General features: G+C 37.2%; 1 protein-coding gene across 3 annotated transcripts; it reads left to right on the top strand.

Annotated features, from left to right (window-relative positions):
* The first annotated feature begins 48,039 nt into the window (after positions 1-48,039).
* On the top strand, positions 48,040-178,234 carry LOC131065578 (uncharacterized). 3 transcript variants are annotated; one of them, XM_058000141.2, is made up of 8 exons: positions 48,040-48,353; positions 48,445-48,590; positions 93,138-93,280; positions 94,989-95,163; positions 128,415-128,624; positions 156,236-156,403; positions 177,188-177,395; positions 177,687-178,234. In XM_058000141.2, the coding sequence occupies exons 1-8, from the start codon at positions 48,299-48,301 to the stop codon at positions 177,908-177,910; spliced, it is 1,329 nt and encodes a 442-aa protein (XP_057856124.2). In that variant the 5' UTR covers positions 48,040-48,298; the 3' UTR covers positions 177,911-178,234. The 3 variants fall into 3 exon arrangements, with proteins under 3 accessions (XP_057856124.2, XP_057856123.2, XP_057856125.2); XM_058000140.2 differs by having other exon boundaries at positions 48,045-48,353; positions 128,415-128,687; XM_058000142.2 differs by lacking the exons at positions 48,040-48,353; positions 48,445-48,590 and having other exon boundaries at positions 93,143-93,280; positions 94,973-95,163; positions 128,415-128,687.
* Positions 178,235-288,358: the final 110,124 nt, after the last annotated feature.

The following is a 288,358-nucleotide window of genomic DNA, read 5'->3' as shown; positions in this document are numbered from 1 at the left end:
ATTTTCACCCATCTTCTGAGCTTTCTAACCATATAATTTTTTTCAATTTGAACAACAATAACATATTATTATTGAATTTCTTTTACTAGTGTCTCCATTGTTCTCACAAACATAGGTGCACCATTTTTTGAATAATTTTCGATATACGTATCCAAATTTAAAAAACTTTATATATTATTGTAGTGCACTTGATTCTTTATAATGTAAAAAAAAAAATTGTATTTTCGATTTATTTAGTGCAACTTATGCTTCGCACATGAACAGGTACCAAATTTTTAGGATGTGCTCGATTGGAAAAATTAAAAAAAAAAAAAAATACTCAACAAAAAATTACAAAACAATACACATCTTCTAGTGCTCACTCTTAACTATCTTTCTGCCAAAGGATTTGTCAAAATACTAAATCTAACTATGACTTTTGTGATGTGCACGTCAGACACTATGTTATGTTTTTCAGAAAAGAAAAAAAATAGGGTCAATTTTTCATGCGCGAAGGATTTGACCCCCTTAATCTTATCCAATTTTGAAAAAGTTTAGTAGTTTGGAAACTAGATTCAGAGTACTACAATATTTGTTCTTTTATTATCTTCATATCTTGAGTGGATGACTTTCAAAGTTTGCCTCTAAGTTCAAGTTCACCTAATTTCAGAAAGAAAAAAAGTGTCCACTTATACCCCCCTTTTTGACCACCATCTTTGTGCACTTACCCTTCCTATTCCATTACTTCTTTTCAACAATTAGCAAATGCTTTTATTTAACAATTTCAAAACAACATAGGTCCTAAAATCACTTTGACTTATTTAATGCATTGTAAACAAGGTGTTAAAGAAAAAGTGATTGATTTCATTGGTAGATATAAGCATTTGTGTTCCCAAATTTCTTTTCTAGTGCCTGATAATGATATTCAAACAATTTTCATTTCTAATTTGCAAAAAGACATTAGGGAAAAACTTCTCCTTTCTGTAGTTGTGCGCAACACTTCACAATTATCAACTGACTGTGAATCAACTAGAGAAATCTACTCCTATGGCTCCGAGTGATAAGGGTGAGAGTGCTCAACAATTGTTTGTGAAGTTCAAACTGAACAAAGGCTTCATCAAATTCAATTACACCATCAACAACAACAATGTGAATGCTACAATAGGTGTGCCTCCTATTTCTAAATTTTTCAAAAGAGAAAGACAATTTACTCCTTTGAATGAATATTTGCATAACATCATGTCTCAGTTATTACAAAGAAATGTTATCCAACTTCCTCCAACAAAAAAAGTTGACCCTTCTAAGGTAGCCTCACCTTACTTTGATAAAAACAAAATTGTCAATTTCATCGTCAACCTGGTCATGATCCTGAGAAATGTTTTGCATTAAAAAGTAAGATTCAAGACCTGATTGGTAATAATACTATATCTGTGGCAGGTGTGAATGATAAGGGAAACAAATTAGTGGCTCCTCTTAGTCAAAATCTTAAGATTTTCACTGATCCTTTACTCTCTCATACCTCTAACATGATTGAGACTGAACATACATCTTTCTCTCCCTCTGATTTCACTACCATGGCTCCAAATTTGGTGAATATGGTAAAGAAACAAGAAACACCTAAGGATCCATACATATCACATTTGACCCTAGTGAGACCATTAGAGCACCCGATGGCCCTTTATACATAGTTGTGAAGATCCAAGACAAACCTTGACGTGGTGTGCTTATTGATCCCTCTTGCATGGTTAATGTCATCACTAAAGAATATATTTATACTTTACATTTGCATCAACCAATCTATGATGATACTAATGTGGTCATTAAGTTATTTGATGGATTTTCTTGTCCTACTATTTGTTCTATCACACTCCCTATTGAGGTTCATGCTAAATCTATAGATGTCAACTTTGTTATCATTCCTTCATCTGAAAAATTCCATGTGAAGTTAGGCTACCCTTGGCTATCTTCCATGAAGGCTATTGCCTCTCAATCCATAAGTGTTTGAAATTTCCCCACAATGGATAAATCATAATTGTTAACCATTCATTTCAACCAACCAAAAGAAGCCCAGGTGTTCCTATTGATTATTTTTGGCCTCAACAATTTCAATCTCTTCCACCGAGAAGTGATGCTCTCTTTCAATCTTATCAAAAATGGAAGAAAGATATGATCTTATCCTTAATCCAACCTATAATTCCAACACTTGATATTCCCACTATTCTTGAAGATAAAGTTCTTCCTCTAACGAATAGAACTAATCTTCCTCCTAAGGAAGATTCCAAACCTATTCCTATGGATGAAACTATGCCTTCTCCTAAGAAGAACAATAATATCCGTCCTAAGGTTTGACCTGTACCTCCTCCTCATGATGGACCTAGTCTTCTTCTTACACCAAACATTCCTCATTTATATGGTGTAGTTTTGCCTTCTTTCTCTTATAGAGATAAGAGACATGCCTCTCCTCTTGTTCAACCTAAGAGACCTCAACCTAACCATCCAACTACCAAGGATAAAAGAATTCCTCTTTCAACAAATATTTCTCCTTCAACAAACATTCCTCCTTCAATAAATATTCCTCCTACTTCTCAGCCTTCCGCTAAGACTCGATAGAATCTTTGTGCGAGAGATCGCTAATGAAAACGTCATGCTAGAGCTCATGAAGTTGTTTCTCAAACTATTCAATCTCCCAAAACACCAATAGTTGACATGATTCCATTTTCTCCTAATCAAGATCTTGAACCTAAATCTCCAAATCATAAGTTGCAAAAAACATGTGATGGTTTTACTTCTATTCATGTTCGAGCTCCTCTTTCTATAAATCTTGATGAAGAAATAGGTGAAAATATTATTCATGATGTCAATGCAACTCCTAATGCTTCTGATAGTGCATATGAATATGTTGACATTGACAAACATTTATCTATAGAATTTTCAAAAGCCTTGATCCTAGCTCCTCAAAATGAACAAAGTGGCTTAGCACATGAGCATAGTCCTTGTTTGGATCTTGTGATAGCTCCATCTGTTGTGCTCAATGTCGCTCCTCTGGCATGTTTTTTGCCTTCCCGAAATAGTGATCAACAAGAACGGGAGGTGGATTTCATGATTGATGAATACTAAGAGGGGGGGTAAATTAGTATACCCAAAAACTTAAACAAACTCTTAAGCAGTTTAATTGCAAATCGGTGTAGCAGATTAAACAGTAAATCGGTTAAAACATAAACAAGCAAAATAGAAAATAAAGCATTCACCCACAGAAGCACAATCACCATAACACAAGATGTTTTGACGTGGAAACCCAAATGGGAAAAACCACGGTGAGTAAAACTCACAAGTCAACTATCTGTAGAATAGTAACCAGACCAGTTAAGGTTAGACCGGTTAAGGCCTTAAAACATTCTTCACCAGAATAGATCTTGTTAGGAATCCAGATCTCTGTTAGGAGATAAGTCTTGCTAAAGACTACCGTGTTAACTGTGAACCACCTTGTTAGAGGATTTAAAATAGGCTTGGCTAAGCCTACCCAGGTAAGGGTTTCAGACTTGTCGAAGATATTAGTAATCAACAAGTGAATGATCTAGACAGTAGCACAGAATGCTTGATTAGATCCTTGACAACTCCTTGATTTCTTTTTCCAATTTTTATCCATATCCGCCTGAACACTTTGAACATCAATCTTCCCTTCTAGGTTGATCGGTATGTCTCCAATGGATTCTTTCTAAGTCTGCATGCTCTAGCAGTGTGTCCCAATTTGTTGCAATGATAGCATATCATTCCAAGTGTTCTCAATGGTTCGGTGTTCACATTTCCATTCTTCCTTCTTCATGTTGCAGCAGTGTGACCGCTACCACGATAGATAAAACAGGTTGCTCTCCAATTGGTTGCCGCTTCATAACCATTTGATCAGTGGTCATAGGTTCTGTACCGGTTTGGGTTCCGGTTTATAAGAAGTTCTTGGACAACTCCTTTAGATCTTGGTGGATAACTTCCAGAGTTGTTCACAACTGACCTGCACTCAAAATCTCTATGCCCAAACTTGTTGCATGCATAACAGTGACCATTAAATCTACCAAATCTAGCCACATTGTTTTCAAAGTAAGGAAAGTTATTGTAAGCCTTGCTCCTACATACATTGGCAGTATGTCCCTCTTTAAGACAGTTAAAGCAAATAGGTTTAAACTTTTTCTTACCTTTACTTTTGTTGTTGTTCTTAGGTGTCGATTGCTTCTTTAGTGTATCACTCTTGGTTCCATAGGTCTCACCTTGCTCATATCCAGAGAAACTAAGTCCAGTGGTATCCTTTGATGGCTTTACCGATTCCAGCTTTTGTTCCAACTTAGCAGCACTCTGGTTGAACTTAGCAAGTATTGCCTTTGTCTCAGCAAGTTCCTTGGAAAGAGCATCATTGGTCTCCATCAAGGTTTCATTTTGAGAAATATTTGCATTTAGTTCAACTTGTATTTCTTTGTTCTCTTCTTTTCCCTCCTGCAGATAGGCGGTAATGGTACCGATTTCTTGTTTCAACTCAGAGATCTCATGCTCCTTGTCCTTTACCAAATCTTCAGCTTTTCTTCTATTTTCTAGCTCCTGACTCATCCTGATAGCCAGTCCTTCCAACTCCCTCCTTAGGTTAGTTTTGGATTCATTTAGTTTTTCCACTTCTCTGACTAGGGCCTCCATGTCTGCTTCATTAGAAGAGTTGTTTTCAGTAAATTCCATCAATTGTTTAGCAAGTTCTCTTCTCTTGGCTAAAGAGGCTTTATATTTGATTTTGAGTTCATCATAGGCTCTCTCAGACTCAGTAAGACGATGAGTGAGGTCCCTCATGTTGTATTCCCCCATATCTCCTTCCAAGTGGTTAGACTTATAGAAAGGTAGGCTCTGATACTAATTGATGAATACTAAGAGGGGGGGTGAATCAGTATACCCAAAAACTTAAACAAACTCTTAAGCAGTTTAACTGCAAATCGGTGTAGCAGATTAAACAGTAAACTAGTTAAAACATAAACAAGCAAAATAGAAAATAAAGCATTCACCCACAGAAGCATAATCACCATAACACAAGATGTTTTGACGTGGAAACCCAAATGGGAAAAACCACGATGAGTAAAACTCACAAGTCAACTATCTATAGAATAGTAACCAGACTGGTTAAGGTCAGATTGGTTAAGGCCTTCCACTGTTCTTCACCAGAATAGATCCTATTAGGAATCCAGATCTTAGTTAGGAGATAAGTCCTGCTAAAGATTGCCCTATTAGAGGATTTCAGATCCACAACTGTGAACCACCTTGTTAGAGGATTTACAATAGGCTTGGCTGAGCCTACCCAGTTAAGGGTATCAGACTTGTCGTAGATATTAGTAATCAACAAGTGAATGATCTAGATAGTAGCACAAAATGCTTGATTAGATCCTTGACATCTCTTTGTTAATGCATTCCAGCATTACTTCAGTCTTCTATATTTTGCACTCTCTATCTTTGTTTTGAGAGACCTTTTCTCACATAGACCTAATCTTCTTCTCCAACATTTGCACACGCAGCTACTTTAAAACCCTAGACATGATGTTCTTATATAGGAACCTGATTTCATGTCAGTCCAATAAGATTAGACTATAATTTCCTAGGTACAGTGCATCTAGACACATTTGGTAACACGGCACAGAAACACCACCAAAGTGTCGATGGATGATAACTCATCACACATTAAAATTATACCAGATTAATACAATATATTGATTACCGATTGACAAATGAATACTGGAAAATTGGAACATAGTGTTCCGATCAAAAGATTAACTACCGCTCGAGGTCTTCGTTCCACTTGAGATGTTCATGCTGCTTGGGGTCTTCGGTCATGTTGTGACCGGTAAGCATCTTCTGCAAAACACTGATAGTCTTCAACAAACAAAGACTATACATTTAATGACATACAATACCGATTGGAACAACTACTAGTTGAGAATAACTCATACATCAAATAAGTGTGTGTCCATCAATGACAATCACAACTAATCATCATCAAAATACCAACAATGATAGACTAGCTGCATTAGCACTGTAGATCCTCTACCTCTCTCCTTTCTTGCTCTTTTGTGCCAATTCTTCTATGTGTATCCCTTTTCTTTTATTTGTTGTCCCTAGTGGTGTCTACTTGAGGACAATGCAAAGCATTGAGATCTCTTTTGGTCTCTTTCATGTTGACTCAAAAGGCACATGTGTTCCCTTTCTTTCAAGGTGGTTTCCTTTCTTTAGGGAATGAGGGCTATTCTATGCAATATATACATGATATACATGAGTTATCATACAACATACTGACCCCGAGGAAAGAGAAGCCACCTTGTACTTTGTGTTTTGTGTTCATTATCCTTCGGTTTATTCCTCGATTAGGGGATAAATCCTTGTGATAATGTGCCCCTACCTTAAAGCAATCACTCCCAATAAGGAGTGTGTGATCGCTTTAATGTGGGGGCATACACTCCACTCATATTTTCCTTGTGGATACTTTGAGTTACTTAGTGGACTTGGCTTTGCTTTGTAATTTTTGGAATCCTTGCTTTTCATGACTCATAGTGAGGGGAACCTTGCTACTTGCAGTCATGGTTCTCTCCCTCTTGATCTTCCCTTTTACTTTGTCAATTGAAGTCGTAAGATCCTTAGTCAACTGGGGGCTCAGTGTATCTTGCCTCCTTGACATGGTGAAAGTCTTTCAATATTGTTTCCTTGTACTTTACCAGTAGTATTAGTGTACGCTTATACTCCTGCTAAAGTGGGGGCTAAATATAGCGTCATAAAATTGTGACCTTGCAATTTTCAACCGCATTTGGGTCTTTGCATTGGTGGATGAATCCTGAAGCTTGATTGGAGACTTGAGACATGCTCAAAACACTTAAAACTTGCACCCTACACTGCTTTCTGTCACTGCATGTCCTCAATTAGGGTAGGACAGGGACGCGGTGCCCTTGTCCCTGCCCTATTTTGGGCCTCCCTTGATCAAATCCTGAATTGGGCTTGTCAATTGTGTGCAGGAAAAAGTTTTCCTATGTTGGCCTAGAATGGAAAATCAGCTAAATACCCCTAATTTGAAAGTATATAAGGAGCATTTCCCCTCCTATTTGCATAAGTTTGGAAGCGAAGTCTAGTAAGCAAAAATTAAGTTCATGAGCAAAGCCACAACAAGTTGATCATAAAGTGCATTCAAGCATTGAGCATTCCAAGTCTCATTTCAAGGCTAGGTGTTGCATTCAAGTCAAAGATTCAACCATTGAAGAGGAGATCTCTACCAACATTCAAGACATTCTATTCTGCATATCCTTTCAATCAATTATATCAACATTTCAATTGCATCCTCTTTTGAGGTGAGTTTTACTTCAAATATTTCCTTTCATTTACTTGCAAGTATTTTCAATCACTTGGTTAATTCCAAAATGGGGTTTGACATGAAGGCAAACCCCCAATCCCAACAACATTTCCTCTCTTTTCTATGTGTAGGTTGCAAGTGCACAACTGTAATTGCGGGTTTAAGCTTCATTTTCAGAGACAGAAAAAACCCTTTTCAGCGTGCGGATTTGTTGGAGGACCAAGTACACTTTCAACCCGGTCCTGGCCAATTTTGCTCAAATTTGTACGGGAGCTTCATCTTGACATCTTACTGCTAATTCCAGGTGCATAGCTTCATCCTGCATCTCTATCTCAAGATATAATCGTTTCTTTGTCATCTTTACACTTAGTCTCAATTCGTTTAACTCAACTTGTTTATTTTAAAAGAGGGTTACTTTACTTTGAAAATCCATTGCCAATTCCTTATAATTTATTTAGCATTCAATCTCTTTCCATTAGGATTGGATCTAGTGAATTCAACCCCCTCTTTTAAATGTAATGTGCATGAGAAGTTGAAGGGAATCCTTTGTGAAACTTCCATTCCTCTTTTGAGGGGAGTAAAGCTTTCCACTTGATCACCCATCATCACTTTTCACCACATTACACATCCCGACATCAATATCACATATTATTGTTACTAATCCAGTCATATGCTCACAATGAACAAAAACTAGATTGCAACAATTATGCAGTGTACTGGACAAAATAGACCATGACGGTGAGAGCAAAGAAAACAATAACAAACGTGGATGTGAATTTCAAATATTTTATTTCATTTTATTTTGCTACATGGAGTAACATCAAAAGAAATTGAATTACTGTCCATAGAAATTATTTTAACTATCAAAGTCTTTTGTGCATGTTTTTGGTAATAGTTGTATGAGTTTATTTTTGGATGTTTCGGATCAAACGACATGATCAATCATTAGGAAGAAGAGAGCAAGCCAAAAGAACAGAATGTGTTGATTTTAGACATATGATTTTGGCAGTCCATAATGTTATTGTGCATACTTTTGGTAACAGTTGCGTGAGTTTATTTCTTTGATTGGAGGCATGAATTCCACAATCCATAATGTTATTGTGCAGGCTTATGGTAACAGTTGGAGAGTTTATTTCCTTGGCATCTTATCCTTTATTATCCTTCTAAAAAATTATAAAATTCTTCAATTGCTTTTTAAATTTAATTTACAACAATTTGTTGCTAACTAGTTCATGAATGAATTGTTTCATATCTGAAAGAAGAGATATCTTTATTTGTTGAAGACATTTTATTTATTTAAGAAATATCTTGATATATTTAAAAAATCATTTAGGAAGTTATTTTAGTTTCATTTCCTCCAAACATATGTTAAATGTATTTGGATTTCATTTTTGGGAAATTATTTAATCCTTGTGATAATATGTATTTTTTATTTATTTAGCTCTTTTAATATTGCATGTTTCAATTATACTATATCCATTTCAAGTATGTTTCTTGATTATAGACAATTGTAGTTGCATTCATTTCCACTATGTTGTACACAAATGTATAGAATGAACATATGTTTAGTGCATGTGCATGTATTTTTCTTACAACTATCACTAATCTAGCATGTCATTTTTGAAAAATAGATGATTAACTATAGAAACAAGAAAAGATAGTCTGATCCACAACAAATAAAACTCCGAAGACAAAAAAATAGTAAAAGAAGTTGATATTACAATGCTTGTCATAAAGAGGAAATAATCACCTATAGATGTCTTAAAAAACAAAAAACAAAAGACACCAAGATTACAATTGTAGTTTCATAAATTGAACCCCCTTTACAATTTCACACTCATTTTGGGCTCATTTTTGTGGTTGTGCCTATAGGTGTTGAGACCTCCATACATCACTCATCCTATCACTTATCTTTATTTGCATTCTTTTTTTGGGAGAGGAATTTTTTCCCATTAAGTTTTTATCTTTTTATAAGATATTGGTTGCATTTGCATTGTGCATGGGTACCTAACATGGCCTAGTTGTCAAGACCCATATAGTACATTTTCATATTAGTATTGCATCATTTGCACTTTTTCTCCTTAAGTTGCACTTAAGGGGGAGTGTTAGAGTAAATATTATTTAATATTCTTTCTTAAATTTCAATTAGGCATATTACTTATCAGATTATATTTTCTAGATTGCATTGATACTTGTGTCGGGTAGTTGAGTTTCCCTACTCCTGCCTGACCTAGCATCTAGTTGGGCATGGCATTTCTTGTAACCTTATTTATCTATCCTCTTGCCTATATAAGAAAAGGCATCAAGTACATTATTATTCATCTCAACAATACATCATTATTTCCTGGTGAATATTTATCTTCTCTCTCTTTCTATGGAAGTGTTTGGATTTGTGATCCTAGCAGCTTGAGAGCATTTCTCCAATAGTGATCCTGGTAGCATTGCTCCAATAGTTCCTTGTGCCTTTATTTACGTCTAGGTGTGCTCATCCCATGGCCATTTCTAGAATCCCAACATAATTTCATGCTCAAATTTTTCAATCGTTAGAAGATTCAAATTTGTACTATGATGCCTAGCGCCTTAGTCTAGTCCTTTTGGATAGGGTAAACATCAAGAAGCAACAACATTAAGAAGAGACCACAAACCTAGCACTAGTTTAATATAATTGGGCATAATCAAGGCAAAAATGGAAAAAACATTAAAGTGGGGCCCACATGAGCATGAAATTGTATGAGTATATAATTCACAACACTACAAGTTACTCAAGAAGGTTTGTCTTCAAATAAGGTGCCTCTTTTTGATGGATCTAATTATACTTTTTGGAGTATGAGGATGGGAGCATATTTAATGGCCAAATGGTTTAATGTTTGGCAATTAGTTGTGGATGGTTATGAGATACCTAATAGTCTAACAAGAGATTAGGCTAGAAATAAGGCTTGTAAGAATAATGCTAAGGCAATAAATGTTATGTTATGTGATTTATATAACAACGAATTTATGAATGTTACACATTGTAGGACAAACAAAGAAAGTATGGGTTAAGTTGCACAACATCTATGAAGGAGATGACAAGGTCAAACAAGCAAAGCTTCAGACCTACCAAATTCAATTTGAGAGTCTAAAGATGAAGGAAGAGGAGAATATTGTTGCATTGCTACTCTAAATTGATAAAATTGTCAACTCTACCAGAGAACTTGGTGAAGAAATGAAAGAGACCATGATTGTGAAAAAGGTACTCCAATCCCTTCCCCAAAGATTTTATGTAAAATTATTTGTTGTTGAAGAAGCTAAAGATTTAGATAAACTAATGATGGATGATCATGTAATTTTAACTTCTTGTGAGATAAGGATTGGTACTAAAAAATTCTCAAGGAAAGAGGTTGCATTTAAATTATCCAAGAAGAAAATATATCTTGATTCAAATAATGAGTCAGACTTAGAGGAAACAAACTTTGTTAGAAAATTATCGAGAGGTTCCAAAATGTATAAGGGTAAATTGTCTTTCAAATTTTTAATCATAGTCACATAGAACATTTTATGGATGAGTGTCCATACAAAGATTCTAAGAATGATGATCAAAAGAATATGAAGAAGTGGTTTTCAAAAGAGAAGTTTGAAAAGAATCAAAAGAGTTTCTTCACTAACATGAGGAAATCTATTCATATGGTAATGATGACCAAGGCACTTCTAGGAATGAAGGAGAAAAGGCTATATTCAACACTATGGAGACTACTAAGATAAGCACAAGATAAATCACATCCAAAAATGATTAAGATGATGAGGTAGAATTTGTGGAAGAATTGTACTATGCTAGCAAAGAGATTAAGAGGATGACGAAGAGAATTATTGAAGAATGAAAAGATAAATTATCTCAGAGCCTTGAAATGGTAGAAACTTTTATCATTGATTTGAAAATTCAAGTGGAATAATTAAAGAGAATAGAATTATGATAGAAAGGTTGTTATCAAGACATAAGGACTATAAAAAACTTGAGGCAGATATTGTATCACTGAGAAAATAAATGGAAAAAAAAAAGAAAACAACCAGCTAACTTTAAAGTTTGAAAAAAGCACTAGGATCTTAGAATAGATAATTGGAAGTTAGAGATTACCACATATCAAAACTAGCATTGGAAAGGTGGTTGAGCAACCCATGAAATAAGTTGGTGATAATCGAATAAAGAATGACTTTGAAAGTTCAAAATCTAAACAAATTATGGAAATATAAGATGATGGTTTCACTCAAGTACACAGACAGAATAGGAGATCCATGAGACAAGAATCAAAAGGACAAGCATACAATAATAGGTTCAATTATTCATTTTCAAGTTACTATTTTACTACAATAAATTTGGTCATAAGGCTATAAATTATAGAAAGCTTCTAGAGTGAAGAAATAACTTTGTTAGTAGAAATTTTTTTGCACCTTTTTTTATTTCAATATTATTTGTCCAAAGTGCAACAATTTTGGATATATTAGAAGAAACTGTAGAAACAATTTTGTGAGTCCTCTTATGTTGGATATAAAAGGAAACAACTCAATTAATCAGAGTAGTGAAATTGAATTTATATTTGGAAGAAGAAACCAAAAGGATAAAGAACAAAGAAATATGTGGTGGCATAAACTACATTACATGCTCAAAGGAGAAGCATCTATGAATTATTGATAGCATATGTTCAAGTCACATGACCAAAGAAAAGAGAAACTCCATGCACTTTGAGAAGTTTGACAGGGGAGTTATGAGTCTTGGTAACAACTTCATTGCTAAGATTACCAATAAAGGGTTCTTTGAGTATTAATACTGGAAAGGTAAAAACTTATGATGTCTTGTATGTAGAAGGTTTGAAACACAATATTCCTAGTGTAAGTCACCTGTGTGATAAATGCTACAATTTATCATTCAAATCTAAGGGTTGTGAAATCAGGAAGACTAGTACCGATGAGTTAGTTGTAGAAGGAAGATAGACTAACATTTATGTGTATCATCTTAGTGAGGTCAATGGGCAAAAAAAATTTGCCATACAAAGAGAAGAGAGTTTCTTTGGTACAAAAGATTGGAACTTACCAGTTTTGATTATTTGTGAGGATTATCTCAAAAGGAATGGTAAGAGATATACCAAAGATCTTGAGAATCCTCCATCTACCAGTTGCAAACCATTTCATGAGGGAAAGAAGACAAATATTTCATTTTCTACTAAGGAGTATTCTACAACAAGGCTATTGGATTTAATACACACAAATCTATGCATACCAATGAGGACAACAATTATCCAAGGTGGCAGGTGCTTTATGATGCTAACTAATGATTATTTTAGAATGTCTTGGATTACTGTTTTGAAAGAGAAAGAAAAAGATCTTCAGAAGTCTATAAAGCATTCAAGACAATGGTTGAAAATGAAATTGGAAGAAAAAATAAGTTCTTGAGATTAGATAGATGTGAAGATTTCACTTTCAATAGATATGAAGAGTTATGTGACATGTATGCGATCAAGAGACAAAATTTCACTCGTAGGACTTCTCAGCAAAATGGAGTTGTCGAGATAAAGAACCAAACTATTTAGGAGAAGTTTAGAACAATGTTTCTGAATACGAAAAAAATAGGTTTTAAAGGGACTCGAAACCCTATACATCAAAATTACATAAGATATATCATTTAACACCCAATCTGAATAAAACTATCAAACAAAATCCCACAGGGCTCAGAGATAGTAGAAACAAACAAAAAAGACCACCCAGCCCACCTCAATAGCAAAAAGCCAGCAAACAACCAGCACCGACACAACAACAGAAACAAAAAATCAACCTAGATTTTTTAAATTCTCAGCAACATCATCACTCAGCTAATGCATCTTCTTGGCAACATTCTTCAGTTCCAAAATGTACTTGGGCACTTCAGTGACTCTGTTTTTCAAGCTTGCACTAGTGCGTTTACCTGGAGGACCTGACTCCTCAACACCTGCAACCACTTCCTTATCCACATCCACAACAGTCCTTTCCATATGAAATTTCTCCAACTTGCTAACCTTGGTGGACATAGTCTTGGCAGAGGCATTAACAATATTATGACTGATTTTTATAATGCCCTGGAGGGTAGCCTCACATTCAACAATCCTAGCCTCAACATCAATAATTTTTTTATCACAAATCTCCTTAACCTTTTGGGTGGCTTCCATTTTTTGGGCCATACAATCAGTCAAAACTTGTTCTTCACTTTCAGTCCATAGAGAACCTATTGAAGTCCCCTCAACAACCTCCTTACCAGTACTAATAGAATAAGCAATATCAGCAACTTGCAGCTTGTTCTTTAGCCTACACAACTTCCATTTCGGAAGATAAAAATTGTTGCTTGATATCAATATTCTTAATCTCATAAAACCACGCACCTAAAAAGTCAGAAGACCTCCAGAGAGTTGTTCTTGGCAATATTCAACACATCAAATGGGATCTCCTGCTTAGGATGAAAGGCCTGTGAAGTAAAATCCACCAACTCCTAGGAATTATGTTTCGAATCATGGGAGGAAGAAGATGCCTCAATATTTTGTGTTTGATCCGGGGAGTCCTGTTCACTAGAGCTATCCAAAACAATCAATGTGGTCTTTTGATATTTCCCCTTAGATCGTTTACTTGAACCCTTTCCACCAACATTAGGGGACCCCTTACTAACATCCAAAGCAACAAGATTAAGCCTAGTTTTAGCCTTTTTGTTGGTGTGGGGGAGGAAATCACCATCATTACTATTAGTATCCCAACTCTCTGACCTTGAATCCTCATTATCATCAATCTCTTCTGTAGAAATGGGAGGGGGCTTGCTAGGGTTTTCAGAAGCCCAAACCTTCAAATGCTCGTAGATAAGAGATATTAATCCTTGGTGCAACACCAGATTAACATGGGGATTCTCCTTAAAATAAAAAAATACTAGCGCTCAAAGAAGACAACAGATAAAATAGAAAAGAAATTCTCTCATTATGGTGAAAATGGCTAAGGAGCAAAAAATTATACCTGTAGATTTTGGTGAATCTGCCATCCAAAGTGAAAAATTCCATAATCACCCTCAAGAGCCCCCTCCAAATGGCCTTAATCTAATGTGGCTCAAAATGGGTCTTGTTCACTTTCACCGGGCGCTCACGCTCCTTGTCTTTCTTTGGGAATTTCTTCACGACAGGATTAAAGATTTTTCTCTCTTGTAAAATTATATCCCTTCCATAGACATGCCCATCACTTCAACTATAAGCTCTTCATTAATCTATGTAACCCTACCAAACACATTCACCTTACCATTCTTCCACCCCTTCACAAACTGCCTGGTAATACTTTGGTTGTACCCATGCAGCTTCTCGAGGAATGGTGTCACCCCCCCTTTTGCATCTTGTGCCAAATGGTAGGGTTCTTCTTCTAGTTAGCACAATTAGTCAGCTCCACTATGCACCTCTTACCCCCATTGTCTCAATTCTTAACAAAGAAACAACACTCTTCGGCGAAACAGAGTAGATAACAAAAAAACAGCAACAACTTCCAAAACAAGTAACACCCATAAAACATGCGAAGCTTGGAGGTAATAATTATAAATGAAGGCATTCAGACCAAAAACAAACCAAAAAATGATGACAATATTAATTACTTTCATCATTGAATTTAGTAGGAATCTCATCAAATTTGTCATGTGTTCGATCGAGCATGAGAAAGGGTCGAACCTCAACCTCCAGGGTGTCTTCCTTGAGTCAAGCCTAACCCCCATATTGGCAAAATAATCTACTACACAATTAACTTCCCTATAGTTATGGGAAATGTAGGACTCATCAAAAGTTTTGATTATAATCATAGAGGCCTTAATGATATTTTCAATAGTCTAGGAAGGCTTACTTTTCCCCCTTAGGTATTGAATAATGTTATTCGAGTCACCCTCAATCCACAGCTTCCTGCATCGTAATTGTTTAGCATTTTGCAATGTTTGGAAGGCACCCAGAGTTTTTGTAGATGTATAAAAATGACCACTTTCCTAAGTGAATATTTAATATTCATTTTAACCTCATTCCTCTATTTAATTAAATTTTGTTTAATTAAATTATTCACGTTCATCTATTTGATTAAATAAGTTATTCAATTTATTTAATTAAATTCACCTAAGCCTTTCATATCCTTTAATAAATCACTTTATTTAATTAATTTTCCTTTCTCCCCTTTTAATTAAATTGCTCATGGCAAATAAATAAATCTAATTTATTTAAATCCCCCACTTGAATCTATTTAGTTGAAACAAAGTAATTTATTTTAATTAAAATTACCCTCCATCCACTTGCATTCTCCTACATCTCCCACTTGCCTCTCTAACCCCCCTTCTAGATTCTTCTAATCACTTCTAAATTAGCCTAACCCATCCCCTAAATATTGTCACGTCCCTAAGCAAAGGGAAGTCACTTCTCAAACCCTCAAAGTCTTTGGAAACCATTAAAGCTTTTATGTCTTCAACAAGTTAACCTTGAAAGTCTTCCAAACCATTAATGGTTAACTCAACCCTCTTGCATGATTAGAGACTTTATCTCTAACTCAACCCTCATCTAACCCAAGGGTCTCATCAAGCATTCATGGATTTACCCTTTGTTATTCCTTTAACCCTTGCACAAGAGTTTATCCTTTGGGTAAAAGCTTTATCCAATGGATAACCTTAACCTAACCTCAACCCTTACCTCCTAAGGTAACCATGAGGTCTTCTCAAGCATTTAATGCTTCTTACATCTCCTCTCAAGCAGTCTTATGTTGACAATTATCACCATTTCATTGGTGAGAATTGTAAACATGGATTGATAGCTTTCAATCCTAGCCCTTGATAAGATCATCCAATCATTGCCCTATTTTTCCTATAAATAGAGCTCTCATTCCTCCATTTCATATCCAAGTATTTAGTATCAAACTTATAGACATTTTACTCATAATCCAAGTTTCATGAATCTAATCTATACTCATTTTTATAAAGCATTTAGTCTCTCTTTGAATAGAAATAATCTAATAAACATTTTAGAAGTACTTCTATTATCATAACAATCATATTTAACTAGTGTATCATGTTAGGATAGTTCTTTTACTAATCCTTTCATCTTATCATCATATACATGTTAGTTTAATTCATACTTGTTAATATCATACACATTTAGGATTGCATTCATGTTAGATTGATCAAGTATCCCTCATTCTCATTATTGTCATTCCTGAGTCACTTTGCTCAGTGATCTGAGAGCAAAGACATTAGCTTGAGGTGTCTTGTGAGATAGAGAACAATGGAACATCCTTTGGGAAGTTGAGTTATTTGATATAACTCCATAACTTACACCAAGAGTCCCATTGGTGTGTGGACCAGTCTTGAATTCATTTTTTTCGTTTCATCACCCAACTTTTCCCGCACACATTTTTGGCATCCACCATGGGGCATAACCCCATTTATCAATTCATTTTTGATACAGGACTAACATTGCAGGTACATGGAAAACATGAATTAGCACATTGGTACCATCCTTTAGCGCATCTGGTCTATCTTCCGACGCATACCGCTCACTATTTGGTGTGTTGGACTCAAAACTTAGCGCATTCCATGGTAACCTTAGCACATAACACTTATGTTGATTCCTGATAAGCCTCAGCGCTTTGAAGCATCAGTTCAACGCATCCATACAACAATGTAGTGCATCTGGGTTTTCTATTAGTGCATTAGTGCGATTCTATAGCGCGTAGGCTTTGCAAATTAGCGCATAACAGACACAGAGAGAAAAACACAATTGTAACAGAGACAGAAAATTAGACTTGTAGAAGTCCACCTTGAAAAACTCTTTTTGCTAACTGGTATTTTATTGGAGGTCACTAACATTTGTTTTGCAGGGTTGGGAGATTTCATTTTACTATTTTAGGCATTTTTTATTAAGTTTTCTTGTTTCTAGCTTTGTTAAGTTAGTTATTTGAAATTTCTAAATTTCCTTATTGGTAAAAATGAACTCATTTTCCTTTTGGGTTACTTAAAAAGAACAACAAAAAAACCTTAATCTTGCTTTCATAGGGAGAAAAACACTTCATTTTTTGGACTTAAAAAGAACAAGACAAACTTTACTTTTGCAAAGTATTAAAATGAACCTCACCATCCTTTGGTGTTTAAAAGGATCCACTTCATTTTTTTGCATAAGTTAAAGAAACTCATTTCCAAATTCTAGATAAAGCAAAAGAGGGAAATCCTTCCCCTATCGAATTTATTTTGTTGACCATATCAAAAAATTTGCTTTGTTGACCAAGATTTCTTTACTTAGATTAAAAAAATCACTGATTTGAGAGTTAAAAAGAACACCATGCCTTTTTGGAGCAACATCTCCCAATAGAAGTTAGCAAATCACTGAATTGAAGGGTTAAAAAGAACCATTTTTGTGCCTTGTCTCAAAAGTGGAAGGTATATGCTCTCCCCTTAAATGGGTGACCAAAAAGCCAAACCACTCTTAAAGCTTTATCTAATTCAAGCAATTAAATCCTTTAGCAGGCTTACCCTCCTGAGTTTCTCTTAGAGCTCCATTTAAATGGTCGGTGAGAGGGGAACGACCTAAGTGGAAAACAACTTTATCGCCAAGTGTTCCAACCCACTATAATCAAAAGTGGAGGATGACGAAATTCCCTTCAACAGTTTTCCTCTGCGATTAGCCTTCCCCCAGTATCTTTAAGATATGTAAAGCCTATGTTCTAAAGGTTGGGAAGCCTCCCAAGGTAGTTTATCACTGAAGACCGAACGGAAGCCTGATTATGAACTTTAGCAATAGAAACCTTGAGCCGAGTCAGTATCCAAACATCCTCAATATCATAGTGCAAGGGTGGGGAAGAATCCACCCCCAAGATTACTCACCATATATCTCCCAAGATAACTACCCAATTGTGAAGCAATTCACTTTGGGTTATTTTCTATCAAAAGGCCAAAAAACGAGTACCCTTATTGTTTGAGCTGACGGAGTATCGAGACTAGTGGGCTATGGTATAGTTGATGACTTTTGAATAAAGAGTATGTATGAATTGTCTTCTTTGTATCCAAACCAGTGAAAACATTGGAGATTTGAACACATCCTTGCAGAACATACACTCTTTGTTTAGAATAGGTAAAAATGGTTGTCTCTTTCGTGTTGTGTCTTCAGTTTATAATTCAAAAAATCATCCATCAAAATTGAACAAGTGTTGAAAAATTTCCAAAAAAACCAAAAGTAGAACAAACAGAGTAGTTTAGCGCATAGGAGCAATCTCCTAGGGCATCAAGAGCACACTTTAGTGCATGCAAACTGAAACTTAGTGCGCTCATTCTTAAAACTAGCGCATAATAGTCTGAAAATTTGACAAACTTTCACTAGTGCTCTAACACACCATATTAGCGCTTTGAAGCATCAGCCTAGCGCATTGGGGGAAAACTTTGGTGTATTGAGTCTGAACATTAGTGCGTATTAAGGACATATTAGCACATAACCCATCCAAATCAAGAAAAATTCAAAGCTCTGGTTTAGCGTGTAGCACAAGCAGCTTAGCACATTGGTGGTTTTTAATAGCGCACCCAGTCTCTATCTTAGCACATAGGTAAAACTTAGAAAAATGGAGAGCAAAACTAAGCATTTTTGAAAAAATTTATCATCAACCTCACATACCCTTTTGGATCCTCAGTTGATCTTGTCAAGCAAAACATGAACCAAAACATCAAAGAAATATTCCAAACAATCAAGCAAGTCGGTCTCAGAACAAAATTGTCAAAACTAAAACTAGCTAGAGATAAAACTTTATCCTATCAAAATCAGGTAACATCATCACATTGATCAAAAGGTCCACCATCTAAAGGATTTCATCAACCAAACATACCTAGTTTAAACTTAAGTTGTCAAATCGAGTCTCCATATTGGGAAACTTTTATCCATATCATTTGACGCATTTTGTCATGGAGGCGAATCTAAACCTCTACTCGATAAAAGTAGGCTTAAGTTTTCAAACAAAGTATCTCAATCCCAACATCAAAGGAAACCATTGATCAATCGTCTATGACCACTCCTCATATTTTGAGAAGAAAAATTCTTCATCACAAAACTAAGTTGAAGAAACAACAACTTAGTTCTCAGAAACTTGCCAAACGAAATAGATTTCTTTATATAAATCGTCAACTCTTCAAATCACATCACACCTTTCTCCATCATATGCAGTTATATCTTCAAGACAATTCAAACGAATTTAACAAAGAAGCATTGAGAAGTAGAACCTTTTGCCAAAAATCAACATTCAGTCAACGCTTGAATCGTGGAGGAAAGATCAACCCAACTTTCTTCCCAGAAGTCTACATCACTTATAACATAGCTCGATTTGAACCACCAACCCCCGAACAACATGAAGAAGAGGAGTTCATCCCCTTTGTCATAGAAAGTTTCTACTAGATGCCCATTGTCACTCACTCTCAATGAAACAAGCAAAGCAAACCACAACTAGAGTCCAGTATGGGTCGAAGATTATCAAATCCTTTTGAGTATCCAAATCTAGAGGACACAGAGATTACTAAGGAGCTTATTCAAGAATGTCAAGAAAACCCCTCATTCCAAAAACTTATGGAAAGACTCATAGAAGCTGACAAAGAAAAATACATACTCATGCTAACAAGCAAAGGAGTTAGGATTCATGAAGTCTTCAACATTGAAATCTTTAGGACAAGATCTCAAAATTACGCTTATCAAGAACGAGAAGAGGAAACACATGAACTTGAACAAAACATACCAGAACACACCCATACCCAAACTAGGGATAATGAAAGAGAAGAATCATTTCCTCGACAAACAAATGCGCCCATGGTTGCTCTTACACAACAAATGCAAATGTTGCAAAGACAAATGCAAGACATGCAATAGGGTACCATAGTACGATACTCCTTAAACAAAATTTGTCTTTACCCCTTTGACAGGAGATTAAACATGATACATTTTCCCCCAAATTCAGACATACCCAAATATGACAAATATGATGGTAAGAGTAATCCTCGCGGTCATGTTTGGGAGTTTTGTACCATGAGCCTTGAATTTGCTCACGATGACACTTATTTGATGAGGTTGTTCCCAAGAAGTTTGGGAGGGCAAACAATGGAGTGGTTGTCTAAACTTACACCTCCTCTCAAATCCTTTGATGAGTTGGTCAATAAATCTATCACACAATACTCCTACAATATTCAACACGCAATCACCATGTTAGATGTATGTAATACCAAATAGAAAAACAATGAAACAGTCATGGTGTTTCTTCAATGATGGAGACGTATGGTTTCGAGATATCCTAGAGATGTGCCTGAGAAAGAAAAGATGGAAATCTTTATCGACAATATGAATAGTGAGATGAGTTATCTACTCAAGCTCCAGTGCATACCATCTTTTGCCAAATTAATTGAAAACAAAATCCAAGCAGAGGAGGCATGTATCAAGAAAGGAACATTGAAGTTCTTCAAAGAAGGAACTAATTCATCCAACTCTCATTTTAACAACCAGAACAACAAAAACACCTTAGACAAATCTAGATTTTGGACCAGAAACAAAAACATTGTTAATGAGGGAGGAACTGATGCTAATGATATGAAGTCCAAACAACCAGTATTGGATTTATCAGGTAATTCCCAAGCTACCAAGAATCAAAAGGGTGCTAATCAAGGCACTAACACTTTTCCGCCAAATACCAATCAGGGACCTTCAAATCCAAATACTAACAATAATTCCCAAGGAAACAACACAAATCGAGGAACTAATCCAAATCAAAGGGGTAACACCAACAATTTCCAAAATAGACGCATCTACACACCATTGGGACAATCCTTAGAATCAACATTCTGAGAACTCCTGGCAAACAAGATTATCACATTACAAGCCATAAACAACTTTGAACCCGAGGTCAAACCACCTTGGTGGAATGACTCGCACTTCTGTGATTTTCATCAAAATAAAGGACATCAAACAAATGATTGCATGAGGCTTAAAAACATTGTTCAAGACATGATTGATAGAGGTGATTTAACGGTCGATGGTCTCAAAACAAATAGTGATCATGACACGTTTATAAATCCTCTTCCAAATTACAACAAGGAAGGAGCTTAATTATCAAACGATACCAGAGAAGCTCACATAAATCATGTATACAATAACACCATCAATCATATATCGACAGATGACAACCAAGTAAATGTCATTAAAATCAAATACAAACACAAACATGAGTCAATCAATGTAACCACCAGAGCTCAAAAATGTCTTGAAAGGACATACATGAACATCAACCGCTATCCCCAAGACTCAATATGATTTGGTAAGTTAACTGCAGAGAACTCCTGCTCAGATATCCATACTCAAATTACTCAAACTCTTGCCAAAACATAAGGACATACTAGAACAAGAATTAGTTGAAACAAATGTGGCTCAAGATCTGGATATTGATAAATTTCAAGCCATGGTGACTCACATGATAGGGCCTCATAATCTCACCTTTTTCGAACATGATAATATCTCCTTGAGCCATCCACATAATACTCCCCTTCACATTGAAGTCTTAGTCTACAAACATCATGTTAAAAGAATATTAATAGATGGAGGAGCTGGTCTCAATATCTTACCTTAAAGCTTATCTATGCATTAGGCTTCTCTGAGCAGTCTATTGATCCATACAAAAAGATCACCATCAAGGCATATGATGATGAAGAGAGATCATCCAAGGGAATAGTAATATTACCTATTCAGGTAGGACCGATACAAAGGGACACTATGTGCCAAGTCTTAGACATAGACTTAACATACAATATTTTATTGGGTCGTCCTTGGATACATGAAATGCAAGTAGTATCATCAACTTACCATCAGTGTGTCAAATTCCCATATAATGGATAGGAGATTTCCATATCGCCTAACAATAACCCTTTTCAACATTGCAATGCTATGGGGGCAGCCCAAGACAGCTTGGTTCCACATAACAGGGAAGCTCAAACTTCCTCGGCATTAGATCATCATCAAGAAAAGCTCAAATCTCTATCCATGGACTTCAAACAAAAGATGAAAATAAAAGAGAAAGGCATGGGAGAATTCTCTTTCGAACCCATGTGTCTAACCAAATTACCAACATCACCAAAAACTCACGGGCAGCCTTCTACATTGACACATCAAGCAACACAACCCTTCACTAAGTTTGATGGCAAATTTATCCAATTGGGCACACTAGCACATTAATCAGAAGAGAAAGACATCCTCAGTTGGCTATACAAGGGTGAGGAAGAAGTCAAAGCTGCTACTATGGAGGTAGCCATACCAACACAACAGTATGGAAAAGGATTCTTGATCATGCAACAGATAGGATACAATGACAAAGAACCTATAGGAAAGCATCAAGAAGGCATTACAGAACCATTGGACCCTCCTTCACAATTTTCTAGAGACAAAAAAGGACTAGGATATGGACACAACCTACCCCCAAGGCAAAAGAAGAATAAATATCAAAAACCTTAGTGGAAAGCAAAGAAGAAATACAACAAGGACTCATGGCAAGAGGCACTACACCAAGTAGCAAAAACAATAAGGAAAGAACAAGAACACCAGGAAAAAGAGAAACAACAAGAGGAGTTGGCCATTCAAAGAGAAGAAGCATCTTATGAGGAAGTACACCATGTTCAAGAACCCATTTAAAACAAGGCAAAATCACCTCCTCAAGAAATTACTACTCCCTAAGGAGAAATTGTATATGAACAGATGCAAAGAGTACAAGTAGGTTTTGATACGAAATCAGAGAAAACTACAAGACTGGTATCAATTATCAAGGATCTCTTTTCACCTTACAACATACCTATCAGTAGCACTGAAAGTCTCTGGGACAACACTACTGAGACTAATTCTAATGACTATGAATAGGTCACTTGTTCAAATATTACTGAAGATATCCCTGAAGGTGCTATTTATACACCCCTTTCTCAAGAAGGACACGACACATAGACTAGATTACTTGAATTTGGTCCACAACATATCTACAAAGCTACGAAAAACAAGCAGCGACACTACGAGCAAGTCTACATGGAAGATGATACCATCGAAGACCTTGATAGTATCATTAACTTAACCAATCTCATAGACAATTTTAACAATACCTCTATCATGACACTTACCGCAGCCAACCTTGACCCACCCAATGACTCTTTACCGCTCGTATTTCCTAATTTAATAGACTAGGATGAACCTGAACACCATGACTTACCCATATTTCTAAATGATGAATCCATTATCCATTACCTATGTACATTCAATCCGGAAACAGACTCTGCCAGCAAACAAAATAACGATTTCTGCAATTAGGAGGGTGCCAAGTCTCTCAGTCGCAAAAATGAAGGAAATAAAGGATCTAATGCTGAAAACCAGTCAATGGCAGCACTAGATCACAAAAAAGTCAAAATAAAGGGCGCATCTGAAGGTGAAAACCTTTTTAAGGCACCTAAGGATGGGAGACTAGACACTCTTCCTGAACACTATCAGGAGCGATCACCCATATTGATTGAGCCCACTCAATCAATCAACATTGGCATAGAAGAAGCAGCTAAAAACATACACCTAGCAAAATCTCTAACAAAAGAAGAAAAACCAGAGTTTATCAGATTCTTCAAAGAAAAGCAAATCAATTTTACTTGGTCCTATGCAAATACGCCCAAAATAGATCCAAACTTAATCATGCATCATTTATCTATTGCTCCAGGAGCTAAGCCAATCAAGCAAAAACTAAGAAAGATGAGTCTGCATGTAGCACTAAAGGTCAAAGTTGAACTAAAGAAACTATTAGATGTTGGATTTATTCGACCTATAAACTATGCTGAATGGATTTCAAACATTGTGCCAGTTTCAAAACCAGATGGAAGCATCAGAATATGCATAGATTTTAGGGATGTTAACAAAGCCTGCCCAAAGGATGACTTTCCTTTGCCCAGCATCGACATAATTGTAGACCTCACAACAAGCCATGCAATGCTATCATTAATGGACAGTTTCTCTAGCTATAATCAAATCAAAATTGCTCTAGAGGATCAAGATAAAACAATGTTCACCTATCCTTGGGGAATGTATTGTTGGAATGTCATGCCTTTTGGCTTGAATAATGTTGGGGCAACTTATCAAAGAGCAATGACGACATCATGATATGATGTATACCTTCATGGAGGACTATGTGGATGATTTACTGGCTAAGTCATTTACTTGGGCAGAATATTTGGGCATATTAGATAAAATCTTTCAAAGATTGGAGAAATTCCAAGTCAGGCTAAACCCTAAGAAGTGTGTCTTCGGGGTGACATTGGGAAAATTATTAGGCTACATTTTGTTTGAAAAGGGCATTGAAGTAGATCCAGTGAAGCTACAGCCCATCATGGAGATGCCACCTCCCAAGAACATTAGCCAACTTAGATCTCTACAAGGATGGCTACAGTCAATCAGGTGATTCATAGCCCAACTAGCAGATAAAAGTCTACCATTCAATCATTTGCTACATAAGAACACACCATTCAGATGGGAGGCCAAGTGTGCATAATCATTCTATCAAATCAAGAAATATCTAATGAATCCACCAGTTCTAGTACCACCAATACCAAGAAACCTCCTCATCCTCTACATATCAACCACCGACATATCATTAGGGGCATTGTTAGCACAAGAAGAGCAAGAAGGCAAGGAACGAGCTATATATTACATCAACAGGACATTAAATGGCTATGAGCTCAATTACACATTCATTGAGAAGGCTTGCTTAGTTGTAGTCTTCCCCTCTCAAAAGTTCTGACATTACATACTAGCTCACACCATCAAGCTAGTAGCAAAAAATGATCCTCTCAAGTATTTATTCAGCAAAGCAGCTCTTACAGGCAGATTAGCTAAATGGGTCATGATTCTCAGCAAGTTTGATATCCACTACACAAAGCGTCAGGCTATTAAGGGACAAGTAATTGCAGATCAATTAGCTGAAGTGCCACTACCTGATAAGCAACCAATGAAAGTGGAATTTTTGGACAGAGATGTCTTTACTATTACACCCAAATAATGGACCTTGTATTTTGATGGAACCTACACTCAACATGGCTCAGGTGCCGACATCTTGTTCGTCTCTCCTGAAATATACACCATACCAAGATCATATAGACTCATGTTTCCATGCACAAATAACATCGCTTAGTATGAAGCACTGGTCACAGGAATCAAAATGGTCGTAGAATGGAGAATCACGAAATTGAAAGTCTATGGAGATTCCCAACTAGTTATAAATCAGATCAACAATGAATATCAGACAAAGGATGACAAGCTGCTACCATACAAAAGAATGGTAGATGACTTCAAATATTATTTTGTACACATCACCTTCGAGCAAATACCAAGGTTGGACAACAAAGCAGCCAATGCAATGGCTACTATCGCTTCACTACTACAAATTCCAGAGCAACAGAGTCATTATGAGTTTCTGGTAGAGCAATTGTTTTCCCCAGACTATGTCAATTCTGCATCCCATGTTATCTATACCTTAACCGATTCAGACTCTCCTTTATACGGGACAATATATGAATATCTTAAAACCAATACCCTACCCATTGACCTATCACATAACCAAAAACACAACTTTATCCGGCAAGCCACCCGTTATACCTCAACTGTTGATACCCTTTACCGTCGAGGTCTAGATGGTACTCTTCTTTGTTGCCTTGATCATAATGAATTTGACTCTGCTTTACATGAGCTTCATGAGGGTGTTTGTGGCACACATTCAAGTGGTCCTACTCTCACTAAAAAACTTCTAAGAATGGGGTATTACTGACCGACAATGGAAAAAGACTCTTATCTCTTAGCAAAGAAATTTACTAAGTGTCAAATCCATGGCATTCTTATCCATGCACCAACACAGGAATTGCAACCATTTACAACATCTTGGCCTTTCTGTCAATGGGGACTTGATTTAGTAGAGAAAATCCATCTTTCCTCTTCAAATGGACATAAGTTCATAATCACTGTGGTAGAGTATTTCATAAAATGGATTGAAGCAGTCCCACTAACCATAGTAATTGGAAAATAGATTGCCTCATTTATTCTCTATTATTTGATCTGCAGATACAGCATTCCCAGTTCCATCATCACAGACAACGGGCATCCCTTCAGAAATTAGGATGTGTGAGAACTATGTGAACAATTCAAAATCCAACATCATTTCTCTACACCTTACTACCCACAGGGGAATGGTTAAGCAGAGGCATCAAATAAAACAATATTGAAAATCCTAAAGAAGACAGTAGATGATGTAGGAAAGAATTGGCATGTGCAACTCAATCTGGCACTTTGGGCCTACAGGACTAGCATCCAGACACCTACAGGGGCTACACCATATTCTTTGGTATATGGATTAGAAGCAATTTTACCTCTTGAGGTAGAGATTCCATCACTCAGAGTATCTTTGAAAGGTCTCATTCCAGATGAGGAGTATCGAGTCAACAGATTGCAAGAACTAGAGCTTTTGGATGAAAAATGACAATATGCCTATAATCACCTCAAAGCATACGAATAGCACATGTGTAGAAGCTACAAACACAAAGTCATCCCTAGGATTTTTAAAGTTGGTGATCTCGTACTCAAAGAAAATCCCATAAATCAACAAGATCGAGACAAGAAGGGGAAATTTGAACCTAACTGGTTGGGTCCCTATGTTATCATATCATCTTATGTATCAGGTGCCTATCAACTAACAATTCCATAGGGAGATGTGCTCAATGAACCAACCAACAACATCCATCTGAAGAAATACTATACTTGAGTGGTCTAATGCACGAAAAAAGTGAAAAAAATAAAAATTGAAAAATCAGAAAAATACAAAAAATCAAAACAACAAAAAAGTGCAATAAAAACAAGTGGTGAAAACCTGGCAATAGGCACTATTTGTGAGGGAACAACTCCTCTATCTATCATTACTAATATCTTTTGTAGCCAAATTCAAAGCTCATGGCCATCGCCCAACACTTTTTACACAACATTATCCTGAACATACTTAGCGTATTCACTGTCCTTACTTATCTGAAGATCAGTTCATCATATCCCACCATGGCTTGGTAATCACTGTAAATATCCACATCGATCAGTATCTATAACTAGGGGCAACATTCCTCTGACTTCAAGCATTCCAACAAAAGGCAAACAAGAATCACAACACGCTGAGAAAATCCTGTCAACAATAGCTCATCAGCTGAGAAAACAAAACACTGATCCTATTAACAATTTCAACACACACATGATGGATGATTTTTTGAATTATAATTTGTTTACATCTCGCATGAATTTCTGACTATTTTTGCACTTAAACTTTTTGAATTATTAGATCTCCTAAATTTTCTCAACGATGCATCGAGCTAGAGAAAGTGGCCGGAGGGTCTGATATTTTTTGGTTTTCTGTCTGTGAGGCAATCACTTGTACTATGCAAATTTTATCTCAAGACATTATTCGAAATGTATCACTGAAGACATTGTTCCACTTTGCACATACAACTGGTCCAATCTTGTTTGTTTATACACAAGCAACACTCAGTTCATCTTGGTTCAATTATACCTCAACGCTTGTGCCATCTTGCAATATCAAAATCCATGTAAGTTTTTCTCAAGTCATTATGGTTCAATTATACCATTATGCTTGTATAAACTTCCAACATATCAAATGCTCAATGATGATAAACAAAAATGGAGCAAAAACATGTGACTACACAGGAATGACAAATGACAAAATGAGGATGATCAAATTAGTTGCATATCATTTTACAAATAGTCGCATATCATGTAAATTTGCATTTAGTTGCATATCATTTTAACCTGGCATGAGTTACATATCATTATCATACATCTCATTTTCAAGATACATCTCACATCATATCATTATCATACATCTCATTTTCAAGATACATCTCACATCATATCATTATCATACATCTCATTTTCAAGATACATCTCACAAATCAGTCATCACAGCAAGCATATCATTATATCATTGCATCTTCATCATCAACCATCATTAATCACTATCAAATCAAAAGCATTTATCACTGCATCTTTGTCATCAACCATCATCAATCAATATCAAATCAAAAGCATTTATCTAAGCATCACATCATCATCATAGAAACATCATATCAATACATAAATCATCATCCATAAACACATCACATGTGGATTGGAAAATTGGTGTCATATATATATCTAAAAAATGGTCAAAATATACAAAGGATGTCATGTTTGTCAAAATACAACAAAATGATCAAAATACAATAGAGACAAGTCTCTCAAGCATGTCTATTTCCTGAGGTTAATGGTCTCGTAGCAGATGTCCCAGCTCCTGGATTTCTAGGTGGATCACGTCGAGAAGGCCCTATAACACCTCTGCTCTCTGTCCCCAACTGACTCCGAGCTAATCAAATAGTAGTAAAACTAGGAGCTCTCTGCTCTCTAGGGACTAAATCCTCATACAGTCGCCTATAGTACTCAACCGCCATGGTAGTGTACCATATCTCCCTCAATGTGTCCCGCATCAGGGCATCGGTTGTTTCTCTTTGTAGTCTCTCTGCAAGCTCCTCTGCTCGACCCCAACACTCTCTCTCTGTATCCTGCTCTGTGGTAATCTGGGTAATCTAGCGTTGTTGAGCCTGTACCTATGCCTGAAGCTGCTGCACTGTCATCTGTAGGGACCTAATATGTGTGTCCTATCGGTGGGTGGGTACCCAAACCTGAATGGGTACCTATGTCATGGTACCACCCATCCCTGTCCCTGTCCTAGGCCTTGGTGGAGGTAATACATCATATCCTCCTCTAGGTCGGCCACCTGAACTCCTTCGTCCCACCCACAACTGCTAGCACCTCGCCTGCTCTGCCAACCCCACCAGCTCTGAGAACCAAACCTCCCCTACCTCCATCACCACTCGGTCGTCTGACTAATTCAACATCTCCTCTCCTCCCTCCATCTCCTCTCCTCCCTCCATCCCCTCCTCCAATCCTCCCTCTATCTCCTCCACCCCCTCCTCTATCATCCTATCTCCCTCTACCACCTCCCCTGCCATCTCCCCCATCATCTCCTCCATCATCCCCATATCCCTCCTCCATCTCCTCTCCCTCCTCTCTCTGTCTCACCTCCCCTAGCCTCTCTGGCTGCTCATCCTCATCATCGTCAAAGCCAGGAATCATCTTTGTTGGATCTGATATCTGCGCTATGGCATGGGCCACAAAGAGTGCTCTGAACTCCTCAGTTATCCCAACATCTACCACTTCAAACCCGTAATCCTATATCTGTCTGTCCAAATGCATGTACTCCTCCACAGCCGCTGCACTATCAACAGTCGGACCCCACTCTGGCACATCCTATCTCCGATGAGCATATAGGCATGCTCCCTATGGTATACCCTATTGTTGACCATACTACCTCTAAACTCGACTATGCAAGAACTTCTCAATGATAAAAGGCATCCGCCCTATCAAGTATCATGACATATATACATAGGGCATCTCTAGCCCGTCCTCTGGCCACACCTAACAATCCATATACGGTCTCCAGATGACCGTATCAATGTCATCCAACACCCTCCTCCAATGCTCTAGTTTGCTTAGCTTACGCTGGACAACTATACCTATATACCCATATGCATAAGCCCGACCAACTGGCCTATCTCTGTCTGCAAGTGGCCTCACTGCGGGAATGTACTCCCAAGCCCACACCTGTAATAACATGACTTCAGTTGATAAACTTGAGTATCCCAGATACACCACCTGGTGCAGCTCTCTGTAAAGATGGGCCAGCATACAAGACCCCCATGCAAACCTGTGACCCTGAGTCACCATATCCTCTAACACCAATCCCCATCCCACTACCAGTCCCTTTGACCTACGATTGGGACACAAGAAGCCACCTACAAAACCTGTTAGTACAGAAGGTAGTGGAGCATAATCAAAATCTATGAACTCCTGCCAAGGGATCTCATATCCGCAAATCTGATCATTGTGGAATATCTGGCGAAGATCCTTTGCCCCATCCTCCTCTGTCTTCTCATATGGCAATAGTACTCCAATCACTGGAATCCGTAAAATCCGATAACAGTCCTCTAGAGTAATTGTCATCTCACCAGTAGCCAAATGAAAGGTGTTCGTGTCATTGTGCCACCTCCCTACCAAAGTTGTCAACAAACCCCAATTAATGATATACTGAGGCATGTCCAACAAAGAGGATAACCCACACCTCTCAATAATATCTCTATATGCCTATGTCAACCGAGGAATCAAAGAATATAGTCTAGGAAATCGCTCTCGCGACTGAAGTATGCCAAGCCATTCCTGTAACAACAAAACAAATGTCCAACATCATAACCCACATCTATTCGATATATCCAATCATCAAATCAAACTTGAAACAACGCAAGTATCAAATCAAGTTCCATATCAAAAATCAAGAATCCATATCAACATCCAATCAACTTGAAACAATGCAAGTATCAAATCAAGTTCCATATCGAAAATCAAATCCCATATTGAAATCAGAACAAAATCAACTTGAAACAACGAAGCATTAAATCAAGTTCCATATCAAAAATCAGGAATCCATATCAACATCCAATCAACTTGAAACGATGCAAGTATCAAATCAAGTTTCATATCGAAAATCAAATCCCATATCAAAATCAACTTGAAACAACGAAGCATTAAATCAAGTTCCATATCGAACATCAAGACCCATAACGCAAGCACCATATCGAGAAATCATATCAAAAGATCCATATCAAAATTCAAAAACCCATAACGTAAGCATCTCATAGATCCATGTCGCAAAAAATCATAACAGGAACCATATCGAAAATCATGAATCGGAACTCATATTGGGCATCAAATTCAATCGCACAACAAAAATCAAAGATCTATATCAAATAACAAATCAAGATCATCATTCAATCAATCATCTTGGTACTTCAACAACAAAATCAATTTCACAATCTATCAAGACTCAAACATCATCACAACAGGCACAAAATTGGCTAAAAATCCATCCCAAAGCACTTGGCGGATACCTATTTACCCCTAAAATCATCTTCCTCATCTGTTTTTTCCCGCAATGCAATCTTCCCACTTCTTTCCATCTATTTTTCCTTCTCACCCGCTAAGATACCCCTCCCACACGCTACACTACCACCTATGCGCTAGCTAAACTCGACTATGCGCTAAAAACTTTGCCCTATGCGCTAGGTTAGCCCTATGTGTTACCCAAATCAACCCTCGTGCTAGTCTACGAACCCTATGCGCTAGGTCAACCCTACGCACTACCCTATTCCCCGCATGCGCTACCATGTTAGCCCTATGTGCTATTCTATCCTATGTGCTACCCTAAACCTACGACGTGCTACCTAACGACTCCTAGACGCTACCCTAGTTGACAAACCCTACGCACTAACTGTTGTATCGTATGCACTAGGCAATAGACCTGACACGCTAAAATGTGAAATTCGCAAGCAAAAAATCTAAAACGTGACCAAAATCGACAAAACAAAAAGCAAAAAGCACAAAAATAGGATGACTTACAGGTGGACCATACATAGCGGGCCTCCGGTATTGATGAACGCGCTCGAATTGGTGCGAAGCATAAGGAACTGGCATCTTGTCACTCTCCAAATGTCACTCTCACAAAAAGTCAAATGGGTGCAAATGATACAAATAAAATCACTTTTTACCTTTTTATAGGGCAAAAGTAAATTAGGGTTAGTAGGTGTAAAGCGGAAAATCGCGATCGAACCCTAGTTGCTCTCCCCTCTTCCAACTGCGAGGAGAGAGAAGGGAGAGTCTCTAGGGTTGATGGTTTTCACTTAGGGGAGAGACTTTACATTCAAAAGAGGGGTTGAAACCCACAAGATCCAATCCCACACAAGGCAAGATTGGATGCTAAATGTGTTTCAAGGGTTAAGAAAGCAAGGCTACCCTCTTTTGTAAAGAATGTTGATAGAAGAATTAAGCTAGGAATGCATAGAAAGTGACAAAGATTCGCTTATAAACTGAGATAGGGATATAGGATGAAGCTGCGGACCTGGAATTAGTAGTAAAATGTTGATACAGCGCTGTCCTGCAAATTTGAGCAAAAGTTGTCGGGACGATGGCGCTCGGCGTGCACACGGTCCTCCGAAAAATCCGCGAAACGAAGGGGGATCTGTTCATCTCTGCACAAGGATTCCAGATCTTCAATTTCAGCCGCGTACCTGCAACCTACACACAGAAAAGCGAAGACAATTGGGGGGTTAGGGATTAGGGGTTTGCCTTTAGGTCAAACCCCGGTTTTGGAATTAACCAAGAAATGAGAAATGCTGTAAATGTAATGTAAAACAAGCACTAATACCTTGTTGTAAGGATGTTTGTATCCTTATGTGCGAAGGTATAGATGTTGTTGTTTGTTGTATGTTGTATGTTGTATGTTGTATGTAGCATGTAGTATGTGATCTCCTCTTCAATGGTTGAATCCTTGTCTTGAATGCAACACTTAGCCTTGAATGGAGACTTAGAATGATCAATTGCTTGAAGGAATGCTTGAATGCTTGAGTATAGTTTCCACGCTTTTTCCATCATATCGAATGAAAGAGGAGAATGTAGTTTATATACTTGTCAATTAGGGCTGATAGACTGATTTTCCTGACCTTAGGCCGACCAGGAAAGATAATTTTCCAATTTGCAAACATAAAGACCCGAAGTCCAAAAGAGACCGGGCCCAAAATAGGACCCAGGGACCAGGGCGTTGGGCGCTCTGGTCCCACCTCCCGGGACAGCAAGGTGCAAAGGAGGTTCAGGCCAGGGTGCAAGAAAATGCAGTTTTTGGTGTCATAATTAGGTTTCGGGGTCTCCATTCAGGTTGCATGTTGCGTCGCCATCGTGAAGACCGAAATGCAGTCGAAATTGCAAGTGTCGCAATTTTAGGACGCTACAGTAGGTGGGCCATGTATTTTGCTTGTTCTCTCGCTTTTAACCCTAACAAACATCATTTTCAGGAGATGAATCAATTAACATGCATTAAACACAGATAAAATTTCAAAATGTGATAAAATCAAAAACAATTATCAACTCAACAAAATTTTCAATTTTTTTGATTCATCGCCCGAGGGGGCATTATCAATATCATTTATCAAATATGGGGCACGACATCGACATCTCGACATATGACATCACATCGATCAAATTTTGGCGACACATCAAATTTTTCTTTGAATTAACATGTGCACACGCGTCACTTCAAAGAGGGGCAAAATGTAGACGTATAAAAATGACCACTTTCCTAAGTGAATATTTAATATTCATTTAAACCTCATTCCTCTTTTTATTTAAATTTTATTTAATTAAATTATTCATAGTCATCTATTTGATTAAATAAGTTATTCAATTTATTTAATTAAATTCACCTAAGCCTTTCATATCCTTTAATTAGATAAATCACTTTATTTAATTAAGTTCCCTTTCTCCCCTTTTAATTAAATTTACATTTAATTAAATTGCTCATGGCAAATAAATAAATCTAATTTATTTAAATCCCCCACTTGCATCTATTTAGTTGAAATAAAGCAATTTATTTTAATTAAAATTACCTCCATCCACTTGCATTCTCCTACATGTCCCACTTGCCTCTATAACCCCCCTTCTAGATTCTTCTAATCACTTCTAAATTAGCCTAACCCATCCCCTAAATATTGTCACATCCCTAAGCAAAGGGAAGTCACTTCTCAAACCCTCAAAGTCTTTGGAAACCATTAAAGGCTTTATGTCTTCAACAAGTTAACCTTGAAAGTCTTCCAAACTATTAATGGTTAACTCAACCCTCTTGCATGATTAGAGACTTTCTGTCTAACTCAACTCTCATCTAACCCAAGGGTCTCATCAAGAATTCATGGCTTTATCCTTGGTTATTCCTTTAACCCTTGCACAAGAGTTTATCCTTTGGGTAAAAGCTTTATCCAATGGATAACCTTAACCTAACCTCAACCCTTATCTCCTAAGGTAACCATGAGGTCTTCTCAAGCATTTAATGCTTTTTACATCTCCTCTCAAGTAGTCTTATGTTGACAATTGTCACCATTTCATTGGTGAGAATTGTAAACATGGATTGATGGGTTTCAATCCCGGCCCTTGATAAGATCATCCAATCCTGACCATTCATTGCCATGTTTTTCCTATAAATAGAGCTCTCATTCCTCCATTTCATATCCAAGTCTTTAGTATCAAACTTATAGACATTTTACTCATAATCCAAGTTTCATGCATCTAATATATACTCATTTTTATAAAGCATTTAGTCTCTCTTTGAATAGAAATAATCTAATAAACATTTTAGAAGTATTTTTATTATCATAACAATCATATTTAGCTAGTGTATCATGTTAGGATAGTTCTTTTAGTAATCCTTTCATCTTATCATCATATACATGCTATTTTAATTCATACTTGTTAATATCATGCACATTTAGGATTGCATTCATGTTAGATTGATCAGGTATCCCTCATTGTCATGATTGTCATCCCTAAGTCACTTTGCTCAGTGATCTGAGAGCAAAGGCATTAGCTTGATAGGTCTTGTGAGATAGATAACAATGGAACATCCCTTGGGAAGATGATTTATTCGATATAACTCCATAACTTGCACCAAGAGTCCCATTAGTGTGTGGACTAGTCTTGAATTCATATTTTCCGTTTCATCATGCAACTTTTCCCACACATAGTTTCAGCAAGGTGGTTGGTCTGGGTACCCATGGGGAGTGCCACCTGTGCAATACACCTACCATGCTCATCCTTTATCACTCCCCCACACCCAGCTAGCCCCAGATTACCCTTAGCCACCCCATCAAAGTTAATCTTAACCCATCCTAAAGGAGAAAATCTCCACACACAACCATCCTTTTATCCATTCTTTCACCTATTGAGTCCCAAGCTTTGGATGTTCTCAATCCCTTCTCTAAAGGTGAACCTATATAAAAGCAAGGGAGTTTCTCTCCCACAAAACCCCAAAAAACCAATATCTCATGCTCGATCAATAGTTTAACATTAGATAAGAAAACTTTTGATTTGTGTTGATTTACCTGTTGTCCCGATGCTTTGGAGTAAATTCTAATAGTCTTTATTAATTTCATTGCTTCCCTCTTATCAACCTGTCCAAAGAGCATCGTATGATCTACAAATTGTTGATGAGTGACAACTTCAACTACATTTGTAATCTTGATGTCTCTAAGAACTCCATGTTGTTGAGCTTTATAGGACAAAAAATCAAGGCGTAGAAATGTTGTAGAAGATTAGATTAATCTATTGTTTAGAGAATCCAAAATATTCTAAACATTTGCATAGGAAACTACAATCCACTTTATCATATGCTTTCCTAATATCCAATTTGATCAGCTTAGTAGGTTTCATGTTAACATGAATTGAGTGGATAACTTCTTGGGCAATAATTACTCCATCATGGATTGATCTTCCTAGAATAAACCCTATTCGTTCTTCATAAATTAGAAGAGGAAGTATTTTCTTCAATCTAATTGCTAATACTTTGGACAAAATTTTGTAGATAGTATTGTAGAGGGAGACAGGTCTGAATTCATCCAACTTTAAAGCCTTCTCTTTCTTTGGAATTAATGCAATAAAAGTATTGTTTATTTCCTTCAAAAATCTTCCTAATTTCCTCATTTCCTCTAAAGCCTCTGTCAATTCAACACCAAGAAAATTCTAGCACTTTTGAAAAAAAATCATAGGAAATTCACCTGGACCTGGTGATTTATTAGGTTGCAGTTTCTTAAGAGTTATTTCCACTTCCAAAAAAAGAGAATTTGCTTGTTAGCATTTTATTTTGCTCCTATGAGATCAATCTTGGAATATTAAACAAAAGTTCTTTTTGTGAAGAAATATCTAAGCCTTCCCAATTATTTTAGATTTCAGAGAAGGACATTGTTTGTCTTGATATTTCCTTTGAATCCTCTATCATATTACCCTAATCATCCTTAATTTTTTAGAATTTTATTAATTGCCCTTCTCTAGTTTGTGCTATTATGAAAAAAAATTGAATTCATATCTCTCTTTGAAAGCCATATTTATCTAGAATTTTGTCTTCAAAAAATATCTTCCTTAGCCAAGACCTCTTCATATTGGTTAAGAAGCTCCTTCTCTTTAAGAAATCTATTTGGATCCATTCCCTATCGAATAACTTCTTTATTCAAAGTATCCAATTCCTCCTCAACTTTTGAATTAACTAAAAAGATATTTAAGAAATTTTCCCTATTCCATTTTGAAATATTTTTCTATATTAATTTTAGTTTAGCTACAAAGCAAAATAATTGAGATCCCTCACACTGAACTTCCTTCCACCAATTTTCAATCATCTCAAAGAATCTCGGATCCTTCATCCATATTTTATCAAACTTAAATGGCAATTTAAAGGTTTTTTCTCTCCCATAATATCCAGCTGAATAGGAAAATGATATGAGCCCAAAGATGGTAAAATATGTGATTTAAATAGAAAAGGAAATATGGAAAGATCTCCTCTAAAGAAGAACCTATCCAATTTTTCTACAATGTTGTTGAATCCTAATCTTCTATTATTCCATGTGAAAATGCCATTCTTTGTTTCTATTTCCATTAAGTTATTTCTAGCTTCCCAGCTCTTGAAGTCTAATTGAGACTGAGATTCTCTTTGAATGCCCCCACTCTTCTCTAAAAGGTGAAGAATTGCATTGAAGTCACCTCCAAGAACTATGTTTTCCAAAGGGACTGATTGAAGGACCTTATCCAAGCCCCTCCATAATTCTAGCTTTGGATTGTTGTAAATTGGCCCATAAACATTTATAATTATTATGTTGACATCTCCAATGTTATTTCTTAAGGAGCCACCAATCCAATGTCTACTGATTGTTGTTTCCACAAAATATACTCTTCTTGGATTCTAAAAGAGAGCCATAATACCTAAGGAGCCTACTGATTCAACAAATTCAAACTCCCAAAATCCTAATTTGTTTTTAAAATATGTCATCTAATCTCCATTCAGCTTGGTCTCTTGAAGCAAAACTATATCTACTTTTGAAAATTTTACACAATGCTTAGCCAAATACTGTTTGTTAGGAGCATTTAATCCCCTAATGTTCCATGATAGAATCTTCATTGATTCAAGGGGAGGGGCTTCCCCATTCCTGTGTTCCATAGGGTTGATATCTTATGTTGATCTTTAGCTTCACCATCTAATTTCCTTAGTTCTAACAATGATTTCCTTCCTCTCCTACTTCCAAGAGACTAACCACAATCTGCTTTTACCTTATTCAGAATATTTCCTTATAGACCTAAGGAATCTATATCTTTAGGGCATTCAATATCCTTTAATTGTTCTATATCAACCCTTAATATTCCAATGTCCTACTCCTCTGGCTCTTCAAAATTTAGTATTTTTTGAATAAGATTTTTCTTTTCAATATGAGATTCTTCATTTTCTTTTGATTGATATTTAGAGATGCCCAAGAAATCAGAAATAACTATCAACTCCAAAGAGATTGGAGAACTCTCCTCGATAGAATCAGTCTCCTCATGGTCCTTAGAGAAGAGGATCTAAATTTTAAGAAGAGCATCTCCATCCTTTAATACTTAATGTTCTTCTATTTCAAGTTAGGACTAGAAGAAGGAATATATACATTCCTCCTCAAAGATTTTGTAGATGATAACATTCCTAACCTCTTCACTAGCACTGATTGACAAGTTTTCACATACTTTTGTCCCAGTAATCTTGGAGACCTTCTGACTAATACAAGACTTTGAGCTATTGATGATTTTGAATTTGATGCACCTCCTTTATTTCCTTTCTTCTTGTTTGAAGTACCCATTGGCCTCCCTCTTTCGGCTCTCTATGGAGTGGAAAACTCCTCCCTGACTCCCTCATTTCATTCACTTTAGACAGAGGAACTATTCTCCTAACAGATTGAAATTTTTTCTCTATCAAGTTTATAATAGGGCTTACTCAGACTTCCTCAACCTTATTATGTATGCTTGACCTTATGTTTGACCTTAGGATTCTACTTTCTACATCCTTTGTCCGAGGAATTATCCACTTCTTAAAGAGATAATTTTCCAAGCCTTACCAATCTTTAAGAAGAAATCTCTACTACATCAAAGAGAAAATTATTTGACCATCACGAGCCCCTTCTTTTCATAAGTCCTTACTTTCTTGTTTTTAGGCTCAATCATCTCTAGTTCTTTACTAACTCCTCCCGAGCTTAAAAGAGGATTTTCTTTTTTGAATAGAGTATCCCGCTTCTTACCCCGAGAACCCTCCCCATCTCTAAAACCAAATACCCTCCAAAGAATTTTCCACCAATATAACTTTGATGGTATTGGGAATAAGTGTGTAGCCAAGCGTCTTCACTGCTTATCTTAAAAAGGGAGACCTTGCTATTCCATCCCACCATTTGTAGTAGAACGAAGATATTTTCACTTGATCTTTCTAAGTTATTGCTTCTACTATCTGAAGATGAAGATTTTGAACTTTATTCCTGTAATGGGTGAAAAATCAGGGTTTCCACCATGAGAGGGTTGAAAACTGCTAATTTACCATTATATTGAAAAGAGGGAAAAATCCAATAGATTTATTCACTAACTAGTAATGATAAGGACTGAAAATACTGATTGGAGTCGAGGGATGAGTTGATTTGCCCTCTTTTGTGAGTTGAACTGCTGAAATTAGGTTAAAGTGTTGAAAATGAAGGTGAAAATGTAGAAATAGTGAGTTGCAGTCGTGAAATTGAGGCACACACCTAGATCTGAGCAATATATGCAGATTCAGACTTGATTCCCAAAAAACTTCCAAAAATATTGGGACTGGAGTGCCCGTAACTATGGTCCTTCTAACTCTTCTCACACCAAAAAGGGTTGATTTGTCTCTACAAATAATGCCTATTCTGAAGATTGCAACTCTGTACATGTTTCCTACACACTAAAAGAAAGAGAAATAGGTTTGGAATAAGGGTTTGCGTAAGTCAAACCTTGGTTAAGGAATTAACCTTGAGATTGAAATATTGCAATACAAAAATAAATAATGGAAAGATATACCTCAGATCTGAAATGATTGATAATGATGCTTTGCCTCTTCAATGTAATCATATATGTTGTATGAAATGGCATGAATTTGACAAAACCTTAATCACGCACACATGCTTGCAAATGAATGATGTAATGATGCTCCACTATTGATGAATGAAGAATGCAGCCTTGAAGACCTCTAGAAATGCTTGATGGTGAATTCTTCAATGCTCAAATGCTTGATGATTATAGTTTTTCCCTTCTCTTATGATGTGTTGTATATGCGAATGAGAGGGGAAAGCCTCCTTATATACTTACGTATTGAAAAATATATCAATTTTCTAACATAGGTCGACACGGGGAGATATTTCCCGCTCATTTTCAAAGATGCAAGAGGAGGTCAAAGAAGGGCCCATTTAAGGGGGACCAAAGCATGGCGCTCTAGTCCTACCCTATTTTGGGGTTGGGACAAGGGGTTATGTGGTGTTTGGAATGAATACAAGGCAAAATTTGCATGGTGAAGGCATAATCCTGAGCCTTCATTAGGCATTGGGGGATGCACAATAAGGTGAGGACCCAAAATATGGACTAAATTGTAAGGGGGTACAATTTAGGATGCTACATTTAGCCCCCACTTTAGCAGGAGTATGAGATTATGCAAATACTCATGGTAAAGTAGATGAAAGAGAGATGAATAAGATGAGGAATGCGAAGAAAAATCACAAGGAGTATAAGACATCACTAATTTCGAGGAACCAAGCCCCCAATTTTAGGATCTTAACTCACTCAAACATATGCAAAGGCACACAAAACAAGACAAAAACAAAAATGCAATCAAAGACAAAAAGGAAAATAAAGGAAAAAGACGCACAACAAATGCTAAAGACCAAAAACAAGACCTCAAGTCAACTAGCCGAAGAGACCTCGATATCTGAATGTCTCAACCACTAATATCATTCTTGAAAAATGTCATCTCACGAACACAAGTGATCACATAAAAGAGAAAAGCAAGCATTATCCATGTACTATCAATAGCAAAGTCGTGAGTTCATGGGAAGATGGAGAGAGAGAGAGAGAGAGAGAGAGAGAGAGAGAGAGAGAGAGAGAGAGAGAGAGAGAGAGAGAGAGAGAGAGAGAGAGAGAGAGCTTGAATACACATTAGATGTGCTTTTCTAGGTGATCCATTACAATAATGATGAGAGAGGACATAGATACCTCACCCATAGATGTTTTTATCTAGGTGATCCATGTTGGGGAATAGTCTAGCCCTATTCCACTAGTTCCAATCATCCTCGTGTGTGTGTGTGAAAGTGATGTTTGGTTTCAAGTATATAGCACCCTATTTAAGAGTTTGTTTCCTCTGGTTTCGAGTGTGCATCAACCTGTTTAAGAAATGCAATGTAAATGCAAATGCCAAGAGGTGAATGTGCGAATGTGCAAATGCCAAGAGGCAAATGATAGATACAAGCTTGGTTTCGAGGATATCCTGTATAAGAGTTTGTTTACTTTGGTTTTGGTGATGTGTAACCTCGTTTAAGACATGTATCAATGTTGCGTTTGGTTTCAAGTGTGAAGCATCTTGTGTAAGATTTTGTTTCCTCTGGTTACGAGAATGAACACCCTGTTTAAGATATGCAATAATGATATGAAAAAATATAGTACAATATGGTACAAACAGAGTGATATGGGTGTCGCCCCCTTAAGATGTCAACACAGTCCTATGTTGATGTGTTAAGGAAGCTAGAAACAAGGATAGTTTCTTTCAACGCCAAGGAGATATCCTTTAGGCAACAATGTCATTAATCCAAGTGAAAGAGGGAGTACTCTTATAAGCAAGGATAATATAATTGAAAAAGAGATATCTTGCAACAAGTGTAAAGGAGATCCTTGGAGGAGAAGAGATCTTTTCCCAAAAGACATCTACCTCTAAGAGGAGTTTATTGAACAAAAATAACACCTTCTATGTTGGCATTTGCATGAAGATTGCATTAATGATATGTTATGTTGTCATTGATATCAATTAACCAGTAATGATATTGTTATAATGTTGTTTTGTAATCGGTAAGAAGAGCTAGTGAAAGGAACTGTAACCGGTAGGTAAGTTTGTGGAGTGAATCGGTATTGCTAAGTATTGGAGAGTTGAATTGGTAAACCCTACTTGTTGATTTGATAAACCCTAACCGATTAAGTTTGGTGAAATGGTTGTATTAGTTTATGATCTGATGATGAGTGGTAATGATTATGACACGTATGCATATTATATGAGGAGAGTTTCAAAATGTTTTTGGCACGTTGAGATAATGGTTTTTGTCTAGGGAATGAGCAAGTATATTGCATGTAATGCAAAATGCGTGATGAGCTATTGAGTTCGTTGAAGTGGTGATCAAGGAGTGGTTGAGGCTTTCTTGAATGATGTGTAGAGACTGTTATGTAATCCAACAGTCATACTTGAATCGACTTGTTTGTAATCTCTATGAGAGAATTAGGTTTTTGTTGTGTTACCAACCTAATTGATTTGTTTATAAGGTCGATGAGTTGCTTTGTTTTAGAGTTGGCAAATTTTTAGTTGAGTGTGTGGTTTCCAAACCGGATGATGTATCTGTAGTTTGTGTAAAGGCAGATAGGAGCATGAAAATGATGTGAACAAGCAAGTGTAGTGCTATTCAAATAGATCAGCAAACCCCTGTTATTTTCTAACAATTACAACAGTTTGAAATCCCCTAACCAAGTAAGCTCTAACAAGCTTAGTGTTATTCAAATCCTCTAACCAGGTAGTCCATTAGCTTGGATTTCAAATTCTCTACCGAGGTTACTCCTCACAGGGTATTGCTTCTAACAAGGCATTATAGTTAATCCCTTAACTGGGTGGTCCCTAACAGGATCTGTTCTTAACATGACTTTTTGTAAAAGCTTTAACAGGCTTGGCTCCTAACAGGGTGAACTTCAGAAGAGTTCAGATAGTTATCTTGTGAGTCTCATCTCATCGTGGTTTTTCCCATTTAGGTTTCCACGTCAAAAAATATTGTGTCAAGTGGTGAATGTTTTTGTGGTTATGTTTATTATGGTTGAATTGCTTAACTGCTTAATCCACTTTGATAAGTTATGTTAATCGACAACAATCTGAAATGATTTTTACTTATGTTAGTAGAAGTATTTGGATGTTTGTGAGTTTCAAGTTCTTTACTGTTAATCTATTGTAATAGTCACCCAGCTTAATCTTGACAGTGATATTGCATTCATAGTTCTAAGTTTGCTTTGAGAAGTTGATTCTGAGATTGGTGAAAGTTAATATCAGTTTTTCTATCTACTGCTTCACCCCCCCTCTCTCAGTAGTTGACTGTATCCTTATTCTTTCATCATACCATCAATTGGTATCAGAGCTTCTCAGGTCCTCTAAGGTCTAAGCCTAACAACTTGAGGTAAAGATCTTGTAGAACATGATGAAGAAGGAAGGTCTGAAATTTAATAGAGAGAACTATAGAATATGGAGTGATAGAATGAAAATTTATATCAAGAGTCTAGGAAATCAATACTGGGAACATGTTGGTACTCAATATGTTGCACCTAGTGGGATTATGACTAATGATCAGAAGAAAGACAAACAAGAAAACATTCAAGCATTGGAGGCTGTTATCAGTTCTTTGTCTAATGCAGAATATGTTGATGTCCATGGTCTGGAGACTGCATATGAGGTATGTAAGAAACTTGAAGAGATTTATAGTGGTGATGAACATGTGAAGATTGCCAAGGAAGAGAGTCTAAGAGGAAAGTTTGATGACATGCGGATGGCTGAAGGTGAGAATATCCAATAGTATGGTCAAAGGATAAAAGAGATAGTTGGTGAGATTAAGAGTGCTGGTGATAAAGTGGAAGATGCCACAGTGGTTAGTAAGGTGTTGAGAACCCTGCTACCAGTCTACACTATCTGAGTTGCAGCCATTCAGGAGCTAAAATCTATTGACAAAACTAAGGTAACCCTTGACTCCATCATTGGTAAGCTTACTGCTTTTGAACTAAATGGTTATGATGGTAGTGTTCATAAATCTGAGTCTGCTTTTAGAGCTTCAGTTTCTAACCCATCTATGAGGAAAAGTAGAGATGTCAATCATAGTTATGAATCTAGATCCATCAGAGAAGTTGATGATGAAGACAATTTGGTTGAGCTTGAAGCATTGTTGGTCAAGTGGTTGCTCAGAGGTACCGATAAATATAGAGGAAAATTACCTTTGAAATGTTTGCATGCAGCAAGATTGGACACATTGTAGCTAACTGTCCTAATGGTGATAATGAGAACAAGTGAGAGAAGTTCAAGAAGTACAAAGGAAAAGGCAAAAAAGATTGTCATATTGCAGTTGATGGTGGTATCACTAATGAGAAATCCGAGGGTGATGCTAGTGAAGACATTGTGTTTGTAGCCATTAAAGAGGAGACATCTGATCAGAAGGCTTTATTTTCTCGCATGGATAATTATGATGATTGGATCATTGATAGTGGTTGTTCACATCACATGACCGGTGACCGAAGAAAATTTCTTTCTTTGAAGGAATTTGATGGCGGAGTTGTAAGATTTGGTAATGACTCACCCTGCATGGTTAAAGGTAAGGGAACTATTTCTCTTAATGGAAAGAGCAGTGCAAATGATGTCTACTAGGTTGAAGGTTTAAACCACAATATTTTGAGTGTTGCTCAACTCGATGACAGAGGATATCCATTGGAGTTTAAGAATGGTATGTGCAAAATCTATGGGAGCAAAGGTGAACTGATTGCAACCGGCAAGCAGACTAAAGGTAACCTGTTTCACCTGAATCCTAAAGTCAACAACTGTTTAATTGCTAAAGTAGATGATAGTTGGCTTTGACATAGGATATTTTGTCATATAAATTTTGATAACATTGTTAAAGTGAGTAAGTCCAAGACAGTGAGAGGTTTGCCTCAGTTGGACAAATTGGTAATGCTCTATGTAAGTAATGTCAGTTGGGTAAGATGACATCCTCAACTTTTAAGAGCAAATATTTTTCAACAGAACATTTGTTAGATTTGATTCATACAGACCTCTGTAGACCAATAAGGACTAAAAGTATTCAAGGTGGTAGATATTTTATGATCTTCACTGATGATTGCTCAAGAATGATGTGGGTCACATTCTTGAAGGATAAAACATAAGTATTTAATAAGTTCAAGGCATTCAGGGCCTTAGCTGAAAAGGAGAGTGGTAAGAAGATAAAGTGTCTGAGGACTGATCAAGGCAGTTAATTTACTTCTGATGAATTCACTAGATATTGTGAAGAAAATGGTATCAAATGACAACTTTTTGCACCGAGTACACCACAACAGAATGGTATTGCAGAGAGGAACAACTGGTCAGATGTTGAAGCTGCTAGGACGGTGTTGATACAAGGAGGTGTAGTGAAAACTTTCTGGAGAGAAGCTATCAACACAACTGTCTACACTATGAACTGGACTTTGGTAAAAAGAGGTAAGGACAAGAATCCTTATGAATACTGGTATGGTAGATCACCTAATGCTAGTTATTTCAAGATATTTGGTAGCAAATGTTTTATTAAGATAGGTGACTATGTTAGCAAGTTTGAGGCTAAAAGTGATGAAGGCATATTTCTTGGTTATTCCACCAAGAGTAAGGCCTACAAATGTTATAAAAATCGGACACAGAGAATCATTGAGAGTGTTGATGTTCGAGTGGATGAGTATCTTGAAGTCTCAGGGGAAACTAGTGTGGAGAAAAAGGATGAAGATCCTTGCATTTTGTTTTTGGAACCAGAACCTGTGAAACCTGAAACTGACAAAGAGAATGTTGTTGTACCAGCTCAACCATAACAGGTAGATTCAGAAGAAGATGATGATAATGAAGAAGAACCTGAAGATAATGATCATATTATTCTGAGGTATGTGAGACTCAATCACAATCTTAACCAGATTATTGGAGATAAGGATGCTGGAGTGTTAACCAGAAGAAGAATTAGAGAAAATTCTTGCATGATCTCCACTATTGAGCCTAGAACTGCTAAGGAAGCATTTGGAGATGATCATTGGGTCAAAGCTATGGAGGAGGAGCTTGAACAAATTGAGAAGAACAATACATGGACCCTAGTATCCAGACTAGTAAATAAAAATGTGATAGGTACTAAGTGGGTATTCAGGAACAAGCTGAATGAAGATGGTGTAGTAGTTCGAAACAAAGCTAGATTGGTTTGCAAAGGTTATGCACAAGAAGAAGGAGAAGATTATGGTAAGACTTTTGCACCAGTGGCTAGACTGGAAGGTGTTAGAACTTTACTTGCATTTGCAACACATAAGGGATTTAAAGTACATCAGATGGATGTGAAGTTAGCATTTTTGAATGGAATACTGGAAGAAAAAGTATACATTGAGCAGCCAGATGGTTATGCTTTGACTGATGAGAAAGACATGGTATGTAAGTTGCACAAGGCATTATGTGGATTAAAGAAAGCACCAAAAGCATGGTATGAAAGGCTTCATTCACACCTAATGAAGATAGGTTTTCAGAGAACCAGTGAAGATAGCAACATATATCTCAAATCTGAAGGAGATAAGATACTGGTTAGTGAAGTGTGTGTAGATGTTATCATATTTGGAGGCAATGATGACATGAGCAATGACTTTGCAAATGAAATGAAAAGTGAGTTTGAAATGTCTCTAGTTGGAGAGATAAAAAATTTCACAGGCTTGCAAATACAACAAATGAAGAGTGGTATTTTCATCACACAGTCTAAGTATGTGTAAGAGGTATTAAAGACGTTTGGTATGAATTACTGTAAACCAGTTGGGACACCAATGGTTATAGGTTGTAAGTTGTCCAAGGAAGATGAAGCCACATCTATTGATGAAAAGGAGTACAGGTCAATGATTGGAAAATTGCACTATGTTGTTCATAGCAGACTGGATATAGCTCATGCAGTTGGTCTAGTTGCTATATTTCAGAAGAATCCTAAGGAAACACATTTGATAGCAACCAAGAAGATATTCAGATATTTAAAAAGCACTATTGACTATGGATTATGGTATCCATATGAAGGTAACTTTGACTTGAAGGTGTATACAAATGCAAACTGGGCAGATAATGTTGATGATAGGAAAAGCACAACCGGTGGAGCATTCTTTCTTGGAGGAAGACTTGTTTCATGCAGTAGCAAGAAGCAGAGTTGTATATCATAGTCTACTGTTGAAGCTGAGTATGTTTCAACTTATATGAATTGTACCTAGGCTATTTGGATGAGGCATGTTTTGGAAGGTTTCAAGATGAAGTTTATAGAACCTGTAAAGATCTTATGTGACAATACTAGTGCCATAAATATTTTCCAAGAGCCCTGTTTTGCACGTACGAACCAAGCATATTGAATTGAAGTATCATTTCTTGAGGGAAAAAGTGCAAAGTAAAGATGTGATCTTAGAGCATGTTTCTACCAAGGAGCAACTTGCATATATCTTTACTAAACCTCTGCCTAAGACTACTTTTGAGTATCTTAGAAGTCAGCTAGGGGTTTTACCCCTTCATGAGGTGAATTGAGCATGATGTAGATTACATCAGTCCCAGAGCTACTTGCAAAATTTTATAGCAGGATTGATGAAGAAGTGGAGTTATTCCACAGGGGGAGCATCAAGTTGCAGGTTGTTGATGCTGAACAGTGAAGTAAAACATGCAATGTCAAACTTTCACCTTATCCAAGCCCCTCCATAATTCTAGCTTTGGATTGTTGTAAATTGGCCCATAAACATTTATAATTCACTTATACTGATGGACTATGATCTTGGAAATATTAAAAAAACTTCCTTTATTTATATTCTTTCATCCTAAATCCATAAATTAACATAAAATACTTCTAATCCATAAAGCAAACTACTTAAAGACTTCAACTCTCTCTCTCTCTCTAACATACAATACATTTGTCAATCCCAAGAGGAAAAAAATGATAACAGCAAATTTTAAATGAAAAACAAAAATGCTAATAACTCAATTGAGAACTAGCTTTCATCACCTAAGGTGTGAAACATGTAGATGGATGAAATCTAAAGAAGAACGGGAAAATAGAATACGCCTATTTTGCAACACAAGAGTGGTAGAGATAGAGTGACATTTTATCATGGAGTGCCTAACATATAGTGGACATTTCGACCAATTATGAAGACATTTTAAAAACAAACAATTTAAGCACTTCGTTTGAGGAAACAAAGGTGGACAAAACGACAAACCTATTGATCAAAATTTATTGTAAAAGGACAAATCTATAGAGGAGGTTGCAAACCATTTAAGACTTTGATACTCCGTTCTTGAGGTACGTGGTATTCTTTGGACATTTGGACCAATTATGAGGACATTTAAAAAACAAACAATTTAAGCACTTCGAGGAAACAAAAGAAGACAAAACGACAAACCTATTGATCAAAACTTACTGTTAAAAGACAGATCTAAAAAAAAAGTTGCAAATCGTTTAAGACATTGATACATCATGCTTGAGATATGTATTATAGACTACTTTGATCTTGTAGACATTATTAAAATCTTTTTTTCATTCAAATAGCTTGACATGCAATCCATTTGTGGATCAAACAACTAAAGAGACTTTTGCTTTACTTTTAAATATGATTGCTATTAAAAACTTCTGAACCGAATAAGTGTCTATAAATATGATTGCAATCAAAAATTTCTGAACCAAGTAACTGTTGATAATTTTTCCTCCCAAATCAGTAGATTGGCATAGAGAACTTTCAACTGTTTGACATCCAGTCCATTTGTCAATCAGACAACTAAACCGACTTTCAATTAGTCTTTCCGTTTGATTTGGGCATAGATTCTTTTTAATCACAACTGAAAAAACGGAGCAAACTAAAAGCAGTGATGGGTCGTGGACGGAATAGAAAGGGCAAAACCGATGAAGAATCCATCCTTACAGGTAGCCTACGTTGTCTATTCAGTTACAAATTCAAATAATATATAGTCATTATTTATACAATTTCGTGAAAAGTTATATTGCAATGTTGCAGAAGCAAGCAGAATAAAGCAGCAGGCAGAACGAAAGCCTGATGGTCCAGAAAGAATTCCTCTCTTAGAAAAATGCGCTCAGTTGTTTCAAAACGCCTTGAATTCTGGATTATCAATAAGAGATAGAGAGGAAGCTCTCTTTGATCTGGTATGCATTTATAAGTCATTACCGTTTTTATGGAAAAACACTTTTATTGACTCTTTAAGTTTAATATGATTGATATAATAATCATGGTAATTAATATTGGCTAGATACAATGAAGATCAAGTGAACCAAGCTTATGGAAGATTTTGAGCCGATGAGACTTAGGTCTGAAATGCACACAGCATGTATCTTAACTTGTTTAGGCTATTCTGATGGCTGCTTGAAAACTCACTGAGCTGCCACATCAGCTGGCAAACTCTCACTGCAAGCAATCCCTATGACCCATGAAACAACTCCACATTGCAGAAGGAATCACCCTAGTCCTGAAAACAGGATATTATTGTGGGCTATTTGTGTCCTGTTGGCTAATTTTTCACAAAATTCTCTGAAAGTAGATAGACTAAAAAGTTTTCACGTAAAAATTATATATAATAATAATCATTGCCAAAAGATACATGTATTAATCTTAAACCCTATGCCGAGAATTAGCGTATAATAAATGTTTTTGAATAACAAAGATTCACCAATCATTCTATGAAGATTCACCTACTATTCTATACTTGTAATATATTTTCACCCCTTAATTTTTTGGGTGCTGCTTGCTACTTGGTTTGGCCTGTTTTGTGTATCTATTGATATTTTCCTCATGTTGTTCAGTATCCGGTTTAATCCCAAATTGCCTTCTTTGTCTTGATCGTATTCCTCTTAATAGCTCTTTGCTCCGGCTTAGGAATTTTGACATAGATGCCCCAAATGACGATAATCAAAGAGAAGTCTGCATTTGAAGGGATTGTCCTCCTGATTCACCCACTGTTTGAAGGTGTAAAATTATAGCTTGATCTATGCCTGTAATGATACCGTAATGTCATGATCCACATAGTCTTCCATGGCTTGAATTGTGTTAAGGTGAGGAATCACCTAAAACGAGTCTAGTGTATCTGCTATGAGTTTGAGGACTAAACTTGCCAGAATTATAAAGGTAGGCCAGGGAGCCTCATTGAAATACATGCAGTGAGCTTTGTATATTCAAAATGATGAGTTTTAGTGCCTATTCCTAACTGAACTATCCAGCTTTACTCATCAAAAGGGATTTGGGTCTTCCATCTCCAAGCATTAGCATGTCTCTTCCACAATCAATGATCTTGAGAAAACCATCTGCCATTAAAGCCCCTATAATTTGAAAACCGATCCCTATGGGGAGTTATGTGGGAAGCTTTAGAGTTGATTAACCATGTATCCTCAAGTGCATGTATGGCAAGCGTTGAAACAAACACATCATCAGTGTCTTCTTGGAGGCCCTTGAGTTAGAATCTTCGTCAAACTCATTGGCCTTCTTCTCCCTATAGTCCTTCTTAATGTGTTCCTTCTTGTTAGAGTCCCAACCATACTTCAAGCAGTTGGACTTGACAATGTTTCTCAACATTTGAAAACACAAAAAATTGTAAAATAATCTTAAAAAACATGCATAAATTTAAATTTGCAAAGGTCATAAGTAGTTTTACCTTCATTTATAGTTTAAAAAAATGAGTTTAATTCACATCATAGTTAAAACAAATGCAGAAGCATATGGATTTCAAAGAATTGATGTATTAACAGAATGAGCAAGACGCTCATAAATAATGCAAGGATATTTACAAGAATAGCAAGTTTCTAATAAGAAACTGCTGAGAAAGCATATGGATTTCAAAGAATTGATGTATTAACAGAATGAGCAAGACGCTCATAAATAATGCAAGGATATTTACAAGAATAGCCAGTTTCTAATAAGAAATTGCTAAGAAGATCGAAGACGATCTAACTATAATAGAATATACACTATTGAGCATTAATACTAAAATAACATTATTTTAATATTCTATTACCCTCCCTTAATGCTCAATCTATTAACTACACCTATAGACCCCCTGAATTTTACAAATTTATCAGGACCAAGGGGCTTGGTGAAGATGTCTGCTGGCTGCTCCGAGGTAGGAACATACAGCAACTGGATGGATCCGTCTTCAACCAGCTGTCGAATATAGTGACAATGTGTTTCCACATGCTTGGTTCTTTCATGGAAGACTGGATTCTTGTCGAGTTTGAGCACTCCCTGATTATCACAGAATAAGGGAGTAGGACCTGCTTGGGAGACATGCATATCCGCAAGCATTCGTCGAAGCCAAACCGCCTCACAAGATGCCTTAACTGCTCCCCGATACTCTGCTTCTGTCGAGGAGAGAGCCACTGCTTGCTGCTTCTTACTAGTCCATGTGACAGCACCAGATCCCAAACTAAACACATACCTTGCTGTAGACTAACGGTCATCAACTGAACCTGCCCAGTCAAAATCTGTGTAACCACTGAGTAGAGGATCAGAACTCCGAGTGTACAGAAGTCCATAATCAGGAGTGCCACTCACATAACGCAGCACACGCTTCGTTGCTATCCAATGATCAGCCTTGGGAGCTGTCATGAAGCGTGAAATGTAGCTCACTGCAAAACTGATGTCAGGTCTAGTGGCAGTAAGATAGATGAGGCTGCCCACTAGTTGCCTGAACAGAGATTCATCCACAACTGGTGAAGATGACTGAGTTGAAAGTTTGAGCCCGGGTTCCATAGGAGTAGAGACAGGTTTGCAATCCTGCATTCTGAACCTGTCCACAAGACTTCTGGCATACTTGGACTGAGAGAGAAAGATACTGTTCTCAGTCTGCCAGACTTCAACTCCTAAGCAGTAATGTAGAAGTCCCAAATCTGTCATATCAAAGGTGCGGCACAAATCCTGTTTGATTCCAGTGATCAAATGTGCTAAACTGCCAGTAATGATTAAGTCATCCACATAGACAACCACAAACATAATATCATTACTAGAATGCTTGATATACAGGTTTGCATCAGATGGACTCCGCTGAAAATCATGATCTGTCAGGTACTTATCAATTTTCATGTACCAAGCCTGAGGAGCTTGTTTTAGACCATAGAGTGCTTTGACTAGTCTACAGACCTTCTATTCTTGACCAGCAACCTTGAATTCTGGGGGTTGCGTCATGTAGACTTCTTCCTGTAAGTCACCATTCAAAAAAACACTCTTGACGTCCATCTGATGGACTTTCCAACTGAACTGGGCTGCCAAGGCAAGAATGAGCCGTATGGTACTCATTTTGGCTGTAGGAGCAAAAGTCTCCTCGTAGTCAATGCCTTCTTTCTGTGAGAACCCACGAGCAACAAGACGAGCCTTATACTTGTCTAGGGTTCCATCAGCTTTGTATTTTACTTTGTACACCCATTTGCAGCTAATGGGCTTCTTCCCTGAAGGAAGATCAGAAAGGGCCCAAGTGTGATTCTTCTGAAGACTCTGGAACTCAGCTTCCATAGCCTGTTCCCACTCAGGTATACCTTTAGCCTCTGAGTATGTCTAAGGCTCAAAAACACTGTGTATGTTAGCCATGAGAGCAAAATTGACTATATGCTGCTGTTTGCTCTTATTACGGGAGGTTCTACCCTCAATGAGCTCAGTATCCCTGAGATCACCAATGGTCTTGGCCCACCATTTAGGCCGGAGAGTAGAAGTGCGAACATCTGGAGGAGCTGGAAGAGGCTCAGGATCAGGAACAGGAACAGGAGTAGCAGGAGGAGGATTATTCTCCGGAGGGAACTCAGGTAGTGCATCATCGAAAATAGATTCTGCATCATCCCTCCCATCAGGCGAACCTAATGGAATAAGAACACTGTGAGGCTGATCCTCAGAACTCTGCTCAGAAGAAGGGGACTGAAAGAATCCTCTGTCTTCATCAAATACAACATCACGACTGAAGATAAGACGTTCAGTGTCTATATCTATCAGTCTGTAGGCCTTATGGTGATCACTGTATCCTGTCATCATGAGTTTCTGACTTTTGGAATCCAATTTGGAGCGCTTAGCATCTGGAATCCAAACATAGGCAACAGAGCCAAAAACCTTCAGGTGGCTGATCTTAGGCTTCCGACCAGACCAAACCTCTTCTGGAGTCTTCCCCTTAACAGCCTGAGTAGGAGAACGGTTAAGTAGGTAGACAGCAGTAAACACTGCTTCAGCCCAATACTTATTCGGAACACTCCTGTGTTGTAACATAGAGCGAGCCATCTCAACAACCGTACGATTGCGACGCTCGACAACACTGTTTTGCTGAGGAGTGTAGAGAGTAGTCAATTGGCGTTTGATGCCATGGGTATCACAGAAGTTGGAGAATGCAGCAAAACAAAATTCCCCCCCGTTATCTGTCCTAAGAGTAATGACACTATGTCCAGACTCTTTTTCAACAAAGGACTTAAACTTCTAAAAGATACTAAATACATCTGATTTATGTTTAAGAAAGTACACCCACATCTTTCTACTAAAATCATCTACAATAAGCAAAAAGTATTTGCAACCAGTAACAGGAGATGTATTCATAGGACCACAAATATCAGCATGAAGTAATTGAAGTACCTTAGATGCGTGCCAAGACTTTCCATGTGTGAATGAAGTCCGATGCTGTTTGCCAGCTTGACAGGCGCCACATACTGCAAGATGCTGAGTCTGAATATCAGGTAACCTTGAAACAAGTCCCTCCCGAGATAGCTAAGAGAGATACTGAATGTTGAGATGTCCATATCTCTGGTGCCACAAAGTGCTGAGAGGAGAAACATGAGCTGCCAGAGCCACTTCAGGAGAATCACCAGTGTCAAGAAGCCTATATAGGCCATGATCCTCTAGACCAACAGCAACAATAAGACGAGTCTCCCGATCAATAATGGAACACTTGTGAGCACTGAACACCACATCTAGCTGAGGAGAATTCCTCATAATCTGGCTAACAAAGAGCAGATTAAGTTCCATTCCAGGAACATAGTACACATTCAGAAAAAGGAGAGTCCTACTACTAGACTGTATCTGAACAGTGCCTCTGCCAACAACTGTATACTCCTCACCTCCGCCAAATACAACGGAATCACTGAAAAGGTGAGAAGTCTGTAAACCAGTCACGCCGATGAGAAAAGTGACGTGATGCACCAGAGTCGATGTACCAAGCAGAAGACCTGGCATGATCTAAAGACCTCTTAGCCATAAAGGCATAAAAGGCAGACTCTTTCTGCTCGGAATGTTCAGCAACATGCGCCTTCTGGTGTGACCCTCCTTGCTTCTTTTGTTCAGAAGCGAGCCTCTGACGGCAATCTTTCTTCATATGGCTGTACTTGTGACAGTAATTGCACTGCACATTCTTCTTCTTAGCTCCATCCTGTGTCTGAGAAGAGCCTTTCTGCTGAGAAGACTGAGAGGACTGAAATTTGCCTTTATCTTTGTGAAAGGATTGGGCTGTGAAGGCATTTTCCGAGGAGGCTGATGTAGTACCACTACCAAACTGTTGTTTCCAGCGATCCTGCTGTAGAAGTTTGGTGCACAATTCTGAAAACTTCAGATCAACATTAGTGGAAGTAATATTGAGGGTCTCAATGAAGTGTTCATACGATTTCAGAAGACTTTTCAGAGTGATTACTACCATGTCTTCTTCCTCCATAGTCCGACCAATAGCTTTGAGCTGATCTCGAATGTCCTTAATCCTCATTAGGTGTTCCTGTAAGGACATATGTTCGTCCATCATAATGGAGAACAGCTGATTCTTTAGAAAGAATGCTCGGCTCTTGTCGGATGTCTCATGCAATTCCTTCAGATGCTTCCAGATGTCAGAAGCTGTCTTACCAGAAGGAATCTGCGGTAACTGATCATCAGTCACTGAGAGTTTGAGAAGCATAACTGCCTCCCGATTGCGTTCGTCAAACTTATCTTGATCTGCACCAGGTGTACCAGGACTGAGCTCTTTTCCCAAAACAAGATGGTCAAGATGCCTATATTCAAAAATGGTCAACATACGCTGTTTCCAGATGTTGTAATTGTTGCCATTAAAGCGTTGACTGCCTTCTAACATCAGGTTGGTTAGAGAAGCCATTTGCACGTTTCTCAAAAAAAATTCCCGGCTGACCCAGAAAAATCCAAAGACAACCCACAAATTCGTGCGAAAAACCCAGAAGGAATCTACTGTCAGAATCTGGATCTGCGGGCTCGAAAATCGAGGCACAAAAATCGAGGCACCCAGAAAAAACAGACAACTACCCAGATTGGGGTTCGAAAAACCCACCAAGAATCTACAAGAATAATTTATTTTCGATGGAAACTGGAAGGTAAACACCTTATCGAAAATTTTAGAGGGTCATGGAAGCCATGATTTTCTTAGAAAAAAATGGCGTCGCCGAAGGTGCAGGTTGCGATGCGTTTGCAGGTTGCGTCGCGTCGCCGAAGATGCAGGTTGCGACGCCTAGGGTTGCAGGTCGCGACGCTGGAGGTGGCGACGCCGAAGTTTGCAGGTCGCGACGCCGGAGGTTGCAGACGCACGATGCCAGAGGTTGCAGACACACGGAGGTCGCAAACAGGCGGAGCACCAGTCACGATGACTCTGCAGGTTGCGCGCCAACACGCACACCGCCGAACACAGGTCGCGACGGCTCTGCAGGTCGCGCACCAACCCGAACACCACCGAAAACAGGTCGCGAAAAACAAAACGTGACTGTACAAACCCGAGGTAGTTCACAGGAGCTAGGCAACTGAAAAACCCGAGAGGGATTTTTTAATAAACCAGAAATAATTTCGAAAATTTCCACTAATTGGAAATTAGAATTAAAAAATTTTCGAAAAAATTTCTCCTATAGCTCTGATACCATAAAACAAATGCAGAAGCATATGGATTTCAAAGAATTGATGTATTAATAGAATGAGCAAGACGCTCATAAATAATGCAAGGATATTTACAAGAATAGCAAGTTTCTAATAAGAAACTGCTGAGAAGATCAAAGACGATCTAACTATAATAGAATATACACTACTGAGCATTAATGCTAAAATAACATTATTTTAATATTCTATTAATAGTGTCATATGATTCTAAATTACATGTTCTTATTAATATTTTACAAATTTTATTAGTGGAAACATGGGCCTGAGACAATTTTCATTTTTTGCCTTTTAAAACCAGAATAGGGTTTGGGGGTGTCAAAAGGCAACACCCTTGGCATGTACCCTGTTACAATATAGGGTGGGGTTGAGTGGCAAAATCTCCTTTGCCAAGCTCAAATCAAGGCCTTCAAGATCATATGAACCTTCATGCTGTATACTTGAGTGCTTGTTAAAAAATATGTCAAGTGCTAAAAAAAATGATTCAAAAAATGATGAAAATGACCTTTTTTATTTGAGTGGATTGTCTTATTTCAACTCTAGCCAATTTTTGACTTGAATTTACAAGTTGTTGTCTATTGTTTGGGTGAATTTTTTCCAAAATCTCACTAATAAGACATAGGGAAGTTATTCTATGAGTTGCTCATGGATTATATTTGATCTGCGAGCGCTCTCAAGTCTTGTGAGTTATTGGCAATGGTTTGAAGTTCACTTTGAACTATGAATCCAATATTTCAGCTTGGATCTGCTTAGGGACTGGATGTCCCCTTTGATTTTGATCACTTGTCCTTCTTTCCTATGCCCTTTTCCTTTGAACGACCTTTGATGGTTGTGCATCCTTGATGAACTCAATAGTTTCCTACCTCATCTCCTTTGAGAGTAAAGCACCCACCATCTGATCAAACTTCAACTTTGAGATGGTGCATTGATCATCATCACAATGTTGTCCCACAAATCAAGAAAACGACATAAGAGAGTAATGCATTCTTCTTCCTCATCCATCTTCACTTATACTGATGGTAACTAGCTCATTAGATTGTTGAATACATTTAGGTGTTCAATGATAGAATTACCATCATTCATTCTCAAACAATAGAGATTTTTCTATAGTAAAAGGTTGTTTACAAGGGACTTAGCTTGGTATAGGGCTCCTTAGTTGAGAGATTTGATTCTTGCTGGTCTTGTCTCCTAAAATTTTTAGGAGAATTGAATTCGAGAGACAAAGTCTAACAAGGTTTCTTTCCTTTCAATCAATTGCACCCAATCTTCTGCTTTAGACTAGATACTGTTGCATGAAGGTCTTGATCAACAAGAAGATTCACAGTTGAAAAAGTTGTACTTGGTGATAATTTGATTGACCCAAATTTTTAAAAACTTACAATTGGGAAAAAACTTGACAAATTTTCTGAATAATAAAAATACATAATTTTTAAAAATATTCTTCAAAAACATGCATATTACTGAATTCAGAGAACATATTACTGATCACCTTTATATAGAGAACAAAATCATAGTTCAATACAGGTCATAGACCAAAAAATGATTTTAATAAATATTAACTTAAGTTTTAATATAAATAAAAGTGACAAATTCTAAATTTCTTCAACCAAAGCTCATAAAATTTTGCTCCCATTATGTGGGTGTCCTAGAACTGGCCGGTGTATCTTATAATTTATAAATAAGGTGGTACCTAAAGAGGCAATAAGATCCTCTTATATTAATTATCTTTGTCTAATCCCTTAACAATAAACTAAACAGGTTCAAAATAATGAAGATAACATTCTTTGATATTAATTTTCCTCTAGCCAGTAATGTAGCTAAATAAGGATTCAGAAACCCTTATTTTTTGTGCCCTTCACAATTATCTAGAGCTTTCCAAGAAAGAAATTGATGTTATATTGTCATTACTAAATGGAGACTTTATTTTGGTAAAGACAATAAATATTCTAATTCATTGCCTGAATCGCAGAGAAGTGAAAAAGGAAAATTATTAAATGTGCTGCTATGAGTACACGAACAATAGTTGTGAGATGAACCATCCCTAGCAAGACTGCAAACATTCAGAGGTGAATGTGGTCAAATTGAAGGATGAGGGCATATAAATGAGTTATATATACAGCATGACACAGACTTGTCTAATGCAGGCTTTTGGATGGTGAAGGATAATAGCTCTAGGGCAATGGTAGAATGAGGCATGCAGTGGAAGATTATGCTAGTTAACCAGATCTGAACTATTTTAGAAGTGCAGTAGCACTTAAAAATAAATTTAGAAGATAGAAAACTAGAAAAATATCTTGGAAAAACCTAAAAGAGAAACCCAACAAGAAGAGTCTCAATGTATTATCAGCAACAAAACAATTACACACTTGAAGAATCCAACATTTGCCTCCAACCTTGAATGCTCCAAAATCAGGAAGATGAATACCCAGACTACTCACAAAAAACTTGTTGATATAAGCTAGAGACAAACAAAACCATGGGCTATATTGACAGCGACCCATATATATCAACCATGGCTGTCCTCATGGTATAATACAAATTCCAAAATCCCTTTCTAGCCTATTTTAAGATGTGATAAGGCTGTAGCTTGTACATCCCAACAGCATCCTAAAAAATAGGAGATCCTTTCTATCCACATCCCCCAAAACTTTCCTCATATGAGTTTGTGTTCAAATTTAGTGTAATGTCCCTTTTTGAAATGGGATCTAATAATAAATAATAATAATACTAAATAAATAATATATATATATATATATATATATATATATATATATATATATATATATATATATATATATATATATATATATATATATATATATAAAATTTAATTTAGTTTAATGAATGGTCAAAAGGCATGAAATAAAGAGTTATGACCATGAAAGGTATAAAAGAAAGAAAGAAATACATAATAAATAATCCATCAATCAATTTCCAATCAAGGTTATTAAAATTATAGAACAAAAGATGAGGAAGTTTTTCTAGAATGGAAACCAAAATCAAGACAAGATCCCATTGTTGGCCTGGGATAAGATATGTAAACCAAAAATAGCAGGAGGAGCAGGCCTAAGAAAATGGAGTGTTATGAATGAAACCATTCAGGCCAAACTTGTTTGGAGCATGTACTGGAATCCAAAAAAAAAATGGGTCAGAATTCTTAAAAGGAAATACCTTGATTCCCAAAGCAGAGAACACATATTAACAATACAGAATCCACCTAAAGGTTTGGCAATACGGAATTTTTTGATATCATGTCGATGAGTAATTATAAAGCATTAACTTGGCTGATTGGGAATGGGGAATCAGCAAGTATTTGGGAGGACTCTTGGGAAGGTTACAGTGTCCTCAAGGAAGAAGAATAATATAGAGATTTGAAGCAGATCACAGAAGCAAGTTGGGGCACAAAAGTAATAAATTACATGGAGAAGACAATGGAGAATGGAACAGAGAATTGGAGATGGAAGAATCTAAATGAACTCAATCTGAACTTATAGAGCAGATAGAGCAGTTTAAGGAAATCTTGGAAAATAGAAAGGTACTGTTATTAGCAGGGCAAGATGAAATCATCTGGTGCAGGGCAAATCATGGGAAATATTTAGTCAAAATTGGCTACAAGCTTCTAGAGATGGCTATGGGGGAGGAAGATTAGCCATCTCAACTGTGCTGGAATAAAAACTGCCTCCCTAAGGTGGGATCTTTTGCATGGCTAGCGTTGAAAGGATGAATTCTCACCGGGTAGAGATTAAATAAAATTGGTTTTCATGGGCCATTCAGGTGCATGTTGTGCAAAGCATTGGATGAGACTTTAGATCACTTATTCCTGCATTGTGAGTTCACGACTAGATGCTGGAAATTTATATTACAAAAGCTGGGATGGCAGATCCCTTTTTCAGCATCGCTAAAGGAAATGTTCTAGGGGTGTGTTGATGTGTTTTTTAGACACAATCTAACATATAATAAAATACCCAAAACTATCTTATCCTCTCTTGAACAAAGTCTCTCAAAGGCTGAAGATTCGCTTAAGGATCACTTGAGACAACTCCAAGGTTCATAAATGTCGGGTCATGACATGTGGATAAGCTCAATGGTTTGATGTGATTATGCTGGGATCACAAAGGGGACTTATGTTGAATTGTTGAATGCTTGAATCGCTGGAACTTAGATCCTAACTACTCGCTTGGAGAATAAAAAAAGGGCAAAAGACATAGGGTTTAGGGGTCTATTCTAATCCTAAGAATGCGAAAGAAGAGTGAATGATTCGATGGAATCCTACTGGGAAAGATCTCACCATCAAATTGAACAATTTGACACAAGCTCAGTGCAATCTTCTAAGGGATAATTCACAGATATTCAAATCATTATCATCAAACATTGATTACCATTCAAGTTAATGCATAAACAATGGATGTACAACAATTTGAAGTTAAGCTCATATCATTCCAGTTGACCACGCAAGGCACACTTACAATCAGCAAGAGGCTAGTGGTATGGACTAAAAAGATTCCACACAAATGCATTCAACAAATTCCTCCATTCAATCTAATCAACATGAAAGCAAATGAGAAGTAGAAACCATGGGACTTGTTGAAATAACACATTTCACCATAACTTCAATGAAAAGAGTATCTCATTTACAAGTCATAACAACAATTCATCCTTCTCCTAATCTAACTTCTATTCTAATTGCTATCTTCTATTCACTATTCTATTATCCCTCTATTCTATTAATCTCTACAAATGAAGAGCTTGAGCTTTATATAGAGAGCTCATTACAATGAATGGCCTGGATTGATTTGAGATCAATGGCTGAGATTTTACAATGAAACCCTAATTAGGGTTTGTTACAACAAACTGTATTCTTGCCAATGAAATAATTACAACACTTTGACACATGTCATCTTTGGAATATTTGACCAATAGGTAGTGGGGGTAGGTACATTGGAGTTTGCGTCATCATGGATGAGGCAGGTACATTGCATCTAGACATGCTGATGTGGAATTTCTTTGCTTGGTGGAGTAGTGGATTGGATTCATCATCATGAATGAGTATTGAATAACATTTCTTGATACTCAACATTATCCAACTTCAGCAGTGATGATGATGATCTTTTAACTTTGATTAACTCTTTTGAAACTATCCTCTTGAAAGTCTCAACGGAGGTGCAAGGTATAGATGTTGACTCCCTCTTAGTTTTGAAGTATTGATGTTGCCTTGGAATGAACTCTTGATGTCACAACTGCTTCTCTCCTTTGGAATTCCTTCTTTGTGACTCCCTTCATGTTGTTGACTCTTTCAATGCATCAAACCTTGAATAGCTGGATAATGTTCTGGTATAAGTGAATGTTTCTTGTGTAGTCATCTTCTTGTGCTTGCCTATGAAGTCCCCTTGAGGATATCTTCCTTGTATCTTGACATTGATGTTGAAATCTCCCCCTTAGGACACTTGTTCCAATCTTCCTCCAACCTGGTCCTTTTGATTTCTTTCTTCACCTCCTGCAAAACAAACAAATGAGCATTAAACACACATGATATATAACCTTTATAATCTCTTAATTTGACATGATCCCCCCTTTTATGTGTAGTAGGTCTAATATGTGTTTCTATAGGGGAGGTCACTCCTTTTTAGCAGATTTGTTGTCTCCTTGATGAATTCACTTCTTCCTTTGTGAATTTTGCTGTCACTATTGATTGGAGCTGCTGCTTGTGGATCAGATTTGATGTTGATGCTGACTGAATTCACTGTTGATGAAATTAAACTAGTTGATGATATGTTTCCTGAATCAGATTTGCTGTTGACATTGATTGGATTCGTTGCCTTCCTGATCAGATTCGCTAGAAAAGTTAATGGGGACTGCTGATCTGCTGATCAAGTTCGCTCCAGGAGAAAGGATTGCTTTGAGTTGGTGACTAAATGATTGCTTCAAGTCTCCTTATATAGGTGTTTTAATGAGGAGATGTATTCTTTTAGGGTGAGGCTGACTTGATCTTGAGCAAATAAAATTGAATTATTTTCCTTAAGAAGGCCGACTTAACAAGTTTTAAGCATCTCCCCTTTGAATTTGAATTATATTTGCTGCTAGCCATTGTCAATGAGCAAATTCTCTCCTAAAGGGTAGCATAGGAAGAACTTTTCGCTCCTAGAGTGGAGCAATGGAAATTATTCCATAGCCAAAATTTCTTGCACTTTCTTCAATTCATCAATTCAAATTCTAGGTTCCAATCATCCATGGGCGAAAATAGGTCAAAATAACTTTAAGAGGAACCTTGGGATCAACTTCGCTCCTATTCATGAGCAAAGGAAGAGCATTTCGCTCTCAATGAGGAGCAAAGGAACAAGAATTCGCTACTAAAGGGGAGCAAAGGAAATTTTGTGACACTTAACCAAATTCTTGCTCTCTTTTCATCAATTTATCTCTTCATATGCAAGCTTTATCAAATTTCTTCCACCAAATGTCTTGAAGGTGATTTCGCTCTAAAATTGGAGCAATAGAAGTGAAATTCGCTCCCAATGAGGAGCAATGGAAGTGTTTTTCATTCCAATCAAGGGGCAAAGGAAGTACTTGCAAGTTGAACACTTAGCTCAATATCATTCACTTTCCTTCATTTCATGGACTCAAACCTTTAGTCTTTTAGTCACCCTTACATGAAAACATGTCAAATTGACTTCAAAGAAGGCTCTAGTAGTAATTTCGCTCCAAAACCATGGCAATTGAAGTGTTTTTTGCTCCCACTGAGGAGCAAAGGAAGTAGATTTCGCTCCAATCATGGAGCAAAGGAAATAATCTCATACTTAACCAAATTTTGCCTTTCCTCACTTCAAGTGCATCAAATCAACATTAAGAAAGGGTTTGAGATCAATTTCGCTCCTAGACTTAGGCAAAGGAAAGCAATTTCGCTCCTAGCAAGGGGCAATGGAAGTGTTTTTTGCTCCTATCAAAAAGCAAAGGAAGTAGGCTTCAAACTCACTTCTTAGCTAGGTTTTATCAATTCCTTGCCTTTGCATCAACTTTAGACTTTGTGATTTTACCTTCATAGTGTGTAGAGGTGTCAAATTAGCCTTAAGGAAGGTCTTGGAGAGAATTTCGCTCCTAGAGAGGAGTAATAAATTCGCTTCCACTGAGGAGGAAATGAAGTAGTCTCCAAGTTGACACTTAACTCACTTTCGTTCACTTACACTCACTTTCTCAACTCAATTGCGTCAAACCATGCTCAATGTGAGATCCTAGGAAGAATTTCGCTGTCAACTTAGGGCAAAGGAAGAGGAGTTCGCTCCAATTTGGGAGCAAGGGAAATGATCTTTAAATTCATCCTCTAGCTTGGTCTTATCACATCATACCTTAGGTTTCAGTCTCTATGCACCAAAGAACCTCAATGCCTACCTTGAATGTGATTTCGCTCCACTCCAATAGCAATGAAAGGAAATCCGATCTCAAAGGAGAGCAATGGAAGTAAATTTCACTCCTGTGAAGGAGCAATGGAAGTGACCCAAATTTGTTAGCTTCCCTCCATTCCTTAGCCAAAATAATGATGAACTTCGTCTCTTCTATGATCAAAATGGTGTCAAAGGCATTAAAACTCGTTTGTTTTCTTCAAATTTGCTCAAGAAAGCAATTTCACTCCTAGATGAGGGCAAAGGAAGTGGTTTTCGCTCTTGAGGAGCAATGGAAATGACCTCCACACTTAACCTTATTCAAGATTCTTGATCAAGGATTGAATCCTTCACTTAAACTAAGGTGTCACATGATTATTAGAGGCAGCTTTAGGTGATTTAGAAGGCCTGGAGAGGCATTTCGCTTCTAAAGGGGAGCAATGGAAGCAAAATTCGCTCCTAGGCTGGAGCAAAGAAATTTTTAGCATACTTAGTCAAATTTTGCTCCCGGGTCTCACCTCATTGAAGTGTAATTAGGTCACTTGGAGGATCAAGAAAACATTTGCATAGTCGACCAGGCTTGGCCAAAGGGGCTCCTGTATCAAACTCTTGATTTGACTCCTCATCTCAAATTACCTCATTTCACACCTCACAAAATTGCTATTCATTTGACTATTGGCTTCTTGACCAACTATACCTCTACAATGCAAAGGTTAATAGCAAAAGACTCAAACTACTACCCTAGAAAGAAAAAAAAGTGGGGGTCCCCATTTGCATGGGGCGATGTGTGGATGCCTCACAACAGGGTGGAGAATTGAACATAACAAATCTATTTACTCTAGCATCTGGCAGGTCTCTCCGTCATCCTTGATTTGGGTAGTTTGGAAAGAAAGAAATAGGAGAAATTTCTTGGAGAAAGAAGAATCCATTCAACACATCCTTATTAGAATAGAGAATGCTACATCAAAAGTAGTGAGTGCTGCAACTTCTAATCAAAATCATGACAAACATTCTTTTTGTTTGGCAGATAAGCTCATTGAAAATCAATGGCCTCTTCTGAAAATTTGGCTTGTTAATGGGCCTTTGTGGGTTAATCCATCTTCACAGCAAAGAATTGTAAAATGCATCAAGCCAGATGAGGGTGGATTAAAATAAACTTTGATGGGGCTTCAAAAGGAAATCTAGGACCGTCTAGAGTAGGATGTGTTGCCAGGGATGGGATGGGGACTGTTTTGGTGATAGGAGCTTGAAAGCTTATGGACGAGACAAATAATGGAGCGAAAGCCATGGCGTCTTTGCTTGGCAATTGGCATCAATTTGGCGAGCAAATTGTCGATATTAAAGTTACACTTGGAAGGAGACTCACAAATAATTATAAACGCAATCATGAAGGGCGAGGCTTAGAATTGGAAATTGAATAAATTGATTAAAATTATTAGATCAAAATTAAATTTATTTTTAGATTTCGAAGTATCTCATGTTAGGCAAGATGGCAATAAGGTGGTGGACACCTTATCGAAATGGGCATGCTCATTCAATGCAGGGAATAATGAAATGTGGTGGGATGAGTTTTAGGGAATGCAGTATGAGGAGGTTGGAGTACGAAGTGTAGACGCCAAGTAAGGTGAGTGAATGACATTGAATGCAATGTGCCTCTCAAGGCCCCTGAAGCGTGTGAGACACATTTTATGGAGGTAGTCACAAAGAAACACAATTCAATTGCATGAATGGTGGTTTGAGTTCCGGTGCTTGAAGAAGAAAGATGGAAGCCAACTTTAGCCTGTGAATAAAGTAGCAGTTGGCATTTTTGGGCAAGATTATGGACCACTGCCTGAGGAAAATATTCACGATCAATGACCCCATGTTTTTCCAAACCATCAAAATGATGCTGGGAGAAGAGTACATGGCTGTAGAATACCAATATCACATGATTATGGATATTGCTTCTCTGCTCCTAGCATGACGCTTGGAGCTTGGCAACAAGGAAGATACTCGGATAATGTATGCAACAGTCAAGGCAAATGGTTTTATGGATTAGAGGCATTGCTTGTTGTCGCCATTACGGGGGAGAGTTTCAAAGCACTTGGGGGAGACTGGTTGTACTTGGCTGAGATTACCCCTCCTCTAAGGCTGTTCTTACTATGGCGGGCTGGAACTGACAAAGAGGACATAAGAGTTGAGGCACAGATTGGATGGAGATTTGTGAAGGAGTACATCAGCGATTGGGAGAAGGAACAAGCTGATCAGGCACGGTCGGGACAAGCTCCAGTGAGAAAGCAGGCCAAATTTACTTGAGGAGACTACTGGGATGAGCAGGCAAGGAAGAAAAAGAAGAAAGTTTAGTATAGTGGCAATTTATCCATTTTTTGAAGGAGTAACCACCCTTTCTTATTTTTTCCTTCACATTATAATCCCACGTTGACTTATAGCACATAAGTGAGCTTTCACTCGATTATATGAGCTCTTAAATTGGACTTCGCACTCATTACGGTTTCAAATAAAAAGCTCCTGTGAGATTTTGCCAAGATCAAGAGGCAATGAAAAACACAAATAAGAGAGACAAAATAGATGATAGGAATAAACTGTATTCTATCAAGATGCAAAATATGATCAACTGGATCATTGCAAGATATAGATTGATTGCCTGTACAAACAATGTAGATGAGCCTGCTTATATAGGCAAGGCTATATGGATATGTGAGCACACAAACATGACGTGTGGCTCAATAAGAAACAAGGGTAGGTAGGAAATAGGTGTGGGTAGGTAGGAGAAACAATATAATATTCCACATGAGGTGGAATGTAACAACAAGATAAGATCAACACCATAAAAGGTGGAAATTCTCCTACACACACTATCCCAATGTGGCACAAACACCCAAGTGTCTCATACCCAAACTACTATGAAATGCATTTCCTAAGTAAACTAAAGTAAAGTGTAATAATATCCAAGATGAATAATTATTTACACCAACACCCCCCCTTAAGTGCAACTTAGGGGAATGCACTAAAGTCTACAATGCAACTAAGCAATGCAAGATGGGTCTCGGCTATGAGACCATGTTAGGTACCCATGTACAAATGCAAATGCAATCTCCCATAAAGCGGGGAAAGAGAGAAAAATCCAATGGGAAAAAACCCTCCCCCAAAAGAGAGATGAAAACAAGATACAAAGAACTCTCATAGAAGTATGTGAAGGACAAAACCCCATGTGAGGAAAAAGTCCCCCCCATATGAGAGAAGAAGAAGAAGAAGAAGAAGAAGAAGAAGAAGAAGAAGAGAGACTAGGAAGCCCCCCCTCAATGTGGAATCTGCACCAATGATAGAAGCTCGATGTATGAAGAAATTACTCCACGAACGTCGAACAACATTCCTCCCCTTAGGAAGAAACAAAACCAAAGGTGTATCCATGAAGTCTCCCCAATCATGAAGGGAAGATGTATGAAAAAAACTCATGATGAATGGAATCTCTGAAAACAACTCAAGTGTCCCCATGTCGATGCTGAAAGATACCCCCTCCAAAGGTGGTAAACTATGCCACACTGCTGAAAAAGGCACTCCAAGATCTAGTGGAGATGGATGTAGAACATGTCCCAAAGACTCACATGTCTCCTCAAAAGATAAAGAGACCTCCTCCAACTGCTGTACATAAGTATCCACAATCATGTCAACCTCAAAAGAATGATCATGTAGAGAATGAACAAGAGGGTCAGAGTGTGCCTTCGCAACAATCGAAGAAGGATCATCTTCATCAAAGAGAAGATGAATGTCATCAATGATGTCTCCCAAATCTGCAATGTAGGATTCCACAAACAAACTTGCAATGTCTGTCAAGTAATCATCCCATGAATCTGAAGCTGAAAGACAATGAATATCCTGCTGCACTAAATCACATGAAGGCAAAAATGTCGCACTATCTTCATCATCAGGTGCAATAGGTGATGTGATATCAATATGAAGAGATGAAATACAAGGGTCAAGAACGGGGTCACATGTGAGAATCCCCATGTTCAAGTGCCCAAAGTTCTCAAAATCTGAACCATCACAAGAAGTGTGATCATCCACCCCAGTCGCAATGATAGCTCTGAAAAGGAGTATAACCGAGATGCATGATCAACCACCCCAGTCGCAATGATAGCTCTAGTCTCCAAGTCTCTAATGAAAACTGACTCAGGTGTGAACTCCACAACTCTCTTAGTTGCACCATGTGTGATTTGATAGATGGAAAGGAGATTGTTTGTCAAGTGGGGTACACACAACACATCATTGAAGGAGTTATCCCCAATGTCAATAGATTCTTTCCCAATCACATCCATGTATGTATGATTGCCCATCAAAATCTGCGGCATGGTGCAAGACTCAAATGTAGAGAACATAGATTGCGAAGATGCCATATGATGAGAAGCCCCTGAATCTAGAAGCCATCTCTCTGAATCATGACTTGTTTTAGCACAAAGAGCTTTTCCTTTTCTTGTCCCAAAAGAGTGAGTCTTCCCACTTGTAGAAGCCATGAATGCTTGCCCTTTTCCTTTTGAACGTGAGGAAGTGGAAGTTGATGAATCATCCTTCTTGTAGACATTAGGCAAATCAATGTTATGCTTTTTGAGGATATGTGTGAGCTCATCAATCTTCTTAGAATGGCAAGGATGCTCCTCATGACCAAACTTTTTACGATAGGCACAAGTAGGTCTCTCCCTCTTTGGTGAGTTATCCCTCTTGGAAGAGGATGAATCTCCTTGTTGTGGAGAGGATGATGCTTTGTCCTTAGGCTTTGATTGCCATTTCTTCTTGTTTGAGTTGTCCTTTCCTTGATTTCCTTTGTTCCCTTGATTTGCCACTAATGCTTGAGACTTAGAAGCCTTAAGAATGCCCATGCTTATCAACTTAGTTTGTTCCATCATCAACATTTCAGTGAAAACATCAAATGTAGGCATTGTGTAGCTTGAACCCATTGTCATCCTATGGGTTTGGAAACTAGAAACAAATGCTGCATATTCTTGTGGAAGCTTGCCCATCAAGTTGAAGATCAATTGAGTATCCTTCTTATCAATGCCACAATCTTTGAGTTGTGCCCTCAACTCATTTGCCTTAGTGACATAATCTTGTATAGTATCAAAGTTCTTGGGATCTAACATGGTGAGATCACTATCCCCTAATCTCATCAACTTGACCATACAAGTCTTGAAACTTTTGCCAAGCATCCTTGATTAGATTACACTTCTCAATATGAAAAATGAGATCCTTTGATACATATTTTCTTAAGGTACCAATTGCCATGATATTTTTAGTGAGCCAATCCAAGTGACCAACTGGATCAACCTTAGGATCAGCGGGAGCAACAATAGTTCCATCAATATAATGAGTTAGTCCTTTTTCCATAAGTTTACTCCATGCATCAATTTTCCAAGTAGCATAATTATGAGGAGTTAATAGAAGAAACTTAGAAGAACCCATAGCAGCAAAAAGGAAGGAACACGAGCACAAAAGCACAAGAGACACCCCCCAAATTCACTCAATCAAAGTACCCCCCAAAAATGATGATTTTGAAACTTTATATGTAGTGCGTGTACAATAGGCCACTTGCAAAAAATGGCAAGGTGGACTTCTGATTTTGTTTTACAACTGCCCCAATAGGCTGAGAACTACAAAGCAAAAGATCAGAAAGATAGATCTATGCAATACAAATGCCAAATTGGCCAAATAAGACCATATGATGAAAGTACAATTTCTACCCAAAATTGCTGAAAACTAATAGCAGATTATTAAAGTAGATGAAAAATTATGCACTTTAAAAAAAACGGCACCTGAAAAGGAGTCCATATGAGTCCAAATGAAGCCTCCAAAGTTGTAAAAATTGAGATTTCATGATTTCTGAAAAACCTGTATCCGAAAATCCGAAAAATCTGAAAAATCCTGCACCATTGTATAGATCGCGAAATTCTACCCCAAAACAAAAAAAATTGCTCGAAAAAAGGAGTCCGAATGAGTGAGATATCGCTATTTGAAAATTGCCTGCAAAATTATAATTTCTGGAAAATTTCCGCCACAGCTTCAAACTTCAAATGCCTCTAGATTTGGCCTCCGAAGTCCGATTTGGATGAAACAAAAGGCAAAACTGTCTTTCTTGGACCTCCTCAATCCAATGGTGACCTCAGATTTGACCCATCAAGCTTCAATAATAACCTGCAACAGAAAGCTCCAAAATGCAAACCCCAAATAGCATCAAATTTCTCTCAATTGGCAAACCAATGACACTCTAATGGCTCTGATACCATGTGAGATTTGCCAGGATCAAGAGGCAATATAAAACACAAATAAGAGAGACAAAATAGATGATAGGAATAAACTGTATTCTATCAAGATGCAAAATATGATCAATTGGATCATTGCAAGATATAGATTGATTGCCCGTACAAACAATGTAGATGAGCCTTCTTATATAGGCAAGGCTATATGGATATGTGAGCACACAAACATGACGTGTGGCTCAATAAGAAACAAGGGTAGGTAGGAAATAGGTGTGGGTAGGTAGGAGAAACAATATAATATTCCACATGAGGTGGAATGTAACAAGAAGATAAGATCAACACCATAAAAGGTGGAAATTCTCCTACACACACTATCCCAATGTGGCACAAACACCCAAGTGTCTCATACCCAAACTACTATGAAATGCATTTCCTAAGTAAACTTAAGTAAAGAGTAATAATATCCAAGGTGAATAATTATTTACACCAACAGCTCCATCTCCTAAATTGTAAATCTCTACAAATTTGGCAAAAGGCCTTTAACTATATGTATATTTTTTGTAATTTTAGCAAAATGGGGGGTATGATGAATAGAATGGGTATTTCAATAGCTATGGGGAAAGGGGAAGTGGTATTTTGGGCTGAACAATTGTATCGGACATGAAAATATACTAGAGAATATCTTATGTATATTTTTAGATTATTAAAATATTAAACAACTAATATTTCACCAATCGAAAAAAAAATCAATCAATCAATATGGAAATAAATTGTTATTCTCAAAAGATAGCAATGATGGGTGGTGACTTATTTCTTGTGAAGGGTGGTGACTCCTTCGAGAAATGGATATCAAGGGCAAATCAGTTCATTGACAAGCAAGGAATCGAATCAGCAAATCATTTCAAGCATCAATCATCCACAAAATCATTCAAGCATCATTCAGACATTGACTTGTCAATCCAGCAAGAAATATCAATCGGACAAAGAAATCAGCAATAATCTAGCAAATACATCAAGCAATCAGTTTTGAATTTGATGAAGTGTCTTGCAAATAGGAAGCAGAAATCCCTTCCAATTTCATGAGAGGATAAGGACTGAAACCCATATTGCTCTAATCGAGTTTGGAGGAAAACGCAAATCTTGGTCAAGGAGGATGCAAACCCTCCAAGGTGGACTAAGAGTTGGAAGGATGGAAACCCTTTCATGCTGTTGGCAAGTTGAGGATGAAAACCCTCGATATTAGCACTGTTGAGTTAGAGATGAAAACCTCTAATTCAGCAGATTTGTAAGTATTTCCAAAGAATTCACGGTATGATTGATTTCGAGAATTATGCTCTGATTTATTGATCTGAATATTATGATAAATTATTAATCTTTGACAAAGCTATTATCATTTTGACTAAATATTATTGTTTTTAAGGTGAAAATCAGGAACATCCCAAAAAGGGACATTACAAATGGTATCAAAGCATTGGTCCTGCCAGCCTGTGGGGTAAAGATAAAATGATGGATGCAAACTAATCAAGGATAACTTGAAGATTATCAAATATGATTCCAGAGGCCTATGACATGCACATCTGTAAACATGGAGGCTTCCCCATTAATCTTCATCACATGAATTGGCAAAAACATACAGACATCCTAAACTCAGACACAATTACTGACACCTGAGATTAAACTTAAAAGTTAAAACATGTACATAAATGTAGCAAAACACCTGGAGTTATAAAAATGGGCTAACATAAATAATCGGATATATAAAACACACCAGTGTCCGAACTGAAATTTCAGTCCAATAAGGTCAAATTATTCACTATTAAGAGAGAGAAGCAATAACATTGATATCAAAATGCATACAAAACATCAAAAAAGCACCTAGTGGGAATCATTCAAGGGGCTTCAACCTGATGTTCGGTAAATAATGCTTGTATACAATGGTTTAGAAGCTCATTCTGTTTGGGAACATCCATTAAACATAAAGTATACACCCCAAAACCTGTGCAACTTAAAATTCTCCCAAATATAGATGAATACTTTATACATCTATGAAACATAAAGTACAGATATCAAAACCAGTGCAATTTAAAAATTGAAAAAATTAAATCAATACGTCCATTAAACATAATGTACAAACCTGATACCAACTCGACTTGAAATTCTTGTAACAATAGATCGATGCTATTAAGTATCAAGTACAAACATGAAATCTGGGTGAATTATAACTCCACAATTAAATTATTTCGCTCTTTGCATATAAAGTATAGTGCTTAAGATCCTATAAAAATAGAACAATACAGTTATCAAACGTAAAGTACAGATCTTAGATCTTAAATCACTGCAACTGCTGGTTCTCAAGAAATCATATCATTACATCTGAGACTTATTGCCCATGCATATTTTCATAAAAATAGATCAATACATTCATTAAACACGAAGACCCAATACTGACAAAAATAGAAGTATGGACCAAGTCAATTAAAGAAAGTATGGTCTGGAAGTTGATTGTTATGTAGGACCAATTTCTTAGGAAATTTTTCACTTCAAAATAATAAATTTCTGATGCAGGAGCATCCAGGAAGGGGTATGAATAATCCTGCACAAATTTTGGTTTGCAATTTATTCATAACATTCAGACCTCTCCTTTACTTTGAGCCAGAAATAAAAATCAAATTTCATTCTCAAATTCATGTTAATCAAAATCAAATTGCAATAAAACCTAACACCTTGAAGCAATGATAGCACTTGAGGGAGAATAGCTGACAGCCAAAACGGAGTTAAGATTTCAAGCCTACTCTTGCTTTGGAACTGGAGAAGTTTGAATGAGCGATTGGAGTTGAAGAGACATAACTAACAGGGAATCAAGAGGTTGTATTTTATTTTATTTTTCAGTTTAAATCATATGCAATGGAAAGAGGGAAGGACGGTGCGAAAGTAAAGCTAAGGAGATTTTTGTATGAATATTGGGAAATATAGAAAATGAGAAGCTGATTCATTGGGAAGAAATAAAGCCAGTTTATTAAGAAATGCTAAATGCTTTGGAAGAAGAAAGAAACAACACTAAAAGCCAATTGAGTGGCAGTCCAAGAAAGGCATCAAGCTCTTGTCAGAAGATGAATCATTTTTAAGTTTACGTCTTAGCCAAAAAATGGGAATGAGAACCTCTTGGTTTCAGTCAAGAGGTAAAAGAACGTGTGAAGACATGAGAGCACAAAATGTGAAAGGATGAAAAGTCTGCCGATTAATGAAAATAAACTAGAGAGGGGGCATTGCATGGTGGCCCAAGAGGAAGGGGGTCAAAGAGGCTGCAAAAGTGTAAGAACCCTGCTGGTTCTAACTCTCCTAAAATACTATTGCTGATTTGTTTTTGGATTTTTCAAGGGTTTTGAACAATTTTGAATAAAAAATAATAAGTGCACTAGGCAAGAATTGCTCATAAAACTGAATAGATACCAAATATAGGGCAATTGAATCTATATTATGAATTAGATAACTGCTGCAAATGAAACTAATACATAAAACATACTTGTAGGTCCTCAACTTCTTTTAAATAAAGAATTCTGGAGTTTGCTAGCCAGAATTGGGAAACTGACCAAAATAGGTGTACAAGTCTAGGAAATTATTTCTTCAAGCCAGAAAAGTGATGGAATACCTTGTATGTGCTAGGCGTTGGAAATTGTGCAACCACAATGCAAGAAGGAAGGCATTTCAACCCTCTAGGACAAAATGTCCCTTTCCTGGACCCCACATGCCAAGCCTGAATTGTACGGCTGCTTATTGAAATGAAGTATGCTGCTAAAAGGGGTGTCTAACCTAATTGGCTCCTTATTGATAAATCTGCAATATCTGGATAAAAGAATCTCTGTTGAAGCACAATAAGACTCCTGAATGAAGCCTTCTTAATTGCAATAATTCAGCTGATCTTCCATAGCGTCACAATCACAGATGCATGAAGAATTTCCGTTCTCCAATGGCCAAACCTCTGAAACCCTTGTCAAGAATTCCACAGAGCAAAATAACAAGCAATGTCAAATAATTAATAATAGAGGTTAAATTGCTTGCTTTGCCTTTATAAACCCCAAAAGGCATAATTCTCCAAAAAGTGCGATTTCCTTTTGAAGGGAGTTAAAAACATTTAAAATGTATTTAATATACTTTATGCAACATTTGAATTAATTCCCCACTTGGATGTACCCTTATGATATTCACTTTATATTATTTAAGTGGCCCACTTTTTAATAAAGTTACTAATATAACTTTATAATAACTCCAAATGGTATGTTTCCCAAGAAAGTACACCCAAAGTCATTTAAATACATTTAAATGTATTTAATTTACTCTCCATAGTTTAATTTGCTTTTGGGCATCCAAATTCACTTAAGTGATTTAATAAAAATCACTTTATAATATTTAAGTGGCTTTTAATTTTAATAAAGTCACTTTATGACTTTATAATATCCATATAAGTTAATTTAATAACTTAACCACTAAAATATTAATATCTCCCTCAATATTCAGTCTTTTAACGTGTCGTCTGAAGCTGGAGTCAACACTGAATAACCCCCATGTGTCCAGGTGCCTTGGCTAAAGATAACACTACTATCAGATTGACTTACTATAAATAGTAAGTCCCTCAACTAAGTCCACACGCTGACTGCAAAGGCCTTGGAACTGAACCCAAGACTAAACTGAAGTAGTGGAATTGCCATTGAGACTCTCTATCCAAACATGTTAGCCTACAAGAGTCAAAATAATAGGCTAATCCCTCGAACTTTGATGCTCACGAAAATGGGGACATTACAAAAAGGGATCTAAGTGGGCATTGTGTGGGGTTTGCTGTGTGTAGCAAAAGGGAGGGTGAATCTTGCACACAAAATGGGCGCAGGCTTTTGAATGGTGCACAAGGAGAAAAAAGAGGGAGGGCTGCATTGGAAGGCAGCGACCCAAGAGGAGGCGGCATCGTGTTAGATTGCATGGATGTGGTTGTTGAATATGTAGAGGAAGTGAAAGAGAAAGGTGGAGGTCGAGTAGAGTGCAAAGAACAGAGGACTGCACAAGGAAATGCAGATTTAAAGAGTGATAGAGAGTGGGCATAGAAGATGGAGGAAATTGGAAATTGGACCAATTTTGGACAATAGTGGGAATATAAGTTAGTAGAAGCGTAGTAGAGTGAAGACAAAGAATTAAAAGGTCAAAGAGTTGGCCAGTAAAGTAATATAAATTAAAGTTGTTTTGTATTGAGAATTTGTGATTGTATTTCTTTTTGTAAGTTACAATCTTGAATTGTGTGAAAGTTTAGTGTAAAGAGTAGAGAGTGTTTTCTATGTGAAGATTTTTTGAGTTGTTTGGGAAGAGAGCTTTCTCTTGCATCAATTGGTATCAGAGTGAGGGGTCTTGAGAGTGGAGAGGATCCACCGAGACTTGCGAGTGAAATGGAAGCGGTGGAGTTGTCTCAAAGGTTTGAGAGGATTGTTGTAGGTGCATGTTGACTCTTGAGAAATTGAGAGCTGAGAGGCACAAGCCATGAAAGAAGAAATGAAAGTGTGAAGCGGTTGTGAGGAGCTCAAGAGGATTGTTGCGGGTGTGTGAAGTCCCAATTGATTGAGAGATTGAAGCCGCGAAGAAAAGTGAATGCGAGTGGAATGAATTCGAAGAAGAGGATGAGGTGGGTCAGGAGGAGGCCTATGTTGATTTTGTTTATGGAGTGATATTGGGAAGAGAGCTATGGGATGTGGAGAATCTGGTTGAAATAGAACAATTGCAGCCAGAAAGAGAAAGAAGTGGAGTAGCCCACACGAATGAAGAGAAAAGAGAGAATGTGATCAAAGTTGATTGTTAGTTGGTGTGTGAAAGCCGAGAATGTGATGGAGAAGAAAATACCTCGCAGGTTCAGGTAGTAGAAGATGAAGTTCAAAAGATAGAAGTTGTAGTAGAGGTTGATTGAGGACCCAATGAAGACAGCGTGTTGCTTGGAGAAGAGATCGCTTCAAGTGAAGAGAATGAGAAAGAAGACGAGCTACCTAAGAAAGTTGTAGTTGCAGTCAGCAGTGATGAAGAGGACATAGTAGTAGTGGAGGTTGAAGAGGTTGAAGAGGATGTTGCAGTAGTGATCCTATTCATCTGGAAATTGCATTTATCTAGAAATTGCATTTATGTTCTAATACTGCTTTGGAGGAGAGTATTTCAAGTTTTGAGGGTGCATTCTTCTTGCTGACCATATTCTGTTCATAAACGGTGGATGTTCCAGACATGAGAAACTACAAGTAGCTGTCCAAGGAAGGGCGTTGCTTGCTAGACGTATCACTTTACATTCAGTTTGTGGGCTTCAGACCTGAACTTTGTGCTGTCGTCATTTCTTCCTGGAACAAATCAAACTGGCTAGGCGATGAAGGGTTTCATGAGTGCTTTGGTGAATCCCCTTGGAGCTGGAGCGAGCTTAGTGCTTGTGCTTAATGCCATTAAATTCCCAATTTATCTAAAGCATCTATGAGGTCAGAATCAATTATGAATTTTCAATGTATTCTTGAGTTTTCAATTGATGTCTAATGTAAGATAGCAAACTGTTTTAGTTAGCAGAGACTTTCTGATCAGAACAGGATATAACTTTGTGTAATTGCTTCAATGTAATGCAAACTTGGCTTTCTTCAATGCATTATTGTTATGGCTGACCTTCAAACAATGATTTGTGCATTATTTGTCGTAGCATTATTTGATTGTTATGGAAGTTTTTCAAATGATCTTGCAAAATCAGAAAATACATTCTGAAAACACTACTAAACATCAATGCATGCAAACTGTTTGACAAAATTACTCAGAGCGGTGAAAGCAAAAGAAATGGTCTAGAACAAGTGGTGTTCATACAGTGGTATCAGAGCCCAGTCTGATTTTTTGCAGCCTGTTGAGATGAGTGATGCGTCCTAGCATGGATAACTATTATCTCAAAAGGCCTAGGTCAAATCCAAACCTTGAAAATCAACCCGAGAATAATCAGATTTGGGAGTTTGGTGAAGGGAATATGGGTGATAGGGATCACAGAGACAACATTGATCCCAGATTGAGGGATGTTCTTAACGATCTGCTAGAGGACAGCGGGATATGCAACAGAGTATAGCCCATTTGGCTGATTTATTGTCACAACAGTTGATTGGAAATAACAATAACAATAACCATAACCACAAACAACCATGGCAACAATAATAGAGGGAACAATGGAAACAATGGTGTTAATGGGCAAAACTCAACAAACAAGGGGCAACGTACTTTCCGTGGGACAGCCAATTTTAGGCCTCTTATGCCTAATTTTAACCAAAGAAATAACATTCCAGCAGACAATGAACCATCAGAACCAGAGTATCATGCACAAGTTTGGAGAGACTGGAATGGAATGGATGATGAATTCAAGGCTGCAATGCCATTCCCTGAGTATTTAGCCTTTAGGGAGAGAACTAACCACGTAGAGGTGGAGGTGGTAGATCTCACAATCAGGAGTTACACAGGAAAGTGGGTAAATTGACCATTCCTTACTTTGATGGTTCTGGAAAAATAATTGCAAAAGCTTGGGTACAGAAGTTGGACACATACTTTCAGCTCAATTCAATGGCTGAAGATGAAGCCATTAAATATGCAACCTTGCATTTAGAGGGAAGTGCTCATGGATGGTGGCACCATGGACTCATTACTTTGGGTCATGATTAGATTGTCTCTTATGCAGATTTTACAGAGACTAATAGAGAGATTTGACAAGAAGGATCCTGAATTACACTTCAAAGAGCTGGCTCAATTGAAACAATGGAGTTCTCTGAACACGTACAGAGCAGAATTTCAAAGGTTGTCAATGATGGTCACTGATATATTGATGGGTTGTTCGAACCTATAAGAGGTTGGATTAAGGACCTTGACCCACCCACATTGCCGGTTACCATCAAAAGGGCAAAGGACATGGAGCCATCTACATCAAAAAACAAATTTCAGTCAAGGGGGCTCTTAAGTAAGAAAGACAGGGACAAAAAACAGTTTCAGAAGGACTCAAATCAGAATAAGAGAGTGCCTACAAGGCTGGATGAAGAGGAGCTCAATGAGCTCAGAAAGAAGAAATTGTGTTTCCAGTGTAGAGAGCCTTGGAACCCATCTCATAAGTGTGCAGTTAAGGCCAAGGCAAAGCAAATTGAGTACTTTAATGAAACAGCATCAGAAAATTCAGACCAGCAAGTTGATTAAGAGAGAAATTAAGAGGTTAGCTCTTCAGAAAAGTCTGAAAGGGAGCAAGAGCAAGGGGTATACTTGCCCAAATATCTAGACTCAAAAAAAGTGAAACTTTCAGAATTAGAGGAGTTCTATGTGGACAATGAATAATCATACTCATTGATACAAGTGCTACACATAATTTTATTGATGGGGAATTAGTTGCCAGGAGAGGACTCATAACAAAGGATTGTGAGGAATTTAGAGTGATGGTTATTAATGGATTCACTCTCACTTGTACCAAGAAGATCTCAAACTTAAGCATCAAGTTGGGTGAGTATGAGTTCAAAGATGAGTTCTTTGTGGTAGGTAAAGGAGATACAAATGTTGTCCTTGGTATGGAGTGGCTTCGGTCTATTGGGAGGTTCTATATTTTAAAATGGAAATGGAATTTGAATTAGGAGGTAAGAAATTTTTACTGAGAGTTATGACTAATGGTGGGCTACGCACTGTGACCTTTAAGAGGATGGAGAGAGTACTCAGGCATGATCAGGTAGAGTGGGCAGTAGAGTGCATTATTTTGCCTTTAGACATGGAGCAATAGAAAAGGAGTTACCATCCCGATGTTGAGGCTTTGTTGTCTGAGCACAATAGAGTATTTAGTAGCATACCACCTGTTGTGCGTTATACACACCACATCCCCGTCCTTTTTGACAAGGACCCCCATTTTGCTTGCCCTTGGTAGAAGGAGAGGAAACTATCGAAGTAGTCCAATCAAGTCGAAGCCCTCCATGACCAATAATGCGTTGAATGTGGGTTATTTTGTAATTCATGATTTGAGTGTCTTCCTTCGGACCGCCTTCAATAACCAAAATCCCCATGTAGAAGGGAGTAATCCTGAAAGGTGGAGAAACTTGACATTTTTGTGAGTTTTGTAAAGTGCGAGGAGAGAGACATTTCGACTCAGAAGACCAAGTTTGGAGGGAGGTGTTCATAACCAAGTTGCGTCATTCCCCTACTTTGGCCGAAAATCATTTTCAAGTTCGCAAAACCTTTTTTAGGCCAGCAACCAGAGCACAAATCGGCCTCCTAGGCCGATATCTGAGAGGGTTCGTGCAAGAGTGACCATACAGGCCGAGAATAGAAGCTTCAAAGTCATTCAAGATCTAAATCGCGCAAAGTGTCTCAAATTGCCGAATTTCACTAAGGTTACAACGTCTAAGTCGCACATTTCGAGCTTGTTGGCTGAGAAGGACATAGAACGACAAAAACTTGCAGAATCCTCTTGTGAGCCGAAATTGAAGGAGGAGGGCTAACTCGTGCATCTTGGCCATTTAGGCCGAAAACATTAAAGAAATCTCTCACTAAGGCCAATACACCCAAATTTTTCGAAGGCTAACAAGACCCGAAATTTGAAAGCGTTCTTCTAACTTAAAATGAAAATCGCTCCTTCTAAGTGAAATGGGCGCAGTTACAAGTTGAAAGATGAGTGCCTATAGTAAATAAAATTGCACAAAACGTTTCAGTTGGCCGAATTCACTTGGCAAAGTAAGCAAACAAGTAAAGTTAGGCGGTTTTAATATTTCGGCAAGAAATTCAAAGTAATAGAAATCGCTCTTCACCAAAGTGCCCGAAATTGAAGGCTAGGGCAATTCATCACTTAAGAACAAATTCGCACAGAATACATGAAGTTCCTGAGTTTCTTTTAAACAAATTGGGCATCTAAAGCATTGTTCAAAGTCGCGCAGAACATTTGATATGCCCGAAAACGTGAAATGTGTTAGGCCCTAGGTTGCGCAAAATGAGGTAGAAGACTGAAAATTTGTTGAAGAGCATTCAAAATCGCGTGGTTTGAGCTCAGGAACCCGAAGTTTGCTTCAAACCTAAAATGTGAAATGCCTCACAAAGTCGAAAGTCGTTTTTGTGAAAGGGTAAATAGAAAGTCGCACAGGTCAAAATCGCAAAACATCCAACATCGCTGAATTCCATCTGAAACCAAATCGCTCCAAAAGGAGGACAAAATACTCGAAGTTCTATTTCAAAGGAGGCGTCAAGCTTGGAGGAAAAAGTCAAGCATAATAGGGAAATGCACGAGTGTCATGTTGAATAAAATGCTCCTAAGTGCTAATCGCACTTTTTAACTAAAATGCTCGATTTTTTTTACTTATGCGCTTAAAGCTTAAGGTAAAATCTCGCATTTCACCAATTAAGCCCAAAATTTTAAAAGAGGGCAATTTTAATTAAAGAGTAAGTGCAAGCTTCAAAATCGGCCCATAAGTCGAAAATGAAACAAGAGAGGACCAATCATGCACTTTAGCTAATTAGGCCGAAAAATCCAAAAGGGTTATTCTGGCCAAAAATAATGAAGAAAATAAAGTCGTACATTTAAACAAAGTGACTGGATTTTCTCAAGACACTTTGTTTTCAAAATTGATATCACATTTTAGGTGAAATGGCCGAAATTCAGGGGGAGTTTTTTTTACATAGCTAAGATCTTTCATTTTGGCTCAAGAGCCTGAAATTAACAAAAGGGGGCGTCCTAACCAAGAGAGAAGCGACTAAGACCAAGTGGCCGAATTTCTCCCCTTGGTCGCAAAATAAGTGAGAAGATATAAGTAAATGGTCGAATTTCACTGTCAGAGAGGGGCATTTAAAGATAGAATTTAATATGATTGTTAAATTAATTTATTTAATTTTTCAAAATGATTATTAAAAGTGGAATTCAGTGTTTACAGATTCACGACGACCTGAAGTACAAAGTGAAGTCTTGATCGCGACCAACACCGGAAGAGGAAATACAGGAATGCACCATAGAGCGCAAGATAAAGCATAGGGAAGCGCATCGCCGCTGAATCAAGTTGAAGTTCATCCTTGAGACCGAAGACAAAGAACACAGAGAGTGCTACCAATTATGCGTTCTCAGAAGGATACGCAGCTAGATTTAATTCCAGACTTTAAGTTTTTGAAAACTAAAATTGTTTATTGTAAAAGGACACTTGCCTGTGGGCCCTACCTAATGGATTCAAAGTGAGGGGACACAAGTTAGTTATTTCCAACTACCAAATTGACCGAATTAATGCCAAATAGTGATAGGTAGTTGAAAATGTGGTTGGGAGGATGACTGAGAATTGAGTAGGCATGGGTTAAAGCTGCCAACTTTTAGAAGGCAGATCAGGGCCCTTGGATGCAGTCAATCCTGGCCATTGATTCAGAATTGTAAGATCTATAAAAGGCAAAGGCCTTTCTTTTGTAGGCTTAGATAGTAAGATTCTAGTTAGAGTTTTTAGGGGTTAGAAGTAGTTGCAATTTTCAAATTAGTAGTAGCATAGAAATGCTGCTGACATTGTTGTAATGGGAGTTGAAGCAAATATATGAACATTGAAATATGGTGTTTGTTGTCTTTGTTTTCTTCTGTTTGCATGGTTTCTTTCAGCTAGTTAGAATTAGAGTTCCATGATTTTAATGGCAAAATGTGGAGGGGTATTTGATGCATTTCAGGTTCATACCATTGGGGGCCTGCTGATTGTAGGTCACCGTGCATGGTTAGCCTGAACCCAAACTATGCTTAGTTCAACTGCAGGTGTTTGTCTTAGGCTGCGCCAGAATTGGGTGCCTGGATGATTGTCTCCGGTCTGAAAATCCTTCATCCCTTGGAGATCGCACTGTTCTTGTCTAGTTGTGAGGATGTCTTTGGCAAAACAAGAATCTGTTAATGGAAATATGTCTACTCGCTACACTAGTCATTCTTATCGCTGTCCTTAGGATCCCTAAACCCTTCTCTTTTGCTTTTATTTCGCACCTTGGGAATCGTAGCATTGCAGGATGCAGACCAGCTTGTTGCAAAACGTAAGGCCCCTTGTGCTCCTAGCAAAACACATCGACCTTTGAGTTATCCTGTAGTCAAGAACTGACATTTGGAACCTTGAGGTTGTCCCCTTTGATCGATTAAAAGTAGCATTAGTGCTTCCTTATACAAGAGAGGATATGATACTCGACGAGAACATTCTATTTTGCATTGGTCGGATAGAGTTGCAGCGATGGGACTTTAGAGATGTCAACAGAATTGGCGCTAGAAGGAGGGCCCCCTGTCAGGTTCCTTGTAGCAAGTTAGTCTATTAGGCCAATTTAAATGCTATATTTGGGATATGCAAGATCCCTGTTAAACCAAAAAAAACCAAAAAAAATCAGACAATACCAAAAACAAAATTTTGAGTCAAGATGTCAGGTCAGCCGCTTCTTAGAGATTGTCCAGAGTCTGACATTTTCCAAATCCAGCAAAGGCTGAGTTTGCAGCTATATCCCAGTCGTCTACTAGAATTCGCAACTGCAGGTCACTGCAAAACTCATGGTACAACAGAGCACGATGAGTTGAACTGCTTGACATTTTTGTCAAGAGGCCAGTTAGCATTGCAGGGCCAGATATTCTTTTGGGATATCTCCAAACCGAAGGAGTTCATACAATCGGATATCCCTAGTCCTCCATCAAGCATCGAGGAATTTACACGATTTAAGGACCGGATTGAGATCCAGTTTGGTCTCGATGAGGAGTTATGCTTGGAGAGTGTGTTGTCACCTTGGTGGTGTAGAATTTATCGCACTCCACATTCAGAATTCACCTGCTCATCATGCATGGAGGCAGTCAGTCAAGTCAAGTCACAATATGGACTGCCAGAAGAACCAGAGGAGAGCATCACCAACAAAGTGTGGAGTGCCTACCTTACTGCAGATGAGTACAAAAGATCTCAACATCAATGCAGCGCCGCAGTCCCCGATGATGAAAAGATAGAATTGCCCAATGCTGACCAGGAAGAATATGTCAATCACACTGAGGCAACCGATGATTTTGCTATCCTAACGCTAAAGGAATATGTGATCGAAGATGACTATGTTGCCCCTGCACTTGATGAAGCTAGGGTTGAAGACGATCAAGTGCACCCCATGGATCAGCCACAAGCTGAAGAGCAATTTGCAACAGCCCCACCAATGGAGGATGCAGTCCAGGAACCCATTGAAGACATTTTTATGAGAATCAGGCTATCAAAGAGTCCCTGCTATTTGAGGATATGCTGATAGAATCGCATAAGACTGCATGGTTCATGCAACTTGAGGATGCAACTACAGATGATGATTTCCACTTTCCAAAGTTTGAGTTCCAAACTTATTTTTCAGCCTATACCACCCGATGAAAAATCTGATGTTGATTTGCACAAGCCGGACGCAAGCGGGATGCTGCACCACCAGTTGCGACCTCCTGAGGCTGTTGAAGATCTTCCGTCGCATGACACCCCACATGACTCAAGAACACACTAGGTTGTTTCTTTCCCTCCTGCTGTTAATTCTGAAAATTTGCAGTTTGATTTTGAATATTTTGGGAAAACAACCTGTAAATGGATTGACTATGGACCTAATGAACTTCCCCAACTGATAAACTTGCCTGATATCCTGGTTAAATCTGAGAGTGGCCAACTGAAAATTTTATTTTCAGAATATAAAGACAAACAAGCCAAACTGAGAACTATTCCCACTTCCCTGTTACTGCTGCACGTACTGAGAAATCAGCCTGGGTCGAGAACGCATGCATATAGTCTGCATTTTGTACAGTCGGTTTCTCCTTGTATACAGTTAGTGTAGGTTTTTTGTTTTTTGTTTTAGAGTAGTTCTTAGCTTAGATTTCTTGTTTACTGCTTTAGTTGGGTTGCTTTCCGTTGTGTAGGTGTCCTTTTGGAAGGGCTTGTCTCCTTGTTGTTTTTGTAGGGGTGTGTCTGTTTTTCCCAACATTGGTGTGCGAAGTCAGGATGTTTTTCTGGCTCATTTCTTGGATGCCAACTTTGGTAGAGCACCTAATTGATGGTTGCCCCCGTAGTCAGTTCATTTGGTTTAAGACTTAGTCGTTCTAAAATTTTAGTTGCATACTGTGTTTTGTCACCAAAATTGTGATCATTGCACATTTAACGCTTAATATCGTTTAGGTTTGTTGTTTTATCAAAGGGAAATCATTGCAAGTGAAAAATCTGAAGCTCTGCTTCAGCGACCACTGTAATGCTCAATCCCATGTAGGCTTTATTAGCTTACCAGCCAAGGTGAATAAGTGAAAACAAAGAAAAGTCAAAAGAAAAGAAAAGTCAAAAGCAGAGAAATATTAAAAATGCTTGGCTTTGGGAATGTAGACACCTCTGTTGGTATTCAAAAAGAAAATCTACCGGAAATAGAGAAATCTTTGTGAGCTTACAGGCGATAACTCAGCCGGGGCTATAGATGCTCGCTGGCAGCAGGGCTCTATCCAGGTTGCTTTTGGAGTATGAGCCCGCAAGGTAACTTGTCTTGATTGAACAATGATACTCCAACCTTCTTTAAGCTAGAATAAACTTCACTGCACACACTTGATTTTCAATGTTGGTGACTTAATCCAGTTTGCGACCTCATTTTTATTTTGAATTTGTCTTTTGTCATTTGGGTTGTTTTGTGGGGTATATACTAGAGATTCTGAGTTGATCCAGATAGTCATCCTTGAAATGTTCAGGAACATTTCCCAGCTGAGTCGCCATTTGTTGTGCGTTATACACACCACATCGCCGTCCTTTTTGACAGGGACCCCCATTTTGCTTGCCCTTGGTAGAAGGAGAGGAAACTATCGAAGTAGTCCAATCAAGTCGAAGCCCTCCATGACCAATAATGCGTTGAATGTGGGTTATTTTGTGCTTCATGATTCGAGTGTCTTCCTTCGCACCGCCTGCAATCACCAAAATTCCCATGTAGAAGGGAGTAATCCAGAAAGGTGGAGAAACTCAACATTTTTGTGAGTTTTGTAAAGTGCGAGGAGAGAGACATTTCGACTCAGAAGACCAAGTTTGGAGGGAGGCATTCATAACCAAGTCGCGTCATTCCCCTACTTTGGCCGAAAATCATTTTCAAGTTCGCAAAACCTCTTTTAGGGCCGGCAACTAGAGCACAAATATGAAAACCATCAAGAACAAGTATCCAATCCCACGCATTGATGAGTTGATAGATGAGCTGCATGATGCATGCTGCTTCCCCAAAATTGACTTGAAATCAGGTTATCATCAGATTAGAGTTATATAGGAGGATGTGGAGAAGACAACTTTTCGTTGCCACTTTGGCATTATGAGTTCTTCGTTATGCCTTTTGGCTTAACCAATGCACCCACTAATTCCCAATCTTGCATGAATCGGGTGTTCAACAAACAGCTCCATAAGTTTGTTCTCATATTTTTTGATGATATATTGACATTTAGCAAGGCATGGGAAGAGAACATGAGGCACTTGGATGAAGTGCTAAGCATTCTTGAGAGAGAGTCCTTATTTGCCAAGGAATCAAAGTGTGTGTTTGGGATGATAGAGCTACTCTACCTTGGTCACATTATCAGTTCTAAGGGTGTACGTATGGATCTAAAAAAAATAGAGCAATAGTTGATTGGCATCCTCCTACCAATCTTTCACAACTTAAGGGTATTTTTGGCTTATGTGGGTTCTACAGGAGGTTTGTGAAGGGATTCTCACAAAAGGCTGCCACACTTATTGATTTAACCAAAAAGGGGGCTTTTGTGTGGTCTGTTGTAGGACAACAATGTTTTTATCTGTTCTAACAAATCATGAGCTCATGCCCTATTTTGGCCATTCCAAAATTTTCCAAGCCCTTTGAGCTTGAGTGTGATGCTTCAGGTGAAGTGATAGGTGCTTTTTTAATGCAAGATAAGCATCCTATAGCTTTTGAGAGCAAAAAATTGAGAGGTGCAAAGAGAAGTTATTCAATATATGACAAGTTGATGTTGGCCATCATGCATGTATTAGCCAAGTTCAGACTTATCTTGTGGGAGGCAAGTTATTGTCAAAACCGATCAAAGGCAAGTTCATTGGCAAAACTGATCACAACAGCCTCAAGTACTAAATCAGCAAGACTTGAATGAAAGGCAACAAAAATGGGTCAACAAACTCCAAGCTTACGATTTTGACATTGTTTATGTCAAGGGGAAAAGGAACATAGTGCTGATGCACTTTCTAGGAGACCACATTTATGCTCCATAATTGAGATAACAACAGATTGGAGAGACCGAATTATAGTTGAATGTGCTTGGGCCTCTAGCATTTTGGAGGGTATTACACAGGATGATAGGTATATAGTTCTTGATGAGCTCATCATTAATAAAGCCAAAAAAAATTTAGTACCCACTTCTCTGTTTAAGTCAACAGTCATAAGGTCTTTTCATGATGCTCCCTTGGCTGGTCACCCGGGGTTTTTCAAGACATATAAGCAAATCTCAAGACATATAAGCAAATCTGGGAAAGGTTTACATGGAAAGGATTAAGAATGAAGTCCTTAAGTATGTTCAAGAGTGTCCTACATGCCAACAAAACAACTCTAGGCATACATATCTTGTTGGTTTGTTGCAGCCCTGCCCATTCCCAATAAAAAATGGGAAAGTATTTTGATGGATTTTATCACAGGGCTGCCCAAGGTGCAAGGGTAGGATTGTATCTATGTTATAGTAGATAGGTTAACCAAATTTGCCCATTTTTTTGCTATTTCAGCAGTGTATACAACAGCTCAAGTAGCAGACTTATTCTGCAAATAGATTTTTAGACTACATGGGCTACCCAGCAACATTGTAAGTGACAGGGACAATAAGTTCTTAAGCTTGTTTTGGCAAGAAATATTTAGATTGAGTGGGACCCAGCTCACTCCTAGCACTAGTTATCACCCACAAACTAATGGACAAACTGAAGTTAACAAATGGGTGGAAGGTTATCTACGAAATTATGTTTCAGGGCAGCAAGAGGCATGGGTAAGATGGCTTCACCTTGGTGAATACTGTTACAACTCCACATACCACATGTCAATTAAGATGTCACCCTTTATGGCCTTCTATGGTTATGAGTCTCCTAGCTTCATGGATTTACTATTTGGCGTCATCAGGGTACCAAATGCTAAGGGTTTACTACAGTAGAGTCAAGACAATATGAGATTCTTGAAGGAAAATTTGAAACAAGCCCAAAATCAGCAGAAGCAATATGCAGATCAGCGTCGCATTGAGAGGACTTTTGAGGTCAGTGACACGGTCTATTTGAAATTGCAACCCTATAGGCAATCCACACTCAAAAAGAGAGGATCAAAGAAGTTGAAGCCATGGTTTTATGGCCCATTTAGGATCTCCAAGAGGATTGGAGAAGTGGCTTATGAGTTGGAGTTGTCGGCAAATGGTAAGGTACATAATATATTTCATGGGTCTTGCCTCAAGAAGGCATTGGGACACGATGTAATTCCTTCTTCTGAGTTGCCACCATTGGATGAGAAAAGGGAAACTAATTCTCATTCCAAAGGCTATCATTGACAGTAGAGAACATACCCTTAGGAAGAGGATTGTTAGAGAATACTTGGTGAAGTGGAAGAACTTGCCAGTAGAGGATGCTACATGGGAGAATGAGTAGGTTTTGCAGCATCCATAGCTGAAATTGCTTGAGGACAAGCAATTTTAGGGAGGGAGGACTGTAATGTCCCCTCTCTAGGCCTTAGTTGTCGAGAGACATTAGCCTAATGTGGTTCCCTGTGGGCTAATGCAAAAGGACTGGGGGACATTGGAGTAATTAATTAATTAATTAAATGCAAAAAACTCTTAAGTTGCACTTAAATGCTTTTAATTAATTATTTAAAATTTGTTATGGCACCCAAATTTGAAATAAATGAAATATTTCAACATTATATTGTATCGCTTTTTGAGTGGGCTTATTATTTGATGGAGTCATAAGGGGTTGTTTTGATTTTTAATTCCTCCTCTACTTGGCGTTAAAAGTGGATTCTAAAATAATATTAATTTCTCTTTATAGAGCTGCAGTGCATAGACTTTATGAGAAAGTTAGAGCTAAAATCAGAACTAGTGATGGAATGTCTGAGTGTTTTGGTAGCGATATTGGTGTTAAACATGGATGCCCTCTATCTCTGAGTTTATTTGGTATATACATTGATAAATTAGAAGTATGGTTGAACAAAACGGAGGGAGAAGGCATCCAACTTGCGGAATATGTGGTGAAATTACTCTTATACGCCGATGATCTTATCCTAATTTCTAAAACGGCTCATGGGCTCAGAGAGCACTTAAAGCACTAGAGAACTTTTGCTAGGAGTTAGGGAGGCAGGTGAATATTACTAAAACCAAGATCATGATTTTCTCTTTAAAGAGGAAAGAAAAGCAAATTACCTTCCTTTTTGATGGCAGCCCGCTGGAAATTGTAAAAGAATACAAATATCTAGGGATTGACTTCCACTATAAGCTTAGTTGGGAGACTTGTAGAGCGAAAAGGGTACAGGGAGGGTGGAATGCATCGTTTCTACTTCAAAATAGGTGCAGAAAAGATGAATTGTGGGATTGGAAAACCAAGAAAACTCTTTTTGGTTTGTTGGTTACGCCAATTGTTTTATATGGTTGCGAAGTTTGGGGAGGCAGCATGTCAAACTGTGGATGGAGACAGGTAGAGAGGATTCAAAAACACCTAATCGCAAGCCATCTCAAAGTTAAAACGTTAGTTCCATATGATATCCTTTTAGCGGAAGCAGGTACATTCTCGTTGGAGGCTTCAGCGATAACCAGGTTAATAAGTTATCTAAAGGAGGTGGAAATCGTGGATAATCAGCGGTGGCCCAAAATCGCCATGGAAGGAGGACTTAACCATAGGAAGAAAACTTGGATGAAACAAAACAAAAAGTGGTTGAACAAATGGAACACCAAGTTGCACGAATGTCCGGATACCAATGAGGAAATAAAAAAGCTGGTCATAGGAAAGTTTCAAATTGCCATGTGGAATAATTGTATTGGTCGAAAAAAGACGTATTACATCAAAGAGTTTAACCTTACTTGGGATCATGGGGAGGAAGCATACTTAGGGGCAGCTATTAAAGGCAAGGCAAGGCTGTTAGTGGCTCAATTGAGGACAAGTTTGCATCATCTCAAGTGTGAAATGGGTAGGTGGAAAAGGCCCAAAGAGCTATGGGAAAAGAGAATTTGCTTGTTTTGCGAGATTGGTGCAATTGAGACCGAATGCCACTTTCTCAGTGAGTGCACGGCTTATGATGATATTCGTGCTTAGTACAAGTCCATCTTGAAAAGTGAAAACATGCATCATTTATTTGGCGAGGATAAGATCAATCGGACTGCTAGTTTTCTGGTCAAGATTCATAGTAGGAGATCTGACATGGAAAAGATTATGAAGTTATCTTAGGCTGTGATTTCCTGGTCCCATAGACTGATGGGTCTCGTGAACGTTAGTAAAATCATTCATTCATTCATTCTTTATGTGGTGAGGGGGAGCATACCTCATGAAATTTAGTGCTATGCCAAGTTAGGTGGAAACAAGAAAAAAAGAGATATGGAGCTTTTGTGGGGGTTTTTTCCTTATGCACGAGTGAAGAAAAGAGGAGTTTTTTCACAGGGTTTGGAGTTGCAGAGAAAAAGACATTATCTTCAGGTGTGGGGCACCCCAGGATGATGGGTGAATGAATGGTCCCAGTCAGGAGTAATACTGGTTCAGACCGACCAAGATTTTTGAGCAGACTTGTTGTTTTGGGTTTGTTATTCTCTGAGAAAAAAAGAAGTTTTTTCAGTTCTTTTAGTTGCTTATCATTCCTGTTAGGTTAGAGTTGTTACTAATAAGGGATTGCAGATTTATTACATCAGATTCCTTCATCAAATCTGTGTAGTCGAGCAGCTTCAAAAAAAAGTTACTATGGATCAAATAAAATGATCGATTAGGGCAAACAAGGAAGATTCTGGATGTGGGTATTTTTCCTAACTTCTCGCTACATCTAGGCGACTCCATTGCATGGTTTTCGAAGTGAAATTTGTGGGATTGGAATTTATTTGGAAGAATCAACCCTTCTTACAAAGCTGACTAGGGGTATAATGCAGGACGGATATTTGGGCTTCAAGCGTGAGGTTCATTGAAGCTTGTGACTCCGTGTTTGGAAGTCAAGGGATCTAATATGAATTGCAAACCCTTAGAAGGGCTTTACATGCTCAGGAAAGCTAGAGCAAAGTTTTTAATTGCTGCAATGCCCATTTTGTTGACAATCCAGTGATTCTGCAGCCATCCTATATATTCTGAGCATTCATATAGTGATCCTATTCATCTGGAAATTGCATTTATGTTCTATTACTGCTTTGGAGGAGAGTGTTTCAAGTTTTGAGGGTGCATTCTTCTTGCAGACCATATTTTGTTCATAAACGGTGGATATTCCAGACCTGAGAAACTGCAAGTAGCTGTCCAAGGAAGGGCATTGCTTGCTAGACACATCCCTTTACTTTCAATTCGTGGTTCAGACCTGAACCTCGTGCTGTCTTCAGTTCTTCCTGGAACAAATCAAACTGGCTGGGTGATGAAGGAATTCCTGAGTGCTTTGGTGAATCTCCTTGTAGCTTGAGCTTACTTAGTCTTGGTGCTTAATGCCATTACATTCCCAATTAATCTAAAGCATCTGTGAGGTCAGAATCAATTATGAATTTTCAATGTAGTCTTGAGTTTTTAATTGATGTCCAATGTAAGCTAGCAAACTGTTTTAGTTAGCAGAGGCTTTCTGATCAGAACAGCAGATATAACTTTGTGTAATTACCTCAATGTAATGCGAACTTGGCTTTCTTCAATGCATTATTGTTATGGCTGACCTTCAAACAATGATCTGTGCATTATTTGAATGTTATGGAAGTTTTTCAAATGATCTTGTAAAATCAGAAAATACAGTCTGAAAACACTACTAAGCACCAATGCAAGCAAACTGTTTGATGAAATTACTCATAGCGGCGAAAGCAAAAAAATTGGTCTAGAACAGGGGGTGTTCTTACAAATTGCTACTTAAACAAGGGCGCCATTTATCTTGCGAAAGGAATCAAAGGCCCTATTTACAAATTCTCCCCAAATATTTATTCTAAAATTTGTGTCACACAAAACACTTTGCTTCTCAACTAGTATTTTAAACTTAATGTAATAACCAAGAGATTCATCTCTCCTTTTCAAGAAGCAAACCTGTATTTGCTAGTTGAGTCATCGGTGAAACTCAATAAATATCAGTCCCTAGGAAGAGAAGGAACTTGAATCAGACCCATTATATCAGTGTGAACTAGCTTATGTGGCTTCCAAGATTTAGCTGAATCAATTCTGTCCATGTGATGTTTACAATAAATGCAACCTTCACAACCATCATTTACAACTACTATAGATGGTAAGCACTTGACTAAACCATTATTAGCCATATAATATATAATCCTGAAGCTCATTTATCCTATCTGGTCATGCCACAAACTGCTTTTATCATTAGTGTGAGATCCAAGCACATGCGTTAGCGATGCCCATAACCATGGAATTAGTAGAATCCTCTTTCAAGAAACCAGTGGCAACTAACCAGCTATCATCTAATCAAGTGTAATGTCCCCTAATTAGTCATACTTTAGATTAACCTAAATTTGCCCAAATCTAAAAGATAGGTTATTAAATTTTATGGGCATAACCTTTGTATACTGATTTCCTGCAACAAAGATTAGAGAGCACATGAAATAATACTTGTAAAACTGAAACATATACCACTGAAATTATATTAATGATATCAATTCTGCTATATTAGTTACTGTTTAGAATTACAATTTGTTGGGTATAATCAGTTTATTATATAAAGTCAGATTGAAAGTCAATTTCCTTAGCCCATTAGGGTAGGCTAGTTGGATAGGGTGTCCAAGAAACAAATCCTCGTAGGCCCAAGGGCAGATACCATATCCCCCTTGGCTCCATATGGCAGGTGTTAGGCATCCATCATGGAGTGGCATACCCAGCAAGGTGTTCTATCACCGTTCCCCCTCATCACAACCACCTTCTCTCTTAAGCCCAAGAGCAAATGCTTCATCCCTCTTGACTCCAAGTGGCAGGTGTTAGGCATCCACTATGGAGTGGCGTACTTAAAAGAGAGTCCCTCTTTACAATGAACCATTTATTATATTTATTCAATCCATCACGTTATGATAGTCAATTACATCTGACATAATTATCATTTTATATTACATTTCAACAGTGCTGTGTATTGGATTGTCATCAAAGTTTCCTGTTAGTGTTACTTTGTATTGGCATTAACCACTCATCATCATTTCATTATAATCAGTTTGTTATTCCTTATAAGAATTTGCAGTATTACCATAATTTGCATAACCTGAATCTGATTGTATTATGTATTCCTGAGATTATGTGCAGATATATATATTTATATGTTACGTCTGGCAGTACTGTTATGTTATTTTAATGCTGTTTGAATAAATAGATAAAACTTACCTTCTTAACTTAATATGATATTAACTGTCATTGACTTGATTAAGAACATCTTAATTTATATTCAATGATGCACAAATCTGAATTTAAATATGTATATCATACTGGCTGATATATACTCTAATGCTAACTCAGGAAATTCATGCTTATACATACCTGACACTGAACTTACCCATCTTTATCCCTGCTGGCAGACTTTACCATTCCTTGCTTGCTATCCCCCCAAATTGGCATGGGGGAAGGTATTTATCCTAACCCCCCATCGTGGTGGAAAGCCACGATGCTTCCTATTTGGTAGCACCCATTTTTGAAGGGTTGCTACCCTCACACCTGACGGGATCCTCCATTTAATCAAGCCATCGTTTTAGAGGAATGGCTATCGGGGACCAGTCAACAAATATAATATATATTTTAATAAAATGGCATAACTCCATATTGTTAATGTTTATAATGTATATTATTAATATATATATTGTTACACCATTTTAATACAATGTATATTATTAATATAATAACATTATTCAATATATAAATGTAAATTAATGTACATTATTAACATAATAACATCATTCAATGTAAATTGATAATATGATATCTTTTTTTATATCAATGTAATATAGTATAATATAATTTTAACATGATTTAACATATTATATGGCAAAATTTATATTAATTATTTCTGCTATAAATGGGGGACATTACATCAAGTCAGGAAAATATTTTACCATCATTTTTTTTAGTGATTTGGCAATGAAAACTACTTGTTTCAATTAAGCATATACTTAACATTAGCAAAAATCCCATTGCGTACATAAATGTCACCAATTCCCTAAAGTAGCAAGGCACTACAATAACCCATCAATTTTTCTCATCATGATAATTCCTGTGAGAGAAAAGCATAGCCATCATGAGACAGTGATGAGGTGCATACAAATCAATAACTCAAATCATTCTTCAAAGAAGTGGAAGTGCTCAAAGCAACAAAAAACAAGACATTGTGGTTGTTTAATTTGGAAGCAACAATTGGCCACAAGCCTATGATTAATTCCTTACCCACCTAAAAGGCTTATTTTTGTTGGAGCAATAGTTTAGAAAACCTCTCAGTAGCAAGAGTAGATAAGCCATCCTAAGTGTAACAAATCATATATTAGGGCAAAGTTTTTTTTGCAAGTATTCAGATTTGAATAAAGCCTAATTAGAGCCATTTGTTCTTTTCATGTTTGTGGTTGTACTTATATTGGATAATTACAGCCATTTGTTCTTTTCATGTTTGTGGTTGTACTTACATTGGATATCTTGTGTAGAGTTTTGAGGTATGAGAGGAACTTATACTGTATGCTGATTTTTGCCCTTTTCACTATAAAAGTAACTGTTTTTGCCCTTGTGTTTGATGACATATTCAGCATATTCGGCATAATACGCTTTTCTCTATAAAAGCAACCGTTTTTGCCCTTTTCTCTTTAAAAAGGAACTGATTGCACCACTAGACATATATTCAGCATAATGTGCTTTTGGAAGCATTGTTTTAGTCATTAGAGCATTCAGGCATAGATACATCTGTTTGGCATGGAATTCCGGATTAAGGTATTATTGTTTTCTAAGTGGCCAATCTCATGACAATTTTAGTGATGATTTTTATAGTGAGCATAAACATTCCTTTTTTCTCCTTTAAACCTAATGTCACTGTCCTTAAAACTCACCAATAGACATTTATGCAGGGTGAGGTTTTTCTATTGTGGTCTAGTGCAGTGAAGAAAGCTACTTATTGGGGGAATGACAGTGCTTTTAAGGGCAGTATAAAGAAATATGATGCCATTCAGATGCAGCATGAGGCTTCAATACATGCTGCCAGCTTTTGCAGGTAGTTATACTTATCTACATGACATGGAGCTTGATTATTCTAGGAGATTGCTATGCTTGTGTTTAATCTCAGGTTCAATTTTTTTGAAATTTAGGATGGTAAAGTATTCTGGAGGAGTCAAAACATCCTGTCAATAGTAAATTGCACAGTATTATTTTCGGGAAGAGTATACAAAATACAATTGAATTTCCCAGACTCTTGATTAGATGGCATTATTATATAGATTACACTTTTATCCATAATAATCTATGAAAAAGATTTGTAGAATGCTTATTAAGAGTGCAATTAGAATGCAACAAATGATGGAAACTACCACTTTCATATTGGGCATAACAAAAAGGGTACTTTGTTTCCATGATATATCTAGGGTAACAAGTACTTGAGGAGGTATCTAACTTGCCATTTTATCTGTCATTTACTAATTTTATTTAATAGGGTAAGGTGCTAAAAAATAAATAGGAATGACCAAGAATGTTTTGTATTTTGCTCATGTGAGCTTTCATGATTTACTTATGTAACTTTAAAAAGTGTTTGAATCATGGATACAGTGGTTTGAAGACATGCAGTATGGTAGACAAGGCATATGTTCTTATTAGTACCAAATCATAGATGGCATGAAGGACTGCCACCAGTCTTTTATATTGAATCTTGGATAAACCCTTTTTAGGTCTGAATTGGGATTGCTCACATTGTCTTACAAGTTGTTTTTGATTCTTGTTAGCTCTTAAGGTTGTTGAGTGTCATCATTTACCTATGATTTAAGAGGCTTTATGTGTAAATGCCAGTGTTATGGATTATTTTCCTTCTTGCATGGGTTTCATTATGTGTTCTCTTCTAATTTTTTTAACAATGAGTCTTTCACAAAGCTTTCTTAGGTCTGGATTGGGACTGCCTGCTTTGTTTTAGCAGTTTTTTGAGTTCATCAACTCTTAAGGTTGATGACTGCCATCCTTTAGCTATGAGCTAAGAACCTTATTATGTCAATGAGTGTCTTATATTCTATGTTTCTTCATGCATGGGTTTTGTAGGCTGTCCTGTTGTAATATTTTTGAAATGGCAGTAGAACCAATGTAAGAAGTACCTTATGTTTGATGACAATTACTTTGTTTTTTTCTTAGACGTATTTTGTACCTGATTAGTACTTCCTCTGGCAATGGCTACGAGCTCTGTATCTTACTCTAGCACAATCATATCGTGGATTGAAAATTTCACTTAATGTGCTGATCATTCCCTGATTAGTTCATAGCCTCATCTTTCTCTACCAGGTTCAGGTATCAAGTGGGAGGTGTATAATAGCTTGATTACATAAAGATTTATAGACTGAAACAAAAAGATTTGAGATTTTCGGTGACATATGGCATATATAATAGAAAGACTTCACACTCATTTGGGGCTCAGATGATAAGGAATTCAACTCATTTTGTAATCTATTGCTTTATTTTGTTGAAGGAAATTTCCCCATAGCATTATTTTATATGACATGTTTTTTGTTGCAGATTCTCTTTAACCCTATTGTGTGAAAGTATGAGCAACACAATAAACTATCCTTAAGAAAGCAAGTTTAAGTTTTATCTCAAGATAGAAAAATGGATTGACTAAAGTCTATAATAATTCCACTTAGAAAGAAAAAAAATTGTAAATGTTATGATGTTTTGTTATTTTTCCATATCTTGATTGGGCTTGTCTTAACAGAACATAATGTGCTTAGGAAAAGTGTGGAGACATATAAAATGGTATATGCTATTGAAGGAGGAGAGGTAAAGCAAGAGTCTTTGGTGAATTGTGCAAATGCACTTTGTGGTTGGGGTGACCTTGTTTGTGATATCCCAAATGATAAAGGTGGTGGAATTACTCTTGCAGCAAGTCTTTATGCTGAAGCCGATGTAAGGAATTCAATAACTTTCCTATTTTACTTTTCCTTACAACTTATTTGCATATAGGAAACCATGAGCTTGTCAAGAAGTTCTGCTAATTATAGTTTTCTATAGAGGAATATTTAAAGATTCGAGTGTCTTTGTTGAAAACTTGAATGTATAAGGAATTTTTTTTGTAGACCTTTAAGAAATTAATGTCTATTGTAGTTCATGGTTGTCTTTGGCATTTAAGTTTTTCTATTCTTGTTAAATTATTTTCTAACCCCATCTTGGATTATATGTTTTCTTTTCATGTTGAAGTAACATATGCTCTTCCTCTTCCTCCTCTTCCCGTTGCTGCGATTCCACTTCCCCTTCATCCTCTCCTGCTAGGTGTGGTGCCATATGGAACCCCTCATCGCCACTTTCCTGCTCCTCAGTCTCTTCGGCCTCTTCCTCGAAATCTTCGGTACTGCTGTCATCTTCAACCTCCACAGACACATCCAGCTTCCTCCTCTTTGCGCGGTGTCCCCAAGCGTGTCCAGATGGGCATAATGGTACATGGTGGGCTTATTAGGTTCCACCCTTCCGCGCAGTTCGAAAGTCCCCCACATTTCTAGCGGTACTTGCAGGCGTATGGCATCCAGAAATAGGCTGATGGCATGGTGGCACATGTAAAATGTCTTGTGTTCCAGCTAGAGGAAATCATGAATTCTTTCCGCCAAAAGTTGTCCCCAGTTGTACACTTTGCCACACTTAATCCCATTCATTAACCCTATCATCCAGACGGCTATGTCGGATGCATGACTGGCTCCCGTGAGGCGATTTTTTACCAAGTCCATCAACATTCTCCGTTCTCCTGGTGCGATAAACACACGCTTCAACCCCCTACTATCAGACTAGACACTTTTCCATTGCTCCTCTGTGAGGTCATCCCTGCATACCAAATTCAGCAGCCACTTCTTTTTTTCCTTGGTGAGCTTCTTGCCTGGTTTCGCTGCCGATGCCCCCTTCTCAGGTATGCCAAATACCCTCCTGAAATCTTCCGGTTTGAATGAAACTCGTACCGTGCAGCCCTGGAACTAAATGATGGAAGCCCTTTCCTAGCGGTTGTATCCGGATACCATAGTCCGTAGCACGGGCTCAAAATCCTTAATGTTGAATGTCGGCATTTGGATGGCATGGTCTACCTAAGCTTTTCTGAGGGAGTCCTTTATCACATGGTCGGGGGAAGTTTCCTCCCACCAGGTAGGACATTCGTTGCCAGTCACACTCTCAAAGGCTACATTCTCCGCCGTGACTCCCTCTGGATCCTTCTGCACTTTTGGCTTGATTTTGGCCTTCTTGCTGCCGCTGGCTGGATCTGTAGCTGTCATGGTTGCATTGCAATTGCTTTGGCCTGTTTTCCTGTCTTTGTCCCATCCTTGACCGTTATTATAACGGTCTGCAAGTGTGCTCCGCCAATTTGTACTAACCATTGTACTGGCTATTGCCTCTCCACCATATGGATTGGTCCGTACACTTCCCTCTTCTGACTGTACAACCTCTTCAACTTTTGCAAACTTTGCAGATAATTCTGTACGGATGGCACAAATTTTCCAACAAACGCTTTCAATTTTTATGTGTCTGTTCCTTGCGTGTACGGACTTCCCTGTGTCGGCCTTCGTACGGTACCGTACGGTCTTCTTCATGTTCGTACAATCCTCCCCTTCTTTGCGTCAGTAGTCGTAAGTTGTTGTATAGGCTTCTTAACTCGCTATACGGTCTTCAATGTACCCTGTACGGACTATTCTGCTGTGATTGCCGTACAATGTACTGTGAATTGATTGGTTCGTTGAGATCAACACAAACCGTACGGGTTAGGTGTGATTGTCGTACACCGTATGTTGCCTTGTGTTGTTGTCGCAGTACACCGTATGAGATGTTCCGTTGCACCTTGCTTGCCTCCGCCACGTCCGTACGCACAATCCGTACGCCGTACGGATTAACCAATGGTTCCTTCCACGCCTCCCCACGCTGATCCGTACGATCAGTCCGTATGTTGTATGAACTTAATTTCTCCTCTGTGCTTGGCCGTACGGATTGCTGTCCTCTTCTTCTCGATTCCATCCTGCTGCCAAGTCTAATTCGATTCCGTCTCTGAGATGTATACAAATGGGCTTCTTGGGGGTCTTTATAATCACTTGTTTTTGTCAGGGTTAGGGTTAGTCATAAATGCTTCATTAATTTTATATAAAATAAGTGCCTTTTTATTAAGTGTGTTTTTTTCCTACTTCCATCACTTCCGCTTTACACTTTAATTTTTTAATATTTGTTAACCTTGACCTTTTTCTCCCTTCCATATACTTCCCTTTCCCAACTTTTAATACCCCCTTTCTTAACAATTGTTTTAATTCTTTTATTTGACAACACTTTTTAAATGTAATTCTTCGTACCTTCAATTTACCAAGGTATCCCGAGGTTAGGTTGCATCGTTTAGACGGCCCTTTGTGGTCCACATGGTAGCTTATTGCCTCTACCAATGTTGCTGAATGATCTTTCCGCCCCCTTAGTTTCCTCCTTGTTGTTCGGGTGCTATATTTCTTCCTTGCTCTTCCCTTGCCACTCGTCCTGACTGCCTTCCACCTTTTATTTGACCCTTGGTCGGCGTCCTCGTCTCCTCTGCTCCTCTTCATTCCTGAGGGGTCATTTTGGGTCTTTAGCTTTATCTTTGAATCGTGCAACCACATACAAACGTGCGACAACCTCCTATAGCATTCTTGTGCACAATACGACCCCACCTACTCCAAGTCCCATATCTTGTCAACTAACGGAGCGAGTCCCACCCCCTTATATCGACCGTCAATGTAGTGACCTCCGTACTGTTGGTACCATTTTACTCTCTCTCCGTCAACCTCCATTGGTCTCGCGGGGTTAGGGATCACCCAGTATAATGAATTGGGTCCGGCTTTTGCTTCGCCAGGTCAGGAGGCGATGATGAATAAGTCTTCTGTTTTCAGCACCATTTTTAAACAGGGACCTAGGGTTACCCCGTACTCCTCTAAGTCAAGTTCTGCCTCCAGGTCTACAGGTTCCTTCTCTTTATTTGCCCTCTCGACGTTCCTTCGGGCTTCAGCCTCTTCATCGATATCGTATGCTACGTACCCTTCTCAAAGACCTTCATATGGGGCCCGCTTCTTCCAATGTCCTGAAACCCGCACCCATACAGTTGGCTCCCCAAAATACGCGTTTGTGAGGTGCTTGTGGTTCCTGGGAACCACAACACCTTCCACCTGCTTTGGCACAAGCCTCTCTTCCATGGCTGCAAAAGGCTTTGCCCACTCTTCATCCCTCCGGTAGGGTTCTTCTTTTACCACCGGGTCTTCGTCGACTTCCTTGCTTTGGCCAATGGTCCAGTGCCCTTTGGTAGCGTATCCCAGCATGTTAATCCCAATCACAGGTTTGTTCCATTCTTTGTAGATTTTCAGCTTTGAAACATTCACTGGGTCCCTGATTGGATTGTTATCCAGAGTAGATAGCTTCACTGCCCCGTTCTCGCCGACCTCTCTAATCTTATAGGGTCTAAGTCAATGAACTTTAAACTTCCTCGATCGGAGTTCGTTCCGGCTGTTATACTTCAGAACCAACTGCCCTGGCCGGAAGTTGACCCGTCGTAGGTGCTTGTCATGCCAGCACTTCTGTCGTCGTTGTGCTACCTCTGTTGCCCATTGTGCCATTATTCTCCGTTCGTCCAGTTTCATCAGGCTGTCAAGCCTTGCACTCAAGCTTTCTTCATCACCGAGTCTATTATCCACCGCCACTCGGAGGCTAGGTACGCTGTACTCGGCTGGTACCACTGCCTCTTGCCCGTACATGAGCTGGAATGGGGTATGCCCCGTGGTGACCTTGTAGGTCGTGTGGTAAGCCCACAGTATGGCTGGTAGCCTTTCCTCCCAGTATTCCCACTCCACCCCACACGATTTGTAAATTATTGACGCCAACAACTTGTTGGTTGCTTCTGCCTGTCCTTTAGCTCGGGGGTAGTACGGACTAGAGAGATTGTGAAAGATTTTGAACTCTACGGTCATTGTACGGATTAATTGGTTGACAAAGTGCACTCCCCTGTTATTGGTGATTTGAAGGGGTATCCCATACCTCGTGACGATCTGTTCATACAAGAACCGTGTCGTACTCAAAGCCGTGTTATCTGGCAGGGCTCTCGCTTCTGCCCACTTGGTGAGGTATTCCATAGCTACTACAATATATTTGCACTTGTGCATGCTACTCAGCTTCAAGGGTCCTACAAAGTCCAGAACCCACCGTTCGAATAGCTCCTACGACTGCGAGGGGAAGAGGGGCATTAAGTCCCGCTTGAGTGGTTTTCGTGCACGTTGGCAAGTGTCACACCCAACCACCCACTCTCGGGCGTCAGTATGTAGAGTTGGCCACCACAGACCTGCCAGAAGTACTTTCCTGGCAATTGCATCTAGTCCCATATGTCTGCCTGCTAACCCGTCATGTGCTTCCTTCAACACATTGGGGATTTCTTCCTCCATAACACATCTCCTCAAGATTTGGTCCGGGCCCATCTTATATAACAGGCCATTGATTAGCTGGAAAGTCTTACTCTTCAGTGCCAGCTTCCGCTGTTCCCTCCGGGGATTCTCCTTTGGGAATGTGGAAATGGAGAGGTACTGGCCGATCTTCTCGTACCACGATGGTAGTACTGCAATCTAGAACAAGTGTGCATTTGGGAAGTCCTCGTTCACCCCTTCGGCCGGTTCTCCTAATCTGATCCTTGATAGTTGGTCAACTATCACATGGGACTTGCCTGGCCGAACAATAATGGTGAAGGTAAACTCTTGCAGGAGTACTAGCCATCTACTTACCCGACCCTGAATAATTGGTTTATTTATCAGATACATTAGTGCCTGATGGTCCACGTAAAATGTGAACGGAGTACCCAATAGGTAGTGGCGAAACTTTTGTACCACATACACCATCCCGAGTGCCTCCCTCTCCGTTGTGCATTAGTTTCGTTCAGCCCTTGACAAAAGTTGGCTGGCAAAGAAAATGGAATGTTCCAGTCCTTGCGTCCCTACTTGTGTGAGGGTGGCACCAATCGTGAAGTTGGAGGCATCGATGTGTACATGAAACTCCTTATTCCAATCCGGGTATACCAGTATTGGTGCACTTACCGGCCGATCTTTCAATTCTTTGAAGGCTTCTTCCTGCTCCGTACCCCATACGAATGACTCCCCTTTCCTTGTCAGCTTATCTAGGGGCCAGGAGACTTGTGCAAAGCGTTTGATAAATCTCTGGTAGTAGCCAACATGGCCCAAAAATGACTTCACCCTTGTCACATTCGTTGGATTCTCCATGTTGAAAATCACTCCTATCTTATTTGGGTCTTGTCTTCAGACCTTCTTTACAAACAATGTGGTCGAGAAGCTTCCCTTGCGGTACCATAAACCTGCACTTCCTTGGGTTAAGAGCCAGTCTAGCTTTCCGACACCTCTCCATACATTCTCCGAGTGCCTTTAGATGGGTGTCCTGATCATTGAAAATCGACCAATCATCCAAGAATGCCCTGAAATTTCCTACAAACATTTTGTCAAAAATGTGTAAAATTATTCTTTGAAAGGTTGTCGGTGCATTACATAGCCCGAAGGGCATGCGATCGTAGGCGTACACCCCCTCCTCCACCACGAATGTGGTCTATAGCTTATCTTCTTCCGCAATACTTATCTGATTGTATCCCGAAAACCCATCCAGAAATGTGTATATCTCATGCCCAGTTACTTCTTCTAGAATGCTGTCAGTGAATGGGATTGGGAATGAATCTTTGATTGTTACTGCGTTTAGGTACCTAAAGCCCACGCATATCCTTATCTGATTAGCTTCCTTCTTGAGAGAAATGACTATTGGGGAAACCCAATCACTGGTTTCCACTTTGAATATGATCCTCCCAGCTTCCAACATTTTGTTGATTTCCTCATTCACCTTGGCCATGTAGTTCTTGTTCATCCTGTACGGTCTCCTCCGTACGGGTTGGGCTCCTGGTACGAGGGTTATGCGATGTACGCACAATTCCGATGGTACCCCCTTCAAGTCCTTTTAGGTCCAGGCAAAGACGTCCTTGTATTCCAGAAATATCCTGAAAGTCGCCGCCTTCAGTAGGGGTTCCAGTCATCCCGTACGAGTATCACCTGCGGGTCCTCGTCCTTGCCTAGATTAACTTTTTTCACATCCCTTTCCTCGTACTTGATGGGTTTGTCTCGTTCAAATTGGTGGGCTGGCGTGTCATCCACCCATGCCATTCCCTCCTGGTACCTACTGTACTCCAGGGGAAATGACTGTTCTTCCATACCGCCACTTGATTCCCCAATCTCGCATATTTGCAGCATGTGGCACTCTAGGTGGAAAACCTCGTAGTCCTCCATCTGCCAATGGAAGAGTCCAGCTAGGGAACTAGTTCCATCTTCAGAGCATCCATCCAGTTCCAGCACTCCTTCGTTGGGTTCCCTCCCTCCTCTGTCTTCTTCGGAACCCCACTCCCATCTAGTTGAGTCCTTCGAGTCGGAGTTAGACGACGCAAGCTCTTCACTGACGGATTGATTCCTCAGATCAATCACATACTTATGACCTTCACTCTCGATTGAGAGTGTATTCTTCTTCCAGTTATGATTGGTTCTAGCCATGATCAACCATCCCCTTCCCAGGAGGGCATTGTACGTTTTTCTCTCCAGTGGAATGAATACGAAGTCCAGGAGGAATTGTTGTGTCCCGATCACCACCTTTTGTGCCATGAGAGTCCTGAGGGGTTTGATGCTGTGCTGATCCGCACTGACAAGATGAAATGTTGGTGGCCAGAGGGTAGGTTTGCCTAGACCTCTCCAAGTTTCTTCTGGTAGCACGTTGACTCCATACCCGCCATCCACAATGGTGTTTGTGAGCTTTTGTCCCATCATGTCCATCTCCACCACGACAGGTTTCTATCCAATGCTTACTGTGAGCAACATAGGGTCCATGGCATCCGTACCAGGTTCCTTCATTGGAGCCGCACTAGGTGGTTCTGTTGCCGTCCGGTGTTCCTAGCCGACGGTGATGTCGCCGACTGCATTTGTCAGGGTCATCCTCAACTATGGCATGGTCTTTGGAAGGTCGAATACCCGTACGGGTATGGTGGTCTGTAATATCTGCTTAATGATAGTTTTCTCTGGTCCTGACCGAAGTGGGGTACTGGCAGCCGGGTGCAAGGCCCTCCGTTCTTCTGCCATCACCCGCTCAATATCTTCCCTGGCTTCCTGGAGTCTTTCCTTCTCCGTGCAAGGGTCAGGATACATGGCTTTCTTGTTTTGCAATCTTGTGATTGCCAGTATGCCTTACTCCGGTTCTTCTACCTCCAGCATATTCACCCCTTTTTGCTTTGGACACTTTGTGTCCTCATGATTCCCCGGACTGCACCATTTGCACAACAAACTTCTTGCGTCATCTCCATTTTGACATTCCCGTGCAAAGTGACCCCATTCGTTGCATTTCCGGCATTGGATCATGGGTCGTCCCTTTGTGTCGTATTGAATTCTACTCCTCGGCGTGTTATTATTGGGCTTGTTGTTACCCCGCTGGTTGTTTCGGTACCCTCCAGGAGAGGCGTCAGAGTTTGCTGTCGGCTTCGGAGGTGTCGCTGGTGGTGTGACTTGGTTGGGTTGGGCGTAGAGCACTTGTGTACTCCGTGCTTTCAAGTTGTACGTGCATTCCTTAATGGAATGTCGCATTACTTGGCATATGTCATAGAAAGCTTTATGAGGGCAACTCCCCTTAGTGTGCCCTTCTGTTTTGCAGTCGGTGCACCATAGTTCCTTTCCTTCTTTGCCACTTTCTTTGTCAACCTTTAGTTCTTTCATCATCCTCATCATATCCCTTCGGAGGGCTTGCACAATTTTGGACTACCCATCGTTGTCTTCATCCGTACTGTGACCATTGCTCACCCGATGCTTCCCTCGGGATGTCTTATTTTCACTTTCAATATCCATCGCACGGTTGTATGCTTCGTCATACGAGGGCAGAGGGACCACCTTCATCTTCCGTCTGAGAGATGGTACCGGTCCTTCAACAAACCATCTCTTCTTGAGGCCATCAGCCGATTGGTTCTCCATTTTGTTGAGCAGTTCCCTCAGCCTTCTATTATATGCTCGCACACTTTCACTTTTTCCCTGCTTGGTATTGTAAATCTTTGCCACAATTTCATTGTCATCCCGTAGGAGTTTGAACTCCTCTTGGAAAGCCTTCTTCAAATTGTTCCAGGACGTTTTATACTGGGCATCTAGGTCTGTATACCAATCAATTACTATTCCTCGCAGAGTGGCTGGAAATGCCTTCAACCAGTAAACCTGGTCGTCCTGGCCATTTGCCTCCCAAATGGTCATGCATGTCTTACAATGTTGTACGGGATCCTCCGACCCGTCGCCCATGAATTTTGGAAGCTTCTTTTTCTCCGGGGTGTGTACCTTTGTTTTTGTTTGGAGGGTTTTATGCAACACTTGGAAGTTACTATATGCCCGGAAGGCATTATGTGTCTGGAAGGAACAATAGTCCCTCCTTCCCGGGGTTTCTGGATCTGACCCTCCTATTTTGGTTTCCTCTGACAAGGACAAATTCCTGATGCCGGATAATGTTGCTTCAAAAATATTGGCGACCTCTTCGTGCAGGTCTCGTACTGCCTCCTCTCCTTGTTCATAATACTTTGACGGGTTGCTCTGCGACTCGGCTCCAGAGTCTTCTTCACTCGACGTCGAGTGTGGGGCCTGGTTGGCGAGATTTTCCTCTACTACGTCTGGAAGTGGTAGGTTCCTGGCGACCTCCGCCAACTCCTTCCACGTACACAACCTTTGTCTCTCTCGACTATGACTCCAACTTCTGCTACGTTTCTCAGGGCACTTCGAGTCAACAACCTCTCTTAGCCGTCATCTCCGCTCGGCCTGTTCTTTTATACGAAGAGATCTTCGTACAGTTGAAAGATCCCAAATGGATCCTTTTGCTGTTGCTGCTGTAAATTCTTAATTAAACATACTATATTTTGTAATTTTCCGGTGATCTTATAGAATAGACAGAAGTTGCAGAAAGGGATTGTTTCTTTTTGGGTTTTGATGTTATAAGTAAAGTAATTGATAAATAGCAACAACTGTGAAGTAAAACAGTAAACAATGTTCATATGTAAGAACACTTAAGCAATCTGAAAATACTGCAAATCATACCAGGCAAATAACCTAGTTTTGTATTCAGCAAGAATCCATACATTTATTTGGAGTTGTTCTCAATTTGGATTGATGCCAGATGGAGGAATATTACTGGCAACGAACAAGGAAGACCGAATAAGCTGAATACAACCCTTCAAGCCAACATACAAACAAGGCGTGGTTGCAAAGGAGGCGTGGAAGCTGCTGCAAATCACGTGCCAACTGAAATAGACTAGCCGCCTTGTTGAAACCCCCAATATGCACGTTGAATCTTCAAGACAAGAAGATGTGTGTCTTCTACCTCTGACAATCTCTGTGCAATCCTGGATAAATCCACTGTCAACTCCTGCTGAGGGCTACGTCCCAGCAAGCTCAGACCTGGGGTTTGCATCCTAGACCAAAATCACTCTTCCAGAGCAATTCCCAAATTCACAAGTTTCAAAATGATCAAAGATACTATCAATTAGGTTTTCATCTCCTTATAACTCCTTGCCCTTTGCAAGTCGAACCCTAAAGAATAATAAAGCTTGCGCTTTATAATTAAAGTGACACTTTACCAATTATGGCGTCAAACTATAGAAAAATATCACTTTATTGCGAATAAATAGCTTCAAGCATCCAAAAAGACTCTGGGAGGTGAGAATCATGTAGCAAAGTTCAAGACCTTTCCAATGAGCTATAACACATAGGCATATCAAACTAGATGAAGCCAAAAACCCCTTATTACTCCAAAATGGCTATATACATAGCCTTATTTTAATTTATTTAAACACTAACTTAGGAAATATTTAAATATATTAAAATATTTCCATAGATCCAATAATAGCCCAAAATAACCAACCAAACATGAATCTAACTTTGTCACCTGTCTGTGACTGATGCCGGACAAGATGGGCCAACTGGCAATCCCATCTCTAAAATCTAGGGATGCTCCTAAAAACTAGGAAACACACCCAATCTTCCTAAAACTGAAACCATGGTATGGTCCCATGGAACCTCAAATATGGAAACTGCCACAACCTCCTAAAAAGTAGGGAATCTCCCTAAAAAGTAGGAACCTCTCTCCAAACACCTGTAACTACTCAAAAAGATCCTGCTCTGCTCCTTGGTCCCCCAAGTGGTCATTCAGTCAACTGCCAGTTCTCCCTAAAAAATAGGAGACCTCGTCTGAAGGTCCGAAACTGTTCACAGAGCCCCTGGAAAGCTCCATGACCCTCAGAATGAGTCCCCTAACCATGTTGTTGACCTACGGGAACTTGAATGGTAGGTCAACCCCTGCTCATCTCATGTCACCTAGAAAAGGGGACATTACAATCTTCCCTTCCCGAAGATTGCTTGCCCTCAAGCAATCTGCATCTGCACGTTGAGAATCAATTCACTGGATCCCATATCAATCTGATAAACGTTACTTCACCCAACCGCTGCGCTACTTTGATATAAACATTTGTATACCCAAAGTGAAACAACTCATCATGGATCCATTGAAGAAATACACCACACATGTCAATACTAAGATCCCAAATCTTTGCACTGTCATATCCATCCATCATGTCAATACTCATTATATTGCTGTTGTGAACCTGAACATCATCTAACCAGCTAAGAACTTCACTCCAATTGAAGCCACAAGTACTACCAACCATCAATGAGCCAATTTCCAACAAGTAAAGTGTGTTGAATACTTTTCCAAGACCTCCAAACAGTTGTTGTAACTTCACCTATATTTCCACAAATTAATGTGCCTTCATTAAAGGTTGCTAAGTAAATGTTTTGTTGAGCCATGTAACAAATGAAGTCCCTTACATGCTGATCTTCATAGCCGACTATCAAATCTAAGAAAACCGAGTCACCAATCAATAAGTACAACGCTGCCTTATCATATGAAAGAAGTGACAAAATCAAAGGTGCATTGGGAACACCTTCTATGCCAATCAAGGATAACTCATTAGTGGCTGGTCCACTATGAGCCTCATTATCAATTCCATCACCACCATGAAAAAAATAACCAATATCAGCTGAAAAAGCAGAATTAGATAGCTCTTGTTCCTCCTTACCAATATGGTGATGAGTATCATGAATGTGCTGAAGTTGAAGCTTGGCCTGATGAGCTATCAACTTGGCTTGCTTGGCTCTTGCCAACCATCCTTCATTCATCCTCTGAGATTGCTCTATATCAGCTGTCCCAAAATGCACAAAATCTGATTTATGATGGATTGTATTATTCACATTATCATAAGCCATGATTGCACCATGTGTACCTTCAAGTCTAGAATGCAAATCATTATTATCTTCTTGACCAAAGGCTGCCATATCTTGAGGAAGAGAAGTTATATCACTTTTGTTATGAACCTCGTGGGGTGGCTCGAATGACATGCTAGAGGCTGTTGCTTTGCCAAGTTCAACATACACCTCCCCTATCAAGATAGACTCACACATATCCGTCAAACTCTGCTCGGAACCATCACCATTAGGCACATTTTCTGTTTTGTTCCCATCTTCTAAGGTCTGATTTAAAATCAGACTCATTATTACATGTATCTTCAATATCAAAAGCATCAGTAACACCCAAACAATGACTGTTTGCCTGAGATGACCCCTCACAACCATCATCCTCATGCACCAAAGCATCGAAATCTTGATTATGCTTAGTAGTAAGACTGCTGTCATAAAAGTCAGGGCTGCTATGGCTTGTTTTCCCCTTGCATCCCTCTTGTTTAACACTCATATATTGCGTGCCAACTGTAGGAATCCCTCCTACAACTTCCTCCTCATGTGTCATGACCTTTGAATCATCATCGTGTTCATATGAAGGACTGCTGTTATAAAAATCAGAATGGTTGCCATACCTTTGTGACATGTTTTCAACATTCATAGGTACCACTTCATCCCTTGTAGCATGTTCATCAAATTCCTCATAGAGATTTTTACAAACCTCATTTATGGATGAGTCAATCGGTTCTTCTCTTTTTATTTGCAGCTGATATGAATTCATAGCATCTTCAGCTTCATCTGGAATACCCATAAATTAGGTGAAGGTAAGCATATCCTGTAGCTTTTTTGGAAGGGAGCAATACCCATGATATTTGCTTATGACTGTATCATTGAATGTCTTAATAGGGGGCCTCCTTGTACTTTTAGATGTAGTTGTATCTCTAGTGTGTCTTGAACTCTTTGAAGGTGTTTGATCAAATTCCCTCACTGCTTGTTTATTTTTACATAACCCTGTCATGATGATTATTTTTAAGTCCAACTGAAAACCAAATCCAATCATACCAAGTGAATGCAATTACCACCCCACAGGCTGGTAGGATTAGGCTCTGATACCACTGAAAGATCCCAAATGGATCCTTTTGCTGTTGCTGCTGTAAATTCTTAATTAAACATACTATATTTTTGTAATTTTCCGGTGATCTTATAGAATAGACATAAGTTGCAGAAAGGGATTGTTTCTTTTTGGGTTTTGATATTATAAGTAAAGTAATTGATGATTAGCAACAACTGTGAAATAAAACAGTAAACAATGTTCATATGTAAGAACACTTAAGCAATCTGAAAATACTGCAAATCATACCAGGCAAATAACCTAGTTTTGTATTCAACAAGAATCCATACATTTATTTGGAGTTGTTCTCAATCTGGATTGATGCCAGATGGAGGAATATTACTCGCAACGAACAAGGAAGACCAAATAAGTTGAATACAACCCTTCAAGCCAACATACAAACAAGGCGTGGTTGCAAAGGAGGCGTGAAAGCTGCTGCAAATCACGTGCCAACTGAAATAGACTAGCCGCCTTGTTGAAACCCCCAATATGCACGCTGAATCTTTAGGACAAGAAGATGTGTCTTCTACCTTTGACAATCTTTGTGCAATCCTGGATAAATCCACTGTCAACTCCTAATGAGGGCTACGTCTCAGCAAGCTCAGACCTGGGGTTTGCGTCCCAGACCAAAATCACTCTTCCAGAGCAATTCCCAAATTCGCAAGTTTCAAAATGATCAAAGATACTATCAATTATGTTTTCATCTCCTTATAACTCCTTTCCCTTTGCAAGTCGAATCCTAAAGAATAATAAAGCTTGCACTTTATAATTAAAGTGACACTTTCCCAATTATGGCGTCAAACTATAGAAAAATATCACTTTATTGCGAATAAATAGCTTCAAGCATCCAAAAAGACTCCGGGAGGTGAGAATCATGTAGTAAAGTTCAAGACCTTTCCAACGAGCTATAGCATATAGGCATATCAAACCAGATGAAGCCAAAAACCCCTTATTACTTCGAAATGGCTATATAAATAGCCTTATTTTAATTTATTTAAATGCTAACTTAGGAAATATTTAAATATATTAAAATATTTCCATAGATCCAATAATAGCCCAAAATAACCAACCAAACATGAATCTGACTTTGTCACCTGTCTGTGATTGATGCCGGACAAGATGGGCCAACTGGCAGTCCCATCCCTAAAATCTAGGGATGCTCCTAGAAACTAGGAAACACACCCAATCTTCCTGAAATTGAAACCATGGTATGGTCCCGTGGAACCTCAAATATGGAAACTGCCACAACCTCCTAAAAAGTAGGGAATCTCCCTAAAAAGTAGGAACCTCTCTCCAAACACTTGTAACTGCTCAAAAGGATCCTGCTCTGCTCCTTGGTCCCCCAGGTGGTCATTCAGTCAACTGCTAGTTCTCCCTAAAAAATAGGAGACCTCGTCTGAAGGTCCGAAACGACTCACAAAGCCCCTGCAAAACTCCATGACTCTCAGAATGAGTCCCCTAACCATGTCGTTGACTTACGGGAACTCGAATGGTAGGTCAACCCCTGCTCATCTCATGTCACCTAGAAAAGGGGACATTACAACATTTCCCTCGTCTACTCCTTCGGTGGCAGTGGTACGTTTGTCTTTGTTTGGCCGTAGGGGCATTAAGTGCAAGAGGTACGACGTCGTCTTGTCTCCCTCTCCTCTTCCTCCCTACGGTTCCGCTCCTTGTACCTTTGGAGTACTTGTTGCCGACGGAGTTCGCTTGCAGTTTCCTCCCTTCGGTCTTGAAGTGCAATCAGATTTCTGGCAAGTAACCTTGGAATACTTCCGAGTAGGTCAAAGATGGGAATGCTGACGGTGAGTTCACCACGTACCGTGCCTTCAAAGACGGCTCTCTCCTGAGCCTCCCTCTGCATGTACTGCGTGACCGACACGTCCCACAACTCTACCAAGTTTGCTGTCAACTGATCCTCTCGTGCCTCTTCCGCGGTACTTTCTTCATGTGTGTTGCTGTCCACGACAATTAATTGCTGGTTGAATGGTTGGCCCATTAATTCCTTCCGCCTACGGCCATAGTATCTCCAGGTTTGTTCAGGCAACGACGCCAAAATGTTTAGTCCTTAATGTGAGGTTGGTAAACTCACGGATAAAACAAGGATTTCCCACACGTACCAACTATTCATGTAACATAACACTCATATATCAAAGCATAAGTAACAACAACAACAGCTATGCTAGAAGAATGATATCTTTATTGAATTCTCAAGAATATGTTAGTACAATCCCCTCCTTGCCGAGGTTCCATCCGAATCATAAATAGACTCGACGGTTGGCCAAGTTGCCAACCGTCACTAACTACCAACTACCCCACGGAAACCTCTCGGTGACTCAAACATAAACATAAACATAACCATAAACATAATCACCCAACCCAACTACAAACTAACATGTGTTAATGACCCCTAACAACTTTCTTCTCCATAATTATTATGATCAAGTTGTAGGCTAGGTGATTGTAAAGCTTTGAAGTTTTTAATAGAGTTTGTGAGATTGAATGAAAAAGTATTTAATTAGTATCCATAAATTGTTTAGATCATAGTGACAAAAATCATTGTGGACAAAATCAACAAACTATATTAATATCGGAGTTTTTTTGTTGTATTTGCTTCTGGGGACACTTAGTGAAATCGATTGATGTAATTATTTTTCTATGTAGGGAGGGGTTCCATGATATGTATCTTGATGCATGCTTTGATTATCAAAACATGATATATCAGTAGACATATCCCAAAACTTTTCAACAGATAACAAAGATTCTCACAGACATGATGTAGTGATAAAATTGGAGTAGAATATACTTTACAAGTTTTGCTTCAAATAACTACATTTTTTAGCTCACAAGATTAGGTGTCATACTATATGCATGCCATGGACTGATAAATTTCTCCCTTCAAGGTATTCTTAGTGCACTATAATTTCTCTCAAATATGTTTGTTTAATTTCTTTACATAATGACTTTTTAGCCTATATATTCATGTGTTTGACAGCTTGTGGTTGCAACCGATATAAACGGTCCATCTTCCTTTTTTTATTCCAAATAAAGAAGGTGAACAATCACATTAGTTCAACCATGTACTGGTTTTTTTTCCTAAGTTTGGAGTCTCCTTCAAGGAATTAATAGATCAAAGACATGGTTGTTTGAATTGCTTTCATTGTTCATCAAATACATGATGTAATGAGTTTATATAAGGTGCTACTGAAGAAAATTGGTCATATTCTTTAACTAGTGAATTTCAGTGTTACATAGGGACACATTCATTCCGCCACCATCCTTCCCCCCCTCTCCCTCAAAACCATGGATCTCTGTTCCTTGTGGATGCTAACAGAAGAAGACAATCCTTTGGCTGCCCCCTAGCCCTGAGCTTTTAGTGACAAATCCCAAGATACGTCCCAAGAACATCCCTTAGCTGTCTTGATGCCCCCAACTTGTTTTGTTTACGAAATAAAGTGAATAAAAAAAATAAAGAAGTCAAAATTGAATATTTTTTTGTAATAAAAACATTGAATTTTAATATTTAACCGCTGTTATGCTTGAATCAAAAAATAGTGAACAGTGGACATTGAATTTTGAATTTGATGCATTATGTGAATGTTTAAATTTTCTTATCGTCATATACAATGAAAATGTAAAAATCTGAATTTACACCCACACACACACATTTTAGTCGGCAGTTTTGCCATAGTAAATAAATAATATTTTGTTAAGTAATAATTCTCGATGTAATGAAATCTGTTTTGAGTAGTTATTGGTAGTTGCCAACGGTTGGTCATCTTAACCAACCACCAGGTACTATATTTACTTCATGGTTGTCTTGGAAATGGGACTATTGATTGTAAAAACATTACATTCTGAAATAAAAGACATCTTTTTGGCCATGTTTTCATGTTTATGTTCTCATGTTACTTATCATATGATATGAATGTTAATTATTGTTACTTTGCATAATATAAATCACATTCCCTTCGAGAGTAAACATTTTGGTGTCGTTGCAGAATAAAAACTTGGTACGATTGACGCAGGATTTGGTACACTTGTGGGACGTATCCGTTAATCAATACATTCAAAGGGAAGCTCAAGAGAGAGTAGTCCTTGAGAGCATCATCCGTGATGAATTGAAAGGAAACTATGTGATCTATGAGCTTCTTGGAAGACTCCCAAGGCTGTTGGCACAAAACTTCATTGAACTGCAAAGCTGTTGGGAGGAAAGGGACCGGGAGAAGCGTTGGCAGCAAATACTACAACAGTATGAGGAAAGGAACCGGATGGAGGAAGAGGAGCGTGATACAAGTCATCGTTGAACCTCTGACAATTCCAACAATTAATGCCCCTATGGCCAAATAAAGAAAGAAGACGTATAGTACACAACAATGAGGAGGGAGTGGGATTGTGGGAAGATCTCTCTGGATTAAAGAACAAAATCAAAGATGACAACGATTGTGGAGGATCATCGAGGAATCACAGAGTCCAACAAGAAGTATAAGGAGAAGTGTCAACTGAAGCCGTAGTCGACAAAAGAGTAACACCATGTACGTGGAATGAGTGGTAGGAAGTTGCTAGGAACCTGTCACTCCTTGATGAAGTAGGCGAGGACCTTGTAGACCAAGTAGCAAACCAGTCCATACAATCAGTGTCAGACGAAGACTCTAAGAGTGAGTCCACAGAAAGTGGAAGTAGCCCATTCATACATTTTGTACATGACGAAGAAGAGGAAGGACAAAATCTCAAGGGCGAGATTGTCGAAATATTTGGAAACAATTTGCACTGTATTCAGAACCTATCTATAGCAAAGGGACCAAGAATAGGGGGGCTTGAGCTAAAGACCCTGGGGAGGAGGGAGTCCAGGAATGAGGAAGGTAGCCAAGGTGTAGAGGACGTAGACGGTGGATGTGTAGAGGGCTCGCACATGGCCAAGAGTGCAAGTGAGGTACTGGAACGTCAAGAGAGAAACAATCCAATTTGATCTTGGCACACGGTACACACCATATGAGAACAATGGTGACTCCCCCCAGCGAGTCCAAGTGTAGATAGAGAAAAACATCCTAAGTTCACTAGTAATGGATTGGAGGATCTCGTAAGACATTGCAAGACATGTGAAACTATATGGATAGCAAGCGGCCAGGATAATAAAAACTACTATTTGAGGTCATTCCCCACAACATTAAGGGGAGTGGCAATTGACTGGTTTTCAGAGTTGGAAGAGAAACACACAAAATCGTGGGATAGCTTGAAGAAGGCATCTTAGGAGGAATTTAAACTCTTGAGGGATGACAATGAAATTGTGGCTTAAATTTACAACACCAAACAAGGGAAGCATGAAAATGTGCGTCCTTATAATCGTAGACTCAAGGAGTTATTGGGAAAAATGGAAAACCAGCTAGTCGATGGGTTGAAGAAATAGTTGTTCATGAAGGGATTGATCCCCTCTCTAGGGAAGAAAAAGGTGGTACCCCCATCCTCATACATTGTTGTTTACAATTGGGCAATGGATATTGTAAGCGAAAGTAAAACATCACAGGGGAAGAAAAAGGAAAGTGATGATGAAAGCACGAAGGATAGCAGTAGTGATAGTGAGTCCAAAATAGTACAAGCCCTCAGATGGGATATTCTATGAATGATGAAAGAGTCAAAGGCTGAGAAGGAAGGGCCGAAGGAGAACAAGGAAATGTGGTGCACCAATTGTATGGTAGGTCACACAAAACGACTTGTCTGAAGAATCTATTTTGTGACATCTGTCAAGTATTGGGGCATTCCATCAAGGAATGTTCGTACAACTTAAAAACAAGAAGCACATAAGCACACTTTGCCCAAGGGGAACAAGCAACCCCTCCGACCACACCACCTATAATAGATGAAAATGGAATTGGGTAGAACTAGGACCTAAAACCACTTTCATACAAATTTTGGAATATGAAAGCACCTAGCGGAGTGATCGTCCTCGACTAACTCTTGTGAAACAGAGTCAAGGGATACTTCTAGGGTTTCTATTCCTTTTCTACTGTGGAAATGGATATGCGAAGTATAGGAGGATGCAAAACTATGATGAAAGCACAAAGAGAAGTGAATGTTAGGTGTTGCAACACACTAACAGATAACTAAACTGAGACAGTGAATACAAATCTGAGAATAGGATTTTGTTGTGCACCAATGAAATCTGGAGCATAATTGACAGGACTAGGGTGTTGAACGCTTTGGTTTGTTGAGATGTGATTTGGAGGGCAAAATCCAAATGTTGTCTAAGTTGAAACCCTGAAATCTAAGGCTGAACAAGGAGGGGACAAGGGCGTTGGTGCCCTAGTCCTTGAGAACTAGGGTGAATTCTGGTACCAGACATATACGTGCTTCCTGAGATCTTCCAGAATCTTCCCACTTTGTTGGATACTTGCAATTGCACCTGCAAATGGAAAATGGTAGGGTTTTGTCTATATAGGGGTTTGCCTTAGTCAATCCCCTTGTTTTGGTGATTTCCATCTCCACAAATAGCCGGTATTGTAACTGAAATCTAGAGTAGAATTGATAGGACCAAGGCGCTTTGGTTTTCTAAGCTGTGATTTGGAGGGCAAAATCCAGATGTTGTCTAAGTTGAAACCCCGAAATCTGAGGTTGAACAAGGAGGACCAGGGCAGTAGGTGCCTTGGTCTTTGGACAGGGGTGTTGGCGCCATGGTCCTTGAGAACTAGGTTGGAATTCTGGTACCAGACCTATACTTACTTCTGAAGATCTCCCAGAATCTTTCCGCTCTATCAGATACTTGTAATTGCACTTGCAAATGGAAAATGATAGGGTTTTGGCTATATAGGGGTTTGCCTTAGTCAATCCCCTTGTTTTGGTGATTTCCATCTCCACAAATAGCCAGTATGGTAACTGAAAAAGTGTGTGTGCTCATGAATCTTATGTGTGTGTAAGATTGCTATGAGCTAAATGCAAACTAGAGTTCTACCCAAGTGTATTAGAACAAACCCTAAATGATTGTAATGTAAATGCTTTAAACCACAATTAGGATGTAAATCTAAAGCAATAATGTAGGTTTGGAAATTAAAGCAATGCAGATCTGAAGCTCAATGTAGAGGCATAAGAACAACATGAAATCATACCCAAACCTTAAGAAGAGGTACAAGCCAATCAATAGTTGATGATTCCCTTATTATCCTCCAATGTCTCTTGAAGCTTCCATGGTTGATTAAGACTTAATGATGAATGAATTTGTTGATTTGAAATTTCACCTAAAGCAAAACTTCCACTTCACAAGGATCTCTTCTTGAATTGCTAGATAGGAACCCCAAATGAGGAAAGGAGTTTCCTTAAATATGAAACCCTGGGTTTGAATTTGATGAAAAGCTGGCCTAGATTTGATATAATTTGACATGAAGCTGGATTTGAACTAGAAAAGACTGCCAAATTATCTTCCTGAAATTTGGGGAAAAAAGTGTAGGACCAAGTAGTAGATATTCACCTTGGTCCTATCAACTTTTTTCCGAATTTCTAGGGATGCTAGATAACGGGATTCTAATGCCAAATCTAGTTTGGTGGCTCAAACCATAATGTGTAGATATGTGGGATATGCTTTGAAGATTGAAATTAGGGTAAGATTAGGATTAGATCAAGATTAAATAATAAATAGGGGCACACCTAGGATCAAGGGCCCAATTTAATATGTGAATTGATATGAAAGGACCCAGGTTTAATTAAATTATTAATTAAATGCCTAAAGAAGTCCTATAATGCACAATGCAATGGGACAATCTAAGGTGAGTGCTAACTAAGCGTGGAATTGGACAACTGAATTAAGGGCATACAATCTACAACGCTACATTTAGCCCCCACTTTAGCGGTCATATGACACTACATGCATATGCAAGCTAAAGTACATAAAAGTAAACAAAAGGATATGTTCGTAAATACCAAACAAAGCCCCCAGTTGTATTTGCAATACAATGTTAGGAACCGCATTCTACAAAACAACATTGTTAGTTGAAATTGCAAAATCTCCTAAAATGCTTATTAAGAGTGATGAAATTCAAGGGTAGCTATATGCCCCCCTATTTTGGCTAGCTAATTAGGAGGTTGAAATAGGGTATCATATTTACCACTTCGACTTGTGAAAGACAATTGACGATAAATGCTCGCAACGAGGTCCGATAGAAGATCAAAACTAATTGAGGATCATTTGGTAAGATAGAGATCTGAATCATGATTCCAACGCAACCGACGGTGCGAGAATTAGAGCTCCTGAACTCAAGATGTGAAATATTAAGTGCAAAATGTAGAGTTAGGGTTTGGAAAAAGAATCACCTTTTAAATAGTGTCAAGGACACTAAAGAGAGAACATTTATAAAAGAAACACTCTTCTAAAATAAGGAAAAGATCCTCGTTAAGGATACATTTTCCTTACAAGAGGGATGGGATCCTCAACAGGGATATGCATGTCCACAATATAGAAGGGTTCATTATAAAAGATACAATTGAATAAGGAGAAGGATTTGATGAATGATTATAAACTAAGGAAGAGGTCCCAATTAAGGATATGTACTTATAAGGATAAGATCCTCATCAGGGATACTTGTTCCAATAAGAGGGGGGAATCCTCAGCACCTCCACAATCAATAAGAGATCCTTATAGAAGAAACTACTTCTCAAAGGTAAAATTTAATCTTAAGGAGAGATGTTTGAAATCATTCTTGACCCCCAACATAGAGACAAGAGAAAGTACAAAATATGGTTTTATGTTGCTACCAAAGTATGATTGCACATGAAATTGTACCACCATGAATGACAATGAGTGCCCAATAAGTAAGCTACTAATGTCACATAGTGAGGAGTGACATAGTAGCCTCTAATGTTATTTAAATATATGATAGATTGGATGAAGAAGTTGAATACAACATGTTAAATGCTCTAAAATAAATGAAAGTAAAACCATACATAATATGATAAGTATAGGAATGTCTTGATCAACAAAATAGTTTCTAGGAGAAGAATAGGCCTCTAAGTCATGTTCCTCTTGTACACAAACTTCCTCATACATAAAAGAAACCTTAGGAGAGGGACAAGTATAATTCATGAGGGCCTCATTTTTATAAGGGAGGGTATTGGAATGAATAGAAGGTAAAGCCTCATAAATGGGATTGTCAATCCTATTAACTTCTTGGGAAGCTTCAAAGAGTGTTTTGAAAACCCTATAATCATGCAGATTCAAAGAGTGTTTGGCAGAATAATTTCGGTGCAAAAAATATCGATTCTATTGGCATTTCAAGTTTGATTATGATTTCAAGACATTTTGTAGCTGGAATCGGCAGGTAAGTTTGATAATTCAGCAACGTAGATTGATAATGATGGCTTGGTCTTCGTATGACTGGCTTTCTATGGTTCTATTTTAACTAACTATGAATGTCTATTTGTTTAACTTTTTGAAACCAATCATATTCATCGTTAACCATTATAAATATTCCTAAGTTACTTTCTTTTACTTGTAAATTCATAGCTACAAGATTCACTAGAAAGTTGCTAGAATTGGTGAGTCTTGAGGTGAGAAAAGCTAAATGAGTCCCAAAGACTCAAATTTGGTTCTTAGCAAGTCTGGTCAGACTCACTAAGTTTATCAAACTTGTAGGACTCACTAAATCTGTTAGACTCATAGGACTTGGATCTTGATCCTTAGACTCAACCATTAGACCAAAGCTAAAAAGTTGGAAAAAAACCAAAAGAGACCAAAACATAAAACCTTAAAAAGACCTACATCACTGCTAAATGACACTCATTTCATTCACAAGCACAAACAAGGAGAGAACAAAAGTCATTTGAAGGTAAATACAATCCACTGAAGGAAAAACTAAACAAGGAGAGAACAAAAGTCATTTGAAGCTAAATACAATCCACTGAAGGAAAAACTAATATCTAGTAGTAAACATAGTTAGGGCCTAATTACTACTTTATGACTTCAAAACTTGCACTTTTTTAAGGGTTAGGATTTTGGACTCTTAGTTCTTGGCTAAAAGTAATAAAATTGTGAAAAATGCTATGTGCCATGAAGGCATGTGTAGTCTCAACGGCCTTAATTCGGATTGGTGGTTTGAGCTATGCCCCTTGATCATATTATATATCGTGATAGGGAGTGTTCTTGGGGTGTGTTGTGAGGTATTCACACATCGCCCCATTGTAAATGGGGACCTGTTGACGTGTATTTTGTACACCATCATACACAGAATAAAATACCTAAAGGCATCTTATCCTCTCTTGAGAAAATAGTCTCTAACTGCTGAAGATTCGCGTAAAGGATCAGTTAGGTAGACTCCAAGGTTCTTTTAGTAGGGTCTCTACGTGTGGACAAGCTCCAGCGGTATGATGTGATTTGCTGGGATCACAAGGGGACTTACATGTGATAATTGAACTTCCGATCTGCTTTGCTGGACACAGGCTCTTACTGGCTTAGATTTGAAAAAAAAATGAAAAAAGGATAAGGGCGAAGAGAGGATCTAATCCTAATACTAAGAATGTAGGAGCAATGATTTGATTTTTGATGAAACTCTAACTAGGTCTTGTTTTGACATCAATGGAACATCTACACAAGGCTAGTGCGATCTTCTAAGGTGAGCTTTATGATGTTCAAATTATCACCGTAGGCATAGACACCATCAAGTTGATGCATATCAATGAAGAAGCGACAAATTGAAATTGAGCTTAAGCTGAACGATTCCAGTCGACTACACAAGGCAAGTCTGCAATCAACAAACTGCTAGTAGTATGGATATACGAATTCCACCATTAATCAATCACATTTCCTCCATTCATCTAATCATCTACCATCTAGGATTGAAGACTCAACAAGAAACCATGCAAATTGCAAGAAACGACACACTTCACCATTACTTCAATGAAAATGGAGTTTGTTTACAATCAATGGCAACAATTTCTTGCCTTGTCCTCCTATTCTACTCTAATTGCTATTCTATCAATTTCTAACTACTCTCTATCTACTAACTGCCTTCAACTATTTACAACTCTCTCTAATTTATTGCTAATTAGCCTTTACAAATGAAATGCCTGGGCTTATATAGTGCCCACAATACAATTTGATGGCTTAGATCAATTCAAGATCAATGGCCAAGATTTTACAATGAAAACCCTAATTAGGGTTTGTTACAACCATTACATAACATTTAATGCTTGACCAATGATAAAATTGTATTGCTTGGACACATGTCCCCTCTAGAAAAATCGACCAATGGATAGCCGGGGTAGGTACATCGGAGTTTGTGCCACCTTCCATGAGTTAAGTACATTGAATCTGGGCATGCTGAGGTGGACCACACTGACTGGAGGAGTGATGACTGGGATGCCACCTCATCTGACACTTGTAGCTTGCTAGATATTCAATTTGATGTCGTTGAGAGGCTATCTTTAATTAACTCTTGTTCTAACTCCTTTTTGTCCTTGATGTGCAAGATGATGATGTACCTCGCCTTGGAACGCTGGATTGAAAAAGGTCGCCCCTGTCCTTACTTGATCGTCCTGGCGAAGACCGTCCTGGCGAAGACCGTCCTGGATCCGGCTTGATTTTCCTTGAAGAGACCTCCATTTGATGCCTACACAACATTTCAAAATTAGTACCATGATTTTGCAATACATAACATAAATTAGAGAGCAAATTTTAGGAAACTTAATGATAAGTCCTTTATTAATCATTTCCTAAAAACGACTGAGCTTATTGAAATTCAAAATTTCAAAATTCAAAATTTAAGCTATGACGATCAACGTTCAAAATCAAAACAATAAATTCATATCGCCATACCTCTCTTGAGAGCCTAACTCTAAAATGCAAAACAAGGAATTTGCCTAGGCAAAATTAAAACTTGAAGCCTTTGACTTGATCTTGAAGGATAATGAACGTCCTCTTTATTAATTCGCCACCCTTGGGGATATCTTTGATGTGTTCTTCAATGTCCTTGGCAAGTTCGCCTAACTTGAGACTAAGCTCGCAGTCCTTTGATGATGTCTGCGCCCTCCTCTTGAATGACAATTTCGCACCTCCTTTGTATTCTCTAAATCGCATGCTAATGAAGGATGTTAAATGATGATTTGAAATGAATAAACCACCTTCCCTTTATAGGCGCTTACCTTCATATTGATCTTAGGCCGACTTTGGTAAATAAGACAAATTTAAAATAAACTTAAAAGGCCGACCCTTGTAAAATGAAACAAATTTTAAATCAAGCGCCCCATTTGATTTTTTTATTAATTAATAATTAATTATTAAATGCCTTTATTATTTAAATTAATAAATTTCGATTTTTATAAAGGCAAAAATAATTAATAAATATCAAGCGCAAATTTTAAATGCCTTTTTTAATTAAATTTGCAATCCATCGATTTTAGCATTTAAAATAAATTTAAAGAAATGTGTTCGAGCGCCAAATTTTTGAAAATGAAATAATACGTACCTCATCGCCCTGGTCCCTGACTGAGGGACAGGAGCGATCCATCAATTTGGTCTTGATCCTTGCATTTTTGACGTCCAAAATCTTGATCCTTACGTTCAAATCGGCATTTTAGCTGGGTCCTTCAAGTTTGATTGACTTGTTTGTGCGAAGGAATGTCTTTAAGATGTGATATCGCCCTGGTCCCTTGGAGAGGGACAGGAGCGATCCTAATGTTTTCACTTGAAATTCTCCATTTGGATATCAACTTTTCCTCGTATGGTGAATAATAACCTTGCTTGTTCATTCCATGCTTGTTCCACTTGATTTTCACAAGGCATTTTGATGTTTAAAGGATCATCGCCCTTGTCCCTTGGAGAGGGACAGGAGCGATCCTTGTCTTTTCTCCATTTTAAGCTCAAACTGGTAATATTTAACGTCTATCTCCCTTTGTATCACCTTCCAAATGATGTTTAAAACCTTGTGCAACCTTATTTCAACGTGATCTTTAAAGGATATCATGTGTTTTGGCAAATATCGCCCTGGTCCCTTGCTGAGGGACAGGAGCGATCCTAGTGTCCTGGCTCAAATTTGCAAACATTTGATCTTCGTTCTTCGTTCATTATCTTCCAAAGGACGTCCTTAACTTCGCCTACCCTTGCCTTGTCATGATTTTGAAGGAACATGGGTATTTTAATGAAAATCGCTTTGGTCCTTGTCCAAAGGACAGGAGCGATATAGGCTCTTTATACAAATTGGTGATCGTTTAACGTTTGAAGCCTTTGTATATCATCTTCTAATCATGCCTCGGACCTTTTACCACTTTGCAAAACCTTAACTTCACGTGATTTTTGAGAGATTTGGCCAATATGATAAACATCGCTCTGGTCCCTTGGAGAGGGACAGGAGCGAACTTCAAGGTTTTGAGCTTGTTCTTGCGTTCTTCAACTTGCCATTGTCTTCATTGGGTAAAACGTAGTCCCTTGATCCTCCTTAATCACTTGATGCTTGACAAACTTTCAAAATCCTGGCCTTTATAGGAATTTCGCTCTGGTCCCTGCCTGAGGGACAGGAGCGAATTAGATGTCTTGGTGCAAATCCTTCATCTTTGGCAATTTTTGATGCTTTGTTCTTCAATGAGATGCCTTAAAACGTCCACGCCACCCTTCACCTTGACTTGGAGTGATTGAACTTGGAGGAAAAGGCAATATAATCATTATATCGCCCTGGTCCCTTGGAGAGGGACAGGAGCGAATTTGTACTTGTAGTCTCCATCACACTTCGTCAGCTTCCAAATTTATCTTCAACGGTCTCGTAATGTCCCCTTTCATTCATCCATGCCTTGGAATTCATTGTAACTTGGCAAGAAATTTGTCTAAGACAAAAATCGCTTTGGTCCCTTGGAGAGGGACAGGAGCGAATTTGACCCTCTAGGCAAAAACTTCATCATTTCGTTGTTTTTGATCAAGTCTGGATGCCCTATCATGCTCATTTCGTCCTTCACCATGCCTTTGATGTCTCGATTCGTCCAAACAAGGTCAGGAATGGCTCAACTAAGCATTTTCGCTCTGGTCCCTTGGTGAGGGACACGAGCGATTCGCCTTGGTCCCTTGGAGAGGGACAGGAGCGCTTTTCGCTCTGGACCCTTGGAGAAGGACACGAGCGAAATTTGACGTTTGGCACTCTCTATCAGGATAATTTTTTATGGAATTTAACATTTAAGTATAAGAAAGAAGAAACATAGAAGGAAATGTCACTTATACTTTCTTATACTTTAAGTTATATTCCATATATACTTTCAGGATGTTTGAGAGTGGTTTCAGACCTCCAGGAGTTATATTGCAAAATCTAGTTTTTGGAGGTTTTTCAGTTTCCAGACTTAGTCAAATTTCAGGATCAGGACATTCCAGACTTAGCCAAATTTCAGGATCAGGACGTTCAGACTTAGCCAAATTTCAGGACATTCCAGACTTAGCCAAATTTCAGGATCAAGACATCACTCAAGCCGGACTTGCTATCCTATTGATCTCCCCGATAGCACTCAAAATGCAAAGGCTAACTAACAAAACCCTAAAAAACCTAAAGAACAAACCCTAAAAAAGCAAAAAAAGCAAGGGTCCCCATTTGCAATGGGGCGATGTGTGAAAACGTCACAACAGGACCCCACTTTTTTTCTGCTTTCCAAGGTAGTGTTAGAGTCCTTAGCTATTAGCCTTTGCGTTGAAGGGGCATAGTTGGTTGAGACGTCAAAGTCGGGAGGATAGCTCTTCTTTGGGGGTGAAATGAGGTCAAAATGAACATAAAGAGAAAAAAGTTTGATGGAGGAACTCTTCAAGATCAAGCCCAATCAACAATGCAAGTGCTTCTTTCATCATCAAGTGATGTATATGCATTCCAAGTGAAACGTGATCTCCAGGAGCAAAATTTTGACTAAGTATATATAATCTTCAAGTGCTCCCTAGTAGGAGCGAATTTTGCTTCTACTACTCCTTATCAGGAGCGAGATCCTTACCAAGCTCTCCAAGTCACTTAAGATACCTCTCATCATTGTGTAATATCTCAATTTGATCCAGGAAACATCAATTGGGTCAAGTACGAAGGCAACTTCAAGTGCTCTCTAGTTGGAGGGAAATCTGCTTCTCTTGCTCATAATTAGGAGTGAAATGGACTTCTTGACCAGCATTTGAGGGAAATGAGTGAGTTTATAGGCCTTTAAGAACATTTTCATCATAGAGGAAGTGTAGTTTATCATGAATTCAACCAAAGAATGAATGAGAGATTGCTAGTGGTGGATGCTTCAAGTGCTCAAGGTTGAAGGCAAAAAACTTCAAATGCTCCTCTTGAGGAGCAAAATTCACTTCAAGCACCCTTAGTTGAGAGCAAAATTGTTCCTAGAATACACCATGAGCCTAGTTTCAACAAACTCGAATGGATGGAATGAAGGAGAGTGAGCAAGAAATCAGTAAGTGTCAAGTTTCAATCCACTTCAGATGCATCCCTTGTGGAGCGAAATTCTTCCTAAGATCTCATGTTGAGCATGCTATGTCGTGTTGGAATTGAGAAAGTGAGTGTAAGTTAGAAAAGGAAAGTTAGAGTGTTAATTTGAAAGTGACTTCAAGTGCTCCTTTGGAGTTGTAATGTCCCTACTAGTTAGGGATCACTAACCTGCAAAACTGATTGTTAGAATACAACAAACATAACATATATATATATATATATATATATAAGTAATCTAAATTGCAATCTAACTTAAAAATACTTAACATAATCACAACTTTTATCTAATAAAAAGGATACGATTGCCATACGAAAGTATGTCTTTAGGCGGCCGTGAAGCTCGCCTTCTTGGAACCCATCTTGGTTCCAAGCCCTCTAGGGAGTCGAAGGTGAATTTGATTCCTGTCTTGAATGTAATTTCTTACATCCAAGCCCTCCAAGAAATCGAAGGTTAATTCGATTCCTGTCTTGGGTGTAACCTCTTACACCCAAGCCATCCAAGGAAGACCCTATGTCAATTCCTTGCCTTGGATGATGCATCCCATCATCCAAGTCCTCAGAGGGGACCGGCCAGATCCGTCTCTTCTTGGATGAACTTAGTCAACCAAGCCATATATATGCATATAGATATTCAGTATATATATTGCCCTAGGGATTATCATAATCCCTTCCTTAGACTAAGTGAGTTTCCTCCCTATAGCCTCCATCATATAATCACATTTATATTACATTTTCATAATTGATTATTATTTTCCATTTATACTTACATCTTCCTAACTTGACATGTATTCCATAACATATATCTCAGAAAATGTCCATTATCAAATATTCACATTTGTTAATTTATATTCCTACTATTCATTGATACGTATTCCTTAACATACGTCTTTCATTAATATCTGTATTAGACTGTTCATTACTGTATTCATTAATATATGTATTAAATTACTATATCCATTAACATTTGTATTAGAATATTCAATATTCATTAACATAAGTAATATCATTTTCATTATATGTATTTATTAACATATATACTAAAATATTCATTATTAATATTTATTAATATATATATTAAAATATTTATTAACTATATCCATTTACGTATACATTTGTGACATCCCTTACCTGTCTGCACCCGCAGTAGTGGCTCCCAATCTGCAGTTCCTTGTTGTTGTTCACAGTTTTCCTTATACTCCCCGTGTCCTCCATCACATAGCCCAATGACTTAGCAGTATATAATATTACACAGTGTATGTTTTCAGACAGTAAGAAATCAGACATATTCATAGTATATATAAACTTCCAACAATATTATTTCAGTATAAAAATACACTCTACATTACCAGCACTCGTGATACTATTAAAACTGGTAGAAATCTGATTAATATAAATGTTGATGTGTGTGCTGTGAATTCTATTAAAGCATGGAAGTATTTTACTTATTGTTCGTGGTGAAGTAGAGTCAAACCTTTACGTATCTGCGGATTCGTCAAATAGCTGAAGATATTTTCCAGAGATTCTTTTTGTTCTCCCTTTTTCTTTATTTCTTTCCTCCCCCCGTGAGAAGTATTGAGCCCCATATTTAAAGTGGCCAGGGGGTTCGCTGCCTTTGGGGAGAGACATGACTTTATTGAAATTCACGTCCTCCTCTAATCATTGTTTCCTTAATACGATCGTGACTCTTAGGCTAGTTCCTTAGGCACTTTATTCTTTTATTAATTAATTAATATTTTATTCCTTAATTAATTAATAAATATTATATTGCTTAATTATAAATAGTATTATATTGCAGATAGAAATAAATGGGCAATTAATCAGTATTTAATAAGTGAATTAATTATTTTATTATATTTTAATTTACTTTTTATATATATATATTTTTTATTCTTTTGTATTTTAATTTTATTATTAATTTATTATTATTAAATTATATTTCAAAGTGGGACATTATAGGAGCGAATTTCACTTCATGTGCCATTTAATAGGAGCAAAATTTCCTTTCGGGCCTTCCATGAGGTAGGTTTGACATGTTTTCATGAATGAATGCTTGAGAAACCCAAGGTTTGAGTCAATGAAGCAATGGAAATGATTGAGAACAAGTTTAGTTTTGATTCGAAATTCACTTCAAGTGCATGTAAATTGGAGTGAACTTCAAGTGCATAGCCTTCAGAATGAACTTCAAGTGCATGTAAGTTGGAGCGAACTTCAAGTGCATGGATCATGGAGCGAACTTCATGTGCATCCAAGTTGGAGCGAACTTCAAGTGCTCCACTTTAGGAGCGAAATCACTTGTAGAGCCCTCTTCCAAGTTAATTTGATGCCTCCTCTTGCATGAATGACAAAGTATTCAAACCTGAAGTGATGAAGGGCAGAATTGGACTAGGTTTGAGAGAACTTCTATTGCCCACTATTAGGAGTGAAATCCTTTAATCAAGCTTACAAACCACATAAAAGCAGAAATTATATCAAATTAAGAGATTATAGAGGTTATATATCATGTGTGTTTGATGCTCATTTGTTTGTTTTGCAGGAGATGAAGAAAGAAATCAAGGGGATCACGTTGGAGGAAGATCAAAACAATTGTGTTAAGGATGAAATTTCCATGTCAAAGTCAAGAAGATGTCCTCAAGAGGAAAACTCCATCAGCAAATACAAAAACATCAAGGATGTTGATTGCAAACCAAAAGGAGGAAGATTGTAAGATCTACACCACCATGCAAAGGGGAAAACTTCATTTACAAGCATGAGAATGCCCAAGTGGAATCTCAACTCTCACCGCACCATGGAGACATGAAGACATCAAAGGAGTGCGAAGGAGAAGTCATATAATCACCCCAAGGAAAGCAGGTGAAGATGGAGGAATGACTCAGCTGCATCAATGCTTCCCATCACCACTACTTTGAGCGAACTTGAAATGTTGAGTATCAAGAGATATCTCTCAACATCCCTTCATGACAATCTACCATGTACGAGAGCGAGTTGAAGTGGCATTCCAGTCACTACCTCCACCAATCAAAGAAGTTCCACATCAACATGTCTTGATTCAATGGACCTGACTCGTTCATGAAGGCACAAACTTCGAGGCACCTACCCTCGTCATCCATTGGTCAAAAATTCCAGAAAGGACATGTGTCCAAATATTGCAGTTATTTCATTGGCCAGAATTGAGTTTGTTGTAACAAACCCTAATTAGGGTTTTCATTGTAAAATCCCGACCATTGATCTCAAATAGATCTAAGCCATTGAATTGTATTGAGAGCATTATAAAAGGCTCAAGTTCATCATTTGTAAAGGTTAATAGTTAGTGAATAGAGTAGTGAACAATGAATAGAACAAAGATGGTAGCTAGATTAGAATAGAAGTTAGACTAGGAGAAGGCAAAGATTAATGCCAAACCTTGTTGTAAAGAACAATTGATTTCATTGAAGTTATGGTGAATTTGATTTGTTACTTCAACAACTTCTCAATTAACTTTCATGCTTGTTAGATTGAATGGAGGAATTTGTTGGATGTATTTGGGTGGAATCCGTTTAGTCCATACCACTAGCCTCTTGCTGATTGTAAGTGTGCCTTGCATGGTCAACTGGAATGATATGAGCTTAACTTCCAAATTGTTATACGTCCATTGTTTATTCATTAACTTGAATGGTAATCAATGTTTGATGGTAATGATTTGAACATCTCCGAATTGCACCTTAGAAGATTGCACTGAGCTTGTGTCAAATTGTTCAAGTTGATGGTGAGACCTCGTCCAGTAGGATTCCATTGAATCATTCACCCATATTCTTGCATTCTAGGCTTTAAGAGAGAATTCCTAAACCCTTTCCTTTTGTCCTTTTTTCAATTCAAGCTAGTTTAGGACAAAAAGCATCACACGATTGCAACATCAGATGATTGAGTTCCAACAATTTAAACATTCAACAATTCAACAGAAGTCCCCTTGTGATTCCAGCATAATCACATCAAACCAACGATCTTATCCACACGTCGTGACCCGACATACAAGAACCTTGGAGTTATCTCAAGTGATCCTTACGCTAATCTTTAGCATTTCAGTAACTTTGTTCAAGAGGATAAGATACTTTTGGGTATTTTATTTTGTGTTCGCATGTGCATGAAAAACACATCAACAGGGTGGTGCCCTTTGACATAGTGAGGGGTGTTGTTCCTAAACTCCAATTGACCTTGCTAGGGGTAGCTGCCCACGAACCCCTACTCTAGTTTTAAAAGAAAAAAAATGAAAATCATTTTGGGCCATGCTAGATGGAAAAGTAATGGTTTTTTAAATTCTCTCAAGTTTTTCCCTATTAAATTCCCAAGTAATTTAATTACATTTACACTTTCTGATCTTGAAATGCTACTATGGTTGCATCAGTACTGTAGACTCGTCTGAGATATGATTGTAGGATCCACACAGAGCTAGTCATGTTGGGTTGTGTGATACAAGATCCTATTTGTCATAGTTCATTACTCCATGTTCTGATTTTTGTTTTCAATGCCGGGCATATATATTATAATCTATGAGTTTGGTATGCTTAAAACACGTGGATATTTATATATTTTAAAATGTTATTTTTTTCAACTTAAATCTGCTGTATACATTTGTTTATGTATTCTTTTGAATGTGATCTAAGTAGCTTCTAATTGATTATTTTTTAATGTTTTTAGAGTTGATTTATTTAAGGGTGCATAATAAAAGCTTTAAATCCTTTAAAAGAAAATCTATATTTCCTGGTTATTCAATTTGCTTCATCTAAGTCCCAAGTCTGAGTCTGAGTCAAATATTAGCCTGCTAAGTTCAAGTTGACTTTGATTATTGTAACTATGAGTAATCTTTGGCTTAGCATTGTGCCTCACCTATCGGGGCATGCCATACCCAAAGTTAGATGCATTATTTTAGACAATTTAAATGATTAACATGTCTCATGGGCTTTTAAATGTGGGGCTCCAATATGAGAGCCCCTATGTTTGATCACTTAAGATCATACCATTCAATTTGACAACCATCCTATTACTTTGGGCATAAACTTTCCTTTTTCTGTCTGGGTAGACTCCAGGTTGTAACATATTTATCCTTGTGAATTCTATAATACATCATGTATAATTTGTAGGTCAACTAACTAGCACTGTGATGGAAATGATCATTGCTAAACCAGTTTGACCAATGGTACATAGTGGGTACCATAGGAGAGACTGCATTGAAAGAGTAGATGATCTCAGCTGTGTATAATGCACTGTAATGTACGTGATTGAAATTGTGAACAAGGCTGAAAAATTAATTATATTGCAAGTTTGGCGTTATTCATGATCTAGTTTTTGTTGCAGAATATGTACTCTGGAGCACTCACATTGGATCCTGAGGATGTAGAGCTGCTCACAAACTTTGGTGATTGTTGTATAAAAAGAGCTGAACTTGCTTATGTGCTCTTGAATTCTACCACGATGGAAGTTAACCAAAGTTGGACTTCAGCTACACAGTTCTATGAACAAGCCTTTAGGGCATATGCACATGCTTGTAGCAGAGCTGATGTTAAGGTTGGCGACGATCTTGCTGGTTTACTCCAGAATTGGGGTGCCGGTCTTCTTTCTTTTGCTGAGGTGAAAAATGATGAAATTGCTATTTTTGTTTAATATCTGTTGATGCTGAATGACCATTGATATAATAATTTTCAACTTCTAAGTTTTACAGTAGCTTCTGACCTGTGCCTTCATGATTTTTTGTTGCTAATTAAATATCCATCATGTTAAGGGTAAATATGTTGATGAAAATGTGCACTCTTTCTGTTAGTTTCTATTTATCTTCCTGAATATGCGCCCTAATACCATTCAATCCTGTTGAATTCTTCCAGATGTCTCTATGTTGCATTGTTGCACCTCCAAAATTCATATAAGTCATTTCTTGAGTTCAAATAAGGTTTTCTGCAAGTTTTATTTATTGCATTGTGTCTATATGCTGGTAGTTTTATTTGGTTTCAAGCTGTAACGTTTTTAAATAAATAATTGTTTCTTGCATTCAGTTCTTCGAAAATAAAAAAAATGCACAAAAGAAAACCAAACTTCAAAATTTAAAAAATTTCAACTTGTCCAAATATATTGCTGATTCTTAACAGAAGTAAGATATTTTCAAGGCTGCAAAATTGTCCACTAGATGTTTGAGTGCAAGGAATGATGCAAAGATTCAGCTGAAATACTCCCCATTGTCCCCAATAAAGGCCATTATACAAATTTACAGATTTCAGAACTGATGCTTCTGGATATTCCATTGGCTATATTAATTGATTATCTCATTCCTCTCGAAATTGCATAAGCTTCAGGTATTTGATTCATGAATAAGTTAATAACCAAATGAATTAATAGAAAATCCATACATCTCAAGTTGGAACAACTTCTTTATTTGAAGTCATTTAAATTTATCCTTACAAGTACAAATCATCTTTTGCCAAGTGTTCTCTTAACTTCTTATCTATTGTAACTTGTATGAGTCCATTTGAATTACTTTGGTCATTTGTGGAGATATATATAATTTCATTATCCTTCTTTCTAATAAGTAAGGACATCTGTGACAACAATATGATCCATTTGAAGGTGTTACAGAGACAGAAAAACATAAAGCTCTCATCTGATCTGTAATCAGGGTCTCTTTGTTCTTTGATTTTGCAAAACTAAACATCAACAAAGTACATCTAGATCTACATTTTCTGGTACCTGTTGGTGTACGTTTTATCATATACCAAACATTAGAATACAATATCCAAGCATAATCTATCCTCTCTTGAACAAAATCACTACTTGTGCCAAGATTGCGAGAAAGACCACAAGGCGACTCCAAGGTCTATATGTGTGAATGAGCGACTTTATGTGGATAGCTTCTTGGATAGTGTGTGCTGAAATACAAAGGGGGACTTACGCTTATCAACTAGTATCATTCATAAGCTGGACTTGGGCGAATTTATCAATAGCTGCTCTTTGTTTTTGGATTTCCTGATTTGGGATTTCAAAAAAGGATAAGAAAGGATAAGGGTTTAGGAATTCTAACTACTTCTAAGCTATTCCTATGAGCTCAAGAGACAGTAAAGACTGGGTGAAATTGGTAACGACACTCTGTTTCCCCACACTTGGACAACTATGCAAAGCGTGTGCAATCTTCTAGGGTTGTGCTTAATATTTTCACACTTCTGAATAATACCAACAATTGAACAATATTGCTCAAAGTAGAAGTTAAGCATCCACATCAAAAGCTCAGGCTAACTTTACACATTGAATGAAAATCATCCATCCAACAAAAGTATGAGCAAAATTTCACCAATCTAAACTATCAATCCTTCATTCATCTAACTTCAAAGCAAATTACTTAAAGCAAATTTATTCTAAGTGTTGAAGAAAATATGCAACCATGCAACCACTTGATAACAAATAAGACTTCAAAACAATACTGATAATGAACTTTTTATTATCCAAGTAGCTCTACGCAACAATTTCATAAATCTCTCCACACTGAAATGAAATGAGAGAGTGAGTTTATATAGAGTTTTGAAAGAAAAATGAAATGCCGAGATCAATCTAAGATTAACGGTCAAGATTAAGACAACCTAACCCTAAATAGAGTTTCCCAAAATAAAATCAATATCTAGTGCATGTAAGCCAAGTGGTACGAGGTGCTATTTTTTAGGATTGCACCCTCTTCTCTTGTTGAGAAGCAGAAAATTCAATGAACTTGGATACAATCTAATCAACCTCTTCTATCATGACATGTGGCAGCATGCCGACTCTGAATTCTAATCCTTTCGAATCATTTGCACATACAACAAAAGTGATTTCCCAATCTAATTCTTGTTTTTGGAAAGCATCTCTAATGGATAGGAGGTTCGATGCCTTAGACAAATTTTGCCTCAGGACTGGTTCGGTGGAGAAGATTTTTTGTGTCTTGGTTTTTAGATTTTCTGACTTCATATTCTTTTCTCGGATAGTGTCTTTTTCAAGTACCTCTGTAGCTACAAGGTAAACCTTGTCTTGAATTCCTTTTATCTGCTCCTCTTCTCTGTCAGCATTTGCCTTCGCTTTCTCCAAGACTTCATTGTTGAACACAAGATGCCACTGAGAGGGGGGGTGAATCGGTGATTTCCAAACTTTAACCTTTTAATCCTAAGAGTGTGAATACCGATTAGCAGATCTAACACAAAGAAAACATACTAGTGAGATAGGAGGATGACACAAATGCAACCACACACAAAAGGAACATCACTTAACACCAGATGTACGAGGAAAACCCAACATGGGAAAAAACTCGGTGAGAAATGCTGCTAGAGTCTATTGCTCCAATCTAGCCTCACAATGAAAACATTGGTTACAACATTTAGGGCACCAACCCAAAGAGCACCACCCCTGCTTTAGGGCACCAACCCCCTATTTAGGGCACCAACCAAAGGAGCACCAACCCCTGATTTTAGGGCACCAACCCAAGGAGCGTCAACCCCTGCACCGAGCTCCAACTCAATGATTACAATATCATTTATCAATACAAAAGTGATAGCTTGGTTACAAATGTGTTCTGTAACCTCTACAACTTCTCTTCCGGTTTTACTCTTCTCAACCGGTCTTCCTCTGCTCTGCTCTCTACCGGTTCTCTGCTCACTCAAATCCTCCTCTCCTTCACTCTTAGTTGCAACCTTACTGGTTCAGTCCTTCCTCTTCTTTGTCGGTACTCTGCTCTCTGATCACTACGGGTTCTCAGCTTGCCAGTTATTCCACTTGCTAGTTTAAACCCTGCTCTCTGATCTTCTTTGTCTCTTCTTTGCAGGTTCAATCTTGTCTGATTCCTTTGTCGGTTGAACCTGTACCTCTTCTCACTTTCTCTCTGCTCTCCTCTGCACACTACAACTACCTTCTTACCGGTTTACACCACTGTCAGGCTTAGTCTGTCGGTTGCTTTACCCTTGTCAGTTGCACGCTTCTAACCAGTTCTCTCTCAACCACTCAGTCACCTCTGTGATTGTTGATGGACTCTTTGACTGGTTAATACTCTAATTGCACTCACTTCACCAGCATCACTCTCTTGTGTAGCAACAACATATCTGGTCTTTGATCTACATATTTATACTATGCATTCCCGCCAAAACGACATTCAAACTTCTGGCATGCTAGGGTTCCTTCATCGACCTCGAGGCAAACCAAATCCAATCAGATCTCCTTCCAAAGATTGACCACCTGCAAAGGATCAATCAACTTCGCCAATCTCGTTGCATTCAAAACACGTTTGCCATATTTAGCAAACACGACAACCTGTGTCCTGATATGTCGGCCTTGTGATTTATCGATTAGCGTGCATGATGCGGTTTCCTTCACTTACTCTGTCTGCACGATCAGTGTGTCCTAGATCTCCTCTGTTCATTTGATCTCGAGCTGCAAACCCCTGCAACACACCTGTGATCTTTGGGGTGAACCATAAATGCAGACTCAATCGACAACTACCTCACCGACTCACACTTCACCGACCACAACATGCATGACACCTGTGTCCTACATGTCATCATCGTCGGCATGCACCTCATATCGGTCACCATGTCGGTTTAGACTCTGTCATCGACCAACACACAATATCGGTGCTTCATCTACCGATTTTCTAACCTTGTCGATTATACCTTAACTGGTCAACCTTCAAGCCTGCACTTGGCAGCTCTGCCGATGGAACACCTTTGCTGGTCACCAAACATATCGATCCACCACATGCTCATCTTCATCAGGTAGGAGCTCATCACTTAGCCTCTTTGCCCTCTTACCGATTCACATACTCACCGGTAGGCACCTTGATGACATTATTTCATCAACCTTCAACTGTTTCCATCTGAGGCATCTGCATTCCGATTGCATTCTCTGTTTGCAGCTGCTCGACCTTGCCTTCTTCTTCATCAGCCTAGACATCATCTCAATCAGTTTGTCAAAGTGACAAACCCATCACTTCTTTACTCTCACTTTTCTGTCCTAGTGGCACAACATGCCAACTCTTGCTGATCCAGTGCACATCTCTAATTTCATGCACCTGAGGCATCCTTGTGTTTCACGGGTTGATTTGGTGTGAGCCTTCAATCATCTGCCTTCTACAATTTGTCTTATCTCAGAGGGTTATGATGCATTCCATGCATATTGGAAGATAAGTTCAAAATTACCACTTACCGGTAGGAGTAGATCCTTGTCACTCATTCTTCTTCCGGCATTGCACTGATATGACCTCAACCTGTATACTGGTTCTGCACATCTTCATTAGCTCACCCTGCTAACTTACTGGTCATATGCTTGCCGGTTGGCAACCACACATTGCCAACACATAACATACCGGTTATCATACAATACCGGTCTCCAATACTTATGTCTTCAACACAAGTCAATTACTAACTTGTGTACCGGTGATCCTAATGACCACATTGCTGGTTGACAGTCTCTTCTTACCGATAACTTGCTATACTAGTTGACATCAATGACAACTATACCAATAATCTCCCATACCGATTGCCATGCCATACCTGTTGACATCAATGACAACACAATGCCAACATTCATTGCGTGCAACCAATGTCCAGTGCCAACCGCTAAAATCATATGCCGCTATTGCTTCAATTATACTTCCATCAACTAACTCTTGCTTTGACATTCCTTTCAACACTCTAACGTAGGGAATGATTCTTTCTTGAATGTCTTGAAGGTCAGCCCATGCTTCTGCCATGCTTGCAATCCTGGAGAGTAAAGAGGAGGTTTGTCCATATGTCAATGCTAACCTTTCCGCAAATGTGGCTGCCTCTTCTACGCTTTCCATCCATGCCTTAGTCGCTCTGGCTGTCACTGCTTCTTCCTTAGAACTTCTACCTGTTTCTCATGAATTCAAAAGTGGAGGAGCTTCTGGATTTGCTTGATCAAGTGGCTTAGTAGTCAAATGTTGAATGTAATCCCTCAGTCTCTCAACTTCTTTCTTATATTCCTTCTTTTTTTCTACTTCTTTGCCTAGTCTTGCCTTCATGGAACCAATTGAATTATCCAAATCTTCAGCTTCCTGCTTATTGGTAGTTGGTCCCAAATTGAATGTAGTGATTTCATACTCATGAGAAGCAATGTCTCCTTTTTGCCTTATCTACCTTTGGAACAATCTGCACTATCCTGCAAGCGGCTTCATGTCTCTGGATGGTGGAAAACCTTTTGGCTAGCTTCTTTGTGGCAACCTGTTCTAATCTGGCCAAGAAATATGCCATATCATCTTCTTCTTGAACTTCTATTTCTTGTGTCTTTTCTTTCAATCTCTCCTTCAGCCAATCAGAAAGAGTGGGCTGCTCAATGCCTTCCACTTCCTGATCGCCTTCTTCACATGCGATACCTCGAAGAGTGGAAATCATTCCTTCTTGAAATTCACCTTCTTCAAAATCCATTTCATTGTCTGCCTCCTCTACTTTTGTGCCGATAGGAGATGGAGGCTGCTCATCTTCTTGATGGATTAATTCTATGTTTTCTTCATGAACTGGAGAAGGAATCTTTATTTCAGCCAATGATTCATGAACAGTTAATATATAGTTTTCATTCTTAGATGTGGCAGAACGAGATGGTTCTATCCTTTGCTTCTTCTGAGAAGGTCCTTCATTCACAACTACCTTCCCCTTCTTTTTAGCACCTTCAATTGGTTTGGCACTTTGAGTTGCTTCCTCATTTGAAGAATATCCTTCTGCTACACCCATCAGGTCATAAGTCAAGATTATATTTCCCTGTCTTAATTTATGACACTATTGATCAATCCACGACCTGGAATATTTCATAAGTGGCCGTATTAGGGTGGTCAAGTCTGCATGCTCTGGCTCTGACCATTTGATAGGAGAAAGAGGCGCATGCTCATCAAAGTCAGGCTGAGTATATTCTGCATTATCTTCCAGCTAATCTGGTACAAGGAAAGGTTCAGTTGTTCTGATCAAGTTTACTTGTAGTATTGAAAATAGTCTTTTCCTGATGTCAAACTCATCTGTAGCATTTGCCCAAAAATCTTCTATGTCTGCTCTATGTCTAAATCTTTCTCCATTCACTCATCCAATATTACCGTGAGGATCAAAATTAGCTCTGGATCGGTAGAATGTAAAGGGATACCACTGCATTTTTAGCCTGACACTTTCAACTGCCTGTGTTGTCAGAAAAGACTCCTCCATATTTCCAATAAAGAATGGAAAGGTAATTGTTACATTTTGCCTTATTCTTTTGAAGCTCTGATATGTTTCAAGTTGCCTGAGAACTTCAAGTAGAACCATCCTGTTGGTTGGGTAGATCGGAAGTCAATATAGATGGCCGTCAAAACCTTGGACTCTTATGTATGTAAATTTTGGAAACTGGATAAACCAGGATCCATACTTGCTGATCAAACTTTTGGCTTCAGGAGATAACCTTTGGTGAGTTCCTCCTTGCAATGTTCTTTTGATGTACATTAGGAATGCATCATGTGCTCGATAGCTCTTCTCCTTAAGCTGCAGCTACGGGTAACAATCATAAGATTTAAATTCACCTTCACCATTACCAACTATGCCTCTATAGATCAATTTAAAATATCTATAAGTACTACCTTCACCATTACCAACCACACCTCTATAGATCAATTTAAAATATCTATAAGTACTAGCCAACAGGTAGATAATGTAGGAGCTCATGTAGAATGACTTTGTCCTCTCCAAATTTATCAATTGTTCATGAAGGTTGTTGCTGATTATGTGGGACTATTTGAACATCCGGACTCCCGAGGTAATTTCATCTATGAAGTAATACATCCATGTCTCAAATGGCACACCCTTAGGGCTGCCCATTACTCTATTCAACAATAAGATAATGTCACCATATTCTTCCTTGAAGTATGGGCATAGCAGGATCTTTGGCACTTTCCCTTGGGGTCTTTTCTTTTCCAACCATGATTTGTTAACATTTGCCACATAGAGTTCAGACTATGCATATAAATCTTTTGGGTATCTTCTTTGGTCTTGTAGGAGGTTTTATTGTAGTCTGGAATTCCAAACATTTCTTGAATGGACAACTCTAAAAGATTAGATAAAACTCTCCCATCAGGTGCAATGATCTCTCTTGACTATGTATTATAGTGTCTAGCACACTCAACCATTAGCTCAACACATTGTTTAGATAGAGGAAATCCAGCTACTTGGACGATACCATTTCTCATCATTCGGCAAGCAATGGGTGTCAGTGGGTGTCCATCATGACCGTACATTCTCTTTTTGAATTCTTCTAAATCCTCATGCCCAAAGTCAGTGTCTGTGATATTCTTCTATTTGGATTTGATTTTGGATTCTTGTTGAACTCCTTTACTGGCAAACTTCATTGGTGCTTTTCTGGAAGGTGCTCCTTTGGTGGTCATTAACCTGCATAACACATAAAAATTCAATATTATTTTCGAGATAACTTGCTGATTCTAATTTTGATTTTAGACCCTTTTTTCTTGAAAATTTCGCTTTCAGCTCGTCAAAAAGCTAAATTTCTGCAAAAAAGAAGACTAAAAGTGGAGAATTTGGTCTAGAAATTGATGAATTTGAGAGAAATAAGAAAGGATAATAGAAAAATTCACTCAATTTCTGATTTTGTGCCTTAGAAATTGATCTTTGTGACTGAAATTCACCTTCAATTCTGAAAGTCTATCTTAAAATTAGAAAAAAACACTTAATTTCCTGACTTCCAACACTTAGAAGAATTTTACTTCTTCGAAATTTCTCTTCAAAAAATTAATTTCCACAAAATTTGAGAGATAATTTCTTCTCAATTGCTCTCCAAATTCTCAACTTGAATAATGAATTTGAAAGTGATTGGTTGAAAATATATAGAGTTTAAGGTTTTAAAACTTAGAAGCTTCTTCTTTGTTTTTTTTCTAATTTTTAATTATTTTTTTGTGTTTTAATGTTTTAAATCTTTCCAAAATGGAAAGTTTAATTTCTCTCTCAAATTTATCCTTAACTAAGGAATCTTCTAGAACTTTATTTTAATTTCCAAAATTCTTGAATTTTTGAAAATATTTCTAAGTGCTGGAGTTATTTTCCCCTCTAAAATAATTCCAAGTGTTGGAAAATAATTAAAAATACTGCATGTGTCAAATTTTATTTTCCAACCTGTTCGTTGATTGACCCTTGATTTCATGTGCAATTTTTCTCAAATTTGTATTTTCTTTAGCCATTTTTCTTTCATCATGGCAAGATGATTTTAATGTCTAATATCTAAGTCTTGGGCGAATTTTTATGTCTGGCTTAGGCATCTTCACATATTCCATTTATGCCTAGACAAATTTGGAATGTCTAAGTCTTGCCAACTTATGTTTGATCGAACTTCCAAAGTGTTTGGACAATTTATTTTGGCAAAATTTTATTTTCTCTTCAAAGTGTGCTTTAGCCAATGTCTTGTCTTTCTTGGTGAGCATTGTAATTCATCTTGGACAACTTGTGTTTGATCAATTTACATTGGCAAAATTTTATTGTTTTCTTTTTTACCATGCCAAACCACCACCTTTCCTTGCCTAGGCAGACTTTGCTAGGCACGAGACATTCTTTTCTTTTGTTTTACTTTCTTTCATGTCTTGTATCTCCTTGGGCGGACTTCATTTGTTCTTGGCCATGTCCTTCCCAACCTTGTCTTGCTTTGATTTTCTCTTCCTTATGCCATCTCTAGGCGGACTTGGAAGGTTATATGCCAAGGCGGACTTCATGCTTTTCATCTCATGGGCGAACTTCAACCTCCTTTGGCACATGGTGGACTTTGTTAGTGCCTTGCCAACTTGATATCATCATGTGTATAGGATGGACTTGGAAGGAATCTAGACATTATGCATAGGGTGGACTTGGAAGGAGCTTGGACAAGTTTCCTTTGTGTTTTATTCCTCTCCTTTTGGCGGACTTGGAGTATGATTGGACATGGGCGGAGTTTAAGGTTCCTTAGCCAACTTCTTATCTACCTCTCAAACCTTACCTTGCTTTTCTTCATGGCGGAGTTAGAAGAAGCCTTGCCAACTTATGTTTGTGCTTTAATCCTCGATGGACTTTCAATGTCTTTGGACATGCTTTGTCTTGTGCTTTAGTCGAACTTGTGCCTAGGTGGACTTGGATGATGTTTGGACATTCATCTAGGCAAACTTCATGTTGCTTGTGCCACCTTCCATGCGCCTTTTATCATCCACCTTGGGTGGACTTTGTGTATGCTTTGCCAAGGCGGACTTGGCATGTCTTTGGACAAGGCAAACTTTGAAGAAGTCATGCCATGCTTTTCCAATTCTTCCTTGGCGGACTTGGATGATGCTTAGCCAAGGCGGACTTGAGCCTTTCCTTGTTGCTAACTTAACTTTAACCAAAGGTAGGAGTTTAATTGACTCTTGCCATGAGTTTCTCAACTGAAGGTAGGAGTTTGTTGATGCTTGGACATCTTTCCTTTGGCTAAGTCGGACTTCAGGTTTACCTTGCCAAGGCAGACTTGGCATATGCTTAGGCAATCCTCCAAGGCGGACTTCACTCTTCCATGGACAAGGTGGGGTTTGGAGAAGCTTGGACATGTTTCCACTTTGCCTTGCCATCTCTTCTTAACCTTAGCCATCCTTGGCTTGGGCGGAGTTTGAAGATATCGAGCGAACTTTACCCTTTGTCTGCCATTCTTTCATGTGCTTGACTGGTCAAACTTGGTCTTCCTTTGGACGATTTTTCATCTTCATGCCACTTTTTCTTCAAAACATCTTCATTCAAATTGTCATGTCCATCTTTGACCTGCCATGTTCATACCTGGATCATGTGGAACAAAAACCCTAATTAGGGTTTTACTTTGCTTTTTACCCTTAAAGACATAATTTTTCAAATATGAGGAAATGGGCACTGATCATATGGCTAACCTTCTAGAACAAAACCCTAATTAGGGTTTCCTCTTTGCTTTTTACACTTAGAGACCAAAATTTTCAATTCTGAGAACATGGATAACAATAATATGGCTTGAGGATCAAAACCCTAATTCCGAAAAAAAAAGCAGAAAAAGCAAAAGCCTACTTTTTGCACTTGGCAGCAAAATTTTCGAATCTGAAGACATGGGCAGTAATGATATAGCCCGAAGATCAAAACCCTGATTCCAGAAAAAAGGGAGAAAAACAAAGCCCTGCTTTTTGTACTTAGAGACAAGATTTTCAAATTATAACAACATGGGCAGTGATCAAATGACTTGAGGAACAAAACTCAGGTTCCACTTTCAAAAAAGCAAAAAAGCAGAAATTCCAAAAAATAGAAAGTTGTCAGAAATGACCCAAAGCAATTACGATTCTCTTCCTTTAGACTTTCTAAGCACTTTGACAACTTTCAAATGTGATTCTGAGCATGACTTCTCAACTTGGCTTAGGATGACTTCAAAACTCTAACTCAAAACTCTCAAAGAAAATGGACTTGCGAAATTGCAGAGCTAGGACAAAACTCTAAAAAGCAAAAACAAGGGGTCCCCATCAGCGATGGGGCGATGTGTGAAATAGGTCACAACATCTAGCGACTCTACTTGAGGAATGTTCCTGAACATTCCAAAGATAGAATCCATTTCAAATTCAGAATCTTAGATTAATCAAAACTAACTTACCAGCTGGCTAAGAAGGGTACTCGAAAAGGAAGAGGAATCCTAAACTGTATCAAGCTCTTTCATCCTTCAGTTATAAGTGTGTGCATATGCATTCATTCCCGTCTCTTAAGACCAATATGACTCTTTGGGTCCATCATGGCAAATCATGCAGTTGTGTGTGTTTTGTCTTAACTCCAAAAGCATCGTTGGATAGAGCCTTGCTGCCAGCGAGTGTCCATAGCCCTGACAAGGTTATCTCTATAATCTCACGAAGATTACTCTACTTCCGGCGATTTAATTTTTGATAATGAGGGTACACCTATAGAGATTTCCGCACACCCAAAGCCAAATGTTTTGATTTTTCATTTTTTTCTTTTTCATTCATTTTTGATATTCTTTTCTTTTCACATATTTCCACACTTTGGCTCGCAAGCAATGAAGCTCGCATGGGCTTGAGTTATTATAGTGGCGCTGAAGTAAGACTTTTGGTGATTTTCTTTTTGTGTTGCCATGACTTCACTTGGGAGACTATATTGACTCAAAGAATTCATTTAACTGTAAATGATATAATAATTGAAAGACTCAGTGTCAAGATACAATAGATGATTCCCTTTCTAGTCAAGTACTAATCTTAACTTAAATATACTTTAGAAACAATTAATCTAGGATTCTAAGATTCTCCACAAATATTTATCTAAGGAATATCCCAGACATGATGTAGTAGTGTACACCAGAAGTGTGCGTGTAAGCAACATCGCTCTTCTCATAAATGGGAATCCTTGTTATTCAAAAAACTAAACTAAGCAAACAAAGCAAACTAAACAAACTAAGCAAGCAAACTAATCTAAGAAAGTGAAAACAAACTAAACTAAGAAAACAACTAAACTAACAAAGCAAAACAACTAAACCAAAACTCAAAAGAAACTATTCTAACTATGTACAAACTAGTCCCATCAAAGGACTCAGGGTTTGAAATAATGTTTCAGGTACTGCTCGTTGACGCGCAATGGAATATCTTCTCTTGTCAAGGTTTTTAACTTGAATGCATTTTCTCCAAGTATCTCAAAAATTTGGTATGGTCCTGTCCACAGGTTGTCAAATTTATCATGGTCCCCTCTCCTCTCATGAGCTTTGTCCCAATAGAGGACTAGATCGGAGATTCTAAAGGCTTTCACTGTGGCACATCTATCAAACCATTGTTTGACAACCCCTTGATGTTTTGCAAAATTTTCGAGAGCTTGATCTCTCAATTCTTCTAGTAATAGGATCCGTGTCAGGTGAATTTGAACTCTTTCTTCCGAGTCTAGGTACTCTTGCATGAATCTAAGTGTTGGAATCCTTAGTTGTATTGGGAAAACATGGTCTTGTCCATAGGCTGATAAGGAGAATTTCTCAAAGATTTATTCGCTCTTGTTTTGTCTGCCCATAGAGCGAACCTGAGTTGAGTATGCTAGTCTCTTGGATTTTTCTCTAGTAGCTTCTTGATGACATTGAGTAAATTCTTATTCATGGACTCTGCCAACCCATTACCCTGGGGGTAATAATTCGATGAAAACTTCAGGGTGATCCCATAGTCAAATGACCAGTTTGAGAACTTTAAGTAAGTGAATGCTGAACCATTATCACATACTAGAGCATTATGACATCCAAATCTCATGATAACATGTTATTTTAGGAACTTGATAATTGCATTTGTCGTGCAATTCTTCAATGCTTGTGCTTCAGACCATCTAGTGCAACAGTTGGTTGCAGTTAAAATGTACTTATGTTGTGCTGATGATGGTGGGTTTATATTGCCAATAAAATCAAGGCCCCACATTGCAAATGGTTTCACTTCTGTGATAAGTTGTAGTGGCATTGCATGATTCTTTTCTTGAGTTGCATTCATCTAGTAGGTGTGACAAGTCTTGACATGTTCATATGCATCTTTGAAAACAAAAGGCCAATAGTATCCTACCCTCAAGATTTGGTGAGCTGTCACCTGACTTCCTCCATGGCCTATGCCAAATTTGGAGTGGAAATGTTCAATGATTCTCTTAGCTTCATCATTTCCAACACACCTTAGATAAATCCCTTCGTGATTCTTTCTGTAAAGAACTGATCCTTGAAGCATGTAACATTGACATTTGAGCCTAAAAGCTTGCTTCTGTGTTGGGTTCATTTGATTAGGATAAACGTGATTTAATAAATATGAGATGATATCATGATACCATTCCTCTGGAGAGGTGTCAGTTAGAACATATGTTTCTTGCACAAGGCTAGGTCCTTCAATAGCCACAGTTTGAGCTAAAGCTTGTCTGCAAACTAGCTTCATTGGCTGCAATTCAATATCATACTCTTGGATAGCGGCGACCCACTTTCCTCTTCTCTCTCCTAGCTCATTTTGCATTGCTAATGCATGATAGCTTCGGTAAGATAAATGATTGAATGAGAGATAAATGAAGTCTCTCATTCGATCATTTATCCTATCGATAAACTATTAGGAAAAACTTCAAGCTGTTGTTCTTTCATTTGATGATCATTCTTCATTTGTATATGTTCAATCTACTTAGTTCGATCAATGTTCAAACTATCGATAATCATATCATAGCATAGTATACTGATTAACATCGGTTTGCATTATAATTGTGATCACCGATTATTATCGGGCTAACCAAGTATCCCGATTTATATCGGTTGATTTATTGACAGTAAACTAATGATGGTTATCGGGATTAACTGATTGTATCGGGTGGCAAAGCATACACCGATTGGTGTTAATTAACAAGTTATGTAGACACCGATTGGTGTTAACTAATAAGTTACGTAGACCTCGATTTGTATCGGGCTGTTGATTAATGTATACACCGATTGGTAATTATAAAGTCAAAGGGTGCGATCAAGTAGTGTCTTGATCGGTCATGTCTAAAAGACATGACCAGTCAAGGCATTGCTTGATCCTCCCCTCTTGCATATATATATCAATCGATATTTGTGAGAAGGACATCGAAAATCAATAAATGCTCCTCTCACCTGCCATACAAAAGAAGATAATCAGATTTATCATATAAATAGATAATACATAGATCAAGAAAATATAAACTAGAATATATCTTGCATATTGAATTGAGAATCGAACATCATTTACATGCATCAGGAGTGTTTTGACAGCCGCATCGGAGACGATGGCAAAAACTTTACTTCTCAGGATATAGTGTCTAAACTTTTTGATGGCCTTTACCAATGCATAGGCCTGTTTTTCAATACTGGGGTATCTCAGTTCATCTTTAAGGGGTGGAAGCCTTTTACATATGGTTGGGAGGTGTCGTACAACCAAGGGTCATCGTACCTTGCAATTATGTTGCCATTGTATGGTTTGGATCTGGAGTTGCCCAACCAAAACTTGTGCATTGAGCTGCCATACTATAAAAAACTTGGAATTCCTTACATTGCGACTAAATAGTTGTCGTACATTAGGGAGGGAAACATACGCTACTATAATACCCCCCCTTGATCTAAAGTTTTAATTTTCTGATTGAGGGATATTTTTTGACTTCTGTTTTAATTGCTCTTTATTTTTTGATTTCATGTTTTCAGAATAGAAATATAATGCTAGAAATAAACTATGAATTGCAATCTAACTATTTTATTTTTAAACAACAAATTTTACTGTTAAACCCTTGTTTGCCGAAATTAAATTAATTAAATATAAACATACTTAAATTGCTTGGCAATCAATAATATATTATTTGCCGATAATATTTGTTGACCAACTACAAGCAATAATCACAATTCTGGAAAATGATGAAACATGCCATAGGAAAGCCACACACTTCCTCTTGAAACCCTCAAATTGGTCGGCTGAAAGTTGAAATGATATTCCTCTTAAAATGTGTGCAATAACTATTCAAATATGCCCTTTAGAATGCTTTCAACTTGTAGATTAGTAATCCCTAGATATACTTTTGAATCTTCTATCAAATTCTATGTAATTAAGCTCAATTGAAGCCCCTGAACGAAGCCTCCTGAAATCAATGCTCTTGGATGATGTTCCACACCTATAAGCATTTAAACTTTTGGGAGTTTTTGCTCCTAGATTCTTGAAATTGTAGCAAACCCTTGCTCACAATTTGTCCAATTCTTTAAAAAGTAATCTTAATAAATGAATGAGGAATAGCTTTTTATATCTTCCTCAAAGGGCATGATTTTCTATGTGCCTTTTTAATTATTAAAAAGAAAATTAAATATTTTATTTTTTATATAACTTAATATCTTGATGATGGGCACCCAAGTTAGTTAAATACATTGGCTTAATTAAATTATTAAATGCCTTAGCATTTAATACCCCTTTTAATAACATTTAGTTTAATTTAATATTATTAAAGCATTCATCTTTAATAATAATTAAATTAATCCTCCAATCATTAATATAAGCCAAAATAATAATCTTTTGATAATTTTGCTATTTCCTGAAAGATCACCAAGGTGTGCTAGATCATCCTAATGCCTTACAAATAGTAAGGTTGGACTTCATCATGCCAATGACTTACTTAAAATAGTAAGTGTCTATCAAACCCTCTGAAAAATCCCTAGAAGGCAATCCATGAACCAACTGGAGAATTGAAGTTGAGTTTGAGGCCAGTTCCCCCAAATAGCATTTACTATAAATAGTAATATGCTAAACATAGGCCCAACTATTCAAGCTCTGAAACTAAAGATGTTGCATGCTAAAGTTGAGAGGAGATTGAAGCCATGACCAACTGCCAAAAATGGCGGTTACTATTATTGTTTAAAATAGTAACATACTAAAAATAGCAAGTCACCCAACCAACCAATCGATATCAGAATTGACGCTAAAAATAGTAAGACTTGGACAAGTTGTCCAAAAACACCCCAGAAAGTGTCATTCATCTCCACTAACCCGTCTGAACACTTGCAGCATCAAAATACTCCACTGAATATGTTGGCACAAACCAAGAGACCAACACTAGCTGTACTACAAGAGGGCCTAAAAAATTAGGACATTATAGCTACCAAGTTTCTATCGCCATACCAATTTTGAGTGTCATACTCTCTCACTTGATAGATGTCACCGTAGTCTACTTGTGCCATTTGTAGTTTTGCATTCTTTTGTACAATCAGATGCCTTTGTTGTAATTGTTGTCTTTTGCAACCCAAAATCCCACACACATGAATTGTCCATCTTTATAAAATCATTTTCCATCGATTGCTCTTCATTGATAGTTGTAAAAGCTTCAATAAAATTACACGTTAGCGGAAATACCTCGTAGTCCTCTATTTGCCAATGGAATAGCTCGTTTAGGGAACTTGTCTCATCTTCAAAATAGTCTTCCAACTCAAGCACCCCTTCATTATTGGGTTCCATGTCTTTCCTTATCCATACTTGACTCCTCGATTTCGAACTCCAATTCGAAGGATGCCAGTTCCTTGCTCACTACCTGATTCGTTAGGTTGATGACGTACTTCCTCCCTTTACTCAGTGCAAATTGTGCTCCGCTTCCAATGATGATTCACCTTGGCAGTAATCAACCATCCCCTCTCGAGGAGTGCGTCATATGTCTTCTTCTCCAATGGGATGAATACAAAGTCAAAAAATAAATTGTTGTGTCCCAATCATTACTTTTTGTGCCACCAATGTCCCCAATGGCTTGATGTTGTGCTAGTCAACACCTACCAAGTGGAAAGTCAATGGCCAGAGTTTTTGTCTTTCGAGGCATTTCCAAGTATCTTTTGGCAATACATTTACTCCCGAGCCTCCATCAACGATGGTGTTTGTCAATTTTCTCCCCATAATTTCCATCTTGATGACAGTTGGCGACGACTGTCGACTTCCTCCTGATGCTCATTGTTAGCAACATTGAATCATTGGCCTCATTCCCTTCACATGGTGGTTTCCTCGTTGGTTCTTCTTGTGACTTACATTGTTTATGGCTGACTTTGTCATCACTAACTGTGTTGGTAATTGCCACTCTCAGTTGTGGCATAGTTTGAAGGTCTGTCACTTTGATGGGTATGGTTGTTTGTAGCACTTGTCGAATTATGTTCATCTCTGACTCTGATTGCAATGACATATTTACAGTTGTGTTGAGGGTTATTCGTTTTCCTTTGGCAACATTTGTTCTACTTTTGCTCTAGCTTCTCGGAGTTGTTCCTTCTCCATACAAGGGTCCGGGTACACCACCTTCTTCATGCATTGTTTCTTCTAAATAATTGTATGGTTTCTTTCTGGATCCTCATGTTAGATGATGATAATTAGATGGATGGAAGATCTTTGTGCATGATTGATGATGAAGCTCTTATGTTCATACTACTAATATTTCATTGATTGTGAAGTATCTTGCATAGTCAAATGAACTCATTTAGGCAAGCTTAACTTCAATTGATATTTCTTCATCAATATGTACCATCTTGATGGTGTCTATGTTTGTGATAGTGATTTGAACATCATACGCTTACCTTAGGAGATTGCACTAAACTTTGTAGAGTTGTTGCTTTGCATGGCAAAGCAAAGTCTAGTTGAGTTTCACCAAATATTGTCCATCGCTCTTGCATTCCTAGGATTAGATTACCTTTCCAAACCCTTTATCATTTTGCTATTTTTTAAAGTCAAGTAATTTTCATGTTCCAGCAACATTCAAGCATTCAAGATTCAACGTGAGTCCCCTTGTGATTCCAGTAATATCTCATCAAACACATTGAGTCTATCCAAGAGCACGTCAAGACCTGACATTCGAAACCTTGGAGTCACCTCCTATGATCACGAAGTTTAGCATAAGAGGAGATAGAGAGGATAGAATACTTAGTATTTTATTCTGTGTTGCATAGTGCATAAAAAACACATCAACAAAATTCGCGCTAGAGGGAGGGCATGACAGTGAATACATGAATGCGAACTCTTGAACTGGTGAATTCAATGGAAGATCAATGGAGAGTCATCCTCAACGCTTGACAGAGTTATCATAGGAAGAAGGAAAAAATGTTGGGTTGTCAATTGGACATACAAAGGAAAGAAGCATTTCACGCAAGCTGGAACTAGTTGTGCTTTCAAGTCTAATTTGAGATTTGCTACATCTCTCTTATTCAAAAATCCAAAAAAAGTGAAAAATAAAAAAATCAGAAAAAAAGGATTTCTCAATGGAAGGGCAGTAGCATCGCCAAGATGATCAACAGGTTGATGTTCTACAACTTTGGTGGAGACTGAATGCGCAGCTTCATCAATGCCATCTGTCTGAGTTTACGTCATCTAGGCAATGTAGAATCCATGAAACGAATGAACACAATGAAATACATTGCTTGACATTCTTGTCCAGGGTGGAATTGGTAGTACAAGGAAAGATCTTTTGGGATGTCCCCAAACCAGAGGCAGAATCATGCAATTTCAGTGTCCCAAAGAGCAATGATCCTTTTTGAAGATTCATAGGGATGATCGAAAATCAGCTTGTTCTCAAAGGTGAATTGTGCTTAGAAAGTATATTGCTACCATCATGGTGTAGGATTCACAATGCACCCCACTTCGAATTCACTTGCTCATGGTGCAAAGAAATTATCAATTAAACCAGATGTCGGTACATATTGCCAATCCTATCTTGGGACAAGTGTATTGTGAATAGAGCTTGGAGTGCCTACCTTGTAGCTGACGAGTATAGAAGAGTACATGAGCAAGGCATTGCTACATCATTTGACAGTAAAGGAAGCAGTTGCAAGTCGATGACATAAGTCCACCCAATAATCAATGTATTGTAGTGGATAGCTTTCCATACCTTGCACCTAAAGAGGAGTATGTTGAAATGCAAGTTGAGGAAACAATTGAGAATGTTAAAGCTCGTGGGATAGTGGTAAATGATAATTAATGTGTCAATCCGACAGTCAAGGAAGAAAGTGATTCAACAATCAAGCAAGAGGAGGAATTCATTGAGGAATTTTCTTTCATGCTACAAAAGGAGATCCTTGAGAATGAATTACAAAAAATATCAAGCCTACTTGGAGAGGAAGACAATCCTATAGAGATGTTGAATGGAGAACTACAAGTTATCAAAAGTGAGCCCAAGTATGAAGAACAATTCGAGGGGGCGTTGAAAGACATCATCAGCATCATGCTATTCGAAGGGGTGCTCAAGGATCTCATAGAAGAAGTGCAAGAGGAGTCACCGCCGACATTGTTCCAGGACAAGCGAGTTGCTGCAAGAAGCATGATTCATCATCAACTTCGACCTCTCAAAGCATTATTGGAAGAGTGGCCAGCTGATAGCATGATTCAACTTGATGGTCAATGTGTTACAGAGAGTGATAGCTTTGCCTACCTTGTATCCAAGGAAGTGGAAGAAGCAATGGAAGATGTTCAATCCACCAAGAAAATGGTAAGGGAAGATCAATATGCGGAGACACCAAGGCATGAAGTCCTACAAAACATGGATACGTGTGAAGATTACCAAGAGATTGAGAGCAAAGATGTAGCAATGAGTAAAGAGTCATCATAACTCACTATCACTTGATGCTTCATCATTTCAAGAACAAGAAGTTGAGTTTTATACTATTCAAGAGGAGGACATCTTGGGTGAGTATTCAATCTTTCTACAAGAGGAAGAGTCAAATGAGATACTTCAAGCCGTACTGAAAGAAGAAACTTCAAGCATTAGTGAAGTAATGGAGCTAGAGAACGAAGGGTACTTTGAGGTGATACTACCATCAATGTCAACATTTGAGTGATCACCAGAGGAAATTTTTGAGGATCAATCACTTAAGGAGACTCTCATTTTTGAAGATATGCTTATGAAATTTCATAAGGATGCTTGGTTTATGCAAGACAATGAATATGTTGTCACCACAAAAGTTAAAGAGTGATGAGCAATTTGAGGTTGCGCTAGCTCAAATCCTAAGGATTCAAGAAGAACCAGCAAGTGAGAACCAACATGTTGTGGATGCAAGTGGAATGATCCATCACCAATGGCAACCTCCTGAAGCGGCCGATGGTCTCTCTTCCGGCGATGCATTGGTGAATGAGGAGAAAGCGTTTTGATTAGAGCATGAGCAACATCAGGTTGTCTCTTTCCTTAATCCTAGCTATGAAAGTTATTATGAATTTGATTATGGGGGTTTTGGGTAAACAACTTGCATTTGGATAGACCATGGACCTAATGAACTACCACAATTGATCATCTTGCGAGAATTGTTACTTGAATACGAAATTCGCATTGTGAAAGCCCGCTCCCCGAAGTATATGGATGAGTTTGCCCATCTCCGAACCGTCACTATTACCATGTTCCTGTTGCATATCCTGAGAAATCATGCGAAGTCATGTATATATGTCGCTCTTTTGAGTCGTGTCCACTCTAGGAGTCCTGTATATAGTTTAGTTTAGTCTTAGAGTCGGTTTCCTTTCGCATGCTTTAGATGTTTTGATTGAGCCAGGTTGTTAATTTGCCTTGAGTTATTTGACTCAAGATTTTTAGGTGGCTCAAGTAGTTTAGTTTGCGTTGGTTAGACGTTTTGCTTAGTTTAGGTGTCCTAAGTGGGAGCCTTCAGTTGTGAGTTAAGCGTTTGTGTTGTTCTCTCACACGCTAGCAAAATTTTGGATCTTATGTTTGGTCCATTTGCTAGATATCTATTCATGATGAAATGCCTTTGAATCCGAAGTTGTTCCTCTCCAACTTCATCATATGGTTAGGACTTGTACTTGAATCAGAAGGGAATAACTTGTTGTGTCTTGACACCGACATCTTCTGATTTCTATAATTTACACGCTTAATCTATTGCTCTAAGTCATTGTGGTTTCTTAGGTGAAGTCGTGGCTAGCAAAAAATCTAAAATCCTGCTTCAGCGCCATTGTAATTCTCAAACCCTAGTGTGTTTCATTGCTTACAAGCCAAAGTGTGGAAAGTATGTGAAAAGAAAGCAATATCATGAGAAAGAGAAAAAATGAGAAAGAAAAGAGAAAATTAAGAGAAAAGAAAAAAGTGAAAAGAATGAAATATTGAAGTATTTGGCTTTGGGAACATGCAAATAACTCCATTGGGGCTATGGACGCCTAACAGGCAATGGAGCAATAGTTGTGAGATTACAACGATAACCTCGTCGGGGCTGTAGATGCTCGCTAGCAGTGAGGCTCTATCTAGGATGCTTTTGGGGTTAGGATAAACCACATAACTAGTCATGGTGGATTCTGAGGGTCACAATATTCCTGTGAGCCAAAATGAATGCATTTGCACACACATGGGTAATCAAAGACTAAGTGCCCTGATCTGGTCCAAGATTCTTCTTCCACCTTGAGTTTGTTTCCTAGTCTTTTGATAGGTTGAGTCGAATTTTCCGGAGGTTCTATGTATGGATTGGGTCTTTATCTTTGAAATGTTCAGGAACATTTATTTGAGGTGGTGCTAGATGTTGTGACCATTTCACACATCGCCCCATTGCAAACGAGGACCCCCACTTTTTTTGCTTTCTAGGTTAGTTGTAGTGTCTTTAGCTATTAACCTTGCACTTGAGGGAACACGGTATCTTATGTTGCCAGGAAGTAATCAGGTCATGTCTATCTTTTTAGGTAGAATTGGGGTTAGATAGCTCTAAAGGCTTGACATTGAACGATATGATGATCATTTTATTTGATCATCATCATCAAAGATGGAGACAATGATTGCAAATATGAAGATCAATCATGAGAATTGAGATGATAGATGCAAGATGAAGGCTTAAACAACATGGAAAAAGATTTGATGTTGATGAAGGACCCTTGGAGTCGGTGAGGTGAGTGCTACTACTCACAAAATTGAGCAAGTTGGGTCACTATCAGTGACCCCCTAAAACCCCGACCTCCTCATTAGCACTGTCAGTGACCCCTTGAAACCCCGACCTGCTACTGGAGAGCATTTCCTATGACCTCCCAAAAGTCGGACTATCTTGGGAGCATTTCCTGTGACCGCTCAAAAGCTTGATCTAGGTGTGGAAGTCTTTTACTTGGTTAAATGACCATCCCTTGAGGTGAGTGCTTGATGTTTGAAGAGATTGACATGATTGAGCAAGTAAAATTGATATTTTTGAGTCACTGTCAGTGAAGGGTGAAAACCTTGACCACAGTCAGTGCCCTATGAAGAGCCCGACCACTTCCAGTCAGTGCTCATCCAAAACCCCGACCTGCCTTGGTATCATTTCCAGTGCCTTCCAAAATCTCCACCCACTGCTAGTAGGGTCCAAAAAGTCCAACGATGCTGAGTGAATTCCTAGTTTGCCTTGAAAAATCTGATCAAATATGTGGAAGAGAGCAAATTTCAAAGTTGATTGAATGGATGATCAAGGGTGATAATTAAGTGTTACAGAAGGCAAGGGGCAAGGTTGGAAGCTTTCACTTCCACCTAAGGGCTAAATCTACGATCATATTGCAAGCATTGTCAATGCCTATTGAAAAGCGCAACCTTATTGAAGAGCTTGTCAGTGCTCCTCCAAATGTCCGATCTCCTTTTGATGACTATCAATGCCCTGTCAAAGGTCTGACCATTTCCAGTCAGTGCCTATTCAAAACTCCGATCAGCTTTGCATCACTGTCAGTGACATATCAAAGTTCTGACTTCTACATGTTAGTGTCAATGGCATTCAAAATCCCGCCCAAGGACTTGAAAATGTGTTTGTGCTGCTGGAGATTGGAATGATTCCAATGTTTCAACCTACAAGTGATCAAGTTGATGAGAAATGCCAACGATTTGAGAAGGGGGGATGTCACTACCAGTGCTACCTTAAATCTCCAACCAGCACATGGTGACTTCCAATGAGGTCCTAATTCTCTGATCAGTCTTTAGGTGACTTCCAACTGCTCCTAAAATCCACGCCCAGAGACAGGTAAGAATCAGGTGTCAAACACAAGAAAATCAGACATATCTCAGACATGAAGCATAATAAATCAGACATGAAATCAGCAAAATCAGATATGGATCATAACAAAGAACATCATTTCACCAGTAAAATCAGCCATTTCTTGATCTAAGGAATGATATGGAGGCTACATTTAGGACAGTAAGGAATACTTTATCTATATTGTTCTTAATTGGTATCCGTGCTCTTTTCAGGTTGAAGATGGCAGAGAATATGAAAAGGAAAGGTGAAGGCTCATCAGCTCACATACACTATCAAGATCACAGACTTCAGCATACGGAGGAGGGTCTAAGACATTGCAACACTCCAAGTCTCAAAGCTCATGCAAGCCAGCGGATAGGATAACTATAGCATCTATTACAAATAGTGAGATCAAAGTTCTGTCCAAGCAATCTGTTTAACGGATTAAGAATTTTAAAGATATTCCTTCAAAGTAGATGCTTTTGTAACACCAATGGATTCTGGAGAGAATGTAGAAGAATGGTAGCATGGTTCATTTGAATGGAAAAGATGAGGAGCTTGTATACCTCATTGCAAGATTTGATCGAGTCTTCCATTAATGCTGCGCTGCTGTAGTTGTTGTAGGGTTGAATCCATCTGGCTCGATGCCACCGAAGTTTGAACACTTTGGAAATGATGATCAATGGCACGGTAAGAAAATCCAACTATGGAATGGGTACTAGATGGAGTATCGAAGACATTTATTATTGCTTATATAGATGTTTTAAATGTGCTAATGTAGTGAAGGTTGCCACCACAAGATGATAGGAAGATTGAAACAGGCTAATAGCATTATTTACACCTATTTACTGATGGAGAGGCAGCTGATAGAGATATGGGATGTCTAACCCCAAGTCTCTTTGAATCCTTTTGATCACCCTTTAGAAAAAAGCCCATGCAAACCATTGCAGGGTATTTGCTTATAGGAAACTGTTTTGTGCTAAAGACTTTGATGGAGGAAGATTGTTGCCATGCACTTGGAAATAAATGCGAACCATAAGAGACAAATCCCAACCACAGAACAAGCCACATTGCAGATTTGATGCCACCGAAGAGACCAAAAAGAGATTTTTGTTTTGTTTAGCACCGTGGGAAGCATTCACCAAATGGAACTTTGGAAGAAAGATCCACACTAAGCATGAAGGCATACTTTGTGTTAGGAGAATTTTTATTTATAAATTTATTTGTGATGAACATTTGATTGCACTTGGAATTTTTAGTTGTGCACTTACCAGCAAGATGAGATTTGTTCACAAAGTGTGCTATGTCAATGGGTCTAAAGGTTTGTCACCACTGTGGAGCCAAAGCAGTTTTTGTTTTAACTTTTATCCACTACCTCATAGCCCAATATGGCTGGATATCACATGGTTGAGATGAGTTTATGGATTACCTTACACTTACTGCTAAACAGGGTTCCATTGGTTTCATTCAATTTGGGATTTTGAGGCATTTCTTGACCTGTACACTGGATTGCTCTGGGTAATCCTTGAGAAAGTTGGGAGGGGGAATGACAACTCATTTCATCCAAATAGAAAAGGTAAAGGTTGTCTTCTAGGTGAAAGCCAAGCCAGACACTAATTTGGTGTATTAAACCATTTTGTGTAAGGCCACAAGGGAATTTCTTTTAATTTACGCTATCCAGCGTTCAGATTTTTGTATTCCTGGATTTCTGTTAATGTTTTGTAGCTTCAGTTAGATAATTATAATCGATGAAATCAAATGCTTAATTGGCCTATCGGCCTTAAGCATTTGATATCTATCCTCTACAAGTATTAATCCATTATTTGCATTATGTATTTAATAAGATTCTTGCTTAAATATTAATCTTGAAATATGATTATGAATTAATCATATGTATATATTTAATAATGTATAACTATACACTATTAAATATACACATAATTAATTTGATTATATCAAATAACATTTAATCATATGTTTATCGATATTTACTATTGATCAGATTATGTGCGTTTAGCAAATCATATTAACAATGTAACAAATGCAAATTGGTTACCAATAATTATCGACTGCATTTCATAACCTATCGGCGTGTTCTTACACGACCGAAAGACATGAGACATGTCTCTACGTGGACATGATCCACGTAGAGGCGTAGAGGCATGTCTCTCTCCTTATATAAGGAGGGAGACAATCATATTGTGGATGTACAGAATAATTACAGTGCACAAACAATATTGACTGCCTCCCAGAATATTGCAGGCCATTTGCTGTTGGAAATTTAATATATTAATTGATTCTATTTTCATGTAAAATTGCAATAAGATTAATATCAGTTTTAATTGATCATTGTACAGCAGTTCATGTTAAATTAATTGATATACAAAGGAATCCTTATATTGATATAAGAAGTGGAAATTGCACTAATAAGATTTAAAAGATCCTATATTCAAATCTGATATAAACATTAACAATTTCAACCTCATGTCAAAGCTTGGGAGTATACTATCCATCGACATATGGAGTAAAATCTACATATGCATGAAGTGGAACATCAAGTTAATCAATACTGTATCAGTATGATAAACCACTAGTATGCCTATCTTTAGAGGAATATAGGTAAAGTACGCCGGAAGATATCATATCCGTTCATTATTCCACTTGAAAATTTATTATATTATTATATTGTAATTAATATTAAATTATTAAGATATCATTATATTATTATTATTTTAATATATTCTTATTTTTTATATTTTTATATTTCCATTAAAGCTTTTAGTACCAAATTATTATTATTATATTTTTATTTTATATTCCTTCTTATTCTTGTCTTTGAGAAAAAAGTGGATTTTATGTAGGGTCATTTTCAATCCCTCATAATTAATAATATTACATTGAGATAATTACAAAGTTAACTAATTGTCTGATGGAGATGGACAGAATTGATTTATCATTAAACTCAGAGTGAGTGGCAGTTGAAAAGTGGGAATGAACATATAATTAGCATTAAATAATTAAAAATTATTTAATTGAGTACATAAGAGGAGAGAATAAATAAAATTAATTTAAAAATAATAATAAATTTTTTTCTTTTTTCTTTTCATGCATTAAAGTGTCACAAACATGTCAAATTAAATGCTTCTAGTTTTTATTGACAGACGTTTTTGCATCCATGTGAGTGCAATACACCTTTGGTGTAATAATAACTTATATTATTTCTTAACGAAGATGACATGCATATTTCTTCTTATTTTTAATGCATATCTTTAAAGAAACATATAAATCATGTGGTAAGATGACAATGTATTTAGATTACTCCATCACAATAATTGAGTTGGCTGCTTGCCAGTCCAGACTGTACGGTATCCAACACTATTATGTACTTTTGCTAATTGTATGGAGGTAAATTTGCCCTCTTCCCACACAAAAAATCACACAAGAGCTAGCGAAAATTCTCATCATTATATTATCAAAAGAGATTTGCAGAAGCATACAATGCCTAACTAGCCTTAAACAGAAAAAATGGCCACACTGATATCCAAATTGAAGGCATTACAGATACCTGCTTACTCTCTGCTGCAGACTAAATAATATTATAGAAAATCAAGGCTGAAACAAGGTTCTACCCGGAATAGACTGCATATAAACATACAAAAAACTCCAGTCAAACAACCATAACCAGAGACCAAATTAACCTATCTTTAGAGGCCAACTAAGCCCCTGCAATCACCAGCTACCACCAAAGCCAAATTCATAGGCCACAATTCCTAAAATTCACATGGCATCCAACACTATTACGAATGCAAGGATGCAACACTTTTGTAATCCAAGAACTAGAAGAAACTCATTAAGTTTGACCTGAACAAATTGGACTGGGTACTACATGCCAGTGCTAGTAGAATCAATAATTGGGCTTTTAAAACTGATATGACATGCAGGGTTGTAAAGATCATATGCATTGTCAGTGAAGTACATGGATATGTATGAACCAAAGTCCAAATTTAATGGCACAGATGAAGTGCAGAAGAAACAAGCCATCTAGGAGCTTTGTACACAGATTCCTTAAAACCTACCTTTGCCATCTTAATGTCCAGAGATCATGACCTTATTGGAGATACTGAAAGTGAAGTAATGGGGACTTATCTTTTTGTATGATAGAGCAATACATTATTTACCTACTGTACAAGGCTTTGGCTTTTCATTTAATTCTGACTCTCACATGATGTGATTACTATGCTTTGGAAGTGAAAGATGCATTTCAAATAGAAAGCAAGAAATTTAGTGAAGCACATTGATTTGGATGAATATTATGTCTGCATCAAGATCACCTATAAAAATTTCTTTCAGTAGCATCCAACGACCTTCAATCTGGATAGTGGTGTAGCTAGCACTCCTTATATGGGTTTTTGTAGCTAGCTCTCCTTATATAGGTTTGTTTGAAAGGAAACAAATTCTATTCAACCCATAACTTGATGAAATTATCCTTCAACATAGAAAACAAGTTGAGAATTTAATGTAGACTATTTATCATTAAAGAAAATAGTATCCAGGTTGTAGCAGTGCATAATATTTGATACATGTTCGTTGCATGATGTTCAATTCTAATAAACATGATTAACTTCATACATCTCTATTCTTAGAACAGTATCACGGTTTGCTTGTAAGAATGCATTTACTAGTTGATAATATTTGTAATTCTTTTTCCATCAGTTTATTTTTGACATTTTACAGCTTTCTCTCAGCACACGGTGGACATTGCAGTAGCAGCTAAAGCGTTCAAGGATGCTGAGGAGAAGATGAAAAATGCAGCGAATTTCAGTCGATTAGATATCAGTATTTACATCGCATTGGGAGAACTTTTCAGTGTGCAGGCAGATAGGTTTTCCCAGGATACAGATTATCAACCACAGGTCTGATGCTCTTGTACATGTTTATGGAAATGGCCTTCCCTGCATTTTTGGTTTATATATGATTTTCAAATGATCAGCTAGTTTTCATTTGGTTAATGAAATTTAACCATGTTTAACTTCTCTTGATTGCCCGTTAAGAAATCAAATGAAACTAGAGATGGTGAATAGAAAATGCTTCTCTATATCTCTATTCTTCCAATTTATGGAAGTATTATTCTATTATTAAATGAAGAAATATTCAAGAAAGTCATTGTTGATTTCTTACAGCCAGAATAATCTAACATGCAAATCTTGACCATTTAAGCACTTTAATATACCAAGAATGATAGTGATAGACAATCTTCAAAAGCTAGTGGTGAGTAAAGGTAATATGCTTCAGTGCATGTTCAAGATGTGTAGCCATAAAACCAATGGGTGAATAGTATAGTGATTTTAACCTCTTAAGAAGTTGGGGTATTATATATTTCTTATAACTTGGTTCTTCTGAACCAGTTTCCATTCTAGGCCGTGCTCGGGAGCAATGATGCAAGTGTCCTAGGAGTGGGTAGGGAGTGTCCTTGCTCAGTCCTAGACAGTCCCAAATGCTCTTGCAGGCAGAAATAAATTTAAAAAAATAATTTTTCAAATGCCAAAACATAAAAAAATACCCCACAAAGCACCCAAAAACCTAAATGTGCCCCTATGTTGTTTGACAAACACAAATCTATTTCACACAAATGCATTTTTTCTATGTCAGTTTTAAGGAGAATGATTGCAAACTACTTAAGTTCGCCATTAAGTGATAAAATTGTGAAAATGGCGTGTGCCATGAAGTTTTGTGTAGTTTCGAAGGCCTTGATTTGGGCTTGGTGGCAGGGGCTTTACCTCTTGACCCCGCCTTGGGGTCCTGCCCTCAGACTCCTCGAGGGGCACTACCCCTTGACCCCACTGGGAGCATTGCTTCCAGACCGCCATGAGGGGTGCTGCCCCTCAACCCCATTGGGGTCTCCACTCCCAACCCCCACTAGTTATTGGAATCTCTTGTCACACAAGAAATTTGATTACGATGAGGAATTCTAGGAGTGGAGACAAAAACTAACTTAGGCAATTATCTTTATGACTATCATAGTATCATTGATCAATGATGAAGTATCATACTATCAAAGATTCAAATGTCATTATTATCATAAAGTATAATATTATATGATGTATCAAATGTATTTGCAATTCTTTATAGTTTTAAATTATTTTGGATATATATATAAATAGTCGTGCCCAAATGTACCATACCAAAAAAATCACCCTACCAATATACCCATACTCATACTCGTATCTGATCTTGTACCAGAACTGGCAACTTAGTATTTCTTCCATGTTTTCAAGGGAACATAATATGAGATTAAAAATAGTTTTCTTCCTCTAACCTCAGTTAGAAGTCAGTTATTTTGTACAATTAGTTTTAGGTTTATGGAACAAGGGCCTTTTGAAGAACCTGATAACTGGGCAAGCTCAAATAAAAACAGAAAAAATTGCATGATAGTTTCACTTGAGTAAAATCAGCTTATTAAGTACATCCTATTAAATGGTTTAACTTAGTTATCTTTGGCCAAAACTATTTAAAACTTAAAAGATTCCATCGTATTTTGTCCAAAATTGTTAAAAAAGGTGTCCATTCTGTGAAAAAAGCAACCTCCAGCAGTCCAAATGAACTCTTCAGGAGCAGCACAAATGGAAAAAGTCTCAAGGTAGAAGATGCTCAAAAGTCATCCAAATCAAGGTCATGAAGTAAACTGCAACATAGTTGCTTGAATTTTCTGTTTCATCCCTCATGTACATATACCTAGTGTTAATGCATAGATAGCTTCGGTAAGATAAATGATTGAATGAGAGATAAATGAAGTCTCTAATTCAATCATTTATCATATCGATTATTAAAATGAATATCATCATGCCCTCAATTGATAAGCATTCTTTATTTATACATAATTGTTTATTATCATAGAATTCCGATTTGATAATCTATTATACTAGTTGCATTCACCGATTAGCAAATCGGGATAACCATTGCAAAACCGATTTGATGATTATTGGTAAACTGAACATCAATTAGTATTGATGATTATGCTTGAACTGATTGTTATCAGGGAGATGTAATAAACTCACACCGATTGATATCGGGTGTTAAGGAAAACATTCGAAGCATTAATATAACCATACACCGATCGGTATAACTTCGATTTTTATCAAATATAATATGCACCGCTTGGCTAATAAACACCGGGCACTATTGTTATAGTGAATGGGCACGATCAAGTGATGTCTTGATCGGCCATGTCCAAAAGACATGGTTGGTCAAGGCATCGCTTGACCGTACTGTTGTGACGTTTTCACACATCGCCCCATTGCAAATGGGGACCCATGTTTTTTTTGCTTTTTACGGTTTGTTCTTTAGGTTTTTTTAGGGTTTTGTTAGTTAGCCTTTGCATTTTGAGTGTCGCCCAGGGGATCACATGGATAACAAGTCCGGCTTGAGTGAGGTCCTGTCCTGAAATTTGGCTAAGTTTGGAATGTCCTGATCCTGAAATTTGACTAAGTCTGGAAACTGAAAAACCTCCAAAAACTAGATTTTGCAATATAACTCCTGGAGGTCTGAAACCACTCTCAAACATCCTGATAGAGAGTGCCAAACGTCAAATTTCGCTCGTGTCCTTCTCCAAGGGTCCAGAGCGAAAAGCGCTCCTGTCCCTCTCCAAGGGACCAAGGCGAATCGCTCGTGTCCCTCACCAAGGGACCAGAGCGAAAATGCTTAGTTGAGCCATTCCTGACCTTGTTTGGACGAATCGAGACATCAAAGGCATGGTGAAGGACGAAATGAGCATGATAGGGCATCCAGACTTGATCAAAAACAACGAAATGATGAAGTTTTTGCCTAGAGGGTCAAATTCGCTCCTGTCCCTCTCCAAGGGACCAGAGCGATTTTTGTCTTAGACAAATTTCTTGCCAAGTTACAATGAATTCCAAGGCATGGATGAATGAAAGGGGACATTACGAGACCGTTGAAGATAAATTTGGAAGCTGACGAAGTGTGATGGAGACTACAAGTACAAATTCGCTCCTGTCCCTCTCCAAGGGACCAGGGCGATATAATGATTATATTGCCTTTTCCTCCAAGTTCAATCACTCCAAGTCAAGGTGAAGGGTGGCGTGGACGTTTTAAGTCAAGGTGAAGGGTGGCTAAGTCTGGAATGTCCTGATCCTGAAATTTGACTAAGTCTGGAAACTGAAAAACCTCCAAAAACTAGATTTTGCAATATAACTCCTGGAGGTCTGAAACCACTCTCAAACATCCTGAAAGTATATATGGAATATAACTTAAAGTATAAGTGACATTTCCTTCTCTCTTATACTTAAATGTTATATTCCATAAAAATTATCTTGATAAAGAGTGCGAAAAGTCAAATTTCGCTCCTCTCCTTCTCCAAGGGTCCAGAGCGAAAAGCGCTCCTGTCCCTCTCCAAGGGACCAAGGCGAATCGCTCGTCTCCCTCACTAAGGGACCAGAGCGAAAATGCTTAGTTGAGCCATTCCTGACCTTGTTTGGACGAATCGAGACATCAAAGGCATGGTGAAGGACGAAATGAGCATGATAGAGCATCCAGACTTGATCAAAAACAACGAAATGATGAAGTTTTTGCCTAGAGGGTCAAATTCGCTCCTGTCCCTCACTGAAGGACCAGAGCGAAATTCTTCATAAGGTACGATCTAGGCAAAGATCGAGTCAAGTTTACGTTTGAAGGCAAGGAAGGAGGCAAAATGAACGCGTTTAAGATAAATTGACGATTATGAAACGCCAACAAGGGACCAAAATGCTTAAGTTCGCTCCTGTCCCTCAGGGAGGGACCAGAGCGATTTTTGTCCAAGATGATTTTCTTGCCCAGTTTGAGTGGATCCCAAGGCATGGATAAGTGAAAAGGTACGTTACGAAGCCGTTGAAGATAGTTTTTGAAGGTGACGAAGTGAAGTGAAGCATACAAAGCCAAGATCGCTCCTGTCCCTCTCCAAGGGACCAGGGCGATATGATGATTATATTGCCGTCCCTCCAAATTCAAGACACTCCAAGGCGAAGAACAAGGTGGCAAGGACGTCTTAAGGCATCTTCGTCAAACACAAAGCATCAGAGGTCATCAACATTGAAAGATTTGCACTAAAATATCCCAGTTCGCTCCTGTCCCTCAGGAAGGGACCAGAGCGAAATTTGCATAAAGGCATAAAATTTGAAAGTTTATCAAGCATCAAGTGATCACGAAGGATCAAGGAACTTTATTTTGCACGATGATAGCGATGACAAGTTGAACGAGGCAATGACAAGCTCAACATCATGAAGTTCGCTCCTGTCCCTCAGGAAGGGACCAGAGCGATGTTGAATATATTTGCTAATTCATGCAAAAATCACATTGAGTCAATGTTTTGCAAGGTCATACAAGGTATAAGGTGTCATTTGAAGATGATTTACAAAGGTTCCAAACGTCAAAATGCTATCAATTAAGCTAAGGAACTCATATCGCTCCTGTCCTTTGGACAAGGACCAAGGCGATTTTTACTAAAACACTCATGTTCCGACAAAATCAAGACAATGCAAGGATAGCTAAGGTCAAGGACGTCCTTTAAGAGGCAATGAACGAGGAACCAAGGATGAAAGATGACACGTTTTGGCTAGAGCTTCAGGATCGCTCCTGTCCCTCTCCAAGGGACAAGGGCGATATTCCTCCTAACATCAAATACGCCTCGTTGAATTCAAGTGAAACGAAAGTGGAATGAAGGAATAACATTGTTTGTCCCTCACAAGGAAAATTGGAGATCGAAGATGCAAAATCAAGGAGAAAGCATGAAGTTCGCTCCTGTCCCTCTCCAAGGGACCAGGGCGATATCACACCTAAAGGACATTTGTTTGCAGGACAAGTCGCTCAAGTTTAAAAATCCTAGCGAACATGCCAAATCCAACGTGGAGATAGAGATTTTGGACGTCGAAAATGCAAGGATCAAGACCAAATTGATGGATCGCTCCTGTCCCTCAGTCAGGGACCAGGGCGATGAGGTACGTATTATTTCATTTTCAAAAATTTGGCGCTCGAACACGTTTTTTTGAATTTATTTTAAATGCTAAAATTCGATATGTTTTGAAAATTCAATTAAATGGCATTTAAATATTGCGCTTGATATTATTAATTATTTTTTTTGCCTTGTGAAAATCGAATTTGATTAAATTAATTTAGAACGATGGCATTTAATAATTAATAATTAATTAATTAATAAAAAAAATCAAAAAAAATCAAATGAAGCGCTTGAGTTTATTTTATGAAGGTCGGCCTTGTTATTTATTCAAAAATCATTTTAATTGCTTTATTTTTACAAAAGTCGGCCTATATGATAGTGGGTGGTGTAAGCGCCTATAAAGGAGGTGTTTATTTCATTTTTTAAATCATTATTCAAGCATCCTCTTTCATATGCGATTTGAAGACAAAGGAGTAGCGCGAATTGTGTGTTAGAGGAGTGAATTTCATTCCAAGCAAGGGAGTACGAACTTGAAGTTTCAAGTTAGGCGAACTTGCCAAGGACATTGAAGAGCACATCAAAGATATCCCCAAGGGTGGCGAATTAATAAAGAGGACGTTCATTATCCTTCAAGATCAAGTCAAAGGCTTCAATTTTTGATTTTTGCCTAGGCGAATTCCTTTATTTTGGCATTTTAGAGTTAGGCTCTCAAGAGAGGTATGGCGATATGAATTTATTGTTTTGATTTTGAACGTTGATCGTCATAGCTTAAATTTTGAATTTTGAAATTTTGAATTTCAATAAGCTCAGTCGTTTTTAGGAAATGATCAATAAAGGACTTATCATTAAGTTTCCTAAAATTTGCTCTCTAATTTATGTTATGTATTGCAAAATCATGGTACTAATTTTGAAATGTTGTGTAGGCATCAAATGGAGATCTCTTCAAGGACGGTCTTCGCCAGGACGATCAAGCCAGGACAAGGGCGACCTTTTTCAATCCAGCGTTCCAAGGCGAGGTACATCATCATCCTGCACATCAAGGACACAAGGAGTTAGAACAAGGGCTCGTTGAAGAAGCAAATAATTCCAGATGAATTAATTAAAGCAAGCCTCTCAACGACATCAAATTGAATATCTAGCAAGCTACAAGTGTCAGATGAGGTGGCATCCCAGTCATCACTCCTCCAGTCAGTGTGGTCCACCTCAGCATGCCCAGATTCAATGTACTTAACTCATGGAAGGTGGCACAAACTCCGATGTACCTACCCTGGCTATCCATTGGTCGATTTTTCTAGAGGGGACATGTGTCCAAGCAATACAATTTTATCATTGGTCAAGCATTAAATGTTATGTAATGGTTGTAACAAACCCTAATTAGGGTTTTCATTGTTGAATCTTGGCCATTGATCTTGAATTGATCTAAGCCATCAAATTGTATTGTGGGCACTATATAAGCCCAGGCATTTCATTTGTAAAGGCTAATTAGCAATAGCTAGGGAGTTAGATAGAATTAGAGATAGTATGTAAATAGTTAGAATAGTTAGAGAATAGTTGGAAGCAATTAGAGTAGAATAGGAGGACAAGGCAAGAAATTGTTGCCATTGATTGTAAACAAACTCCATTTTCATTGAAGTAATGGTGAAATATGTCGTTTTCTTGCAATTTGCATGGTTTCTTGTTGAGTCTTCAATCTTAGATGGTAGATGATTAGATGAATGGAGGAAATGTGATTGATTGATGGTGGAATTCGTATATCCATACTACTAGCAGTTTGTTGATTGCAAACTTGCCTTGTGTAGTCAACTGGAATCGTTCAGCTTAAGCTCAATTTCAATTTGTTGCCTCTTCATTGATATGCATCAACTTGGATGGTATCTATGCCTGCGGTGATGATTTGAACATCATAAAGCTTCCCTTAGAAGATCGCACTAGTCTTGTGTAGATGTTCCATTGATGTCAAAACAAGATCTAGTTAGAGTTTCATCAAAAAATCAAGTCATTGCTCCTACATTCTTAGTATTAGGATTAGATCCTCTCTTCGCCCTTATCCTTTTTTCATTTTTTTCAAATCTAAGTCAGTAAGAGCTTGTGTCCAGCAAAGCAGATCGGAAGTTCAATCATCACATGTAAGTCCCCTTGTGATCCCAGCAAATCACATCATACCACTAAAAGCTTGTCCACACGTAGAGACCCTACTAAAAGAACCTTGGAGTCTACCTAACTGATCCTTTACGCGAATCTTCAGCAGTTAGAGACTATTTTCTCAAGAGAGGATAAGATGCCTATTGGTATTTTATTCTGTGTATGATTGTGTATAAAATACACGTCAACACGTACCCAGCCCACTATATATGTAAAATGGTATGTGTGAGAATGGACATCGAAATTGATAAATGCTCCTCTCACCTGCCACAAAGAAGAAGATAGTCAGATTCATATATTAATTCAGTAATATATATAAAGATCATTATAAATAGAATATAACTTGCATATTGAATGTAAATTGAACATCATTTACACCTAGGAGCCCTGAAGTTCATGGTTTGGGTGTTCTCCTAGGTAGTGACTGTATATGTTCTCAAACTTATTAACAATACAATTATAAGAAGCAAATTTAAAGTTTCTCCAACATAATTTTTGTACCTAGGAAACACATTTAATTATGCTTACCCATGTGTATCTAACCTAGGTTTAGGGGAATTATATATATATCATATGATTGTCATTATTAATTGGAACTATTTGAATACTTACTAATTTGGGAAGGAATTTTTAACACAAAGAACTACTGTTAATTCCCTTTAGGGTGGTATTGTATATTATCATAATATTTGTTGACAACCTCAGGCATATTTGAAATTAACTTGGTGTTTATGTTTCTATTATTCATAATTGCTACATAAGTGTGAGATTCAACGTAACAAGGGAAAGAGCATTTTCATAACCAATTGATCCTTGCATGTGTTTGACAAGACATCTTCTGCAAGAATATAATTGTAATGTCCCCTTCTCACTAGTTCACAGACATTCGTGGAGTTTGGCCTACTACTTGACCCTTGTAAGCCAAGGAGTTGATGAGAGGGTCGCTTGGGCAGTGCATATGGCTTCACATTTCATTTTTATATGATTTTTGGTGAGATAATGTATTCTCACGTATGATGCCATGTATGAAGTCAATTGCACTTTATAACCAGAGAAATGGGAATCGCCGAGTTTGGGCGATTTCCAAGTTGAGTCATGCTCGCCTAGTCTAGTGGGCTTGGACTCGGACTTCGACGAGTCTAGGTCAAAAAATCGCCGAGTTTGGCGAGTCCCAACTCCCAAACTCGACCGGCGGCATGTAACTTTAAGTTAAAAAAAAACACAACTTCTAATATGTTTTGAATTGATTTTTTTTGGTTTATATTATGCTTTGAGCCTAAAAGTGAACTTCATTTCATTCATTTGGCAAAATAGGAGAAAGGTGAGATGTGAGGAGAAACAATAGAAAAATAACACCTGACGCCTATATAAATAATAAAAGTCTTGTGGCCTCGCGGGGCACTGCCCCTTGACCCTGCCCTATATCACAATAGGGAGTGTGCCAAGGGCACTGCCCCCAAACCCCCGTCATAAAATTAGGGGGTAAATTGCACCGATAAAAGTAGGGAAATTTTAACCTTCGAGTCTGATTAGGCTCCAATTCCATATAACAACATATACTTTCATTTGGTGCATCAAGAGTTGGAAAGGAAGAGTTTGCATCTCATTTGATCATATGATGACATGGATTTGAGTGCGCCAAGGGCACTGCCCCCAAACCCCCGTCATAAAATTAGGGGGGAAATTGCACCGATAAAAGTAGGGAAATTTTAACCTCCGAGTCTGATTAGGCTCCAATTCCATATAACAACATATACTTTCATTTGGTGCATCAAGAGTTGGAAAGGAAGAGTTTGCATCTCATTTGATCATATGATGACATGGATTTTTTATCCATGAGTTTTGTAATATTGTATACATTTGACAATATTTATATATCTATGTTTGTTATTTCCTTCAGGTACAATTTGTGTTTATGCTTATGTGATTGATGTATACTTGTGTATGTAATCAAATTAGCTTCTATTTGATGATGTTATTATATCTTTAAGGTGTATTTAATAAAGGGTGCATGAAACAAGTTTTAAATCTTTAAAAATCTCTAAATTTCTTGAGTTTTTCACTTTGCCGAGTTTAGCCGAGTTTTGACTCTCAAGTCGAGTTGGCCTCGCCAAGTCCGAGTCCCTTTTTTTTGCTTTATATTATAATGATATTTTAATATTATCTAAAGTGTAAATATTATTTTTAAGGTGCAATTAAATATTATTTTATTAAAACAAATCTTCTAGAAGGGGGCCAATCCATGTGAGAAAAAGAATAAATAGGGGATGAGGCTCATTGTTTTGGTATTGAATATTTGACATCTTCTTCTCGTGCTAATGAGCTTTGTGGAGCCAAGGGTTTCTGCAGATCATTTCAGTCATTGAGGACGATAACTCTCTTTGATTGGCATAACTGAGGTGGTGAAAGATCCTCTGAAGTGTTGCAATTGAGAGTGAGGGATACTTCAATCCTTCATATCTGAGCTTATTGTGTTTTGCATCAGCATTCATGGAGATCGATTGGGAGAATGCTTCAGATTCATGATCATTTGATATATGTGCTTTTAATAAGAAGATAGGCGATTTATTTGGGAGCATTTTGGTGGTGATTGAAGGCACTTTCTGAGTTCATTTCCAGATCTGCCATAGGGGTCGATTAGACCCATTGATCCTCACATTTTCACTCATTACTTATTGCTGGTTAATCAGAATTTTGTGAGCATTGGTGCATTGACTTCGTGAGTCCGAGACAGTCATTTCTATAACAAATTGGAGCTGAAGATGACCTACTTTATTTTATTTTACATCTGTAACTTCTAGGTCAGGGCGGCCAGCCTACCAAAGGGGGCAATTTCCATCATAGAGGTCTCCAAAAATCCTAATAAAAATCTGCAATCATTGTTGAAGGAGCCTCATTCATTTGACATCGGCAAATTAGGTTCTTGATCATTTTTAGTCTATGTTTTGGTCAATTTTCTGAGTACATTATGTTCAGAAATTAGTGGCAGCCATTAGAATACCTCTTTAGTCAATTAGGTCTGAGTAATAAGTGCTATTGTTCCAATTGTAAAAGTCTGAAATTGTAATCAGAACTTATGACAGCAGTATTTGTTAATTAGTTTGTTATTCTGAAGCATGTATGGCAAGTACTTGATAAAATGTCCATTTTTAATTTAGAGTGCATTTGAGGGGTATTCTTCATTGTTGATTGTTTATACATCTTTCTACATCCATTGTAATCAGTATATGATAGATTTCAGTGTGTATGAAAAATGTTTGAGAATATTCCTTGAGCTCAACTTCATCATTTTACACCTATATTAGCAAGGGATATTACAGTGGTATCAGAGCCATTGTCTTGCCATCCTGTGATCAGTCAATTGTCAGATGAGTGAAAGAGACATTAGATATTATAACAAGGAACAAAGAAGATAGCAGTATCAAATTCCACAAGTACCTGAAGTAGACACATTTTCAGAAGTTATAAGGGAAAGGGATATCGGCAAAATAGTTGAAACCATGTCAGAAGGAGCTAGACTTACCTTAGAAGAAAAGGATGAGGGAATGGAAAATAAGTTACGGAATGCTTGAATTGATGACACGCTTACTTGCAAGAATGGATCAACAAGCAGCCCAAAATCAGCATCAACACCACACAGCTGAACATAGTGGAGTTAATGGGAACAATGGTAATTATGAAGGGGAAAGAACTGTTCACCATACTAGAGGATCAGCCTGTAGGCCTCTTTTTCCTACTTTTACACCAAGAGAAGAACAACACGACGCTGCTGCAGCTGTACCTTTTGGAAATGAATCAAGGCAAGCTTACTTGGAATATAGCACTTTACCTCCCGATTTGAGAGAGCAATGGACCTTTGATCAATTCATGAATCAAAGGAATAGGAGAAATGGTGGAAGAAATGATCATCATGCTCCACCAAGAACAGATTATCAGCAAGCTCTTGGTAAGCTTACAATGTCATATTTTAATGGAAGTAATAAGTGTACAACTAGGGCATGGGTACAAAATCTTGATAACTACCTATCATTGAGACCAATACCTGAAGAGGACGCCATCAAATTTGCTACAATACACTTGTAGGGAGCTACTCACAAGTGGTGGTACCACGGTTTGGTTACTCTTGGCCATAATCGCATCACCACTTATGATGAATTGACTAATAGATTGATAGAGAGATTTGATGTCAAGGATCCTAAAGTAAGTTTCTGTGAGTTGGCACAATTGAAGCAACATGGAACTCTTGAAGCATATGTTGCTGATTTTCAGCGGTTATCAGTTATGGTTCCCACTATTAGTGAAAGGAGATTGGTGGTGCTATTCACTGAAAGTTTGATGGAGCCATTGAAAGGCTGGCTAAAGGCCTTTGATCCTCCAACACTACAGGAAGCAATGAGAAAGGCACAAAGCATGGAGCTTGCAGCACCTTCCAGCAAGTACTCATCAAAGGGCTCTTCTTCCTATCGTGACAACAAAAAATTTCCCAAGAAAGAAGACAAGACAAAAGGAAAATCAGCCTTTCTACTTGATCATGAGACACTTAATGATTCGAGGAAGAAGAAATTGTGCTTCTATTGCAAAGGGCCTTATGATGCAAACGATGATTGTCCTATGAGACCTAAAGGGAAGGCCAACTGAGCTGTGGAATCTTTATAAAGATTCAAAATCTGATCAACAGACAGATAATGAGGATTCCGAGTCAAAGAAGTCCGAGCATGAGGTAGAAATGGAGATTGAAGTAAAACTTAAGGAGGCACGTCTCACTAGCATTCAGCGTGAAGGTTCTTTTAGGATGCGTGGGGTCCTTGCCGGTCAAAAGATCATCACTTTGTTTGATACTGGTGCAACACATAATTTCATTGATGCTAGGTTGGTTGAGAGACGTGGTATATGCACTGAGGATTTTGAAGGGATTCGGGTCAAGGTTGCTAATGGTTACACTCTCAAGTGTGACAAGATGATCTCAAATTTGCCCATGCGTTTGAACAACTTTGAGTTCAAGGCAGATTTTTATGTGGTAAACATGGGAGACACAGATATGGTTTTGGGAATGACATGGCTTCATGATATAGGAGAATTCACCCTCAACCATTGTGAGATGGAAATGAGATTTCAGATTGATGGGAAAAATACGTGTTGAAAGCCCTCAGAGACAATAATTGCAGGACTATATCTTTCAGGAGGATGGAACGACTCATGCACCATGACATGGTTGAGTGGGTAGCAGGTTGTGTTTTGATGCCAACACAGGAGGAGCAGCAAAAACCTATTTACCCACTTGACATTCAAGAGTTGAGAATTAAGCATACCAAGGTGTTCAACGAAATTCCACCTGGTAGACCTCCAGATAGAGGGTGCTAAACCTGTGATAGTCACTCCCTACAGGCACCCCAAGCAACTCAAGGATGAGATAGAAAAAACCATTAAGGAGTTGTTAGCTATGGGACATATCAGACCTAGTAAGTCACCATTTGCTTCATCCGTAGTTTTGGTCAAGAAAAAAGATGGTACTTTGCGGATGTGCATTGACTACAGGTTACTGAATAAGAAGACTATCAAGAATAGGTATCCTATCCCTAGGATTGATGAGTTGATCGATGAGCTGCATGGTGCCCAGTATTTCTCCAAAATTGATTTGAAGTCAGGGTATCATCAAATTCGTGTTAGGGAGCATGATATTGAGAAGACAACCTTCCATTGTCATTGTGAACATTTTGAGTTTGTGGTTATGCCATTTGGGCTAACCAATGCACCAACTACTTTTCAATCCACGATGAACAGGGTATTCCATTCACAGTTGAGGTAGTTTGTGTTAGTCTTCTTTGATGACATCTTGGTGTACAACAAAATGTGGAAGGAGCATATTGCACATCTTGATACCGTTTTGTGTATTCTTGGCAAGGAATCCTTGTATGCCAAGGAATTCAAGTGTGATTTGGGCATGAGAGAGTTGTTGTACTTAGGCCACATCATCAGCGCCGAGGGAGTGTGTATGGATCCTGACAAAGTCAAGCCAATCATAGAGTGGCCTACACCTGTAAATCTTACACAACTTAGAGGGTTTTTGGGTTTATGTGGTTTTTACCACAAATTTGTTAATGGATATTCACGGCATGCAGCTCCACTCACTGACCAAGAAGGGAGCTTTTGTTTGGACTCTTGAGGCACATGAATGCTTTGAGATGTTCAAACGATTTATGACTACTTGCCCAGTACTTGCATTGCCAAATTTTACTAAACTCTTTGAGTTGTAGTGTGACGCGTCGGGTGAGGGGATTGGAGTAGTCCTTATGCAGGACAAACATCCAATTGCATTTGAAAGAAGGAAGTTGAGAGGTCCTGAGAGGAGCTACAGTATATATGACAAGGAAATGTTGGCCATCATGCATGCATTGGCCAAATTCAGGAAGTACTTAGTAGGCTGTAAGTTCGTTGTCAAAACAAACCATAATAGCTTGAGACATTTCCTTGGGCAGCGGGATCTTAATGATCTCTAACAGAAATAGGTAAGCAAGTTGCAATCTTATGACTTTGACATTTCCTTTGTCAAAGGAACACAGAATGTAGTTGCTGATGCTTTATCTCGTCGTCAACATTTGAGCTCCATGGCAGAGGTTTCAGATGATTGGAGGCAATTGATTGTGGCAGAGTATGCCAAGGACTCTTGAGCTTCAAGTATTATTGAGGGGTCGGTGTAGGATGTCAAATACTCAATTGTAAATGACCTTATCATTTATAAAGGGAGGATATTTTTGACCCCCGGATCAGAGGTGAAGAACATGGTGTTGAGGTCCTTTCATGATACGCCTATGGTTGGTCATCCTGGGTACTTCAAGACTTATTGACATATACGAGAGAGATTCACTTGGAAGGGGCTGAAATCAAATGTTCTTTGTTATGTCAGAGAGTGTCTTGTTTGCTAGCAGAATAAACAAGAACACACATACCCTGTAGGCTTGCTTCAGCCACTTCCGATTCCTGATAGGAAGAGGGAATGCACATCTATGGATTTCATTACAGGATTGCCAAAAGCTCGGGGTAAGGATTGTATCTATGTGGTGGTTGATCGTTTGACTAAGTATGCTCACTTATTTATGATCACTACTACATATTCAACTACACAAGTAGCAGAGTTATTTTTCCGTGAGATATTCAGATTGCATGGGTTACCTTGGAGCATTGTTAGTGACAACGATAGCCGGTTCATGAGTCATTTTGGGCAAGAACTTTTCAAACTTTGTGGGACTGAGGTCACTTCGAGTACCAACTACCACCCACAGAGTGATGGACAAACTGAGGTAGTTAACAAATGGGTGGAGGGATATCTTAGGAACTACATTGTGGGGCAGCAGAAGGGTTGGGTTAAGTGGATATACCTATGTATTGCTACAATACCACTTACCGTCTCTCTAATCAAATGACACCATTCATGGCCTTGTATGGTTATGAGGCGCCTAGCTTTATTGACTTGTTTTTGAGTGACAGTAGAGTGCCTAGTGCTGGGAATGTTACAGGATAATCTGGACATCATGAGGGTTATTCATGAGAATATCGAGAAGGCACAGAATTAGTAGAAGCAGTATGCAAACTAGAAGAGAGTAGAGCGCTCATTTGAGGTAGGTGATATGGTGTACTTGATGCTACAGCCTTATAGACAGTCTACTCTCAAGAATAGTGGTGCAGAGAAGCTCAAGCCACGATACTATGGACCTTTCAAGATCATCAGACGTGTAAGTGAGGTGGCTTATGAGCTGGAGTTGCCGGCAGACAACAAGGTGCACAATGTATTTCATGTGTCTCGCCTCAAGAAGGCGTTAGAACATCATGTGACTCCTTCCACGACTTTACCACTCTTAGATGATGAGGGCAAGTTGATATTGGTACCTGAGGCTATATTGGATGTCAAGGAGAAATAGTTGAGGAGATGAGTTATTAGGGAATATTTGATCAAATGGAAGGACTTGCCAGTTGAGGATGCTACTTGGTTAGAGTGAAGAGATTTTGCAAAATCCAAAGTGGAGATTGCTTGGGGACAAGCAATTTCAAGGAGAGCCGTCTATAATGTTCCCTTCTCACTAGTTTGCAGACATTCGTGGAGTTTGGCCTATTACTTGACCCTCGTAGGCCAAGGAGTTGATGAGAGGGTCGCTTGGGCAGTTGCTTGTGGCTTCACATTTCATTTTTATATGAAATTTGGTGAGATAACGTATTCTCACGTATGATGCCACGTATGAAGTCAATTGCACTTTATAATATAATGATATTTTAATATTATCTAAAGTGCAATTAAATATTATTTTATTAAAAGAGAATCTTCTAGAAGGAGGTCAATCCATGTGAGAAAAAGAATAAATTGGGGATGAGGCTCATTGTTTTGGCATCGAATATTTGACATCTTCTTGTGCTAATGAGCTTTGTGGAGCCAAGGGTTTCTGCAGATCATTTCAGTCATTGAGAACGATAACTCTCTTTGATTGGCATAACTGAGGTGGTGAAAGATCCTCCAAAGGGTTGCAATTGAGAGTGAGGGATACTTTGATCTTTCGTATCTAAACTTATCGTGTTTTGCATCAGCATTCATGGAGATCGAATTGGGAGAATGCTTCAGATTCATGATCATTTGATATCTGCACTTAAATAAGGAGGTAGGCGATTTATTTGGGAGCATTTTGGTGGTTATTGAAGGCACTTTCTGAGGTCATTTCCAGGTCTGCCATAGGGGTCGATCAGACCCATTGATCCTCACATTTTCACTCATTACTCATTGCTGGTCAATCAGAATTTTGTGGGCATTGGTGCATTGACTTCGTGAGTCCAAGACAGTCATTTCTATAACAAATTGGAGCTGAAGATGGTCGACTTTATTTTATTTTACATCTGCAACTTCTAGGTCAAGGCGGCCAGCTGCGATTTCCATCATAGATGTCTCTAGAAATCCTATAAAAATCTGCAGTCATTGTTGAAGGAGCCTCATTCATTTGGCATCGACAAATCAGGTTCTTGATCATTTTTAGTCTATGTTTTGGTCAATTTTTTGAGTATATTATGTTCAGAAATTAGTGGCAGCCATTAGAATACCTCATAAGTCAATTAGGTCTGAGTAATAAGTGCTATTGTGCCAATTGTAAAAGTCTGAAATTGTAATCAGAACTTATGACAGAAGTATTGGTTAATTAGTTTGTTAGTTTGAATCATGTATGGCAAGTATTTGATAAAATGTCCATTTTTAATTTAGAGTGCATTTGAGGGGTATTCTTCATTGTTGATTGTTTATACATCTTTCTACATCCATTGTAATCAGTATATGATAGATTTCAGCGTGTATGAAAAATGTTTGACAATATTCCTTGAGCTCAACTTCATCATTTTACACCTATATTAGCAAGGGATATTATAATAATCAATAATAGGCTTAGCCATTGTTTGTGGTCAAGAGGATGTAATGCCAGATTTATGGTTGAGCCATACGCATACGTTTTGTGTAGTTTATGTATAGCATCTGTATGTTTTCCTCATGGTTATTATTAATATGTTTCATTAATGGGTTTAGTTGTGCTAGGGTTATCATGCATTTTTTGTATGTTGTCGTGGGAAGGTAACTAGAGGTGGAGGGATTATCCTTAGTGAAATTGGACATGAAACTTGATCATGTTCTAGAGACCATCTTTTTGTTTTGTTCTCCAAGCAAGGTGGCCCAAATTATCTAATGGAAAACCTCATCTGCCTAGTAAGTAATGACAATGAGCTAGAGGTACATGCGGGTCATTGATGGATATGGAGTGGCAAGAGTCATAAGTGGCGTTGAGCTCAAGAAGGGGTATCTTGCTAGAAAGCTTGTAGCTCTTTCTCTACCACACCATTGTTTGTATAGAGAGTTGGGTGGTTTTTATCTACTTGCTTAAGGTAGGCAAATTGGAAGTGCATCGACATCTTTCTTCGAGAGATTGTCATCCTTAGGTGTAGATCTTTGTAGGGAACTTCTAGAGTTGTTAGGCAGCTTATTTCCTTTCAGCCAAGTACAAACAATGAAAGAGGTAAGTGGCCGTTGGACACAAACAATTCAAACAAAGATGGGGATAGATTTGTTAGGCTACATTCCTCTATGCATACTTTTATCAAGGTGTCCCAAACCCCTCTTTTTCAGTCAAGGCAAACTAGATCTTGGCATTGTGCATCTTTTTCTTGCCCACAATGTAGGTCATGGAGGCAAGCACATGTTACTAACTTTTCTCCATCAATGTTCATTTTATATAGATGTAAGGAGAGATTCTAGAATTAATACTGACTTCCTCCTAGGATATACTAGATTGGTCTCCTTGTTGGAGTAATTTTAGGACAATTAGCTAATTATTTATTAATTAGGCCCTTTAATTACTTTTTTCACTTAAGCTAAACTTAGGTACTTTATTTTATCTAGGTGTTCTGCCTTTTTAGTCTGAGTTCACTTAGAGGCACTGCTAGTTAGCTTTTTTTGCTTGTAGTTGAGCTTATTTTAGCTCCTACTTTGCATTGCTTTAGTTCTTCTAATTTTAGGATTAGAGCATCTCTTGCTCTCTATAAAGCAAGTCATTCATTCATTTTAATTGTACCTCCAATAGTATCCTCGCGTACTTTGGACTCGTCATTGGGAGATCTTTGGAGACCCTTATATTTCTCCATTTCCAGAGGATCTTGCAATAGACTGTCTTCTTCCCCTTGCACATGCAGATTTCATGCCCTATGATGATGATATTATAGAGGAGCTTGAGTATATTAGAGGTCTTGCATGTTCCGATGGATCAAAGGCCTATCTTCATGTTCCCACTCCTCACAGGGAGATCCCATATCAATCAGCGTCATCTGCAGTGGTTCCTAAGACTTGTTTTGATCCTCCACTTCTTGCTTCTTTAGAGATTAGTTCAATTCGGCAGGTTGATTGTTCCCTTCCAGTTTCAGCAAGGTGGGATGAGTACTTGCCAGATATTGCAAGGTTATTTGATATATCACACACTCTAGAGATTGGGGACATGATTGAGGATACACCATTCCTCTTTGATGGCAGTTTAAGCATTCATGTCATCCCATCTTCAATGCCTTCAGACATTGTTCATCAGGCATTTTCATAGTTGTTTGGATTTGCTTTAGTTGATTTGGCATATCATGATTCAAACAGTTGGACAATTGAGCAGTTTTCCATGGCACACATCCAAAGACTATTCCCTTTGATGTAGTTGTTTTAGACTTGGCCACTTGACTTTTTTCTTCCTAAAGGGAGGAATGTGGTTTGCTGCTCTTGGATCTCTGTCAACATAGATCCTCAAGCTTTCATCTTTGGCATTGGAGCTTCTTCATTATGGGGGGGGATACATTGTCTCTTCTTCTCTCTTATGGGGGGGATATTTATTGTACTTCTTGTGAAAGATTTTGTACTTGGGGGGGCACTTGGAGTCCTTCATTTGTAGTCACAAGTAGTACCCTTTTCTTTTTCATTGCATCTCTCGCTTTTGGAGAGGGGTTTTTTCCCATGTGGTTTTTCTCCTTTTCTCCTTTAAGAGAGACCTCATTGGTATGAGTTGCATTGCTTTGCATTGGTTTGTAAATGAATGCCTAATCAGGCCTTAGTTCTCAGGACTCATTTATGCATGCATTTTGCATTCATCATTAGCTCTTTAGCTTATCCCTAAGTTAATCTTAAGGAGGGGTTGTTAGAATAATCTTAGGACAATTAGCTAATTATTTATCAATTCGGTCCTTTAATTACTTTTTTCACTTAAGCTAAACTTAGGTTCTTTATTTTATCTAAGTGTTTTGCCTTTTTAGTCTGAGTTTGCTTAGAGGCACTTCTAGTTAGCTTTGTTTTGCTTGTAGTTGAGCTTAATTTAGCTCCTACTTTGCATTGCTTAGTTCTTCTAATTTTAGGATTAGAGCATCTCTTGCTCTCTATAAATCAAGTCATTCATTCATTGTAATTGTACCTCCAATATTGTACACCTTCAATATTGAATCTTCTATTCTTTTTTGCATTATACACAATTCTTCTAAAAATAAGCAGATTTGACTACAATATATATATATATATATAGATCTCTTCTCGAATACATACACAGCTGAAGAGAATATCTCTGCTCAGAACTATCAAATAATATAGAATATTCTGATAGGTCAAATAACTAATCATTGATTTCAATCTGCACACAAAAGACTTTCATTCTTTGAGACAACATCACAATGACGACACTGAAGGAGGAGAAACTCATGCAAACTCTGCAAATATCATTGATCGAACAGAGGATGGAGAACGTAGATATCAAAAGGACTTCTGGTAGAAGTTCAAAGAAGAGAAGGAAGAACAGCGAAACACAAATAATATATCAACTCATGAGCAAATCTCAGAAGAGAAATACGGAAGACAAGAAAACGCCACAGCTCATCATCAGTTACACACGATAAAGTCTCCACCTCCGCCACCGACATAACCTGATGGAAGACAAAACAACGGCAATGAAGATAAGAGATGGCACCGACAAAATACTGTTGGTCAAAGCTTTCAAATATGAAATGCGAAGATAGCTGAAGCACGGAGAGTGACAGTGGACAAGCATAACAAATAAAGTTGAAGCCAAAATCTCTCTTGAAGCTACTAATCTTCAACACCTTCCACCAATTTGTCGATGATCTTAGTCTACCCATCAGTTTGGGGGTGATAGCTAGTGTTGGGAGTAAGTTCAGGTCCTACTAAATGAAATAGCATTTACCACAAGCAGCTTAGGAACCATGTCAGTCATATTTTTAGGCAACCCATGGAACCTAAACACTTATTGGAAAAACAAATCTGACCATTTTATCTGAATTAAATAATAAACTATTAAACTGCAATTTCTGGGTCAATTTCATATTTGTGTTTAATTGTGCAAACTAGTATTCTGAGCTCGGGTTTATTATACTTTAAAAATATTAAATAGGATATTAAACTATTTTGTCATTTTGTAGCATTGGGGCTTTTTTCATAATGAAAATTTATGTTATGCTTATCAATGAGCATTAAAATACCATATCTCATACTTGATGCAATGTGTGAATTTCTAAACTTGAATCACTTTTCCATATGTAACTAAACTTGTGTGTGTATAATTAATTTTTATTTTTGTCCCTGAAATACATCCCGCTGTTCCTAGAAATGACATGGAACATAGAAAAATCCAGATGCGATAGAATCTAGGCAAGACCCAAGAGGATTTGATTTTTTCAGAATTAAGTGCTGCATACTGCTGGCTAGAGTTATGTTAACTGTGATTAGAATTTAGAATATTTTTCAGGATGTTTATATGGGTAATTTTTCCTTTTGGACATTAATTGAATTCTGAAGTTCTATACTGTATGTAATTCTTCTATACTTTATTGAATATGCTCAAGTTTTCTTCTGAAAATCATGGCTGCCTTTAAAACTTGTCTTGTCCTGGACTCGGATACTTGGTCTCTTATCATTAACTTTTCTAGCTTTTTGATATGTTTGAAGAGTTCAGCTGTATTTGATATGATGGTGTTTTTTAGCAGCTCATTTTTTTGTTTTGCTTGTTAAGGTGCAACTGGGAAGTTGAAGTATCTAACATGCCCTTGGTTTGATGGCAAGTAGGTCCTGAATTTACTCGAAAAAGCTTCCAATGAAGGTTATGGTATTGCTCTAGAAATTGATGCTACTAATTTGGATGCTTTGATTGGGCTTGGCGAAGTATGTTCTGCATCAAGAAAGCATTTTCTCCAGTTGGGTGACACACAAAAGGCTGAAGAGCATTCAGTGAAAAGTTTACATTGGTATTTGAGAGCTTTAAATCTTTTGGAAGGTGGTCGACTAGCCTTTCTATCTCAATGGATTGTGGTTTTAGCTATGCATGAGATGTTTGTCTTGTCGTTGTTTTTTCCATTTCTAAAAGTTTGCACTAGTAATATAAAATTAAGCTGGAAGCATCTCCTTTTTCCCAGTTTATATTCTTCTTAGAATGGCAGGCGTATTAATATTGTGTAGTCAGAGATGCATACTGAAGTGATGTCAAAATACATGTTACAGCGTCTTCTGATTTTAGTATTTCAATTTGTAACTGACCTAAACTACTTTATCCTCTTCTGACTAGCAGCTTCGGTCAACAAGTATGAGCTAAATTTTGAGGAGCAATATGATTTGATGTACAACATGGCATGTGCTGCTGAGATATGTGGCAAAGAAGGTGCTGCTTCCCAAACATTTAAACATCTCTTACAAGTAGAGGCAATTTCTCCTGCTGAGATAGCTGAGAATCCAGAACTACAAAGCTTAAGAGACAGAGATTGGTTTGTATCACTTATGAAACAAAAGTCTTAGTAAGTTTTTTCTTGCTTAGTATTTTTTTGTTGTTGTGAGGAGTAGCAAAATGGTTACTTTCATGAGCTAGATATTCAAAGTCGGTGTAACTTTATATTTTGAGCCACATTTTTGAAAAAATTGGGGCATTTGTGTTTACATGCATTTATCTTTTTATCACCGTTTCATTCATTAGCTCACCCTCCGTGTAAACAGTTGAATAGCATGTGCTGCAGTGATATGACTAACCTGCCTTGCAAGCATTCAAGAAAGTCCGATCATTTGGGAAATCAACTATTTTTTGTATATTATTGACTTAAATGTAAAAGCCCCAGTTACATCTTAGGAACGTAATGGTCCACGGGATATCTTTTTACTTGAATACCTTTATACTGGTTTATTGCCTTTATCGCCTTAATGCCTTACGCCACCATCTGGTGATTGGTGCATTCATAAATGGGCTTGCTTGTTTCAGAGCAAAAAAATGGGAGTGCAAATGAAAGCAAAACAGAAGATGACATGGTCGAATATCACATAATGTATAAGTAGTTCATAATCTCTCTGAAGCCTTCGGTATTTGCATTTGTCATGACTTACAAACTCAAAATTTAACAAAGAATACTAATGAATTAGAACAAAATTTAACTGAAAGGGAATCTGAAATGATAAAGTGGGTTGTGATCAATGAATAAAGGGGTATCCACCTAATTGTTAAGGGCAAATGTTACCCATATCCTCAACAGAGGAAAACAGAAACAAAATGTGTGTTAATATTCTTGCATTCGTATTCAAGCAACATGGATGTATGGAGCAGTTGGACACTAATCTTTGCATAGCCATATGAAAAACCGTACCTCACATTTAGTCCTCTTTCTAATGTCATGTCATGTGGTCATTGAACCCATTGCCTTAAACGACACCTTGGAGATAACTCCATTGCTTCTCCCATATGACACTTGATGCAATTTGAGCTTCAATACCATGAAAATGTTCTGCAATATGTCGCATTGTTACTTCTGCCCTGCTCATGCATCTGCCACCCTTTCTAATCGGTGCTTACTAGCGTTCATAGCTTTCTGGTGTTATAGAACCATACATAACCGCTGGGTTGTTCTAGCGTTTTGAACGTACTATAGCTTTTTCCTAATTTAACAAAAATGAACTAAAATTTGAAATGTTTTAGACTAATTAATGATACCGCTCTTTAATTAACGTCGTTTCAATTATTTATTCATGTCCTTCAACGTTGGCAAAGAAAAAACTCAAACGATTAACTAGCCAAAGGAATTACCTCAACTCTAATCTAACGTGCTTTAATATTACCTTTCACTTTATAAAAACTAGTTAATTATGTTTTCCAATGTATAGGGCTCAATGTTATCTATCCATTTTAGTGGTATTATAATATTTGTTTTAATTGTTCATATCTATTTGCGCATAAGAATTTAGTTAGCTTTTTTATTTTTCTATGATTATTTTAATTAATTTAATTATGTGCATGGGGCAAGCTTAAACAGCACATTGCAAGCATTGACTTGTTCTAGTGGCTCATCTGAAATCACACAAAATTCTCCAATAAGGCTCACCTATTAGTGTGATTTTAAATGAGCCAACTAAGCAAGTCAAAACTTAAAGTGTATTGTTTTATGCAAAGTATGTTGTCTGAAAGTAAGCGGAGAAGGGCATAGACACACTCGTGAGCAAGTGAACGAGCATAAGGTTAAAGGTTAAAGAGAAAACACCATGAGAGTAAGAAGTAGTGGCAAATAAGACCATGCTTATAATCAATCTATGACATATTTAGATGAGGTAAATAAAGCCATGACACAGTAAATCAATTAGAATCCAATTGATTGAGCAAATTTTTTAACATGTTTCCTATTTCCATCTTTGCACGTGTTACACCTAGTAGTTTGAAAGAGAATGAGATTTGAAATGCTTGCATTATAGGCAAATCCTAACATTCTTAAAATACGTTAAAAATGATAGAAAACAAATCATTTAAATTATAATTATAAAATAGAGATAGATATATTAAGCATGAAGAGACTTGACTTTAAATAAGCCTCTTCCCTTGGTGGTCCATTTTTCTTCTTGAAGTCACTTACACTTAATACATTAATTGATTGTATACAATGGAAAATTGGGTCTTATTATTTTGTGATAAATAAGCAATGTGTTCAATAGCTTGGGCCCATTGCCAAGAGGAAATAAATATATATAAAGACTATAAAAAGCATGTAAATACCACAACTACAAAATTAAGGAACACTTCTTATTATGTATATATTTGTATCATACAAAACAACTTCACCACCTCAAGAAAATTACAAGCCAAGGACAACATAAAATTGAACCAAGCTTCATGAAAGGATTCTATACAACTTGTTGCATTTTATTAATATTCTACTTTTCTCCTAATTTATGTCTTTTTGTGTGACAAAACAAAGTGTGGTAAAAAGTCTTCAAACATGTAGTGTCGCAATTAAAACACTTTGTTGGTGAAGTGGCCACCAAGGTTCAAATTTGATTGGAAGCATCGATGTTAATCCGATTGATATGCTATTTAGAGAAGGCTAATAACATGGATAAACATCATTGGCCTAAAATGGTTGTGGAAAAGACACTAGATAGGAGGAAGAAAATTTGGATGAAGCAGAACAACAATTGGATGAACAAGTAGGACATCAATTTGTATGAGTGTCCTAGCACCAATGGTGAAATAAAAAGTTATGTTATTGAATTTTTTTGAAATGTCATGTAGACAAAATAGATGGGGTGGAAAAAAGCTTACTACATCAAAGAGTTTAACTCACCAAAGGACCACGGTGAAAAAACATATCTAGGGGCTATTAAAGGGAAAGCGAGGATGCTAGTTGTGGGGCATCGATTTGTATGAGTGTCCTAGCATCAATGGTGAAATAAAAAGTTATGTTATTGAAAAAAATTGAAATGTCACGTAGACAAAATAGATGGGGTGGAAAAAAGCTTACTACATCAAAGAGTTTAACTCACTAAAGGATCACGGTGAAAAAACATATTTAGGGGCTATTAAAGGGAAAACGAGGATGCTAGTCGCACAGTTGAGAATTGGATCACATCACCTTAGGTGTGAGACCAGTAGATGGAAGATACATAAGGAAACATGGGAAGAAAGAGCTTGCATCTTCTACAATAAGGGGGGAGTGGAAATAATATGGCACTTCATCATGGAGTGCACAACTTATGAGGATATTTGCAATCAGTATGGAAATGGATTGAAGGTCGACAACATGGACCAATTATTTGAGGAAGATAGAATTAACCAAAATACTAGCCTCCTGGTCAAAATTAATAGTAGGAGATTCGACATTGAAAAGAATATGAAGTTAAGGATGCTATCTTTGGTCCCATAGAGTGTTTAGTCTCATGGACGTCATTAAAATCTTTCATTAATTCCTTCAATCCTTGTTGGGCCATTGTGCTCACATGCTTTATGCTTTCATTGGGTCATTGAGCTCGCGAGTTTGAATAAGTGAAGTGTGGGGATGAGGTCCCCCGTTTGTAGCCTCAGATTTATAGCTCTGAGTCAAAAGCGTTCACATGGAGTCGGATGGCATGTCGTGTCAACATCGCCAATCACGTTAAAAAGTTTACTAGGCATAGATTTAAGAAAAAAGGTGTGGTAAAAACAAATCTAAAATTAATATGTATTTGCAATTTATAATTTTTATAATAATTTTTGAAGTGGTTCCCATTCATATTAAATAAAAAATAGAGTATCTTTTTTAGTTTTGCCTGAGGTAAAAGACAAGTCACTCTTTCAAAATTAAGTAAAAGATTTTATATATTTTTATTTAAAATATATTTTTATAATTGCATGTTTACATCTGCTAATTAAAAAGTCTTAGCAGGGTAAGGGTAAGTACACACAAAGTTGGATAGGCTAACACATAAACACGAACAATATGGTTAAATTGAATATAAGACTCACTACAAAGCCACAAGCTATAGTTACTAGCTCACTTGCAATACATTGTAAGTTGAAAAAAAAAATTGAGATAACAATAATATTGATTACTCAATAAATAGTAACTCTAAAATACAAACATTAGAATTATCATCACTCCAACTATAAGTGTGAAAAGACATTTATATTATTTACAAAGGTACTACATGAAAATAAAAGAGGAATTTAACTATTATTTCTACCCTAACTAGCTTGATAATGCATGGATGTGAGTTTTATTATAAATTACTTTTTCCATTAATTCTATCATTCAATTACTAGTTCAATTGATGATTTAATAACTACCATTTCTCTTCAATGCCCATCTCTTTTGCATGACTTGATAGACAACTTAACAATAGCCAACTCCAAACCATAAATAGAGGACACAAATAGTCAAGGCCTAGCAAGAAATTACAAACTTAGAATATGTGCCTTTAAAAAATAATGGAAGTATATTTTCTTAGAAATGTGGCTCTAGATGATTTGATTCAAAAGATGCTTCCCTTTGTTTCAACAAAATTTAGTAAACCCTTTGATGAAACTTTGAAAATCTTGACAACTTGTCAATCTTGGTGATTTGAATTTGAAACCCTTTAATGAATCTCTCAAAATTCACTTTGACAGTTCTCTTTTTTGATAAAGTTTGGTAAACCTTCAAAGTTACTAAAAGTTTAATTATTCAATAAGAACCTTGCTTGGATATGAAAAACTTCTCATTCATTATTCTACTACTTTCTCAACTCAATGCTTTATCTTGGATTTATCTACTCTATCTTGTTCATGACTTAGGATACCATCTCCTTGCCTAAAATTTTGTCCACTAGTTCTCTTTGGCATTTCTATTGGAGACACCATAAGACTAATGTCTTATCCATAAAGCATTTAATTTTGCACAAAAGGTCCATAGTTTATCTACAAAATTTTTAGCTTCAAACGAAGAATCACTACAAGATATATAATTAAGTGCCTTTGTTATTGTCATGGGTAATTAGGTTGAACCATTATCATTGATAAAGTTATGAGCTTCCTCGTAGATCAAGGAATAATTTTCCCAAGTTCTATGGTCATTGCATGCAAGATCCTACTAAATAAATTTTAGTCTTCACCATGTGTGGAATTTTGATGCAATATGTAAATATATTGCAATTCACTTGTTTGTGGAGACATTGCAAGGAGTAGCAATTGATTGGTTTCACCAACTTGTTGTCGATTCAATCTAGAGTTTGAGATCAATAAACAATAAGTCACTTGCATATTTCAAACCCATGAAAGATAGTCATGTCTTGCTTATACACCTATCAAACCCCAATAAATAAGGCAACAAACCAATGAGCAAGTTCATTAGCAAGATTCAATCATCTAGTTATGATAGTTGCTAAATCTTTATATCCATCTTTCCAAATTCTTTTAAGTTGCTTCATCAATGCTCTATCTTTCAAAATCATTTTCTCTCTCAAACAAAGAAACACTGCAAAATTGAGGGGTGGTCAAGAACAGGCAAATGAGTTGGAGGATCATATGATCACCTCAAGAAAGATACACACAGATTCAATCGAGTCTGTTGGGTGAAAATTTTGTAAACTGGGAAAGTTTACAAAATTATGGTTTCAACCATAGTGCGTGAGATTAAATCTATCCTCACAAAGGGGAGGTTGCCTTCTTATCACCTATTACCTATCTACTCTTGGATAAGAACTTAAAACAAAATTACAATTTGGGTGTTACAATCATTAATGCCTCTTGTTTCAGGGTTAATGTTCTTCCTATTCTCATATTTTAGAATATAAGGTATTTCTCACAAGACTTACAACTAAGGTAAAAAGGACGATAATAACCAAAACCAAACAAAAGAGTAACCCATGTAGTATCAGTGCAATGATTTCAAACTAGGAACTTTTGCAACACAAAGACTATCACAATGCCTTATAAATATCTTAATGACACATGATGACAATATATTGAAGCTCAAAGACTTTCAAATATAATACTATCTAGAACATGTAAGAGAAGGAAAATTCGAAGCTCAAAGACTTACCAAAATCTTCATTATCTACTGACTCAGATTCCTAAACTATAAACTTGATATTGTAGCTCAAAGGCTTTTAGATATCAAATTCAGTCCTTTTTTAAAATAACAACATTAAAACTATGCTTCAAGTAAATTCAAAGGTCAAATGATTACACTAACATAAGAGCAATCCATTCACATGAAATAATGCTTCAACACAAAGTTTGAAGGCACTACTGCTCCTTTATTCACTTGAAATTGTTTCACAAAATTAGCTAAAAGTCTCAATGCTACACAATTCGGCAGAGTTTTGTTGCAATACAAAAAGATAAAAATTTATAATGAGCTCCCTTCTATATATATAGGTGAGCAACCATGAGAAAAAGGTGGAAAAGTTCTAACTAATTTTTGACTTATTCACCATCATAAGTTCTAAACTATTTTGACTTGTGATGTGATCACATGCAATTACATATTTTGACTTTTCATGTGATATGTCTAAACAAAATTACAAAATTATTTTCTAGAGAATAGAGAAAAATGACTACATGTTTTGGGGTACTTTTCTTGATCTTCCTCCTAGGCCACAAATTTGACAAACTTGTGCGACAAAACTTGCACCTCATCATCATTTGGCCCAAAGTGTGACTTGCTACTATTGTGATCTTGGGAACAACATCTAAATAACTTGTGAAAGAAGTTTGATACTTCTTTAGAGCATTTTGTATTTTGCTTATGAGAGCATGGATATTTATTAGCTTATCAATGGAAATTAAGGTATAGTGATCAACCTCCATTTCTACACGAATCAAAGAATTGAATTTTGAAAGCACTATGTCTTCTGACTATTACTTCTTATCCTTATCTACCAGCTCACAAGAGACCTTCTCAAATTGAGCATGAATTTCTTGCTCGTCTTCAACACATAATTTCAGGGCCAGTTAGATCACTCATCAAATCTTCAATAACCTCAAATTCATTGGTCATAAGCTCTTTGAATTCAACATATTGCCTTCTAGAAGACAAAACACCATATTCACATAGTGCATCTAACCGGTAGTTGGTAAACTTAAGTCAAGTTTTTAGATCCTCTTGTTGAGATTGCAAATCTTGAGATAAAACCTCAAGGGCATGTTTCAATCTAGATTTGACTTCTTCAAAATCTTTTAGCATTCAGAGAATTATTCTCACTAGTTTGGTACCTTGCCACAACAGTCAGTTTGCCCTGGAATCTATTGCACTTGCCTTTTCTCCAACCTTTTCAGTTTTCTTGATAGATTCTTCAACAATGTGAGATGATACTGGGTCAACTGTCTCAGTAGTCTGAGTAATCTTTAGGAGCATTAAAATGATTTGCTCATTATGTTGTTTCAACTGACCTTTCTTCTCTTTGAGCTTATCATATCTCTAAATCAATGATGCTATAGATTCTTGTGCATCGTGCTAGGTACTATCATGTGTTTGTTTCCCAAGTTCTACCCTTGTAATTCTATAATATGTAGGTTGCATCTCCTCATTAGGCTTATCTGAAATAGGCTTTTCTACCTTATCATATTTCACTTTTTCCTTACTCACCATCATCTTTGAAACAATCTTAGCCCTCTTAATGGCCTTAGGCTTTGTAGGAACAAGCTTCTTGAAATCAAAATCATCGAGATATCTCATGTTTCTTCATTTTAGGAGTGATTGTTTTGAACCATGTAGGAAGATCAGAAACATCAGACTAAGAGGCTTCAACTATAGCTTATGAAGGGGTAGACCCTGCTTGCACTATAGTTGACACTATGGATGGGACATCAATTTGTATTGCAGAGGGAACATGCTTGGTTGCTACATGAGACATAGACCCAAACATAAACTTATCAAAATAAATAATGGTGAAAGTGGAAATATCAGACAAGTTTGGATAAGAGGTGTATGAGTCGAAATCTACTGTCCAAATTATCTTGTGGGGCATCTAGAATAGACTTAGTAGCTAGGGTGATCGATCTACTGGGGTTATCATTATTGTAGAGAAAGAATCAACATTGGTATCCAAAGGAAATTTAGAAGCACTAACATGAGTGGATATCTGAGAAACATTACCAAGGGGAGTTTCTGAATCCAAGGCAATAAGAGATTCTTGTATTTGTTCTTCTTGATCTTGCTTGCCTTGATCATCACTTTGTTTTTCAATATGTTATTTTCCCTTAGTAGGTGTTACATCTTGAGATTTATTTTTGGCCTTCCCAATATTGATCTTGATTTTAGTCCCTTTAGAAGAAGAGGCAACTTCTCTATTCTTGGTTCTCAATCCAGATTTTCGACCAACTAGCCCTACTGTATCATCTTTTGATCCAGTTTTGAAATTTTTCAAATTTATACCTTTACTTCTTAACCATGTATTAGTGTTGGCCAAGATAAGTTGAAACCTTTCCTTAATAGATGTGCATTCCTTTTGTGACCAATGGATGAGAGGAAGAAAAGTTTTTGCGATCTTTTGCTACCCATAGATCGAATTAATTACTTCTTAATCATCTTCCATACCTTCAGGAATATTAGCAAGATCCAAATCAACAATTTGCTCCAAAGTCATGAGCCTACTATAGTCCATCCTTCTAACATCCTCCTCAGTGCGGAGATCAATCCAAACATCTTCAATGCAATGTACATGAATGAAAGTTCTTTTTATATTATCGTTCATTCCTCTGTAATCAAAGTTCCTTCTGATTTTGAACTTCTTTAACTTGACCTCCTGAAGTTTTGTTTCCATAGCTTTGGCCTTGATAGAGGTTGTCAATGAATACCTCCCAATGGAAAGAGGATTCTAAGTAGATATGATAAAACCTACTTTAAGAGTAGCCAACTGTTTTGCATGAACAACCATTACTTGCCTTGCTAACTCCATCAAGATAACCTTGTCGATGGGGTACCTCAAGAGAATATAGGGATGATCATCAAACAACCTACTCTCATGTATGTGAATGTAGAAAACTGCAAGAAGAGGCACCCATACTCATTGACCTTCTTCCAAGCTACTTCTGATACTCTTCTTTTCTTAAGTGTCTTGTTGAAGGAGCACATATACTAACCATAGAAGGCATCATGAATCCTTCTATAATGATGTCTACCATTTCATGGTTAGCTGATCATAATATATTTGCACTAGCACTCATGTTTTATCTCCTTCAGTAGTGAGACTAGGAAAGAATGGAGCCACAATGTATACTAAATATGAATTCATATAAAAGGTAAGAGTGGTGGGCACTTGTGAAAGTTGTTCACATAAGGCATCATTGATCTGCTCACCTCAGGAAATCTGATGTACACCTTTCTTCATGATGGAGATATACCTGTACATCCATGTCTCAAATATATTGGATTTCTTGAATCCTTTGATCCTACTAAGGAGAGTAACCAGGTCATTAATATCCTCTTTGAAATCACTATGGTAAACCTTAGGCCATCTGGTGGTCATGGTCTTGTCTCCTTATCAAAATGAGAGGCACATGCAAGAACAAACGCTAGTTCTAGAGTAGCCACTGGGAAAGATGAAAATAGATGGATGAGACTATTGAGAAGTTGTTGCATGCCTGGTGACGATGATTGCTCCTCATTTCTCTTAATATATTTGAACATATCAACATGTTCTATCTTTGTATCCTTGATCTCTTCAACATTAGAATTTACTAAGGAAGGTGGGATAGTGTTTTGGTACTTCTAGTACTTGATTTCATCTTCTTGTCTGGCATTGTGGTCAATTCTCCAAACATCTAAGCTTGATCTACAAGATCAAGGTGAAAATCCCATAGCGTGAGAACATTTTCATGTGAAGTAGAAAGCTCCATGATACTCCTCTAGAATGATAATACTACAGAATCAAGACCAATGTCTTGACATATTGATTTTGGTAGGTCGTGTGTGTGCAAACATGGTTAGATGATATAAGGAGATGAATATGACAGGAGGGTTCAAAAATGACATAATGATTGCGATATGAAGTGAAAGGTCGATGATTTACTTTGGGTAAAAAGTAAAAAATGACTTGCGATTGGGTCCTAAAGATCTGATTGCAAATCTAATAGATATGTATAGCAAATGCAATTAGGTTTCTAAGACTCGATTGCAAGTCATCAACTTAAAATGTAGTTGAAAACAAGATGTAATCGGGCTTTATAGACCGAACTATAGTGTACAACTTCATCTATAATGTCAGTGATAACTCAATGATGAACGGATAGTACCAAACCGGTACTGAGAGGGGGGGGGTGAATTAGTTAGACAAAAACACAATCCTAAACCGGTTTGTCAGCAAACACTATGCTTTGGCAAACAAACAGTAACACCGGTCTTGAACAGAGTACAACCGGCAAAACCCAGAATAATTGAGACAAGCATAAAGCGGTTGACACTTATCTTTTCATACAATATAATACTTCATTTCCCTTTCACCCTAGTGCATGAACAGGTAATCTATCATCAAAGATATATAAACAGCTAGATCAACATGATTTACCTTTAGACACAAATCACCCAAGCCATCACATGAATAACACCACACATGACACACATATTTTTCACGTGGAAACCCAATTGGGAAAAACCACGGTGGGGATGAATACCCACAAGCTTTTTTGAACTCTTTAGAAGTCCGCTCTATTAGGAGCCTTGTCCGGTTAAAGACTGATACAATAGGTTCTGTTAGGAACCGATCACGTTAGGGATCACCCAGTTACGGGATGGCTAGAATACCCGTTTAAGGGTTAAACCTTGTTAAAGGTTACCTTGTTAGAGGATTTCAAGAACTCAATGGTTTTGAGTCACCCTGTTAAAAGATTTATAGTAAGCTGGTTAAAGCTACCCTGTTAAGGGATTTCCCTACTGTTGAAGTGGTTAGAGATCAACAGGTATTACAATGATTTGGTAACAACACTCAATGCTAATGCAGATCCGCTTTAGCTCCTCTTCACCTTCTGCACTTACACTCTGCAGGTATCACTTCTCTTCTTTGGTCTAGCAAGAATCACGTATCTCTTCTCTTGGATACACACACACAACTTTTGCCAACAACCTCAGAACGAAACACAACATCAACCTTATAGGAAATAGATAGGTTGGTAGCACAAACCCTAAACCCTAAACTTGTTAGGTTAAGCAATTCAAACAATTCAATCTTGACCGTTGAGAATATTGCATTAAATGCAACAGTCTTGAACCAATCTCAAGACGTTCTCCATCGTTCATTTTCCATCGATTTCATGGCAGCTGATAACCTATCACACGTTATCACCGTTTACAGACTTCGCACATTCTTGAGGTAGATAGGAACAATCTCCTTCATGCAAGATCCTTCATGCGCAGAAGGTTGACGTGGCAACATGATCTGTTCTTCGTTACAATGCTAACTCATCACAAAAAGTCACCGATTGAGTCACACAGGCTTGAGGCACTTCAACCAGAAACCCTGAAGTTGAGACTACCAACTAGTAGTCATACAAAGCTTCCATGTACCAGTTCCCATAACCACATGCCGGTTCACCTTAAACAAACACACCGCTTCACTTTGGCACATATACCGGTTCACAATGTTTATACCAGTTCTCACATATACCGGTTCTTTGGTAACATACCGGTTCTCTCTTCTTAAGCATATTGACATCAATGACAACATACAATGTCATCATGTCCTCATACCGGTTCACATAATGCCAACAGTCAGATGCTATATCAAAGAAAGATAGAAAAAATCCCTTGTAATCAAGTCTCCAAGGCTCGATTACAAGGAAAGAATATCGCAGCTCAACTTTTAATCAAGTTGCGAAGGCTCAATTACAAGGACACAAGGGAAAGATGATGTGTAGCATGGTTTGTAATTGGGTCTTGAAGACCTGATTACAAGTAAAGAATGGCACAAAATTTTAATCGAGCCTTCAAGACCCGGTCACAAGGGAAGAACAATTCTTAGACTTGCAATTTAGTGTTAAAAAATGATGTATAGTTAGGCCTTGGATACCCGACTATATGGTGAATCTTTCTATAATACAAATATGTGGTCGGGTCTCCAAGGCTCGACTACATATTGAAAGTGGAAGGACTTCTTACAAATGATTTGTGATTGGGTCTTGTAGGCCCAATAACATATCATGTTTGAATTCTTGGTCACTAGGAAATAAACAACAAGAACACTTGTAATTTGAGAATCCTATCGACTGGGGAAACAATGAACATATAAAACCCTATTACGAGGGGAAGAACATGAATGTTGATTGCAACAAAATTATTATCAAGACTGATAGTTATGACTTCAAAAGAGAAACAATAAGAAATTTAAAGCGATGCAAGGAAGAATGACACTAACTTGGACAAAGTTTAGGAAGAAAACAAAACGACCAAGGTGCCAATATTCTCCAAACAAAACGCAGTGAGCACAAAATTGAACTACAAATGGATAAAAATGATTTGCAATGTCAAAATAATGGCTCACATCGCATTTTAAAGTTAATAGGAATTGTAAAACGATCTTGCTTGTAATACTTGTGAGTAATAAATGCTACTTGGAGTTGCAATTGGGTTCTAGAAACTCGATTACATGGGGAAGACTATGCTTAGACTTGCAATTCGATTCTTAGATCCTGATTTGCAAGTGTTTATGAAAAACAATTTACAAATGAAACCTAAAGACCAGACTTGCATTGAAAACAAAGGGATGACTCGGAAACCAATAAAAGACTAATAAAAATGAATAATCTAAACTAGACGCTTGACAAGAAGATGACTAACATGAACTTTACCTCAAGACATATGACTTAAACTTTGACAAACACAACTTGGAATATGCAAACTACAATTTGGACAAAAATTGTAGGGGTTGTCTCACATTTTTCAGCTTTGTTGGAAAATGAAGACAACAAAGCCGATGGTTCTTTTCAATTTTCAAACAATTCAATAATTTCCACCTCCTTCAAGTAGAAAAAATATTTTATTGGTTATCTACCTTCTTCACCAACAAGGAAAATAGAAAAAGTGTCTTCTCCTACACACAAATATTGCTTGTTCCATGTAACAAGTGAACATGATGGAGAAAGTTGTCTTGAGATGCCAAAATTCATAGATAGCTTCAATTGAAAGAATTTTTTTTTGATGGTCCTAAATGTCTTTTAGACAAATGTTATGGTGGCTCTATTATGGGATATATCTATATGAATTTGATAAGGTGATAAATAATTTTGATAACCCTATAATGGATGACATTATATGTTCATATTGTTGGTTAACAAATTTTTCTTCTTAAATAATTATTTCTTATGAATATATTATGTCTGAAATGATCACAAATTATTAACTAACAACTAGATAAATTATTGATTAACTTACCTTTGAATTCAAATAAGGCATAACTCTCTTTTATGATCAAATTTTATATTTTTGAGATTTTAAAGTAGGACATACTTTTGACTAGAAAGTAGGAAAGGAAAACTAACACTTATGTATAGCCATACCATAAATGCGATTACAAGATTTAATATAAAAATATTTTAAAACAACTATTAAATAAATAGATTTGTAAACTAAAAGATTAAAATGAATATTACTAAATATCCATCTTTCCAATAAATAAAAAAATCCCAATGCACATATTGAAATACAAGTGAATGACATATAGCTTTGGATTGAAATTTCACCACACCGCAAACAGAAAATGAATGTTAAACAATTGGACATCACATTCACATAGAAAAATGATAACCAAATATTCACTATAACACATAGACTTTTAAGCAAATATTAAAGCATAACGTCCAATTACACATGCACATAGACACGTGAATCCTCTTTGAATGGGAAACATTTTATATGTTCCTCTTTTGGTCACATCTCTAACACACTACAATGTATTGGGGATCAAAATTTTGGACCCTTATAATGTATTTTCATTAATATTTAAAGTGTTAAAAATGTAACTATCTCCAAAGTCTTGAAACTGATTCTTTAAAAAAGGGAAAGGAAAGGGTTTTTTGTAGTCCACGATGCCAGCCATCTATGTATGGGTTTACATATGGGCTAGAGCCCTATGGGACTACCTCGTACTCCTTGCGAGAGGTACCTAATTGCACTACAAACAAGGCATACATACCTTACCCCTTGTAGGATTTGAACTTGTGACCTCTCTTTCAAGAGCACAAATTCTCCACCACAAAGAAACATAAAATAAAAGTTTAATATAATTAAAATTTTATACTTTTAAAGTTTAAATTAAAACATGTGGTCATTGTTGCGGTAGCAGGTCTTGTGGACCAACATTAACTCCATCCATTGGAGCTTGCTGAGCAGCTACCACAGGCTTTGTAGTCCTTCAACACTTGGTGACCACTGGATGTTGAGGAATGTTTATGTTTTTTGTCCTAAGTTTCTAGAGAGCCCTGTTGGCATGGATGTTATCAATATTAGCAATGAAAGTGGTTAGGTGAACCTCATACCAAGCCCAAACCAAGTCAATTCTCGCTAATTTCTTCAACTTATCTTTACAAAAAACTTGCTCACCTAGAAGTGTATTTATATTTTTTGAAACTCTTCTTTCAACTCATTTGCTATAGCATCACATGTGTTGTCTTTCTTCTTCAACCAACATCTTATGTCTGAGAATTCCTCGATAAGATCAACATTTACACAATTACATTCTCTTAGCAACTTTCTTTGTTCTTTGTTATTTTGTTTCACGAAGGAGTCCTTCCACTCAATGCTCTTCTTCCACATTATACATTTGGTATCATTTGTACCTTGGATAATATGTTCAATTAATGCCTTATCCAAGCCCATATCAAAGACTTCTTTAATCTCTTGATCAACTTGCAGCCATAGGGACTCTTCATGTTTGGTATTTTCTATCTCAATGTTGATAACATTCCTCAACAAAATTGAATCATCATAAAATTTTCTCATATATTCAATTAAAGGGGGCCATTTATCTTTATATCTTTCACCCATTCTAGAGTAATTTCACTATAGGAGATCTTTTTGTACTTTGCTGACCATTTCTTTTCCAATTATATAGCTACGGTCAAAGGAGGCATCTGCTTAATTGATAGGTTGTGGTGAGGGATCCACCAAAGACTTCAAGTATCATGTTAATAATTCCATAGCCTTTTTCAGCTCATGTTTGTCTTGTTTGTCCCTTTCAATCCTCTCCATGAATCTTGTGGTTGTTACTTGGAAATTGTGAACATCCCCATCTCTGCTTGGGGGTCTCAAATCAACTTTTGTCATACTATAGTCAAGTATTGTATCCTGACTAGGTTCCTTTTGTGTAGAGGGTTGTGCAATTTTCACATACAAGTGCCCAAAACCACCATCCTCCATGAGCCTTGATGCAGACTTCAACTTCTTGGGCTTAGGAGATCTTCGCAATAATTTCCCTACAATGTTATCCTCTGGCAAACTAATTGGTATTGTTTTTTCTTTTCTTAGAAAAAGTATTCTAGAATCATGAAGGGGAAGAGGTAGTACCAACATTTTGAGCATTTGATTGAGAAGCGGGTGATGAAAAATGCAATGTTCTTCTTAATGTAGGGGTCTTTGTTACAATTTGCAAATTAAAGGGAAAAGAGGGAGGATATTTACCCTTCAAGGGTTCTTGTTCATTATCATTCTCCTTTCCTTTCTCCGTGTCCTTCTCTACTTGCTCCTTCACTTAATTTTCCTTTGGTAAACCATCTCCACATATCTTCTCTAGGATTTTTCTATTCTCTATAGACTCTTCTCCATCTCAGTCTCCTCCTGCTACAACTACATGTTGTGTGGAATTTGCACTATGTTTGACGAGGAGGTTCCTAATTGACTTGGATTGCTCAATGATTCTATCTTTTTTCCTCCTTTAGGTTGTGCTTTAGAAGTCTCAACCTTCTTCTTTGCTAGCTAGATTTGTGTTCTTTTTAGAACAATAATCATCCTTGTATCAAGATCTTTGGGCTCTTCGAGTCTTCAAATAATTAGTTCACATTTTGTTGGTTAATAGATTTTTCTTTGAAATTTATAATACTCATTCATTTTTGCCTAAAAGTGAGACTAAATTGTTAATCAAGAGTTGGGTAAACTGTAAATTAGTTTCACTCTAAATTTTATTAAAGGTACAACTCTCTTCATAAGGTTTGTATAATCAAAATTTTAGGAAAATTACATATGAGTATATTTTCATTGAAAAGTAGAAAAGGCAATAAATGCTTCCACATCAATATGCAGCAAGTACGAATAACAAAACTGAAAGATAAAATTTTGAATAAAAAGATTGAATCTAAAGGTTCAAAGGCCATTCATCCTTTCAACCAATCACAATTAGCATTGATTACACAAATACGCAATACTAATATGAGAAAATATTTTAATCCAAAATGAATCTTACTAAACTTCCATAAAGAGAGTGAACATTGCTTCAAATGAACATTTGATAAATTTTCTGCATAGCAAAAATACAGATCTAGCTAGAAAGCAAGAAACAAAACTTGCAGAAAAACAAAGATAAAAAGAGCTCTCAAAATAGATCTGAATGGAATTATCTTGTATTACAATTACACTAATTGCAAGAAGCTAAATACAATTATTGAACTCCCGTAAGAGCTGAAATTACTAAGGAGAGCAAAGTAATTTCTGAAGGAGGCAGAGTTAAAACTAAAACTCCTCGTTGTTAGCTTAGATCTATGCAATGCTTGATCAATAGTCTCTCCATGAATTATGAAGATAATAGACTTCAAGTTGTGCTAACACCCCACCTTAGGCCTAACTAAGGAGAGATTTGGGTCCTAGTAACAAAGCTTTATCAGGTACCCAACTACAAAGAAGGAGAAAACCCAAGTGAAAAACTCCTAACCATTATTCAAACTAAAGAAGAAAGCTGCAAATTGCAAATGAATCCATATTGCAATAGGATTGTATAGAATCATAGAAACCACTGCATGAGTACCTCTGGGATACTTTGAAAATACAGTTGTACATATTCTGCATTGCTCAAATGGATTAACAAACAGGTACATGGTCTCTGAATACCGATTATGATCATCTGAAGAAGATATGAATCTGCAGAAATGTGCTCCAAGCTGACGAACTGCAAAGATGACCTCCGATTGGGATGATGCCATTTGTATATCCATTGCTCAATAATGTCCCACTAGAAAAAAACTCTAGAAGCACTCGGGGATACGACTCTCGAATCTCATGTAGTGAGGAACCTTGCTAGAAAGAATCTCTAGGAGCAAAGAAAGTTGCAACATTGGAATCTCATGTAGACAAGAATTTAGAACAAAAGAACATTTTTGGCTATCAATTGGAGGAAGAGTGCATAACAACTTTAATCTTCGATTTATTCAAGAAACTTATTAAAAGAAACCTATGCTAAATGCATTAAGCAAAACCCCATAGAACCTTTCAAAAAGTTCAATTTTTACAAAGCCCCAAATTTTCCAAATCTTTATCATGTTGTGCTTGCAAAGCACATACAATTTTAAAGAATCAATATGAGAAAAAAAAACAAGGAAGGAGCATGCAAAAATTACAGAAATAATATGCATGTATCTAGAAATAAAGGTCTACATCAGCTTTCATGGTAATGCTAATCTTAAGAAATCTGCTTGCAAATAATCGTATTTAGCTTCTTCCTAGCAATCTCGCTCGGATACCATAATAAATTTTCTGCATAGCAAAAATACAGATCTAGCTAGAAAGCAAGAAACAAAACTTGCAAAAAAAACAGAGATAAAAAGAGCTCTCAATATAGATCTGAAAGAAATTATCTTGTATTACAATTACACAAATTGCAAGAAGCTAAATACAATTATTGAACTCCTGTAAGAGCTGAAATTACGGAAGAGAGCAAAGTAATTTCTGAAGGAGGCATCTAGTTAAAACTAAAACTCTTTGTTGTTAGCTTAGATCTATGCAATGCATGAGCAATAGTCTCTCCATGAATTATGGAGATAACAAACTTCAAGTTGTGCTAACAACATTTTTACCCACAAAGAAGTAATCATATTGATAAGTTCATTTAAATTCACAGATTCAATATGAACATCAAAGCAAACTTCACATTTGAAGCACACAAACAATAAATTTATAAATGAACAAAATTTTTTTTATTGATGGTCTTCTTAATCATTTCTCTCTCTTATACCAAAGTATAATGAGGATCAAAATTCAAACCTTTCCAAAGTCCTTTAAACATGTATTTATAATGTCCATATATGTAACCATTGAATGTCTTGAAACTTATTCTTTTAAAGAATAGTTAAAAAGTCTTTTGAAACATTTGGAGAAATTACCATTAATATGAATAAAACAAAGAAAGGAGTCATGGCTGAGGTGGTGCCTGTTGCTTGGTTGAGTATGATTTTGTTGCATCATTCTGGCCTTGTAATCCTTTAGCGCCTTCAGAACAACTAGAATTTCCTAATCCTTTTATAATGAGAACGTTTTGGGTCCTCAACCTCCATAAGGCCTTGCTAGATCAGATGACTTCATATTTGGTAGCGAAAGCCTTGTCGTGATTCGCACACCAAGTTAGGGAGGGATCGATTCTAGCCAACCTGTTTTGCTTCTCATTGAAAGCCTTACGATCTGAAAGAGATTTAACTATGTTAATGAACTCGGATTTCAACTCATCAACCGTAGCATCTCCAAAGTTATCTGGCTTATGAATATGGCAACCAACATCTGTGAAACTCCCGCGTAATCTCTCATAACATCTTATTTGCATCCTTGAGCAATTTGCTTGGCTCCTTCATATTTTGTTGCAAAAATGTATATTTCCATTTTAGGCTCCTATCTAAATGATAGGTTGGTTGTCTTGAGTACTTGTGATGATTTTCTCAACAACGAAAACATTTTGTACACAGGGCCTCCACCTCTTTGATCTCTTCTATTGTTTGTAGGCATGTGGTTTCCTCTTGTTTGGTGGTTTATATTTCTGAATTGGCACCGTTTCTTGTTAAAATAAGCTCACAATACATCTTTCGCATGCTATCAATAAAAGGAGCTCCTCTAACTTTGATTTTCTTAACCCATTATTAAGTGACTTAGAGAAAATGGTTATCATAATTTTGTACTTTAGATATTAATTATTTGTTAGCATTAGATTTTGGCTCAAGTATAAAATTTGAGGAACTAGATGACTATGAAGATGGGCCCAATAATGATCTCAAACAATTTGAAAGTATGTTCACCATCATCTTCAATTATTCTTTATCATATTTGTTGCACTCAGTCCCTTCCATCAGTTTAGTAGCTATCATATAAAAGTTGTGTAGGTCTGAATCCCTACTAGGGGATCCCATGTCAATGCGAGTCATATTGAGATCAAATACTATGGCTGGACCTGCATCTCTTTGTGTCTAGGTAAGCAATTTCTAAAAACAAATGATCTAAGGTCTCATCCTCTACTATTCTTGAAGTAACTTTAAGCTTTTTATCTTTGGTAGACTCAATTTTTCTCTTCTTAGAAAAAGATTTTTTCAGCCACGATGGAGAAGAAAGTGTTTGAATAGCATTTTTTAAAGAGTTAGAGGTAAACAACAAAGCTCTCTTTACAAGAGTAGTTCAATCTAGACATTTTGTAAATCAAAGAGGAAGGGACTTGGATTTTTCTCACCATCTTTGGGGTTTGTATCTGTATTGGAGTTTGTTGCTCCCTCTACTTGTTCTTGATCCCCTGTTGCTTCTTTTTTGTTTCCTTACCTCCTTCCCATTCTTTGGCTTTATCTTTTTCTTTGGCCCCTGCATTTGGTAGGGGAAAGGACCCAGTAGTTGAGCATGTACCAATTGTTGTGAGGGTTGTTGATACCTTTTGTTCCAAAAATTGAACAAATAAAACCTATTGTTTGAAACAAAAAATATTAATTTTTGTTAGGAAATGTACCAACAGTTGTTAGGAAATGTACTAATAGTTGTTAAGAAATGTACTAATATTGTAAAAAGTAACCAATTAGGTGATGCCATGTCAGCTGCACAACTATTGGGGTCTCTTTTGCACGCCTATTGGTCTCACTTTTTTGGGGGGCTATTTTGGACACCTTGGCAAAAAGCATGCTGATGTGGCCCTGAAACCTTAGTTATAAGCAGGGGACTTGCCAAGTAAGCTGCTGTAAAAAAATCGGAGTGATTTGAAATTTCCAAGTAGGATTTTGAGAAGCGCGAAGCTAGGGTGCACAACTACTGAGTCCTTTCCCCTAATGAGCTTTCTCCACAAGTCTTCTCAAGGGACTTCTTTTTTGGTGGTTCTTCATCACATCCATCTCCATCTTACGTAATTGTTGACTTTGTTTGAGTAGATGGACTAGAAGAAGAGACACTCATAGAACTTTCTTTCTTTGACTTTCGGCTTTCTATGACTTCTTAGGAGCAACCTTTGAAGTCTTTTCTTTCCTTTTCCCTAACCAAATTTGTGTTCTTTTAAGAACCTCAACAATTCTTATTTTTAGTTCTCCGTTCAAGTAAACTCCAATCAATGAGAATCAATGATTTCATTTGACTTTTTGTTGTGTATATGGGGTCTGCCAAGTTAGACTTATTATCTTCGATTACTTCAACATCCCATCACAATTGATACTCAATTATTTGATTTAGGTTCAACCTCATCCAATTAGATCTTTGAACCTCATAATCGTCTATACAATTCACCTAATAATCCTCCAAGTCTAGTACATGATTCTATGTGGGTCCTAAGTGCAACTTATTTTTGACAAAGTTTTTTCTATCAAAATGCAAACAAAGATGATCATAGGTCGAGGTGGTGTATTTGACTAGATCTCTTTAAATATTCAATGCACCTAATAGAGTTTTGCAAACATATATTCTAATCTAATTGAAAATTGAATGTCAATCTTTCTTCTTTCAAGATACCTTTTGCTAACTTCACAAATTTTTCTACATACCTCAAGCAAAATGAATTTTTTCCATTACATACTTAGGTAACTTTTGAAAAAAAAAAAACCATAGTAGTTGCCTACTCTAATGTAGGTAAACCTTTGAAATTATATGAAACAACTTCCTTAATGAGTAACCAATTTGATGGCTTCTAGTGAGTTATGTTTCCCTAGGCCACCTTGTGATTCCCTCACAAGCCTCATTATGAATGCATCATTCACTCTCCTGAGATTAGAATAACTCTTTTGCAATTGGAGGTCAGGGTAAAAATCATAAATTTGAATTTTATCGTCAAACTACTCAGCATGACTTAATCTGGGCCAATATCATGTAAAGGCAAGGGCATAAAATAAGTAAGACAACATTTAGAAAAACTCGTTAAGAGCGAAGAAAGTAATCATTGTGTGCAATTTTTCAATGATGAAGCTCGCCCAATCCAAGTATTGTTCACCAGCACATGTGACATTTACAAATAAATGCATCTGTTTATCTAGATTGAAGGCATCTGCCTCTCCATAGTCTGTACAATAGAATAATTATGTCTACTATTTCCCCTTTTAGAAACGATTTATGAATCATCTTGGGCAACCGGGATTGAACTCTTCTCGGTACTGCAAACTACTCCTTGGCAATGACATTTGTATAAAAGCCCTTCATTTCATTGAAATGAGTTCTGTGATAGGGTGAAATTCCAATCTGAGTAGACTTCATTATTCGGGAGCAGAAAATAATTATGAATTATGGCTTGCTCTAGGGTTGTGAGAACCCTATTGTCTTTCGTCTTGATTTTTGTTGTATTGGGATCATATCTATTAATACATTCCATCACTAGGTTTATGCATTGTACTCGGAATGCGAGATGTAATGCCCGCCAAGAAACCTCGGAGAAATAAACCAGCTAGCCACCTAACTAGATAACTTAGAGATAAAACTTAAAAGAGTTACATACATTAAATTAATATGTTTACATAATCTTAAGTGCACAAGTGGAATTAACTTATAACATTTAAATTTCATTCCCTAGGGTTTCTTAATGCCATTGGTTAGATACAATGAAAAGTATAGATATGTACAACTTAACAATTATACATGCTATTTTCCTACTTAAGCTAGTGTCTTTCATTGCACATAACATAGGAATATAATCATTTTAAACCATAGAACTATAATCATGAAATATGACATATCCAACACTTCTAAGATATTAAGTCCATTTTAATACACCAATATCAAATATTCCTAAGTTAATAATCCTAACATACAATAATCCACACACACATCCCTAAAATATAGTCGATATCAACTACACATAGAAAGAATCACATAAATTTTCATTACATTGCTTAATACATCTCATACAAGGTATACATTACAAAAATAGATTAATTATTACAAATAGAATGTCACGATACACTAATTACATGAATGATATCCAAATTAAATATTACAATGATATTCCTTGAACATATAGAATAGATCATATTTGCTCCATCAATCATAACAAGAGAACTAAAGAGAAGTAGAAACATCATTCACACACATGATTATCCAACAAGGAATCCCAATGGAAGAATGCATCAAACCACCCGACCATGAGGAACCAAAAAGGTCCACCCCCGTGCTCCAAAGAATGACATAAGGCTCCACACACACTTTAAACCTAGGCGAACACTTACTCGACCATGGGAACATAGATATACACAAGACAAAATATAGTGGAAGACTTAACAACATAAGACATAGAATTAACCAGAAATCACAGACTCACCAAAGACTTACACAAACATAGAGATTTAGGTACTAGGACACACATAGGGGAAAGTGTCATCACATGCCATCACAAGGGTTACCCTAGCAGTCTCTCACTAGACCCCATCGCCTAGGTGACACCCATTTGGAAACAACTCATCCTTTCATGAAGACAAGGAATAACAGTCCTGCCATTAGGCCTTCCCATACTCATCTTGAGCCTAAACTAGCACTCTAGGCCACGAGTGGGGTACACAATTATCTTGTTAATGTGAGAACTACCCAACCCCTAGATTCATTAATTAATATTATCACTAGAATAAGGAACTTCCAATGAGATCTCCTAGTAGCCATTTAGGGCCTCGAAGCCCACTTCGAAGCCACTCCCCTTAACATGCTCCTAAAACCTTGGGATTAAACATAAACCATAAACATAAAAGAACTCATAAATTCACATAAAACTTGATACATTGGATCTATTATAGAATTCTGAACCACATCATCAAATCTGATCCATAAAACCTTACTCAAACTCAATAGGTCTCATGCATTATTAAAAAAATGCAAGATCGATAAACCAATATAAATGCATACATAGGAAAGATGAGATAACACATAATCTCCTCAAAATCAATCAATTAGCTATTGGAAAATCCACGGGGGTGTCACTAGCTGGGTAATATCATATCACATGCATTCATATTGGGGGGTTTAATATCACAAAAATGAGGGTACAATTATTGCCTATCAATGAAAATAGGGGGATTTTTAATTCGGGCTATGAAAAAATGCAATATTTTGCACAAATAGGGGGGCTTTTAATTTAGGTTGTGTATTGAGAGGGGGTGGAAAAAACGGATTCTAGGTCAATATTTTTGGGAAAATAGGGGGATTCTTTAGTATGCCATGAACGCATGCGATATAACCCAGGTTCACTAAGTGAAGATCCCATGGGAAAATCACAACAAAAAGTTACAAACCTCTAAACAAGCCCCTGGTTTGACCTATACTGACACGGACTTCGAAAAACCAAGCAAAAAATGAAAAAACTGTGAAGTAGCACTTTTGTTAATTCTTTTAGCGCATTTGTCACTTATTCTGGAACTTTTACCAATTCTTTTAGCATGTATGTGACTTCTTCTAGCACATATACAAATTATTTTGGTGTATATGTAACTTCCTTTAGTGCATATGTTCTTTGTTCTAGCACATTTACGACATAGACTAAAATACGACACAAAAACAACTTTGAGCCCACCAATGGACTCCAAAACGACTCTAAACCCCAAAACTGATTCATAACCATTTGAGAAGAGGGTTCTCCCTACCTAGAAACATGATCCAACAACCATAATACCAAAAATTCAATCCACGAGATACCAAATATCAAAAACAGCTTCTTAAAGAAGCGAAACGAAAGCACCCTTGTCATATAAACAACAAAACTCGAAACAAGGACCTATAATTTATCCAAAACTATAAAGACATCATGCAAGTTTCAAACAAACAATTATTTTCTTTTTTTGAAAGAAAAAAACATGAAAGAGAGTAAAATACACAAAGAGCACCAACCTGGAATAAGGTGAATTGAATAAAAAAAAGTTGAGATGAAGAAAAAATCTAAACAACCAACTCCTGGCACGCAAATCAATCATAAAAAAATCATCCTTCTCTAACATACACACAACAACAATGAAATCTAGAAAGAAGCCCCAATCCACTCTCAAAAGCACAAGAAAACTCCCTTTAACTCAAAATTCAAAATTCAACTTTCAAAATCAAAGTGCAGACCTCCAAAAATCTCCCCAAAATTTAATTTCAAAAACCGTATTCAACACACTAATCATGAAGAAAACCACTTTCCTCCACAAAACCAATATGCATTCAAAACCCAAAATCACGCTCCTCTCGCACTCTAGACCCATTTAGCAACTCCCATGTGAACACAACATCACTCCCCATGAACATTCGAAAGAAAAAGGTAAAAATTATTAATTACCAAATACAACTCCAAAGTAACCATAAAACTAAAATAAATAATTAAATCCATAAATATAGGTAAATGCTCTAATAATATAATTCATAAAACAATATTAATGTAATATTATAAGACTTACAATACTTATTGTATATGGTGAAAAGTGATGATGATAAACTATTGTAAAACCATAAAGATCCAACCACAAACAATCTAAGTCCTACAATGAAATATTCACCAATACCAATAGAGCTACATAAGATCATGTAAATCAATAAAATAAAACAATACTACCATTCACATGTCAAGTAGGGTTTCAATCTCCATTGATCTTGTTTGATATATTTTCTCTCAGATTTTATGTGTGCACAAGAGCTCAACAAAGAACGGATTGTGGTTGATAGTGTGATTGGAAGAAAACTTGATTGCATAAGATTGATTTGATGATCAGGGTTGATAATGAAAGAAGCACCCTCTTATATAGAAAACACTATAAGAAATGGAAGGATAAGATTAAAAGCGTAAACATAAATGGTTGGCTAGGATAAAAGGTAGGTAGAGGAAATAATTAAATGATAAAGGGGGTAGGTAAGAGAAGAATTTAGAGATGCATGGCATATGTAATGGGTAGAAAAGGCTAATGAATTAATTAAATAAACAAAGATTTATTTAATTGATAAAGGAGGTGAGATCAATTAAATAAATAAAATATTTATTAATTTAGAAAAAGGACAATTTAAATAAATAAAAGTATTTATTTAAATGAGGAAAGGTTTAGAAGAAGCTAAATGAATTAATTAAATAAATAAGAATTTAATTAATTAATAGAAGACTTAGGATAAAATAATTAAATAAATAAAATATTTATTTAATTAGACAGGACAATTTTAGGTGTCTACATTTTGCCCCTCTTTGAGACAATGCAACTTGTTGCGTTGGCTCAAAGAAAGAAAAATGATATGCCCCCTCGAGAGATTGGATGAAAATGTTTGAAAAGATCGCAGATCGATAAGAAGAAAAGGCTAGAAAGGACTGACAAGATAGGGTGAAAAGGTCATATAGGAAAAAGACTAACTCAAGAGGAATCAATAAAATCATGTCTATGTCTTAAAAGGCCAAAATTGATAGTTTTGTGATGAACATACGCTATCAATTGGATAAACTGTTGAGAGGATTCACTCAAACAGGTGCCCTAGGGAAGACAAATTGAAAACAAGGCTAGAATTGACAATTTTTTGATAAACATACGTTGCCAATTGGATAAGCTGCAGAGAGGTTTCACTCAACAAGTGCCCTAAAAACAGGTAGGTTTTCTAAGATGAGTATAGGATAAGTCGTTGAATAGATAAAATCCAGTGAGTGCTCTAGCAGAATAGGATTAAGTGCAATGTGACAAACATATACACTAGGATGTAGTGCTATATGATAGTCATAAGCACTAGGATAGAGTCTGATGAACAACACCATGTGATGGACATAGGTACCAAGCTAGGATAGGATAAAAAGAAGCACTATGTGATAAAAATGAGTACCACTAGGATTGACATGATTTATTTGATTGGATGCAGGAGTAATTACCCCAGATTGAGTCTAGAGAGTGATTCCATGCAACACAACGGTTACGAACAAATTTGACTGCTGAGAACCACACTGCGATCAAGGCGATGGGATTGAGACACATTATGTATATGCCTGAGATTTGGGCAAACACAAGAATGTTAACTGCTTTGGTGAAAAGATGGTCCTGCAAGGTCTTCAAGAGGGGACAAATGAGATGATCCAAGAGTTGGTACTTCGAGTGCTCAAATTCCTTCGAGGCCAATTGGCTCTGAGGGAGGTTCTTCATCATAGCTCTCTTGGATCCCATTTTGTATCAGTTTTTGTATGATGATATAGACACCTTTGGGTGATTTTGTAGCCATATGAGATTTTGACATCATTGTATCATGACACTCATTATTTTTTGATATATATATGAGATGATCCATACTTGCGGAAGCTATATGCATGTGTTCCTATGTGATGTTCTATATGCTTTATGATGATTTTATGATGCTTATGATCTTATATGAAGATGCATTATTTTTTATTCTTTTATGTTTTATATGACATGCACGATGAAAATGTGAATGAACTATAGATGGATGTATGATAATTGACATGCTATGATTATTTACATGATGAGAATGCATGACGTGTATATGATATACTAATCAGTGGTGTGTGCAGGATGTGATGCAATTATGATATCTATATGTATGCATATAATGAAAATTACTAATATGTGGTGATGCAAGTGAATGAAATGCAAATATTTTTTTGGTGTGTCATTATACTCAGTCATGTGATAGCGGGCTACATGGACTCAAGAAGGACAATGGAGGTCAATCAAGAAAGGGGGATGGAAGGTAGAAGATATGGAAGTGAAAGAGATTCTTCTGCTTTATCATCATTGAGCTTTATTATGGCAAATAGGTTATGACAATCGAGGTATAAGTTTGACCTAGAAAGTCATTGTACTTGTTTGGATGTAGATTAGATAGTCGCAAACAAGGAATGCCCTAGTTCACACTAGAATCACAGTGTCCTCATATCCTTGGATAACTATAGCATTACTAAGAGACAATCCACAGATAACAAAACAATAGTAGGTGAATCATATCCCATCCTCGCCTTTCTAGTCAAAGACATCCCGGAGATATAATCTCTAGTCAAAGACATCCCAAAAAAGCTAAAAGTCATGTCACCTTAAAAGATAAAAAGAAAAAACAAGACTTGACACCAACACACAATGAAATCTTCAATTTATTTTTGTTTCTTGCCACATATGCTAACATGTTTGATTTGGTCACAATGTTGTTATCCTGATAAAGGACAAGTTATACTGAAAACCATGTTGTTGCTAAAGTTTGTTGAAAGATTTGATTTGTTAAAAGCCCGCTGTTGATTGTGTCTCATCTGAAACTGATTGAATTCATGAAACTGATACTTTATTGTGAAGAAGAATGGAAATTATTGCAGATTGGCAGTGCAAGTGATCTTTTATTGTGGATTGGTGATGCAAGTGATCTTTTATTGCGGATTGTTTGCAAAAAGAAGGGGGAATGAAAAGATGATGCTCCTCAAAATATGCAATGCTTATGTTACCACTTCCATCACTAGATTTAGGATTTTTTCCCGAGTAGATTGGACCTGATTTATTATGGAAGGAAAGGGATAAAAGAGAGGTTTATTATGAATGGTTAACCAATCTTACATAGATCAATAACAAGCCATGATAAGAATGGGTAAATTTATTATGGAGGCATAGGCTGTGAGTGTGTACAAGGTGAAAGGATGGGATTGAATCTTGAAGGAGAGAGGAGCAATGTCTCTATGCATGGCGTCAGTAACCTAGTTTTCAACACAGTACTTTGTGAGGCCCTACCCTGACCTATCCTATCTTTTCAGTTATTTTCATGTTAGAACTATTTTGGATGCTAGTTTTGACACACTATGGATATAGAACTTTTTATGATTCCACGATTTTTGGCAATATTGATATATATTTGATGCTCCATTTCTATGCCTTGTGGATTATAGAATATTATATGATTCCAGATTAGGGTAATATTGTGATGATGTATGTTATTATCTGAATTTCAGGATTTGTTATAATGTTAGAAATACGTTTGCATATCTTGTAGATAGATCAAATTTTGAGGATTATGATGAATTGCTTTGATTTGTGACAACCGTATTTTATAATGACAAGTCTTTCCAGAATGGATGTATTGTATTCTGATTATGTATTTTATATTATATGAGGCTATTGGGAAGTACTAATGTTTAAATTGAGTTGTGCAGGAGATTATCCATGTGACCATGGAAATATTATGGAGAATCGAGCCTAGGCCTATGTGCGTTAGTAAAACCAGGGGTTGTTTATTTGGAGAGACAACACCCCATATGTATTGTATTTTATTCGTAAATATAAAATGTTGCATGAGTGTAAATTGTATTTATTGAATTGTTTAAATTGTTTAAGGGACAATTGCCACGTGTGTAATGTGATGTGGAATTATTGTAGTGTCACTTGACACCTATGTAGTATGTTGTGTTGGCAATTTGTCATGTCACCTTTTTGGAAAGTTTTATTTTTTGTTAATTGTTTTATCTCCTAATTATCCTTGAAGGAACCAAGAAATCTAGGTTAGTGAGCCACAAGAAGGGTCAACTCAGAGTTGACCTGTAGGTTAACTTCAGGTGGACTTTCTGAGGGTCAAATCAACTCCTAGAGTCAATTTTAGAGCATTCCTATTAGGCCTCATGGGGTACCTATGGGTGAAGGCCAAAATTGGCCATGTGTCTTTCCCTTAGGACTTGTTTAACCACCAAAAAAAGTGGTTTTCCCAAGATGGATGAATTCCATCTATAGGAGTGCCCTTCTTGGTAGGATAACCTTCTTGAGGGGAGTAATCCCTCTTCCCCATTCCATTTCCCCTTCTCTAGGTACCTAGGTTAGGGAGTGTGTAAGACCTAGGGAAGACCAACCCAATGAGGGATCCCTCACTCTATCCAAGAGGTTGGAAGGAGTGAGAGAGGCCTTCTTAGGCTAAGAATGGAAGCTTAGTGAGCTAATCACCCACTCTCCATCCTTGGAGATTTTTGGAAAATTTTGGAGGAAAATCAGTCTTAGGATAGCAGATTTGGGGGCAAAGGAATGGCAGAAAAGAATTAGAGGATTGGGCATCTCTTCATCAAGCTTTCCCTTAGATTTCCTTTGGCAGGTCAAGGTTGGTGTTATTTTTTCCCCTCTTATGTAAATGTAAAATTGTTATAGAATGTTGGAATGGAAATTGTTGTAACTCTTTATTTGTGTTGTATTGTAAAATTTATGTGTTCTTGTTTATTTCTGTTTTATGTAATGTTGTGTTTGGGGAGTGTTCAAGACCATCCTTTCCTTGGGAGGAAAGATTGGTCTTGGGGGTGGAAGGAGCTTGACAACCCTTAGGGTGAGAGGCTCTCATTTTGAGAGTGATCTCAAGGGTTTGTCCATGAGACCCTTGCTGCTTTCTTTTGTGTTATTTCATTTGGGGGTCATAAGGGGGAGCAAATATGGCATGCTTGCCTTTTTGGGGGTCATAAGGGTGCAGGGATTAAGAATGATTTTTTTTGGTTATGCTTTCATGGGTGCCATGAGTTGGCTGTAAGTTCTATTTAACAGATTTCTCCCCTAGGGTACTTGGTCCACTTCCACCGTAATAAGGCATCACATTTTGTGATGGAGTTTTCAGCTTGGGAAAGGGTGTCTCTGTTGTGTTGATTTCTTTTCCCCTTTTCCTGTTGTATTGCTTGGTTGTAACCCCGTCTAGGTCTTGATTCTCCAAGCTCGGGGGTGGCTTCTGGTAAGCCTAGGCTGGGAGGTGAGCATGCCATGGTCACAGTCCTAAACATTTTATATGCAGGTTGCTGGGAAAAAGATCTAGGAGTTGCAGATTTGTTTGGTTGCAGATTTTTATTCAGATACAGTTTCCCTATTTAAATGCAGAAAAGCAAAAAGAAAATGTAATTTTATGATTTGTAGCAAAAAAAATGTATATGTAAATAAAGAGCTTTAGGTTGTTTTCTTTTATCCTCTGTATAAAGTTTAGGAATGAAAAGGTTGGTTAGTTTATTCACCCATGTTATATATGGGCCATTGTAAATTAATAATCTGTAAGCAATGTAATCTTTACTTAAAAATTTGATGCCTATTATGTTGCTGTAGACTACATCTAAATCTTGTCTGTTATCTTGTTCATTTTCTGCAATTTAAAGAAAAAAAAGAAAGGGATGCATTAGGTTTCATTATTTACTTACATAGTTAATTACAGCTATTTTATTGTTGTAAACTCTGTTTAGACATAGTTGAAAAAGAACTAGTATTTTTGCATTGCTGTAAAAGCATGATGTATAACTGTAAAAAAAAAAGAAGAGAAAATAAGATTTATTCATAATGCTGTTAAAAGACTAAGATCAGAATGTTTAGATGTTAGAATCTCAAAACAATATAAGGGTTTCCAGCCCTATTGTCTTAACATTTAATTTATATATATATATATATATATATATATATATATATATATATATATATATATATATATATATATATATATATATATAAGTATATATATTGAAAAATATATACCTATATATATAAATATATATAAATTTATATATGTGTATATCCCTGCAACAACAAAAAAAAAAGAAACATATTTTGTCCTTGTGTATTCCTGTTACAACAAAAAAAATATATAAAAGATTGCTTGCCACTGTGTTAAAATAACTCAAACAAACTTCCTAACCCTATCAGGCATATATATATATATATATATATACCCCTGCATCTGAATCATACTCAATGGATACCCTTAAAAAAAAAGGGGGGTATATGTATGTATTCTAGTCATAGCAGTGAATACATACATATATATATATATATATATATATATATATATATATAAATATATACAGATGGAAATATATTTATATATGTATATATAAAAATACACACCTATATATATATACATACATACATACATACATATATATATATATATATATATATATGTATGTATGTATGTATATATATATAGGTGTGTATTTTTATATATACATATATAAATATATTTCCATCTGTATATATATATATATACTTTTAAAAAAATAGGGAACGAAATATTAAAACATTTTAAAAAAAAATGTAGGAAATCGCGGGCACCGAGCCGCAGGCCACTGTGTGTAACACAGTGGACGGCTCACGGCCGAGCCACTGTGCTACACACAGTGGGCGGCGTCGAAGGGCACCGTACTGTGTGTAACACAGTGGAGCGGACGTGGCCGCCGCTGTGCTACGCACAGTGAGCGGCGCCTGCCACTGTGTGTATACATAGTGGGCGGTGGTTATGCCGTCCGCCACTGTGTGTGCACACAGTGGGCGGCGCTGCTGCCACTGTGTGTACGCATAGCGGCCCCCGGGAGAACCCCGCGCCAATCTCTCCTCCCTTCCCTCTTCACCAATGCCTCCATCGTGCCCTAATCCGCCGTACCTGCAATCACACACTAAACACATACAAAAAAAATAGTAATATAATAAACCCTAACCCATTTCGGGTTAGGGTATAAAATAATAAGAAAATAAAACAAAGTGGGAATATATAGAAATGCAACCCTAACCCAATTTCGGGTTAGGGTTAGCATTTTAAGAATTATATATATATATATATATATATATATATATATATATATCTATATATATATATATATATATATATATATATATATATATATATATATATATATATATATATATATATATGGGAGATTTAGATTGGAGTTTTAAAATTTGATTTTAATTTATAATTAGGGTTAGCATTTTAGGAAAAAGGGAATTCTTTATTTAAAAGAATTTTAAATTAGAGTTGGGAAATTTAAATTGGAAGTTTTAGAGTTTAGTTTTAATTAATAAATAGGGTTATTTTTATAATTGAATTATCATATGTATTTATTCTTTAGAAAATTTAAATTTTAATATAGCTAATTCCAGGGGCTTAAAAAATGAAGAATTAATATAGTTGGATAAACTATACCCTAAATCAAATTAATTTATTTAATTAGTCAATAGATTTTCCTCAATTTAATTGTGGACAATAGGATATAATGTAAATGGGAAATTCAAAAGGAGGAATTTGTAAATTTATGAACCTTAAGCCCTTGGGACCGATTTTTGGACGGATCGAAATTAAATCGTCAAAATTAAGGGTTTAGGGAAAATTAGAATTGGCTTTAGCTTATTATCGGTTTTAGTGGGCAAATGACATTATAGTAATTTGAACCCCTATCGGTTGGATTTAATAATGAATTCACGCGTGCATCAATTACTTTATAACATTATCATTTTATGGTCGGAAATGATTTAATACATTGAGATATCCCATTTATCCCTCGTTTCTATTTACGACAACTTAGTTAAGGTAATTGAGCTAGCTAACTAATCTGTGACACTGATTAAATCCTCGCCAAATAAAGTCGCTCGTTCGAGTTGGTTAATTAACCCAACCTTAGTAAACAATTTTATTTTCACACTAGATAAGAGAAAACTCTAATAAAATTATTATAATTGTAGGATATGTTGCGAGTTCATGATGTCAATTTTTTTTTGTTGTTCCGTTTTTGTACCCAAAAGTTTGGGCACGACATTTTGGTATTAGAGCAAGGTTTCCGACACTAGGAACCTTACTCCATTACGTTTCGCTTTAATCATCTAAATTAATCAAATATTTTCCCCAAAAAAATATATATAAAAATAAAAATAAAAATATATGAAAATTAAATTATTTAATTAATTGTTTATTTATTTTGTTTTTGTTTTCTCTTTAGGATGCCTTCGACTACGCGACAAGCTCGCAAGCGTGGAAGGGGTCCTAAGCGTACACGTAAGGCACGCGAGGATGTTGCTAGGGAGGAACCGGTTCCAGAAGGGGACCCGGAAGCACCTCCCGAACCGCCGGTTGACCCTAATCGAGACATCTTGCTAGCTTTTCAGAACTTGATCGGGATCGTGCAGGATAGGCTTCCAGCAGTGGACCATCATGCAGACAATCAAAACTCAGGGAGTCATAGGTCAGTAGAGAGGGAACGAAGTAGGAGTCCACCTCCTAATCCCATAGAGGGCGAGGCAGAGCATGAGCCGAAGTCCGTTCACCTGCCCGGACCACCTCTAGTAGCGGCACCTGTGTACTTTGAGAGAGCACGTCAGGAACCAGGAGACCTGATTAGAGAGGTTTTGCGCCTCCAGCCACCATCTTTTGGAGGGACTACTGATGGAGTAGAGGCTGAGGCATGGCTTTTGAGCCTAGATCGGTGCTTCGCATTGCGATCTTATGAAAGCAATCTGAAGGCATGAGTTGCAGTCCACCTTCTGAGATCGACAGCCTCCACATGGTGGAAGCAGGAGGAATTCAAGTGTGGACTCACTGCAGATACCATCACATGGGAAATCTTCACAGAGAGGTTCAGAGAGAGGTACCTGTCAGAGCACTTCAGGCAGCGTCGAATCGATGAGTTCCACGACCTTCAGCAGAAGGGTCTCTCAGTGACCCAGTACGAGAGTAAGTTTATTGAGCTCCTACCTTATGTAGATTACCTGAAGGATGAGAAGTTGCTTGTCAACCGATTTGTCAGGGGACTTAATGCTGGGATAGCAGGGCCAGTGAGGATGGCCGCTCTTGGAAGCCTTCGAGTTGCTGTAGAGAAGGCCCTTATAGCCGAGGAGATTCAGATTAGGCCACAGGACACGAGGGATCGGTTTCAGAACCGAAACCCGGTCCCCCAGTCTTTTGGGTTTCAGAAACCCCATTGGAAAGGCAACCATAGAAATGTTTCGGGGTCCCATAAACCCCCTCCTCCACAGTAGTCACAGCAGAGTCAGAGACAGAGGCCCCCTCAGGGACAGCAGAGCTCCAGGCCTAAGCAGTGGTAGTCACAGGGTCCTAGGCGAGACCAGAGGGCACAGGGTACATATACACCCCCGGCACGGGCTCAGCAGTCCACCAGGGGTGGGTACAGTGGTTCTAGTCGGACAGGTGGGCATCCTTTTTCTAGGCCGTAGGGCGCACAGTTCCAGGCACGCGGTGCTTGCTTCACGTGTGGAGCCATGGGGCACATGGCGAGAGAGTGTCCACAGGGTCAGATGACAGGAAATCAGAGGATGACATCATCAGAGCCTACAGTTGGGGATATGGGCAAGTCCCATAGAGTCTTCGCAGCGGTTGACAACCGCCAGGCAGAGCATCAGGCCACAGTCATCGAGGCTGCAGGTAAGGTCAGAGGTAGCAGTATTTCTATATTATTTGACTCAGGAGCGACTGACTCCTTTATATCTCCATTGGTTGTGGAGCGTTGCGGGCTAGTGGCAGTAAGGCAAAGTGTCAGCTGGGAAGTGGAGTTAGCTTCAGGGGCTAGAGTGTCAGTGGATTCAGAGGTTAGGGGATGTCTGCTCCAGATTGGTAATACCACCACCTTAGTAGACCTTAGAGTTATGCCACTCGGATCTTATGGCATCATACTTGGCATGGATTGGCTTTACGCCCACAGAGCCAAGATGGATTGTCACTTGAAAAAGGTCGAGTGTGAGGATGATCATGGTGCTCCCATAGTAATCACTGGGATTCAGAGACCTGTGTCTCTTCGCATGATATCCGCTATGCAGCTTAAGCGGAGCATGCGGAAGGGATGCCAGTTGTTTGCTATCACAATCAGTGACAGAGAGGAAGAAAATGAAAGGGAGCCTTCCATAGATGATCATCCCATCCTTGAGGCATTTGCAGATGTGTTTCCAGCGGAGCTACCCGGTATGCCGCCTAGCAGAGAGATTGACTTCCACATAGATTTGGTACCAGGAGCCAAGCCAGTTTCGAGAGCACCTTATAGGATGACCACTCATGAGCTTAATGAGCTCAAGATGCAGCTAGAGGAACTCTTAGAGAAGGGTCACATTCATCCTAGCGTCTCCCCTTGGGGCGCACCAGTCATCTTCGTGAAGAAGAAGGACGGATCCCTTCAGTTGTGCATGGACTATAGGCAACTGAATAAAGTAACCATCAAGAACCGCTACCCCTTGCCGAGGATCGATGACTTGTTTGATCAGCTTCAGAGTGCTAAGGTGTTTTCCAAAATAGACCTGAAGTCAGGATATCATCAGTTGAGGATTGTGGAAAGTGATATCCACAAGACTGCGTTTCGCACCAGATATGGCCACTACGAGTTCACTATGGTCCCATTCGGTCTTACGAATGCTCCAGCTGTATTAATGAGTCTCATGAATGGGGTATTCCGCACCTTCCTCGACCGATTTGTGATTGTGTTCCTCGACGACATATTGATCTATTCCCGGAACGAGAAGGAGCATGAGGAGCATTTAAGGCAGGTTTTGCAGTGTTTGAGGGACAACCAGTTGTTCGACAGTTTGTCGAAGTGTGCTTTCTTTAGATCCGAGGTCAAGTACCTAGGGCATGTTATATCTAGCGATGGGATTTCAGTTGACCCATCAAAGGTCAGAGCCATTATGGATTGGTCGGCGCCTACCAGTGTGACAAAGGTCAGGAGCTTCATGGGCTTAGCAGGATACTACAAACGCTTTGTTGAGGGATTTTTCAGAGTTGCACACCCCATCACATCCCTCCAGCGAAAAGGGAAGAAATTCGAGTGGACAAAGAAGTGTGAGAGGGCTTTTCAGGATCTAAAAAGGGCACTTACTAGTGCACCTATTCTTATTGTGCCAGACCCCACGATCGACTTCATGGTATGCACAGATGCTTCCTTAGATGGATTGGGAGCAGTACTTATGCAGGAGGGTAGGGTTATAGCATACGAGTCTAGGAAACTTAAGACTCACGAGCTTAACTACCCTATACACGACCTAGAGCTTGCAGTAGTTGTACATGCACTTGCGAGGTGGAGACACTTCCTTTTAGGTCATCACTTCGAGCTCCATTCAGACCATCAGAGTTTGCAATACATCTTCACCCAGCCTAACCTTAATGCACGTCAGAGGAGATGGATGGAGTTCCTTTGTGAGTATGATTTTGATGTTCACTACATCAAAGGAAAGGAGAATGTGGTTGCAGATGCCCTAAGTGGGAGACGACATGAGGTTTACACCATATCCATGAGCACAGATTTGAGAAACCGTATTTTGCAGCGATTACCGGAGGATGATTGGTATCTAGAGGTTTGTCAGAAGATCCGTAATCAAGAGGCCCTGGAAGGGAAGTTTGTGGACTACTCTTTAGAGTCTGATGGTTTATTACGCCATAGAGGGCGCATCTATGTACCCTCTCCTGGGGGTTTGCGAGATTTCATTATCATGGAGGTTCATAGAGCTCCTTATGCAGCACATCCTGGGGTTAAGAAGATGCATGCTGACTTGAGGCAGTTATATCATTGGCCAGGAATGCGGCAGCTTATCGCCGAGTTAGTAGCCCGATGCCTTGAGTGTCAGAGAGTCAAGGCAGAGCACTGCCATCCAGGTGGGTTACTCCAGTCCCATGCTATACCAGAGTGGAAGTGGGATACTATATCCATGGACTTCATCATTGGTCTTCCTATGTCATCTCGTCGCCATGATGCTATCTTGGTGATAGTTGACAAATTGACCAAAGTAGCCCACTTCTCACCAGTCTGGACTACCTTCATAGCTCCAGTAGTGGCACAGGTGTTCTTGCGAGACATTGTCAGGCTTCATGGTGTTCCACGCAAGATTATTTCTGATAGGGATTCTCTCTTTACTTCTTCCTTTTGGAAGGCATTAAAGGCAGCGTTGGGCACCAAGCTCAATTTCAGCACAACCTATCATCCAGAGACAGATGGACAGACAGAGCAGGTTAACCAGGTATTAGAGGATATGCTCCGCATGTACGTCATGGATCATCAGAACCGATGGGAGGAGTACCTGCATTTAGTAGAATTTGCCTATAATAATGGGCATCACACTTCCTTGGGGATGCCACCTTTTCAGGCTTTGTATGGCAGACCATGCAGGACACCTTTGAGTTGGGACTGTATCGAGGATAGAGTGGCCATAGGCCCTGAGATGGTCCGTGATATGGAGCAGCAGGTAATTTTGATTAGACAGCGCCTTAGAGAGGCACAGGATAGGCAGAAGAAATATGCAGATGCAAAGAGGATAGACCGGAGTTACATGGTTGGGGACAGAGTTTTTCTGAGAGTGCGACCGCATAAGAGTCCAATCCGCTATGGAAAGGGTTTTAAGCTCGCACCTCGCTTTGTCGGACCTTTTGAGATCCTTGAGAGGATAGGACCAGTTGCTTATCGCCTAGCTTTGCCACCTAGCCTGTCACGCATCCACGATGTGTTTCATGTGTCAGTTTTGAGAAAATATATCTATGATGAGTCTCATATTTTAGATTGGGATGCCTTGCAGGTGGAGTCGGACGGGCAGCTAGCTTTGGAGCCCATTCGCATTTTGGCTCGCTGGACGTTGGCCCTTCGAGGTCGAGAGCTGGACCAGGTTAGGGTCCAGTGGGATTGCTATGATGAGGTTACAGCTTCATGGGAGGATGCAGCACGTATGAGATCACAGTACCCTCATCTTTTTGATGAACTCCAGGAGGACGTTCATGCCTAGAGGGGGAGGGTGTGAGGCCCTACCCCAACCTATCCTATCTCTTCAGTTATTTTCATGTTAGAACTATTTTGGATGCTAGTTTTGACACACTATGGATATAGAATTTTTTATGATCCCACGATTTTTGGCAATATTGATATATATTTGATGCTCCATTTCTATGCCTTGTGGATTATAGAATATTATATGATTCCAGATTAGGGTAATATTGTGATGATGTATGTTATTATCTGAATTTCAGGATTTGTTATAATGTTAGAAATATGTTTGCATATCTTGTAGATGGATCAAATTTTGAGGATTATGATGAATTGCTTTGATTTGTGACAACCGTATTTTATAATGACAAGTCTTTGCAGAATGGATGTATTGTATTCTGATTATGTATTTTATATTATATGAGGCTATTGGGAAGTACTAATGTTTAAATTGAGTTGTGCAAGAGATTATCCATGTGACCATGGAAATATTATGGAGAATCGAGCCTAGGCCTATGTGCGTTAGTAAAACCAGGGGTTGTCTATTTGGAGAGACAACACCCCGTATGTATTGTATTTTATTCGTAAATATAAAATGTTGCATGAGTGTAAATTGTATTTATTGAATTGTTTAAATTGTTTAAGGGACAATTGCCACGTGTGTAATGTGATGTGGAATTATTGTAGTGTCACTTGACACCTCTGTAGTATGTTCTGTTGGCAATTTGTCATGTCACCTTTTTGGAGAGTTTTATTTTTTGTTAATTGTTTTATCTCCTAATTATCCTTGAAGGAACCAAGAAATCTAGGTTAGTGAGCCACAAGGAGGGTCAACTCAGAGTTGACCCGTAGGTTAACTTCAGGTGGACTTTCTGAGGGTCAAATCAACTCCTAGAGTCAATTTTAGAGCATTCCTATTAGGCCTCATGGGGTACCTATGGGTGAAGGCCAAAATTGGCCATGTGTCTTTCCCTTAGGACTTGTTTAACCACCCAAAAAAGTGGTTTTCTCAAGATGGACGAATTCCATCTATAGGAGTGCCCTTCTTGGTAGGATAACCTTCTTGAGGGGAGTAATCCCTCTTCCCCATTCCATTTCCCCTTCTCTAGGTACCTAGGTTAGGGAGTGTGTAAGAACTAGGGAAGACCAACCCAATGAGGGATCCCTCACTCTATCCAAGAGGTTGGAAGGAGTGAGAGAGGCCTTCTTAGGCTAAGAATGGAAGCTTAGTGAGCTAATCACCCACTCTCCATCCTTGGAGATTTTTGGAAAATTTTGGAGGAAAATCAGTCTTAGGATAGCAGATTTTGGGGCAAAGGAATGGCAGAAAAGAATTAGAGGATTGGGCAGCTCTTCATCAAGCTTTCCCTTAGATTTCCTTTGGCAGGTCAAGGTTGGTGTTATTTTTTCCCCTCTTATGTAAATGTAAAATTGTTATAGAATGTTGGAATGGAAATTGCTGTAACTCTTTATTTGTGTTGTATTGTAAAATTTATGTGTTCTTGTTTATTTCTATTTTATGTAATGTTGTGTTTGGGGAGTGTTCAAGACCATCCTTTCCTTGGGAGGAAAGATTGGTCTTGGGGGTGGAAGGAGCTTGACAACCCTTAGGGTGAGAGGCTCTCATTTTGAGAGTGATCTCAAGGGTCTGTCCATGCGACCCTTGCTGCTTTCTTTTATGTTATTTCATTTGGGGGTCATAAGGGGGAGCAAATATGGCATGCTTGCCTTTTTGGGGATCATAAGGGTGCAGGGATTAAGAATGATTTTTTTTGGTTATGCTTTCATGGGTGCCATGAGTTGGCTGTAAGTTCTATTTAGCAGATTTCTCCCCTAGGGTACTTGGTCCACTTCCACCCTAATAAGGCATCACATTTTGTGATGGAGTTTTCAGCTTGAGAAAGGGTGTCTCTGTTGTGTTGATTTCTTTTCCCCTTTTCCTGTTGTATTGCTTGGTTGTAACCCCGTCTAGGTCTTGATTCTCCAAGCTTGGGGGTGGCTTCTGGTAAGCCTAGGCTGGGAGGTGAGCATCCCATGGTCACAGTCCTAAAAATTTTATATGCAGGTTGCTGGGAAAAAGATCTAGGAGTTGCAGATTTGTTTGGTTGCAGATTTTTATTCAGATACAGTTTCCCTATTTAAATGCAGAAAAGCAAAAAGAAAATGTAATTTTATGATTTGTAGCAAAAAAAATGTATATGTAAATAAAGAGCTTTAGGTTGTTTTCTTTTATCCTCTGTATAAAGTTTAGGAATGAAAAGGTTGGTTAGTTTATTCACCCATGTTATATATGGGCCATTGTAAATTAATAATTTGTAAGCAATGTAATCTTTACTTAAAAATTTGATGCCTATTATGTTGCTGTAGACTACATCTAAATCTTGTCTGTTATCTTGTTCATTTTCTGCAATTTAAAGAAAAAAAAGAAAGGGATGCATTAGGTTTCATTATTTACTTGCATAGTTAATTACAACTATTTTATTGTTGTAAACTCTGTTTAGACATAGTTGAAAAAGAACTAGTATTTTTGCATTGCTGTAAAAGCATGATGTATGACTGTAAAAAAAGAAGAAGAGAAAATAAGATTTATTCATAATGCTGTTAAAAGACTAAGATCAGAATGTTTAGATGTTAGAATCTCAAAACAATATAAGGGTTTCCAGCCCTATTGTCTTAACATTTAATTATATATATATATCTATAAATATATAAGTATATATATTGAAAAATATATACCTATATATATAAATATATATAAATTTCTATATGTGTATATCCCTGCAACAACAAAAAAAAAGAAACATATTTTGTCCTTGTGTATTCCTGTTACAACAAAAAATATATATAAAAGACTGCTTGCTGTTGTGTTAAAATAACTCAAACAAACTTCCTAACCCTATCAGGCATATATATATATATATATACCCCTGCATCTGAATCATACTCAATGGATACCCTTAAAAAAAAGGGGGGGTATATGTATGTATTCTGGTCATAGCAGTGAATACATATATATATATATATATATATATATATATATATATATACATATGGAAATATATTTATATATGTATATATAAAAATACACACCTATATATATAAATGTATACTTTTAAAAAAACAGGGAACGAAATATTAAAACATTTAAAAAAAAAAATGTAGGAAATCGCGGGCACCGAGCCGCGGGCCACTGTGTGTAACATAGTGGACGGCTCACGGCCGAGCCACTGTGCTACACACAGTGGGCGGCGCTGAAGGGCACCGCACTGTGTGTAACACAGTGGAGCGGATGCGGCCGCTGCTGTGCTACGCACAGTGAGCAGCGCCCGCTACTGTGTGTATACACAGTGGGCGGCGGTTATGTCATCCGCCACTGTGTGTGCACATAGTGGACGGCACTGTCGCCACTGTGTGTACGCACAGCGGCGCCCGAGAGAACCCCGCGCCAATCTCTCCACCCTTCCCTCTTCGCCAATCCCTCTGCCGTGCCCTAATCCACCGTACCTGCAATCACACACTAAACACATACAAAAAAAATAGTAATATAATAAACCCTAACCCATTTCGGGTTAGGGTATAAAATAATAAGAAAATAAAACAAAGTGGGAATATATAGAAATGCAACCCTAACCCAATTTCGGGTTAGGGTTAGCATTTTAAGAATTATATATATATATATATATGGGAGATTTAGATTGGAGTTTTAAAATTTGATTTTAATTTATAATTAGGGTTAGCATTTTAGGAAAAAGGGAATTCTTTATTTAAAAGAATTTTAAATTAGAGTTGGGAAATTTAAATTGGAAGTTTTAGAGTTTAGTTTTAATTAATAAATAGGGTTATTTTTATAATTGAATTATCATATGTATTTATTCTTTAGAAAATTTAAATTTTAATATAGCTAATTCCAGGGGCTTAAAAAATGAAGAATTAATATAGTTGGATAAACTATACCCTAAATCAAATTAATTTATTTAATTAGTCAATAGATTTTCCTCAATTTAATTGTGGACAATAGGATATAATGTAAATGGGAAATTCAAAAGGAGGAATTTGTAAATTTATGAACCTTAAGCCCTTGAGACCGATTTTTGGACGGATCGAAATTAAATCGTCAAAATTAAGGGTTTAGGGAAAATTAGAATTGGCTTTAGCTTATTATTGGTTTTAGTGGGCAAATGACATTATAGTAATTTGAACCCCTATCGGTTGGATTTAATAATGAATTCACGCGTGCATCAATTACTTTATAACATTATCATTTTATGGTCGGAAATGATTTAATACATTGAGATATCCCATTTATCCCTCGTTTCTATTTACGACAACTTAGTTAAGGTAATTGAGCTAGCTAACTAATCTGTGACACTGATTAAATCCCTGCCAAATAAAGTCACTCGTTCGAGTTGGTTAATTAACCCAACCTTACTAAACAATTTTATTTTCACACTAGATAAGACAAAACTCTAATAAAATTATTATAATTGTAGGATATGTTGCGAGTTCATGATGTCAAAAAAAAATTTGTTGTTCCGTTTTTGTGCCCAAAAGTTTGGGCACGACATACTTGTCCAAGGCACCGTCGAAGTGGTTTTCACCGTTGGACGGATTTATTTCTCTTTACTTTTTTGATTTTTCAATTTTTTGTGTCACAAGGTGCCTATTTTCAAGGTTTTCACCAAGTAACAATTTTTTTTTTATTTTTTATGATATTTTTGTATTTTTGGTGTATATATATATATATATATATTTGATATTAGAGTATTCTAAAGAGCTATTTGTAAGACCTGTGAAGGTGCATTTTGTTGATAGGATCTTCCAAAGGTTCTTCATCTAGTGTTGAAAGCTGATATGCACCTGATCCATAGACTTCTATGATGACGTAAGGACCAAGACAATTTAGTTCGAATTTGCCTTTCATATCTCTGTCCTGCTGATTTTAGGATTTTCTCTTAGAACTAAGTCACCCATATCAAATGTGCGAGGCTTTACCTTATGATTGTAGCTTTGGCATTCCTTGACTGAATGATGTGTTTCTCCCTTGATTGTCTTCCTTTATGAAAGAGCTAAGGTAGAATTACTAATGTGTGGACTACATTCACCTATATGTGTGTCACCTAAAGAAGTTTGGGCATCCCTGATTAGAAAGTCCTTCAAGGAAGTTCCATTAAAGGTCCATTGATGTGATGTATCAACAAAAGGGAATGAATGTGTGGAACAAGTGGATGAGTTATGAAGGCTTGTGATTACAAAAAGAAGTGAAAGTAGGATAGCATGATGGAGACTTAGGATCAACAAGTATTATTTTTGACTTAAAATTTAAGAACTTTTGCCCCTGGTTATTTTGGTATTAGGGGAGATCAACTCTTGTTCTTTTCTATTCATAGGATTTTTATCCTTGACTTTGATTTTTGTAGAGTCCAATAGCTTTTGATTTTCATTTGGACTGAAGGACTTTTCTTTATTTTTGACTTTTATATTTTTCTTTTCAATGCTTGATTTTTTATTCCCAATTAGTAAGGGCTTTTGTGATTCTTGTTAATCCAAGTCTAGGAGAGGAGTGGAAATGGAATGAGAGGATGAAATGGTAAGGCTATAGAAGTTCTCAAGAGGGTTGGTGAGATATTCAATAGTTTCTTGGTTGGAACTACTCTTAGGACTATTGATATCAAGAGCTGCTAGCATCGCTAGAGGAGATTTGAATTCAAACTTAGTAGCCACAACACTAGGTGGTTCACACCCAATTCCTTGATATTTCAAATTGTTTATAGGTTGTTCATGTCAGCTAAATGTCTTGGGAGATAGTTAGAGTTGATCAACATGAAAGATATACTCACCACATCTCATGTCTTTAACCTTGAATTTTTCTTTGAGCTCTGCTTGTTTTGATGTGGAAGCTTTCAAAGATTCTGGATCCACATATGTTGATGATGGAGTTGCTTCTCTATTAATTGGAATTATCGTCTCTGATCTTGGTCGCAAGTTATTTCAATATATGAATGTATTTAGATCACCATTAACGGTCACTTCAATTCCATTGTAAGGAAATTTTATGCATTGATGATATGTTGAGGGAACAACTATCTGTTCGTGAATCCATGGAAATCTCAAGAGTATATTATATGTGAGCTCTAAATCAAGGACTTGACATACCAAATTCTTCATAAATGGCCCAACTCTAAGATGTAATGTGATTGTGCCCTTGGATGAGCACTCTTCATCATCATATGCTTTAATGGTGATTGGATGTGTAGAACTCACAACCTTTTCAGAATATCCCAATTGCTTAATAGTGTTCAATGCACAAATGTTTAGGCCTGCTCCTCCATCTACCAAGACTCGTTTTATTTGGTTTTTATGGAGAAAGGCTTCAATATGTAGAGGTGAATTATGAGGTTGGGTTATGGATGCATCATCGGCTTCTGTGAATGTAAGGCTATACAAAATAGAAAGGTATCCCTCCATGGCTTGAAATTGGTCCACGTTCAGATAAGTAGGTACGAAATTTTCTCTCAATACTTTATCAAGGATGGCCTTATGTGAAGGGGATTTTCATAAAATCTCAAGGATAAAAATGAGGGCGGGTGTTTTCCCTAGTTGATCTACAAGGTCATACTCATTCTTGGTGGATGATGAGATTGTGGTCTTGGATGGAACGCTTTGCAAGGTGACTTTGCCACGACAGGTTGTGACATTGCATTCAGAGGTTTCATTTTTGGAAGACAAGGAAGATGGTCCAATTCCTTTCAAAACAACTTTAATCCTTTGGGTAGAATCTTCGTGAGTTTTGTAACATGATTGTCCATTGAAATGTGATTAATAGTAGAATAATAATCATAGGGCATCTTGGTATAATTAGCTTGATTATTTATAGTTTTGGCTTTTCCTTTGTCATGTTTAGGAAATGGCTCCTTGCACATCGCATGTTCTTCATTAGAGGTGTGACCATCAACTTTTATGTCACCTCTATCAATGAGAGGGTAAAACCACAATAGTGGATTACACTTTTTTGCCAACTTTGACACTGCAATATTCATTTTCAAAAAAAAATATAAAAAAAATAAAAAAAAATAATAAAAAATAAAAAATTAAACACTTATTACTTCTAAAGAATTTGTATATGATGTGAACTAGTGATTTGTGTCATTTTTTATGTAGATTTTTTAAAAAAAAATATTTGAGAATTTTTGGAATCAATTTCCTTCCATTTTTCTATCTCCCTTGAAAACTAGTTTTTTTTTCAAAAAAAACAACATTTTTAAAGAGCGATACTCACTTTGTATAACATAACTTTTTTTTCTATAATAGATATGAATTTAATTCTTTCAAATTTGGTTTTGTAACATCCATATCTAGTGTTTGCAATTGGTTTTGTAAAATTATCTTCAATATTTCATATTTTATTAAGATTTGAAGTTGAGTTAACTGTAATTTTGACATATGTCCATTTAATATTACATAACTTGTTGTATATGTAACGAAAACCAATTTTTTTTGTTTTGTTGGAAAGAGGACTTCAATACCTAGTGCGTAAATATTTTTTAATTTTTTTGGGTTGACGTTTACTATTTTTCCATAAGCATTGAACAAAGAAGTTCATGTTCGATGAAAACCCTACATTCATAAGAAACAAAATAAAAATATATTAAAAATTATACTATTTGGAAATCTTATAATAAGGGCTAAATAATTAAAAAACAAAACTTCTAAATGAGTTCATTTGACCCCCCAAAATATAATATAAAATTGGTTTTTTATTGGCATTTGATAGATGCAAAGGAGACTCCATTGCAAGTATGATTTAGAAGTAGAGAGGTTATATCCAAGAAATTTTGATCTAAGAGCCTTTGATCTAACTCTCTTAAATTAATTACTTCAAATGGGACCTCTTAAAGCTTAAATTATTATATTTTCTTAAAAATGTATGATTTCAGCAAAAATTAGGATGCACGAAAAAGTGGGAACCAACATTGTGAGTTCACCCGAGATCCTATATGATATTCTTCAATCTGTGACAATTTCTAGTTAAATGTCCTTTTCTTTAATGATATTCACAATATTCATCATCATTCCACCAATTTGGTTTTACTTTGAGCTTATATGGTGTATTATCTGGTAGTGGTATGAGCTTGTTTGCCACTAACTTCTTGAATGTTGTTTCAATAGATTCTCCCAACATAGTATTTTCTTTGAGGTTTTGATTGCCTTTTATTGTTCACTTGATTGTTCGTATTGGAAGAACTTGCACCAAGGAAATTTATCTTAGGTTTCACAATATTTTCATCTACTACTCCATCATTGACTGTGTTTGTATTCTTGTTCCAAAAGCGTGGTTTGTCTTTCTCATTTGATTCCTCTTTGTTCTCTTTGAATATTTTTATGACACCTTGTTCAATAAGGACTTTTTTTGTTGTCATTTCTTTCTCAATGACCTCTTTGAAGGTAGACAAACAAGATTTTCTTAGCTCATATCCAATATCCTTGTTGATGTTTTGAGTGAACATTTCTACCATTTATTTTTGTGGGATATCACAAGAGCATCGACTAGCAAGACCTCTCCATCACTGTAAGAATGAAGCAAAAGATTCCCCGTTTTTTTTTCTTAGTATTGCACAAGCTAGTTACTGACACATCTATTTCAATATTGCATGAGAAGTGTTGTATGAAATTTTCTGCTAGATCACTCCATGACTTAATTCCAGGTGGGAGTTGGTAGAACCATTCCATTTCTTGTCCACCTAAACTTTTTGGGAACAATCCAATCAAGTATGTTTCTTCTCCTACTACCTCAATGAAAGCTATGAAAAATTGTCTTATGTGTGCCTTAGGGTCCCCTTTGCCTTTGTACTTATCAAATTTTGGTGTCACAAAATATGGAGGGAATGGAAGCATTGAAATGCTTCTATAAAATGGGTAAGGACATATGTCCTTCATTATATATTGCTGCTTTGGTGTATTCATGTCTGCCATTTGTTTTTGCAAATCCTTGATTTGTTGTTGTAAGTCATTCTTGGGTGGTGTATTTTCTCTTTGAGCTAGTCTCATGCTTGAGCCATCGGGCGAAGGAGGAGGGATATAGTGCATGTATGGGTGGTATTGATTATATGTGTTCATATGGAGGAGGGAAATAGTTATCGCTTGCATATGGACCACTTGGTATGGTGTTGTAATGATGAGCACTAGGTCTAGGTCAATACATGTCATGACCATGAAGATGGGAGGTATCATCAGAGTGATCTTGAGTATTGCCCCCAAATCTGACATAGGGTCTCCTCATGTCATGATTTCAAATATTCGTTTGATTGTAATTGTATGCATTGGTATGACCCTGGGTATTATCACGGTCATGTGTGGTGGTAGTTCTTCTCCATTGGAAAGGATGACTGTGAGGTTGTTCATGAGAGGTTCTATCATAATTGGCATGAGAATGAGTGCATGTGTTTGGAATTTCAGGTTTTTGAAATAGAGAGGAAGGTGACTCAAGAACGAGATGCTCTCTCCTATTACCACCATTATTGGGCCTCCTAAGCCTTGTATTAGCTAGATTTGCTTGATTTGGATCATCCTCCAAAATTTGTGACATATCAAAATCACGGGGTAGTCTTGTTCCACTTTGTGCCATAACTTGTAGGAAATATTGTCTATCACTCTTCATGATTTCTTGAGCCAATTTATTAAAATGGGGATCCATGGTAGTTTCCTCAACTTCTGCAGAATCCACAGATGAATTGTCATTGCCATTATAATTTCCATTGTTGTTCTCATTGTTGTCATTGTCATGGTCTGGTATATTACTGCAATTGTCAAATGGATTGTAAAATTCATCTCTATCAAACTTATAAGTACTCATGTTTAAAGACCTTAAAGCTTCTTCGACTTCCCTTCTAGACCTTTTTGAATGGGTTTCAATCATGGAACAAAGTCTTCACCAAAATGAAAGGTAGTACGAAAACGCAAAGACTATGGAAGACCAAGAGGTGTATGAAGTGTAGATGAATCTAGGGTAAACTTGCAATGTCCAAGGGTATAGTACCAAAGTATGTATGTTTTTAGAGTAAGGTGTGGCTTCCAAAGAGATGATGGATCTCTTGATGAGATAAATTGACCTTGACTCAAGAAGACCAAATGAGACCCTAAGATAATAGATCTTAATATGGGAATCACCTAGTGTTGTGTTGTAGTATGTTTGCAATGTTTGATGAGGACAAGCAAAGTAACCTTTTGACTCAAATTTGGAAAATATGTATGAGGGCAATGCAAGTGAAGGAAAATGGTTGAGTATGTATGACCAAGACAGGTTGACTGAAAAATGAAGCCCTATAGGAAGCAGTATTAGAAGCTCTTTAAATTTGAAAACTTAAGTCCCTTTTATTCTTGACAATTTTCTTTAATTTCTCGGCTGTGAACATAGACACAGTTTTAACAATCCCAAATGTGATTTATGATCCCAGATGCAGTTACAATAAACACAAATATGTTTTCTAGTGATAATGGCAATTTTAGCTTGAAAGTCAAAGACACAATTATGCTTTGCACAGATGCAATTTCCCGACACAGATGCAGTTTAAACTAACACAAATGTGGTTTTAAAGTTGTCTTTGGAAAATATGATAGTATACTTCTCTGATACCTAGATGTGATTATCCTCTGAACAAATGCAATTTCTCGACATAGACATGGTTTAAACTGACACAAACGTTGTTATGAAAATGTTTCACAATTCTGTCCAATTGTAAAGTTGTTGATTGTGACCAAATCTCAATGTTTTGACTTTTATTAGCAAGAAAACACAACAAAACAATGAAGACCCAATGTGAAGGCGTTTTTGTCCAAAATGATAAAGTGCTTCAATTTTAAGTGTGATTGTAAAATGTCCTTGTTTGTTTTGCATATACTTGGAAGACACGATAGACACAATGTTTGTTTAAAATGTTTGATTGATTCTTTGATGAATGAAGACAAGCACAAATCCTAAGGTTGACCAGGACAATAGTTGTTGGATCTCACTTGGTTTCCCAACTACGCTTATTAAGCATCGATACTTAGATGCTTGACCCCATTGGCTCCCCTCCATGACACTCACTTCTCTAGGGCAGCCAAGCACCAGTCCTTACGAAAAATCCTCATGGCGAACTTTGTATCTCTACTAAGAACAATAAGAATGTGAGATGACATCAGAGGTTCGACCTCCTATACCAACAACTAGAAGGTTTTTGGCTTCCAACACAAAAATGTGTCTAGTAAGGGCATCCGTTTGGGTGGCTATAATCGGCAACATGTTACACTCCGTTAAATGGAAGGCCTCCCAGCCTATAGAGGTTGTTCTCTATAGGGTTTATGGGGAGTCATAACATCATTATAGCAACATGTAACACCCGTTGCTTGCAACTTTCATCACAAACACTTTTATTTATAGTGGCTTGGAAGAGCTTGGCTTTAGCCCATTACCACTTGGGTCGTTCCCTCTCACTTGGCCTTATGGGCTACTCGGGAGGAAGACCCTCTAAAAGGTAAAACAAAAAAAGCCTATTGCTCAAGACACAAAAGACACTTGTTAATTTTAGAGCACCAATTGAAGTGTTTTGCTAGACTAAAGAAGACAAAGCAAGCAATTTCAAAATCAAATCTTTGTCAAAGGTCCTGCACCAAACTTGTTAGTAGCTGTGAAAGAATACCCCTTTTGCAAGCACACAAGTTAGGTAATTTTTTAGAAATCCCAAATGACTTTGTGAAATAGGGGCCTTCGACAATATGTTTTTTGACAAATCCAAAAATCTGATTTTGCACAAGATCTTTTGCATAAAAAGTTAAATTCATAAAGAACAGACCACCTGTATGATTTCAATACATTTCCAGAAATGTAAGAAAATCCAAACAATTTACTAATTTGCTCCAAAATTTATTTTTTTATGAAAAATCATAAAAATTTCAAAATTGATCTTTAAAATCTGAATTTTGTAGTGGAAACTCTTGATAGCATACTCAACCTGCAATAAAAAATTCCTGCAAAAATTCCAAGCAGTTTGTGAGATATGATCAAAACATTGCAAAACCCTAATTTTTAAAGATCTATTTTTTATGAAATATTTTGCATCAAAATTAAATTCATAAAAAAAAAAGATCCCCTGTAAAATTCTTAGAGATTTCCAAAAATGTAATAAAATCCGAAAAAGTCGCTAATTTTCTCCAAAAAATATTTTTTTATGGAAAAAGAATAAAAAATACAAGTATGCTCCAAAAAATCTACATTTTGGAAAGAGAACTCTTGATACTGTCCCCAACCTACAAAAAAAAAATTATGCAAAAATTTTGAGCTGTTTGTGAGATCTAATCAAAACATTGAAAAAACCTAATTTTTTAAGATTTGTTTTTTCACGAATTATTTTGCACCCAAATTAAAATCACAAAAAATAGATCCACTTTATAATTATAATAAGTTTTTATAAATGTAATAAAATCCAAAAAGATCTCTAATTTTCTTTTAAAATTATTTTTTTATAAAATCATAGAAAATTCATAGAAAATTCAAATATGATCCAAAAAATCTAAATTTTGGATTGAACACTCCTGATGTTGTCCCCAACTTGAAAAAAAATTTGATGCAAAAATTCTTAGCCGTTTATGAGATCTGATCATATATCTCCAAAATCTTAATCTTGTGTCCAAAACCCTAGCTGCACAAGGTTATTCTCCAAATTGTTTTACAAAACAACAATACAAGGTTATAAAAACCTGCAAAAAAAAACATATATCTAACAAAAATCCATGTCCCACTAGGCGTGCCAAAATGTATTTGGTGAAAATGGATGATAAGTCGTTGTAAAACCATAAAGATCCAACCACAAATAATCTAGATCGTACAATAAAGCATTCATCAATACCAATAGAGATACCTAAGATAATGTAAATCAACAAAATAAAACAATATTACCAATCACATGTCAAGTAGGGTTTCAATCTCCATTGTCTCCTATCTCCATTGATCTTGTTTGATATATTTTCTCTTGGATTTTATGTGTGCACAAGAGCTCAACAAAGAACGAATTGTGGTTGATAGTTTGATCGCAAAAGTACTTAATTGAAGCAGTTGTTAGCTAGCTAGATTGATTAGACACATTTATTAGAGTTGATAATAAAGGAGAGTATCCTCTTATATAGAAGACACTTTAGGAAATGAAGGGATAAGATTAAGAGGTGTAAAGATAGTCGGTTAGGATTAAAAGGCAGGTAGACAAAATAATTAAATGATAAAGGGGGTAGGTAAGAGAAGAATTTAAAGATGAATGACATGTATTATGGGTAGAAAAGGCTAATTAATTAATTAAATAAATAAAGATTTATTTAATTAATAGAGGAAGTGGGATCAATTAAATAAATAAAATATTATTTAATTTAGGAAAAGGACAATTCTTTATTATTAAGTATCATAGAACAATTACAAACTTATTACAAATACCAGCTCCTTTCTAGCAAGCTTATTACAAATACTAGCTCCTTTCGAGCACAAATACAAACTACACCAAACTAGAAACAACAATTGGAAGACCAAGGGTCACAACTTAGAAATCCACTTTAAACAATGTGATAAATACAACCAATGGAAGACCAAGAGTCACAACTTAGAATTCCACAAAGATGTCCCCCTTGGGAGTTGAACTTGGGTCTCCACATTGAGAACTCAATGCTTTAACCAACTAAGCTCAACCCACCAGACGAAAAGGACAATTTAAGTAAATAGAAGTATTTATTTAAATGAGGAAAGACTTAGAAGAAGCTAAATGAATTAATTAAATAAATAAGAATTTGTTTAATTAATCGAAGACTTAGGATAAAATAATTAAATAAATAACAATATTTATTTAATTAGACATGAAAATTTTAGGTGTCTACACTTATATACATGCATAACCTAATTAATTACTTGTACATGGGGATATGCATAATAATATATACTAATTAATTACCACAACCTAATAATATCAACGCAAACAAAAAGTTAAATAAAATAAACCAAACTTGAACCACATAAAACCTAACAAGACGGCTCAGGCTAGAATACTAGAACTGACAAGACACGGACTAGGTTTAGAATGTGATAAGGCCTTATGTCACCTCCGATCAACTACCATTGGGATTAGAGGAACCCTTAGACTTGTGAAACCAAGTGGAGTCAATGCCTAGTACCTACATCCTACATAACACCAAACATCTATATACAACATACATATAAACACAAGGTAAACAAACAGGTGAAAGAGAATCGTAACATCATACCACACTCATAAATGAGTGATGTGACATCGTCCCTTTCACGTCCCCAGTAATCAGACAACATGGATAACACATAACATCATCAATTCCATAAACATCATATCTAATGTAAAAATGTAATAAGGGTTAGCACATGGAAAACATCATAATTAATAAATATAAACTATGCATCACATGATAATGAGTAAACAAAAATAACCAAACATAAACCCTAACATCATCATAGTCCTGAGTATAACACCATCCAATATAGAAACATAAAGTATCAAAAGTCACCACATAGTATCTCAACATAAAGAGTCTAAAACAAGTCCATATAACCATCATGAGCATTATAAAAGAGTGTATCATAGAAGGCCACTACACGATGACCTCCAACAATCCACTTTCTACCAATCTTTACATGATAGGGTGTCTAAAGGGCTTCTTATTCTATCCTAAAATTCTTTCAAGTTAATGTACACTTACATGGTACCACCGACCTCTGGTGATGATCTCTAAGCCTATCAAATGCTCACATCCAAGGTATTTGTATTCATCTTGAATTAAACCATTCTAATTCTGATGAAATTTTGACACAGTTTCTCCTTATTCAACCAATTTCATTGATATAAATTGAAAACCCTGACACTTAAAAGCATACAATTTCTTCAATGTTTTGTTGAAATACTTCTGGTGCAACAATGGTGATGAGAAATGCTTTAATCCGGGTTTTGTACTGCTTCTACCATGAGCTCCGCTTCAAAACTCAACTAATCTCTTTAGTAATGTCTTTAACATGATGATTTTTAGGATAAATAATCTAATTTTTATTTGCATTAAATTCTCACTTGCTTCAACTCCCTGTAATTAATGCATATTACCTCGAGTATATTGTCAACAATGGATCTTTGAATTGGTTTTAGAAACCCTGTCGGTCTCTGACAAGGGTTTGAAAACTATTCTTTGTTTCTTCTTTCACTTTAACCTAGCTAGATCAAGAAAATATTTGATCTTCACTTTTACTTCACCTCTCGCCTTAGTTTAGAATAATGTGTCAGAGTCCAACGAAATTTGTTAACTTGTTCGGGAACCAATATTTAATTCAATTTTTGCATCCTTCCCTCATGTGTTTGAAAAATGTATTCTAGAAAGACCCTGGCTATGAAACCCCAAAAATTTCCACCAGGTATTAATGAGGAACTTTAGAACTAAGATCCACTAGGATTTGACCTAGTTATAAAGCCATGTCAAAGTCTAACACATGTTTTAGAAATTAGAAGAAAGACTGAGGATTCTTTAAGGTTAAGTGAAGTTTGAACAAAGGCAAGAATGGAAATGAGTTTGGGATGACACGTCAAGCTTCAACAAAGCTCTTAGAAATGAAAGAATTGAAGACACTAACAAATAAAGTTTGTGGTGGACTTCAAAACAAGACTTAAAACTAATTCAAAATGATTTGTTGAGTCCGATAATAGCTTTAGAATGTAAGAAAAAAACTTACAAACTTCTAAGTGTTCAAAGCAAGAGTACAAAGACTTTGTTAAGGTTGAGAAGGCTTGTCAAAGTCCAACAACAGTTTGCAACCACAAACATAACCCTACAAACACACACAAATAACTAAGTGTCAAGAATTTTAACAAAAAAATATGGATCTATTTGTTGAATTGGTTAAATGGACTGGAATATTGAGGGGGGGTGAATCAATATTCCCACTCTTCTCAATTTTTACTAATATGTTAGTTTCATCAATTAAGCTTATCAACATGAAATAGCAAATGCAAAATAAACAAATAACACAACCACAAATTGAAAACCTGATTTTATGCGTGGAAAACCCCAATGGGAAAAACCATGGAGAGGGTTATCTCTAAAGATAATATAACTAGTTATATGGTGATTACAAAATGGGTGGCTTGTTGCCAGATGGCTCACTGCCAGCATGCTCATTGCAATAGAAATAAGTGAACTAAGGAAAATTGCATCTCCTAATGCATGAGGTCAATTCTAGATTATGCTTAGATAACAAATCACAAAACTCATTACATATCCAGTGAGGGATCACTGTATCATTGTCCACAATCACCTGTAACAATTCCAGTAAGGGATTACTGCACTACTCTATCAAACCAACTACTCGCAGTAGATCTGGTAAAGGACTACTACAACACCTTCTACACTCCGACTCTTCTTCACACACCTTCACTCATATACTACTCATACCATAGACTACTCACATACCAACTCTGTCACTTGCACACTTGTTATTTTTCTATACATCAAAAACATACTTTGTTGAACACCACACACGCACTCTACTCTTCCACACAATCCTTTCTTTCCACATCCTCACATCTTCTATATATATCTATATGTATATATATATGTATATGTATATATATATATGTATATATATATACTGGTAAGTACATACATCAGGATAGTGTGTCGACCAAGCACAAATGATTTACCCAATAATGCACTGCTCAGATCAACACGTTATCCAAAACATGCCTTAACCAAAAAATAGGATAAACAAGTTGGCCTTTACCAAAACTTCTACACACTTCCTTCACATACTTAGTTTACCGAAAGGCACACCTCAATTACTGGAACAAAACAAAGGTCTACCGAACCCATATACTCAGACCCATAAGCACAAACTCCAAGCACACAACTCCTAACTTCAAGATACAGTTACCATAGATTTTAGAACATAAAATGATCCAATGGATATAACTGATATGACTAATAATTGTAAAACTTTCTAGCACTGTTGATACAATCTCTCATTTTGTTTATGCATATGGATAAAGTCTTCCTAGCAGCTTCACATTTTTCCAACATTTTATGCATGTTATCAACTCCTTCTAACTCTTCTTCCTGTTTATGCACTTTCTTCTTTTTTGCAGGTTTTGGAGAACCAGAGGAGACAATTTTGTTACGATTTCTCTTTTTGGAAACCAAACCCTCCTTAACTGAACTGGTAGTAGGGGATACCAAACAGATACTCCACATGTCCAGAAAATGATTTAAAATAAACATCACATGTATCTTCTCTCTTATCCAATCCATTAAGATACACAAAGATATGTCTACCAACCGGGACTCCGGATTTCCATATCACATTCTCTTTAGTCGGAAGAGATCCTAGACAATACATAGCCAAACAGACAAGTAATGAACCAAACTAGAAAGGGTAACCTTACTCTTTTGTCATTTTAACATTCTCTAATAGTTGGTTCTTCAACAATTCAAACAAATCTAACACAACATATTCCATAGTAATCATGTGCACAACATACACTACAATAGCCAATGTAGAACCTTCACTATTTCTGAAATAAATCTTATAGGATATACCATATGCCACATACCTCACAACAGGACAGATGATTTTGTTGATCAACAATTCTCTTTGATCACCCATCATACCAGTTAAGGTTTCAACCTCTTTGTTCTTCACCGTCTTCTTAACCAGTATACTCCCACTGTCGCACATGCTAGTAACAACCGAAATAATGTCCTTCATGATTGGATAGGGTTTATCCAACATGATACATTCATTTTTCACATGACTCAAGATTAAATCGATTACTTCCTCATTGTCGAACCACAAGAACTCACTCCACAAATCCATTCCTTTGTGACTTAACTCAACCTTTTGCAAATTTGCTTCACTTATATTCCTTTCCATTTTTCTAATATTCTTTGTATCAAACTCTTCTAATCATACCTTTTCCAGAGACTGGAAACTTCCACTACTCAATTCTCCAACAATCATCTTCAATTACATGCTTGAACTTTTGATCTGCTTCTTTTCTCTTCACTCTTTAACTGTTGCTTTGCTCATTAAACAATTTTCTTCACACAATGATGAAAACGATCTCAAATTTCCAAATTTATCTTTCCAATTCCATCTAGGGTTTTGTCACCAAAAAAGTTTCTTGTTTATGACGTCAACACAAACCATGAATTACCGGATTGCATCTCAAACATAGTCATGCTAGACCAACAACATGAACTACTTTAGAAGGGGGGATCAATAGATTTTGTTGAAAAAATTCCCCCTGAGCCAAAGCAATAAGCTCAGTTACCGAAGGAAGAGGTGTCAATACCAGATTTTGATACACCAAGCATCCTCTCATTGTTCACCTCCTTCTTTCTCCATACCATGAATTCCTTCTTTGATTCACTAGCCTTCATCATATTCTTCTTTGTTGAATTTTCCATACTACCTTCATTTTTATACTAATTAGCATAATGTCTGGATTGCTTGCACTTGTAACAATTGATGTTCCTCTGAACTCAATTTGTTGAATTTGTTCTATATCTAAACTAATTAGCTTTGTGACCATAATCATTGCATACATGACAATATCCATGAAAGTTACTATTCCACTTATTCGCCCCAACTGGATTATGATCTTGACTCATAGCATGATTTCTATAGTAATTTTCTTTGTGACCAAAATTGTTGCAATTGTAACATTGAATACTTCTACAATCTACAACCTTATGACCAAATTTATTGCATTGAAAACAATAACCATTAAATGACAGATACCTTTGTGCATTTGGTTAACGAACCGATAGTGTCCTTGTAGTAGATTTCTAACTTTAGATTTTGCTTGCATCTTTAGGTTTCTTTTCTACTTCAACTTTGACTTTCTTGCCTTTGTCTTTATCATTCTGATTTGAACATTCACTAGTCTAAAATCCTAGCCCAGTCTTGTCTAAATGAGCTTTTTGCATGTTAATTAGATCTTCCAACAATTTACTACTTTCAAGAACTTTACTTTCTGCCTTCAACTTCTTCACTTCTTGTTCCAGTTTCTCACATTCCTCAAACTTCAGCTCAATTAATTCTTTCAGGGTTTCCTATATCTTGTTCTTCTCCTCAATCTTCAGCATCAGATCCTTAATAGTTTCATTGATTTGCTTCAACTAATTATTAACTTCCGTATATCAACTTGAACTTTCATATTTGTTCTCTCATCTTTTGCACACATTCATTCGCTAACTTCACATTCTCTTTCAATTCTTCATTCTCAGATTCCACACTTTCCAGATCTTCAAGAGTTGTCTTCAATTCCTCATCTAGATGATATTCTTTGGTTATAAACATCAATTTCATGATTCAACCAACAAGGATCTCCCTCAAGCGATTAAGATTTCAAGCAAGGGACCAAGCTCTGATATCAATTTTTGAATTGGTTGAATGGACCAGAATATTGAGAGGGGGGATGAATCAGCATTCCCACTCTTCTCAATTTTTACTAATACATCAATTTCATTAATTAAGCTTATCAACATGAAATAGAAAATATAGAATAAATAAATAACACAACCACAAATTGAACACCAGATTTTATTCGTGGAAAACCCAAATGGGAAAAACCATAGAGAGGGATAGCTCTTAAGATAATATAACTAGTTATATGGTGATTACAAAATGGGTGGTTCATTTCCAGATGGCTCACTACCAAATTACGAAGATGGTTCACTATCAAAATGCTCACTGCAATAGAAATAAGTGAACTAAGGAAAATTGCATCTCCTAATGCATGAGGTTAGTTCTAGATTAAGATCATAAAACAACTCATAAAAATCACAACAGATCCAGTGAGCGATAACTGTACTACTATCATAAATCACTTACAACAAGTCTGGTAAGGGATTACTGCACTACTTCATCAAACCAACTACTTGGAGTATATCCAGTAAAGTATTACTGCAACGCCTTTTGCACTCTGACTCTTCTTCACACACCTTCACTCATATATTGCTCATACCATAGACTGCTCGCATACTAACTTTCACACTTCTTATTCTACTATACATCAGAAACATACTATGTTGAACACCACGCACACAAACTCTCTCATTATTCACACCCACTCTTCTCTTCCACACATCCTTTCTTTCCACATCCTCACATCTTCTATATATATATATATATATATATATATACTAGTAATTGCACACACTAGGATAGTATGTCGACCAAGCATAAATGATTTACCCATTAATGCACTACTCTAATCAACACGTTATCAAAAACATGCCTCGACCAAAAAAAAAGGATAAACAATTCAATCTTTACCAAAACTTCTACACGCTTCCTTCACATACTTTATTTACCAAAACATACACCTCAATTACCGAAACAAAACAAAGGTCTACCAAACCCATAGACTCAGACCCATAAGCACAAACTCCAAGAACATAAGGGTGATCCCACAATACTGGGTTACACATTTTGGCCAACTTTGACACTGAAATCAGCATTTTACATCAAATATTTACTTTTTAAAACCTATAGTAGCTAAACCATTAATAATTTGAAGATGAAGTAAAATACTGACTTGTGAGGTTTTTCATATAGATTTTAAATATATATTTTTTTAAATAATTAAAAATTAATTGCCCATATTGTTATGTAACTTTTCTTAACTCAATATTTACAGTAATCAATATTTTTTCAGAAGTGACATTTATTTGGTAATGCATAACATTTTTTATAGAGAAGGAAATTCAAAGTTTTGAAATATAGAATTGTCACACCAATATCTAGTGAATGAATATTTTTTCATATTTTTTGTTAAATGTATTTTTTAAGTTATTTTTTAAAGATAGAGTGGTTGTAATTTGGACGAAGGTGTATTCTCTAATGCACAAATGTTTTTGTATGCATTTGAATTAATTCCTTTTTGTGTTGAAATGAGGATATCAATACCTATTGAAAATATATTTTTACAAAAAAAATTCTCAATTTTTTAATTTTTCCACGTGTGAAACACAATCCTTAATGTTTGATGAAAAACCTACATTCATAAGAATCAAAACATAAATATATTAAAATGTTTATTATTTGGAAAGCTTATAGCAAGGACTAAATAATTAAAAAAAAAACTTCTATATGAATTCATTTGACCCTCCAAAAGCTAATGTAAAAATGATTTTTTATTAGCATTTTGATAGGTGTGAAGGAGACTCCATCGGTGGTATGATTTAGAAGTAGAAAGGTTCTATACAAAAAAAAATGATCTAAGAGCCTTTTATCCAACTCTCCTCAATGAATTACTTCAAATGGGACCTCTTAAAGCTTAAATCATTATATTTTTTAAAAAACGTATGATTTCAACAAAAATTAGGATGTACCAAAAAGTGTAACCCAGTATTGTGGGATCACCCACAACTCCTAACTTCAAGATACATATACCATAGATTCTAGAACATAAAATGATGCAATAAATATAACTGATACCACCGATATTGAAATTGGATACCAACCATGATAAGAAAAGCACAAGATTCTAGAGAAGAGGATCTTCCGTAAATGACTCCAATAGAACATACATGCCTATCTTCCACCGATAATCAACCCGCAATACCAAAACTATTTAATCCATATCGAGTCCTAACCAAATCACTGGGTTTGACATCAATGACAGAATTCACATAAATCCAACACTATTTACACACAAAAGGTATGGATTGTTGTCCTTGAGCCCAAAGCAAAGAGTGTTGGATTTGTGTAGATTTGGTCAACCACGTCAAATTCAACATCTTCAATGTCGCCAATATCTCAGTTTAGTTTGAAAGTTACTATTTTCCTTAAGCTCATCCTCATACAATTTCGTTCTCTAGCCTCATAATCATTAGAGAAATTTGTCCAATAGTATCCCATGTGAAGAATATCATGGAATCCAGGTCCTAGTTGCAAATTGTTTTTGACAAAATCTTTGCTATCAAAGGGAAATCTCATTTCATATGTTGAAGTGGTATATTTGACAATATCTCTCTCAATATTCAAAGCATCTGACTAGGGCTAGAATAAATAATTCCCAAGCCCAATAGGAAATTGGATACCCGCCTTCTTTCTTTTTGCAGCCCTCTTAATGACCTCAACAACTTAGATCTACAAAATCTCAATAAGAATGAATTTATCTTCTGCATATTTAGGTAGCTCATGAGGAAATTCCATCATATCCTCCTACTATGTTGTAGGTGAACCTCTAAAATTAAATTAGATGGCTTCCATATTTTTTTACCAGTTGAATAACCTTAAGAGAAATCCTTTGGCCTAAATCTCCCTATAACTCTTTAGCTTGTTTCATAGTGAATTCATCATTCACCCTTCTGAATTTGTAGTAACTTTTCTCTAACTGCATGTTAGGATGGTAATAATATATTTTATTTGTGATAATCAAAAACTTTAATAGCCCACAATCTTGGTCATTGCCTTATGCATACCAAAGCATAGAAGATGTAAGAAGACATATAGAAGGAACTATTAAAAGTAAAGTGTGAAATCATGTAATGCAACCTATCACTAATGAGGATTTCCCAATCCAAGTATTTATGTCTAGCATAAATTATTCGTAAAAAGAAGAACATCCACTCCTGAAAGTCATGTGAAGTCGCATTACCTCTTAATATAGGAAAAATCACTATTATATATTGTTTATGTTGAAATTGGATATCAAAAATATTGTAAAACCTAATAGATTCAACCACTAAACTTAGTTCTACAATGAATCCAACATAAAACCAATAGAGAACCTAGATTATGCAAATATCAAATAAAGAGATGTCATACCTTCACATGCTCCTAGGATTTGATCTCCATTGTCCTCCTATATCCATTGATATTGCTTGATATTATGGTTGCTCTCAGATTTTGCGCACACATAACAACTCTATAGAGAACTCATTGTGGTTGTGTATGTAATTTGGTAAAATGTAGGTGCTTTACTTGATTGATTGATATGAAAGGAAGGGAAAGAGATCTCTTTTATAGAGAGTAGCCTAGAAATGGAGGGTTGGGATTAAGAGGTGGAAGAATAAATGTTCGACTCAGATTAAAGGGTAAATATAGAAAATAGGAAAATATTAGAGAGGTGGTTAAAGGTAAATTAAGAGACGAATGACACTTGTCATGGAGGAAAAAACTAATGAATTAATTAAATAAATTAATATTTATTTAATTAATAGAAAAAGCGGGACCTTTAATTTAGGAAAAAGATAAATATAAATAATTTAAAATATTTATTTAAATGGGGAAAGGCCAAAAGAGGGTTAGTGAATTAATTAAATAAATTAAAATCTATTTAATTAATAGAAGGCTCAAGATAAAATAATTAAATAAATAAAATATGTATTTAATTAAGCCAGGACAATTTTAGTTGTCTACATATATCAAATCTCATCTCTAAAATATGATTTGTGCAAGTTCTTTGGTAATTGTGATTTTCCTCTCTTGGGCATTGCAAACCATTCTCTTGCAATTGTTGAGAACATGATTATAGTGAGAGAGAGATGAATCAGTATAACATCAAACTTTTACTTTTTCAATTTAATAATAAAAGCACATAACTTAATCGCAAATAATATATATTTCATATAAATATTCACATGAATTCTAACAATCATGTAACACAATAAGAGCATAGGATATATACGTGGAAATCCCTACAAGAGAAAAACCACGGTTAAATACCTTCCTTATATATAGAAGACATTTTTGACAAATTCGTAGGTATCAATCCACTAGAGGCACCAATCCCTCATTTTTTAATGAGAGCTTTCCCCACTAGAGGCATTAACTCATTATTTTAGAGGCACCAACCCCTCTTCAAATTCCACCTTTTAATAGATGATAGATGATTCTATTCTTAGCAACTTATTCTATAATTCTTTCTCTCAATTTGATCTTCTATATCTGTAATGTGATGACTAAAAGTTTGCCACAAGTCTTTTTCACCTTAAAGTCTTAATACCTCTTTCAAGTCTGCTATTATCTTGATTACAAATCAGTCACAAAAAAGTTCACAAACTTCACTAGCAATCTGGTGCAATCTTCTTATTAAATCTCCAGATGTTTAGTCTTCATTGCTTGTTGCATTCTTACATATATTCTCTTAAATCTGCAATATCTACTAGCACATTTCTCACGTGTATTTCTACTCGACATTTTTTCACTGTATTTCTCAATTATTCTTTTATTTATTTATTTCATTGTTTATTTCTTCACACTAGATTTGTTGTGTTTAGCGCTGAATGTTATTTCTTTATAACTTGCATCACACACCTCTACCACAAATTCACCAAAACCTCTTCTTATATCTTCAGATTTCTATCAAAGGATATATCTTTGAATAGACATAGCTTTTACCTTTTCATTAAACACACCCTTTACATTTTGTCAAGACTTTTGCTTATTACTAAACGTGTCTTTAATCAAAAGCATGATACACTCCTTGGGAGAAACAAACTGTTGGATTTTTAAGTTAGTTAACTCAACACAAGGTGAAGTGCTCCTTTTCAAGGATAATCTCATCTCTCTTGAATTAAATATTTTCTTTTCACACTCATCACGCGTATCTTCCAAAATTTCTTCATGCTCATTGTTTTTCTTAGATCATTAGGTTCCACGACTTGAGAAAGATGGACTACTTTTGTAGAACTATTGATTGAATGAATGAATGTTTTTAATAACATCCACGATACACTAAACGTGTCTTTAATCAAAAGCACGATAAAATTTAATCACACTCCTTGGGAAAAACAAACTATTGGATTTTTAAGTTAGTTAACTCAACACAAGGTGAAGTGCTCCTTTTCAAGGGTAATCTCATCTCTCTTGAATTAAATATTTTCTTTTCACACTCATCGCATGTATCTTCCAAAATTTCTTCATGCTCATTGTTTTTCTTAGATCATTAGGTTCCACGACTTGAGAAAGATGGACTGCTTTTGTAGAACTATTGTTTGAATGAATGAATGTTTTTAATAACATCCACGAAGCCAAACAACCTATAGATTGCTTTCAGATTCTGTTAACTTCCAGACATCATGACATACATAATATTTAATTGTAATCGTTGCTTGAATATTATTCTCCTTAGTGAATCGCATTATTTTATTGTAATCGATACCTTGTATAACTGGCCACCTTTATATTCATTACTTGAATCGCTATTGCTGTGTAGTTTCTAGTCATAATCGTTGCCATGTAACAAACTCCATAATGTGTGTTTTTCTTAATCTCTGTTCTAAGTTACTCATCTTCCTTCAATGTTGATCATATATATAATCGTTGTTATTTGTAAATGATTTATTGCTGAACCTTATTATATCCGTTGCACTTCTTTCATCAACCCTTTAATATAGTAGTTGTTCTAATCTTGATAAAGTCGCTACTTTCAATTGACTTGTAGTAGCCAACCATATGTCATTAACAAATCTTCTATGGTCGTTGATATAGTTGGAAATCCTAGAAACTCATCCATGATGAAATTATGGATCATAATTCCAAACTCGAGCTCTGAATCATATATTTATATTTTTAGAATGCAATCCCAAATCATAAGTCCGTGATCTCTATAAACAAGACCTCTATTGAACAAAAACCTCTATTACTCAATTTGATCTTTTTTCATCAAAAGTGAAACACTCCCATGACCAATCAAGTGTGGTATAGCCACTACTTTCTTATATTAATGGCTTCTTATTGTTCTTGTTTCTCATCTCCATTACTTTTGGTATAATTTATGACATGATCTTGTAGTTGCTTTTATTGATATTTATCAATGTTCATCTTCTGCTCTTTTGTACATATCTGTGTTCCCAATCTTTTTGAAATGTTTAGATCATCTTACTTGAGCGTTACTCTCTTTTTGACATTAATAACAAGTTATACTTGACCCTTGACATCAATGAAAACATTTCCAATAGCAATAATATTTTTATAATACCTATTCTTCTCATTAAACTGCACTTGACAAGAGAAGAGGTGAATGCAAAGTTTGCAAAAAAAAAAAAAAAAACTCTTTATGACAATTTGAAGCCATCACTAATAGTTTATCTATCCAAGGTGATTAGCAAGTTGTTGTTATTAGTTCTTATCTCTCTTTTGTTTAGATTATATTGGTTATGGCACTCAAGAACAAGGTCTATGCATTGCATAGTCACAAGGAATGCAACTACTTCAAGAAGTCCACTGTCAATAGCTTTTGAGTGATTAGAGCTCTATATGGTTTGTATACTCTTTCCTAGAATTCATCTAAACTTATATGACCTAACCTTGTGTCACCAATTTATGACAACATATTGGTTAAACCAAACAAGTGCTCATATCTTAAGTACTTGTACATCATTTTTACTGAATTCTAGCTCAGGATTTTCAAATAGAGTAATGGTTAGAAAATGTGGTTTATTCTTGGTAAATTCTTGAAATGAGCGGAGGAAGTAATTTCTAAAGCTCCAGGAATGTGAATAACCAATTTTTTTTCTTTTGAGAACACCTCTAAGTAGAATTATGCTTCTGTAGTGACCAATTTTTTTGTTGTGCAATTCTAATTCTACATGTTTCAAAACCCTCAACAATTCTTTAGAATTTCCTTTAAACGAATTAATTTGATCACTTTTCCTTTATTATATCACACTATCAGTTCTTTTACTTGTAAAGTGAAAAATTGAACCCTAGTGATTCCCCACCTAGTAGAGAGAAACGAAATCACTAGGATGATTTTCACTTGGGAGATACTTTACATTCAAAAAGGGGTTGAATTCACTAGATCCAAACCCTAGAGTGAATAAGGATCTGAATACTAAGTGAATTGCAAAGGTGCAATGCAATTCACCCTCTTTTATAAGTAGAAGAGTTGACTTGTTGACTATGCAGAAAATGAAGACAAAATGGGTGAAATAAGGAGCTACTGATTCGAGGTAATGATGTAACTTCGGATTTGGGGTATTTAGACTAATACGGACCTGCCTTACAAATTTAGGGAAAATTCATTGGGACCGTGCGTAAGTTATGCACGGTCCTTTGAAAAATCCACGAGTCAAAAAAGGTTTCTCCATATCTGCAAATGAATCCTAAATCTGAAATTACAATCACGCACCTGCAACCTATACACAAAAAAGAAGGTAAGAAGGGTTGTGGATAGGGTTTTGTCTTCGTCAAACCCAAGATGAGGAATCAACCTTGAAAGAAAGTAATTGCAAATACTTAAATGTAAATAATGGAAATGTATACCTTGTAGATCTGCAATTTGTTGATGATGGTTGGTTTGCTTCTTGAGTGTAATCACAAGTGTTGCGTGAAATGACATGCAACATGACAAAACCCTAACACACACACATGCTTGCAAATGAATGTTATAATGTTGCTCCAATGGATGAATGAAGAAGAAGACTTGATGGATTCTTGAAGACTTGAAGACTTGAATGCTTGATGATGATAATGGAGACCTTCTTCTTGTTTTCCCAATTTTCTCTTATGCAAATGAGAGGACTAGATCTCCTTTTATACTTGCCTTGGAGGGTTAATTATCCCTTCATCAAAGGCCGACATAGGGGGAATTTAATTCTTGAAAGATAATTTAGGTCCAAGGGTCAGATGGACCCATTTTGGGGCCATATAAAGAGGGAGGACAGGTGCACCACGTCCCTATCCTAAGGATACTGGGGCACCACACCATGGTCCTACCCATTTTCAGGCCCTGAAACAAGGTCTAAACAAGTTGTAAAGTGTGAAAATGAGGCCTAATTCCATGGTGGAGGCATAGATGGATCCCGATCAAGTGTGGGAGATGATATCACCAAGGTAAGGGGCCTAAAACACGGTCAAAATTGTAAGGGGTGCAATTTTATAATGCTACATTTAACCCCCACTTTAGCGGGAGTATGACTTATGCCAATAATATCGGTAAAGTAGAAGAAATAAAGATGAAGATGAGAGATGCATAGTAAGCTCACAAGGAGTATAATACATCACTAATATGGAGGAACCAAGCCCTCAATCTTAAGATCTTAACTCACTCAAACATATGCAAGTGCACATAAAAAGACACACAACAAAAGCTAATATCTTAAGACCTCAATTCAACTAGCTGAAGAGACCTCGATATGAAAAATGTCTCAATCAACTAATATCATTCTTGAAACATAAAATGACATCTCATGAACACATATAATAACATAAAAGAGAAAACCTGGAATCATCCATGAACCATAAATAGTAAAACTATGAGTTCATGAGAGGAAGACGAGAGAGAACATGAATACACACTTTGGTGATTCACGAGAAGAAAAGTGAACAAAAGAAACCATGGACATATCGCTCCTAGAACTAGGTGATCCATGGAGAGAAAAGGATATGGGAAACTAGCCCCTAGATTTTGTCTAGGTGATCCATGTAAGGGAGGAGAGTGAGAGCACTGTTCGTTCCACTCAACCTCATAGGAGTCTATGCCCGAGTATACAACCTATATAAGATGTATAGTACAAATGTCAAGAAAGGCATGACATCTCTCTCTAAGAGACTATGCTTTGGTTCCGAGAATAATCACCCTACATAAGAGAAAAGTGGCGACATCTCGCTCTAAGAGGCTACCCTCTGGTTCTGAGAATGACCCACTGTATAAGAGAAAAGTGGTGATGTCTCGCTCTAAGAGGTTTTCCTCTATTTTCAAGAATGACCCACTGTATAAGAGAAAAGTGGTAACATCTCACTCTAAGAGGCTGCCCTCTAGTTCTAAGAATGACCCATTATATAAGAGATACAATGCGCGAGAGAAATATAATACAAAAGGAGCAGTGTGGGTGCCCCCCCCCCCCCCCGTTAAGATGTCAACGTATTTTAATGTTGATGTATTAAGGAAAGTAGAACAAGGATACCTACCTTTGACACCAAGAAGATATCCATCGTGCACCAATGTCATAAATCCAAGCAAGAGAGGGAATACTCTTGAATCAAGGATACGATAGTTGAAAAGAGATATCTTGCTATAAGTGTAAAGGATATCCTTGGAGGAGAAGAGATATTTTATCAAAAGACATCTACCTCCAAGAGGAGTCATCTTAGGCAAATATAACATCTTCTAGAACGAAGCGCATAAGAGAAATATAATTCAATTCTTCCTCTTATTGCTAGGTGAAAGGGACTCTTGATGAAGGATGACTCACTTTTATCCCAATGGGGATGGGTGAATTTATTATAGATGTATATTAACAAGTTTGAAAGAGATTGTAGTCAAGGACTTACACCTCTTGTATAAGAGAGAACCCTTGGGAAAACAACAACAACTTCACACAAGGAATGACATTAAGTAATTAAACTCACACCATCCACAAAATAAGAAAGAGTGGATCCTTAGAGAGAGAGAGAGAGAGAGAGAGAGAGAGAGAGATAATTTCCCCCAAGTGTAGGACAATGAGAAGAATTACACAGCTTCTAGAGACATATTACTCATAAGAGGCGTACCGTTTCAAGCAAGGAATACATCCTAACCAAGGAACAGATATGCCCTCACATGAAGGATAACTCCATTCAAGAAAGGACATCAAGTTATGAATAACACAATAGAAGAGGTAAGTTGCAAAGAGAAAGAAAGAAGAAGAAGGTTCACAAAAGTTCTCTAAGGAGAGATTGTTCATAATAGATGTACCATTTCAAGCAAGGAAAAGATCCCACTCACGGAATAGACATGCGTTCGCATGAAGGAGAACTCCATGCAAGAAAGGACGTCAAGTTTATGAATAATGTACTCCATAAAGAAAATAGTGAAACCTTAGAAAGAGGAAAATGAATATTATTTCCCCCCAAGCATAGGGGTAAGAATAAATAGACTATTACGTTGCTCGCACCTGAAATTGTACCACCATGAATGACAAGGAGCCCCCCAATAGGTAGGCTAACTATGCCACATAGTGAGGAGCAACATAATAGGAACTTGAATGTTATTTTAAATGATCATGATGAATATGCCATTCATTGTCAGATGTTATTTTTAACATGCTTGAATCAATGTAATGTTGTATTTGTTTTTTCAAAGCTTGACACTCATTAGTAGAATGGCCATGGGTTTGATGATATTTATAAAGAGAAGAATTTTAAGAATGATGTTTATGTTTTCTTCTTCGTTTAGGATAAAGAGGAGATATTAAGTTAGAATTTAGAAGATTGGTCAACACATTTTCTTGTTGTATGTAGTACCCCTCCTCGATCAACCTCTTTTGTATGTTTTGAGTTACTTCGGTGACTATTCTGTGGAACATTATTGTATATTGATTTGGATGTCATGCGATTTTATTTTATGCTTTATCTGGATTTATGGTGTATGGTTTTATGCAGTATCTCAATGCTTATGATTAATGTTATTTTATGGATCATTATCGTGGACTGACACTTTTCCCTTATATTGCGATGTGTTATTTATATGTTGCATGTTTGCAAGTGTATTGGGATGCGAGGGGATGATTTTCCTTCACTCCCTCCGGTGAGACAGGCAACATCACGATTCTCCTTCATTGGTGTGTATGTCATGTCTGTATATATATTGGTCTATATGCACGTGTGGTTATTTGGTGCAGGACATTGCAGGTACTAGTACCGAGTAGGTACGGGGTATTGACTCCACCTGGTTTCGCAGGTCTGAACATTCCTTATATATCCGATAGGAGTGAAGGAGATAGTTGTTGCACCCTAGCTTGACCGCAGTTACACTCGTGAGAGTGTTGTCAGTCGGTTGTGTTTCCTCATCTGGTTGTTATGCATGTCATGGTGCCTTGGTTTTGTCATTTGAGAGTCGTCATTTGATCATTCTTGGTTTTGCGTGTTTCCATTTATTAAATGGATGATGCTATCTTATGTTGGCATAATTATTTAATTATTATGCTCTGTGATTATTGATTTATTTAAATTAATGATTGCTAGATTAAAGGGTAAATGGCTTAATTTATTGTGTTAAGTTGCATAATGTGTTTTGTGGAACGAAATAAATATTTGCCTAGCCATTAAAATGAAAATGCTTATGTTGGAAGAAAGTATTTTTGGATATAGAAATTTATAAAAGCTTTCCTTTTTGCCTTTCCATTTGACTTTTGCTTTTTCATTTCTATTGTTGAAAAAGAATTATTTTTGGGAAAAGGGGTAAATTTGATTGTTTTTACTTTTTAATTATTTAAAACTAATTGGTTGGAATAAATTTTTAACCTAGAAAGTTTTGGTTAAAAGGGAATTTTCATGCTATTCCTAAAATCGACGAGAAGAAGGAAGAGGGGAATTTTGGAGAGAAATTTTGGAAAACTTCATGGAGGAACTGGAAATTCGACCTAGTTTACAAGACTGGAGATTCTTCATCCCTTTGCTTGTTGTTGCTTCAAGGTTGGAGGTTCTCTTCTTGTTTTGAATTTGTTATTTGAAATTTTCAGTTTGTTTTCTATGTGTGTAAATTTATGCAATCTTCCTGTAGATGTTTGTGGAATGATTTGAATGGAAGAAATAGTATTTATTATTGTTGGTTTTGTGAAATCTATATAACATGTTTGCTTTTAGGAAGGAAATGGTTCATTTCTCTTTCTACTGTGTGTTTGATCTTGAAAATCAATTTCTCGTTTTACCTCTTCTATTTGGAAAGAATGAACTAGAATTAGCTTGTTGTGTGCTTTCTAGTTTCATGTTGCATAGATTTGGGGTTCTCATGGGACTAATATTTCATCTTTTACCTTGCTAGTAAATATCCATTTAAGAAAATTGGATTTGGCATTTTGTATGTGTGTGCCGTGAAATGTTCCGGAAAAGAATCATTTTCATGCTTAAATGATTGGGTATTTGGGTTTTAATGCCTTGGGAGGCATGTATTTTATTGTTTTATTTCCTTACCCTTCCCTACCGCATGGCAGGCTAGTCCCACCACATGGGATGGTAGTCTTTGCTGCTCGCATGGTAGCAGTACTATCGGTCGGTAGTACTGCTATGCGATAGTAGTACTACCGGTCCGTAACTACTACTACTAGATGGTAGTGCCCGCTACCAATCGGTAGTGCCTACTACTAGTCGACAACAGTACTACCGATAGGTAGTGCCCGCTACCGGTTGACAGTAGTGCTACTGACAGGTAGTACCTGTGGCCCTCGATAGTGGCACTGCTATGGGTTGGTTTAACCCCCGCGTTACCAGGTACTTTACCAGTTTAAACCGGTCAATGCTTTTAGTAAATTTTTTTATAAATGAAAAGTATTTTAGAGCGTTTTTTGGTGCTGATGAAATATATTTTAGAATGGATTTTGTGGTGAATAAAATAAAGGTGATTTTCATGTGATTTTTATTATGTGGTCAATAAATGTATCAATGAGAATCAAGTCACAAATTAAGAATTCAAATTGGAGAATTTGGGTATATTCTGGAAATGAATCAAAATGCCTAGTTGGAATTCATATTTTTATTCGGTCGAATGTTTAATATGGATTTCATTTAGGATGGAATATTGATTTGGAGATTGAATAATGTGACTGTTGGAAAGAGTGTTTTATTTCATTTTTCAATCAATGATGTTGCGAGTGTATTATGCATTATTTTACTCTATGGTTCAGTCGTACTATGGTGGCGTATTTGGTACCTTTGACCAAGAGATATATGTTGGCTTCATTGTCTTAACCATTTAGTGTCTTTGCCTTATGGTTAGTCAAGATTCTGATAGTGTCTTTGTCCTTATTTGACCACTTGTTTCTGATAGTGGTGTTATGGTTGTCTGCTTCACCATAGGGTCCTTAGGGAATGACCATGTCTGTTTAGTGTCCTTTGAGAGAGTGGCTTTGCTTGGGGGTTGAGCCCAAAGTGGTAGGCATTATGACCCAACAAAAGTCAGATAATAACTGGTAATCTAATGAATTGATTAGGTGGGTAGTATCATAACATTAATAAAGATAATTGTACCTCGTGCATAGGTGAGTGCTAGTACAAGGCTCATAATGTTGCGAGAAGGCCTGGAATGGCAATTCGACCACCTTGCCTTCTCGAAAGGTTGGTAGGGTTCACATGACACTTAGTTGGAACCGGAGGTTCGAGAGAGGTTACCAGGACATTGAGTCGAGACCTATGGAGGTTGTACCATGGTATCCATCTTAAGCTATGCGATGACACTCTCTCATTTGGTTCACTTGTGTATTTGTGATGTTGAGTCACCTGGAGTTGTGGAGTCATATTTTGTTGTCATGGAGTCGTATTGTCTTGTCAACCATGTCATGTTTATACTTGTTTGAGGGTCCTTAGTGATCTCCTAGTACAATGGGGTAATTCCATTTTGGGAATTACATGGACGAGTGGTAGTGACACTTCCCATTGGATGTTTGGATTTGTACCTTCATGCGAGGATTGGCTTCACAGGTTTTCTTGTGGTTCATGGCTCATGCTTCATCCCTTGTTGGAGGCTTGTTATTTGGAGACCTATGTGGTCATTGTAATATTGATCTTATGTAACCTTGTATTTGGTTGAGATGTATTCTTATATGTATATTGAGAAGCTATGTATTGGAAGAGCAATGTAACCCTATGTTGGGATGTTTTATCATTTTCCTTCATGATGTTTGTAAATTATTATAGATGTGGAATTATATTGTATCCTTTCAATGTTTCAATGATGAATCTTTATTTTCTTATGGATTCATGAGATCATTGAGTTAATGATGCATATGTGGATTTATAGTTTTGTGGAATTTATTCTTGAAGTTAATTCTTCGTTGGTAACCCTTAAGGATTTCTGGTGTAAGTCTTTCGCTTGTGTTATTGTGCATATTGTGTAAATGTACTTATGATGTTTATACTTTAAAAAAAAAATGTTTCACCCTTGTTGTGGGTTTTCCTTTGGGATTGCTGGAGGAGCATTACATTTGGTATCAGAGCCCATGTTTCAACACTAGGTACTCTAGGTTTGTAGTAAGCCCATTTGCCTTGACCTTTTGTGTAGGTCTTGTGGTGTTACTTCCTTGTGTCTTTCCTTGCCTTTGATCCGAACCTTTTTCTCTTGTGCAGTGTTAGGTCATGGATAGGAAGGCCAAGAGAGGTGGCCAGGTTGGTGGCCACACTAGAGGCAGAGGAGGAGGAAGGGGTCAAGGTTCCAACTACCATAGTCCTTTGCCACCACCCACTCATTCGAGTGTGGATAGAGATCAGTTGGTTCATCGGGAGGAACCACATTCAGTAGAGCAGGTTCCCAAAAGGGAGGAGTTGCGTCAGATGTTTTAGGAGGTGCTAGCTAGACTAGGCCCAAGACCCGAGGTGTATCAGCCCATCCATGGCCGGGTAAACGAATCGCTTCAGCAGATTTCAGAGAGAGAGAGAGAGATCTCCTAGAAGGAATGAGGTCCCAATGGACCTAGATCCATCTATCTTATGGCACATGAGGGACTTGATGAGGTCCAATCCTCCCTTGTTTGATGGTAAAGGTACCGGTCTTGAGGCAGAGACCTGGTTCATCAGCTTGGATCGGTGTTTTACTATGTATCTTTACAGTAGCAACACCAAGGCGAGATGTACGATCATGTGTCTCAAGAGCTTCACATCTATCTAGTGGAGATTAGAGGAGGAGACGATTGGTGTGAGCATTAACATCGCATATTGGGAAATCTTTTTGGAGAGGTTCAGGGCATGATTCCTCTCACCCAAGTGGAGGTAGTCGCGAGCAGATGAGTTCTATGCTCTGCGCTAGTTTGGGTTATTAGTGGATCAGTTTGAGCACAAGTTCTATGAGCTCAAACAATATACCAGGATCAACAATGATGAGGCTATGCTTGTGCAACTCTTCTTAAGGGGTCTTAATGATCGCATCAGTGGAGGAGTAAGAATTTTTGAGCCTGCTTCAGTAGAGGTAGCCGTGGTGAAAGCTAGGTTGGTAGAGCATAACCTTAGCCGTTCTCATGCAAGCCAGTCTGGAGTTTAGATTGGGAGTGATCCTTTTAGTGGGTCAAGAGGTAGAGGGAATCAGTCCCAGACTATTGCACCTTTTAGGGGTCCTCAGGCACCCACCAAGGGTGGTCAGCAGCAGTAGCTGCCGAGACCGAAGCAGTCTCAGGGCTGGCAGGGTGGCATCTCTTAGTCCTGAAAGAGTAGGAGATAGAAGAAGGGTAGGCAGACCTTTCCAAGGCAATCTTCTCAGGGAGCATCTCAGGCCCCTAGTGGGGAGAGCTTTCAGCAGTCCAGTGGACTGTATGGGAGTAGAGGACCGGTTAGGGGAGCTTGCTTCACTTGTGGTCAGTATGGCCACAAGGCTGCTTAGTGCCCTCAACATCCTCACCAGACGAGTAGCTAGAGGACAACGGACAGTGGGGGATGTAGGTAGATCCCATAGAGTATTTGTAGCGGTGGATGACCGCTAGGCTAAGCATCAGAGTACCGTGATTGAGACCACAGGTGTGTTGTGTGGTACCCCTATCTCTGTACTTTTTGATTCTGATGGTTCAGATTCTTTTATTTCTTCATCCATTGTGGTATGTGTGGGCTCATGTCTGCTAAGCGGGTAGATAGGTTGCAAGTAGAGTTGGCTACCAGTGTGTGAGTGTTTGTAGATGCCTTCGTTCCCAGTTGTGAGTTGGACCTAGGACCCTTTGTCACTTCAGTTGACCTTCGAGTCATTCCTTTGGGGTCCTATGGAGTTGTGTTGGGGATGAATTAGTTATCATCTCACAACACTCATGTAGACTATCATCTAAAGACAATAGAGTGTGTAGATGACCATGGCAAGAAAGTGGGGATCGTTGGAGTTCAGCGATCGATATCCTTACGTATGATTTCCGCTATGCAACTTAGGAAGTGCATGCATCAAGGGTGTCAAATTTTTGCAGTTACTCTTGAGGATGTAGATGAGGGAGAGAGTAGCGAAATCACTCTAGATGGTCACCCTATTCTTTGAGAGTATGCTGATGTGTTTCCTTTGGATATTCTTGGTATGCCCCCGAAGCAAGACATAGATTTTTGCATCGACCTAGTTCTTGGTGCGGAACCCATTTTGAGAGCACCTTATCAGATGACTACTCAGGAGTTGAGTGAGCTGAAGTTGCAAGTTGAGGAGTTGTTGGCCAAGGGATTCATTCATCCTAGTGTATCTCCTTGGGGTGCACCGGTTATCTTCGTCAAGAAGAAGGATGGTTCTCTTCAATTATGCATTGATTATCGATAGTTGAATAAGGTAACCATCTGAAACTGATATCCATTGCCTCAGATAGATGATCTTTTTGATTAGATGAAGGGAGCCAAGGTGTTCCCTAAGATAGACCTGAAATCTGGGTATCATCAATTGCATATTCATGATGCAGACATTCATAGGATGATGTTTCGTACTCGTTATGGACACTCTGAGTTCACAGTGGTGCCATTTGGGTTGACGAACGTGCCTTCAGTGTTCATGAGTCTTATGAATGGGGTTTTTCGCACCTACCTTGACCACTTTGTCCTTGTGTTCTTGAATGACATATTGGTTTATTCTAGATCTATGGATGAGCATGGGGGTCACTTGCGTCAGGTATTGCAGTGCTTGAGGGAGAATCAACTTTTTGTGAATTTGGCGAAGTGTGATTTCTTCTAGTCAGAGGTGAGCTATCTTGGTCATATAGTTTTGGGAAAATGTGTATCCATTGATCCTTCTAAGATCCAAGCCATTGTTGATTGGCCAGTGCCGACCAATGTTTCTAAAGTTCGAATTTTCATGGGTTTGGCTGGATATTACCGTCGCTTTGTTCAAAGATTTTCTCGGATAGGCCATCCGATTACTTCTCTTTAGAGGAAAGGGAAGAATTTTGTTTGGTCAGAGCAGTGCAAATTAGCTTTTCGTATCTTGAAGGAACTCCTTGTTAGTGCTCTGATTTTGGAAGTTCTTGACCCATCCAGAGATTTCATGGTATGCACAGATGCCTCTTTCGAAGGTATAGGTGTGGTTCTTATGTAGGATGGACGTGTGGTTGCTTATGAGTCTCGCAAAATCAAGGATCACGAGTTGAACTATCCAGTTCATGACTTGGAGTTGGCAGCTGTAGTGCATGCGTTGGTTCATTGGAGACATTTCCTGTTGGGGCGTCGGTTTGAATTGCATAGTGATCACTGTAGTTTGCAGTATATTTTCACGTAGCCGAACTTGAATGCTCGACAATGAAGATGGATGGAATTCCTCTACGAGTATGATTTCGAGTTTCATTATATTTAGGGGAAAGAGAATGTAGTGGTAGATGCTTTGAGCCGTAGGTGGCATGAGGTTGCAGCATTGTCCCTTGGTGTGGACTTGAGTGAGAGAATTCTTGGAGTTCTACCTCAGGACACCTGGTATCAGGATGTTAGAGCCATGGCAGAGTCTAGAAGACCATTGGAGGGTAGATATTCCAGATATACTCTTGAGTCAGATGGTCTTCTTAGACATCTTGGACGGATCTATGTACCTCCTTTGGAGGGCCTTCACATTTTGATCATGACTGAGGCCCATCGTACACCTTATTCGACATATCCTGATTTCAAGAAAATGCACACAGATCTTAGAAAGATATATCAATGGGCCGGTATGAAACATGACATTGCTGATTTTTTGTCCAAGTGCTTGGAATGTCAGTGGGTGAAGGCAGAGCATTAGCACCCTGTCGGGCTTTTACAGCCGAATTTGATACCGGATTGGAAATGGGATATCATTTCCATGGATTTCATAGTAGGGTTGCTTGTTTCTTTGCATCGTCATCATGCCATCATGTTCATTGTTGATATATTGACCAAAGTTGCTCATTTTGTGCCTATTTGATCTTCTTATACGACATCAGTGATGGCACGAGTCTTCTTGGAAGATGTGGTGAGTTTGCATGGGATCCCAAGGCGGATCATTTTTGATAGAGACCCTATCTTTACTTCAGCCTTATGGACCTCTCTTCAGCATGCTTTGGGGACTAAGTTGAACTTCAGTTTAGCTTATCACCCAGAGACCGATGGTCAGACTCAGCGTGTGAATCAAATCTTGGAGGACATGCTTCATATGTATGTTATGGACCAACAGTTGCGCTGGGAGGAATATCTTTGCCTTGCAGAGTTTTCTTATAACAACAGATATCATAGCTCTATAGGCATGTCGCTCTTCCAGGCATTGTATGGTCATCCTTGCTGTACTCCTTTGAGTTGGGATCAGTTGGAGGATAGGGTGTGTTTAGGCTCGGATTTTCTTCGTGAGATGGAGCAGCAGGTTGAGCTGACTCATGGATATTTGGTTGCTGCATAGGATAGGTAGAAGAAGTTTGTCGATGCTCATAGAGTCAATTGCCAATTTTTTGTTGGCAACCGTGTGTTCTTTAGAGTGCATTCACAGAAGAGTCTGATCCATTATGCGAAGGGTTCTAAGTTGGCCCCTCATTTTGTAGGCCCTTTGAGATCCTTGAGAGGATAGGACATATTGCCTACCGTCTTGCCTTGACGTCGAGTCTATCCCGCATCCATGATGTATTTCATGTTTTTGTTCTTCATCGTTATCATTGTGATGTGACCCATGTTCTTGATTGGAATACTTTGAAGGTCGAGGATGAGCAGCTTTCCATGGAGCTCGTGCACATTCTTCAGCAGCGGGGTTTGACGCTCAGGGGCCCTACCATCAAGCAGGTAAGGGTCCTATGGGATTCTAGTGACGAGACCTCAGCGACTTGAGAAGATGCAGTGAAGATGAGAGGGCTTTATTCTTATCTATTTTAGGCTTCCAAGAGTAAGCCTAGGTTTGGGGGGGAGGATGTAGTACCCCTCCTCAATCAACCTCTTTTGTATGTTTGAGTTACTTCAGTGACTGTTCTGTGGAACATTATTGTATATTGATTCAGATGTCATGCCATTTTATTTCATGCTTTATCTGGATTTATGGTGTATGGTTTTATGCAGTATCTCAATGCTTATGATTAATGTTATTTTATGGATCATTATCGTGGACTAACACTTTTCCCTTATATTGTGATGCGTTATTTATATGTTGCATCTTTGCAAGTATATTGGGATGTGTGGGGATGATTTTCCTTCACTCAGTCCAGTGAGACAGGGAACATCACGATTCTCCTTCATCGGTGTGTATGTCGTGTATGTATATATATTGGTCTATATGCACGTGTGGTTCTTTGGTGCTGGACATTGCAGCTACTAGTACTGGGTAGGTATGAGGTATTGACTCCACCTGGTTTCGCAGGTTTGAGCATACCTTATATATCCGATGGGAGTGGAGGAGATAGTTGTTGCACCCTAGCTTGATCGTAGTTACACTCATGAGAGTGTTGTCAGTCGGTTGTGTTTCCGAGTCTGGCTGTTATGCGTATCATGGTGCCTTGGTTTGGTAATTTGAGAGTCGTCATTTGATCATTATTGGTTTTGCATGTTTCCATTTATTTAAATGGACGATGCTATCTTATGTTGGCATAATTATTTAATTATTATGCTCTATGATTATTGATTTATTTAAATTAATGATTGCTAGATTAAATGGTAAATGACTTAATTTATTGTGTTAAGTTGCATAATGTATTTTGTGGGATGAAATAAATATTTGCCTAGCCATTTAAATGAAAATGCTTATGTTGGAAGAAAGTATTTTTGGATATAGAAATTTATTAAAGCTTTCCTTTTTGCCTTTCCATTTGACTTTTGCTTTTTCATTTTAATTGTTGGAAAAGAATTATTTTTGGGAAAAGGGGTAAATTTGATTGTTTTCACTTTTTAATTATTTAAATCTGATTGGTTGGAATAACTTTTTAACCTAGAAAGTTTAGGTTAAAAGGGAATTTTCATGCTATTCCTAAAATTCACGGGAAGAAGGAAGAGGGGAATTTTGGAGAGAAATTGTGGAAAACTTCCTGGAGGAACTAGAAATTTGACTTGGTTTGCAAGACTGGAAATTCTTCATCCCTTTGCTTGATGTTGCTTCAAGGTTGGAGGTTCTCTTCTTGTTTTGAATTTGTTATTTGAAATTTTCAGTTTGTTTTCTATGTGTGGAAATTTATGCAATCTTCCTGTAGATGTTTGTGGAATGATTTGAATGGAAGAAATAGTGTTTATTATTGTTGGTTTTGTGAAATCTATATCACATGTTTTCTTTTAGGAAGGAAATGGTTCATTTTTCTTTCTGCTGTGTGTTTGATCTTGAAAATCAATTTCTCGTTTTACCTCTTCTATTTGGAAAGAATGAACTAGATTTATCTTGTTGTGTGCTTTCTAGTTTCATGTTGCATAGATTTGGGGTTCTCGTGGGACTAAATTTTATCTTTTACCTTGCTGGTAAATATCCATTTAAGAAAATTGGATTTGGCATTTTGTATGTGTGTGTCATGAAATGTTTCGGAAAAGAATTGTTTTTATGCTTGAATGATTGGATATTTGGGTTTTAATGCCTTGGGATGCATGTATTTTATTGTTTTATTTCCTTACTCTTCCCTATCGCGTGGCGGGCTAGTCCCACCATGCGAGACAGTAGTCTCTGTTGCCCGCATAGTAGTAGTACTACCGGTTGGCAGTACTACTACGCGGTAGCAGTACTACCGGTTGGTATGGTAGCAGTGCTACCAGATGGTAGTGCCCACTACCGGTCGACAACAACGCTATCGGTCGACAGGTAGTCCCTGCTACTGGTCGGCAGCAGTGCTACCAGAAGATAGCACTTGCGGCCCCCAACAGTGGCACTATTGCGGGTTGGTTTAACCCTCGCATTACAAGGTACTTTACTGGTTCAAACCGGTCAATGCTTTAAGTTAATTTTTTTTATAAATGAAATGTATTTTAGAGCGGTTTTTGGTGCTGATGAAATATTTTAGAATGGATTTTGTGGTGAATAAAATTAAGGTGATTTTTATTATGTGGTCAATAAATGTATCAATGAGAATCAAGGAATGAATTAAGAATTCAAATTGGTTAATTTGGGTATATTCTAGAAATGAATCAAAATGCCTAGTTGGAATTCATATTTTTATTCGGTTGAATGTTTAATATGGATTTCATTTCGGATGGAATATTGATTTGGAGATTGAATAATGTAACTATTGGAAAGAGTGTTTTATTTCATTTTTCAATCAATGATGTTGCGAGTGTATTATGTGTTATATTGGTCTGTGGTTCAGTTGTACTGTGGTGGCGTATTTGGTACCTTTGACCAAGAGATATATGTTGGCTTTGTTGTCTTAACCATGTAGTGTTTTTGCCTTATGGTTAGTCAAGAGTCAGTATGTCCTTGTTTGACCACTTATTTCTGATAGTGATGTTATGGTTGTCTGCTTCGCCATAGGGTCCTCGGGGAGTGACCATGTTTGTTTAGTGTCCTTTGAGAGAGTGGCTTTCGCTTGGGGGTTGCGCCCAAAGAGGTAGGCATTACGACCCAACGAAAGTTAGATAATAACTGGTAATCTAATAAATTGATTAGGTGGGTAGTATCATAACATTAATAAAGATAATTGTACCTTGTGCATAGGTTGGTGCTAGTACAAAGCTCATAATATTGCAAGAAGGCCTAGAATGGCAAACCGACCACCTTGTCTTCTCGAAAGGTTGGTAGGGTCTGCATGAGACTTAGTTGGAACCGGAGGTTCGGGAGAGGTTACCTGGACAATGAGCCGGGACCTATGGAGGTTCTACCATGGTATCCATCTTAAGCTATGCGATGACACTCTCTCATTTGGTTCACTTGTGTATTTGTGATGTTGAGTCACATGGAGTTGTGGAGTCATATTATGTTGTCATGGAGTCATATTGTTTTGTCAACCATGTCATGTTTATACTTGTTTGAGGGTCCTCAGCTATCTCCTAGCATGATGGGGTGATTCCATTTTGGGAATTACATGGTCGGGTGGTAGTTGCACTTCCCATCGGATGTTTGGATTTGTACCTTCATGCGAGGATTGGCTTCACAGGTGTTCCTGTGGTCCGTGGCTCATGCTTCATCCCATGTTGGAGACTTTTTATTTGGAGACCTATGTGGTCATTGTAATATTGAGCTTATGTAACCTTGTATTTGGTTGAGATGTATTCTTATATGTATATTGAGAAGCTATGTATTGGAAGAGCAATGCAACCCTATGTTGGGATGTTTTTATTAGTTTCCTTCATGATGTTTGTAAATGCTTATAGATGTGGAATTATATTGTTTCCTTTCAATCTTTCAATGATGAATCTTTATTTGCTAATGGCTTCATGTGATCATTGAGTTAATGATGCATATGTGGATTTATAGTTTTGTGGAATTTATTCTTGAAGTTAATTCTTTGTTGGTAACCCTTAAGGATTTCTGGTGTAAGTCTTCCGCTTGTGTTATCGTGCATGTTGTGTAAATGCACTTATGATGTTTATACTTAAAAAAAATAAAAAATGTTTCACCCTTGTTGTGGGGTTTCCTTCGGGGTTCCTGGCGGGACATTACATTGTAACTCAAAATTAGAATGAGAAGGTGTGGATTTACAAGACAATGGAGAAGAAGATGTTGACAAAGGATAGTGTGATTTCTCATGACTTTGTCGCTCACATTCAAACATTTTTCCATTGCATGCATGTGTATGTTTTAAAGAGGGTTCACTCTTAGGGGGAATTGGATTGAAGTTTAAAAAGGGCCGATCAATTTCAAGATTTGTGTTAAGAGAAAAATTTGGAATATGAAATTTAGGCATCTTAGACTTTCTAGAAAAGGTAGGAGTGAAATCTAAGGACCCCAATCATCCTCTAAGAGTTATTTAGGACAAATATACTGAGTGTTAAAAAATGTAAAGGGAGCTTTAATTAAAAATAGTAGTTCACGAGAGACTTAAGAAACCCCTAAGACTTAGACCTCATAATTTTGATGGGTAAAATGATTTTTTTAAAATGGAAGTCCAAAACTCACGCAACATGTAAACAAGAATTGTAATTAAACTAGCTCTTGCATTTCAACAAGGTGTAATGGTTACGGCGATAACAAGATATGTTTTAGGTAATATATTGGAAAACTAATAATAAATAAATTTAAGCAAAAAATAACACTAAATGAATATTTTGTATGGTCCAACAAAATAAAATCTAATGCATAAATTTACATAATAATTGTTAGAGATATATGTCATTGAAGTGCAAGGATATTTTAAAAAATGGGCAATACTAGTACTCACAAAAAAACCACCTGGAAGACCTCTATGATAACCCTAAAAATGATCTCATGGAAGAGAAAAAGCACGACTGTCATATAATTCAAACTTCTTGTTCATCTTCCTACAATTCAATAACACTTTGATATTATTAGGTCCATTAATATTTTTAAGCATAGTTTTCATCTTTCTACCATTCAAGACACTTTTATGATACCATTAGGCCCATTGAATTGAAACGATATAGTACAAAATTGATAGTTACAAAGAAACTTAGATTTCAAATATTGTTTCACACTACTACTGTAAGCCATTATCAATGTGTTGGAAATTGATGTTGAGCTCCCAGTTCCACCGTTACACAGGCTTACTAGGAGTTTCACCGCTAAAATCACCGCACAAGCAAACCACCTCCAGTTCTTTATTTAGGACTATTAGTTTGTTATACAAATAATCTTTATTCTCAAAAAATAGTTTATTATTATTATTTTTCTTACAAATAAAGCATGTTGTGCATGCAATTAGCTGGATATAATGCATATAGAATGAATGGTGATAATCAATCTAAATATAAGAATGAACTATTAGTTCAATCAGGCTGCAACCTCTATAAAAGACTATTAATTGTAATGCTTGGTACATGGCTTGCAAGATGTAATCTCTTTCTGAATTTCAAGAAAGATTTTTTGTTTGTGCGTTAAATCTTTTTCATTTTTTTAGTAGTCTTATTGTATTATGTGTTTCAAAAATCTACAAATGGTTTTAGAGCAGGTCTAAGAAGATTGAGATTGCAAATTAAATTGTTGAAGATCATTGTAGTGTTGGTTGTTAAGAAGGTATTAAGGAATTGGTGGTAGGAATTGTTGTAGAGAGTTTTCCCAGCCATCATTGTTAGTGAGTCGGTAAAAATAAAAAATAAATAAAAAAATTAAGATCGCAGTAGAAGAAAGGTGCACTGATGAAAAAATCACCATCTGAAAAGAAATTGTTACCTAATTGATAAAAGGGTCATTGTTGATTGCCAAGAAATCACTATTTCTAATCGTATGAGAATTTCTAAGTGCGAATTAGAGGATATAGAATTTGGAAAGCCGCTACATGTCCTTATTTATTTTTAAAAAAGGCAAAATTTGGAGTTCAAAGATTGTCCCACTCATTGGAGTGCAGGTGAGAGAAGTTGACAATAGTGGAAATTTCAGATTTTGTTTAAAGACATCAAAAGCGCTAGGGTAAATTATTGAAGTTGTTGCTAGGAGATTATGAGCCAGGAAGAAGACCTTGTTTTTAGCTGCTGCCTAAACGGAAGTGTTTAGAAATCTTGTGGAAGCCATTGCAAGCAGTGTTAGGTAAAATAATGAGAAAAATAGGGAAAAGAGTTAAGAAGGAAATTGCAAATTTAATTTGTGAAAAAAGATTTTTTAAAAGAAGAATTGGTGAAAGTCAAAAAGTGTAATTCAAATTTGATAGAAAAGATAAGGCAGTTAGGAAAATTTATTTATGAAAGTGCATGTGATAATGATATTCTTCAAGAAAAATTGGAGAAAGCTAAACAAGAAAATGAAAAATTAAAAGAAAGTTAAGGTTTTTGGATGAAGTCCAAAAAAGAATGAAGATCTTGAAAAACAGATAAAGTTGTTGGCCAAAGAAAATCTGAGTTTAAGGTTGAATTCTTCGGTATGTGATGTCGCATGTGATATAAGTGGTTTGTTTCCTTCAATTGATATGGATGCTAAACCAAAAGTTTGTTCAAGTGAAGATGGTCATGTTGAAGGTAAGGATATGTGTAAATCTCCAGGTGTGATTTGTGAAGTTAATGAGAAAGATTGTTTTGAGAATAATTTTAGTTGGAAGATGATGCAAAAAATGGGTTATAAAGGAAGAGGACTTGGAAAGCATGAGAAAGGAATTCAAGAGCCCATTCAGCTAGTTATGAGGCCCAAGAATGTAGGTCTCAGATATTGTAAGAAAGAGAGATTTGATTTTGCTAGTGTTACAAGCTCGTGCAAATCAGCTAAAAGAATTCAATGCTCACATTGTCATAGAGAAGGACATAAAGTAGAGAATTGTTGGAATCTTCACCCTTGTTTAATTTGTGGGTTGAAAAATAACCATGAAAAGTCATGTTGGAACATAGGGATGAATGAACAATCTAAGAAAGGTCGAGTATGCAAATTGATTATGGTTGGATTGATGGATCTTGTTGACAAAAACTAATGAATATGTTCTTAAAGTTGTACAAGCCTAAATTTGTTCGCATGTGAACAAAAGAAGTGATTAAACATGGTTTGGATGTTTGAGTGAAGTAGTTGATGATTGCTTGATTGCTTGCTATGATTGGTGTTGCACAATGAGTTGCAAGTGTTTGTACTTTTCCACATCGAGTTATCTTTTAAGGTCACATCAAGTTGCAAAGATCCAGTTTTCAAAGTTTCGAGATAAAATTGTGAGTCTCCGCATCAAGGGGGAGTATGTTGGAAACTGATGTTGAGCTCCCAGTTCCACCATTACACAGGCTTACTGGGAGTTCCACCGCTAAACTAACCACACAAGAAACCCACCTCCAGTTCTTTATTTAGGACTATTAGTTCATTATGCGAATAATCTTTATTTTAGAAAACAATTTTTAATTATTATGTTTCTTACAAATAAAGCATGTTGTGCATGAAATTAGGTGAATATAATGCATATAGAATGAACGGTGATAATAAATCTAAATATAAGAATGAACTATTAGTTCAATGAGGCTACAACCTCTATAAAAGGCGGTTAATTGTAATGCTTGATACATGGCCTGCAAGATGTAATCTCTTTCTGAATTTCAATAAAGATTTTTTGTTTGTGTGTTAAATCTTTCTCGTTTTTTAGTAGTCTTATTGTATTTGCACATGTTTCAAGAATCTTCATAATGGAATGCTACTATTGTTCAATTGAGTTTTCATATTCCTACCATTCAATTACACTTTGATGTTATTATTAGATCGATTAAATTGAAACCATCCACTTCAAAATTGATAGTTACAAAGAAAGTTATTGAGACACAAAGTATTATTTGTTGCTACCATTGTTAACCATAATCAATGGAACACTAATCCATTACCATCTTTTTTTCTTTTTACTATGCTATGAAATTTATAATCTAGATACGATCAACTGAATAAAATGTGCCAAGTGGATTCACATGTAACTTTTATTTTTATACTTTAAAAAAAAGAAATTAAATTATAAAATTTATGAAATGGATTCATTGAATAGTGTACCAAGTAAAATAATTTATGGACGAGATTTGTGAAAAAATTATTAGGCTAATAAAATCCCATATATGTTCAATTAAGTTGTGTGTTCTTCACTTAATGATAACGTCTCATCAAATCTTCTACATTTATGTATGGACTGCTATTAGTAGTGACATAGTGTTGCATTGTCTTTTAAGTGACATCAATCAATGAATTGAGTAGTACATCGTTACTTGAACCATATCTGCAGAACAAGTTTTAATAAATAAATGGTCTCTCGCAATGATTTTCCCAAGATCTTATTGTCATGATACATAACTAAATTGTTTTTTTTATAGAGAAATCCACTTTGTGATGTGTATTTTTAACATAAAAATGTTTGCTAATATGCAGGCATATTCAAGATTAATCTTAAGTAATCTTAAGCCTTTCATAGATCAAAATCCCAATCAAGTTTATTAGAGGTAGCACACTTATTTTCCAAAAACCAATTTTGCAAAATAAAAAGCCCATTCAAAATTTCCAGGAAACTAGATGAGCGATAATTTAAAAAAACACTAATCTAATTTCCTTCAAATGTAAGAGCTCTATGCTCTTAAATTTTTCAAATTTGATTGGATTATTAAAAGACATACACAACAACCACAATTCAAAGCCATGGTCACCACTAACTACATACATAACTACATGGACAAAGAAAAACAAACTACTCCAAAATCCCTCTTCATTCCAGTTAAGTTATTTCCCTTACAAAATTCGTGACAAAAGAAAGCTCGAGAGATACATCTACATAAAGACAACATATATTCATTATGACCAGGAAATTGTGTAGAATATACACAATGTATATATGTCAAAATTCAAATACTTCGCTGCAGCTATGAGTCTGGTGGGGAGCTAGAGATGACCGTAAGAGGGGATTTTAAGTCTTTTCAATTAAATATAAAACCCAAACATAGAAAAATGAGAATAATAAAAAATTAACTATTGATAATATGTAATAAACATTGTTAAATTGAATGTATGGCTACCTATTGTAGTCTAGTGTCTTTGAAGGTTATGGGTGCCTGGAAAACCCATGTTGTCAGTCGAAGGTTAAGGGATCCTTAGTAAAACCCTTATGTTTGTTTTAGAGGCTAGTCTTTTTTAGTCTCAGCTGTGGTTGGGCTGCTAGTTTTCTGATGATTATTCTTCTAGGCATCATTGTTTTTTGGATTCCAGATCTTAGTAAAATCTGAGGGTTTTGGGTCCCTTCAAAACTTGCTGTATGGGGTTCCAGGTCCCCTCAAAACCTGTTTATCCTTAATAAAAAACATTGTTAAATTGAATAGATTTTTTTTTGAAGTTTTGTGAACATAATGTGATTTAAAAGATAACTTCAAATGGTCATCATAAAAGTTTAAAGTTGGTATTTTATTCTAAATACATATTTCAAATGAACAAACCAAAACATTAATATTAGATGTTACTCAATTACATTAGACACATCTTCAAAGAAAGCCACTTTGAAGTATAGCCAAAACATTCTTGATACAATCAGAACTGTTACTTCTTCATTTTATATATTGGATTATGAATGATGATTATTGTAGCAATAATATGATTGATTTGGAATCTAAAGGTTTTAATTTTTATTGTTATCTTTATCAATTGATTGTCGTGTTCGGTTCAAAGTTCTTGGTAAGAGATTTCTAGCATTTGTGGAAGTTAAATCGCAGAGGATATGGCTCACCACGACATCTATAGCAAGAAAGTTGAAGAAACTCAAATTAATATATCATTTGGGGCTTACCATCATCAAAGAGACCCTCATCTATTATAAACTTGAAGCAATTCACATAATTTTGGCAACATTGGAGATAAGGCATAGAAAAAGGCTTTGGCGATAACAGAGCTGAATTATCATTATTATCAGAGATAAGGCATAGAAAAAGGCTTTGGCGATAACAGAGCTGAATTATCATTATTATCAGGTAGGCAAGCCATCGATTTTTCCAAATTCGACAACTTCTCTGGCATGTTTACTGAAGGTTTTTGGCTATAAATATTTGGACACCTAGACATCATTTGCAAAATTTTTAAAGTAGTTGTGTGGTAGAAATGAAGAAATCCCTACTAATTCGTTTCACAAGTTTTATTAGCCGATAGGCTGTTCCTGGTGGGGGAGCCCCACCGGGAATGTGTCTCACGCCAGTAAATTGTTTCTGTCGAAAACTCTTAATCGCCAGAAAATCATTCTGACACCGGGAAATTGCTTTGAAACATTTTTCTTTAAGGCACCACAGAAAATCGTTTCACATAATTTGATATCACAACACATAAAATTGATTAGCAGGGTAGGGCCAGTCACAGTCGTCATCACCCAAGCACTGAATATGCCCCAACAAAATAGGTGTTGCCTCTGATGTACCCAACATGCATTCTTCTCATAATTTATGGTGATTGTGATTTGCATTGTTGTTTATGTTTAAGTTAATCAAGGAGTTCTTGTGTTTAACACTCTCTTCATCTTCCAATTCTGTTTCATGGAAATAGTTGTTGATCTTTAGAAATTTGATGCATCTTGTGCATAATTTCTGTTCATGTGATCTATATATTTTTTGTAATTCATATAGATTTGTTATAATGAATATGATTGAATTGCATTCATTCAGTTTTGATTTTCTTCTCTATTTTGCTTGCAAGTTTTGTTTCTTTCTTTTCTGCTAGATCTATTTTATTTTGCAGGGATAGCTACAAAATTCTACAACATGCTCGTTGCCAATGCTATTATTAACACTACACAAAATAATTTCTTTGCCATTTTCTTTTACGTTGTGAAGAAAAAAATATTGTGACAAAGCTGATTCATAGAGTGTAATCAAAAGGCCTTCGCCATCTGTTTGGACTGATCATTGCTCAATTTCTAACCCATTTTGCATGGCATTATTGATCAGGCCAAAGATTCATTTCTTCTTTTGGAGATTTGATCGAGATATTACTAATTTAAGATAGTGGGTAGGACATAGATTTCTAAGGATAAATGTCTTAGTAAATAGATTGCCATGGATATTTGAGTGCATATTCCATCTTTAATTGAATTGATTCTTTATTTTCTCAACTACAAAAATTATTCAAGTAAATTTGTTGAAATCTTCTTTTTCCATTATTTTTTCATATCTATGTCTCCCCTGTGTTTGACCCATGAAAAGGTGTGTGTGTGTGTGTGTGTGAGAGAGAGAGAGAGAGAGAGAGAGAGAGAGAGAGAGAGAGAGAGAGATGAAAATCACTTTATCATTGTGTGTGTGTGTGTGTGTGTGTGAGAGAGAGAGAGAGAGAGAGAGAGAGAGAGAGAGAGAGAGAGAGAGAGAGAGAGAGATTATGAGATGTGCAAATCACTTTATCATTAGTAATAACATCAAGACTCCTAGATGTGTGGAGTATATATTGGGATGATGTAGAGGTATGTGCACAAAGATGGTGGTCAAAAAAGTGGACACCACCCAAAAAAAACATGCAGAAACAAGCAACGCGTACACAATTCTAAAATTTGAAATGACCACGTATGTGCTTAGGTTTGTTGTTCCTGAGCCTAGAGAAGGTAGCGCGTATGCGTTGCTTTTAGGAAAAGTAGCGTGTATATGCTACCTCTAGGAAAATGAGCACGTATGCACTACTTATAGGACAATGAGCGCATATGTACTAATAATCCCTAAAGAACCGTGTACGCGGCACCTGTCAAGAAAAGTTTTTTAAAAAAACCTAGGTCTTATTTTCCCTTATAGACGCATTTTTATTTTGTTTTTTCTTCATTTTCTCTTCTAAACTGCAAACGGGGTGCTATATTTCTCCTCTAGACACTATGGATCAAGGTTAGTTTTTGTTAATTTTTGTCTTTCTTTCTCGTTTGTTCAATTTGTTTTACATTTTGAATTTAATTTCATTAATTTTGATTAGGTTTTTTCATTTTTGTTTCAAAAAATAGATTCTTCTAATCCATAACAAGAACAACCAAATGCACCTCCTGAAAACCTACAAGATACACCCGCAATTCCTCCTTTTGACCACACACCTGAAACACAAGAGAAATTAATTAATTAGTTAGGAAAAAATACGTCTAAAATCAATAGACTGATTGATAAATTGAAAACATCCGAACTTGAGCATCATCAATCCCTTGTCACTAGCCTAGAATCATTAGCTAGTGGTTCCATAGCTGTTTCCACACAAATTACCAAATGGGGAAACTTTAGGGCTAGGTGTCATCCATTCTATGTCGATGGGCTATCATATGAGGGAGTCAAAAACAAAAATATTAGTAAACAAGAAATGTGTGCCCTTTTCATTGATCCCAAAACTGGTCAGTCATTACCTCTTAATGCAAAGAGGTTTCCCATACATTGGTGTACCAATGTGCAGATGAAGAATATTTTTTGGCAAAGGTGGTGGATGGTCTTTGATGATCGACCTTGTAATAATTATGAGGTGCCATTGTATTTTTTGAGAAAAGTATACTGTGAGTTTGTGCTCAATGTGTGACCAAACTATTTTGACATGAGAGAGTTCCATGGTAGAGATGGTGGCTCTACCCAAGATAGACCTGGAGCCTATAGGTGATTACCCACGGAGAGTCGTCGCCCCCTAGCACCCAAACCCAAGGTGCATCAGGCTGTCCTAGTAGAGCTGAAAGAGTCGATGGAGCTACAGACTCTTCAGGCGGCCACAACATTGAATGGTGCTATCATCCAACATGGGATGTCGTTAGCACACCCTATTGTACTAGATGATGAACCATTAGTTGTTCTAGGTGGTGACAGAGAGCCCATCTAGCATATGTGTGTCAGTTGCTTAGGGATAGATGATGCAGCCAGTGCAGATGGATCCACATCTCATCTGTACACGCTTTGTGGGAGTATTTATTAGGCCCGCACGACTGAGGATTTCACATTGACAGATGAGTTGATGGACATGGTGTTTGCCCATCAGCGACAGACACAGGTGTGTTGATTTGAATTCATAGCATTTTATTTATCAGTCACTTTAAATTTGTAATTACATAAATGAATTTTCATTTATACATCGATTTAAATTGAGATAAATAATATGCATTTCAGGATGCAGCAGCGGTATCCCATACTCCTCCCCTAGTTACTACAGCTGCAACTTCGATGCCTGAGGTATAAATTTTGTAACATGTTAAAATAGAATAGTACACTTTGAATTTAAAAAAAAGAAGATATACTAACTATCTTTAATGCTTGGTCCAATTTTTGGTTTGTAGGTGTTGACAGGGGACCAAATGTCCCAGATTGATGACATCACGCTCTGAGCAATCGATTTTGGCCTACAAGGCTATACGGTATCATATTTTGTACAACCTTTTTATGTATTATTTTGATGGAATATGCAAGTCATTTCATTTTATATTTTTAAAATTATGTTTAATATATTAACTGTACTAATATCTCATGTTAATTTTATTTTTTTAGGGTGCCCCGTCCGCATCTAGGGATCGTCCTAAGAATAAGAATTCCTCGAAGACACCAAAAGTGGGAAGAAGGTAATTGAATACATTTTTAGTTGTACAATTGTTTGAAAATGTTGAAATCAAGTATTAGTTGGGGTTTGTAGATTGATTAGTGTTTTTTGTCTATTTTACATGTACAACAACCATTGAGCTATGTGGATTTGTTGAATGCACTTGATTTGCCTGTGGATCAAGAGAGGGAGGAGGTATGTATCCCTACTTTATTTTCTTGATTTCATGATTATATGCATGCATACATGTGACCTTGTGATATGTTATAATCTTATAATTTTTTCATACAGGAAATATCAATATTTGTTTCATCAATGGCGAACCCTCCTCTGCGCATTGGAGAAGCATCTCAGGATCCGGTACACTTTTGTTTCATATATTACATTAATTGTTTTTAACCTACAATACTTATCATAATATTAATTTATATTTAATCTTTGATCATTTTTTGTATAGGTAATAGCGACAGTTTCTCCATTGATGATGAGTCATCCTCAGTCCATTAGAGAAGCATCTTAGGCATAGGTATGCCATTGTTCTCTATATTATAGCTTTTAAGTGTTTTTGATATATTTATGTTAGTACATTGCATTAATTGTACATTTAATCTACAATAGACCCCTTTGCGGTAAGACCATAATGGGGATCCTTGTAAGCATGTCTTCAAGAAAACTCCTAAGAGTGACAAGGAGAGGAGAGCGAAGACATTAGCTCCTAGATCACCTGATGAGGTAATCTACATTTCAATTGCAAAGGAATTATAGTTAAGTGCATAGCTATGTTGTTAATTGTGAACTATTTTCTACAAAAGAATTCTAACTTGGCTTTTGAATTATGGTTTTGCATCCATCTACATAGCCGCGTACTACATCGAAGAGGCTTGATTTTGATGATCCACCACAAGTTTAGGATCATATAGTGTTAGTTTTGGTCATAGAATGACCAATACATGTAGATATATTCTACATTTTTATTGTATATCGATTTGGACATGGCATATGCCACATTTTTGTAATACTTTTATTGACTTGGCAGACATGCCTTTTTTTGATATATATAAATGTTGATATTTGATCCAATAAATGTGTACTAAGTTCATTATTTTGTGTTCGTTGTATTTTGTGGTTGTCCTTTTATAAATTTAATTGATCATTTGCCTATGTAATCAACAATATGAATATAAACGACAAAAATATATGATATAAAACATTACAATCGTGGAATATGATTTGATAAAATTTCTAAAATGTTGAATTAACCCTACAAAACTCCTTGTATTTAGTTCATTATTGTGTATTCGTTGTATTTGGTGGTTGCCTTTTTATAGATTTAAATGAATATTTGCATATGTCATCAACGATATGAATATAAACAACAAAAATCGACAATATGAATATAAATAACAAAAATCAACAATATGAATATAAACAACAATATGTGTTTGGTGCGAGAGCACCCTCACACTCGCAATGGTCAAATTTTGGTTGTCGTGTGCACAAACCAACATCACAAGTGTGTCTAGGTGGGCAATTTTATACTAGGCATGCTCCTGTCGTGCATCCCAAAGCGTCAGAATGTCGAGTCATACCCTACCGGGGCGATCTCTCAAGTGCCCTGAGTCCAAAAAATTATCAAACTTTGACAGACTATTTCTTCCAATCCAAGACACATATGATCGATCTGTTTGAACCTGTGGGGTCATGTGAGGCTCCTCTACAATAGCCTATCTCAGGTTTTGACAACTCAAAGCCATTTTCAATTGGTAGCTTTTTGCCTGTTGCAAAAACCGTCAGTTGTATGCAATGCAAAGTTGTAGGATTGGATAGAATTGATTCGGTTTGTTGTGTGCATAAACCAACATCACAAGTGTGTTCGGGTGGGTAGTTTTATACTAGGCAGGCTCCTGTCGTGCATCCCAAAGCGTCGGAACGTCGAGAGTCATACCCTACCGGGGCGATCTCTCAAGTGCCCTAAGTCCAAAAAATTATCAAAATTTGACGGGTTGTTTCTTCCAATCTAGGACACATATGATTGATCTGTTTGAACTTGTGGGGTTGCATGAGGTTCCTCTACAATGGTCTATCTCATTTTTTGACGACTCGGAGCCATTTTCAATTGGTAACATTTTTTCACCTGCTACAAAAACTGTCAGTTGCATGCAATGCAAAGTTGTAGGATTGGCTAGAATTAATTCAGTTCATTGTGTGCACAAAATGACATCACGAGAACATCTAGGTGGGTAGGTTTATGCTAGGCATGCCCCTGTCATGCAACCCAAAGTGTCGGAACGTCGAGAGTCATACCCTACCGATGCGATCTCTCAAGTGCCACGAGTCCAAAAAATTGTCAAACTTTTACGGACTATTTCTTCCAATCCAAGACACATATGATTGATCTGTTTGAACCTATAGGGTCATGTGAGGCTCCTCTACAATGTCCTATCTCAGTTTTTGATGACTCGGAGCCATTTTCAATTGGTAACATTTTTTCGCCTGCTGCAAAAACCGTCAGTTGCATACAATGCAAAGTTGTAGGATTAGATAGAATTAATTTAGTTCATCATGTGCAAAAACCAACATCATGAGCCCATCAAGGTGGGCAGTTTTACACTAGGCATGCCCCTATCGTGCATCCCAAAGTGCTAGAACGTCGAGAGCCATACCCTACCGGGGTGATCTCTCAAGTGCCCTAAGTCCAAAAAATTGTCAAAATTTGACGGACTGTTTCTTCCAATCTAGGACACATATGATCGATCTATTTGAACTTGTGGGGTTGTGTGAGGCTCCTCTACAATGGCCTATCTCAGTTTTTGATGACTCAGAGCTATTTTCAATTGGTAGCATTTTTTTGCCTTCTGCAAAAACCGTCAATTGCATGCAATGCAAATTTGCACAAACCAATGTCATGAGCATGTCCGGGTGGGTAGGTTTACGCTAGGCATGCCCCTTTCATGCATCCCAAAGTGTCAGAATGTCAAGAGTCATACCCTACCGACATAATGTACAAGTTGCTTGACAACTTTTTTGATAATTTTTTTGACAATAATGACAATTTTTGCTCAAATTGTATCTAGTCTCAATCTATGACCGCTATGACCCGATAATGAATCAAATAATTCTCCATGATTATACAAAAATCAAGAATTCTCATGATTGACCTTATCACATCACATATACTCAAAACATAGTCACAAAACATTGACACAAAAATAGTCACAAAACATTGTCACATATTATTCAAAAATTTGCCTCTAAATATGGTCAAATCAGCTCTTGGCTATTTGATTATACAAAAAAATGTCTTACAAATCATCTCATGGGATTTTATACAAAATTTGGCATTACAATATATGCGATTCAGCTCATCACCATTTTAATATACAAAATTTGGCATGTACATATGTACAAATGAGCTCATTGCCATTTGAATATACAAAATTATGCCCGTAAACATGTAAAAATCAGCTCATGGGCATTTATATATACAAAAAATGAATATAGAACAATTCGTCGATGATTTATACAAAATTATCAAAATCATTCTACTCTGAACCGTAGAATCAATCAAGCGAGCCTTCAGGATCGGCTCTAACCCATATTTTGTCAAGTATTGCCTCATGGTCAGATTCATGAACTTTCCATAAAATCTTGTTATGAGGTCTACCACGATACTTCATCAAATGAATATTTGTTGCAACAACAAGGTTAGAGAAATGAAGAATATGTCTATGTATTTCAAAGTCCTCGAACAACCAAACATCAAAATTCTTGATAGGGTATCTCTGAAGCCATGTTCCTGTCACGACAACAGACCCTATTGGGTACTCAATAACCTCTCTATCAATGATTGTGGTTGTCAATTTTCTTTTTGGCTCAAAACAACGACACAAATAGTAATTTGTTCCTTCTTCATTGTTCTCTTCTGCAACAACTGCATACACATGACCTGCATTTTATAAAGTGTTAATTAATACCAAAAATAAAATGATGTACAACAAAATGAACCAAAAAGAATGCTTGCAAAAAAGTTTAACTCAAAAATCACCTCACCTGAATCCACTAGGTCGGATACATGGTCAAAATACACTGATGTCTCCATCTGGCTCAATTGTAGTGCTTTGGGAATTTGATATGTATCAATGGGAACCAACAGTCTACAAGGCCATTTGTCAACCCACTCTTGTGATTCACATTCTTCCCACAAACAATACATGCATGAAGAGAAAAAAGATACCATCTGTCTTGAGTGAACTTGAATTTGAACTCATAAATGAGTGAATGTCACTCGATCTTGCAACTGTACAACAATATAGAAAAATTTCAATGTTAGATTCAGTGATCAACCAAAAATATCTATGAACCATTGACATACCTGGATTACTTGGACCCATCATAGACTTACACCATCGTACAATTGTTTCTGAATCTATCAACTCAACACCACCTTTGTACTTCAATTCTTCTCTAGCTAGGGCTCTCTTCACACATGCTCTTGCACCATCGTGCTCTCCCTTACCATGTCCAGCCTCAGTGAAATTCCAAAAATGTTGTACACCGCTTGTCATATGCATCCTTGTCAACCAATAAAACATCCTTGCATTCTTGAATTGTGTGGTGCAATTATCTTACCATATTAAGTGTCGGTTGTATCATATGTTATTTTCCCTTAAACTATCATAGAAAACTTTAAAGCATCCTTGTTAAAACTTTGATGAATGAGTACGATCATCACTTAAGTAGAAGTGATACTCTCTTACAACCTTTCTATCCTCCTCTATGCTATCATCTACATACATTAATGCTATGTGTACAAAAATAGAAACTTGTGTAGAGTGATAATACATAGATTGCACTTCATTTTGAGGTTGTAGTGTATAATTTTTAGTAAAATCAACGATAGAGACAATGGTGCCAAGAGGAAATGTGTCCTTACATAATTTGAATTGCTCATCTAACCATCGAGCTCTATGTGTATGCATTATGTACTCATAAACTAGTTTCTCTTGAAACATTTTATTAAATTCAGCTACACATATATCATTTTTCACTAGCTCACATCTCTTCAAATCTTTTCCATCTTTAACTCCATATGTACGCATCTTAGTAAATGTTGCAAACCACCACATATAGAACAAGAATCTTCCAAACAAGGCATCTTATAATAATTGCAACCATCATGTCTATTACATAGCACACTTGAAATAAATTCTCTTACCAACTTAGGAGGTGCTTGTATATTGCATTCCTGCAAAACATCATTAGTGTGCAAAGTAGAACAAATATGATGAAAAATATCATAGTGCATGGAAAATTCAATATGCATCCTACAACAACACGTGGTGCGTACATGATTAATCTTAATATAAAAAGGTTTTGCCATTTCAAAAAATCTTTGAGAAATTCTTATTTGAGGAAACTTTTGAAGGAATCTTTCATAAAATTTAGTTTGAGTCATATGTAAATAGTGTTTGGCATGTGGCTCATGATTTGTAGACCCAATTCACCTTCTAACAACATCTCTTTGGTTGGGTGAAACTCTTGTGTTGTCATGCCAAAAAATTTCAATTAATGTTCTTAGTGCATCAACAACAACCTTGTCTTTGCGTGGTAGTCTACCTGAGAATGCCCAAAGAGAATTATTGTTAGGTTCCTCTATTTTTTTCCACCTCTTTAATTCTTTACTTAATGTTGTTCTACTAATGTTTAATGACTTACTTGTTTTGCTTATGAAACGATCTTTTTTTATTTTCTTGCTCATTATGGTTGATGTAATGACACATCGAGTAGCATTAGAATCTTTAGTACGTGATTTTGAACCAATAGCTTGATATGCATCAAATAGATTTCTCACAATAGTTCTTTCACTGTTACTTTTAGATGATCTTAGGCCTAGAATTTTCATTCTCTCTAAAATTCAAAATTTTAATCATTTGAACAATTAATTGACATCTTGCAGTTTGATTTAAGTTTTCAAAATAGTTTTGCCATATTCTTTTAGCCATTCTCCTGCAGGTTCGTTCATTCAATTTATTAGGCATTAGCTTCAATATATTTTCATCAATGTCAATTAGATACTTTGGTTTCCTACGAATGATTCTAGGAGGTGTTAACATCAGTGCATTATGTACATTCAATTCATCAAATAGAGAAGGTGTATGTTCATCATTTAATTGATTATTCAATGTGGTATCTTCTTCAATTGCATTAGGTTCATATGGTAAATCAAATGTGTCTTCTTCAATTGCATGAGGTGCATTATTTTCATTTGGTAAATCAAATTGAGATGTTGAGGATGACATACCTTCTTCTCCCATTGTTCTTATGTCACGTAATTTCTTCATACGCTGCATGTCTTTCATTTTCAGCCTCTCGTTGTTCCATCGTTCCTCACTTGTTCTTTCCCATGGTTGTCCTAAATAGAATCATATTACATATATATGTAAATAAAAGTTCATAAACAAACAAATAACCATAAATATACATCTTATCATTATTTTTTTGAATCAAACTATTAAACAAGCATAATAATATTGACAAAACTAATAAGAACAACAATTCAGCCATTTGAAATCATGCAAAAACAAAAAAATCACTTACTTCTATGTGTAAAATAGTGATAGAAGTGCAGACATGGTTGTAGTGGGGCCTTCAATGACCTCAAAAACTTCTTTTGAGGCCGTTGAGGCTCTTGGGCATATAAAACTATGTCTACGTACCGCATATGCACTATATTAAAAACCGTGTGTGCACTGTTAGTCCATAAAATGTTGGCAATCCCAACGGTTTTTTTTTCCATTCTTTACTAATAAGTAGCGCGTATGCTCTCCTAAGCATAAAAAAATTATGGAAGGGTAGCGAACTAATAGGCTTAGTACCCCGTATGCGCTCCTACACCTTGAAAAGTTATGGCAGGGAAGTGAACTAATAGGTTTAGTACCTCATACGCACTATTTGTAGTAGAAGAAATGTGAATGAAAAGGGAGGGAGGGAGGGAGAGTGAGAGAGAGAGAGAGGGAGAGGGGGAGAGTAGGGGGGAGGGAGAGAGGAGGGGGGTGGAAGGGAGGGAGGGAGAGAGGGAGAGAAGAAGGAGGGGAGGATGGAGAGGGAGAGAGAGAGAGAGAGAGAGAGAGAGAGAGAGAGAGAGAGAGAGAGAGGGAGGGAAGGAGGGAGAGAGGGAGAGAAGAAGGAGGGGGGAGGGAGAGGAGATGGGGGAGGGAGGAAGAGAAGAAGGTGTATAGAGGAAGGGAGAGGGAGAGAGGGAGAGAGAGGGGAGAGAGAAGGAGAGAGGGAGGGAGAGAGAGAGAGAGAGAGAGAGAGAGAGAGAGAGAGAGAGAGAGAGAGAGAGAGAGAGAGAGAGAGGGGGGAGAGTAGGGGGGAGGGAGAGAGGAGGGGGGCAGAAGGGAGGGAGGGAGAGAGGGAGAGAAGAGGGGGAAGGGAGGGAGAGAAGAAGGGGTATGGAGGAAGGGAGAGGGAGAGAGAGAGAGGGGGGAGAGTAGGGGGGAGGGAGAGAGAAGGAGGGAAGGAGGGAGATGGAGAGATGGAGAGAGAGGGGGGAGGGAGGGAGAGAGAGGGAGGGAGAGGAAGAGAGAGAGAGAGGGAAGGAGGGAGAGGGAGATATGGAGAGAGAGGGAGAGAGAGAGATGGGGGGAGGGATTGAAGGTAGAGAGAGAGAGAGAGAGAGAGAGAGAGAGAGAGAGAGAGAGAGAGAGAGAGAAGGAGGGGGGAGGGAGAGGAAGAGAGAGAGATACCATAACACAATATGACCCCTAACAACATCTAAGGGGGTCATAGGGTGTCCTAAGGGGTCATATGACACTATATTATCCCTTAGCACACCATAGGACCTATAACGACACTAAATAGTGTCCTAAGGGGTCATAGAACACCATATGACCCTTTAGAACACCATATGGTGTTGTTATGGGTTGTATGGTGTCTCGACACCATATGACCTCTTAGGAAACAATATGACCTCTAATGACACCTAAGGGGTCATATGGTGGGCTAATAAAATGATATATTATTTAAAATTATGAATAGAACATCATACAATAGAACATCAGTAGTTTAGTTTTGATATAGCTAAGTTAGACCATTGTCAGCGTAAGAGAGACTCCAAGTGAACAAACAATGAAGCTTCATTAAAAAGCAAGTGTCCTAACAACACAATATGACCCCTAACAACATCTAAGGGGTCATAGGGTGTTCTAAGGGGTCATATGCCACTATATTATCCCTTAGCACACCATAGGACCTATAACAACACCAAATAATGTCCTAGGGGTCATAGAACACCATATGACCCTTTAGAACACCACATGGTGTTGTTATGGGTTGTATGGTGTCCTGAGGGGTCATATGGCATCCTATGACCCCTTAGGACACCATATGGTGTTGTTATGGGTCATGTGGTGTCTTAAGGGGTCATATGGTGTCCTAAGGGGTCACAAGACACCATATGACCTCTTAGGAAACAATATGACCTCTAATGACACCTAAGGGGTCATATGGTGGGCTAATAAAATGATATATTATTTAAAGTTATGAATAGAACATTATACAATAGAACATCAGTAGTATAGTTTTGATATAGAAAATTTATACTATTGTCAGCATAAGAGAGACTCCAAGAGAACAAACAAAGAGGCTTCGCTAAAAAGAAAGTGTAAGAGCTTGACCTAATCCTAAGAGTATTGCCTTTCTAAAACATATGATGCTATTAAATTTGTAAGGTTATAGGACTGATCTCGATTGTGACTATAGGAATTACACACTTGATTTCTTTCATGGGTATGTACCCTTCCAAGCCTTTTGACAAGTGATGATCATCATTTACTACCATTGCCATGCTTACAACAAACTTTAATTTCTTTAGGTGATAGGCATTGTGTAACAACATGGGAACCCTCGCATACCCACCACTATCATTCTCCAGAACATCATCTATGTTACTCTCCCTCTTTCTCTTCCTACCAGTTGTTTCCTTCTGAAAAACATATTGCAGGTACTCTGACTCATCATTATGCTTTTTTGACACTATTTTCCACATCTTCTCTGCTCATTAAAAACACATTCGAGAAGAATATTGTTGGAGGTTTCCTTGTTTGTCATAGTAATGCACCCGTGGTTCAATTTCAGACCATATTCCTCCTATTCAATATACACAAACAAATCCATCAGTCAAATTTCTTAGGAGAGCATACATGATAAAAATCAAAGAGGAATTTGCAAACAAGAAACAAATTCACTTACTTCTATAGAAGTGCAGACATAGTTGCAGTGGGGTTTGGAGGGAGGGAGGGAGAGAAGAAGAGAGAGAGGGATGGGGTATGGAGGAAGGGAGAAGGGGAGAGGGGGAGAGAGAGAGGGATGGTGTATGGAGGAAGGGAGAAGGGGAGAGAGGGAAAGGGAGAGAGAGAGAGAGAGAGAGAGAGAGAGAGAGAGAGAGAGAGAGAGAGAGAGAGAGAGAGAGAGAGAGAGAGAGAGAGGCACCTTATATGCACTTGAGAGGGGGAGACAATACACTTATATGTGTATATATATACTTAATATATTATATATTATTATATACATATTATATAAACAATATCATATTATACACACACCCAAAATTTAAACAAACTTAGCGCATATGCGCTATTTATAGTAAACATAGTGCGTATGCACTGTTTATAGTAAAAATAGCACGTACGCGCTTCTTACACCATAAGTACCCTGTACGCACTTTTTATACCATAAGTACCTCATACGTGCTTTTGACTATTTAGGCTTGGAAATAGGCCTGGATGACAAAGCTACGGTTTGGAAGTTTGATTTCCCTCCATTTCTCTCATTTTTGAAGTGTTTTATTTTAACAACTTGGTTTATTGACTTTGTCATCATCAGGTTTATAGTTCAGTGGGTATTTCTAAAATTGCCATCATATTTTCACCCATCTTTTGAGATTTATAACCATATAATTTTTTTAAAATTTGAACAACAATAACATATTATTATTGAATTTCTTTTACCAGTGTCTCCATAGTTGTCACAGACATAGGTGTACCATTTTTTTAATAACTTTTGATAGACTTATCCAAATTTAAAAAACTTTATATATTATTGTAGTGCACTTGATTATTTACAATTTAAAAAAAAAATTGTATTTTCGATTTGTTTAGTGCAACTTATGCTTCGCGTACGAACAAGTACCTAATTTTAAGGATGTGCTCAATTGGAAAACCTAAAAAAATAAAATACTCAAAAAATTACAAAAAAATACACATCTTCTAGTGCTCACTCTTAACTATATTTAGTCCAAAGGATTTGTCAAAATACTAAATCTAACTATGACTTTTTTGATGCGCGCGTCACACTATGTTATGTTTTTAAGAAAAATCAGAGTTTTTTTTTCGTGCGCAAAGGATTTGACCCCCTTAATCTTATCCAATTTTTAAAAAGTTTAGTAGTTTGGAAACTAGATTCAGAGTACTACAAAATTTGTTCTTTGATTATCTTCATATCTTGAGTGGATGACTTTCAAATTTTGCCTCCAAGTTTAGGTTCACCTGATTTCAGAAAAAAAGTCTCCACTTATACCCCCCTTTTTGACCACCATCTTTGTGCACTTACCTGTAGTAGTGAAGTTACTAAAGAGACATAAAATATATATCATTGTAAAGTGTAGTGAGATAGTGAACTTGTAAGCAAGGGGAAAAATATTAATGATAAAAAATATGTAAATGGAAAAAGTAACTGATCTCAAAATGAAAAAAAGAGAACATCGGAAAGTAAAAAACGTAATGCGATTTTGAATGGTGGGTGAAAGATAAGAAATAGAAACAAGATGTAAACCATAGTTATATGATAAATTAAAAAAGTTCAAGTATAAAAGTAGAAATTAGTTATAAAAATATGATACAATTAGAGATATAATATGCAAATCCACCTATCCATATCTATCTTAGTCTCGATGTTTTATTCATGATATATTTATTGAGAGTCATAACTATAGAGATTTATCTTCTCGCATTCAAGATGATGATTTCTTCTTCCATTATGAGTTCATGTACCTTATTTCTAAATCTCATCCATTTGTCTAGGTATCATAATGATATGCACCTCTTTTTTATAGAGAATCACATTTGATTTCTCTTACTTTTTTTTAGATATATATTTTGAGCTCTTTTACAGTACCTCATCTTACATCTCATTTTTCATAATATTTAGTCGTAGAAGAATAAAATAGTGTGGAATTCATTGATGAGAGATCTTCACCATACTCTCCACATATTATAGATAATGTAGGACATTGAAATCAGTGGCTCTCCTTTTCTAAATGATCCTTGTAGTGAGATTTATTATCTAAGAAAATGTAATGATAATTTGAAAGAACAAATCTACATTAAAAACTCTAAGAAAAATTATGTTTTATTAGCACATGGTATTTTGACTTGTGCATCACCAAATAATTTTTTTGCACCTTATTTAAAAAAAATTATATTATAGGGATGCATGAAAACATGTTCAATAGTTTTGAGTTATGTTCAATAGTTCAAGGTTATCACAAATCTATATGCATATAGGCATATCATATCCTTATGTGAAAATATCCCTATATATTTGATCATATGTGTAAGTATCACATCCTTGCATGCACTTATATTCATTTAGCATTATACACTCTGATTTGGCTCCTATTTAAACCAAGATGGGTTCAAGATCATGAGGATGTCCTTGAAAGTGAAAATTTGTTTTTCCCTAAGATAATATCTAAATATTCTAAGATTGGTCATACGTCCCCGTTTACCTTTCCCTACCCAATGTTGAATAAACATACCTTTTTACAATTTGATTGAACACACACATTTCCATGACTTAATAGACTATGCTATTCTTTAAACATGTTTATTGTATTCATTATAATCATCTTATCATCCCAAAGAATCAAAAGATCAATCAATAGTGAAACATGTGGATGAAACATGTGGATTTGATGAACTAAAAAGAACAACAAATTTTCATCCTAAGCATTTGTTTATTGTCTTTTCTCTTGCATACACTCTCAATGGGTTGATCTCAATAAAGGACTATTAAAATTTGGTTGTATAACAATATGTCAAAGGTGTTTTTAAATAGCACCGGTTCTTAAATGACAAAATGAGCTTTGTAGAGAAGTATGGATGAAATGATATAAATTTTGTCTTGATATAAATAGAAGCATGTGGAAGAAAGAATAGTGTATAGTCGTGATAGTATGCCAACCCATAAAATATCTTTTGGTAGAGTACAAAATTAGTTTAAAAATAAAGGCAATTATCAATGTAAGAGATCACATGCTCTAAGGCCAAACATCAACATATCCAAAATATTTATCTATTATATTCATTCTTTTATCATAAATCTAAGCCACTTTATCCTCCTTTTATTTATCTATTATACTCATTCTTCTATCATAAATCTAAGCTACTTTATCCTCTTTTTATCGATAGAAAATTTATTTCAAATTTTTTTAGAGTTGTGCCTTTTGATATTTGAGTTTGTGTTTAAATGTTATCCAAAAATACCTTAATGGTATGCTTATGAAAGTATCTCACCTATTTAACAAAAGGTTTATTTATAAGTTTTTAATCAATAGTAATGTTATATAAAAATACTTGTTTATATGCATAAAGCATATGCATTTCTAACGAGAGACATCTACAATGACATCAAAATGTCCGTAAACAAAAATTCAATTTTGAAACAATTTGACATGCAAATGACAGGTAAATGCATGGAATATGTCATATTTTAATTTTTGTGGAAGTGTTAATTTATTACTCCAAATAAAATAGAATCCTCACCACTTGTCTCCAACTATATGATACCATTACATTCGAATGATAGTGGAAGAGTGCCATACTTAAGAAGCCCTATATTTATCCATATTTTTTAAACTCTTGTATACTACTAATATTGTTGCAATCATCAGATTCCCTTCTGTTATAAGATATCTCTCGACACAATTTACCTATATTTTTTAAATATAGATATACTAGTTCCAAGTCAATGTGATGATCTGTTTAAATTTTCAAATGATTTGTGTCCTAGTTGGTAAAGCGTTTAAATTACTAAGTGGAGGAACCCTGGTACAATGAATGACTAGCAAACATTGAACAGTTCATAAATAAATTTATTTTATTTTATAGATTGTATATGTTTAAGATTTAGTTTGTAATTTTGAACAAAAAGAATTATAGTAAATGATCAAAATAATTTGAAATAATTTAATAATAAATTAAGATATAAAAATAGATAATATTTAATTGTAAGAAAAATACTTAAATTTATTTTAAGTTTTATATTTATAATATTATTTTCAAAGAGAGTATATGGCTACAAGTAATGCAATAAAAATTACAAAATTGTGTCACAACCCTCCTTTATCACTTTCAATTTGATACAATTTCTATTATATCTTTTTGTGTGGTTGAGCTATTGAATATGGTTAAATGAATATTATAAAAAGAATAAATAATGGACCCACATACACACTTGGAGAATATAATTTAAATAGGTATTATTTATTTATTCTTTTTCCCATTCCCAATTATGGCACATGTTGTAGGAGAAATTAGAAGCTTCTAGAGAAATCTTCATTCTTTAATACCTTGCATGTAACTCCCCCACTAGGATATTAATCAATTTTGCATGGGTCCAATATTGGAAAAAGAATCTCATTCTTAATTAATTTCTCTAGATAGTGGAATTAAGGGATTTTTCCTATATATTGTATGCAAGTTTTCAAAAGAGGGAGTTGGTTATTCTTTGAAGAAAGTTTTCTCAAATAGTTTGGTTTTAGTAGTCATATTTTCATTTGGAGAATTGTTAAGGTTGTTTTGAAGAAATCTTTCCAAGCTTGCAATGAAGGATCAAGGAAGGTTAGGCTTGAAGATTTGGAGAGGATTCAACATCAAAAAGCTTCTCCAGGTTCCCTCTTTGCATTTGTTAATTCCTTATGTAAAATTTTCTATGTTTTCAAGGGAAATATCTCCTCTTAGATTCTTTAGTTGAATATAGCTTTCTGAAGGAAATCATTTCTTAATTGTTAGATAGATTAATTAGAAAGGAAATCTATTTTTCATTAAAGAAATGCATTGATAAAAATTTCTTTTCTTTTTAAAATACAGATGCAGATTTCTCTTTTATTTGTTAATCTATTTATTTAATCTATTTAAAAGAAAGAAATCAGATTCTACTTTTCTATTTTTTTTAGAAATCTAGAGAAAATCTCAAATCTAGAAATAAAATTAAAAAAAAAAAAAATCACGGTTTTCAACATCTCTATCTCTTTTTTTTGAAAAACTCAAATTCTTTTATCTCTGTAGATAATTTCTCTCTCTCTATGCATAAAAGCACTTGTATTGAGAAATCTCGCTATGAGAAAAATTATATCAAATATGAATTATTCTCATTATTGTTCTATTATTTATTTATTTCAGAAAACCCTCTCTCTGTGAATATTAATTTCCTGAGAACCTCTCAGAGAAAGTTTGTTTATCTCAACATAAGGGCAAAATCGTTGGATATGATCATTATGAAATCAAAATTTAAACATTTACCTATCTCTGTGATAATTTAGTTATTTGTTATATTGCTGAAACAAATTTCTCTATTTTATTTCATTCCTGTGATTAAATTCTTATTCTTGTTTTTCTAATAACATTATATATATATATATATATATATATATATATATATATATATATATATATATATATATATATATATATATATATATATATATATATATTTCCCTCTTATATTATTAAATAAACTGGAATAAAAACCACATATATATATATATATTATTAAAATTTACACAAAGAAAAATATGTAAAACAATACGAAGAAGTCCGAAAAATAAATTTCGTCTTTTTTTGTTGTTGCATAGAGTAATGGGCCAACGCAGGGGGCGAAGATATTACTACCGCCGGGGAGTGGTACCCACCACTACCCTGCGGTCACTATTACAATAGTGGTCGTAGGCGAGTGGTACCCTCCACTACCCTACGGTCACTGTTACGACAGTGGCTGCAGGGGAGTGGAGGGGACCACGACTGTCCCCTCATCATTGCGGGCCTGCACTCGTAGGTCCGCAGTGGTGGTGGGACCCGTGGCCCCCACTCCTGTAAGGAAACTCAGGTGCGAAAATAGCTTCCTACACTAATCTCTAGAGGAAAGTATTGTGCAAATTCTTTTAAATCCTTAGAATTTCAGATTCGATAACTACTTTAACAAAGATATTGCAGCCATATACCATGCATACAGAAAATAGAGAATGACACAATGATTTACCCTGGGGAAAACCTTTCAGTAAAAAACCCCAGCACTCCAAAACCTGCACAATGTATTATCTTCAACACAACGGTTACAACACACTTGTAATGCAAGTTCTTTCAGGAGACAATCGACACTTAAAGACAAATCCAGTAGCACGATATCATACCAACAATACACTCTTTTCATATCACAGTCTGTAACCCTAAAAAATGCTTATGCGCTTTCCTTTTTAGGGCAACTTCCCAAAGATAGCCGTATTAGGGTTTTACCATTCTTCGAGAAAATAGGAACCCTAAAATTTTTTTTTGGGGCAATGCCCCGAACCCCACGATTGAGGAAGAGTGTACAGTACTCATCTTTATCAGTTGCCACATGTCTTGCATGTCTTCATCCGTCATTGAAATCTCCTAGAAATAGCTCTTACGTGTCATAGGAATCCGTCATAACCATTTCAGCCATGATCTCCTTACACACAATTCAAGATGCCGACACATCAACATGCCAACTAGACATGTACACTCACACTTAATTACATTATTTGCAAGAAATACACTTTACAAAACAAATAATAAGAATAGGAATTATCCAAGGTTGAGACACCTTATTCCTAACATTCTCCCACTTGTCGAACACCTTGTAAGAGCAATAGGAACATAACAGGAACTAACCGCTATAGGCCAAAAGGCCCATAGACTCCGAACACCATCTGAACTTCATAGTGCCCATTGGTTTCATTAATGCATTTGCAACATTCCTCACAGTATCTACCTTCTCCAAATTTACCTTTCCATCTTCCACCATATCTCTCACAAAGTGAAACTGCAAATCAATGTGCTTCGTTCTGGCATGGAAAGTTGGATTCTTCGCAAGGCAAATAATGCTCTGACTGTCACACCAAATAGTAATCTGTTCTGCATCAACACCAACATCAAAACACAATCTCCTAAGACAAATGGCTTCCTTACAAGCATGAGTAGCAGCCATGTACTCAGCTTCTGTAGTGGACAAAGCAACCACAGGTTGTCGCTTACTCATCCAACTGATGGCACCACCAAACATAGTGAACACATAAGCACTGGTGGATCTCCTACTGTTAATATCACCTGCCCAATCTGTATCCACAAACCCATGAATACAAACTGAATGCGGAGATCTAGAAGAGTTACCATGGTAACATATGGAGTAATCTGATGTACCCCTTAAATATCTGAATACTCGCTTAACTGCATCCCAATGTACCCATCCAAGGTTAGCCATAAACTGACTCAGGACTCCCACTGCTTGGGCAATGTATGGTCTAGTACAGACCATAGCATACATAAGACTGCCAACTGCACTAGCATAAGGTACTCTACTCATGTCCTCCACCTCACTAGGAGATTTTGGACAATCATCTACAGATAACTTTGTTCCCACTGAAACGGGAACACATAGTGGTCTACAATCAGCCATGCTGAACCTGTCCAACACAGACTTCACATACTTACTCTGACTCAACCAAAGTTTTATGTTAGACCTGTCTCTACTGATTTCCATACCCAAGATGTACCTTGCTGCCCCAAGATCTTTCATCTCAAACTGTGCTAACAACTGAGATTTAAAATCAGAAATCATACCCTTACCCTTCCCAAACAGCAACATATCATCAACATATAATGCAACAATAAGAAGGTGATCATTTTCAACTCTGAAATAAACACAATGATCTGATTTCGATCTTACAAATCCAATTGACAACACAAAGGCATCAAACTTAAGGTACCACATCCTAGGAGATTGCTTCAAACCATATAGAGATTTCTTTAATCTGCAAACTAAGGATTCTTTACCTTTAACAATGTAGTGCTCAGGCTGTGACATATAAATCTCTTCCTCCAAATCACCATGAAGGAAAGCTGTCTTCATGTCCATCTGTTCTATCTCTAAATCATATGATGCAGCAAGAGATAACAAAAATCTAATGGATGTCAACTTTGCAACAGGAGAGAATATTTCACCATAATCTATTCCCTCTACCTGTGAATACCCCTTTGCAACCAATCTAGCTTTGTACCTTTCAACACTGCCATCTGCACAAAATTTCTTCTTGAACACCCATTTACAACCAACAAATTTTCTCCCTTTAGGCAAAGGTACAAGGTCCCAAGTTTTGTTTTTCTCTAATGAAGCCATCTCATCATCCATAGCCTCAATCCAGGAACTCACATCTTCCATGCCCAAAGCCTCTTTTACAGATCTAGGCTCATCAGTGTTAGTAATCAAAGCAAAAGCACAACTAGAATCTAACATAGAATAACCAAACCTTTCTGGTTGCTTTCTTTCTCTCGTGGATCTCCTCAAGGGCTGAGGTTGAGGTTGTTCTTCCTCTTCTTCCGAACTATCAGAGCTGCTAGAGCTCTCCTCATCATTAGACCCAACATGGTCTCTTTGTTCAGTCTTCTCAGGGGTAGGAGGAAACTGAACAACATCTTTTTCCTTTTCTTTTTCATTTGGTTGTAGCACAATAGGAGAAGATGTTAGCTCCCTGAAAATAACATTTCTACTATGCAACACCTTACTAGTCACAGGATCCCAAAGCTTGTATCCTTTCACACCAACATTGTATCCGATAAAAATACATTTGATAGCTTTGTTTTCCAACTTAGATCTTTTCTCCTTTGGAATATGTGCATAAGCTTCACAACCAAAAACATGAAGATGTCTTATTGAAGGCTTCTTACTAGACCACACCTCCATGGGTGTCTTACCAACAAGAGCTGATGTAGGAGATATGTTAACTAGATAGCAGGCAGTGGCCACAGCTTCGGCCCAAAACCTTTGTTCTAAACCAGCTCCACTAAGCATACTCCTAGCCTTCTCCATCAGTGTCCTGTTCATTCTCTCTGCAACTCCATTTTGCTGCGGGGTGTAAGGAGTTGTCTTATGTCTCTCGATTCCTTGTTCTTTACAAAACTGTTCAAACTCTATGGAACAAAACTCACCACCGTTATTAGTTCTCACACACTTGATTCTTTTACTAGTCTGATTCTCCACAAGAGCCTTAAATTCCTTGAACCGACTAAAAACCTATGTCTTACTTTTTAGGAATTATATCCAAGTCCTTCTACTGTAATCATCTATAAAAGATACAAAATATATAGAACTGGAGATAGAAGGAACTTTTACAAGACCAAATACATCAGAATGAATAAGATCCAAAAGTCTAGAAGACTTGTGAGAACTGGAGTAGAACTGAACATGATTTTGCTTACCATAAACATAGTGTTCACAGAAATTGAATTCAAGATTACAATCATTTAGCCCCTCGACGAGATTTTTAGTTTTCAAGGTCCTAAGACCCTTCTCACCAATGTGGCCAAATCTCATATGCCACAACATTGTCTTTTCTGCAGGAAGCTTGCCTTCCAAAGTGTTTGCACCCTTAGGTACACTTACTGCACTGCCATCAAAACCCATTGCCACAATCTTCTCTACTGCTCATTCAGATGGTGGGGATGAAGTGATAGTCACTCTCTTCTTTGAAACAGAAGAAATATTGCACTAAGCAATGCATGCATCAAGCTAAAACAAAGTACCTCTCCTAGTACCTTTAGCGAGCACCATAGAACCTCTCATCATCTTGCATCCATCTTTCGAAAAGACAACTTGCACACCTACATCATTCAGCATACTTACAGATAATAGGTTTCGTGCCAAACCCAGAATGTGCATAACTCCGTTGATTCCCTTTACTCGTCCATCAGGAAATCTGATAGTGACCCTTCCGCGTCCAACTATCTTTAGGTGAGAATCATCACCCAAGTACACCTTTCCACCATCAAACTCTTCATATTTTGAGAACCAGTTTCGATGAGAGGTCATGTGAAAAGAAGCACCCAAGTCTACCAACCACACATCATCAGATGCATGGGCTGCCAAAGCTGCAATAAAAGCATCTCCATCTTCTTGAGATTTTTTGGAAGCTGAATCTGAGCCTTTCTTCTTCTTCTTCGGTTCTTTGCAGTCCCTCCGGAAGTGCCCAAATTTTTCACAGTTCCAACATTTCGCCTTGGACTTTCCAGGAGTCTTAGAACTCCCACGAGATTTGGATCTCCCCTTCTTTGACTTATTGTCATTCTGCTTTCCTTTGTCGTTGGATCTCCCGCGAACAACAAGGGCTTCCTTAGACGAATCTAAAGTCTTTCTTCGCATCTCCTTAGATAGCAGTGAAGACACCACATCATCCATACGGAATGTGACTATAGTACTTTCGAGAGCCATCACAAGATGGTCCCACGAATCCAGCAAGGAACAAAGCAGGGTCATACATCGATCCTCCTCCTCGATCTTGGCACTGGATGATGCCAACTATGCAATCAATATATTGAATGCATTGAGATGATCAGTTACGGATCCACCTTCCTCCATTCTTAAAGAATACAACTTCTTTCTCAGGAACAACTTATTCACCAGAGATTTGGCCTGATGCACAGACCCAAGCCGTGTCCACAAAGAATTTGCAGTAGTCTCATCAAGAACATTCAGAAGAATGACATCTGCTAGACAGAGTCTGATGAGACCCCTATCCTTCCGATCCTTGATCTCCCAATCCGCTAGAGATATCGCTATAGGTCTCACATCAAGTGAAGCAGCCTCCCATAGATCGCGGTCTTCAAGCATGTCTTCCATCTTGAGTTTCCACAACTCGAAATTAGTGCCATTAAATTTCTCCACCTCCACTCTACTGTATGAGGAACTTGCCATCTCAATCTGCAAATAAGATTCAGAATGCTCTACACAAAAAACTCCCACTCAACTTTTTATTAGCTCAAAAAACCCTACCCAACAACTAGGATCAAAAGTTGATGAAGCTCTGATACCACTTGTAAGGAAACTCAGGTGCGGAAACAGCTTCCTACACTAATCTCTAGAGGAAAGTATTGTGCAAATTCTTTTAAATCCTTACAATTTCAGATTCGTTAACTACTTTAACAAAGATATTGCAGCCATATACCATGCATACAGACAATAGAGAATGACACAATGATTTACCCTGGGAAAACCTTTCGGTAAAAAACCCCAGCACTCCAAAACCTACACAATGTATTATCTTCAACACAACGGTTACAACACACTTGCAATGCAAGTTCTTTCAGGAGACAATCAACACTTAAAGACAAATCCAGTAGCACGATATCATACCAACAATACACTCTTTTCATATCACAGTCTGTAACCCTAAAAAATGCTTATGTGCTTTCCTTTTTAGGGCAACTTCCAAAGATAGCCGTATTAGGGTTTTACCATTCTCCGAGAAAATAGGAACCCTAAAAATTTTTTCGGGGCGATGCCCCAAACCCCACGATTGAGGAAGAGTGTACAGTACTCAACTTTATCAGTTGCCACATGTCTTGCATGTCTTCACCCGCCATTGAAATCTCCTAGAAATAGCTCTTACGTGTAATAGGAATCTGTCATAATCGTTTCAGCCATGATCTCCTTACACACAATTCAAGATGCTGACACATCAAGTGGAGTGACACATCAA

Source organism: Cryptomeria japonica, chromosome 4 (genome assembly GCF_030272615.1).
Source record: "Cryptomeria japonica chromosome 4, Sugi_1.0, whole genome shotgun sequence".
Classification (NCBI taxonomy): Eukaryota; Viridiplantae; Streptophyta; class Pinopsida; order Cupressales; family Cupressaceae; genus Cryptomeria; species Cryptomeria japonica.
Note: the sequence above shows the minus strand (reverse complement) of the source record. Positions and strands in the feature narration are given on the sequence as shown.

Coding starts and splice junctions, on each gene's coding strand:
- LOC131065578 (XM_058000140.2), top strand. CDS start 48,299: ATGGGTCGTGGACGGAATAGAAAGGGCAAAACCGATGAAGAATCCATC. Junction 48,354..48,444: donor TGAAGAATCCATCCTTACAG/GTAGCCTACGTT, acceptor GCAATGTTGCAG/AAGCAAGCAGAATAAAGCAG. Junction 128,688..156,235: donor GTCTTCTTTCTTTTGCTGAG/GTGAAAAATGAT, acceptor GCTTTCTCTCAG/CACACGGTGGACATTGCAGT.